The sequence below is a fragment of the Micromys minutus genome (genome assembly GCF_963924665.1).
Source record: "Micromys minutus genome assembly, chromosome: 14".
NCBI classification, from domain to species: domain Eukaryota; kingdom Metazoa; phylum Chordata; class Mammalia; order Rodentia; family Muridae; genus Micromys; species Micromys minutus.
In genome coordinates this window covers 35,799,461-36,037,567 of record NC_137983.1, presented here as the reverse complement: position 1 = coordinate 36,037,567, position 238,107 = coordinate 35,799,461, and the positions used below count along the sequence as shown (strand labels likewise).

The 238,107-nt window shown below is 44.1% G+C and overlaps 3 protein-coding genes across 8 annotated transcripts; 1 reads left to right on the top strand and 2 right to left on the bottom strand.

The window, feature by feature from the left end:
- The first annotated feature begins 14,272 nt into the window (after positions 1 to 14,272).
- Positions 14,273 to 59,639, top strand: GTF2E2 (general transcription factor IIE subunit 2). 2 transcript variants are annotated; one of them, XM_080929080.1, is made up of 8 exons: positions 14,273 to 14,341; positions 18,471 to 18,637; positions 36,847 to 36,938; positions 41,307 to 41,414; positions 44,585 to 44,767; positions 47,765 to 47,858; positions 57,193 to 57,308; positions 57,988 to 59,639. In XM_080929080.1, the coding sequence occupies exons 2-8, from the start codon at positions 18,475 to 18,477 to the stop codon at positions 58,102 to 58,104; spliced, it is 873 nt and encodes a 290-aa protein (XP_080785206.1). In that variant the 5' UTR covers positions 14,273 to 14,341; positions 18,471 to 18,474; the 3' UTR covers positions 58,105 to 59,639. The 2 variants fall into 2 exon arrangements, with proteins under 2 accessions (XP_080785206.1, XP_080785207.1); XM_080929081.1 differs by lacking the exon at positions 14,273 to 14,341 and adding an exon at positions 14,388 to 14,475.
- SMIM18 (small integral membrane protein 18) lies at positions 24,980 to 25,267 on the bottom strand (the record flags this gene model as incomplete). Its single annotated transcript, XM_080929133.1, has 1 exon — positions 24,980 to 25,267. The coding sequence occupies one exon, from the start codon at positions 25,265 to 25,267 to the stop codon at positions 24,980 to 24,982; it is 288 nt and encodes a 95-aa protein (XP_080785259.1).
- A 3,578-nt stretch (positions 59,640 to 63,217) lies between the features above and the next one.
- On the bottom strand, positions 63,218 to 205,326 carry RBPMS (RNA binding protein, mRNA processing factor). Of its 5 annotated transcripts, XR_013975324.1 has the most exons (9): positions 204,979 to 205,326; positions 145,628 to 145,705; positions 143,793 to 143,831; positions 142,231 to 142,293; positions 113,906 to 114,056; positions 85,655 to 85,788; positions 74,686 to 74,754; positions 69,804 to 69,907; positions 64,651 to 64,671 (listed from the first exon to the last, which is right to left on the bottom strand). XR_013975324.1 is itself a non-coding variant. In XM_080928281.1 (8 exons), the coding sequence occupies exons 1-8, from the start codon at positions 205,042 to 205,044 to the stop codon at positions 64,666 to 64,668; spliced, it is 576 nt and encodes a 191-aa protein (XP_080784407.1). In that variant the 5' UTR covers positions 205,045 to 205,326; the 3' UTR covers positions 64,532 to 64,665. The 5 variants fall into 5 exon arrangements, 4 of the variants coding, with proteins under 4 accessions (XP_080784404.1, XP_080784407.1, XP_080784406.1 ...); XM_080928281.1 differs by lacking the exon at positions 85,655 to 85,788 and having other exon boundaries at positions 64,532 to 64,671; XM_080928280.1 differs by lacking the exon at positions 69,804 to 69,907 and having other exon boundaries at positions 64,542 to 64,671.
- Between the last annotated feature and the right edge of the window lie 32,781 nt (positions 205,327 to 238,107).

The following is a 238,107-nucleotide window of genomic DNA, read 5'->3' as shown; positions in this document are numbered from 1 at the left end:
CAACATCTTCATTACCATCCTCATCAAAGCAGCAGTGACCTATTGCAAGCCACCCAAGATGGAGAGCCCGATTGCATTTCCTGGTAAAGGGCAGGAGTGGAGCGTTATCAGCCCTCACCTGAGGCCTCAGCCACTCTTGTCTGCAGAGTGTAAGTCTGACCCAGCTGAAGATGATCATGTGGTCTCAGGAGGAGCTGGCGTGTGGAAGGTTAAGAGAGGGATTTCATCTATACAGCCCTGGGAAGTCTTCGCCTTCTGGGAGCTCCGCAGTGGGGTAGCTCTTTGTGATTTACTCATGAACCTGTAAGGAACTCTAACTCACAGGTTGGCCAAGATGACCTTTGGTAGCGAACCTTGCTTTTGACCTGTTTTGATTCCCTATCTAGGTTAAGAAGATACTTGTTTACATCTTTGCAGGAAACCAATAGGACTTGCGTTTATTTAGTCCGGACAGTGTCTTGTAGTGGACCAGTGTGATCTTTATGGAAGGGAAAACAGTCCAGTTTGCTGTGAATCAGATTGTGACAGGATGGACGGTACATCCCTGAGACAAGTTCTGGCCAGCTGAAAACAGTCTGCTCAGCGTCCCTTTTTTGTAATGTGGACAAAAATGCCTTGCCAGATCAACAGGTGTGCACTAGGTGTCTTAATGTTTGTTGCTGTGAAGAGACACCAAGACCACTGCAAGTCTTTTTTTTTTAATTGGATATATATTATTTACATTTCAAATGTTATCCCCTTTCCCAGTTTCCCCTCCATAAACCCCTTATCCTATCTCCCCCCTGCTTCTATGAGAATGTTCCCCCACCCACTTACTCCCTCCTCCCTACCCTGACATCCCCCTACATCGGGGCATTGGACCTTGCACTGCAATTCTTATTAAAGGAAGCTTTTAGTTGGGGCTATTTTTAATTTTCAGAGGTTTAGTCCATTTTCCTCCTCATGGGAAGCATGTTGGCATGCAGACAGACAAGATGCAGAAGTAGCTGAGAGTCCTACATCTGGATCGGTAGGCATCAGGAAGAAGAGACACTGGGCCTGGCTTGAGCCTTTGAAACCCCAAAGACACATTTCCTCCACACCTACTCCAACAAGGCCACACCTCCTAATCCCTCTGAAGTACTACCCACTCTAATGACCAAGCATTCAAATACATGAGCCAGTGGGGGCCATTCCTATTCAGATGTCATGGAGGCCAAAGGTGTTAGATCCCCTGGAGCTGGAGTTACAGTTGTGATATGTCTGGTGTTGGTGTTAGGAGAGGAACTTGGGTCCTCTGGAAAAGCAGTGACAGTAGAGGTTAGGAATGCAGTCAAGATTAACAGCAGACCCCATGAATGAAGGTGTTTAAATGACCCCATAACTCCTTGGGGATTTCTTTTATTGGATTCAAGTGGAGTTTTGTTATTTAGGGGCATAGCTTGGGTGGTTCTCGATTTTGCTTTGACAGATTACCTAACGGTTGCTGTACATGTCCCTTGCCGTGTTATATCTGGTTATAAGAGTATGCCCACCCAACTGTGCACAGGCATATTTGGTAAATGGGATTTTCCTTGAAGGTTCACTGTGAGGACACCATTTGCCTTATACATGCATCCAAAACCAGTTCTGCAGATTAGCCTTCCTACTCTCAGTGAACCTAAGTGGTGGAGCATGATCTGGTAGAATCTGTCCAAGTTTAATGGTTATTAAGAGGAGCAGATACTTGTTCTACTTTTGGGGGGGGGCGGTGGGAGTGGAAGGCAAGGTGTGTGGCTTCCTAAATGTGGGGGCTCTAGTTTGCTGTCAGGCAGCTAGGTGTGTTGTTCAGAGTAAAGTGTATTATAGCACATGCAGGTAAGGGACTCAGGCTTCCAAGTGCATTATGGGAAGATGGATGCATTATGGGAAGATGGAGTCCAAACCAAGAGGAAACGCAGATTTTATGGTGGCCTCTAACTAGAGTTACCTTGTGGTTAGGACTATGACAAACCATTGTGATTCTCCCAGGACCCATTTGTCTTCTGCGTGGGGATGGGATGGGGATTACCCATGTAGTACTGTTTTTGGTTTATAATTTGACAAAGTGGACACAGATAGACTTTCCCATCATAACCTTTAGTCATGTGTAGAACTTCTGCCAGCTGCTAAATGTGTCTATTCTCCGATCTGTGGGATGGGTTCAGAGACCCCTGAGGACCATGGGATGCTCCAGAAGCCCCCTAATCTGGCTTTTCACAGTGAGATTTTGTGTTTGAAATAGTCTGTTTAGAACCAGTGTTTCTGAGGTCTTAGCCCTTTTGCCAGTGAGACGGCACCATAGTACAAGAGAATTCTCTTTAAGAAAAAGTGTGTGTGTGTGGGGGGGGAGGGGTGCAAACATAAAATCTGGGCAGTGGGACAGGGTCTTTCCTAAAGAGGAAGTGTCCCTGCTGTCATTTAAGGGTGTCTTAGTGAGGGTTCACTGCTGGAGTATATTGGGAAGTCGATTTCACAGAAATTAAGTCATGAAAATATAGTTACAATATATACAAAATATACAAATATTTATAATATATACGATATTTTACAATAGTTATAATATATACAAAATATATAAAAATACAATATATACAAAGATAGATACAAATATATCTACCTCCTAATGTTTGTAGATACCTTCTCTGGATGGACTGAGGCTTTCCCCACCAAGCAGGAAACAGCTACTGTGGTAGCTAAGAAGATAGTAAAGAAATTTTCCTGAGGTTCGGAGTGCTCGAGTTAATTGGATTGGACGACGGTCTGCTTTTGATTCTAAGGTAAGTTAGGGATTGACAGAGATATTGGGGACTAATTGGAAGCTCCATTGTGCGTACTGTCCCCAGACCTCAGGGCAGGTAGAGAGAATGAACAGAACCCTAAAATAGACTGTAACTAAATTAATTAATTAGACTGGTGCTGACTGGGTGGTGCTCCTTCCCCTGGCCCTGTTCCAAGTCTGGAACAACCCTACCATTTTAACCTGACCCGCTTTGAAATCCTGTTTGGTACCTCAACTTCCTCAGTGTCCACTGGGCCCTCCCTAGAGGTATCCTAACTCACTGATAGGAACATCTTCTTGAGGCTCCAAGCCCTTCAGTCAATACAACATGAGATTTGCCCCAAACTGCCTTATGCTCCAGGAACGCCAGAGACCCCTTGCCATTTGCAGACTGGTGACCGGGTTACATTGGAGGCATCAGCACAGTTACTAGGACCCTAGGGGAAGGACCCTTCCTGGTGTTGTTAACCACTCCTACAACCCTCAAGGTGGACAGTATTTCTGCCAGGGTGCAGAAGTCTCATGTGAAATCTGCAGATACCCCGCTCCCTGCCTCCCCGCCCATGCTGCCCACATGTGCCCATTAGTCAAACCTGGACTGAGGTTTCCACTGGAACTGGAGATGAGGTCGCCTCCCTGATGACCTCCAAACCTCTCAACACCTGGTGGCCCGACCTCACTTTTGACCTGTGCCAGCTGGTGGCAGGACTTGACTCGTGGGACAACCCCACCCATGACGTGAACACTGGTGGAAGCAAACTGCCCATATGGGAGAAAGAGGGCTCTGGGCTGGGGGGGGGGGGTGTGTGGCGGCAATAGGATGTCCTATTTCCTGCAGGAGACCCCTATTTATGTTTGCCTTGATATGGAAGAAGCTGGACACAAGCTGGGCAGAATTCAGGGGTCCAGACCAGTTTTGTTGTACTGCCTGGGGATGTGAGACTACAGGAGACACCTACTGGAACCCCTACTCCTCTTGAGACTTGATCACAGTAAGAAGAAATTACATGACTGTGGGGCCCTACCAGGGGGACAGAGAGGGTATTGGGACACCCCCTTCACAAATGCCACCTGTAACCCAATAATAATCAGATTCTCTCAGAAAGGCAGTGGGGTGGCTAAAGAGAAAAACTTGGGGACTCAGGTTGTACAAATTGGGGTACGATGATGGCCAAGGTGAGAGAAGGGCCAGACGGAAGAGGGAGAACAGAGTTAGAGCTGGTTCACATCCTGGTTTAACTCCTCCCCTTGGCTAACCAGCCTCATATACACCTTGTTGGGACCCCTAATCATTGTTATTCTATTGTTGACCTTTGGACCCCACATATTGAACAAGCTTATAGCCTTCATAAAAGAGAGACTAGGTGCAGTACAGCTGATGGTCCTGCGCCAACAGTATGAGACCCTGAGGACAGGACCTGAAGAATATGAGTCACCAGAGACCCCTGAACGTAGCTCCAAGATTGGAGCTTGTACAAGAAAAAAGGCAAATGAAGAGGCCTAGGGGCTTACACCCACATCACCTCAGGTCAAGGCTAAGCCAAGTTCCATCCATCCGCACATAGTTCTTGGGAGGAGCAGGAACTTTCTTGAAAAAAGAAAACAAAACACAACACACAGAATGTACTGACTGATATTCCCAAATAAAGTTTGAATAAATGTCATAATTTGCCCATGCTTGCTAGCCAATAGATTCAAAGGCCAGTATGCTTAGCCAATAAGTTTGAACTGTAACCTTGCTGATGTAACCTGTACCCCTAAAAAGTATAAAAACTGCTTGTTAAAGCCATTCCAGGTCATCTTTTAGTCACTTGCCACAAGGGGCTGATTGAGGGTTCACCAAGATGGGCCAGAAAATAAACCTCTTGTGTTTGCATCAAACTCCTTTCTTCTGTCTCACTTGGGGGTCTCCTGGTAGTTAAGACTCACTTCTAGTCTTAAATTACCATCTCCATGGCTGATGTCAAAATAGTCTTCAGATCTCCAACTCCTTTTTCATCTTTGTTGACTGAAACAAACTTCTTTCTCCTGAGCTGGTTCCACTCCCTGTTAGCAGCTTTCCTTGGCAGGTATCCCATGTGGCTCTAGCATCTTTAACACTATTGGGTCTTGTCTTAGTCAGAGTTTCTTTTTTTATTTTTAGATTTATTTATTTTATATATATGAGTACACTGTCACTGTCTTGAGACACATCAGAAGAGGGCATCAGATCCTATCACAGATGGTTGTGAGCCACCATGTGGTTGCTGGGATTTGAACTCAGGACCTCTGGGAGAGCAGCCAGTGCTCTTAACCACTGAGCCATCTCTCCACCCCACCCCCAACCTTATTTTTTGAGCCAGGGTCTCTTGCTGAGGCTGCAGCTCACTTTTGGATAGGTTGACTGGCCAGTGAAGCCTGGGGTTCTGCTGTCTCTGGCTCTCAACAATGTGGTTACGGTCTTGTATCACCGTGCCCACTTTCAAGTGGGTGCTGGGAATGAGAACTCGTGTTAGCCTAGCTAACCCCCAACCCCATCATAATACCAAGTTTTGGGTATATATGAGTTGAGGGGCCTGTGGAATAACCAAGTGAGCACAAGAGGGACTAAAATTTAGGAGCCACTTTTAACCAGCGGAAGAGTTTAGAAGGATCACCCAGGAGTTGGGGGAAAGGCAAGTTAGCAACTAAGAATGGATTGCTTCTGGTTTCTTATTGTTGCCACGGTCCTGCCTAATTTAATCAAAATTTATTTACATTTTTTTGGTAGGGATCAAACTCAGGGCCTCACCCACAGTAAACAGTATTCTCCCAGTTACCCACCTATGCCCTAGCCCTCAACAGTAATTTTAAAAAGATACTTGTCTGTATGAAGCCTGCCTAAAGCATCCAGCATCTCGCTGCCACGCTGAATTAGGCTATGCAGTGTCGTACTAAATTATATAACTACGGTGGCACCCACAGCTCCCATAACCTGTTGGGGCACATAGCTGAGACTCCGTAAGTATGGAGCAAAAGTTCAAGAGTTTCCTGTAATTGGGGAGCAGCGAGCACCTGAGAGCCGCTATGGTGGCATCGGCGTGGGTGGGGCACGTGCCTGGCTGTTCTCAGTCTGGGCTTCTGCCAACCGAGTCTCCGTGATTTTATTTGTGTGTGTTTTATACGTTCGTGGCTGCGTCAGAGCCACAGTGCGCATGTGCAGGCAGAGAACAACTGGTCTACTCCCACCTTCCCTCCCTGGGTCCCAGCGATGGAGCACCAGGCAACAGACACCTTTGCCTGCTGAGCCACCGTCCTGGCCCAGGTCTCTTAATTTTTAAAATTATATAACGTATCAAAGCATAGAAAGTGACAAAGGCTTGAAAATCTTTCCAGTAATGCTACCAACTCGCTTATTTATTTATTTATTTGAAACAGGGTCTCACGTACCCCAAGCTGCCCTCAAACTGCTGATTTTCCTGCCCTTGCCTACACGTGCCCTAGTGGCCGGCATGTCCCACCCCACCTATCTCCATCATATATTTTAAAACAAAACCATTACATCTGGATTTTGCAGTTTATTTCCCGGATTTTTTTGGATCGTTACTTTAGAAACATCGTAATAAATCGTTATATTAATATAAATCTTAGTAAGACCTGCTTGCTTAGGTGTGGTAGGTCCATTGTGTGGTAAACTATGAGTATCTATGCATATACTCCCAGCTTACTTTGAATGACTGCTGGGTCTGAAACATCTCATCAGTGTGATTGAGGTTGCTTAGCAGTGAGGTTGCTTGGCAATGGGTAGATTGTATGGTGTCCAAAAAAAAAAAAAAAAAAAAAAAAACCTCATTCTCAGCCTCCCGTTTTCCCCAGAACCACAGTTCTAGAGTCTGGATTACCGCTAGTCTGTGGTAGACATTGCTTAACATGGCTAATGCCCTAGAACCAGTCACTAGCACCAGGAAAACTGGGCACACAAATCCACAAAACAACACGTGGGATTTGGTTCCTTCCTTCCATGGGGATACTAGGGATCAAACTCAGGTCCTCAGATCGGGGGAGTGGGGTTGGGGACAGGGCCTTTGCCTACTGAGTCCCCCCCTTAAGAAAGAGTATCTTTTCTTTGTGCTGTCTTAGCTGTCCTGGAACCCTGTAGACCAGGCTAGCTTCCAACTCAGAGATCTGCCAGCTTCTCCCTCCCTAGTGCTGGGATGTGCACCACCTTGAACCGGCCACCTGATAAGCCATTTTATAGTCCCTATTTTGGTTGATTTAAAAGAGCAATGGCTGCAGCTGGGGGCAGCGAATCATCTACCACGTTGAATTTCTCTGAATAAAGTTAATTATCCAATGTCCCAACAGAGAAATGCCAACCCCATAGAAAATAGTATCTCAATATCCTATGTCAGGATGCCAGGGATATCCCGAGATTCTGACTAGAAATTCCTCAACGAATTACACATTGAAGAGCAAGGCAATACATCATTGTAATCAATGAGCATTTATTAAATGCCTTTAAGACAGTTGAAGTTCAGAGGAATTGCTTGCAGGAGCTTCACTAGTGGATAATCAGGATTAGCTTGTTTGGAGTGGAGATGAGTTTCTCCTCTGTGATCTCCATTCCTTTCCTCCTTGTTCACACAGCTGTCTTTGTACCCTGAACACAACAATTGTTTTAATACACTAGTTATGTTCCATAAAGTCGCAGTAAGGACGACCTTCCTACTCTTGGGGGAAATACAGATTTAGGTACCTACAAATCTCTCATGCTAATTTTGCCAGCTGGTCAGTCATAGTTAGATCCCTGGATACAAAAGTTCTAATTTTTTTGTGGCTATTTTGTTTGTTTGTTTGGTTTTCTTTGACTTCTTTATTTTTTAAAAAAGATTTATTATTTATTTTATGTATGAATACTCTGTAGCTGTCTTCAGACACGCCAGAAGAGGGCATCAGATCCCATTATAGATGGCTATGAGCCACCTTGTGGTTGCTGGGAATTGAACTTAGAACCTTAAGAGCAGTCAGTGCTCCTAATTGCTGGACCATCACTCTAGCCCAACTTCTATAATTTTAAAGATTTGTTCATATCATTATCAATTATGTGTGTGTGTGTGTGTGTGTGTGTGTGTGTGTGTGTGTAAATGAAAGTGCTCAGAGTTGTTGGACACCCTGGAGGTGGAATTACAGGCAGGCGAAAGCTCAGCCATCTCTCCATTCCCTGATTACTCTTTTATTTATTTTTATTAATAGTGGTAGAGTACTGTTCAGTTTGTTTGTAATTTCCTGTTTAAAGAGTACCTGGTTAGAGAAATCACCTTCCCATTTAGACTTTGGATTTGCCACAGTGTCCAGGAAGAAGCTGAACAGGAATATGGGGGGGGGGGGGGTTACATGTCAGGAAGTAGAAGACATGTAATTTGTGTGTTCTAGACACAGTGTCTTTCACATAGGTCCCAGAAGTGTCCTAGTGTGGTGTCTGCTGAGAGGACTGAGTTAGCCAGAGCCAGGCTGATTTCATGACAGGCCGCAGGCTGGCAGTTCAGGAGACTAGGCCTAAGTTTTTGTTTCCCAGAAATGAGAACCAGGATCCAGGAACCTGAAATCAGCCAACCACAGCCATGTGCAGCCAATTGGAGGACACCTTGTCATCCGGCCTGAAGCAAGAATAGGTAGCTGCAACAGTAAGCAACCCCCTGGGAAGTCTCCAGAGCCTAGCCAATTATAGAATCAGTCAGATCTCTAGAGACATGTAACAAATCAAGGTAAAAGGGAACATACACCCTCCCTAGAATTCTCCTGTCAATAAAAGATGGGCCTGTGTGTCCACTAGGTATCTCCATTCCCAAATGAGGAGACCCCTGCATGCAGGAAATTCTGCTGAATAGACAGATTTTTTGCATATTATTATTATTTTTTTTATTTATTTTTGCATACTATTTGAGTCTGGAGTACCACTCTCCTGCCGTGATCCTCAAACCCTTACCGTGTGAATTCTGGGTAAGTCAAGTCATCCAGGGAATTGCCAGAGAGATGCTATTAGGAGCAGTTCTGAGAGAGAAGGACAAGATCAGTTTGACGAAGGATGGGAAATGAGAATAGCATATTAAGCTTTGCTACGAGACTCAGAAATTGGCTCTCCAAGACAGTCATGGGATTCAGTGCTTCTGAGTGTGTCTGGCTTGACACTCACAGTTATAGGAAGGAAGTATCTGATTTTGGGGGATTGATTCGTACTTGTGAAATGGAGTGCTTGCTATACAAGACAACTTCCTTAGAAGCACAGGAAGTAAAGAAACAGTTGTCTGATGAGTGTTAGCAGAAGAGAGGAACGCTTGCTGGCCCGGTAGTAGCATCTAATGTCCTCTAGGGAGGTTTTGGGTTTCTGGAAAGTCTCTCCAAGAGGTGCAATGGTCTGTTTTTCCTTATCTCTAATTCTGGGAGATTCACTGCCCCCATCCTCTAATCTGGGCCAGCTCCTGGGGTTCAAGAAGCATTCAGCAGCACAGCCGATGCGAGCAAAGATAAAGGCTCTCATTTAGGAATGGATTTTTGGCTCCAGAAATCATAGCTCAATGCCTTGATATATAAAGAGGCATGAGTAACATAAATTGTTGCTGTTGACAATACATGTACATGTGAGGGGAAAGGTGCTAGGTGTTCCTACAGGCAAGCTCTCCTGTTGCGGAGGGCCATTTAGAGCAATAGTTTGCTGTGTATAAAAGTGAGTAGAAGCCAGGCATGGTGGAATACACTTGTGGGAGGCTAACGCAGGAGAATAATTAGTTTGAGGCCAGTCTGGCCAGAGACTTTGTCTTAGTTACTGTTCTTTTTCTATGAAGAGACACCATGACCTTGGAAATTCTTATAAAGGACAACATTTAATTTGGGCTGGCTTACAGTTTCAAAGATTCAGTCCATTGTCATCATTGTGGGAAGCATGGCGGCATGCAAGTAGACATGGTGCAGGGGGAGCTGAGAGTTCTACATCTTGATGGGCAGGCAGCAGGGAAAGAGAAAACTTCAAAGCTCCCCCTCACCCCACCCATAGTGGTACACTTCCTCTAGCAAAGCCACACTGCTCCAACAAGGCCACACCTCCTAATAGTACCACTCCCTATGGACCAAGCATTCATACAAGTGAGTCTGTGGTGGCATTTCTATTTAAATTACTACAAATAACCAAGGCAACTTTTATATAAAAGGAAGCATTTAATTGGGGGCTTGCTTACAGCTTCAGAGGGGTTCATTCATTTTCATCATGCCAGGAAGCAGGCAGATATGGTGCTGAAACAGTAGCTGATAGATCTACATCCTGATTCATAGGCATCAAAGAGAGAGCCTGGGCCTGGCATAAACTTTTGAAACTTAAAAAGCCCATCCTCAGGAACACACCTCCTCCAACAAGGTCACACCTCTTAATCCTTCCCAAATAGTTCATCCACTGAGGACTAAGCGTTCAAGAATATGAGCCTATGGGGGCCATTACTATTCAAACCACAGACCCTGTCTCAAAACACATCAAAATGAGTGGACCGTGTCTACCTGTCTGGTTGAGGCCCTGGTTGAGGCCCTGGGTCCAACACCAGCTTCATTAAAGAAAAAAAAAAAAAGAAGAAGGGTTTGTACGTGGAATCTAGCACCTGGGAGCTAGTGGCAGCAGAATCCTAAAATCATGGCTAAACTGAGCTGCATAGCATAACTCTGTGTAGTGTTCCTGGTTGTCAACTATATCTGGAGTGAACCGTAATCCAGAATTGGAAGGCTCACTTGTGATCTTGATCTTGAGGCTGAGAGATACAAGTTTCTGACCTCGATCTTGGCATGGAGATCTTGAGGCAGAGTGACTGTGAATCCCAGGACAGTAAGGCAAGGAAAGCTCTGAGTCCCAGATCCAGGTGGTACACACACCTTTAATTTGGGGCACACCTTCTGCTGGAGACCCACATAAGGACATTGGAAGAAGGAAGACTCCTCTCTTAGCTTGCCTGCCTTGTGGGACTGAGCAATTGATCTCTGGACTTGCATTCACAGCTGCTGCTGACCATTGTTGGGGAGTTGGGCTACAGACTGTAAATCATCAACAAATTCCCGGGACTGGAGAAATGGCTCAGCACTTAAGAACACTGACTGCTCTTCCAGAGGTCCTGAGTTCAAATCCCAGCAACCACATGGTTGCTCACAACCACTCATAATGAGATCCGATGCCTCTTCTGGTGTGTTTGAAGACAGCTACAGTGTAGTTAATATATAATAAATAAATAAATATAAAAAAAACAAATTTCCTTACTATATGGAGACTACTCATAAATTCTGTGACTCTAGAGAACCCTGACTAATACACTGTGTCAAAAAACAAAAACAAAACCAAAAACAAAAAAACAAAAAACAACCAAACCAGAATATGGAAAATCAAAGCCATGGTTATATATAATACAGTGGGTCTCATTCTCTAGAGTAATAATGTAAAATCATGACCTCAATCAAAAGCATGGTTATCCCCTCCTCAAAAAAAAAAAAAAAAAAACAACATAAATTCTGAAACATCGCTTGAGAACAAGATGCGAGACTCCTTTTATTGTACATTTTAATCACAGAGTTGAATCAAATTTACAAGCCCCTCTCCCTATTCTTGAAATAAGTTCTGTGTGGCCCACACTGGCTTCCCACTTTTTGGTGACCTTTCTGTCTCCTGTGAATCAGAATTACTGGTATGAAGCACCACACTTAATTCACAGAGAATGATTTTTTTAATGTTTCAAATTACTTTAAGAAATATGCCAGACCTTAAACTACTAATCAAAAAATTATTCATCCATTCAGTCAATCTTTTTTATTTCCTTATTTTGAGACAGGGTTCCACCGTGTATCCCTGGCTGTCCTGGAACTCACTCTGTAGACCTCAGAGATTCACCTGCCTCTGCTTCCCTAGAGCTGGGATTAAAGTTGTGCACCAGGATATACCAGGATAAACTCCTTATTCTTTTGATTATTTGTTTTAGACATGGTTTCTCTGGGTAGCCTAAGCTGTTCTGGAACTTGCTCTGTATAACAGACTGGCCTCAAACTCACAGAAATCCACCTACCTGCCTCTCCCTGCCAGTGAAAGGTCTAGAAATAGGGAACAAAAAAAAAAAAAAAAAAAATTTCCCCGGGAAGTATACTGGGCTCCTCGGAAGGAGCCAAAAATTGGTCATTGATCAGTGAGGGCCCTGACTCAGGGAGGATCAGTCGGGAGCTGAGTCAGCTCCTGGGACACCTAGAAAAGATAACAAGCCCAGAACAGCTGGTTTCTGAAATTCTTTAAGGTCTCAGCAATTATAATGAAACTAACATAGTAACCAATCAAAATTGCCACTGCTTTGCTACCAATCATATTAGAGGTTACGGAAGCCTTCTGGAAAATTCCTCTGACCCTGCATAAAAGGGGCCTCTGAGCCCCTCTGGTTGTCACCATTTTGGTGAATGGTTGAGCCCTGCATGCTAGTAATTTCTGCAGAATAAACGGTCTTTGCCTTTGCATATTACTTGAGTCTGGAGTCTTCAGCGATCCTTGAATCCTAACACTGAGATTAAAGGCCTGTGACATTGATGCCTGGCTAATTTCTTCTTTCTTGCATCAATGGCAACTGCTCGATATTATGCTTAATTTTGGTCTTGAACATTTGGTCAGCCAATTCTTTTAGCGAGCTAGCGCCATCTAGTGGCGGACCATTGGAAGCTCTTCATTCTATCACTGAAGCTCAGTTTCTCAGAATGCAGTTTAATGTGTGCTTATGACTAAGGTGGTGTGTTAGCCTGGATTCTAGAGAGTAACAGAACCAAGAGAATGAATTTTGATTGTGACTGTGCCATGATATTTTTTCTTCTTAAATAAATTCTTTTAGTGGAACTCACAGTTAATTTCAAAAGAGATTGGATATATTAAAGGGATTGAAATTTTAATATGTAAGAATTTGGAAAGACTGTGGGACTGTTAAAGTTATTTAGATCCTGGGGATTAATAAAAATATAAAGGTTGAGGCTTAATAATGATGTGTTTGTGTGTCAAACTGACAAGGGGTTAGTTGTCCTGGTTGGTTTTATGTGTCAACTTGACACAAGCTGGAGCTATCACAGAGAAAGAAGCCTCTCTTGAGGAAATGCCTCCAAATGTCTCCATGAGATTCAGCTGTAAGGCATTTTCTCAGTTAGTGATCAAGGGGAGGGCCCACTGTGGGTGGTGCCATCCCTGGGCTGGTTCTATAAAAAAGCAAGCTGAGCAAGCCAGGGGAAACAAGCCAGTAAGTAGCATTCCTTCATGGCTTCTGCATCCACTCCTGCCTCCAAGTTCCTACCCTGTATGAGTTCCTGTCCTGACTTCCTTTGCTGATAAACAGCATTTTGGAAGTGTAAGCTGAATAAACCCTCTGCTCCCCAACTTGCTTCTTGGTCATGGTGTTTGTGCAGGGATAGAAACCCTGACTAAGACAGGGGTGGTAAGGAGGAAGCTCAGTACTTGAGTCAAGGATAGTGGAAGTCTCATCTGGTTGAGGTTTTGTAGCTAGGAGGAGCTGAGTTGGGGAACAGGAAAAACAGAGGGTTTGGAGGGAAGGCAAGAAATAGACTGAATGTAGGAAACCTCTTTCCATTTTCTAGATCACTGGCAATAGTTGTAAAGTTCCCTATAATAATAGGATCAACAGTGCCATTAGGCAGCCATTTAGAATCATTATCTAATGGGTATTGGAGCCACGTTTGTTTTCGAAGGCATATGAGTCTAGAAGCCTTTAGTCAGGCACTATGTGTAGAGGTTTGAGGTTTTCCAAGTGGGCTTCCCAGTGGGGAGCCTGAAGGTATGGATGAAGACCTAATTCCCATGAGCAGTGAAAAAGGTTTTTTTCTACCACTTGCAACTCTCATAAGATTAGAATTTTATTTATTTATTTGTGTAGGTTTTCTGAGACAGGATTTCTCTGTGTAGCCCTGGCTGTCCTGGTACTCATTCTGTAGAGTAGGCTAGCCTCGAACTCACAGATATCACTTTGCTAGGCTGTTTAAAGAAGGTGCTGGTGAGTGGAATTTAAGATAAAGTAAACAACAACAACAACAAAAACCCCAAAACAAAACAAAAAACTTGGCATGAAGCACACATCTTGGAGGCTGAGGGAGAACGATTTTTGCAACTTTGAGGTTAGAATATAATTCAAGTTCTAGGCCAACCAGGGCAACACAGGGAGACCTTGTCTCAAAAAGAAAAAAACCAAAAACCCACCTCTCATAAATATCACAGGAAAAAAATACTGGTAATGTCGTCGGTTGGGCTAGACTCCAGAGTCCGCTGAAGGAGCTGGTCCCTAAGCTCTGATTTTGAACCAAGGTAAGTGTCTTCCCGTTCTTTACTAGAAGCAGAGCTCGTAGCGTTAACGTGGCAGGCAGCCTCTAAGTGCTCTCCGGTCGTCATGGAAACTCGGGGCGGAGCCCGCAGTGACGCACGCGCGTTTTCGGAGAGGCGTCGCGGTGGTTGCCGGGAGCGTTCAGCCGCCGCACCAGGAAGTGGAGGGCGGAGCCGGGTCTGAGTCGCCCGCTCTGGCTCCGCGGCCAGAGGCTCGACCCCCTCAGCAGGTCTGCGCTGGGCGTGCGTGCGGCGGCGGCGGGGTGGCGCTGACGAGGGGCGGGAAGTGGGGCCGCGGTGGGCGTGCGCGCGTGCGTGGGGCCGAGGCGGAGGCCGGGAGGCGGCACGGGCTGAGGGCGCTGAGGTAGGGGCCGCGGGTGCGGGCGAAGGGGCGAGCGAGTTCCTGGCGGGACAACGCTGCCCTGAGGCGGGACGCGGCTTCCGAGGGGACGCGTGTGAACGCCACGCCGCCGAGCGGTTCTCCAAGCCGAGCTCCAGCCAGCATTGTCTTTTAGGCCAGACGTCCATAAGGCAAACTTTTGGGTTGGAAAGCGGGAAGATTCCCGGTGGGCGAACGGATTGTGCCGCCTCGGGGCCCCTAGCAGTGGAGCCTGTGTGGAGTTGGGGACACCATGGCGTCCCCTCCAGACTGGCGTCTTCCCTTGCCTTTTTAAAAGTGCTGTTTAACTTTTGAGTTGTGTGCTCTCTGAGAAGTCGAGAGGCATTTTCCAGATCGAACTCTGTGGTCGGTTTCTTGGTGTGTTCCGGTGCCAGGGCGAGCCGAGAAGGCAGAGACAGTAGACAGGCTGGGAGATTGCAGATTCTGGGGTGGGAAAGAACTGGACAGTGGGAGCCTGAAGATTTTAAATGTTAGTTTCCCGGTATGTATTCACTGTGAAACGTACCAACTCTCAGTCGTATATACTGTCCGGGGCTTTTGATTGACCAAAATCATGTAAAGTGGACATGGTATATAGTTTCTCTACCACACAGGGTATATAGTCTTAAGATGTGCCGTGCAATACAGATGTCGCAAAAGGAGGAAAAGTTAGTTGAAACACCGGCGAGTAAACCGCTTGCTCTGGGTGCCTTTGTTGTTATCATATAGAGGTCTCTTTATTTTAGAGAGCTTTGCTAGGATTCCAGGGTTTGGGACACTTGACTTGGAGCTGTGACCTTACTTGTGCCGCTCTTATTCATGTTTTAGTTATTAAAATTAGCGATAGCACTGATGTCATTGAGAGTTGTGGGCATTAAGTAATTAAATTCTTTGTAAATTGTACAGGTTTGATCTGTCTTAAAGTCTTTAAAGTCCAAGTTAGTCATCTGACCGTATGAAGTAAAATAGAAATGTTTCTGTTTCAGGAGTTGCAAGCTACCTGTTTTTTCAGTCTTCCCAGTTGTGAGATTTTTCTAATTGTTTTCATGGTTTCCCTCCTCCTCATACCTTCCTCACTTGTGTATTAATAATGTTAATTCCTTACCTAATACAACCAAAATAACAATTACTCTTGAAAGAAATCTTTCATAAATACTCCCTCACTTTTACAGTTGAGCCAGTGAGACAGTGCCCACTTTTCCCAGACCTAGGAAGAAAATTGAATTTAGAGCAGTTGTGAAGATTATTGCTCAGATGTTAGGAATTGAAACTGGGAGAAGCAGGTGTTTTAGACCAGGGACTCTTCAACTCTTCTTACATGAAGTTCATACTGAGTTTTCCTTAGGAATATATATATATATATATATATATATTTTTTTTTTTTTTTAAAGATTTATTTATTTTATGTATATGTGTACAGTGTAGCTGATTTCAGACACACCTGAAGAGGGCATCAGATCCCATTACAGATGGTTGTGAGCCACCATGTGGTTGCTGGGAATTGAACTCAGGACCTCTGGAAGAGCAGTCAGTGCCCTTAACTGCTGAGCCATCTCTTCCCATCTTTCTGGTTTTTGTTTGTTTGTGTTTTGTTTTTTTAATCAAGGAACTCAGTGTGTGTGGAACAGGTTAGGATGCTTCAGCTTCCCTGAAGACGTGGAAGCAATACTTAGTAAAAACTGAACTTGAGGTATGTTTTGCTAGGCTGGTGACTTAGGCTGTACTTTAATGCCACTAGGCAGCTGCAGTGAGCTCCCAGTTGATATCACAAAGGCACAGTTGATACTCCATTGTGTACCAGGTTGCTAGGCATTTATGTCCAGTACAAAAGATGTATTAAATGCATTTTTCAGCTTAAAATATTTTCAGTGTGTGAAAGGGTTATCAGGTATAGGAAAGGAAGCCTCTGTAGAGGGGTCTTTCCCCCCTGACGGAACATTAGTCTTAATAGTGTGAAATCCATTTACAGGGGCAAACATGAGCCTTTCTGAAACCCCCTGCAGGGTGCTAGGAAGAATTGAGAAAATATTTGTAAGAATCTTGGTGATTCAACTGGTGGTTCTTGTGTTCTGGTTGTGAGATTGCTTAAAATTGTAGAGCTTTATAACTGGGAAGGGGGAAGTGATCATTTTGTTCTACCTCCTAAATCAGGGATTTTCTGTTTACTCCCCCCCCCCCCCCCCCAGTGTCTTTATATGTAGTCCTGGCTGTTCTAGAACTCTGTATGTAGACTATACTTTCCTTGAACTCACAGAAATCTGCTTGCTTCTGCTTCCAGAATGTTGAGATTAAAGGTGTGCATTACTATGCTCAGCTTTTGTAGACATTTTTTTCCAAAAGATTTATTATATATAAGTACACTGTAGCTATTTTCAGACACACCAGAAGAGGGCATCAGATCTTATTACAGATGGTTGTGAGCCACCATGTGGTTGCTGGGAATTGAACTCAGGACCTCTGGAAGAGCAGTCAGTGCTTTTAACTGCTGAGCCATCTCTCCAGCCCATTTTGTAGACATTTTTAATACCTTAATCCAGCTTTCTTAGTTAAAAAGAGAACATTGGTTTTTAAAATACACCATATTATTTATAGCAGTTCTGATCCCCCTCTTCCCTTTTTCCTTTCCTTTTCCCTTCCCATTACTCTTTCCCCTTCCCTTCCCTCTCCCCTTTCCCCTCCCCTTCCCTTCCCCATCCATTTTCCCTTTTTCCTCTTCCCTTTTTCCTTTCCCCACCCCATCCCCTTCCTCTTCCCTTCCCCTTCCCCTCCCCCTTCTCTTTCCCCTTCCTTTTTCACTGAGCCTAAATTTGCTCTCTAACTTCTGCCCAGATCTTGTTTCTAGAGCACTGGTACATAGTATATAATATGAGCTTCAAGTATGAGCTAGGTTTGTAATTAAAATTTGTGTGTACGATTATGGTGTTGGGGATTTAACCCAGGGGCCCAGGAAACAAGGCAAGTGCTCTATCAACTGAACTATATCCTCAATTAGAGCTAGCAAGGGGGGGAGGATAATTTACCTATTTCTCTGTCTATGTCTGTCTCTGTTTCTTTTTGTCTGTGTATGTATGTATATGTATTTTGTAAAAGTATTAAGTCATTTGTTGCCATTCAGTTACAAATCTGAATCTACACACTGGAAAACACTGAAACTTTTTGCCACAGGAAATCATGTGTTGGTATATGACTAACTGAAGGATATACCATTGTCATTAAAGAAATGTCAAGGATTTTGAATACTTAAGTCCTTACAGTTAACAAAATTTTTTTCTTTTTGATTTTTATTACATAAAACCCAACAGATGTATACACATTCCTACATATTACTGGAGATAAAACCATCATTCAAAATTATTAGTTGTACATTTTGGACTGCTCTTGAAGGAAGCTGTTCCCACTGATAGGGCAGCAGTTTAAGGTTTCCTGTCTGGTCTGTAAAGTTGGCATAGTTATTAAACATAGCACATCTTCCCCTCATCAAGTCTGATCTGTGACTTGGCAAAGTGGCTGGGGCTTTGTTCCTTTCAAGAGCTGGTTCTTGAAATGCTAATGAAGATATTCCCCATTCATTGAACAGTAGATAAACTGTCCTCCCTGAAGGAGCTGCTTTACTTCATTTGTTAGGTAACATGGAGATTCCAGGTTGTACCCAGTAGACTAATCTCAGGAATGTCGAAGTTAGCAACGGAGGATGAAGGCCATTCACCCATTGATAATCTCTGGACACTACTGAATGTCATTGATGGCAGAAGTAGGGAGACCTTAGTTGGCAGCTGGCTCCCCAAAGGGCTTGCTCATGAGATAGTTGTAGAAGTCCTTGTGTCCCACTGCTCCAGCCATGACCATGTCACTTAATGTGCACCTGCTCTTTAGAACAGTAACACTATACTTTGTGGGGACTAATTTGCCAAGGACTGTAGACTTAGCACGCAGGTTTGAGTGGTCTGAATTTATATGAAAGGTTTGTGTTTGTTTTGTAGCATTATGGATCCAAGCCTATTGAGAGATCGAGAGCTGTTCAAAAAAAGAGCTCTTTCCACTCCTGTGGTAGAAAAACGCGCTGTGCCTTCTGAGTTACCCTCCTCATCCAAGAAGAAGAAGGCAAAAGTTGAACATGGGGGATCATCAGGCTCTAAACAAAATTCAGGTGAGGAGAACTGTTTTGGGATTGATTGTTATTATTTTGCAGGGAACTAGTAATAGCAAGTTCAGTTTTTTGTTTTGTTTTGAGATATGGACTCTTTGCAGCCCTGGCTGTTCTGGAACTTTCTGTGTAGACAAGACTATGCCATAGAGTTGGCTTCACTTGCCTCTTGAGAGCTGAGGCTAAGGACCTGTGCTGTCACACCAAGCAACTTGAATATTTTTAATGAGTTTCAGATTCTTGGTTGAATACAAAAGATGAATTTGATCCTATAGTATGTTCCCAGAACCTACATGGCAGCTTGCAACTACCTGTGTGTCCCGTTCTCCATGGACACACATGCTGGCAAAACATCTATAAAATGAAATGAAAGGGGAGAAAAGTGTATACCACTTACTAGGGAGAAAAATTTTTAAAAACAAAGCTGAAACCCTATGCTTTGTTAAGGGTTGGGTTATATAATGTGCTATTTACGTTTTAAACATATGGTACAACTATTATTCCCATTTAGAACATTTCCACTATCATTCAGTGGCCTGATATGTGTTCATTTGCAGTGATTTCTGATCCCAGCCCCAGATAACCAACAATCTACTGTGTATATATTTGCCTTTTCTAGACAATTGCTATAAAGAGACTTGTTTACAGAGTGCTCTTTTCTATGTGACTTCTTTTACTTAATGTTTTTTCATTTTTATCCATGTTATTGGGTGAATCAGTACTTTATTGCCATTGTGTTGATAAATCACAGTTTGCTTATTAGTTGATGGAGTTTGAATACATAGAATCTTGCTGTGTAGCTGTACTGACTGGTTTTGTGTCAACTTGACACAAGCTGGAGTTATCACAGAGAAAGGAGCCTCAGTTGAGGAAATTCCTCCATGAGATCCAGCTGTAAGGCATTTTCTCAACTAGTGATCAAGGAGGGGAGGGCCCAGCCCATTGTGGGTGGTGCCATCCCTGGGCTGGTGGACCTGGGTTCTATAAGAAATCAGGTTGAGCAAGCCAGGGGAAGCAAGCCAGTAAGTAACATCCCTCCATGGCTTCTGCATCAACTCCTGCTTCCTGACCTGTTTGAGTTCCAATCCTGACTTCCTCTGGTGATGAACAGTGATATGGAAGTGTAAGCTGAATAAACCTCTTCCTCCCCAACTTGCTTCTTGGTCATGATGTTTGTGCAGGAATAGAAACCCTGACTAAGTCAGTAGCCAAGGGTGGCTTGGAATACGCTAGATGGGTCAGTATAGTTTCAAATGCAATAATTCTCCTGCCTAGAGATTTAGACTGCAATTTCTGGATAATGTAAATTTATTTTTAGCTTTTAAAGACAGTATCAAAATGACTGTTGTGGATTGGTCTTTTTGTTGATTGCTAAAAAACACAGACCAGAAGTATGTTGGGGAAGAAAAGATTTGTTTGGCTTACAGCCATCATGAGGGATGCTGAGGCAGAAACTGAAGCAGAGACCACTGGATATGGTGCTGCCTACTGGCCTGCTTTTCTGTGCCAGACGATGACTCCTCCTCCTTCTGTTCCTCCTCCTCCTTCGGTTCTCCTTCAGGATTCACACATGTGGGTGTTTTGTCTGTATGCATGCCTGGTGCCCATGGAGGACAAAATAACTAATTGGATTACCTGGAGCTGGAGTTACAGTGTTATGAGCTACCATTGGTCACTGGGTATTGAACTGTCTTTTGGAAGAACAGCCCGCGTTCTTTACCACTAAGTCATCTCTTTAACCTTAGACAGCCTTCATGTACAACTCAGGAACACTAGCTCAGGGATGTCATTCTCCACATCAGTGAGAGAGTTTGCACTCTCACATTAGTTACCACGCAAGATGGTGCCCCACAGATGTTCTGTGCACAAAGCCAGTCTTGATGGAGGCAGTTCTTTAAGGGTCCCTCTTACCAAATGTGTCAAGTTGACAATCAAAATTAGCCATCACAATAAGTAGATTGTTTTACCTTTTCATCAGTGATGAAGGAAGGTCTAGTTATTTTTCATCCTTACCAATACTTATTTCTTTATTGTCTTTTTGTTTATAGTTCTTAGTGGATGAGTATTGTTGTGGGAGTATCATTGTGTGTTTTTATTTATTTATTTTTTTTGAGACAGTCTCTTGTATTACAGGCTGATTTGTAGTTCATTGTATTGTCCACATTGACATCAAACTCATGTTAATTCTGTCCCATCCTCTGATGCTGGGGTTACAAACATGAGTTATGAGTTTTGTTGTGTTTTTATCTTTATTTTTATTTTTTAGGTTCTTATTTTTGTGAATATTTACTTGCACGTGTGTATGTGTACTTCATGTGTGCTTGGTTCAGAGACCAGAAGAGAATGTTGAAGCTCCTGGAATTGAATTAGAGATGACTGTGAGCCATTGTGGGTACTGGAACCCAAGCTTAGGACTTCTGCAAGAAGAGCAAAAACTACCGAGCTATCTTTTTTGCCCCATAATATTGTTTTTGTATGTGTATGTGTGTGTTTTCTTTTTTACACTGATCCTACATGCCAGAACTTTTTTGATCTCTTATCTATTAGACATTTTTCACAGCTTTTGGACAAGATATCTGTTTGTGGAGTGCTTGCCTAACATGTATGATGTTCTGAATTTGATCCCTTGCATTATATAACCTAGGTGTGGTGGCATAAATAATTTCAACAGAGGATTCAACAGTTCCATCATATTCAGCATTTTAAAAAATTATTGTAATGATTTATTTGGTGTTTTGTGTGCATATATAAGTGTGTGTCTAGAAGGGTATTGGATTCCCTGGAACTGGAGTTACAGACAGTTCTGAGTTATCATATGGATTCTGGGAATTGGGCCTGGGCTCTCTGGAAGAGCAGCCAGTGCTCTTAACTGCTGAGCTATCTCTCTAGCTTTGTTTATTTTATTTTATTAAGAGACAGTCTTACTGTGTAGTCCAGGTTGGCCTCTCTGTAGCCCTGGTTGGTCTTGAACTAATAATGGTCTTTCTGTCTCAGCCTTCCAAGTGCTGGGGTTACAGGGCATATTCATGCCCAGCTCTGGTTTGTTTGTTAGTTTCTCATAGTTTTCTACAGGGAATATAATTTTTAAAAAAATTTTTATGATAGAGCAAGTTAATAATAGGAGACAGATACTTTAGAAATGAATATGCAACTGTGATCTTAGGACATAATGTTAGTATATATGCTTGTATGTATTCCTATTTTACCTATAACACATGGAATAGCAGGGAGTTTCCAGAGCTCTTTGGGTACAGTATGTATTTTTAATCCCCAAAATATTTTATATTTTTGCATATAAGCTGCTAATTATAAATAAAAAATGAATCAGTGTCATTGTAAAGACAACTAAACAAAAATACAGCTTTTTTTACGGCATCAGCCTAAAAGTTGTATTCTATATTATATAATCCCCTTATTCTTGGCAGTACTTTCCAAGAGTCTAGATGTCTGAAACTGAGTAGTACTGAGCTCTGTATGCATTTTGGTTTTCATATGCACATTTTTATACAGTTTAACTTGTAAATTGGATACAATAAAAGAATCAAAATAACTAATATCAAAGTAGAACCACTAAGAATTATTGTATTAAAACTTAAGTGGATGTGGTTTCTCTTGGAATATCTTACTGTACTGTACTCTTCAGATACTATATAATAACTGCGGAGCTTTAGGCCACTAGAGAAGGGTTGCTTGAACACAAAAACTGCAATTCCTTGGTAGTGGATCTGACAACCTAGACGATTACTTCATAACTAACACAAGGGTAGTATATACAGACTGGATACACTGGAAGACTCATGGCCCAGGATGGTCGGATAAGGACAAAGAGCTGCCACATGGTGTTGGAGATTGACCTGGCTCTTTTAGAGAGCAGCAGGTATTTTTAACCACTGAGCCATCTTTCCAGCTTCTAATGTAGTTTTAAAATATTGCATATAAAATAGTGGATTTCATCATGACATTTTTTTTTCAGACATGTATAGATTATTTATTCTGAGATAATTTCCTGGGATAAATTTGTAGCTGTTGTTTATGGCCTAAAGGTAATGTAATTTTTTTTTTTTTTTTTTTTAGATTTCCTCAGTTGATAGTAAAACAATATTACAAATTTAAAATGCATCATCTGCGTGACCATTAGGGTAACAAGGAGTAAAATGGGATGTAGCAATGGTTGAGCAGTTAAGAGCACTTGCTGTTCTGGGCTCTCTACCTTGCACCCTCATGGAAGTTTAGGTCTCCAACTCCAGTTTTAGGGCATCTGATGCCCTCTTCTGGCCTATGTGGGCAGTAGGTACACACCCTTATAGTGCACGTAAACACAGGTGAAACATTCATATGCATAAATTAAAAACAAAAGAAAACTGGGTGATAGTGGTGCACACCTTTAATTCCGGTACTTGGGAGGCAGAGGCTGGGCAGATCTCTGTGAGTTTGAGACTAGCCAGATTTGTACAAAGAAACTGTCTTGAAAAACATTAGAGAGAGAGAATTTCTAATTCTTTTTTTCTCTCTTTTCCTTCACTCCCTCCCTCCCTTCACCTCTCCCTTTTGAGGCAGGGTCTGGATGAATTTGGTCTTGTGGCAGCAGTCTTCCTGCCTCTGCTTTATGCGTGTTGGGATTACAAGCATGTGCCACCACATCTGGCCTAAAACTACTACATTCTTTTTTTATAAATGTGTACATACACTTGTAACATGCAAAGTAGAGGCCAGAAGACAACTGTAGGTGTCTGTCCTTTACGTCTATCTTGAAACAGGGTCTCTTCTTGTTGATGTGTTCCCTAGTTACCTGGCCCATAAACTGGAAGACGTTATCTTGTCTTTTCTATGGGTGCTGGCTTATAGTCTTGACAACTGTCTTTCTGAGGGTTCTGGGGGTCTGAATTTAGATCCTCATAACATGACAAGTTCTTTACCTATGAGTTATCTTTTAACTCCCAGATGGCCACAGTTCTTAATAGGTGTTCAATGTCCTTAATAGTTTTATTAGAGATAGGTATGGTAGTGTAAACCTGTAATTCCAATACTTGGGGAGTGGAGACCAGCTTGGGCTGTACCTCAAAATAAGCAAAATAAAATAGCCTCAAATCCCAGGGAACTGGAGAGCTGGCTCAGAGTACTGACTTTCTCTTCTAGAGGTTGGAAATTTAATTCCAAGCCCCACATGGAGGCTTGCAAGCACTTGTAGTCCATAGGATCCAAAGTCCTCTTCTGTACATGCAACAAAATATTCATATACATAAAAATATACAAAAATATCAGTCTTGCTGGGTAATGGTGGAGCATGCCTTTAATCCCAGCACTTGGGAGGCAGAGGAAGGTGGGTCTCAGTGAGTTTGAGGCCAGCCTGGTCTACATAGTGAGTTCTAGAACAGCCAAGGCTACACAGAGAAACCCTGTCTGATAAAACAAAGACAAAAAATAAAATAAATCCCAAACCAAACCCAAGCTCCCAAAACTGTCAGCTCTAACAAAAGCTTTTCACTTTTCTTAGCAGTTTTTTTTTGTGCATTGAGTGTCTTTAGATCTTGATAGAGTGAGTAAAAAAGAATACTTTCAAGAAATGTAGTCTACAGCATGTAGTAGTGTGTTTCAGTTTGGAAATTCCCTAGACTTCTAGATCAAAAGTAAGTCAGTTTGTGAGAATCATATTTGGTGACCTTCCTGATCATTGTGAGATACATTCATATTAACACTAACGCTGTGTGAAAGTCAAGTCATTAAAAATATATCATCTTCAGTCAGCTTTAAAGTACTGGATTTTAAATAAACAGGGACTTTGTGCCATGGTGCTGCATGCCTGTAATCCCGTCGCTTTGGAGGCTGGGGCAGTATGGCTGCTGCAAGATTGAGGTTAGCCTGGGCTGTATATCAAGACTGTCTATCCTTTCCTCTACTATAACAAAGGGATTCTATATGGACATGTTTATTTATGGTTTAGAGGCACATTTTAAGTAGGATTTTGCTCCCTAAATACTACTTTAAATCTGTGTGACCTTGCACAGATTACTTATTTGCAGTTAGCTGTGCTTATTTTTTTGTAGTTGGCCTGGAAACTGCTGTACTGTGTTCCAGTAATGGATGCTGGGGTGTTCATCTCGTGTTTGAGGTGCTGTATTAAGTAGACTGGCAAGTTCACATTAGGAACTGCATGTTTAATGATACATACATGAGAGTGTACACTTCACATGTTTTCTGCTCAAAATCTTTAGCCATTCAAAGTCAGATCAATTTTGTAATAAAAGTTGGCCTCAGGAAAGCTTGATTTTTTTTTTTTTTTTTTTACCCCCCAGAAGAGGCAGAAGGCTGTTTTTAAAGCTTTTGTTTATCTTTTGTGATAGATAGCTAGACCACCTCACTGTCACGTTTTCTGATGTTGTCCATCATACTTCTGAGAGGATTTGGCTCGCTTTTCAAGTCCTTCACAGTTTTGTTCTTTGCACAGCAGCAGCAGTCAAGCACCTCATAAAGGAAAGCCAGCACAACCAAGGACACCACAGTAAATATGAACAGAAGCAGGATGACAAAGCAGGCAGTGTTCCAGTTGTCATGGAAAGGGTAAATCTTTTGCACTTGAAATCCAAGGTACTGGTAAACAGAGGTCGTGGTTTCGTTCCAGTGGCTGGAAGCCATCCTTAGACTCCACTTCTTGTACTTCTATTTGTAATCTACATAGAGGGAGAAAATGAATACACATAACCAAACTACAGATTGGTGCATTCAGATCTCAACACCAAAATCCCTTAGTAAGTTTGTAGTCACTGTGGATTTACTGTAACAAAACTGACAGAATTACATGTAATTTTCTTTTGTGTTTATGCCAATTAGTTAATTGTACTCCAGTTTTTATGCATTTCACTTATATAATATTTATGTTCGGGACTTACACACACAAAAAGAAAAACAATTTGCTTATGAATTTCCCGATAATAAAGGAAAGTAGCTGCAGACGTGAAGCTTGACTACAGCACTGGTTAGTGAGCAGTTGTCTGGGACCATGTGAGGTCTTGTTGGCCCCTTTTAGGTTCTCCTCACCTTCTTGGTTAAGGTGTTTCTGTCTCCTACTGCCACTTCTGTTAGCTTTAATCTGAATCTAGAAATTGTAGCTGATATAAAATAACAGAAAAAGAAAAAAGCCAAATACTGTCAGTTTTCAGAATGAGGATAAAATAAAGTTTTAGATAAGTTGCTTATGGGGTGATGTTACTGTTGGGAGTGTTAGCTATATTGAGAGTAGCCTTACATATTTCATAAGCATAAGTGACCCATGGCTATGATACTTAAAATGGATAAGTTCAGGGCTAGCAAGATGGCTCAGGAGGTAAAGATGCTTGCAGCTAAGCCTAATGAGTTGATTTTGATCTCTGAAGTCTACATGGTGACCTGTAAGTTTCTTTCTGACTTCTGTTTGCCTTCTGTGGCATGTGTAATAGTCTTTTCCTATGAATAAAAATGTAATTTTTAAAAAGTAGACAAATGTAGGGGCTGGAGAGATGGCTCAGTGGTTAAGAGCACTGACTGCTCTTCCAGAGGCCCTAAGTTCAAATCCCAGCAACCACATGGTGGCTCACGACCATCTGTAATGAGATCTGATACCCTCCTCTGGTGTGTCTGAAGACAGCAAAGTGTACTTAGATATAATAAATAAATATATTTTTTAAAAAATGTAGACAAATGTAACCCTTTAAGAAGTGTCAGTTGTTAATTTCATCAAGAAAGCTACTGAGTTAAATTTCTGTTTTTATACCACTGGGTTACTTTCTTGGTCCTTGTTTTTGGTGTCTTTTTGGTTTTGTTTTTAAATGATACAGCTCATCGTGGTCTTAAATTGGGTATGTAGTTAAGGCTGACTCTGAACTTTATCTTTTTTTCTTTGCCTTCTTAGTTCTCAGATTATAATAGTGCATTACTGCTTTTGCTGATTTCAGTATTTTTTCATTTTGTTGACCTGATACTTGTTATATCTTACATGACAGTGTAAAGATTGAAAATTTGCTGTTACAGAAATACTGTAGTTATTTATTTTTTCTTTTTTGAAATGGAGTCTCACTGTGTAGCCTTGGCTGACTTGGATAAACTCATCTGTCTGCCTCTGCTTCTCAAGTCCTGGAATTAAAGGAATATACCACCACTATCTTGATTTTTTTTTTTTTTTTTTAAATTCTCTTGAGACAGGTTTCTCTGTGTAGCCCTGGCTATTTTGAAACTTACTCTATAGACCAGGATGGCCTTGAACTCGATAGAGATCCACCTGTCTCTGTTCCCCAAGTGATATGATTAAGGTTATATGACACCAATATTTTTATTTATTTATTTATTTTTAATTCTCTCTAAACAAGGCTTTTCTTTATAGCTGTCCTGGAACTTGCTCTGTAGACCAGGCTGCCTGGCCTCAAACTGACAGAGATCTGCCTTCCTCTGCCTCTCTCAGATTAAAGGCATGTACTGCCACTGTCCAGTTCTGATTATCTTGATCTTTAAAAAATATTTTGTCTTTTTGAGAACAGTCATTAAATGCCTATACAGTTTAAAAAAGGAGTAAAATCATGATTGCATTTATTTAATTTGCTAGTAATATTTTTTATGCTTTACTGCATATTTATAAAGAGTTTTATGTATATTTACAACAAATGTCTTTTTTCCATAGTCACTAAATTATATATATAATTTGCCATAGGTCTATAATATCCATCTGTCCCTCCTACCCTAAGGAATAGCTAATGTTATCATTTTCTTGCCATCAGGACGTACAGCAAATGTTCTTATCCACTCTGTGTACTGAGTCCTTTTTCTAAATTTTAGAGATATCTTTTATGTGCATGTTTTATGTAAAGAAAATGTCAGCATAGTTCATAAAGAGTATAATACCCTTGGCATAGTGGTACATGCCTGTTGTAATCCAGGGTACCTGGGAGACCAAAGCTGGAAAAACATGAGTTTGAGACCAGCTTAGGCTACAGTAGGAGTTCCAGATGGGTCTCAGCTTTATAGTGAGACCTTTGTCTCAACAAAGCAAAGAAGAACACATAATGAGCCCCTGTGTGTTGGACATTCTGTGTTGACCCACTGGCTTCTGTCACATGCATCATTGGAAAGCAACTCCTAGACATTATCTAGAAATAATTCAGCTTTTTTTTTTTTTTTTTTTATTTGAGGCAGGGTTTCTTTTGGGTAGCCCTGACTGTGTTGGAACAGGCTGGCCTTGAACTTACAGAGATCTGCCTCCTGCTTCTTTGAGTGCTGGGACTGAAGGTGTGCATCGCTGCTGCCTGGCTTTCAGTACTTGTTTCTAAAAGTTGAAGACTGTTTCTAAATACAAGCATGGTGTTTCCACTGTGAGTTCAGATTGGTTACATTTTTTTTGTCTTCCTAGTAAACAGAATTTTGTAATTTTATAAAGTTATGTTTTGGAGCTGGAGAGATGGCTCAGTGGTTAAGAGCACTGACTGCTCTTCCAGAGGTCCTGAGTTCAATTCCCAGCAACCACATGGTGGCTCACAACCATCTGTAATGGGATCTGATGCCCTCTTCTGGTGTGTCTGAAGACAGTGACAGTGTACTCATATATAATAAATAAATCTTAAAAAAAATAGAAGTTATGTTTTATAAGGTTTTAGTTTCTGTTCTAAATCAAGTTTGTTTTTACAAAATCGCACCTCTGGCTAGCCTCTTGCTTCCTTTTTGAAGGTTAGATTTATTATCTGAAGCCAGAAGTAAAGGCTTAAATACCTGTTCTGTTTGCATTTAAGACTTCTGTTTCATGGTGCATGGTTATTCTTCATTCTTCAGTGAGAGACAACAGATTTAATGGTGGTATGTAATTGAATTACTTCTGTTAGTTGAGGAACATAAAGTTACATAGTCAGAAGGTGAGGTATGTCACTTCATGGTACATTTCATTATTTTCAAGCTATACCTCTAGATCCAGGATTTCAAAATTACCTTATTCTTGGACTGTTCTCTTGAGAGTACATTCCTTTTTTTTTTTTAATTAAAAACACATTTTTTTCCATACAGTATTCTGATTATAGTTTCCCAAACCCATATGCCTCCCAGTTCTTCAGTACCCTTCCATCTGATCCACTCCTGTCTTTCCTTTGAAAACAAATAGGCATCTAAAGAATGATAATAAAAAATAAGATAAAACAAAAATAAATCAATAGTACAAAAAAGCCAAACAAGAAAAAGAGCCAAAGAGAAAGTACAAGAAACATAGAGACACACCCATCTACACACACAGGGATCTCATAACAACATAAAACTAGAAGCCATAATATTTATGCAAGGGACTTAGAAGGTTAAATAATAAAGTCTTAAAAAAGCTCTGACCTAACATTATCAAACCAAAGAACCTCCAAGGATGCCATTAAGTTCACTTTATGTTGGCCATCTACTGCTGGGATGCTCATCCTACCCTTAGGAGTGGTTGGGTTCCCTAGTGAGGTTCCCCTAGAGAAAACTAATTGTTACCTGCTAGTGGCAATCAGCTGGAGACAGCTGGGTTGGGGATGTTGGTCCATTTCCCCTTCTAGTTCTAGAACCTCATCTGATACAGACTCTGGAGAGCATTCTTAAGGGAAAAAACAGCAGTTGCCTTGTACTTTATGGCACCATTGCCATAATGCAGTGTTAAGTGATGCCTCTGAGTCTAAATAACACAGATACAAATACAATACTCAGAAACTTGGTTACATAGAGACAAAATTTAGTTTTTGTGTGTGTGTTGGATTTTTTAATAAAGACACATGTATATATATACTTCCCATGTGACTTTAAAATGTTTGGCTTTTGGGGCTGGAGAGATGTCTCAGTGGCTAAGAACACTGACTGCTCTTCCAGAGGTTCTGAGTTTAAATCCCAGCAATCACATGATTGCTCACAACCGTCTGTAATGGGATCTGATGTCCTCTTCTGGTGTGTCTGAAGACAGCTACAGTGTGCTCATATATATAAACAAAATTTAAAAAACGTTTGGCTTTTGAAGCACCTTTAAGGTTTAGGACACTAATATAATGTGAATATTCTTGCAAGGAGACCACATATTGTCACAGTTGCTTTTATATTAACATAAGTGAGTTTTCAGATTCTTTTTGAAGAGCAGAGGTAATAGTGATGGATAGGAAGAGTCAGATTTCAGAAACTATCAAACCCAGGGCCTTGTGTATGCTAGGTGAACATTCTACCACTATCTTATATACCAACCCTAGACAGTGTACTTACACATGAAAATTTATATAATGATTTGTGATGACCATGAAGTAACAGTACGTTTGCCAAAAGTATTATGGGTTTTGCTGAAAGTGTCTTGAGCAGTTTAGGAAAGGGTGTATATGAGTGGTGGTTTGAACAACAGTGGATCCTCATAGGCTCACATATTCAGTCACCAGGGAGTGCCATGATTAGGATTAGGAGGTGTGACCTTTTTGAAGGAAGTATTTCACTGGAGGTGGGCTTTGAGGTTTCAAAAACACATGCTAGGCCTAGGCTTTTTTCCTGTGGATCAGTTCGTAGCTCTCAGTTATTGCTGCAGTACCTGCCTGTATGCTGCCATGTTCCCCACCATGATGATAATGGACTAACCCTCTGAAACTGTAAGCAAGCCTTCTGTTAAATACTTTCTTGTATAAGAGTTACTCGGCTGGAGAGATGGCTCAGCAGTTAAAAGCACTGACTGCTCTTTGAGAGGTCCTGAGTTCAATTCCCAGCACTCATATGGTTGCTCACAACCATCTGTAATGGGATCCATTGCCTTCTTCTGGTGTGTCTGAAGACAGCAACAGTGTACTCACATACATAAATATCTTTTTTAAAAAAGTTACTGTGGTCATAGTGTAAAACAGTGACTAAGGTGGTATTTCAAGTTTAGGTATATGTATGACACTTAGCCACTTTCAACAGTGTTGAAGCTGATGAGGAAGTCAAAACATGGTTGCTTTAGCTAGCTTCTGGACACCTGAAACAAGTAAAACCTGGATAGTAGGCATCACTGTCCCCTTCAGTAAAGTGTGTATTTCCAAGTACAGAAAAGCCCCAGTAGTCTTGGTGTGTGTTAGATTTAAGGTAAAGAGTAAATTTTATGGCAATGGAATTGGTGTATTTAAGCACCTGAAAGAAGTACATCATGAAGCTATCCTACTCTGGACTACATTTTTCAAATTAAAATTAAATTTGTATAAAGGAAATGCTGTAAGCATGTTATAAAAACTGGGAAAAATGATTAAAAATACAATCAATAACAGTCTGTATTTTATGGATCTCCTCTTTATATTTTTATTATAGAATGCAAAGCTTAAAAGAAAATCATATAATTTTTGTTAGGTTTTGTTTTTATGTTATTTTTGCTATATTCCTTGTATCTGTTTTTCAATCCTTTTCAAAGGGCTCCAGTGGAATATTTGTGGGGATAGGTCTTATGACCTTGGATCACCAGATCAGAAATTAAGATTTAGCTCTAGTTACAGCGAAAACTGGTAAATTTAATTCTCTGGTGCTTTTAAGCACATCACTTTGAAATATGATCAGTTAATAATAGCCTTTAAATAATAGAGCCACGTATTCAGTTCAGGCTCTGGGATTTCTGAGATAAGGTATACTTGAAAGATGATTTGGCGAATAGTAATGAACTTCCATTTATGCTAAGTACACACACTCGCGTGCGCGCACATACACACACACACACACACACACACACACACCATATGAAAATGTAAGCTGTTAATGTTAAGACAATTTGAAATTTTAAAATGTAAATTAACTGTTAATTGACAGTTATTTTTATATTACTTGACTCATTGTATGGTAAGCAGAATGGTTTCTAGGTAATTAACCTGCTGTACTGAACTTGAGAGGTCTATCTAGTATCTTGTTACAGCAGCCTTTTAAGTTTTTCAAGAGATAATCTGTCTGTGTAACCTGAATGCTAAGAAACAGAATGAATAGAAATTATGAAAATCAGAAGTTAAGAAAAAAGAGAAGAGAAACGTAAGAATGAATATACTTAGCATCCAGGTGAAGGATTCAGTTGGATATGGGGGTGTTAAGTGCATGCAGAGCATCTACTGAGTAGGACTTTCATCTTTAGACACTGCACAGAAATGTGGACAATTATGAGCCAAGGAAAGTAATTTTACTATGTAGAATCACTGTTCTACCTTAGCCAGCTCTGCTTAGGACACATTTAAAGATGTACTTTATCAAAAAGACTGAATCTGTATGTATTGGTACCAGTTTAAGAGTAACCTAATTACTTTAAATTTTTGTGTGGCTTGTAAAAGATTTCTATTTAATAAAAAGACTAGTATTGTATGGTAAGATTTTTCTGTGAGGAATTATTTTAATTAAGTTGTTAGGAAAATCTGATGCTTTATAAATTATCTCTGCTTAGAATATAATACAACTCATAATACATGTTAAAGACTTTTTATATAAAAATTCAACTGGCATTTTTTGGGCATTCTCTATATTAGTACTCAAAGTAAAATAAAATTTGAATCATTTTCTTATTTGTTGAAATACAAGCTTTCTTGTAACTGCTTTTTACCAGCCAGTTTAATTTGTACATATAATCAGAAAGCTTTAGCCAAAGGCTTTTGGTATTATTTTAGATTTTTTTTTCCCTTTGAGAAACATCCTTTGTTAAGACAGACCAGACTGCTGAAATAAATTTGCTTTGAGAAAATGAAATTAACAAAGACTCAGGTTAGGCATCAAATGCTTTTGTCTTATTTAAGTTCTGGGTAGAGATCAGATTAGTAGGAAATGTAATGAATTTTCCATTAAGGCACAGATGGTAAGGATGCTTATCAAATAGCACGAGGCAATCGTCTTCATGGTAAAATCTTACCAAATAATGGGTTAATACGTTTTGCATCTTTAGCAGGCATAATGCTTTCTGGCTTTCATTGTAAAATATTTTCCTACTGCTTCATAAGGGCATGGACTACTGAATAAAAGATCAAATAAACCTACCTCTTGTCTGGAAAGATGTTGTTGAAGCGATGGTACCGTCTGTTTGTAATGCAGTCTAGTGCACAGCCAAGATGGAGCTGTGCTTCTATTGGTCCAACGCATAATGCAGCCGACAGCTTCCTCTGTTCTCATTTGCATTAAGTCCTGCCGTTCTGAGGAGTAGATTATTCATAAACTTGAATAGGGCTGTCTGGACTATCACCTGCTACCCCTTCCTTTTATTTTTATTTTTATTTATTTTTTTTGTCTATAAGCTATTTTTTCACATGGGAACATATTGCTGATTTCTTAGGGTTTTTTTTTTTCCTCTCTATAAAATTTATCGTCCCTCTGAACAGTGCAGTGCTAGGGCTAGAACATAGTCTCTAGAGGTAGTTACCTAGGAAACAGCTGCTCAGGTTAACTATTTTGGTAAAATGTTAGCAGGAAATGTGTATAAAATCTCATAAATAAGCTTAAAATTAAAACTTTTTCTTAATATGTTCTCAAGTCTTAACATCTGGAGTTATGGGTACTTTACTTGTATTTGGGAGAAATTTTAAGGGAAATAAAGTAATATTTTAGTTTTTTATGTTATAATTTAGGTACATAATCTTTTTTTCTAAATTGTAAGATACAGAAAGCTTTTATGTTTTTAATTGGGTCTAGTCCAACTGGCTGTTCATTATTTATTTTTAGTTATGGTGAAAAGCCTAATCATAGCAGAATCAAGATTTGTTTTTAATTAAAGGAGTAGCTCTTAAAATGCAAGAGCTGTGCATGGTGGTGCACACCTTCAGTCCCAGCATGGCACAGGCAGAGACAAAGGCAGAGACTGCTCGGTCTGCACAGTGAGGTCCATACTACATACCGAGATGTCTCAACAGCAGAACCCCACCAAAAATTAATCAGTGGGACAGACAAGCAAACAAACAAACAAAAAAAAACAGTGGAAGATTGGGTAAATCCTTGATATATATAATTATATTATCTATATCTATAAATAAATCATATATTATCCATAAATATATAGATAAATCATTATATTAGTTTCTGGAGCTATAACTCCTAGCTATAGGAGTTTATGGAAATGCCCTTATCATTTCAGTAATCATTACAGTAATCATTCAATAAATATTTGAATGTTGACCTTGATTGGCAGTGACTTAGTACTAGGGACATGTGATAAACAAAACTACATGTGGTTCATAATTGATCATTTGTTTGGAGTTCTTAATATACTGTGATTTATTATTATTATTATTATTATTATTATTTTAGTTTTACTAGGTTTTTTAAAAATACAGTATTGTAAGATAAACTACTAGTTCAAATGCTTGTCTTAATGGTATGGGCCTATCATCCAGCTACTCAGGAGTCTGAGGCAGAATCACACATTTAAGACCAATCTAAGTAACTTTTAAAATACTTACTATTTTATGTCTATAGATGTTTTGTCCACATGTATGTCTGTGCACCACATGTGTGCCCACGGAGGCTGGAGGCAGGTATCAGATCCCCTGGCACTGGAGTTATAGGTAATTGTGAATCTCTGGGTGCTGGGAATGAGCAGAAGCAGCTAGTGTTCTAACTACTGAGCCATCTCTCTGGCACCAGTCTAAGTAAGTTAATGAGACTGTCTCAAATAAAAAGTAAAAATAGGGCTGGCGTTAAGCTCAGTGGTAGAATATTTGCCTAGCATTCATGAGGTCCTAGGATAGTGTGCATTTATGGATGTCTGTGTTCTGACAAAATGGTGTGTGTCAGATGGAATAATGTGTAAAGGGAAGTTGGTAGATCTTAGGAAGGGCAATGGTTCAGGGTTTCCAGCTTGATTTAAATCTGTGCCTTATTACAAGCTTCACAATTTTTATGTTTAAAAGGGAGCAGTTAGAACTGGGGAGGTGGCTGAGTTGATAAAGTGCTTATTGTGCAAGCAAAAATATCTTCTAAGTTCAGATTCACAACATCCATATGGAAGATGACTGGGGCTTGCCAGCCAGTTGGTGAGACACCTGCTTGGAAAAATATAGGGGCAGGAGAGCTGGTTTAGTGGCAAGAACACTGGCTGCTCCTCCAGAGGACCTTGGTTTGATTACCAGCACATGCATGGGTGCTCACTTTGTAACTCCAGTTCCAGGCCATCTTATGCCCTATTCTGACCTCTGGGGGCATCAGGGCATTCAAGGGGTAATAAGCAAAGCACCCATACACATATGATTAAAAAAAAAAGGTGGAGAAGCAGTTGAGGAAGACCACCCCCCACACTAAATACATAAAAGAGGACAATAAAATTTCTTAGATTTTTCCCCCTATGAGGATTAAATGTGAAAATCACTTTGTGTGATGCTTGGCAGATAATAGGTTTAATAAGTTACTATTATTAAAAGTCTTTTAAACGTCTTGTGGAAAATGACCATATAGTTAGTATTTTATAACTGAAACAAATGTATTATTTTTGAGACAGTGTCTTTTGTAGCCCAGGCTAGCTCTGGAATTGCTATGTAGCAGAGCATGACCTTAAACATTTTAAAAAATATTTTTTATGCAATTTTATATATGTCTGTATGAGTGTATGCCACATGTGTGTAATGTCCTTGGAATCCAGAAAAGGGCATTGGATTCCCTGGAGCTAGAGTTACAATTAGTTGTGAGCTGCCAGAAGTAGGTGTAGAGAATTGAATTCATGGCCTCTGGAAGAACAGCAAGCAGTTTTGTTTAGTTTTTTATTTTTTTTTTGAAATAATACAATCATAATTTTTCTTCTCTCCTTTCCCCTCTCTGGCCCCTCCCATGTACTTCCTCTTTTGTGATACTCTTGCTTCATACTCCTGGATTTTGAAACAGTGTATGTAAAGGCATATCAGTAAGATATTTTCCCTTTTTCTTCTCTTTGTTTTTTTGTTTTTGGTTTTTTTTTTTTTTTTTCTTTTCTTTTTTTGATATTTCAGAACAAGGTTTCACTTTGTAACAGAGCCCTGGCTACCCTGGCATTGATTTGTAGACCAGGCTAGCCTTGACCTCACAGAGATCCTTTTTTTAATATTGCTAGTTTGGGAACATAGTATACTTTAATGTGTCAATTGAGTTACTTTTTTCAAAAATTTGTAGGCTATTTCTGAGGGAAAATTTAAAAGGCCATTGTATTTTATTAAAGGAAAGAAAACATGTAATAAAGGCTTCACTAATTTCAAAGGAGTATTCTATTACATCTAGAAACTTGTTTTGGATCTCTGACAATTGTTGTATTTGACTGTGGTTGTTCTAATGCAGTCTTTTGTTTAAATGGTTATTATTGAGCTGATGCCAGAAATAGCTTCCCCTTCTTCTCTTATTTAACCACTCTCTTTTGGATCATCCATGTGGGAAGTGTATATCTGGTCTGATACCTTGCTAATAGAATGTGTGCTTCTAAAATGTTTTCTTGAATTTATAATGAATTTTTTTAACCTTTCTGGCCATGGCTCAACTGCATTTGTGATACTGTGATGGCATTAGGGATCGTCTGTAAGGAGGCAACACAATGGTAGATGTTTTGAAACAATACGCAAGGATCTCTGAGAGAGGGGCAGGAAGGGAGACAGATGAGGAGGGAATTATGGGGGGAGAGAGAACAGTCTAGCCTTCACTCATTTCTTGTGTTTATAATGGTTTCCTGCCTAGTTATTGGAGGACCCTAATCAAGTTTAAGGTAGGAGTGGAATGAGGACAAAGTACTTAGAAAAAATTGTATTTTGATTTGGGTGTGGTGGCATTGAGTTTTAATTCTAGCTGAGGAAGCTGAGGCAGGTGGATCTTATGAGTTGGCAGCTAGAATGGTCTAGTAGTGAGACCCTGTCTCAAAACAAACAGCAACAACAAAAGATTAGTATTCTGGCCTAATTCGGTAGCTCACTGTTAGAATGCCTAATCCACACAAGGCCCTGGATTTGGTTTCCAGCACTCTCCTTTCCAAACTATATTTTAATGCTTTTCAGTTACATTTAGCCTATGATATGGTATAAATTTATAATCCTAACACTTTTGAACTGAGGTGGAGGATGGTTAGTTTGAGACTAACCTATATTACAGTGACTTTAAAGAAGGGTAGATGTGTGGTGGGAACTGATAATTCAATGTACATGCATAATCTTGTGAATTTTGCCAAAATATTACAGGGTAAACTTCATTAGATGAAAAATTCAAAGAAGGATGTTTATATTTTTACTACTTAAATAACACATTTATGAAAATGCTACAATAATTTATTTGAATTTCATTTCCAGATCACAACAATGGATCATTTAACTTGAAAGCTCTCTCTGGAAGCTCTGGATATAAGTTCGGTGTTCTTGCTAAGATTGTGAATTATATGAAAGTAAGTACTTACATAATAAAAATCCTCTTTCATTTATTTGAAGGGGAATTAGATCTGGTTTTAGAAATTAGATATTTATATAAAAATTCCAGGAGTTATTAAATTATGTGCATTTTAGTATCTGTAGTTTATTATATGCTGAGTATACGTCAGGAAAGCCCTAAAATTTAGATGTGATGCTTACAGCCTTTGTCCTCTGTAAAACTGGCATTCCAGTAATGTGCTTAACCAAATCTAGTTGATATTAGAGTCCAGTATACAACCTAAGCTCACCGTATGACTTAAAAAGTGTGTGCCTAAGCAGTAGAATGGAATGGTTTATTTCCTCCGTTCATCTGAGCCAAAATCCTACATATTTGAAGTAGATGATGGCGACTGGTCTCTGCTTGGAGAAGCACGTTAGAGAATCACTCCCATCTTAGCAGAGATGCAAAAGAACTAGAGGTTGGGTATCTGGCTGTGTGTGAATTTTGTAGTTTGTACTTGATCTGTAATATTTCTCAGTATCAGATGATAGTAAATTTTGACTGTTCATTCCTTTCATCTATTGCCCTGTGTGTTGAACAATTACTAAAATCTACTGATGATAGTGGGATAACGGTGAAGACCTTCTTCCTCCTGAGCTGTCAGTCAATTGAAGGGAATTGACAGTGGTTTACAATCTTCTTAGCTCCTAATTTTACTTTCCTTAGTAATATACAAACAAAGTCAGCATATTTATTGTGATAACAAAGCTTCTGATTTGAGCTGCTTTGCAGTTATTGATAAAGAGTTGATTACGATAGGCTGATTGAGTTTGCTGTGTATATACCAGTAATCCGTCCCACAAAGGAAGTGAGTGTAATCCTCTTCTTTCTGCTGATGGGATAAAGTAGAATTTGGCACTGAACATACTGCTCTTTTAAGATCTTGTAGTTTAAGTGCAGAGAAGTGGATGCTCATCAAGCTAAGTCCTAATGGAAGTTCCGTGACAGCCTTCTAAGTGCTGTGCCAAATCCACTTATCTTCAGGTGTCTCTCATTTGATACATAGTTTTGATGAGAACAGAACAGTGGAAACTACCTAACTTGTCAAAGGATTTGTTACCTAATCCTTAACTACCTATTTTCTTCGTCTTTAGAAGTCAGAAAGCTGGGACTTGGGCTCAGTGATAGAGTGCAAACACAAGGCCCTTGGTACTATCTCTAGCACTGCAAGACAAAACCAGAACAAGCTGGGTGTGGGACATACCCTTGTAATCCCCCATATGGGAGGAGAATCAAAAGTTCAAGGCCACTGCTTGTGGAGGTCAGGACAATTTTTGAGAAGTTGGTTTTCTCCTTATACATTGTGAGTTCCAGAGATCAAACTCAGGCCATCAGGTTAGGCAGCAAACACCTTTACCCCCACCCTTCTTTTTTGTTTCTTTTTCTTTTTTTTTTAAATTTCTTTTATTTATATGAGTATATTGTAGCTGACTTCAGACACATCAGAAGAGGGCATTAGATCCCATTACAGATTGCTGTGAGCTAGCTACCTTATGGTTGCTGGGAATTGAACTTAGGACCGCTCTTAACCACTGAGCTATCTCTCCAGTCCCCCACCCCAACCCCCCCCTTTTTTTTTTTTTTAATTTTTAAAGACATGGTCATTCTGGATGGCCTGGGACTCGCAGAGATTTTCTGCTTCTATGATTGAAGGTATATACAACTTAATGGGTTTTATATAGCATTGTTAGAATAGCTTGGTAGCCCTAGAAACTATTTTTGTTTCTTAAAGTAAATGACTTCCGAATTGATAGCTCTTTATATGTGCATTTTACCCCCAAATTAATAGTTATGGAATAAACTTTGGGAATCCTGAAGGGAATTACTTAGATTTAAGTTTTTGGATGGGGGAGGGAGGGCATTATTCTCTTTGTTAATCACATGCTTTCCTAAGAACAGTGCACCCTTAGATATACTGAATGGAGATGAGGTATGTTAGGATAAGAAGAGAAGAAATTGTTTAAAAGGGAAACTGATCAGTTTTACAAATTATATCAGAATTTGGAATGTTGTAAGTGGGGCCAAAATATCCTGAGTCTGTGTGTCAGGGTTGGAGGACAGTGTTAGAGATTATACTCTGGGTTTTGTGCATGCTAGGCAACTTTTCTCTATTACTGATCAGCATTTTAGGCTCGCCTCAGAGTCACTGTCTAGAGGATGGCCTTGACCCTTCTTGTCCCCAGCTCCCTGAGCTCCCAGTGCTAGGTTTATGGGTGTGGTGCCTGCCTATTTAGGCTCTATGTGTGCTAGGCAGGTACTCTGATCACTGAGATATATCCCCAACCTCATTAGGAGATTTTTAAAATTAAACAATCTTTTGTTGTTGTTGTTGTTGTTGTTTTCTCTTTGTTGCAAGGTCTGGTATATGGACTTTGTAGATGACAACTGTGTCATAATGTCAAAAGGTTGGATGTGCCTGAATTTAAGCAAAAAAACCTGCAAACTTTGAGTGGAAGTATACTGTATCCCTTTCCTTCTTCATTTCTTCTTCCTTTCTTCCTCCTTTCTCCTAAGACCTGTTTTGAAAGGGCAAATGTGCATGTCTAATAGAAGGTAACTTGTAAACTGGCAAGGTTTGTCAGTTTTTCTCTCTCCTTTTGGAAGATCTGATAAAAAGAACTTTGAAAGCAACATAGGTAAATATAACATCAAAAATATTTATAAAAGACCTCTTTAATTGCTCACCAAACACCATGAAAAGTTCTAGGAGAGTTATAGGGGAACTGAGATAGAACTGAGTGATTGTTGTAGTTCATTGCTGTGAAGAGACACCATAACCAAGGCAGCTCTTATAAAGGCAAACATTTGATTGGGGCTGGTTTACAGTGTCAGAGGTAAGTTCATTATCATCATGGTGGGAAGCATGGCATCATCCAGGCAGGTATGGTGCTGGAGGAGCCAAGAGTTCTACATCTTAATCCCATTTTGATCAGAAGGCAACAGGAGATTGAGTTCTGTAGTGGGCGGAGTTTAAGCATAGGAGATAGCAAAGTCATCGTCATCCCCAGTCCTGCTGTCTTATCCCTGTAGTATCTTGTCTACCTTTAGATCATGGATGTGTTCTGTGAGAAGCCACTTACTTTTGAGCACATTTCCCTTAACGTCTGGGTGCACAGCGCAGTGACTGTGATTAATCTTAGAATGACAGTGTTCTCTGGGTAACCACCTCTGCTGTTCATAAGTTGGCAGTACTCTTCTGCTTACCTGTGTCCCGTACCTGCTCCTTTAATAAGCTCAGCCTTTTAAAAAATATATATCCAACTCCAGAATAGACAGGTTTGCAGGTATCCGTCTATCTCTGATCAGCTTTTGGATCTACTTAGGGAAGTTGCTTTTGGTGATTTCATTGTGTTCAGCCTGCCCTTTTTACCACAGTGGAGGATACTAGAGGTGACCTTCTCTTGAAGCATGAACATATGACTGTGGTCCAGCAGTGAAAAGGCCACGTAGACAACTTCCTGCTTAAAAGAAAGCAGCTATATAGTACTTACTGTGCTGTAGTTTAGTTAGTCCTTCTTGACGGTCAGACCATTAGAGTGCATTTTGTCTCCCTTAAGGGTTGTAATACTTAATATTGTAATAGTCAGCGAGAAGGCCTATTACCTGTGTCCTCACCAGTGGACTCATTTACAGTTTTCTATCTGGTTAAGTGAGAAGCATCTTGATGGAAGTTGAGTGTTGGTTCCTGTTTAAGGACATTTGAATTTTCTTTTTCTCTGTTTCTCTGCAAGTTTTTTTAAACATTTATTTATTTTATGTAGAAATATACTGTAGCTGTCTTCAGACACACCAGAAAAGGGCATCAGATTCCATTACAGATGGTTGTGAGCCACCATGTGGTTGCTGGGAATTGAACTCAGGACCTCTGGAAGAGCAGTTGGTGCTCCTAACCACTGAGCCATCTCTCCAGCCCCAAGTTTTGTTTTAATTGATTTGCAATAACTAGAAAAGTCTGTTGTTGCTGTCATCCTCTTCCAACTCACACAAACACATCTTCATCTTGTTATGTATCATCTGTTAGTTTTGAACTTATGTAGATTAGGCTAGACTTGAGCTCATCATGTAGCCTAGGTTGGTCTTGAACTGACAATTCTCCTGCTTAAGCATCCCACATACTGTAGTTACAGGTATGTAGGCTCACACCTGGCTTAAAGTTATTGATTTTTTCCCCCTTCTCAGTTTATCACTTGATTTTTTTTTTTTTTTTATAAATCTGGTTTTGTATGATTTCATGTTCTTGATCCCGATATTCATACTGCCTCAGATATTATATGTTGTATATTTTTGAAAAGATCAGTTTATATATGACTGACTTAATGTGTTTGAAAACTTTCCTCAACAGACACGACATCAGCGAGGAGATACGCATCCTTTAACTTTGGAAGAGATTTTGGATGAAACACAACACTTAGATATTGGACTTAAGCAGAAACAATGGCTAATGACGGAGGTAAGAATAGTCTTAAAACTCTTGTAGGAATTAGTTCACTACAAACATTTGCTACAACTAGAGTTCTTCTTTTTGTGGTGGGTGTGGTGCTGGAGATGGAACCCAGAGCCTAGGGTGTGCTAGAACATTCCACTATTAAGCACTCTGTCATTTAGTCATCTTCAACCTGTAGATGTGTTTTACTATTTTGGGGTGTGTAGGGGTGTCTGCACGTGAGCACATGCACCCGAAAAGAGCAGAGAGAGGCAAAGAGAAGGGTGGGAGGCAAGGTGTGATTTAGTAGTCCATGTTCACTTCAGACTCAGGGGACTCTGTTTTACCTTCAAGATTCATCATACCTGGCTCAAAGTGTTTGCTTGTTTGTTTTTTTTTAAATACTGTAATTTGTTAATATTTTTACTTTCTTCCTTTTTAAAAAAAAGATTTATTTACTTTATGTATATGAGTACACTGTACTTCAGACACAACAGAAGAGGGCGTTGGATTCCATTACAGATGGTTGTGAGCCATCATGTGGTTGCTGGGAATTGAACTCTTATGGAAGAGCAGTCGGTGGACTTAACTGCTGAGCCATCTTTCCAGCCCAGTTTTTTATTTTAAAAGATTTAATGTAGAGTCTTGTTTGAACTTAAGCATACACATTTCTATAATTTGTTTGGCTTTGGTTTCCACATACTTTTATTTATGTTTTAGAAAGTATTTTAACACTATAGTAGAGTTGTGAAGTCAGTGCACCGATTTTGTTCTCATTTTCATAAATAGTATTTTGAATTGTCAAACTCATGATCTTATATATTGCATATATGCTTTAGAAAATTTAAAGCCTAAGTAAGATGTTAGGGACAGTAAACCATTTTATTGCATTATTAGCATTCTGTGGTTTGATGAATGAGTTATCATTTCTAGTTACTTAGATAAATAATATGATTTTGTGTTTAAATAAATACATACCTTGAAGAAAGCCTAAAACAGTTACCGACTGTGCCAGTTTGCAAGTGAGTGACATCTTACCTATTTGGGTATTTGTTTCTTTAAAGTTTATTGATGCTGAAGAATAATATTTTCAAGACCAGTGATGAGTCTGAGGACCGGATATGAGCTGGGATGTAGTGGTACATGTCTGTAATCTCAACACTTGCAATGTAAAAGCAGAAGGATCCCAGGTTCACAGGTATCATTAGTTCCATAGTGAGTTCAAAGACAGTCTGGGCTACATTAAAAAAAAAAAAAGAATACCTCCTAAACAACCAGATGTAATAATTTATTTATTAGAAATCTTCCTGCCTCTGCCTACTAAATGCAGGGATTAAAGACATGTGCTGGGCTAGAGAGATGGCTCAGTTGTTAAGAGCACTGGCTGCTCTTCCGAGGTCTTGAGTTCAATTCCCAGCAACCACATGGTAGTTCACAACCATTTATAATGGGATCTGATGCCCTCTTCTGGTGTGCATGAAGACTGCATACTCATACATAAAGTATATGTATGTGTGTATATATATATATATATATATATATATATATATATATATATATATATATATGAACTCATTTGCATAAAATACATAAATCTTTAAAAAAACATGTGCCACCATTACAGGCCTAATTCAATTAATTTATTTTTATCAAGTAAGATGCTCTTGATTTTTATACTATAAAGTGCCTAAAATAGTTGTTTCTTTATTCTTTTTATGTGTATGTGGTTTGTTTGTTTGTTTATTATTTTGAGACAGGGTCTCACTGTGTAGTTCTGGCTGTCCTAGAACTCACTGTGTAGATCAGGCTGACCTCAAACTCATTGAGACCCATCTGCTTCCCAGGTACTGAGGACAAAGGTTTGCACCACTACTTCTAGCTAAAATCTTACTCTGTAGTTCAGGCTGGCTCACACTTGGCAGTAGTCTCCTGCCTCAGCTTCCTAGCTGCTGAGACTATAGGTATGAGTCACCATTCTACCTAAGATTTTTAACTTTAAAATACTTATACACAGATGTTGTAGATAATGGTAATAAATGTTGGTGATACAAAGATAATGGTAATTCACATTTAAGTATACAGATTTATGTATGTATCCAAATTTTATATAATTAGCAACATTAAAGTTTTACATTTTAAAAATTTGAATTTATCGTTACTGTGAGCATAAGGGAGGGAGTAGGTACATGTGTGCCACAGTTCACATGTAGCAGCCAAAGGCAGTCTCTAGAGTTTTTTATCTTTTTCTTCCCCATATTTGGAGTTGAACATGGGTCATCGGGATTCTGTGGCAAGTGCTTTTAGTGAACCATGTTGCCAGCCCAAGGATTATTTTTAGTCATTACTATTCTTTTTCATTTTCTTTGTTTTCTTTACCTGATTGGCACTAGAGAAAGAAGTATGTAGACTCTTTTTTTTCCCCCTTTTGGTATATGGATTGGATACAGGAAGGACTTTACATGTGTTAGTTAAGTACTCACTGAGCTGTATCTCTGGCCTTTCTTAACTGTTTGCATTGAGACTGTTCTCACAGTTACAGGCTGGCGTGAGCATGCGCTAACCTAGGTGCTTTCACTGTGTGATCTTCCTGTTTCAGCCTCCCAAGTAGCTGGGAGTTTCTCTACTACCAAATTGGGTTGCTCTGTTCTTGAGAAGCTTTCCTTGCCAGTAGTTGTGCACCAAATCTTGTAAGAATGTTAAGTTCAGTAATTATGTTCTGTTGACATTAGAGGTGCCCATGTGCGTTAGGCTGCCCCTCCACAGTTCTCTCCACAGCTGCGGTGCCCGTTGATGCCAGGAGAGGAGGACTTACTGTTGAATACTTTTTGCCAGTACGAGATAGACTATACTTTGGAGGAGGGATAGGCGATACCTATAGTTCACTGTCTATTAATAGCTATTTTATTGATTCTTTCTTTGTCCTCTAAAAGAATAAAGGTTCTTTAAAGCAATTGTGATAGAACGAGTTTCTGTCTGAAGAATGTGTGCAAGTAATGTACAGATTTTTCATTCTTTTAAACATCAGAAGCAAGTCTATGCTGACTTACCTGTTCTGGAACCCTAGATGTTTAGTGTTCTAGGTCTGCTAGCTTATGTTCATAAGATACTTCATTACGCTACTGTGTTGGGTGACGTTAGAATTTAAGATTGAGGTTTGCTTTTTTTATACATATATCCATATTGTGTTATTTTTACAGGCTTTAGTCAACAATCCCAAAATTGAAGTAGTAGATGGGAAATATGCCTTCAAACCGAAGTACAACTTGAAAGATAAGAAGGCCCTCCTCAGACTTCTAGATAACCATGACCAGCGAGGACTAGGTGGAATTCTCTTAGAAGACATAGAAGAGGGGTTGCCTAATTCCCAGAAAGCTGTCAAGGTAATCTCCTACTTTTCCTCCTACATCATAGCTATAATTTGAATTGGTAACGTTGTCTTTTTTACATTCCCCCCCTGAAATAAGGTCTTATTGTGTAGCCCTGGTTGTCCTAGAACTCAGAGATCTGTCTGCCTCTGTCTCCTGAAAGATGGGATTAAAGGTGTGTGCTGCCATGGCCAGCTTCTTATGCTTTTAAGATATATTTGTTTTTATGTATATATCTCTGGGTATCTGTTTAGGTCAAAGAAAGGAGAGGGTGTTGGATCCCCTGGAGCTGAAGCTACTGCAGTCAGTGTGAGCTGCCTGATGTTGGTGCTGGGAACTGAATTTGGGTCCTTTGGAAGAATAGCAAGGGCTTTTAACTGAGTCATTTCTCCAGTCTGCTCTTTATGGTTTTAAACATACCAAAGTACCAGAGAGCAGCAGGATTGGGGGGGAGGGGGTGTCGAGTTATTTTTAAAGTCTTTATCCTGTATATACATGGGGTTTTATTGATCCAGTTAAATTTTGAACTTTGTAGAGCTGAAGGGATAGATGGCTTAGTATTTGGATTTGTCCCCAGCATCCACATGGTGGCTCACAGCAGTGTCTAACTCAGGGATAATGACTCCCTCTTCTGAACTCTGAGGGCACTAGGTCCACACACAATGCAACACATGATGTAAAAGCTGCTTGTTGCCATTGCATTTCAGTATGTGCTGAATCGCTGAGCTGTATCTCCAGCTTACCCTGCATCTTGCTAATTGATTTATATGTAAGTTGGATTTTTTTAGTTATACCCGAAGTCTCTGAGGTAATGAAATTGTCTTTTTTTTGGAAGGTGTGGCAGTGTAAGAGGGAGACTGGGTCTCACTATATAGTTCTGTCCAGTGTGGACCTCTTTTTGTAAGCCAGGTTGTCCTTAAACTCACAGAAATGTCTGCCTCCTGAATGCTGGAATTAAAGGTGTGTGCACTGCTACATTGGGCTGTCCTTTGATTTTGAGATAAGACTACACATGGCTAAGATTAGATCTAACCTCCTGGTCCTCCTGTTCACATCTCAGGTGTGGAATAACACCACCAGACATACTCACCACAAACTCACTTGTTACTCAGTTTTCTGGCAACACAGTGAAATGGTTGACACAATCAGATTAATAAACAAACGGCTTATTTTAGCTTATGACTTTAGAGGTTTCAGTCCATGCTCAGTTTTATGAGACAGTCCACCATAGTAGGAGCATATAGTAATGGAAAATTACCACTTTCATCCCCAGGAAGGAAAAGAGAGTCAGAGCCACTCCCTCAGTGATCTAAGGACCTCTTATCTTACCAGGCTCCTATTGTGGCACCCTGGAGGCCATGCTTTAAAATGTGGGTCTTTTGGGAAATGTTCAAGATCTAACGTTTAGATTTATCAAAAGTAGAACTATCCTAAATTTTAACCTCACAGTATCACATTTTAAGCTGTATAGATGATGCAAATAATGACTTGTAACTAGGGCTGACTGGTTGTGTATGTGAGTCGAGTAAGTGAGTCTGGTGGAGGGCAGCAGAGCTGTTGGATCCCTTGCAGCTGAAGTTACAATGGCTCAGGAGCCACCAAGTGGGTGCTTGGAACTGAACAAGTGCTCTTAACTACTGAAGCCCCTCCAGACTGACCTTACTCACTTTTAAATGTATAATTCAGAGAGGTTCCAGATATTCACATTATAATGCTGCCAGATCCCCCTAATTGTTATGTTTTGCATACCTGAACAGCATCCTTCAACAACTAACTACTCTTTTCCCACTGTTTCTAGACATTACCAATGGGTTTGAGTCTGACTTTATTAGTGTTTGTGTTTTTGTGACTAGCTTATTTTTATATCCTTATGGTTCAAATATTGCTGCACATGGGAGGATTTCCTCCCTTTTGTTTGTTATATGTGTACATTGCATTTTGTTGATCCACTTACCCATTTTTATTTGTTTTGGTTTTGGTTTTATTAGACAGGATTTCTCTGTGTAGCCCTGGCTACCCTGGAACTTGCTCTGTAGACCAGGCTGACCTCAAACTCATAGAGATTTACCTTCCTCTGCCTCCCGAGTGCTGGCATTAAAGCATGTAGCACTGTCTGGTTTATATTTTGTTTTAAAAGATGAAATATTGGCTCTCTTTTGTCTTCTTGCTCTAGCTCTGTCCTCTCCTTCCTGCTCTCCCCCTCTCCACGTGCTCATGGCCAGCCTCTACTCCTCAACTCTCTCTTTGCCTTTTTCTGTCTCTACTATCCTTTCAACTCCCCTCTCCATGCCCTGAAAAACTCTATTCTATATTAAAAAAGAAAAAAAAAAATGAAATTTTGAGGGCTGAGGAGGCTTCGCAGTAAGTAAAATGCTTGTTGTACAAGCATGAGCACCTGAGTTCAGGTTCCCAGTGCCCACATAGCAGTACATGCTCGTATCCCCAGCTCCGGGTGCATTAAAACAGGCAGGTCTTAGGAACTCTGGAGCTGGCCAGGCAGCCTAGGTTCAGTGAGAAATGCTGTCGCACAAAGCAAGGTGGAAATAAGTTGAGGAAGAAGATACCCAAAGTTGACATCTGGATTCTGCATTTGTGCAAGCATGGACAAGGACACACAGAAACACAGACATACATACACCTTTATGTTCTTTGACAGATATCTAAGAAATCTGAAAGTATCCTTGAAGATAAAATTACTAAAGAAAGAAATTCAGCTCCAACCTGGGGCATGTAGACCCTAATGATGTACTGTGGGTTGAAAGAAAAGAAGCCTTTGTATGTTCATTCTCATTCTCTCTCATTCTCTCTCTCTCTCTCTCTCTCTCTCTCTCTCTCTCTCTCTCTCTCTCTCCCCCTCCCTCTCTCCCTCCTTCCCTCCCTCCCTCCCTCCTATATATAGATACAGATATATGTATGTGTGTATATAATATATATATATATATCATATATTATGTATAGTGCATGTTTTTAAATGAGTAATTTGATGTTAACTAAAAATGTTATATCTTTAAGGCTTTAGGGGACCAGATACTATTTGTAAGTCGTCCTGATAAGAAGAAAATACTATTCTTCAATGATAAAAGCTGTCAGTTTTCTGTGGATGAAGGTGAGCCATTTTATGTAGATCTTCAAGTTGCAAGTATATTGCAGTTTTAAGGCGATAAAGCTTGCAATACGTATGGTTGTAATTTAATATTGTGTTGGTGATTTTTAGCATCACCATCTCTTAGCCTATAGCTAAAAGACACATATCTATTATATCACATCTTAGAATGTGTTTGAAATGCTGTCTTGAGGGCTGGAGAGATGGCTCAGTGGTTAAGAGCACTGGCTGCTCTTCCAGAGGTTCTGAGTTCAAATCCCAACAACCACATGGTGGTTCACAACCATCTGTAATGGGATCTGATGCCCTCTTCTGGTGGGTCTGAAGATAGCTACAGTATATATAAATAAAATTAAATCTTAAGAAAAAAGAATTGCTGACTTGAAAGGTTTTAAGTCATTTGTACATGAAATTAAAATGTAGCAGTTTGTGATTTAATTTTTTTTTATGTTTTGGTGGCATGTATTTTTTTACACCATTTGCATGCCCGATGCCCACAGAGGCTAAAAGAGCATATTAGATCCTTTGAAACTAGAGTTTCAGATCACTGTGGATGCTTAGAATCAAACTCAAGACCTCTAGAAGAGCAGGCAGTGGCTCTGAACCACTGAGCCAACTCTCCAGCCCTAGTTCCTATTTTCTTATGCTGGTATCTCACTTGTACAAAGTAGGATTTAGTTTTGAATCCTGTGGCTATTTACTTAGTTTTTATTTTTAAAGAGTTTTATTACTGGCTCTGGGTGTGGTAGCCCAGCACTCAGGGGGCAGAGACTGGTTGATCTCAGCGAATTCAAGGCCAGCCTGGTGTGTATACCTACTCAAAAGTTATCCAGGGCTACATAGCAAGGCAATATCTTACAGTTAAAACCAGACAGGTTCATTGTAAATGGGACTGTATAGTAGTGCATTTCATACAGTATCTATATTGTGGTAAGCATATTTCCTTCATGTCTTCCTTGCTTTTACTTTCTCAGCTTCCTTGGACTTCTTTATTGACATCATAAGCTGAGAAAGTCTTAATACATGATCTGAAAATATAAATATTTGTTGGTGACTGATATTCTTTTGGGAATCTTTCAATTATTAAATTTTGTAAGAAAAATTGTTTTTCATTTACAGCAATTGTATAGTTGTATATTTAGATTTGATCTTCAGAATTTATGAGGGGGGAGGTGTGTGTGGGGTGTGTGGTGTGTGTGTGTGTGTGTGTGTGTGTGTGTGTGTGTGTGTGTGTGGTTGCATCCAATGCCTCAAATTTGTTGGGCAGGCATTACTACTGAGCTCTGTCTCCAGGCCTCTAGCATATTTTTATCATCCCTCTGTCTCTTTCTCTTTGCCCAGCATGAGTATACCACTTAGTTTATTCAACCTTTAAGGCACTTTTGATGTATCCACATATTCTCAGTCACAGTTTTTCATATGAAGCTTGCTCTGCAGCATGTCTGCTCTGGCAGATGTTTTAGTTGAGCTGAGTTGTTGATAGAAAAGAAGTTAGAATAGCCCACTAAGAACTACTACTTCCTCCTCCTCCTACTCCTCCTTCCCCTTCTACTCGTCGTCTTCTTCTTTTAAAAAAGATTTATTTATTATAAGTACACTGTAGTTGTCATCAGACACACCAGAAGAGGCATTTGATCCCATTACAGATGGTTGTGAGCCACCATGTGGTTATTGGGATTTGAACTCAGGACCTCTGGAAGAGTAGTCAGTGCTCTTAACTACTGAGCCATCTCTCCAGCCCTTAGAACTTCTTGATAGCAGTTTGTGGAGCCATTTTATGAATAGTCTTTGTTTAGCAGTAGTAGAGTATATTATATATAGTTTTTCTCTCTTTTTTTTTTTTTTTTTTTGATTTATGTATTAGGTATACAGCATTCTGCCTGCATATATAACCACAGGGGGCACCAGATCTTATTAGAGATGGTTGTCAGCCACCATGTGGTTACTGAGATTTGAACTCAGGACCTGTGAAGAGCAACCAGTGCTCTTAACCACTGAGTCATCCCCAGGACAGTCTTCCTGATAAGCTATTAATATTTCTTGTCTTTAATTTGATTTTTTCTAAGAATATTCTGCTTAGTTTTGTTAGCCATTTTCTGTTTGTGTTTTTTACTTGCACTTATATTATTTATTATTGCATTGGTTTAGATTGTCATTTTATATGTCCTTTGTTGGTCTAAAATCTTACTGATTGGCTGACAGAGACAAATGGGAGTTTTTATTCCCTCACTTCTCCAGATTACAAAAGTAATGTATATGATTATACATGTGATACAATTTCACATACTAAGGAACACATTTTTTCAGTAGCTTATTCTTCTAGTTTGATCTCTGCACTACAAGTACTCTCTAATGATGTATAGTTGTTTAACTCTCCACTATGTGTCTGTGATGAATAGATTGCGAAGTGTTTGCCTGTGCTACAGCAAGTGTCTTGTATGTTGGATAAAGAGTATTGATGAAGTATCCTTATAACTCAGGAAGATGCTGGAGAGCTAGACTGAGAAAAATAGTTTTGCTTCTTTTAAGATCTTTGTTGTTGCTTATTTATTCAGTATATTATGAAATGTTTTCCTAGATTTTTTAATACTGAGCCATACTCAACACTCCTGCGGTTGAACTAACCTTTGGTGTTAGATATTTGGTTTCCATCTCTGTCTTGTCTCTCTCAAAGATGGAGGACGATTTTGAGCAAGTGAGGTCTGTAAACAGCATAGGGAACATTCTTAAGAAAAACTGAGAAAGTTTCAGGGCTAGAAAGCATTACCATTTTGTAAACTAGGAAAGGGACAATGAAAGTCATGTTTTTGACTTAGAATAAAGAAAAGCAGGCAGGCTTAGCATTGAAGAGCTGGAAGCAACTTCCTCTTTCTGGGATCTTTATAGTAACATAATTCAGATTTTAATATTCATATGTGTCTTCTTTTAGCTTTGTTCGTTTGTTTTTAGGTTTTCTGTTTTGTGTGTCAGTCACAGTAACTTACTGTGTTTTCTCTCAAAAATTGTGTTACAAATTGCATCTTTAATGGCAACAGATTTGTAGATGACGGCTTCTAGAACCTTTTAATTCTCTCTTATTCTGCATCTTAATCGCCAACTTTGTATACTTGGTGTGGCTTCCTTCTTTGTCAAACCATTATTTTACTTTTGTTGCTCCTTTTTGTTTTTACTTCAACAACATATAATCTGTCAGATCACTTGTTATCTACTAAAATTTTGACAATTTTCTCTGAACAATGATTAATCAAACATTAAAGTTTCACACAGTCTTAACGAGTTTGATTTCCTTCAGTTCTTTGTGTGATTGATGTATGTGATACATTCTTACAGTTTTAAATCTGTGAATGTTCTTGAATGATAATAGTTTAAGGGTTATATTCATACTCATAGAGTTCCTCTCAGTTGCATTGTGTTATTTTACTGCAGTCCAGTTCTTTTATTAGAGTCCTTTCTGTAGCCCACCTGTAATAACTCTTCCCCCTTTCTTTGCCTGACACATTTTTGCTTGGCTTTTACTTTGACTTGATCTTCTTGTTTGAGATGTCTCTATTGTGGGTGGCTATGGTTGTCCTTAACTTTTAAGACAACTTTATTTACTTATTTTCTGTGTATGGGTGTTTTGTCTGAGTTCAGACCCTAGCCCTTTCTCCTTCCACCCTTAGTTATGGCACATTGTGAGATTTATCTTTGATGTGTTGGCATCGATGGTGATGTTCGTTTTAGCCCACTAGGTGTCAGTCTCCACTGTAGAACAGAAAACGCTCTTGAATGGATAAATTTCAAGCAAGTGAAAGATCACCCTTAATTCTGTCTATAACAAAAGCATATGTCCTATAGTTTGTTCTGTAGGAATTTTCCTAATCAGAAAAGTAAACAGAATATTTAGACCAAAGCATACATTTAATTTTAAAAGGACTTTTATTTCCTTAAACCGGACTCTTACTAATTTAGATATCATGCAGATGTTGGTGGTCAAGAGAATACAAGAGAATTAAATCTGTCACTTAGACAAGACTCCCTCTTTCTGTCACCTGGGAGTCTACCTCATGAGTTTACAATGGTTAAATAATAAAAGGGAGTCTCGCACTAATCAGTATGTAGGGTTGCTGCTGCTGGTAGTGTCGAAAACACAGCGTCTAAGACACGAGCTGTTTAAGTCTGTCTGCCACTTACTATTTTGACCAAAGGTTTTGTAGTTTTGGGTTTGATTAGTCAAATAGGAAAGAAGCAGATCAGTTTCATTAGCCTGGGCTGCATTTGCAGCTGTCTTCCTCAGCTCATAGTTTAGTGGCTGTTGGTATTTCTGATGAGAATCCCTATGAGACTGTCTCCTCATTGCTGGTAACCATTTTTTTAGAAGCTTAAAGTGTTTCATCTTTATTCTTAGAGTTTGTGGTTCCTTCTAGAAGCTATCATTGTTGAGTCTTTACTTTGTACTCTGTTCTCCTTTTAAGTGATTATTTAGTTTTATTTTTGTAGTGCTGTGGATGGACCTAGGACCTTTTATATGCTGGGCAGTTTCTCTACCACAACTTGACATCTCCAGAGCATTATATTTTGATGGTTTGGTAACATATGTTCCATGCATGTACTTTAGCACAATTTTTATGCAGATCAAAAGTTTTATGTGTGTGTGCGCCTTGTTGGTGACTCCAACTCTAGTCAGGCCAACAGTGAAAATTGTGTCTGTCTGACTGTCTACCTATCCACCTACCTATCTGAGATAAGAATTTTACTTTTTCCACTTTAGTCCACTCCTGAGCTCAGTCTAGTCCTAGTATTATAGTGTATCCAGCTTAATTTATTTTTTTAAAGTGACTTGACAATATTAAAGACAATAAAGATTAAGCTGGGCACCTTTGGTCTGGAATTTGAAAGGCTGACAGGTGGGGTCTCTGAGTTTGAGATCACCTGATCTACAAAGTTCCAGGACAGCCAGGCTATAGAGAGATACTGTGGAAAAACAACAACAAAAACAACAAAATAATCAAAATTACCTTGTTTTTTAATTAGTAGTTTTTTAGACATGTTTTATAAACTTACAAATCCTGCAACAGCATTAGGCTAAAGAAAGGCAAAGCTTCAGTAAAAATGGTATATGCCTGTAATTTCAATGCATGGAAGGCTGAGGCAGGAGGCTTGAGAGCATAGGGCTGGCTCAGCTACATAGCTACACCTTGGTCTAAAGCACTAGGTAGTTGGAGATATAATACAGCTCAGTGATAGAATGCTTGTCTGGTATATGTGAGGCCCTGGGATTGCTCATTAGCACTTCGAAAAGAAGGAAAAGAAAGAAGAGTAGGTAAATGAGCACAAAAAAGTTAGGAAATTTTCTCTGAAAATGATTGAGTAGCCATGTCTTTAAAGGAAATAGTTAACTTTTGTTTTAATGCATGGACAGTATTTCTCTTAGATTGGGTTTCTATTGCTATAATACCATGGCCAAAGCAAGTTGGGGAGGAAAGGGTTTATTTGGTTTATACTTATCCAGCACTGTTAATCGTAGAAGGAGATCAGGATGGGCTCAGACAAGGCAGGAACCTGGAGGGAGGAAGAACGCTGCTTGCTGGCTTGTTCCTCATGGCTTGCTCAGCCTGCTTATAACACCCAGAAAAAACAGTTCAGGGCTAGAACCACCCACAAGGGCTAGAGGCCTTCCACCAATTAAAGTAATGTCCTGCAGTTGGATCTTAAGAATGCATTTTGCCCCCAGAAATGAAATTCCTTCGTTTTTAGCTTGTGTCAACTTGACATAAAACTAGCCAGGATAGCATGTATTTTAAGGTCCTGTGTTAATGAACAGATGCATTTGTTAGACCATGGCTAACACTATTCCTAGTAGGGAATGCTTCTATGTGTAATAAGAAAGCTTTGTTGCTGTTGTTACTTACTCTGTAGACCCAGGCTGGCCTTGAACTCACAGAAATCCACCTGCCTCTGCCTACCAACTGCTGGGATTAAAGGCATCTGCTACCACTCCCTGGCAGCAGTTCATTTTCAGAGAATTTTGATTTTACAGTGTCACCATCAGAAGCATGGTAAAAAGTCTCTTGAATGAAGTTAACCAATGAATATATACAGTTGGGTTAATATGCAAAAACACAGTTTTTATATGTTGGTAAACTAGAATAAAGAAAGTTTTGGTCTAATACCAGAACTATTATTTTGTATAGTGTACTTCCCATAACAACTGAAATAATTAAAAACAAAATAACAGTGGTGAAAAAAAACCTACAATGCTGAGATGAAGGTTTGATCTGCCATTACTTACTTTCATATGTACTTGTAAGTGAGCGATATATGTTCATCTGATGTAGGCAGAATCATCACATTGTCTTAAAGGTTGGCTTTTAAGGACTGGAGAGAGGATTTGGCTGTGTGAAGAACAGCAATTGCTCTTGTAGAGAACCCAAGTTCAGTTCTTAGCACCCCAGCAGGTGCCTCCAAAATGTCTGTAACTTCTGTGTCAGGGGATCAGCCATCTTCTTCTGTACTTTGCAAGCAAATGCACGTGAGCATACATACCTTCATGCAAACATGTACAAATCTATATGTGCTTTCACACACATAAACACATATACTGATCATTTAAAAAATGAATCTTCAAAACAAAACCCTGGCTATTAGGTAGTTGGGAACTTCTAGCTCCCTCTTAGATCCTACCCTTATGCCAGTGCCAGGAATCTGAAAGTTTAGGGCCTTCTTAGTCTTTCAAGGAGCTAAGGTTACAGAACAGCTGTCTGCTCTATAATCTATGAGTGGTTTAAAGAATTGGAAGCTAGTTCATTATGGCTCAGGATAGTAGAACTTGCTGACCAAACTCACACCCTGACTAGATTGACTCACTCTCTGCAGGCTTGGCAGAGGAAAGGCGTTCCCATTTCCAGGCATACAGACTATTAACTCTGATTTCCACTGTCCCACAGAGGATGTCCTGCTTTAAAAAAAAAGGCATAGAAAGAGACAAAGGATAACAAAATACTGTTGAGACCAGGTCAGTAATGAGACCAAGTTCTTAAGACACAGATACTTGAACTACTAGTTACAGCTGCTAGACACAGAATTTAAAATAATCGTTACTGTTGAGCTAAGTAGTAGAAAAGGCCATATCAGCTGTATGATGAAGTGGGATGTTTCACCTAAGAAAATGTAATGGGAAGTGTGGTGGCCGAACTGAAGAACAGCTTCAGTAGCCTCTCTGTAGACATGGTGCAACCAAGTGGAAGCTAACAGAAGAAAGTGAAATCAAATGGCACCCTCGAGTCGTAAGACAGTATCAGATGGTCTTCATGGATGTCTGAAGGAGATGGTGAAAGAGACAGTTGAATAGCAGTGGCCAAGAATTTTTCAGAATTAATGACATCAAACCAGGATGGATCTACATCATGAGGACGTGATAAGTCATCCCTCTCCAAACAAACAAAAGAAAAAAACACCAGACATGGTTTATTCAGAATGCTGACCACTGAAGATAGAAGACAGTAAGAGAAGAGACAGAGTCATTCTAGAGGGACAAATAATTGCAACAGAGCTCTTAAACTGTGTGTGTGTGTGTCTTTAAATTGAGTTGACTGCTGCATATGTTCCCTTTTCTGCTTGTAGATTCAGTGATTTTTCTGGCACACTTTATTTTTTGTGTGTGGGTGTTTTGCATGCTGTATATCTGTACGCACTTTGTGCCTGGGATCCACAGAGGCCAGAAAAGGTCCGAATCTTGAAACTGGAATTAAGAGATGGTGTGAGTGAGCCACTATGTGGGTGCTGAGGAAGTCAACCAGGATCCTCTGGGAAAGCAGTTGGAGCTCTTAACTGCTGAGCTATCTCCCCAGCCACACTCACTCCCAAGCCCAAGACATTATTAAAGAGACTTTATTTCATTTTCTGTTTTTACATCTTTATTAAAAACCAACTGAGATATTTACTTTAGTGGATGTTAAAGCAATTCTCTGTTTTCAGTTTTGTAGGTTGACATTTCTTTATTTTTATACTGCTTTGATTCCTGTAGCTTTGTAATGTGGTTTCAAGTTGTCTCTTGCCTCCAGCTCTTCTCCTTTTAGTTTAAGATTGTTGTCCTAGTCTCTTTTAAAGAAGTGTTACAGACTGGGTGAATTATAAATCAAATAGGCTTATTCAGAGGCTTTCCTGGTAGAGTTCTGGGGTGGTATAGGGTGTCAAGTGTTGAAGGTATGGGAACACACCAAACAGTAGCCAGACTGGCTGTGTGAACTTTGACTCTTGAAATAATGCACTAGTTGCTTGCTTGTATCCACATGCACATAGCCTTAGTCACCATTTGTTTGATTTAGATTGAAAGGGTTTGGAAAATTTTTTTTCTTTTTCTTTTGGCATGGGTATTTCGCTTGCAGGTATGTTGGTGCTCTTAACTGCTGAGTAGGGCAGTGGAGGACACACGGGCATGAGAGCCCCTAGAACTTGAATTAAAGATAGTTGTGAGCCACAATGTAGGTAGGAATCAAATCATGGGTTCTCTTGAAGAACAGCCCTAACCACTGAGCCATCATGTAGCTTGACAGGAAAACTAGCGGACTGGCATGGTGGGGGAGGTGTATGTTGGTGTAGGGGTTGGCATGGCAGTTGGGAAGCCTAGTGCAGCATTCAGGAGCTTTCCCCTTCTCATTTTTCAGAGTACATACTGTCAGACTTCGCTATCACGGGTGGGATGTGGGGAAAAGGCTTCAAGTCTCTTAGTGAGCATGGTCAGTAAAGCTGTCTTTAGGATCAGAATTTAAAGCATAAAGGACTTTTGTTTTGTACATGTCCAGTATGAGAATGAGATTTGTAGGTCTAGACACCTGCCTTTTTCCTTTGTTCATAATAGGGAGAGTTCTCCTCTTCCTCCTCACATCCCTCCTCCTCCTCTTGGAATGAAAGCTCTAAGTGCCTCTCTTTGAAGATGGGAGAAGCTTCAACTACCAATTACACCACCCTTCTCTAACTAAATCAGAAAACACTGGTGACCTTGTCAGGCTGTCTTCCAGGTCACACAGCCTTCTGGTGCTGCCTCTAGCACTTGACATACTTTTGCCATTTTTTTCTTTCTCTTGTATCTGTGTCTTTGTCTCTTTCCTTCTTTCTTTTTTGAGACAATATCTCACTGTGAATCCTCATTGTTTGCCTGGAACTTGCTACATTAGGCAGGACTGGACTTGAACTTTCAGGCCTGCTTTGCCTCCATGTGCTGGGGTTTAAGGTATTTCTTTGTTCAGTGAAATCTCAGATATGCTAATTTAGTCCCAGGACAGATAATATTCAAGGTGAATTTTGATCACCAAGATGCTATGGTTTATGGTAAATAACTATTGTCTTGTTGGTATAGAATTCCAGAAACTGTGGAGGAGTGTTACAGTGGATTCAATGGATGAGGAGAAAATTGAAGAGTATCTAAAGCGACAGGGGATTTCTTCCATGCAGGAGTCTGGACCAAAGAAAGTGGTACGTTTTCTTCCTTCCTTCCTTCCTTCCTTCCTTCCTTCCTTCCTTCCTTCCTTCCTCCCTTTCTCCCTTCCTTCCTTCCTTCCTTCCTTCCTTCCTTCCTTCCTTCCTTCAAAAGATTTATTTATTTATCATATATAAATATACTGTAGCTGTCTTCAGACAAACCAGAAGAGGGCATCAAATGGTTGTGAGCCACCATGTGGTTGCTGGGAATTGAACTCAGGACTTCTGGAAGAGCAGTCAGTGCTCTTAAACACTGAGCCATCTTTCCGGCCCAGTATGTATTCTTTAGAAAAGCAGTTTCGTTCCTTCTGCTCTGAATGGTTAGCTGCTTTTCATCCTGCTTTTCAGCAAGTGAGGGAGTGATTCCCTCTGATGGAGACAGCACAGAAATTCACTGCCTCTTATAATGCCTAGCAAAGTTGTGTTATGCTTTTGTGCCTGCCTGTTCTTTTCTAATGGAGGTTTATAAAGCCTTGTTGTATCAGAAGGCACCAGGTCTAGTTGGAGGCTGGGATGTTCTGTGAATGCGGTGTTTGAGGCTGGACCTCCAAACAAGAACCAGGAAAGGCTCAGAACCCTCTGCCTGAGCTGCTGGTCTCTGGGCTTGTTGAGTTAATCTTAACCATCTGCCTGTGGGGTCACTTAGTTTAACTGTCTTTATCTTGTCCTGCAGGCCTCTATTCAGAGAAGGAAAAAGCCTGCTTCACAGAAAAAGCGACGGTTTAAGACTCACAATGAACACTTGGCTGGAGTGCTGAAGGATTACTCGGACATTACCCCTGGCAAATAGGGAACATTTTCATCCTTACACAGAGTTACAGACACACAGTCAAGATCTTTCTTGATGCCCGGGATCTGAAGACTTTCTGCTTTCCTGTCTGCTCCTCAGGACTGAGGAGAGGAGCAGTTCAGTTTACAGAACAGGAGCGGATTATCAAACTCATTATTTTCATCCAGCAGGCTAGTGGGAGTGGGTGCTCCTGTTTAACTTTCTGGGTTTGTTTTATTTTATTAGAAAGACACTTAGCATGGCACTCAGGTGTCTGCTGTTTATCTTGATTTCTAAATGGTCTGGATTCCATGTTTTCTCTATTGCTTTAGAACAAGTTGGAGGATAGTGCTGAATGCAGTTTTTGTTTATTACAAGAGAAATATTTATAATAAAATCATTTGTAGGAAGATCTTTAAGAAGTTAGGACATTCAGTTTGTCTCTTCTCAGAAATGACAGGGAGCAGCTGTAGTCCCTCACTGTCTGGATGGGTGTCTGAGGTGACAAAAATTGGAGTCAGTACTGTTGGCATGCTTGAGGAGGTCATCTTTGGAACACAGGGTATACCTCTGGTTAATAAGCAATAAAATTACACTAAATATAATTGTTAATGCTTTCTTTTAAAAGGCTAAGTCAGCATTTAATAAGTTGGATTTATGATTTGCTCCCACCTTGAACATGGGTAGGGAAACTCTTCTTGCCAAGCTTAACCTCAGCTTTACCATAGCCCAGCTCTCATCTGAGAGCTCCTGGCCATTTCTGGTGAGGGGCCCTCTGTCACCAGTTACTGTCCACTTCCATGAGAGCCATTATCAAGTATAGTGAATTCCTAGGGTTTTCCCTGTACTCTGAAGAAGGCATTTTCTTACCTGAACTTTCCTCTTGTGTGCCATGGTCACAGGCCTCATCTCACATATTAAATATTAGAATATAAAAGCCAGGATTGACATCCTCAGAAAAGGTGAGAATGTAACCCAAAGCATTGGACTTCTGATGAATACTTCATTCCATTGCTTTACCTTTTGTACCTATGAGCTCCAAAATATGGGCTAAGAAGATGTCACATTGTGTTTTCCACATCAGTTAGAATAACTGTCTTGATTGGTGGAGGTTTTACTGGTAAGGATCTGTAATGCTTATGGCATCAAATTAGCTTTCCCCATAAATCTAAAACTCATCTCCTAGCAGGTACCTCCATTTGCAAACCATGTTCTCCAAGCTAAGTTATGGCCAAGGTCTGGAACTACAAGTCTGTCTGTCTTACTGTTTCATCTGGCTTTATAAGGAGGCAGACTTGAGGCCTCCTGGACAGGTAGGTGCTCTGATACATGCTTTACCGCCAGGTCTGTGACCTGGTGACTTCTAGCTCAGTCTGCTCTTGCTTGTTTTCTTAGGAACTGGTCTAATAATTGATTCTAATTTTTTATCTCACTCCACAGAAATGAAGAAACTAAATCTAGAAAAGAAGTATGTCACTAGTTGCCAAACTTGTAAATTCTCTAATTTTGTTTTTTTCACTTGCATTGTCTTGCAAACAGTCGTTCCCCTTGTTATTCTCTCTGCTGAAGTACTAGACTGTATTACTGTGTAGGGAACCTAAGAGTTTGGTTGTGTTCAGTGACTCTAATAAAAAGGAAGAGATTCTGGCAGCAGTTCTTCTGGGTGACTACAGACATTCCTCCAGAAATTTCAAGTTGAAGTCTTGGTCTCACCTCTGCCTGTTTGTGTCAGATCTGCTGCCATTTAGAAGCAGGTGGGAATGGGCACAGCTGAGGCAGTCTTCAGTGCATCTGATCTATTATTCATCACAGTCACAAGAGGCTTTTAGGACTAGCTAAGGGAAATGCAGTTGAACTTAGATAAAGTATATAAAAAAAAGACCATTTGGCTGCTGCTGTCACAGCCTGTAAATGTGGTCAGATGATGTGTGGACCCAGGGGATGGAGAAACACTCAAGACTTGTTGATGTGAGTACTGGGGGAGAGCCAATGTAGGAACTTCAGTCCTGCTGCTTCTGAGGACTCTGCGGATGTACAGCCCTGGATTTCTCTCATGAGCCTTTGTTTGGAATCACTAGAGCAGAAGCATGTTCTGAAGGTAGGCACTCATGTGGGACAAATACATTTGGATGTACGAATTTCCCAGTTCTTGTAATGGCAATTATCCTAGACATAGAAGATGAAACTTAGTGTTTCCTTTTCTTTCTTGTACTTTTTTTTTTTTTTAAAAAACTTTGATTAATGTTTGGGAAGGTTGGGGTTTTTCTCACATTTCACGGACTGTTGTTTGCTAGCTGAGACTAGTGCTGTGACTGGGAACAAGTGATGGCCTCTTGTCTGTCTCATTGCTGTCTGTGGAGCTACATGTAGGACAGTTCATTGTTTCCCAGTGGGTCTGTCCTGAGAGATGGAAGGTGTTCAGGACAGGGAGGCTTACTGAGGACGGAAACCCTCTCAGGCTAATTTGGAACACCCAGCTCTGGCCTGTCTGTGAACCTGAGAACATGCTTTGGAAAGACAGAACAGGATCTGACAGTCTGCCATTATCCCTCTTCTGGTTCTAGAGTAAAAGCACATTTTCCTTCACAAAGGTTTTTTTACTAGAAATAAATATGAATGGCTAGTCCTTGACCATAGCACCTTAAACATGTCTTGTCTTGGAAGTTGGGTGTGATCTGGTATGGTTTATACATGTATGGCAGAAATACATTCTTCTTTAGCAGACTGACAAAGGCCCTCCGGAAGCTGGTTAGCACATTCCTGTGACCTCATACTTCCAATGACATTTTACCTGGTCAGAACACTGCGTGCACATGGCTCGGGGGTAAGTACCTAGAACCTAAACAAACGGCCTCAACAGCCAGTTCTAGAAATGTCAAAAATGCTTTATTTTTGCACTTGACTACTATAAGACACTGAACATCTTTGGCAAGTCTTTACATTGAAATCCTGTGTTGTAGTTTTAGGAGAAAAATGCTTCTTTGTCCTGGTAAATATTTTACTTTGAATATCATCTCAAAGTATATTTAGGCCTGTTTTGGCTCAAAAGATACCTTGGGTGAAATGTAAGCATTTGCCCTAATCATGTTTCTCACCAGGAATAGGGATAGGAAAGGGCCTGGCTTTGTAGTTCATTACTGTGTCCTGTCTCAGCTCCGTGAATGCTGGAATCACAAGCATGTGTTGCTGGACCCAGTTTCCAGTCTTCGTCACATCAGTTTTTCAGTGAGGTGTGCATATGAGCAGTCGAGACAAAGGCTAAACTGTTGGGTTATTTATCTTTACAAAATTAAAAATGTGTATTGGTGTTTTGCCTGCGTGTATGTGTGAGAGTGTCAGGTCTTAGAGTTACAAGAGTTGTAAACTGCCATGTGGGATTTGGACCTGGGTCCCCTTAACCACCAAGCCAACTCTCCAACCCCCCTTTTTGGTTTTTCAAGACAGGGTTTCTCTCTGTAACCCTGGCTGTTCTAGAACTCCCTCTGTAGACCAGGGTGGCCTCAAACTCAGGTCTGCCTGCTGAGGTCGGTTTAAAGGGATGCACCACCACCCAGCTTTGCTGGTGCTTCTTTTGGTCAGGTTATGTTAACAGTTTGTGTGAAGACCTCCGCCCTCAATAAAAGTGCACCAGTAATAGGACTTTTAAGTGTACTCATACATGAAATAAATAAGTCTGGGGGGGGGTTAGTCTTGAATTCCTGGGGAGAGTTCATTTGGCTCAGTTACCACTTTTTTAAAGCCTATATAAGCGAGTCCTTTTTGATGAGGGAGCAAGAATGAATGAACAAATCAATAAACCCTTTCCTAATCCCAAGTTACCTGGTTCCCAAAGACCCTGCATCCATTTCTGCTCAGTTGAGTGAGAGAAAACTGTTCGTGAGAGTGAAGTGGGTGTTAAGTGCTTGGTCTGTGGGCTTGTATCTGGGCCTTGGTGACCTGGATTGGGACACACCATACAAGCTGTCCTTACACACAACTGCTCTCAGCACACACCTGTGCAAAATGCATACAGAAATGACAAGGTAGCAATCCCTTGATGTAGTGACGCTTGGTTAGCCTGTGTGGTCACCTTTTGGAGTGCCAAATGATCAGAAAGCAGTGACTATGTCTTGGTTTTGGTGGCTAGTCTCTGAAAAAATACCAGTGATGATTGAACAGTTAAGAGGCGAGTCTCAGGTTTATAAAACCTACGTGCCAGTCCTGTGATTCTGGCACTGGGAAGGTAAGGCAAGGGGGATCTGAAGTTCAGGTGATCCTTTGCTATAAAGGAAGTTTGATGTAAGCCTGGGAATTCATAAGACCCCGGGGCGGGTGTTAATTGCGGAAGTAGAATACTGTCATCTTGGCTAAGTCAGCAGCCACATTTTTCTAGAGTGTTGTTCAAGAGAGTTTTCTAGAGGTACTCTGCAAGAAGACTAACTTCTCAGTCACCCCCCCCCCCCCTTCCCAAACAGTTTGGTTCTGGCTGTCCTGAAACTCACTATGAAGACCAGGCTGGCCTCAGTCTCATAGGCTCTGTGCATGCCCCTGTGCTTGGCAGGATCTTAACAATTATGACCTCCCTCAAACCGATTTGCCAAAGAATGATACCTGGACTCAAATAGTAAGCAAAGGGTCTTTTACCCTATAGAAGTCCAGCATGCTGGGGTCTGCCATCTACCAAGATGGATGTACCCCAGTGAGCTTGCAGGCCTGATTTAAAGCACCTTAGGGTAATTCTGTGTGTGTGTGTAGATAGGTGACCTCTCAACACCACTGATGTAGTGTGAGGGGCTGGAAACGTGCTGATCGATTGTCCTTGCTTCAGGCCAGGTGGACAGGGTAGTTTGGTTGTCTGAGGCCTGAGTGTTTTCAGTAACTTATTTCCCTGGACTTGCCTAGTCTTCTGAACTGCCAGTTTGAAGCCTGTCATGGAGTCAGCCTGTCTCAAAACTTTGTAGGTTAGGTGGTTGGTACCTTTTACTGAGCAGGTCTGTGGATCCCATGGTGGCACCTGGGTGTGTTGTAATTACCCAGACTCCCATCACTGTCTCCATCACTTGCCTAGTTCTGTCACAGCCTAGAAATGAAAATCTGCATTGTAGGACATGCTTGGTTGATGTAAGTTGTCAGACAAATCATGTAATGGCTGGAATAAACTTTTATTATCTTTTTTTAAAACGACAATACAAAAGTACCTTTACACAATTATAAAAGCATAATTGATGATGAAGTGGCTCGCTCTCGTAAAGCAAATAGAGGAGTCTCACAGTCAAGTGGCAGAGGGCACGCATAGTCCCTGAACACCAACCTGGACACCTTAAGTCCCCAGTGCTGCCTGCCCCCATCCTCTGGTTTACAGTGAAAAGTCCCAGGCCTTGGTGTTTCTTTTTTTTTTTTTTAAATAATCTTTAAAAACTTGACATTTAGACTTCTCATGAAAAATAATAACCCTCCCAAACCACTGATATAGTCATTAAAATATGAATGTTTTCAACACAATACAAGCAGATCAATAACAAAGATACAAAGATTGTCTAGTATCAGCAGCTGGAAATTCTGAGGTCAACATAGTGTAGCATGGCTCTTGTTTGAGGAGCAGAAGCTGTGCTGTCACAGCCTCTGGAAATGTGTTGGCACACAACACAAGACTAACTTTGGGCTTTGAAAAAGTCTTGAAGCAAGATGGCCACGGTTTAATGCTCCGCACTATGCAATGTAGTAGGTAGTCTCATGGTGAGCACGCAGTATTCCAGAGAACGTGATGGATGGCTGCCAGACTGCACAGCTAGCTACTCAGGTAGGTCAATGCTTTGCTGAATCACTTGAGAGAAACGTGATGCCCTCTGCAGGCTGAGTGGGCAAAGCCTGTTCCTCTTGAGGCAATGTTTGCCACCTAATGTCCATCCACTTAAATGTAAGGTGGATGCACATTGGGTGAAATGGAAAGTTTATGGAGGGTGGGTGATATGTATTAGGCTGCACACTATGTCAGTATGTCCCTGGGAACAGTTTGTATAGTCTCAGCCAGAGTGGCCATGGTTTTCAGAGACATTACTTAAGTAGTCTTTGCCTAGTGGTGAACAAGATACAATAGCAAATGCTCTTGGGGACAATGATTGTCTTGCAAAGAAATCCCTGGGAGCCAGGATTACAGAGCCAATACTACAGAAGCTCATTTCTACACCAAGTCACTAACAGGGCCTGACTCTGGGGTCAGGCAGACAGAGTCCACACATTTACAACACAATTGTGGAAAATTTGACGCTATGTAGAAACATGCATCTTATTTCAGAAGATAAATACGATAAACACCATTAAAAGCATTCAAAAATCAAGCGAAAAGTTGTGATCCATCTGTCCATTCTTAAAATGTGTTATAAAAATACTAACCATCTTGCCTTTACTGCTGATGTCTCTGTTCCATGTCCCCAAACTGTACAGAAATGTCAGACCATGCATTCACAAATAACACATTTCTTAAAATTATACAGTGTAAAAGAGTAAAACACATTTTATTATATATTTTTTCTTTGAGGAAAACAGATGTGTGATAGAGGCTGTTGTGAAGTCTTGAAGGGATCAAAACCGGGCAAGGTGTTTTCAAGCCTGAAACAGAAAGAAAACGTGTTGTGAAAATACCACACAGCACTGTCACTGTTCCCGATCAGACTGGTAGTCTCAGTAGACTTGTGCAGTGGAGAATAAGGCAGGAGAGAGTGGAGGATCAGCTGAGGTTCCAGGCCAGTCAGGGCTAGAGAGAGACCCTGTTGGAAGGAAATAAAGCAAGAGGCTCAGTTAGATGTCGCAGTGAGTAAACATTAACTGGCAGTGACCTGAGTTCAATCCTGAGGACTCATTTGGTACAGAACAGATTTCTGCAACATGTCCTCTCACCTTATCTCCACACACTAAAGACCCTCCTTTCCCTGTACTTTTAACAAATGCGTGTGTATTTTTTGGCAGAGCTAAGGCTGGACCTGAATTTTTTTTTTAAATCTGAGAGGAGCTTGCTCAGGCTCCTCACAGTCCTCCTGGTGAGCACTGCCAGCCTAGGTTCTGGAGTGTGCTCGCCACGCTCTGTAGTGCTGTCTGGGATAGTCTCTAACTCCCATATTTTCTTGCCATCTTACTGACAGGTTAGACTCAAAACACAGAAGAGATACATATTCTGTACAGAAAAACGCTTATGTCGTAACAATAATGCCTACAAGTTTAAAGGGCCAAATACGATCACTGTGCACCTGTACAGTTTGGAAAGGCACCAGGGAGAGAGCAGGCTGTGCACAGCTTTCCAGAGCAGAAGCCGACATGCATTGGTGTACTGTGCTATTACTCTTACGCTTCGCCGTCTCTCCCAACTCTTGCAAATGTGGAATCTTTGGCACATCAACAGCTACTTCCTGTAGAGAGCTGTAGGAATGCTTTAAACCTTGCACAAACAGTGACCACTTCCTGTCCTGTCCTCTGGCAGCAGCATTCTGAGTCAGAAGCATTTATCTAGTAGGGATAGACAACTTAAAGCCCTTTAGGGAATTCTCACTTTCTGCTTGGGGTTCTTCTATTCAGTGCCAGTGGGGGCCACATACCCTGTGATGCTCAGGTGAGGAGACTCCATCTCTAGGTAGGGGATGCCTTTAATCCCACAGGCATAGAGATCTCTCAAGTTCCTGGCTAGTCAGAGAACTAGACACAGTTTCAAATCAGTCATCAAAGAACCACCCTCCCTGGGTCACCCTTTAGGTGACAGCAACAGTAGTACCTTTGTGAACCTTTGGTCTCCTAGTTGACTTCCTTCCACCACTGACCTGCCAAAGGAGATTCTGCTAAAGCAGTGGTACAACATGTTCACACAAATGACACAAGTTCTACTTCCTCCTAACCCCGAGCACAATCCATCAAACCCAGGCTATGTGCTGCAAGTCTGTTTGTTCTGTTCTAAGATGGCTTAGAGGGCCATCTTAGGAATGCAGCAAGCTAGACCATGACCGTGTCTTAGTGTGATGCTGCTTTCAGGACAGGATGGGCAGGCTCCAGGGAACAGACCTGCTGCTATGGGCTATGCCTGGGGGTGGGGGTGTAGGTTGAGCTGTTGAGTCTGCAGTAGCCTTTGTGCACTGGGCCTACTTAAGGCTCTACAGTCAAATCCCAATCACTATCTGTCCCCACACCAAGGCCTGGGCACCTCTGTTCCTTACACAGATGCCAATATAGCTCTTGCCAACCTCTAATTTCCAGTCTTCAGCCATTTTGCCTTGAGTAGCAAAGTGAAAATGATTCTTTCAATGTCTTCTCGTGTCTTTTCATATTTTTCCCTAACCTTAGACAGGTTCTCAACCTTCCTAATGCGATGACCCTTTCATGTTGTGGTGACCCCCAACCAGAAAATTATTTTGTTGCTACTTCATAACTGTAATTTTGCTGCTGTTTATTTAATTCAATGTAAATATTCGATAAAAACCTGCTAAGAGGTTGGACCCCCAAAGGGGTTGAGACCTACAGGTTGAGAACAATGCCTTGGTATACATTCAAGATTCTAGCTTAGGCTCCCCCCCCCTTTCCTTTTCTCACTCCTTACCCCTACCCCCAGCATTTATAAATTCTGTCTTTGAAAACTCAACCGTTTGTAAGCCCCTCAATCCTGAAGGGCTTTGCAATAAGTCGCTGCAGAACTTCTAGATGAGTTATCTTGGATGCTATTTTCTTACTTAAGATGATCCTTAACCCCAGATGGAGGTTACAGCAAAATGTTCCTTCACGCTTGGGCCCCCTCTGTTAACAATGCTGTAGTCTGCCAGACAGGGAACCTGCACCTGGAGGTGCAGCCTGGGAGCTACACAACCAGCTTAGAGGCACAGTCTATAGGAAGCCGATCCCTGTAGGGCAGGGTAAGCAAGCCTCTCATTCTCCGCACTCTTTCTTCTGCACCTCCTAACAGGATCTTTTGAAGTTGGGAAAGAAGTGCAGAAACTGTAGCTCACTGAGCTTTCCAGAACCTACCATGGAGATATGATTCTCACATGGGAAAAGAATGTATCCACACTGCCATCTATGTCCCAGACTGAACACAAGGTCAAAATGGAGCTATTTCCGTCTCTGTAAACAAGAGCTTTAGCTAGGGATGGAGTTCAAACCTTGGAATGTGTTAACAAGGACATTTAAACAGAATCCAAAGACATCCGGGAACACAAAGCTCCACAGAGAGGGACAGCAGGCTGGGGTGACTAGGGGCAGATTCTTTTCATAGATCCTTTTGGGAAAGGGGGCCCAGAGCAACATGTAAATGATCTCTCAAAACCCAGAGTTAAAAGCGCTGGCAACATGGCTCTGCAAGGGCACCTGCTCTTGAACCAGCTTCAGAAGGCTCTCCTGACTCCGGCTCCTACACACATACTTTAAAAGCAGCAACGATGTCAAAGCTGATTGTGCTGGGGAAGTCATAGCTGTACATGTGAAATCACCAGGGACTGTTTCCTGATATTTTAAAACTGATCCTCAATCTGGGGTCACCACAGCATGAGCAAGTATATTAAAGGACCATCTTCATAAAGTATACACAATCTTAAACCATTTGATCTCGCCCATTTCAGTGTGTGAGCTCACTAGGGCACTTTGCTGACTACAGGTGGAGGCTACTTACAGGAGAACACTGCCTGGTCGGCTACAAGACTAAGCCACACTCCTGGCCAGGACCAGGTAAGCTCCTTCTCCCCGGCAGCTCTGTTTTCACCTTCACCATCCCCATCTGCCTGGCCTAGCTGCTATTTACCTCAGTGCTTAACCTTCATTTCCCACGTCAGGTAAGAAATACTCCCCTGCTGCCCCAAGTCCAAGTAAACACAGGGCATTTGACAAGTTTGTTTTCATACCTTTCAGCTTAATTTAATCAAGTACAAATATTTATGATAAGTGAATACTTGAGACATTTCAAGTACTTATAGTCTACTGTAGAAGACACTCTTCCTGTACTCTCCCTGGCTATGTTTATTCATGGTTGGGCAGATGGACCACCCAGCCCAGGTGTACCTCTGTCTGACAAGGATGATCTACATGAACATCACCTTAGATCCTTAGATTGATGACAACCTCTGCCCTTTTGCCTGTCTGTAACCCATGGTGGCCATGGGAACTGCAGAGCTATTACCTGAACTGAGTCAGTGCCACCCCCCCCCCCACACACACGCACACAACCCCGCTTCACTGCCACTACCTGGCCATCTTTCTGAGTATTCCAGGGGCATGTGACCCTTGCTGCTGTCACCTACTTTATTATTAGGTCCTTCTGGTATCAGGTATGATGTCCCCACCTACTTCTGACACTAGGCTGGTGGGCCCAGAACAGCTAATATTTTGGATGTGTTACTGCATTTATATCTAGCACTAGGAACTTGGCATAGCATTCACAAAGACCTGGCTTCTAATAAACCTCCCCTTGTGGGGTAACCCACTCCCATGTAAACTGCATGAGTGGCTATAAACTGATCTTTAAATTACTCCAGAGAAAGGAAGCCCTTCAAAACAAAAACAACCTATGACAATGATGTAAATCATGGGCATTACTGCTGACAGCCATGACAAAAAGATTACAAGGGCTACAACTAATGAGAAATCATCAGTGCCTTACATGATGTAGCTATCACATATGGTGCCTGTGACAGCATGTGCTATTGTGGCAAACAAGACAGATGCAATGTCGGAGGTGCACACTTCTAAACAAGTGCTAAGAGGTGGCACTCTCAGCTTAAAGTCACTCAAGTCCCCAAAATGTAGGCCTGGACACGGCCTGACGCTCTGCCCTCAGCAGCAATCTCTCGTCCTTTTTGACTCATCTTTTTTTATAGGCACCCCAGAAGGAATGAAATTCACCTCCTTATTTGGGCTGAGGCATGAAGTGTCCCTGGCATTCTGCTACCCACAGCCAATTTTTGCAAAGTCACTGAAAGCTGCCATATGAGGTAGCAGAGGGCAGGATGTCTGTTACATTATATTCATTTAAACCTGCTGAGGGTCGCACCTGTAAGCTCAGCCCTCAGGAAGGCGAGGAGGAAGATCCCAAGTTCTACGTTGGCCTGAGGTGAATAGTGAGAGCCTGCCTTCTGACCACATAAACCACTGACTACTGACGCAGTGACAGCTGCTAGTGGCTGAAAGGCAGGCCATCAGAACTTGCCAGAGAGGCGCCCCTGGAGAGCCCCAGAGTTAGTTTTGTCACTCATCTCAAACAAATGTCTCCTGGTAGAGTATAATGGCTTCATTATACTTCATGTAATTGGACAGATAAGAAGGAAGCATATATGTCATGTCTCAGATTTCCAACTAACTACTAATTTCAAAACAAAGGCTTGGGGAGTGAAACCAAGGAAAACACTTCCTTTATGTATGAAAGCCCCATAGGCCATGATGCCAGCCTATGATAGGGCCATGGTGTGACTTATTGCAGCATAGAACCTTTCCAGTGCTAGAGAGGCTGAGGCAGGAGAATCAAGATTTAGGCTAGTCTGGGCTACATAGTAAGATAATATTTCAAAACAAAAAACACCCACCAGTAAACCCAACAAACTACCTATTACTAAGGTCCTGGCTGACGTTAGGTGGTTTGTGACTGGGAGTCACTGGAAGGGCCTGCCAAACAACTGGAGAGGGTAGATGCAGGTACCATGGGCCCATGCAGAGGCTGTGGTTCCAGGAGATACTGGTGTTCACCCTGCCCGCACTGGTTGCCACCTGACTTTGGCACTCACCAGCAAGCTCCAGTTTTGCAGAACAGCTGGATGACAGTCGCCACCAGTGAAGACCGCATTAATACCCACAAGACAGATTGCAGCCGCCATCACACACCAGAGACCTGGGTGGACAGAGAGATCTGTTAACTGCATATGGCAACCTTTTCCATGGGCCTCATGCTGCCCTGGGTCATGCTGACCAGTCTATTCTGTTGGAGCTGAGCACAGCTGTCACTGCCCAAGGACCTTGCAAGCAGCACAGAATGCTTGCAGACAGGAAAGTGATCTTGGGACTAAGAACAATACCAGAAGGCCACTGGGACAGAGGCATGGGCACAGAGAAGTTGCTGAGGTAAGAGCCCCAGTACTGGAAGCTGTCTGTCTAGCCTGTGGGGACACCTGGAGTTATGGTGTGGGTTTCTAAGGACCCTGCTAGACCCCAGTGCCATCCCAAAGCCTGCCAGTCAAATTATGAGATCTGAAGTCACAGATAGTACAGTCACCAGTTCCAGGGGCTGCCTCAGACCGTAACAGCTTTGGGCTGCCCGAGAGCCCTGTCACAATAAGCAGGAAGCACATCTGACTGTCTTGGAGTGCCCATGGTGCTAAGAGTTGTGAATTCTAAATGTGTTCAGACCTGGCTGTATTATCTTTAATACACCTGGCAGCTTGGTTGGCCCAGCTGTGTTCTCCAAAATTCCTCACACCAAGAAAGGAGTCCAGCTCTATGGGTATGAAGAGCCTACTAAGTGCTCTGTTTCCATAATAACTTCTAGAGCCAGGCTGTTTCTAGCTTATAGGGCTTCCTGTCTGATGTTCTGTTGAAGATGGGAGCATATGTGGAATCTGCTCTTTCTAGAATTGGGGGTGAGTCTTATTAGAATAAATGGGAAAGATTTCAACTACAGAAACATTTAAGGAATAGGTATGATTCTGGTTTCCTAGCAGAAGCTAGGCTATTTGAGGAGAGATTAAAAAAATACCTAATCTCTCTCTTCTTTGCCACACTCCCATTGTGACCAAGGGTGTCCCCCCAAAGCCTTGCTGGAAGATTCCAAGCTGCACTGAATTTTGTGGATGCCCACTCTCACCACTTCTGTTCTATGTTAATCAGGAGGACTAACCCTGGCCCTATTAGGTTCATTATAACATGAGGCTTGACCGACAAGCTGTGCACACCAGGGCTCACAGCTGGTAGTGGGCAAGAGCCTATCATCACAGACAGTGAAGTGACCACCAGGCAAGCAGTGCCCCAGAATGTGTCCATTTCACCTATCTTGCTGTGCACAACAATCCTCTGTACACCCTCCAAAATTCATATGCACAGGGACTGGAGGGTGGGACAGAGACTAGTCAGGTATCTAGCTCATAGCATACAGTCTAACACAGGGCCGCCATCTTCAAACAGAGGGACAGCAAGGCATGGAACAGGTCATGGGCAGGCTGCAGCTTTTGTGCACACGGCTATTGAGCCTGGGTGTAGGGGTGAGCCTGGTGGTCCTGCTGGGAAGCAAATGTGCTGGGCTTTAGGGAATCTGGGACTGGCTAGAAGGAACATACATGTAACTACAACAGACCTAGCCTCAGAGCAGTAAGAGCCAGACCATGTCCCCGTTGAGACGACAAACAGGAGTCTCCCAGAAGGGCTCTACAGACTGTCAGTTGTTCTTTATGAGCCACTGGCCAAACCCGGCTTTTTTTTTTTTTTTCCCCAAGACAGGGTTTCTCTATAAGTTCCTGCCTGTCCTGTCTGTAAACCAAGCTGGTCTCACACTCAACAGATCCATCTGCCTCTGCCGTCCCCCTCCCTGGGAGCTGGGATTGAAAGCATGTACCATCACTGCCCAGCTGCATCTACCTTTATTTAGTCATGGAGGAGGCAAATGATTGGAGTAGTTGAATTTCTGGTATAGAGGGGTCTGCTGGAAAAGATTGGGACCGCTAGGCAGACCTGCTTCCTACACGGAGCATTGTAAGCTGTTACACTCCAGCAACTGACCTCCTAGTCCGACCAGACTCCATGTTCCCCATGACACTCATCCCTGTTTGACCTATTATGTCCATTTTACTGCTCCATGCCCCTCCTCAGCACACTGTAGGTGTTCTCGGAGTATTTACTGCTATGAGATCAGGTGTGATCCTGGTTAAGTAGAAATACAAAGGGAAGGTCAGTCACAAGGACAACCCTGGACAACTAGAGCGTGGAGCACAGCAATGGGTGTCTCCAGAAGGAAAGAGCAGGGGAGATTGTTACACACAGCCTGCATGAAGACCCAGCCACAGAGACACGGACAGACTAGGCTGTTCCTCCCAAACAAGATGTAAGCATAAACGGCTACACATTTCAGCTATTTTTATCTTCCATTCCTTCCTCTACGTTGGTGAGGCTGTAACAACACGTGCTTACAATTTCTACACCATGGTCCTGGTCGAAGGCCAGGAACCTCACAAGTTCCTAAGAATATTATCTCATCCCACACCAATTCCCAAGCTCTCAAAGAATTGTTTTACTATATTTGGCTATCCAACAAGGAAAGACATCACTTCTACTTGCAAGGAATGACAAAAAACAAAAACAAAAAAAACCAAACACACCATGTTCATGCTTCCTTGTTCTTGATGGAGTTGGGAAATTGGTAATTTTCAAAACATCATTATACCTTTCAAACATTATTATAGTTCTCTGTCATGTGGCTGGATCATCACCAAAACTCTAGTGATGGGGGCGACTCAACATGTAGACAGACTAAACATCACTCAACTACCGACTACATGCCAAGCGAACATCAGCACACTCAGCCCTCTTCCAAAGGTCTTCCTCAGGTCTTCCTCACACCACCAATAAGAGCAAACCACAGATCCTTCTCCACAGGCGGAGTCCAGTTTTTCTGTGCATACTGTGTCCACGAGGCTCCCCATGAGAATGCAGGACAGAGCAAGCACATTTACACAAAGAGTAAAGAGCTAGTTTAGTTTAAATGTCTAGTTTAGTCATTTCGCGTTAGCACTAAGGAGTCAAAAGCGGATAAAGCAGAGATCCCACGGGCTGCCAGGGATGCACGGCACTGCTCATCTCGGATTCCAACACTTGAGAGCCAGAGGCAAGAAGATCTCAAGGATTTGATGAACAGCATTCAACATTCTACCATGAGTGATGTCTGGTACTGACATCCCCATTACCTGTGGTACAGAGTTGGCCCCCTGGCCAGCACTGGCCTTTCTGACACATGTTTTGGTCTGTGTCTCTATTAGCTCATCAACACTAGTGTTTCCAACTCTGTCTTATACACTCCGCAAGATTGCACAGCTTGGGTTATTAGGTGACTTGGGAAGGACCTTATCCAAGACTCTACAAGGAGCTGGAATGATGGCTATACAAATCTAGCTCCACACAACAGCACTGGGCACTGCTCCCCAAGTTTCTTCCAGACTGTCCCCATAGGAGCTCACATGCCAGCCAAGCCCCCATTTCAATAGATGCCACATTTTTCTAGGGCTTTTTAGAATCTGTATGTTAATGGCACCCTGCTTTGGTAGCTGCTGCCACCACTGGCCTGGTCTGATAGCTACTTTAATGGATCTGTGAGCAAAAATGATTTGGGGGAAAACATGGCCATGTTAATACAAAATATATGGTCTTTTAAACTGGACTTATTTCAAAGACTTATTTCTTCTTTTAAGCCTATATAAACAGTAAGCAAAATGAAACAAAAAGAGAAGCCAAGTCCTACATTAGACTTTGTGCCACCATCACTGGCCAGCTTGTCCACCAACTGAAAGCAGTGTTCTCAGAGCACCTACCACTGTGGACAGAAGCCACACAGAGTACACCATATGCATTCCACCTGGGGGTGGGGGGTCCTCTGACTACCTGTCTCCCTTCCTGGTTCAAAATGCTGAGTAATCTAAGCAAGAAGCTGCCTGGGACTACATCATTTAGAAAACTCCATTTTAGTCAGAATTCCATCAAGTTCCATACAGTTCAGAGTTATGGTGCCTCATGATCAATCAGAAATCCAGTTGAGGCGCTAAAGTACAGAAGGCAGTTGGGTTTTTGTGGACACTCTTAAATTTACAAGAAACAATTCATCTGACTGTTGTCTGAATTGAAGTTAGGCCTAACCTGGCACAAAGATGCCAATTTAGGACATTGTTTTTAACCACATGTAAGGGTAGAACCCATGACCACCATTTGGCCAACATAAAATGAAATCAGTGGTGTTTCTGTTAACTTTTTATATGTCATAATTGCTTTGGGTGCTTTTGTCTTTGTGGTCCTTTGTATATTAATTATTTGCATATGTAATTAATATATATATTTTAAAGTGAGGGCTGGAGAGATGGCTCAGTGGGTAAGAGCACTGACTGCTCTTCCAAAGGTCCTGAGTTCAATTCCCAGACCCTCCATGGTAGCTCACAACCACCTAGAGCTCCACTCCAAGGGATCCAACACCCACTTTTGGGCTTTTACTCTATGCATGTAGTATACATGCATGCATGTAGGCAAAACCCAAATGAAACAAAACCTCATATACCTAAGGAACACATCTAAAAAACCTGAGAAGTAACTTCTGTGGGTTTTACATTATTAAAGCAGGCCTTAGCATCAGCACCTTTGCCTTCTGTATTTGAGAGCATGATGTGTCCTAATGTAGAGCCACGGCATATGATGGTATCGGGACAGGTTTCTGTTAATGCTAGGAGCAGAAGCACAACTGAGTTATCAAATTCCTGATTCACAGACACTGCCACTGACTCAAGGAACTGAACCCCCCCCAAGTGAGAAGCCATGCTGGGCCTGTTCCTCATGTTCCCACTGCAGGTGAACACTCAGGAGATATGTCCACGTTCTTCCTGGATGAAGGAAACTGCTGCTTACAGACATCACACAGGTACTTACACAGCCTCAGCAGAACTGCCGTGACTTCCAACCCTGGGAAGTAGCCTCGGAGGGAGGGAGCCAGCGCATCTGAAAGACAGGAAAAGATGTGAACTGGGGTCCCCACCTCATTCTGGGTCTTCAGGACCCCTCGTTGATGCAAGATAGGCCAACTCACACAGGCCAGGGTGGCACTTCCTACCCCGGGGGTGGAGAGACCTCAGAGCAGCACCCTGAATTTCCATGTGCCCTATGAACACCAGCCAACCTCAGCCAGGACTGAGGTTCTGACAGATGCCTTTTTAGAGCTTATAGCCAATAGAGGCCTAGTGTGACCATTGTGGATTCTCCTCTCTAGACTCCCCACCTGGGGAGACTTAGCTAGACAAAGGTCAACAGTAGTGTTGCCTCTCCTAACCAACCCAACACAACCAGACTAAGGGATGCCCTCTCCACCTGGAAGGATGCTCTGGCTCTCATGCTAAGCAAACTCTGAACAGAAGGGCATGCACATTTCATTCTTAAACACCCATTCACTGACAATGTCAGTTTTGCCTATAACCTGTTGAGCAGATGAAGGAATATTATTTACCAATGTCCCACCCACCATTTTTTTTTTCTTTTGAGACAGGCTCTTCCATAGCCCAGGCTATGAAACCAAGATTACTCATGAACTCCTGTTCCATATTTCCTTCCACTGAGTACAAGGAACATCTCAGAAAGTGCTCCTGGGGACAAGGAAGACAGAAATGACAGCCAAGAGGAGAAGCCTAGGAAGTAGTGGGAACCATAGCATGAGGCAGGGGGTTTAATCCAGTTCCTCAAACATCAAGATGAAGCTGGAGCCACTCTGGCTATGTTAGAGGTACAACTGGCCAGAGGCAACCTGCAGACAAGCCCGTGAAGATTTGGAACTGAGGTGAGTAGAAACCCGCCTCTCTCTCTCTCAAGGGTGGGAAACAAGCTGCCCTGGACCCAGCTCAGGAGGCAGATCCTGCCAACTACCTGGCTCTAAAGGCTGAGAAGCCAAGGAATTAGGTCCTAGGGAGAAGCTAATTCTTGCCCTGGTACCTAAGCACTTCTCGTGGTTTTCTTCTGTTCAAGGACCCCATGGCAGTAGCCATGTCCCCTACCTGCCAAGGCAGAAGAGGAAGAGCCACACCGGGGACTCCACTCCAACTGGGGTAGAGTCCTGCTCCAAATCGGCACATATGTGGCCCCAAAGAAATCAAACCAAACTCCAGGGATAAAGTGGCAGCTTCTGCTACATCAGAATCTACCTCAGGCATCTCTTGGCTCATCTTATCCACTATGCTTCCTCAGGACCATGTCAGATGTTATTTCCAGAGGCTTAAACTGTGAGGATAAAGTTATATTGCCTGGGAGCCATTGGAGCCCCCAAAGATTCTGGAAGCCAGGCAGGCATCTTTCCCAGCACTCACAGCAGGAAGTGTTGAGCGATCAGAAACTTATCTTTGGAAACAGACTGAACACCCACATTGAGTGTGTCTGTAAAGCAAAAGGAACCATAAACAAGCAAACAGACAAGAGGGGACAATGTGGAAAGTGGTAGGTTAGGAAGGCTAGAGTTCAGGAGCGGGAGAGTGGAAGGGCTGAAGACAGAAGAAACAAGTACCTACCCTTGGCTCACGGCTCTTCATCTCAGTCCATTTGCTCACTAAGCAGAGAGCAGAGTTGGAGCTGCCTTCCTGAGACAGCTGGGAAAGGGCAGCCTCCGGGCCAGAGCCCTCAGGCAAGGGATGCTGGGAACCTAAACCCAAAATGGTCCATGTGCACTGGGTCAATGTGGAGCAGTGGTGGTGGTTGTGCGGCCTGGGTGTGGGGTGGGGATGTAAGGCCCTAAGTCCAACGTGGCAGTGTTCACCAAGAGGGGGGTCACAGGGAGGGGCTGGCAGGAAGAACAGTGAGCCGCAGGGTAGATGGTCTGGGACTGGTGAAGGTGACTGAGAAAAAGGTCTCCTTGCTGTCTGCCACCCTAGCCTCTTGATCCAGTGCTCCCCCATCTTTGAGATCTAGACACACACACACACCTGCCTTCCAAGACAGCATGCCTCTTGCTGCTTTCAGACACCCGAGGCACCAACCTTCCAGCAGGGGGCAGCACATGCCAGGTCAAACTGGGCAGCTTCCTGTTCTTGCACCCACAGAGGGGCAGAGTCCGAGGGGCATAGGCAGGAATGTGCGTAGCTGGCCCAGGAGAACAAGCTGTTTTGTGCTAATCACGACTGTTTGGAGGATGGCAAGGAGAGGCTTCACCTTTCCTCCAGTTGGGCTGTTTGTTCTGCTGTAGCTTTTGGCCCCAGGTCACTCCTGTCCGTGCCCTGGAGGCTACTTGACTTCTCACTATCACTGACTGCAGGGGTCACAGGCTTCCCCAGACTTGCTCAACTCAGCTCTTCTGTAACAGTACATGGTAGCCATGGGAGAAGAGCTGGCTTACTTAACATTCATCCTGGCCATTTCTGCCATCAACAGAAACACATGCAGGAACACACACACACACATACATACACACACACACACACACACACACACACACCTTGCTTACATACAGTTCCAGGGGTTTGAGGTCCGCATGAGAACCTCTAACAAAATGTTTTAACTCCCACAAACCCTGACTTAGTCTGCACCAGACAGAGACAGTGTCAAGTGTACCAGACTGAGAAGCCCAGAGGCCTGAAGTTTCTGAATAACAGGGATTCAGTTCACTGCCTGGTGCCATACTGCTCAGCCCCTACCATCACTCTGCTTCTCATTCAATATCCCAAGTGGTGACAGACCAGATACCTAGGAAGTAAAAAAGAAACCATGCTAGAGAGGAAACACAAGATACGGAACTGAACACGTAACCTAAGCACAGAATATATGGTTGCAATGATGAGACCAAGGACAGAAAGGCCTGACTGCCTCCAGGGTGCCTCCTGAACACTGAGCTACACAGGACTCTGACTGTCCCCTCTCTGGTGAGGGAGTCTACTGGGCATGACGGTCAGTACAGTTTGCCGACATCCTTTGGTGGCTTTTTCCTCTGCCGTCCTTGGGTCATCGAGCTCACCTTGGCCTTTCAGAAATGCAGTCATTCTAGGGCTAGGATCCAGATATCGAAAACAAACAGACCCTGTTTATTTGCTCATGAATTCACTGTGTGTGTGAGGAAGGAGGACTGGGAGAGCTGGCTTGCCGATTCCACCACCACACCTATGGCAACAACTTCGACCTGCTGACCCACCTCACTTGTGTTTCAAAGCACCCTCAGATGTGAGGTACTGGTGTTGACTTAGGTCTTCCAAAGTGTCTCAGAAACAATGCCTATCTAGAAAGGCTCCCCATCCTAGAAAGTTTGAGGCCAACACACCGTGTCCTTGAGTTGACGGACACAAAGCAGTGTGTGATATGAAGGGACTTGGGCATCCCAAGGTCACCTGACTACAAAGTCTTTTGATTCTCTGCCAGCTATTAATACCCATGGAGCTGAGAAAAGCCAGCATGGGGCTCGGTCAGTGGGGATAAGGTGGATCTAGGTGGTTGAGGTGTGAACAATGTGGCATGCAAACTTCCTAGTCTAGTTGCCATGGAACAGGTCCCAAAGCCCTTTGATAGCCTGAATTCCATTCCTGGGATGTGTGACCTGATCCACAGTATAAGTCCATCTAACTCATCCCAGCAGCTGGAGAAGGACCACGTGAGAACTTCTTGGCTATAGTCCTAGCATTTGGGAGGCTGAAGCAGGAGGATTACTGCCAGTTTGAGGCTGGCCTCGAAGGCATGGCAAACACCAGCTCAAAAGATCAAAAGGTCCCAGCCAGAGAAGGCTGGTTCTTCAAAGATGCCTAGCCAGGATGACTGGCTTGTGAACCTCACAAGCAAGGTCCCAGGATCATGAGTCCCCCTCCTCAAAGACCAATCATGGGCCGGGGGACCAAGAACAAGCCCTTTGGGGCTCTCTCTCCTGAGTCTCGGGTCTTACTGGCTGTTCTGAACACAGTTAGGTTCCTGTTTCCAGACAGGCGTGTGAAACGTGCTCCAACGTCTCCAAGTTCGCTGAGACACCACTCGGGTTGAAGGCACCCGAGCGTGTAACACCCTGCGTCAGATTCGGTGCACAGCGGCAGTTTACCATCCGTATTTAATCTTGTCAGCTTGTTAATTTTTAACTATGTTTGCTAGCAAGGGCCATTAGAGGTCCCTGGGTGCTGGGCGCAGTGAAGCGGGCAGAATGTGCGCACAGTGTATGAAGCTTAAAGCTGGGGTGTCCCCTTTTCCTATCCTGACACTGGGTTCTGGCCTTCCACACCGGCAGCACAGACTGAATAAAACATGATGCCATTTGGAGTCAATTTTCCTTTTGCTCCTGTCAAAACTTATTTTCTTCAAAGAGAAAAGTTCACTTTCTCCTTGTATGAAGCTGGTGATGGATAATTTCGAAGTTTCCTTGCGGCTCTGGGTTGGTTTCCAGAACTCCGAGGTCACTTACTGAATGTACCTGGGAGCTGTGCCTCGGGAAGCAATCCATGGTGGAACCCCAAAAGTCACATATTGGGTACCCAAGAGCCTGTGCCTACCTACAATGGGCAATGAGGTGCCTCTCTGTCCACACCACAAGCTCCAGGCGGCCACGTCCTCTCTTGTGGCCCCCACAACTGAGTCCAGCACAGGGCCTCGCTCACCAGGTGCTCCTGAGGTTCCTGCTCTGCACATTTCTCCTGCTCACCAGGGAGCCTCTAGTAACACCAGGCTACATTCTCACAGAGGCAAGGTGTGGAGAGGCTCTTTAGGAAGTTCTGAATGTCACATATATTTCTATTCTTCCCCTCAAATTAATGTCCGGTGACAGGAGTTGATTCTTCTGTATATACTGGAAGAAACGGAGGGCCAGGAGGATGAAAGAAATGTGCCTAATCAAATTAATAGATCTAGCTAAGTGGTTCAGCAAACAGAGTGCTGGCTGTGAAAGCCAGAAGACCCAAATTCAAACCCTGGAGCCCACACAAGGGTGAGAACTGACGCCAGAGGTGCCCTCTGACCTCAGGTATGCAGCACAGTGCAAATGCCCAAACACACAACCACAGAGACACAAAAATTAGTAATTAAATCCTGTATGTGAGCTTCGAGCGGTGGCGTGCCTGCAGTCCCCACACACACCCAGGAGGCCTCTACAACAGAGGAATCATACATTTGAGGATGGCCTGGACCACAGAGTAAGACCCTGTCTCAAGAAACCAAACAATAAAATTACTGTTGAACTTGAACCAGTGACCTCTAGGTCCAAATGCTGGGATCTCATGTCAGAGATTCTCAGACAGTGACAAGGTCACAAAGGATAGAGGGCTCCCTTAGCCAGCAGCAGAGGCCCCAGGCTTGGATCATAGCTCTGAAGGCTAACCTCTCAAGGTGCCAGGAGGCTGAAGGCACATGTGGGAGAAGGCCGCAGAGCCCACCGGACTTCCTGTGTGGCTCTCTAAGCACCATGCTGTTCTCTGGGATTTCCTAGTGCCCTGGTGTCTCCTGCCAGGACAGGCTTTCTACAGGTGGGTGTGTCCTGGGGCAGCTGTTGGGGAACGGTGGAAGAGATGGCAGGAGCAGCCGAGGAAACAAGTGCAAGGTGGTGACATCACATGGCAGCAGTGAAACGCCTGTCCTCTGATAACAGCCCTGCTAGTCACTCTCTGGCTTTGGTTGCAGGGGCTCTGCAGACAGCCTGTTCTCTAGTAAGCCTGGAGAGCTTTTTACTTCCGCTGCCTTATAGGAAGCCTGGGCTTCCTTTCTGTGTAGAAGGTTCAAACATTCCTGAAAAAGGTGCCTTGAAGGGCTAAACTTGGGGAGGGGGAGGAGAAGAGGGGAAGGTTTGTTTTCGAAACACAACTCGGGTGAAATGCTGGTCTAGAATGCTTTATCCCTAGTATTGAAAAAAAAAAAAAAATTAAGCCAAAGGGGAAAAAGCAACATTAAAACCCAAACAGCAAGTCACTACAACACACCAGACATGCTTTATAACTAAGTTTCGTAGCCCCACGTTTCTGAAGCTCTGAGGGGTTTAAAGCTCAGGTTGCATGTGCCTGGCTATCACATGGCAGACCAGGTCAGGCCAGGCAGCACTGGAACCTGCGCATGGCCCTGCCCTACTGCTGCCTAAACGAGGGCCTCATGGCATTTTGTGGGGTCACTGCACGGGGGGGGGTTTGCTTCCCAAAACACAACCTCACAGAACTGCAGGGTTGGGGGGGGGGGGAATGTCCAAAGTGGTTCCAGTCAGCTCTCAGCAAGGCCTGGGCTTCCCTCAGCCCCTCAGGGCAGTCCTGGAGGAACAGCAAGTGCTGTGAGATAAGCCAGGGCGATGAAAGAACCTGTGGGTCGTAGGAGTACACACCCCAAACTTCTGTGCCCTTCCCTGACTTCTGAGAAAGGGTATCACCAGGGTATTAAACTCCTGCTGAGGGTCAGAGGGCCTAGTTTACTGAGTTCACAGAAATGGCCACAACACAACCACAATCTACAACCTGCTGAGCCAACTCTGAGCAACTCAAGAGGATGGAACCTTGGTCAATGAGGCCCAGATGACAGTCGCCAAGTACCAGATGATCTCCTAGGGTCCTTGTCCCTGTCCATAAACCCTTGTGTTGAGGACACACCTTGTGTGCCCAAGCCTCAAGTCCATGTTCTCTGTTCTCCACAGGGCAGTGGTTACTGACAGCAAAGATAATAAATAATTAAACAAAAATTCCAATTCTTGATAGTTTATCATGGGGCTGGGGAGATGGCTCAGTGGTAAGAGTGCTCTTTAATTCTGCCTTGAAAGATGGAGGTGGGGCATTCTTCAGAGCCAGTTGAGTCACTGGGTCAGTGAGCTCTGGGTTTGAGTCCGGTCCTCATAGAACTGAGTCTAGACCGAGCATGAATGCCCTCATTAGCCCCAGTGTGCTACATGTATATGCACCCACGAATGTGCACACCACATACATAAAAATGGAAAAAAAAGAAAGTTACACTCCACTGAGTCAACACCCAGCTCTGGTGACATAGGTGCAGACCTGCAGGTAAGGTAAACCCATACAGCTTCTAGGTCTGTGTGTCCATCTGTGATCTTTATTGGCTTTGCCTGTAGCTCTTTTCTGTGGACTAGTTATCAATTTGTTTGGAGTTAAAATTTTTCTAGTGTGTTTTACAGACATCTCAAGACACCCACCCTGAGAGGTCTGCTACAATTTACAAAGTATAAAGGAGTCCCCCAGAAACAGCAGATTTTAGAGCCTTCTCTTGGCCCCATTCCCCTAAGAATCTTTGAGACCCAACTCTGGGGCTGCCTCTAGTGGGGGATGGGGACCCCATTTCTAACATGAGGTGAGACCAGCAGACTATGAACAAGTGGTGACAGAGGGTCTGATGCCGTCTTCACTTTCCAGAAAGTGGAAGATGAAACGTATCTGCTACCCAATGACTCAAGAAGTATTTCGTAAATACCGCACATCAACAGCTGTGAGGGAGAAGCAGACATCCCTTAAAATTGCTAATGACAGATATCTGACACTGGCTACAGAGTCACGCTTCCTCTGTAAAAATGCTAAGACAGCACGTGTACTGCTCTGCTGTTACTCTGTCCGGTTTGGGAGTCGTGGAACTTACTGGAGCACAGGCTGCCTAAGAGCTCTGGACTCTCCTGCATCTGCCTCGAAGGCGTAGGGATTACAGGCTCTTGCTGCCATTAGAACAAAACCAGTGGTGTTTGACAGCACGGAAGGACCTTTAAACCGGAGCAGAGGAGGGCTGGTGGCTAGAACTGAGCCAGCCATGGGATCCAACCCACTTTTAACGGCTGGTCCTCTTCCTTGGCTCCTCCCTTCCTTAGGAGCAAAGCAGGAACATAGGGAGTGTGTACCCACTTGCTGGATACGTCAGCCTTGTTTTGTTCTGATGTAAGAACTTCTGGTAGCAGAGGACCGGCTGGCACGAGGATCTTCTAGCGTGAAGCTCAGGGTGGTTCCGTGGCTCAAGAAACAGGAAGCGGCGTCGATGAGGCCCTGGCACTGTCTTCTGGGGTGCTCTCCGGAGTCCGCTCCCATGGAACACACAATTTAACTTAGTTGCTATGGACCTGGTCCTCACAAACCCCAGCCAGAGGTTAAACACCTCGGCTCCAAAATTGTAGCACCGTGAAAGCAGAAAAAAACACTGTAGTCTACTTGAGACCATTTTTTGCTCTGAATAAAATTTATTGAAATCTCTCAAATACCATCAAGAAAGTTTTTGCAAAAACAAAAAGGGGGGCGGGTTGCTAATAAATTCAACATGGGAGCTCCCTCTGCTGGTCTGCAGTAGGTTGATACGTGACAAACACATTCCCAGAGACAAATCTAATTTGCTGAAGAAGTGGACAAAAGACAGGTGTGTTGGGCTTTGCCTCTGGAGAGAAACACTAGAAGAAAAAAAAAAATCCATGTCTCAAAACAGGGCACAACATTGAAAAAAAAAAAAGTAAAACTAGAAGACTCTCCGAAACACTAAGTTCTCAGAACAAAACAGCAATCACCTAGTAAGGGACCGCCCACACTGCTCCCTCCAGTAAGCATTCTCAGAAGCCATCTTTGCCTCCACGTCTCTTCTGACCGAGTTCCCATCTACTCAGAGGAAAAAGTTCCAAGGAGTCACTGGAGCGAGGCCTCTCCAAAATTCCATTAAGAGTAAGTCTCTGGTGAGCCAGCGCCTTGCTGTGTTAGTAAGGAGAGCGGGTGACACTTGCTCTGGTCACCATGGAAGCACTGTGACTCGGGGACAGCTTTCCATCTTCTCAGACCTGTTTCCTCATTATACAGTGGGTTGGACCTGCTGTCTATAAAGTTTTACCACTTCACCAAGATGGACCAATACATTCGATAAGAATGTTCTCTTAATGACTCCGGGGAAGAAGTGGGGTTCCAAGACACAGACCTCACCACCTGCAGGTCAGAGTTCCACCCAGTCTAGGGCTGATGATGGCTGAGTCAGGAGGATTCCAGGCTGGGTAAGTTTCAAGAGGAGGGGGCCATTTAGTTTTACAAAAGCCTTTAAGTAAAGCACATGGCCAAGATCTCTCTAATCTCTCACTCTCTCCATCCTTCCTCAGTGGTGTAGGATTCCTAACTGTCCCAAGAGATCCTTGTCAGAACCTACGCCCGCCATACTGCCCAGCCACTCCTGACCCCATCTGTTACGTCAAGCCTGGAGACAGCTTTCTCCGTTCTTTCTGGACACTGCCAGGTCCTGCTTCTTCAGGGCAGTGGCGCATGGCTTGGTTGCCGACTACCTAAAGCCACAGATTCTGTAGGCTATGTTTAACCTTGCATCGTTCTATGGCAGGCTTCCCTAATGACCTCAACCGCCGGCTGCTCTGTTCTGAGGCTATGAGGGTTAGTGGGCACTGATGAAGGGATGCTGGGCAGAGCGCAGAAAAGCAAAACCCGGTCCTTGAATTCTCTGTTTCCCGGACCACAGCCACCCCGGGCCACTCACTACCTCCTTTGGCACATTCTCCTCATTCCTTTTGTACCTTCCCTGGTAGAGGACATCTCGGGCCGGGGCACAGACACTGAGGGGCCCCGGGACAGCAGCTCACAAGGCCTGTTGCCAACGCAGGCAAGAAAAGCACGGATGTGCCAGATTGAGAGTCAAAGGGTGCTCAGCCCTAAGCACTCCTGACTCAGTGGCTTGGGGACACTCACTGGGCTGCTCACAGGGATCTTACTGTTCTGTGTAACATGTATCATCAAAAAATGGGAAACATACCAGGCAAAATAAACACGCACCACACCTGACCAGCCTGACAAGTGAAAAAAAATTCACTGTAGTTGTTTAGCATGCATGTATGCACAAACCTCACACACTCGTGTGCAAGGCAGAGGCCAATCAGAAGTCAACTCTCTTCTCCCATGTGGGTCTTGAGGATCGAACACAAACCGCTTGGCAGCAAGCACCTTCACCTGATGAGCTCTCTCAGCAGCCCGCAGCCTGGCAAGCCCATAAAAGGCCAGGCTGAGTGGCATATTAGTGAGAAATATGGAATAATAGTGTTTCACTTGTCAATGATGAGCACTTTCCATGGGCCAATGAAATGAGGGGTTACATCCAAGGGTGAGGCTCAGCTCTGACTAAAGCTCAGCTCTGACTGTTATCCTCTCACAAGACAGATCTCGGGGAATTGGAAGTGCCTCAGACTGGTTCTTTTGTTTGTTTGTTTTAAGATTTTTTTTTTTTTTTTTTTATTGTAAGTACACTCTTGCTGTCTTCAGACACACCAGAAGAGGGCATCAGATCTCATTACAGATGGTTGAGTCACCATGTGGTTGCTGGGATTTGAACTCAGCACCTCTGGAAGAGCAGTCAGTGCTCTTAACCACTGAGCCATCTCTCCAGCCCCCTCAGACTGTTCTTAACTAAGCAAGAACAGCGTGCAGCAGACGTCTACCCTTGCCACGTACCTTTCCTATACACAGCAGTAAACAAACTTTTGTCTTTCCTCAAATTTACACAAAAAGCTCCCCCTTGGTCCCCCAGCTCCCTGTGGACAAGAGGGCAAGCCTCTTAATTCATACATGCCAAGCACACACGAAAACCTGTGCCTCGAGTACACGCCTCCCCTCCATCAGATGCACACACTCGAACACACACGCACGCACACGCAACCCTGTGTTGCCCTTTTGCTAGCTGGGAGCCAGGGAGGGAAGCCTGCTCGTCTCCGCGTGTGACATGAGGGTGAAATCATTAGGGAAAAGAGAGGTGTCCTTTGGGGCAGACATCAGGCAGTGGGTGGGATCATGGCTGTCAGACGGTCCTCAGAGGTCCTGGAGGGGTGTCAGCTTGTTGTAGAGGGGATCATTCACTTCCTGGAGGTGGGTCTGTTAGCTGGGTAGGTGTTAGTCACATGGTGTGCTCTGAGGAACCGGGTCTGACAGGGCTGGTGGTGGAGTGAGTGAAGTGGTGGCCAAGGGGCATAAATTACCTGGGCATGCAGTGAAGCGGGGTAGGTGAAAGCAGCAGGAGGAGGAAGAGCAGGCGCTAACTCCGCTGGGTACAGAGGGTACGGGGCCCACACTTCAGGGCTACTGGGGTAAAGTGCAGGTACTGTGAGCTCATCTGCAAGAGAAGAATAAGGAAGAGTTAGTGGTTACCACAGGCCGAGTTCACATCAGAAAACAAACACCCAGCAGCAACCCTGAGCCCCGATCAATATCCGAGGTCAGAGGTCAAATTACTCTCCTCCTAACAACCTGCTGCTTTGCTCCCTCAAACTCTAAGCAAAGGACTTGAAGGACGGAACAGATAAGTCTAGCGCCTGCTGCCTGTCCAGCGAGGTGGTGGGCCTGGGCTCCCCCAATGCTGTGATGTCTGTCCAGCTGTAGCTGGGGACCTAAGAACAGTGGGAACTTCCTGCTGAAACAGAGTGTGGTCCCCTGAGGGATGGAAGGAAGAGAGAATGTGTGCCGGAGACATCCCACAAGAACCTTCTGCGTGCTTTTCAGGGAACAAAGGGTTACTGGCCGGACCCCAATAGGCCAGAACTCTAAGGCTGTGTGTGTGTGTGTGTGGGGGGGGGGTAATCAGTATTGTTATGGAGAAATAAACCATAATAATGCACTTTCCATTTTGTCCTCAGAGTACAGGGGCAAACACTGGGACCACAGGACACTTAGAACATTACAAACTCCAAGAAGTGAAGTATCCTGAATGTCCCAAGTGATCTGCCAGAAGATGTAGTAAGAAGGCTTAGCGGCTGTTTTTTCTGACTATCTGGTCTACAAGTTCCTCGTGTGGCTCAGATTCTATTCAAATCAACCTGCAGCTGCCAGATGGAGGCCGCGGCCCGGCTGCCCGGCGCACCGGGAAGCGGGCTGTTAAAAGCAGAGGGGATGCCTGCCCACTGGGCTCCGAAGCAGCATCTCAATATTTGCTTTTCTCACCTGTCAACATCTGAAACCAAGCGTCCTGACGACGCTTCCCAAGACGGCTGAGGGGGGGCAGGATAGGGTGGACTGTGAAAAGCCATTAGTCGCTGCCATACTGGACGACCCAGAAACGCAGGGGACGTGTGACCAGAGGTCAAGGGTCACTTCCCTTCTTGCCATTTCCAGGCACCAGCCGCCCTCTATCCTCCCCTGCCCCAGAAACACTGGGTTTCTGCCAGGACCTTCAATATTAGGGAAGGGGACAGCGGACAGCAAACTGCTACACTAGCTGTGTGGCGGGCGTAGATGTATGCAGTGGCCAGGAAAGGGGGGGCTGCAAGTGGGTGCCCAGGGAAGAGGCAGGGGGAACGAATAACCCTCATTCAGAGGTAATTCAGATCTCCCTCATACAGGATCCCAACACTGGCTACTATACCAAGGCTGACCTCCTTCCCTCCTTCGACCCCCTCCTTGCAGCAAGACAGTTAAACTCCAGTGAAAACAGAGAATCCAGGTGGCAGAGACCAATGCTAATTGCTAAGCGTGAAACTAACTGTTACCATTTAGCCAGGGAAACAATAGTACCGATAATTACTTTTAAAAAAAAAATCACCAAGTCCACACATCTACTTCAAGTCCTGGTGTGTGGCACCGGAAGGCTCAGGAATCCCTGAGAGGACGGAGAAAAAGCCCCGCAGACCCTGCATTTCCTGAAGGGACATATGCTTTTCATCTGAGCTGCTCCTGTGGGAAACAACCACTGCCGGGACCAAGGCCTTGGGTTTTAAACAACCAACCACGCTCAGAAATGGCGAGCTATTATTGTTGTTATTGTTATTTTAGCTACCAGACTATTTTAAGACATTCTGTGTCTTTTATAAAAGTCAAGAGAGTCTCATGCCCTGCTGCCTCCTAGCTCATGCTACTCGACCAGATGTGACAGCAGGAAACTTCAGAGCTGAATATCAACCGGTATCAACTGGTAGGAGCCGGAGAAGGGCAAGCTAGGTCTGTGGCCCCCAAATCACACTATTAACAGGCGGCGACTGACTCCAGGGATAGGTTCCACCCGCAGCCCAACCTGACAATGCAGAAGGGAAAGAAAAACCCTGCCCACGTCTGCCAGCACACTGCTCCTACCTCAGACCACCCAGGAATACTTTCAGCAGCTTTTTTGTAAATGTGAGAAACTTAGTAGCCCCACAAACACTTTGAAAGAGAAACCCTACCTCATCCCATTTAAGTGTCATTGTTCGCTGGTTATTTTTTGGCGCAACCGTAAGTGGGGAGGTGGCTGAGCCATGAGACAGTCAGTCAACATGTCTCCAGATGGTCAGCTCATCTCGTAGTCACTATACAGAGCAAACACTGTGGAGGGAGCTCAGGAGGACCAGAGGCCGGGGAGGAACTAAGACTTCGATCTAGACCTGGCGGATGGAGTGGAAGGTTTCCAAGCCTCATCCTCACACGTGACTTCTATCACATCCACGTGGTACTCGGGAACGACACACCTGACAGCAGTTGTTTAGATGCAGCGCACCAGAATGGGATTACTGAGCATGCCCCAAGTGCAGGTGATGAGCTGGCCACAGCCCCGTGTGGTTAGGGTGGGCCTTTGGGAACATCTAAGCATTCCTCTCTCCCCACTCCTGAGTGGGGGTTTATGGTTCCTTGAATGTCCAGAGATCGCTGCTACTTGGGTTTCAGCCTATACCTGGAAGCGGCCCTCACAGGCTCAAACGCCACAAACACCCCCTTCTAAGAAGCTGGCTTTCTATTTGCTAATATGCTCTTAAGAAAAACGACAGGGTTTCAGAGCGAGGCCGGCCCTGGGGACAGCGCTTACAGGAAAGATCTGCCAGAGCCCCGAGTAGCGACTACACACCTTCCCTAACCATCGCCCCTTCTGCCCATGCTAGCAGGATGGGTAAGAGAAAGGGAAGCCCAAGGTCCAGGAGACGAAACAGTCCAGAGGGAGGCAGATGTGGGAAGCAGGGGTTCTACACCTGGACTTGGTGGAAACCTCCTTTCCCACCACACAGCTCGCTCTACAGTCCCAGATGCTTTCTCCTATTGCAACGCTGGATGACAAAATTACAAACAACCCCCAGACCTGAGAACATGTGGTCTAAAAAGCTCCAATTATGTTTGAGGAACAAGGGCCACAGGCTCCCCCTCTCTAACCCCTGTACAGAAGGAAAGCGCGGATGGAGGTTTATGTAAGAGCCCTGAGGCTCACCTCAAGTGTGGAAACAGGCAGAGGCCAAGCTTCTGGTTCAAGGGGGAACCTTTAAGGAAACTAGGGTCAAAGAACTTCCCCATTGGTATTTATTTTGCCCTCTAGAAGGTTCTATTTGGTAACGCTGCACAACAATACACTCAACTGCATGACACTCGGAGAGCAAACACACACCCGAAGCACCCGCTGCCTCCATCCAAACTCAAGGCACACCAGACTGTCATGGTGAGCCTCAATTCAATCTACGCTGCAGTCTTCAGCCACTCACAGTGCATTAGAGAGAAGGACCTCTTGAAATTCTCTTGCTTGCTACCCTAAAATACATAATCTGGTCTCATAACCCCCTTTCAAAGTCCCAGTGCAGCCCACTTATTCCCAGGATGGTCTAAAAAATGCCTGGATTTCTTGTTTTCCCTCTGGTCTAGGTACCGACCAAATTCCTACCCTACCCCAAGCAAACCAGAGGCCCTCGTGGGGTAAACTTTTACTCTAGGGGACACCACCTTCAGTGAATAAACGGAGACATATATGCACCATGCCCATCCTGCCTCCACAGAGAGGAAGTAAGTCACGGTCACTTCTCATAGGAAAGGAACACGCAGAAGAGCTTCACGGTCTAAAATACTCGAGTTACTTTACAGGGATCCCTTCCTCTTTCCCACTCAGAGTTCTGTGCATACACTGTCCACCCCTACCCCTGTTCCCCTGCTTCTGCACAGATAATGCCCTATTATAGATTTATAGATGGGGGTGGTCTTCAGCTCAAGCTTTTAGAACACCCAATTTATTATAATAAACTAAAGGGCAGATAATTAGAAACCAGAAAGCTTTAACTTTAAAAATTATTATTATTATTATTGTTGTTGTTGTTATTGTTATTATTATTATTAGAGATGGTTTCTCTGTGTAGCCCTGGCTGTCCTGGAACTGTAGAGATCTTCCTGCCAATGCCTCCTGAATGTTAGGATCAAAGGTGTGCACCTCATGGCCTGGCTTCAGAAGGCTTTTTTTAGAAGATGAAATTTTAGCCAGGAACATCAGCAGCCAGGACATTGAAGGCCTAAACATTTCCGTCGGTGTTACTACCCACTCCCCAAAACAGGGTTTCTCTGTGTAGACCAGGCTCTCCTCAAACTCCCTCTGCCCCTCCCTCCGTAGTGCTGAAATCAAAGACACAAGCCAGCACTGACCAGCTAAAAGAAACATTTCTAATTGAGGAGAGGGGGGTGGGGTGGGGAAGGGAGAGAAAAGAACCAACCAACCAACCAAAACAGAAACAAGAAAAATAAACCCTTCTATTAGCAGGGACCCCTTAACTTGACTGATAGCTCAGCAAGGAGCTTAAGGACACCTGAAATCATCCTGCTGTGACCCCTCTTTTACGGACTGACTTAGCAGGACACCCTTTCCTATTAGTGAGACAAAGTGGGCATTGGGAGGAAGGAAAGCTCTCGTTCCAGAGTCTGGTTCATAGTTCTTGACAGCTGAGAATCAGGAGTTCTAGCACACCCTGTGAGAGCGGTCTGCTCTTTATACAGAGATTATTTCCAATGAGCACGTTAATCAGCAAGGAGCCCATGTGATCTAAGAATGGCCGTTATTTCTTCTCCGGCTATTTTCTAGAAACCTTACAGACAAAACTATTAACTTTTTTTCCTGTAAAAATTATCTTCGTTTCCCATGCAACCCCTGCAAGTTTATAAGTTGTGACCCTGTCCAACATACCCCAGAAACTGACCTACAAGTGAGGAGGGGTGCGCATGCCTGTCTGTCTGCCTCTGGCTGAGAATCTCCATTGGGGTTGCAGAGACACACAAATCAGCACAATAAATGTCTGGGTTCAGCAAAGTGAGCTAACAACTAAATTCTGGGCACATGAGAAGAAGCCAGGGCTAGCTCTGGCTCCAGCTACCACAGACCTTGGCCGTTTCTTTCACTTTGGTTACTAGTTATGACAGCCCATACACTTGATTATGACAATCCACAATGCCATTTTGCTTTTTTAACCCAATATATTAAACTCACCAAGCCTAACCCACCGAAAAGATCCAACAGTTATGGTCGCTGTGCCCATCCTTTGTCCTGGCCATTCTGGGGAAACTGGGGGGCAGAGCACAGCGTGTAGCCTAGTCACTCTAGACATGTGAGAAGCAATCGAGACCCTCGGACTGCAGACCCCGCGCTGCTGCTGTGCCTTCTTGCCTCCATATCTAGGCCGCTTCCCTGGCTGCACAGGTACACTCCTGCCTCACGTTCCTACTTCCTGAGCAGGCACCTGGGTGTCAGCAACTTCCATCACCTCCCCAGGTTCTGCCTAGCAACAGGCCCACAAAAGAAGTTGCCTGAGCATGTGCCCAAGGCTGTCCTGTCTTCAGTGCTCTTAGTGGCACTGTCTTCCCGACAGCCACATTCCTGTGTGGCTCAGTGTCCACATGAAGACATCCAATGCAATCACAGTTTACATGGGGACCTTTTCCTTCCCGTTTCACCTTGTGGCCTGCAGAGGCAGTGGTGAAAGCCAGTCCTCTCTGACCAAGTCCGCTCCCAGGCTTGCATGGACTGAACTCAGCTCTAAGCGACTGCTAGCCTGACAGACAGCTGCAGTCAGTCAGGCTGTTGACGAGAAGCCATGTTTTCACAAAGCACTAGTTTCATGCCACATGAATAACATGGAAACATCTGCTTAGCTCAAGCTGACAGAGGCTGGGATCATCTGGGAAGAAGAAACCTAATTGAGAAAATGCCTCTGTTAGGCTGGCCTATGATGTGGGAAGGCACAGTTCACTGTGGGTAGTGTCACACCTGGGCCAGCTGTTTAAGAAAGCAGGTCAGGTAAGCCATAAAGAGCAAGCCAGTAAGCAGTATCCATCTATGGCTACTGCTTCAGTTCCTGCCCCAATTTCCCTTCATTATGGACTGTGATGAGGTCAGGTACACCAAGTAAGTTATGTTCTCCCCAGGATGCTTTTAGTTGTGGGGTCTTATTACAACAATAGAAAGCAAACTCTGTTTGCATACTTGAAGCATGTAGTTTGTTGCATAAATAATTCTGAACAAACAAATTACGTGTGAAAAGGTCCCTAGCATATCTTATTTTTTTTTACATTTACAGAAACAACAAAAACCAGTACCTAGCTTATGAATTTTGTATTCATAATGAGAATTATGAATCTCACTACTAGAAAGCAGGTAGATGGGCTAGAGAGATGGCTCAGTGGTTAAGAGCACTGACTGTTCTTCCAGAGGTCCTGAGTTCAATTCCCAGCAACCACATGGTGGCTCACAACCATCTGTAATGGGATCTGATGCCCTCTTCTAGTGTGTCTGAAGACAGTGACAGTGTACTCATATATAATAAATAAATAAATAAATCTAAGAAAGAAAGATGGAAAGAAAGCAGGTAGCCCCAAGGCTAAAATGAAGCTATAGCCAGTAAGATCCTACTTGAGAGTAAAAGCATTATAAATACTTGTAAACAGTTGAACCAACACTAGCAAGATGGTTTGGCACATACGAGTGCTTGTCGTACAAATTCGCATCCTTAGAACCCAATAAAAAGCCAAATTTGACTGCAAGGACCTGTAACCCCAGGGCTAATTCAGAGACAGGGAAGCTGCCCAAGAAGCAAACTAGCCAGGAACACAGCAAAGCAACAGAAACAAGACCCTGCTTCAACATCAGTGTGGGAACAGGATGCTTTAAAGTGTCCTCTGAGCTCCATGAGAGTATGAGAGTGAAATGACCTCATTCACGCACATGCACACACACACACAAGGAAGGATGGTGGCTCACATCTATCATCTCAGGACTTGGAAGATAGAGGCGGGAGGAACAACCTGTCTATAGAAGATCCTGTCTCCCAAAAAAGGACCAGCTTGTTCAATGGAACATAGCAGCAATCTGAGCTGTAACAATAAGAGTCCTTACCCCACCCTTAGCAGGATATCCGCCTCCTTCCCACCCTCCTGCAGGCAGGACCCTGAGACGTATATCTGAGTGCAAACAGAGGCCAAATCAAGAGAACGGCATTTGAAATCAATGTGTTGTCAGTGTCAAAGGGTCCCAGGCCCACAAGAACAACATGTGTCCCACCCCTTCCTGCCCAGGCCCATGACTGGGGGATGGGAGGAACTTAAATGAAGGGGCAATCGAATCTCATGGAGTCTCAGCTGCACCTTGGCTCGCCACAAGCCCCCTCCATCTGTTTAGCATTACTGAAAACGCAAAGGTAAAGGATTTAAAAGTATTTAAATTCTTATCACAAGGTTCAACAATGTTATTTCTAGCAACGAATTCTACATTAACTACAGGAAAAAAAATATCTGGGAAGCTACAGAACCTTTCAATGTCAAAGACAAGGTCACAGCAACAGAAATGGTCATTAGGGAAAATGTCTGGGAAGCCTAAGCTGTATGACTGTTTTTACAGACAGGGTTTCTCTGTTTAACCACCCTGGCTGTCCTGGAACACAGAGGCCGCCTTAAGCGCTGGGATTAAAGGCATGTGCCACCATACCCGGCTCAAACTGTATCTTAATGGTTTTCTGCATGACTTGGCTGTCTATGTTTAATTAAAAACCTCAAAAATGCTGACCGATTTTAAAGAGAGATCTTTAAGACGGTATGATTAATGATTGAAATTCGACTTAAAAATTCTGTTGAGGGAGTAAGAAATGCGAACAAACTGGCTTTATGCACTGCACATGATCACCTTATGTCCAATATTTACTGCCATTTGGGGGAGTTTGGTGACTCACACAGCTCACCTTGGGGGTGCAACGGAGGGGAGGAGGCATTTTAGGCAAGCTGTAATCTCCCCTTCACCTCTTACGGGTCCTCAGGCATCTCCAACTGGAGGAAAACGAAGGCTAGATGAAGCACAAGCTATGGCCAGGAAGATCGAGCCTGACAGCTTTGCAAAGCTTAGTCCTGACTGCTCCGCTCCCTAGAAAATAACTTAGCCCGTGCATATGTTGTGTCTGGCAAACAAAAGAACCCGAGTCTGCTCCCCAGTGTCTGTGACTAAGCTCTCTAGGAACTCTGGTCTCTGACCAGGCATTCTAGTCTAACTGGTAAGCTCCAGGCCAGTGAGACTCCCCTCAGGAGGAAGATGCCATTCCTGAGGATGTGATACACGCACATCTTAGAAAGAGACTTGCTTCTAGATCCCGATTCTTTTACGGGGGCTCATTACCCAATGAGTGCTAACTTTCTGGGCTGGAGAGATGGCCCAGTACTCATAGGCTGACACAGGAGAACCATGTGTTTTGGGCTTGAGCAAACAAACAAATATCAGCCTGCAACATCCTGTGCCAAAATAGCCAAGAAGCCCAAACAACATCCCCTTCTCAGTTTTGTGGAGGGTTCTGGCTGAGAGATAAACAAAGTCGCAAGACCTACATGGCCTCCAGGTAGAGTCAAGTGTGGATAAATGAAACCCACAGAACTAAACATATGTCAATTCCTTGGGAGTCACACGCTCAGATTTTGGTCAACATCTTCAATACCTCCTGTGAACCCAATGGCAGGTAGAGACTCTTGATTTTACTTTTCTAGTCTGCTTGCTGAGTCCTACCAAAACCACCTGCACCCCAAACAACCCAGCACAGTATTGAGAGCAACATACTTGCTAAACAAAACAGACCAGGGCCAAGTAACGTCAGAGCAGCAGTCAGTGCTAGAGCTAGAACAGTGGTGACTGGAATGGGCACAGACCCACAAACACAAAGGACTTCCTTGTATCATCAGCATCACACAGAAAGAAGTTTCTCAAATGTTACATACAGCTCAAGCAGTGCACCAGCTGTATGAAGTGATCTCCGCATCCCAGAGGCTGACCAGGGAGATTACAGGCGAGACCAGCCAGGGGAGTAACAGAACAGAGCTGAACCAAAGCAAAGACATAAACACAGGGAAGGACTTGGAAAGAACCAGGGGTTGGTGGGAATGAGGTGAGAAAGAGGAAGGCATGAAGAAAAGAAAATACCACACATGCAACTGCTCAAGAATGGGGACGAGGGGCCAGCCAGGTTACAAAGCACTAAAAAGTTGAGATGAACACATTCGGGGCATGCCTGCATGAGAACGGAGTCAGGATACAATCTTGAAATGTGATCAAGGTTGCCCATGCTGTAGGAAATCTATTTGTCCTTCTACAAGGGGGAGGGGGAGGGGGCGAGCTGTAGTTACAGGCAGTTGTGAGCTGCCTCATGTAGGTGCCTAGAAGCGAACTTGGGTTGTTTGGAGGGTTTGAGCCTCGGTGAGCACCTCCCCAGCCTTGAAGTTTGTTCTCATACAAGAATACAGATGACAGACCCACATCTGCCCACACTCTGCTGCTCGGGAATGCAGTTTCCCCTTCTTTACTTTGTACCCCATTTGTTTTGTTTGGCTCTTGCTTTAAGTCGAGTTGTCCTCAGTTTCTAAGAGCTGTGTTTACACACTGTGTTATACCTGTTTACAGTCTATGTTTAAAATGCTCAGGGCTCTTAGAGAGCAGAAGGCTTCCTTTAAAAGGCTCCATGCCCTCCAGCTGTGCCCAGGGACAAACTCTGGTTCATTAAACTGCCACTCAAGTGCCTTTGGAGCATCTGACTCCATTTCCTCGAGTCCACCCAAGGCACCATACGGCATTCCCAAAGGCATTCCCAAAGCAGCCCACGGTAACCAGGGACCAAGTCCTGGCTGGTTAGGCGTGCTTGTAATTCCTTTCTATAGAAATTTCACCAGTTTAAGAGCCACAACAAATGCCTGGATTTCAATAATGCAGATTCTGTCACATGGTTGACTTTCCAGTGAGGCAGACAGTTATGACTCTGCAAATGCTGGCCTGAGCCCCTTCCCACCCTCCTCTCATTCCTGAAGACTGTACTCATTCCTGGCAGTGAACAAGCAGAGTTCATTTGCAAAGGCAGGGCACCCTAACCTGTCCAAAGGCAACTGAATGTCAAAAGGAAACCAGAGGAACCAGACCAAGGTTCTGAGCTGTCTCAGGATGACCCACGAGCCAGTGATACAGCTTCATCTCCAAGAGGGGCTGGCTCTCCCTCTCTTCTTCCAGTCTGACTCCAGGGGACAGCAGGGAAGTGTATACAGTCAGCAGCATGGCTGACAGGGGCTTTTCAGGCAGGTAAGATACACAGGGTCATGTGGAAGTCTTCTGAGGTAGCCTGGGCAGCTCAGTGTAGGGAAGATTTATACTTCCGCATCTCTGGCCAGAATTCAAACAAAAAAAAAGAGGGGCTAGAATCCAACTCAGATGCATGGCTCTTCTCTACTGTCAAGGAAGCCTTGGATTTGCCGGCAAAAACAAAACATTTTTTAATACATGCAAACAAATACATTTAATAAATTTAATGAAATAATAACCACTAGCCAGTTAATAAATTTAATTAAATAATGAATACACTTGTAAGACCCAAATTGAGTCTTATCAATATGAGGCTCCCATGAATGAATGAGACAAGAATTTGGGAATCAATGCAAAAATTAAGAGGTTTATTAGTCCAGTGCACTGGGGTGGCCTACATCCAGGAGAGGCCACCCTCACTACCCATTGGAACAGTTTTTTATACACTTAATGGGTGGGTCACAGCAATGTTGATTAGGTATGCAAGTGTTGGTGGGTTTAGTTGACTTTAAATTGATTGGCTGCTGTCAAATTAAGGAGGAGGAAGAGGAGAAGGAAGAGAAAGGAGAAAAGGAGAAGAAGGGTTGTACTTTACGTATCATTTGCTACTGTGTGCACATCCTTCACACCTATGAACACAGTGCTCGTGTCTGTTTATCAGCTCTAACAATCAGACAATCACAGCTCTAATAATTAGACAAGCACCCCACAGTTGTGAATTAACGAGCCACCTTCGCCCTGCTCTTTTCAAAACTCTTACAACCATCTTTGTAATGCTTACTTAACCCACTTCTAGCTCAGGGTCTTGGCAGACCTTTTTCTGTACCACAGAGGCGGGAGCTAGAAGGAGGATTTTCATCTCAACAAACACCTCCACAAATATATATATACCAGACATAGAAGGTCAACAACATAATCCCATGTATACAGAGCAGCTTGATTAGAGAGAATGAGAGAAAGGTAAGGGATGATAACAGCTGGAATTTGAGGTAATGTAAAAACCTGAACACAGAATTAACTGTTGTAAAGCCTTGTATACATAGTTAATGTTACAGAATAATTACATTAATCTTTTAAAATGTATGTGAGCGCATATGCACTTAAAAGGAGGTCAGAGGGTTCTCACTTTATGTAGGCTCTTGCCTGCCTGCTGGGTTATTACATTTAAAACAGAAAGTTTTGTGTATTTACCACTTCTGAACTGCTAAAACAAGAAAACCTGAGACTGGACATTTGGTTGGTTTGTTCTTGTTTTAAGACAGGATTTCATTATGCAGCACAGGCTGTTTGGGAACTCTGGTTGTATAGCTCAGGCTAGCTCCAAACTCACTGTTTTCTTGCCTTAGCCTTTTAAATGCTTGGAACGGAAGAATTAATTGTGGGCCTCAGATGGGCACCTTACCTGGGTAAATGTTTTTTAAATCTGTGAGCTTAATACCTCATTAACAAAAAAACAAAAGATAGACAGAGAGAGAGAGAGAGAGAGAGAGAGAGAGAGAGAGAGAGAGAGAGAGAGAGAGAGAGAGAGAGAGACTCCTATGAAGTCAGGGCCAGCATCAAGCATGCGATGGCCGAGGATGACCTGGAATTCCCGAGGATGACCTGGAATTCCCGGCCCTTCGGAGCACGGGGATTAGGGAAGCTGCACGCTATCATACCTGGCTCGCTCACTCCCTCTGTGAAATGAGGACCATTTCTGAAGCAGGCTGTGGTGAAGGTTGAATAAGGCTAATCAGAGAGCTTTACGAGATTATGAATGAACAGGGGCTACCAGGATCACACCAGGCACACACTGGAAGAGCTGGCGGGTAGCCTGGTGGCCTACTGGTTAAAAGAGAGGAAATGTCAGCAGCACAAAGGAGGCTGGGAGTTGTGGCCTTCTCAGGGTGCGGCAGGGTCGTGCCTGGGGCCAGACCCACAGTGTAGATGTTCTGTGCTGGCTTCCTCCCATCTGGACAAAACAGAGGTCTACAACCTGTCAGAGCTTCACAGGGTTCTGAAGGAACGGCACCTATGGATCACAGGATCACACGCGGTCCACACTACCTTCTGAAAACTCTGTTTGCTTAGATCTCAGTGACTCACAAAGTACTGGGAGCACGGCTTGCTGCCTGGGGCTATAGCAACTCATCCCAGGCTTTTGTTGGGAACTTCTTTTTCTTCAAGCTCATTCTTCTCCCATGGGTCGCAGGGCAAGAATGGAGAAAGTGGGCGTGCAGAGAATGGGCCGCTTGATCGTTTCAGGTGCTCAGCCCCGTCTGCATGGCAGCCTATTATATTTGTGTGCCAGCGCAGGGGTGGGAGGTATGTATGTGTGGGGAGGTCAGAGCACAATCTGCAGGTTTTATCTTCCACCACACGGGTCCTGGGGATTGAATTAAGTTGTCAAGTGTAGGGATCACCGTCTCTATCTGCTGACCCATCTCGTTGGTCCCCTTTACAATCCGCCACTACGATTTCTCTCAATGAAACTTCTTTTACAATCCACCACTATGATTTCTCTCAATGAAACTTCCTTTACAATCCACCACTACGATTTCTCTCAATGAAACTTCCCTCCTCACAGATCCTGCAGCTGCCAATACCTTCTGAACAGGAGACACTGCTCGCTTTACTGTCTTAGGGACTTCTATAGATTCCTCTCCACACACTCACCTGTGCCTGAGTAAAATTAGTAGACTTCTTGAATAAAGCCAGCCCTGTCACCCAATTTCCCTCCTTCCCCTTGTCTGGAAGGTAAGGTAAGAGTCCTAAACTCACAAAAGGTTTTCCCAAGGAAGCATAAGCCCACTGCAAGGTTTCCAGGACTTCAAAGTCACCTGCACCTAGTGTGTTCAGGTAGTCTTCCGGGGTTCTGTGTTCCTGCTGTCACCTTCCTGACAGGTTCCACCTGCTTTCCTTAGGAGGAGGCAATCTGTCCTCTGTAGCAAGCTCATCTACAAACCTGCCTTGGTACAAGAAATCAGTCTTCTGGAACTTTCTGCTCTGAGGAAGCAGTCCTCAGAAATCTAGATTCATCAAATGGAGTGCATGTGAGGCCGGTGAGCACAGGATCAGAGCACACACATCTGGACGAATAGTAACAGGGATGTGGCTACAATTAATTAAAAACAAGTATTTATTACACACCAACTATGTGTCAGACACTATACAAAGCCTACTCTTATCATAAAGGGAACTTAGGGACTAGAAAGAAAAGGATGGAAAGGCAAGCATGTACAATGGGAGCATATACTCATTTGTAATCGGTGAACTTGAGGGGGAGGGAAGGGCTGTGAGTCTGGGGACAGCCTGCACTATATACAAGACCCTGTTCCTCCTCCTCCTCATCACCCCCAACTCTTCTACCACCACCATCACCATCACCTCCACCACCAGAAATAAAATCTAACTGACTCAGCTAATAAGAATCAACAACAATTCTGCAGCAGCAAGTCCATGACGCAGGACCGTTAGCCCACAATACGAAGGAAGTGAAGGGCAGGCAAGGGGACTTCTGAAGGACAAGCAGCTAATCACAGAGGGACTGAATGATGGCCAGGGAGTAATTAGTCTAAGAAAGGTCCCGAAGCAAAGAGAACTGGCAGGTTCTGTGCTCTGTGGATGTTCCTCCAGAGAGCACACCAGGCATGAGGATCAGGGCGTGCGCGCCCTCAAGACTACGTAAAGGGGCTACGCAGCTACCTTTGAAGTTTGCAGACAGTGAGGTGACTCCGCTAATACAGCATCCTGCTGACCTGAGAGTAATCCCTGGAACCCACATGGCGGAAGGAGAGAACAACTCTCCTTCAAGTTGTCCTCTGACCCCCACACTCATGCCGTGGCACGAACATACATATGTACAAATGCACATGCACACACCAATCATGTCTATGATCACGGCTGCTATTAACCTAGGACTAAAATAGATAAAACATGTTTAAACGACACAACACATAGATGTATACATTTAAGTAATGAGGAATTCTTTTTACACGCCTATAGTTATTTAGAAGAGTCCAAGGGAGCAGGGGCAGTGGTGGCATAAGCCTTTAATCCCAGCACTTAGGAGACAAAGGCAGGTAGTGCTCTGGAAGGACTCTGACGTCAGCAATCATCTCTGACCCCAGTAATATGGAGAACTAAATCAAACGCTTTCGCCATCAGCATTAGCCTAACCTACCTCGGTCCCCTCAAAGGCTTCCAGCTCACCTCATCTAAAACACTCCTCGCTGCACTTAATGAACCATTTCCAGGACTCACAGAGATCCCAGGAACCAGTGGGAAGGCACGTCATGTTTCCCAAGTGAGAAGCCTGGGTTGCATCCCGGGTCTGTACTATGGCTTTACAACTTGAGAGGCGTGTGCATCTGCCTGGTGTCAGCAGCCATGAAAGTTCCCGACCAGAGGGGCAAGTGAGAGCATGGTTCCATGCTTCCCATTTTCTCTGTCCAAATTACCAGTTTTCTTTGGGAATATCTTTCCTGGCACTTGTTGATAGCACTGTCTGGGTTTTAAGTGAGGTCAGTGTATTTTAGTCCTTTAAAGTTCTTGTGGACTGAAGCTAGAAGCAGGAGGGGCTAACGTCTAAACTTAACATTGCACAAGTACTGGAGGTTATTTATGCAGTCAGCATTTGCCAGAAGTCAAGTTACATTGCTATTTTAGGGAAAGAGCTTAAGCAAGTTAAGAAACATTCACTGTATAATCAAATAATCTTTTAAATAACTTTTAATGACAGTTTATCAAACACATTTATACTAAATTTATCCAAAAGATATATCTACTGAAATAGCAACATGCTAGGAAACAAACAGTACCTGCTTGGGGAAGATGATAGACCAGCTTTAGAGTGCCTGCCTATGTTCCTAGCCCAGGCCTTCTGTATGCACAGACTTGATAACTGTCTTTAAAAGGCACAGTAGGCGCTAGAGAGATGGCTCAGTGGTTAAGAGCACCAACTGCTCCTCCAGAGGTCCTGAGTTCAATTCCCAGCAACCACATGGTGGCTTGCAACCATCTTTAATGGGATCGGCTGCCCCCTTCTGGTGTGTCTGAAGACACCTACAGTGTGCTCATATATAAAATAATGAATCGTTTTAAAACAGTCATTAAAAGGCACCATAGAAAGTGGACACAGAAAACATTAGCAAAGGTTGAAATTAAGATTCCACAGCTAATACATCCAATGTAACTCTTGACAAATTCATGCGATTGGAGGAGAGCCAGAAACTGGTGTCATGTATGAGACAGAAGCAAGATTGTGTTGTACATCTGGGCTTTAGGTGTGGAACTCAATGCCATGTGACTGGGGGGGGGGGGACGACTAGGAGCCCCAGTTCATTTTATAAAACAATGGTTTGATACTTTAAAGTAATTTAAATTAAAGGAAAAGTATACAACCAAAAGTAGTAAATCACCAGAGGTAGACAGTTTAATATTTATCAGCATGTCACCATCACAACATTACTAAAAAGATCTAATGAGTATCATTTGCTCACTACTTTATTACCATTTTACATGAAAAGGCATCCCAACCCCTGGCACACTGCCCAAATAAGTTCTCATGTACCCAGAGTCAGCCTCAAACTTTTTATGTAGCTGAACATTGTGATGCTCCTCCCTCTACGTTTCTAGTGCTAATTTTATAGACCTGTATGTTGATCTTCAAAACAAGTCAAATTACAGCCAACCCCTGTAGACAGCCTTAAATACATTGTAGGTTCTTCTTCTTCCCACCCTTATTCCCCCAGTTTCACCCCCATTACTAGATAGGAAAGAAGGATACAGGTGGGGGAGGGGAGAGACCCCTCAGGTCTTTTTGAGTTCTCTTTGAGCATTACTATTGACAAACCACAGCCATGCCCCAAGGAAAGAATGAGGAAATGAATGGACAAGGCTTTAAGATGACATTTGTGTGGCACAATTTATCATTCTGACACTCAAGAGGGAGAGGAAGGGGATCAGGAAGGGGAAGTTCAAGGATCTCCAGGCTCCTGAAGGATATATACCAAGACACTGTCTCAAAACAACAGCCAATCAAATTTATAAAAATTTTAAGATGGATGGATGGATAGATAGATAAATGGATCGATAGATGGATGGATTGACTACCTGAATCCACTGTCCCTCCTAAGCTCCCAACAAGGATTCAGCTTCACACCTGTCAGGGAAATGACCCATGTGGACCTAGAATGTGTTCTTGGTCAAAAGGCATACCTGAACTCAAACCTGATCTCATTGCCCTTTATCTTAAAGCCAACTGAGGGACATGGGAACCAAGAAGGACCATGAAGACAAAGAAAGACTTTTTAATCAAGAAGGATAACTAACATCCTATCTTTAAAAAAAAAATCAGTGGTATGAAAATGAAGGGTGGGAAGAAAGTGCTCTAGACAAAAGCCAGCCTCGACATGAGACCATGCCACATCACATCAGTGATACAGCCACAGAGAGAGACCCCCAGAAGCGATTCTAAGTAAATTATGGCCAAAAGTCTATTCTGTGTGAATGGTGCACTTCTGTTATTGGTGACACTCACCTCTTTGGTATGTTTGAAAACATGAGGGTATGTGTGTTCGGCCCAAGCTCCTTACCAAAAATAAAGTATGAACCATGGAGACGCCAATCTTTCTGTCCAACAGGAAATAGCTCAGTCAGTAAAGGGCTCGCTTTGAGAGCATGAGGTCTGAGTTCAATCCCCACAGATGGTATAAAAATGCCAGGTGTGGTGGCACATACCTGTGACTGAGCAAGGGGAGGCAGAGGCAGGTGGCGCCTTGGGCTGAATGCCAGCTTGGTCAGGTAGCCTAATTGGTGAGTCAGGTGTTGGTGTTTCAAATGAGGCACCACAGCTATTTCTGTGGCCTACACACACACTCAGCCTCTAGCTCCATACACTGTCAAGCGAAAACAGCAAGCTTTTTCTAGCTTTTCCAAGCTTCTTTATGACTGCTGGTGGACTCACCCCAGCATGGATCCCAAGGTCAAATCCACTGCCAGGGACTGTCTCTACCCACAATACTCTGCGAGAGTCCCACCTGATGCGGTCACTTCCTTCTGCTGTGTGCTCTTCAGCAGCAGTAAGTGAGTTGCCGGGGACTCCTCCTCTATGTAACTTTTGATCATCCCAAACATCTGTGTACACGTTCGATTTCCTGAGATCTTTCCCATGCTCAGCTAACAAGAGTTCCCGTGGCCCCTCTGCCTTCCTGCCCGAGGTCTTCAGCCTCCCTGGTGTGCTTCTATCTCTATAGAAGGCCACTGTCTGCCTCACGATGAAGGTCACCACAGACCTGTTTCCTCCAGCTCAACAGGTGAGCACAGCTTCTCTCCCGGCCCCAAATGTTTGCTAAACTCAAGTGAGAGAGAATCAGGAGGGGAATTCACTGTTACCTCCTTACAAGGTTGTTAACGTTTGACCAGCTTGATCCCCCTTGACCTTTAAGGGAAAATTTCATTAAGGACAGAAAGAAGCTCCTCCGCCTCCCGCCACTAATTAAACCACTTTACCAAAGCAGAAACACACTGCTTCGGTCTTTGTTGTATTACAGCTGAGCCCCGGGAGGCAGAGAAAACCCGAGACTTCGGTGGCAAACGCATTACACCGGAGGCCTTTCAGAGGTCACCTACCTATCTGCTTCCCGAATGAAGAGCTTTGCTTTGCTTACAGGGAATCCCATGAATAGGAATCAGCAACATATTCAGGGGTATGAAATCCATGAGGTGCGAAGCTTGGAATCAAAGCAGCCGTAAGAGGCACAGGAGTGGAGGGCCCATTCAGTCAGCCTTCTGTATGTTCCTATCTGTCATTTACCCACCATAGTAAAACACTCTCCCGGAGAAACAGTTTTCTGCACACTTTTCTATTAAATTCAAGCAGCCACATTATGATGGGGGGAGACATCAAAGAATATAAACAATTATGTATGGACATTTTAAAGTCATTTTATGATGCCTTAAAACCACCAGGCTTAAATGCTCAACGTCTAAACGATGAGATACTGGCCTTGGTAACAAACAAGGAGGCCAAAAGGGCTGGGCCATTACCAAGAAGAGTAACTTTGACAGGCGGCTATTCGCTCCATGGGGCAACAGGTATTCTTACTCAGGAGGGCAAAAGCATGCACAGCCCCAGATCTATCCTGTTATACACTCCCGTGTGGGCCGGATCTATCCTGTTATGTGCAGATTCCCAAGGTCAACCAGAAACATGTTAACATTACAAACGAAAAGTTTTGGGTAGCCCAGGATGACCTAAAAATCCCAATCCTTCTGCTAATCAGGGGATGAATCTAGGGCTCAGGTAGGCTAGACGTTTGTCTGTTTCTGTCTTGACTGGCTTAGAACCTTCAGGCCCATACCGAACTTGTGTGGAGGCAGGTCTTAGGATAGATTTAGGAAAAGACCAGTGTAGGGTAGAAAACCCAACAAGGAGAACAGCCCGAAGAATGTCTGTGAGAGCATCAACTAACCCCTGCTCAGCAGAGCGGACTAAATTATTCAGTCAACAAAGCCATTAATGTAAATGGAGCATGGGGGGGGGGGGGTCCTGTACTCTTGCAAATCTCTTCAGTATCTGGTTTACTAGAAGACAATTAGATCCTCACATCTGCTTCTAATTAAATCCATCTCAACACGCTGCTTTGGTTCTAGTGTGGGAGAAAAGTACAGCCTGAAAGAACAAGCTGCACCGGCTGTGATGTCAGAGCTGTGACCCTCTGATATCACAACGAACCGTGACAAAAAACAGTTCTTCTTAAAAAGCAAGATTCTAAGCCAGTGAATGAAATAATGGCCTTCAGTGTACGTTTTCAAAAAACGTTTCCATTGCTTACTTACTTGACATGCATTGGTGTGTTGCCTGCATGTATGTTTGTGTGAGCATTTCTGAGCCTGGAGTTACACACCGCTGTGAGCTGTCATGTGGGTGCTGGGAATTGAACCCAGGTCTGGAGGAGCATCCAGTGCTCTTAACTGCTGAGCCATCTCTCCAGCCTCGTGTGATACACATTTACTACATTTATTCTCCTGTACTTTGCTCATGTCAAGTCCTTGTGGTCTTACCCTTTCTGTCCAATCCTGCCACAGTCCTCTCCTCTCTCCCTCCAAGACCCTTTCTACTTGCTGTCAGATAGTCAAATACAGTCTGTACATGAGAACACATTGTGTGTGTCCTCTGGGCAGGGAGGAGGGCACATTGCCCTCTCCTGTTCCCCTTCTCCTTCAGACTGGACAAGCAGTTGCATCATGGAATCTAAAACATAACAATGAATTTCATAGTCTGTTACATTAAAAACAACTGTTACTTTTAGCATTTTCTTCCACATCCAATTTTGTAATACATCATGTCATTGGAAAAATACTGGTTGAGTTATGTGGCTCCTCCAAATGTTGACTCATTCCACTGTGCCAAAAAAAAAAAAAAAAAAAAAATCATTAATTTCATAGCTATGAGTTGGGAAGCTGTAACTCATGGAAGTAGAAAAGTTTCTAAACTAAATTTTCAAATAATTAAAACTTTAATGTCTAATTTCTATTTCTAAACTTTTGGTCATAAGTTATTTTCCTTAAAATGACAAGCTTATCTTGAATATTTGTGAGAAAACCTGTGTGACAAATCTTCATGTGTGGAGAGCCAGTTTATCAGTTTCCATTAAAATGGCATAAAAAAGACTCAGGTCCAGTTAAAACCACAGAACAGGTGTTTATTTACACACACACACACACACACACACACTGGATTCACTGGTGCACTGACAAGTTGAGGTGGATGAATATGTGCATGCTTTTTTTATACTGCTGGGAATCCAACAGAAGGTCTGACTCCGGTCAAGTGAACTGCCACTGAGTTACTTGCCCATCAAAGACATTATTAGATAAAAAATTTTTGTTTTTTAATAGTAAAAGTGTAAAGAATATAATTTTGGCTGGCAAATCTTGTATAAAAAGGCCAGTAGCTGCGCCCACTGCTACACAGAAACTACTCTCATGAGCATAGTAAAACCAAGAAGAACAAGAGGGTAGAGGGTAGGGGGAAACAGGCTAGACTTCAGAGACCACCTAAGAGTTGAAGGACCGCACTGAGAAACTGCTGTACTGTAGAAGCCTCAACTGATCTTTACTTGAGGACCATAGAATGGAAGGCAAGAACAAACAGGACTTTGCAACAGTTAGCAACACAGTCACACCTAACGACTACAGTGAGCGCCAGAGCCTCAACAGCCAGGCACAGACCTGTAATCACAGCACGTGAAAGGTCCAAGCCAGCCCGAGTTACATGAGATCCTGCCACAAACAAGCCTAACTAAATAAATGCTACCTGCTTCTGGGCCAATCCTGTATACATAGTGCTTCTATAAACATGTTCATCAATAAGCCTAGTTGGGAGAAATTACAAACTCTATGCTTAAAAAAAAAAAAGACAGTCTAGAGTTATTGAGATTTGAATGCACTGGTGTTAGGAGAAAGACACAGACCAGTTCCTGGGTTTGGGTCAGAGCAGAGCCGTGCTCTGATGGTGAAACAGATACCAAGCCAGGACTGATCTCTTGGGAGAAAGCAGAATGATCAGGAATTCAAGGTCAGTTGTGTAACAATTTATCTGCCATTTGAAAAAAAAGCTGTGTCCAAGGCTACATACAGTATCACCAAACTGACCGCCTCATAATGTCATTAAATTATTAAAACCAAAAACAACCAACTACAGGTATTCCTAGGTTTGAAGACCGGTGAGAGGTAGACAATGTTGGGTGTTCAAGCTGGGTCTTGGATGCACCCCCAGGCCATTTTACAGGCTCATTGTGCATAGTGGAAACTTCTAGTCTGACCTCATGAGGTCTTGGGGTCACTGAGAGCATGCCCTTTCTTTCTTTGCTTCTTGGTGATAAATGAGTGTTTTCTTTGGCCACAGCTCGTGTCATAAAGAGCGTGTGCCGTAGGCAATAGGCCCAAACCAATCACAGCATAAAATCATCAGCCAAAATAAACCTCTCTTCTTTGTAGGTCAAGTTTTCTCAGGTAGCATTACAGGTCAGAGAGTAAGAGAGCACAGCTCAGTTAAAAATGGATCCTCCTTACAGCAGTTTGCTCTGGCATCTTTTGGGCTGGGTTGGCTATCTTGCCTTCCAGGACCTTGGCACATGGTATATCTCCAGGATCAATCCTGTGGCCTCTCAGGAATACACCTCTGAGAGGAGATCATTTGGAAAATGGGCAAAGGGGTGCTTTGTTCCTGTGTCATGTTCCTGTGACTGTCGTGAACAGATTCCCCAGGCCTGAGTCTCAGGACAGGACCACTCTCGTCACATCCTGGAATAACTGTCTCTGGAGCCTCGATCCTCCATCCAACTTGTGGGGACTTAGGGGGAGGTGGGGTTAAATAAAACAGGGCCTCACGTGCCCCAGGCTGAACATCTGCACCCTTGCCTTCCACTCCTCAATATATGCACCGACATGTTTTTTCCTGTTTCCTGTTACCTCTGACTCTCTATTACAGTTTCCTTTCAACCCTCTTTTGGTTTGTTTTGAGGTGGAGTGGAGAACACCTCATAACGTTGCCCAACCTGGCCTCCAAGTCAGTCAGTTTTCCTGCCTTGGCCTCTAGTGCACTGACATTAAAGGCTTGAGCCAGCATGCCCAGCTAGCATCAAGATCCTTGCCTATCAAAACCAGTTGGGGTAAAATAAAGATGCGTGTCCTATCATCCCCCTCGGTAGTGGGTGGCCCTGGGAGCATTCCAGGCCACACCAAAGGTGACAGTTAAGGGGCCATGGCTTCTTATTAACATGTTCCTCCTCTATACATTATATGTAAAATATATAACAATGTAATATATATAGCTCTTCTGTTCTTGCGCCTGTCTTCCCAAGGCAGCTCTTTTCAAAAGCCTCGGAGTACTGTCTCCACTCGGCCTCTGCCAGCCAGCTGGAACCCAGCCCTTTCCCAACTAGAACCTTAAAGGTTCTGCTCTGGAGATAGTGGCTGGACAAGTGAGGCACTGTGTGGCCTCACAGTTCCAACGAAGCATCACACCAGGGCTGGTATTTTATACATGTGATGTCGAAGGACACACAGATGTGACCTTGGTACTTCTGGATGGTGACAAGTTTTATCATTATTATTACTGATTATTAATTTCCTTGTATGTAAATACAAGAAGAATCTTTAGGGGAAAGATAAGATTCGGGACTGGGACCTGGCGGTGACCGACAGGAAGAAGACAGCACAGGCAGACTTCTCTCTGCCTTAGACAGCAGACACTGGGACGTTACCGCTCACTTTCTTGGTAGTTGGGACCATGGTGCCTTCAAACCGTGAGACAAAATAGGATCTGTTTGTCAGGGATTTTGCCACAGCAATGGCAAGAGTCAAGTACACACATCAAAACTAAACAGGACAGAGGAGACTATTTTCTGGGCCTGTATTCTTGTTTTCAATCCTGAGAGGCGGAAACACGGCTCAGTTGGTAAAGCAGGTGCTGAATAAATACTCAGGTCCAGACCCCAGTACCCACACAGAACAGTCTTGATGGGAGGGGGCGGAGTCAGGAAGCTCCCCAGGTTTGCTGCCCATCTAATCTAGCCAATCACTGAGCTACAGGTTCAGTCAGACTCTGCTTTCCAAAAACAAGGTGGCCAGTGCCAGAGAGAAAACTGTCTTCCAGAGTCACCCGTACAAAGGTGTGCACACATGTATATACCACACACATCCATGCACACAGAGATTGTGGGGAGCCATTTAGAACTTTTATCACCAGAGGAATGACCGCTACCTTCCCGCTGAGGGAGAGGATTCCAGGGTCAGGGCTGGGCTCTCAGCCCCATAAACCTGCAAGTCAGCATCTTTCCTTTGCTTCCTGTCTCCTCCCCACTGGATCAGATGTCCCTCCTGCCCTGCTCCTAACTTCCCAGAAGGTCCCACTTACGGAGAGCAGGGTTCCCGGCACCTCACAGCACTGGCACCCCATCCAGCACTGTCAGGGCAAGCATCTGGACAGACAAATGTCTACAGGGACTGCAATGGCATGCTGTGGTGCTGCTCTGGAAGACAGGCTCGGAGATGTTTTGGGCTTCAGATATGGAGGCTCAATCCCCATCCCCCACTATGCACAAACTATTAGGAACTCACAGTCCAAAGCTTTCACAGGATCCCTTGAGATATGAAGCTTAGACAGGACTGAGTGAGTGGGAAACTCCAGTTGCAGGCTCCGGAAGCTGCAAGGGCGGAGGGAAATTAAAAGGGTAAATGGTGTTCAGTTCCTTGGTCTACTGGCAATTCCCAAATATAACTGTGTGCCTAAAAATCCCGAGGTAAAGGGCAGAGGAGATAGCTTGGTCAGTAAGTGCTTAGCTAAAAGGCATAAGGACTGGAATTTAAGTTCTAGCATCCACACGAAAGCCAGGCATAGAGGACCATGCTGGGGAAGTAGTCAGAAGATCCTCAAGGGTTACTAGTCTAGCCTTTCTGACTAGTAAACCATAGGTGTCACTAACGTGTGTGTGTGTGTGTGTGTGTGTGTGTGTGTGTGTTTCCCCAAGGTTAACATCTGCCTCTGCAAGCACTCACATATGCAAATGCACTAAGTCCCAGCTTAGATCCCAGCAAATCATAAACCCCTAGGGTTCAAACTCCGGAAGCAGGATTGCTACAGAGTCTGAAGTCTCTTGATAATCTGCTCAAAACTGAATCAGCCCGCAGAAGATACAATGTCTCCAACTACAAGGAACAGGGCCGTGGCACTGTGACTGCCTCCGCGTGGGCAGGAAGACAAGAGTTCACGGTCATTGCTTCAGGCACATAATGAGTTTCAGGCCAACCTGTCTTTAAACAAAGAATGTAAAAGGAGGTCTGTGGAATTTGGGCAAACAAAGGCCCTATTGGGTGTTGGCTGCCTGTCTTTAGGAGCCATGCATATAATAAGCCACAATGCAGACAGCCTAAACTCAAAAGCATTCATTCAACCCCATGTGCACGATGAGATATATGACTAAAGTTATACTTGTCAAATGCCAGGATATTCCGAAGTGCATACAAGACTGCATGTCCCGGGGGAGGGTCACTGGGAAAATGGCTCGCCCAGCAGTTAGGAGCACTTTCTCAGTCTCCAAACCTCACAAGCTGCTTGAAAACCCACCTGCACCTCCTCTAAAGAACCTGACACCCTTCCCTGGCTTCCACTGACATGTGCACACGTGACACAGGCACACAGCACTTTTACCGGCTTCTTACTGTGCAGTGTCTCCATTTTGCTGGCGGTAGGCAATTATGAGCAGATTTAAAACAGAAAAGCAAATCTACAACATGCTAAAAGTTTCCATGAGCACTTCTAGCTAGCTGCTTGATGTTGACAGTCCAAATGCAGACAGCCACAGGAGCCATGACTTTGAGGCATATAAAATACATGTTTTTACACACACACACACACACACACACAAGCCTACCTTCAAACTTCTTACATACATCAGTAAGCCTGTGGGTAAACTAATCAATCACTATTTTATACCTGAGAAAGCTAACGTTCAATGAAGGTGAGATGTCAGACCAAAGTCGTTAAGGGTGCTGGCCTTCAGCCCATTGCCAGATATGCTAGTCTGTCCAGGCTGTTCTGACAGACATTCATAAACTGTGTAAACAACAATATTTGCCGAACAAATCTTCGGGGCACCAAGCCCAAGGCCAAGGCATGGCAGGCTGGATTCTCCTGGGGCCCCTCCTACACACAGAGGACTGCCATTTCCCATGGACTCATAGAGACTTCTCTCCACATGCCACAGAACTCACCCTCCCTCCCTCCTTCCTGTATAAGGATAATGGTCATATTGGGTTGGGTTCCCTACCCTCGGGTCTCATTTGAACTTAAATCATCTCTTCTAAAAAACTTTTCTGGGTGGTGTTAACCACCTGCTTTTAATCCTAACACCTGGAAGGCAGAGGCAGGTGGATCTGAGTTCAAAGCCAGTCTGGATTACAGGGCAAGCCTGTCTTCTGGGACAGACAGGGCAATACAGAGAGACCATGTTGAGAGAAGGCTGGGGATGTAACTCAAAGGCAGAGCGGGCACTTGCGTAGCCTGAGAACCTTAGTTTGATTCTTGATATTGCGAAAACATGCAAGCAAACAAAAACTCAACACTACAACAAAACATCATACAATACTAACTTCAAACAAATGACCGTATTCGTGAAAATACAGGTAAATCTGGGCACACACTATAAACAAGACCGAGAGGCTGACAAATGGGACAGTGTCCTCAAGTTCAAAGCTAGCTTAACCTTCCTCGGAGTTCCAGGCTACCCAGAGATACACATCGGGTCCTTTTATGATACGCTGTCCTCACAACCCACAAAGATTAGTTAGGAAGACTTCCCTGGAACCGTACCACTCACTCCCTCCTAAACCTGGCCCACCAACTAATGGGGAAAACAGCAACCCACACGCTCTGTAAAAACAAAATTGGATCACATCTTACATTCACCCGCTACACCACGGACATCTATGACTTCCTAATCCTGAACGGGGATCATGTGATACGGCTTTATTAGCTCTTTCAACGATCATGTGGCCAAAACATAATTTTCATTTTATCGTGTCACCGGCTGCCAGAGCCAAGGACACCGCCATCGCCATCATACGGTGAGATCCGATTCCCTGCCATGTTTGTCGGCGTACACGGGAGGCAGATGCCTTTGGACTAAGGTGCGGCACCTCCTTCATGGCCTTCACAATGGGGCCAGGACTCCCTAACAACCGTGACAGCCACCAACTTCTTGGCTGGACGACTCTAGTGGGCAGCAGCCACAGCTTCCTTCTTTCCCGGGATGCAGTACATGGTGACTCCCCATTTCGGATCAATAAGGATTGATTGAGGATTGGGAGCGAGCTGTTTGTTGTACAGTCGAGTCAGAGAGCACGCTTCCTTGAGAGACGGTGGAAGACTTTCCGTGTGAGAACAGAGACGGCCTGCACATCAGTTCCTCGGAGCCCCACCTGGACACGTGACTCTCAAGGGTGACTGACGGCCAGGCCACACCCACTCAGGCCTGGGATGTGACTCTCAGAAAACAGTTACGCTGTATAGACACGGGAAGTCACAGTTCCCAAAGGGACCGCTGGTGGATGGCAAGGTCGGCTGAGTCACAGTGGAAGGCTATTTGTCAGGACCTCTGTCGTAAAAAGGAGCTATATAAAGAGAGAGCATGCTTACTTTAATTTTCTCAAGAAAACACTGTTATCTGTTTTGGTTTTTTTTTTCCTTTAAAAAAAAAAAAAGCTTTCTGGTTGGGAGTTTGGGGAACAGTTTTTTTGGGGGGTACCCCAACACTTACTCCATAGCTCAAGCTGACCGCAAACTTTTTGCCACCTCCTGCTGAATCTCACCACCCCTCACCCGGATTACAGGTGCGCAGCACCACACCCAGCTTCAAGTTTGTTCTGCGAAGAGCTGCCCAGCAGTTTTGGTCGCGCCATGGAGACCATCTGATCTCGTCAGACTTCGGTGCTACTGCCACAAAAGGGAAATGACCAGTGTGGCCACACAGCCGGGCTCCGCCGACCGACATGCACTCAGGGTCCCCGAGGATGGCTTCTACCATCCTTTGTGAGCAGGCTGTCCCTCTCATCCCTAGACACATACTGCACAAGTTTGAATTCTAAGAATAGCAGCCAGCACAGATACTAAAGGCTGACGTTTCGTTTCATTTGTCACCAGTGTTGACACTTCCTATTTGAATTAATCACATTCAAGTGACCAGATCCAAGGTAGGCATATTTACACACACACACACACACACACACACACACACACACACACACACACACCCAAAGCATCCTAAAAGGATTTTCTGTAAAGGCCCAGTCAAGAAAAAAAACTTCCAGACACAAAGATAGGTGTACGTGCTTCCAGAATTCAGACAGCAAAATTCAAATCTAATAAATACTATGTATCAGAAAGCACAGGCCTAAATGGGTCAAGATGAATTATGTGAGATATACCTCATATCCTCAGACCCCTCCCCTTATGACTTTCTTTTCTGAATCCACAAAAACCTTTGTGCTTGGCTGTAGAAGAGATGAAGCTCTTATCCAGTGTTTCCCTGCCAGCACCAGCTTTCTTAAGCTGACTGGGCTCCAAATAATTAGCTTTCAGGGGGATCTGATTGAATTTGACACGCATATGACATGGGGCAAGCAAGAAGGCCACGCGCCTCTTAACTATACGGAGAAGGTTACTGCCGGGGAAGCAGGCACAGATCAGGGCTGCGTGCTTTGGAAAGAAGATCAAGAACCACGAGACAGAACATTCCGGATAACTGTGTGAAACCTGGACGTCTATGAGTGCCCTGCCATATTAAATCACACAATGGTTCCGTAATGAAAGGAAAAATTAAAGTCTGCCTCATGCCTCAGCACTGCCACTGATAGAGCTTAACAAGGAAAATGAAGTAAGCCCTCTGAAGTTATTCACCAAAGAAGTCATCGTCTCCACGGGTGAAGGCATAAGCTCATTCATGTGAGGCAAAAAGTCTTGTTCAACAATTAGCCAGTGTCCTTAAATAATTCAAAACAGAAAACATCTCTCTAAAGCTCTCCTGGTCTTAGAATGCTGAAGGCGCCCATTACTCCCCCTACGGCTCTTAACACAGGACGGCTTGCTCCCAGACATCAGCCAAAGGACTGAAGTCACGGTAAAGTGAAGGCAGCACCCCAGCCACTCTTCCCAAGAATCAGGACAGGGAAGACAGTTACAGGCACACTCACAGTGGCCAACAGCCTGTCAAGCAAAGCCAGAAAATGGAAATCTGGAAGGCTTAGTTTCGTTCGAGCTAAACCATTCTTTTATGATGGCCAATCACCAACACGGAAAACAAGAACCGGCTAGCTTGGCAGCCCACGGTGTCATCTCACAAGCACCTCAGAACAGTCCTTTGCTGTTGCTGATTTCAAAACAAGGAGAAGGACTTACATGGCTCCCTGGCAATGAACTGAGGTACAGTGTTGGGCAGAGGAGTACTGGGGTTTGGAGTCCCTACGAGTTTGTTCTTGGCCATCTTCGTGTTTGCCTTAGCAAACTCTAGACGTAGTGTTTGCGGGATTTCAGGATCGAAGCGGATGCCCTTTAGGAAGAAAAGAACAAAGGGGAGATGTAAACCAAAATGGTGACAAAGTAAACACACCATAAACTCTGACCTCCTGGGGAACAGGGTTGGCAAGGGTTCTTATCCTCAGCATTAACACAGAGCATGCAAAACTCAAGTACAACGTGGCTTAGCACTGAACCTTCAGTTACTTGGACACGCAAACACCCCTGTTCTTCCTAGTCTGATTTATAAAATGTGGACCAACAAGTTCATAGCATAGCTTAGGAAACGTTGACTGGCAGGGGCTACTGAGCATGGAAAACGTGGCTGTGATCCAGAGAGTGGCAACGCTGGGCAGCCCTGGAGGATGGCACCTGAAATCCCAAGCAGGCTGCACTCTGAATGAACATAAACAATCAGAGTCTTCAGTGCTTTAAGTGTAGTTCCCATAAATAGAGAAAAGGCATTTATTCTGTCTCCAATTCAGTTTTACAAAGGCAATAAATACGAGGCCATGCATGCTTGGAACACAGGAATTAAACAGCTACAGTATTTTAAATGTAACTGTTATCATTTGATTCCAGTTACTTCGTGAATTTGTTAGGCTCCAAGTGGTCAAATCCTGACTTCTTTTATGGTTGGCTTTCAAGATACATGAGCAAACAAAAGACTCCATAAACTGAGATGAAAGAAAGTTCAGTTGCTCATCCCCATCACTGCACATGACCTTTGAAAAGCAAGATTTCAGCAAGCATGGCGGTGCACGCCTTCAGTACCCGCCGGGAAGGCAGAGGCAGACGGCTCTCTCAACTGAGGCTGGCCTGGTCTTCGGAGTGAGTTCCAGGAAGCCAGGCCTACAAGAGAGACAACCCCTACCCCTAAGAAAAGAAACAGCAAAGGTCATGTTTTGATAAAGCAGATCTCCCAAGCACTCTCAACTACACTCTAAGATTTACACATCAAGTGGGTTTCAGGACTTCCTCTCTCAAGAATGACTCCATGACCAAGCAAAACTAGCAATCTAATGAAAACCATTCAATGCTACCAACAGTGTCAAAGACACACAGGATTCAGACCCCATGTTTGTCTCAATCCTGAAAGTGAATTATGCTAAGAATACAAACGTTTCCTTTATGTGGGTCTGACGATCCCCCACAACCCTTCCTGTGTTTTAATTTATCTTGAGAGTTTCCTGTTATGTGTGCCACCCGATCCCCCACCTTTCTTCATTTAAAGGTAGGGCTGTTTTAGGAAACTTATAAATTCTTATAGGAAACTAATAAAGAATCTCTTAGCTTTGCGGACCGGAATGAATGACTCTGAACATCACAGGTTCGGTTCCAAAGACACAAAAACAAGGAAGAACCAGTGACTGACAGTCCCAGGAATCCAGTTTGAGCAGCTGCAGACAGACAACAGCCCTGCCCCAGAGATACCCTGAGGGGGGCTGAAGAACGTATTCCTGACTTGGCTTGTAAAACATAAAAAATAAAATTTAACTTCGGAGACCTTAATTAGCAAAACTGTCTGACCGCATTCCCAGAACATACACCAGGAGACAAGGCTGTCGTCTGGAGCAGCATTTGCTTCCGCGGACATACAACTGAGACCCACCTCCTCCCACCACAGCTGTTATCACCAGGTCACATCAGGGATCTTAGGACGGGAGGAAGCGAAGTAAGAGAGCTAGCCCGAGTTCAAGGGTAGCACAGGGTGAGAGCCTGTGTTAAAGGAAAATAACACAAACAAACAAAAAAACCCATAAAGTTGGCTCACAACCAAGTAGTCTGAAATATGGACTAATGACGTGTTTTGCTGAGAGCTAACTGTGGTTCCTCCAGAAGGCCCTGCATTCACACCAGAGAAAACAGCAGCAGCTTCAGAGGTTTCTTTCCGTTCTGAGCCTGTATCAACCCAGGGAGAGAGGACAAGCACCCTGGGTCCCGTCCGTAGTCCCTATAGCAGCTAGCCTTAGGCCTTGGGGCTGAACATCCGAATTCTACCCTTCAGCTTGGTGATGGGTTGTCTAGAATCCACCAAGACCGTCAGTGTGCTTGCTCCTTACACAACCAACAGAAAACGCGCTGGACCAAGCCTCCCTCCTCCCTTCTCGAACCCTTCTCTTGTTTGAGCTAAAATAACATCAACATCATGTTCCAAATCTAAAGTTCCAGCATCTTATTAACAAGAACAAAACAAAACAAGAAAGCTCAGAAGTTAAAATGACCTAATTTGTTTGACAGCCTATTGGGCGGCCAGAGGCTCTGAATACGAGCCACATTCCGCCAGCATCTTTTGCAGCAATGCCATATTTGGCAATCAATATCCTGCCCCACTAAGTTTCTATCCATAGGGATTAGCTAAGTCCCAAACATTTGAAATGGAGAGGGAGAAGACAGCCAGGAGGTGACAGTGTGGGGACAAACACCTGGTGCTTCTCATTAAAGGTTAATAGGATTCATCTCTGGCTATACAGTAACTCAGTATTAAATGCTGTCAGAGTGAGAGTTTATTTTTCAAGTTTAAAGAAACAAACAAAAATCCAGCCAGCCAACCAACCAACCAACAAACAAACAAACAAAAACAACCAGGGACTCCCTGCACTCAAAATCAACTTCTGACCCTCCAGCCAGCAATTTATCAAAACTCTATTATAATAATGTATCAAAACTCTCTTGCAGATGTAAATGGCAGCCTTTTTACATGGGCAAAAAAAAAAAAAAAAAAAAGATACTTTCTAATAACCGGCATTAAGTAATAAAATAAGTTAATTGTTATTTACAAAGCACCCAAAACAACTGCTATGGGGGCAGGAGACTGGCCAGCAATCCAGACCGGGCAGGACTTACAGGGAGGGCAGCCTGTGAGAGAGGGCACGGGCTGCTGCATATCAGAACACAAGGGCAGTTTCAGGTGAGGCAAGTGCTTGGGGGAGTGAGGGAAAAGTATGGTGGAAGATGAAAGGCCAGGTTCACCATGAGTCACAAAGTTGGTGGTGGGAGTGGCCATGAGCAAAGGTGAGGTTGCACTGGGGTGTCCGGACACTGGGGGGGGGGGGGGGGGGGGGGGAGGCTCGGCAGTTCTCGTGTGGCGGAGGTCCTCACAACATGGAGTGGAGATTTGCTTTGTTTGCAGGGCCGGGTCACTGCGATTTGTGATGCAGTGCTTCTGTTCTAGCACTGGAAATCCGATTTCCCAGGGCTGCTGGGTAATGCTGATGCCACCTGTGTGGCGGCCATGTGCGTCACGGCAGTAAGACAGGAAGTGATCAGGGCAAGAGCAGCTGGGTGGGAAGATAGCTCAGTGGTCCTTCTCTAGAATGGGCACTGGAGGACCAATGCCTGTGCAGGGTGCCCTTGCTCTCTGACCGTAGCTGATTTCTTAAAGGACAGACATTTCCCTAAATGGATTAATGAAACATTCTGCCTTGGGATTTAAACCTCCATACATAGCGAAGGTGGCCAGAGCAGTCACCTTGCCTTCTGTAGATAGCAGGTGTCCATTAGAGGGTCTCACAGCACCCCAATGTCTGGGAGTATTACAGGGTGGGGTTAACAGTGTTCTGATTCTGTGTCTAACCACCAGCCTAAGGTACTTAGTAAGTAGCTCCATGATTAGTGGATCTGTCAGTTCCCAGCACTGAGTTTTAGGGGCAGTGAAATCATTTGCGGAGAGAGAGAAAATACAGTAAGAAAAAGGCAGTAGCAGGAGACGCAGACCTATTTAAAAAACATCCAAGGGTGATAATTAGAATTTTGTGGTTTTAGGAAAAGGGAGAGACAGACGTAGCCTGTGTCTGTTTGGATCCTTACAGACCTCAATTGACCGTTATAATCGTGAAATTTATACATCCAGCCGTTATCTTCAGAAGAGAGAGACGAAGTTGAGCATGAATCACATAGGCGTCTGGCTGCCCGCAGTCATGCTGGAGAGGTTTTCTCCTCTACTTCCACATCCGTGCCTACTGTGGCAAACACTAAATAAATTGTTTCTAAAGAGATCAGGTCAGAACTGCCCTGACGGACTCCTTAAGGGGGCTACAGGGTCTAGAGCAAGGCCACAGTAGAGACACAGCAGTCAGCTGGCGCTTTCCCTCCCTTACCTGTGTGGATGCAAGTGTTTGTTATGTAAGATCAACAACCTAAGTTTTACCTCTGGGACCCATGGAAAACTGGAAACTGAACTGACTTCCAGAGTTATTTTCTGACCGCCACACATGCCTGCCTGCCCTCCTAGCAACCTCCCTATCTATGTTTTTTAAATTACTGAAAAATAACTGGCACACAGGTTCCTGAAACACCAGCACATTACCACACACTTCACTCTTCCTCTCAGGCCTCTGTACACAGCTTGAAAGGCAGTATATTAACTTTACTGAGGTTGTCACTTCCTAAAATTAGGGACCATTCCGTGTTTTTTTTTTTTTTTTTTTTGTATCCAGATTCTAACCCAGAACAACATGGGTCATTTACCTGTCACCTGCTCAGTCTCCTTGACATTTTGAGAGCACTGGCCATTTGTTTTGTAAACTGTCTCTCAATTCGACTTTATTGTGTGTGTGTAAATTTCTGGTTTACATACAGCATGATCTCAGTTGGCATGAGATGCCATTCTGGTCCCCGAGTTAGTGACCGGGAACTTTGATCAGACTACCTCTAGCGTAAGGTTTCTAATATTGTGTTTTTTGAGCTTGTTCATTTAAGGATAGTGTCTCATTCTATAACAGAGAGGTCCTATCTCAGCCTCCGAAGCACACACAGGCCTGCAATGAGGGCCACCAGGCCTGGCTAGCTCTCTTCTTAACTCTAAGTGCTTCTAAAGAAAGACCAGGATGGAGAAACGCCCTGCTTCTCCTGATTCTTCCTGGCTGATGAATGGTAGGTTGGTAGTAGGATCTGTCCCCTTTCTGTGTTGTTTTTGTCTCACTGTGTAGCTCTGGTTGTCTTGGAACTCACTGTGCAGACCAAGCCCGCCCCAATTTTACAAAACTTTTAGTGCTGGGATTAAAGGTGTGCCACCAAGAGTGGATCCTTCCCTTTCTATGTGGCAATTTTCTCATCCCAGAAAAAATATTTCAGTTCTAACTTTCATGAGCCACTCACATCAGGACTGACACATAGGCTCAACCCCAAACCTACACTTGGAGGCTTTACCATCCACGGAGTCAAAGGTTTGCAGACTGAGACTATTATATATAAAAAAAAAAAAAAATCCAGCAATGTACCATGTGAAGAGAGACCGATTGAGAAATTGCTTAGATCAGACCTACCGGTGAGAGATTATCTAGATCAATGATTGACGTTTCATGACCCACTGTGCAGGGTAGCTGGTTGTAAAAAAGCTAGCTTAGGAGCAGGGTTCAGTCATCAACAGCATCTCCATGGTGGCTCTAAACTGTTACTCCAATCCCAGGGTATCTTCTACTAGCCTCTGTGAGCACTGTGCAAACACACACAACACTAATATACATAAAAGCAAACCAGCCTGTCTGCGAAAAGTGCATGCCTTTTATTCCAGTGCTTGGGAGACAGAAGCAGGAGAATCACTGTGACTTTAAGGCCAGCCAGGTTTACAGACTGAGGCAGATGAGCCAGAGCTACAGGGTCCATATCTTTAAAAACAAAAAGAAATAAATTTAAAATAATAAAACCAAAGAGCAGTGATCAGGCCAGCAGACAGTTCCCCGGTAGTTTCTGTGCTCCGACACTGAATTCCTTCAGTGATGGCACAAACCCTTTCCTCTCAGAGTTGTTATGTCTGAGTAATTTATCAGAGCAAAGAAAGCAAACAGAACACATGCTGATGTATCCCAGGACCTGAAAGCCAGGGCAAGAGATTCTGAAAATGGAAGGCATTCTGGGTCAAAGAGAGATACTGTTTCAGACGGCAAACAGGCAATGCCTCAGGGAAAAAGAGAATGCTGAAAAAGAGCTGCCACACTAAGCTCCTTTCCTGTCATTCTTCCTGAACAGTGCACGAAGCCACTATTTACGAGGCATCAAGATGAGCTCACATCTCTGGCTCTGAGTGAGTTACAAAAGCATATTAAGAGTTTTTTTCCCTTAGGAGTTCGTTCAAATAGGCCTGTAAATCACGTGACAGGAAACCACTCGGCAAATAATGAAGGATGTTGGGTGCGATTACCTGTTTAATGAGATACATGCTCACACACTCCAGAAGCCCCGCCCCTCACTGTGGAGGCTTAGATTCTCAATGCTAAACCTGTTAGCTTTTCTGCGGTCTAACTCAAAAAAGAATTTTCCCTTTCCACCTTTTTATCTCCTTTGAACACCAGCCGAAATCCTAAGCAAGATGCTCAGACACCCTGTGTCCTCTCCTTTTTCTAAGGACCATGCCACCTCCACACAGCTGCTGGCAGGCCTTCGCCTTCTTGTGCTTTCTAGCTCAAAAGGGATGACCCTCTTCCTCGTCTCCAACTCCCTATTCCTGGCAGCTGCCAGGAATTGCAGCTTGCCCGGTTGAATTTCTCTCAAACTCTAGTAAAAGGGTCCTCAGGCTTTTTCATCGTTAAGAACTCATATTCCCCCCAATGAGACCAAATCCTAATGAATTCACTGAGACACTTGTGCGCTCCAAACTGGCTGGAACTCCCAGGGCTCTCTGCCGCCCCTTCCCAGGTGCCTGCATGGGGTCATGGGACGCCAACCACACCCCAACCCACCGGCTCAAGTGTGTGCTCTGACGAAACCGTCTCTGTTGAGAAGCAGCACGCCACCCCCAGAACCCTCACAGAACTCCCCGCTCTCTCACGGTCCAGTAATCCACAGGACCAGAGCGGCGTGCACAGAAAACAAAACTTACATTAGAGCTGCCACGTCCCGAGGCTCAACTTGCTCAGACTTTCCTGGTTCAGTCCAGCAGGGTTCGGACTGTCCTTCCTCTACACCCAACTCCAAATGGAAAGCCCTCTTCAGTTCTGAAGAATGGGGGTTCCAGAAGCAGTCCAGCAAACTGCTTATGCCAAGGTGGGGTACAATACGGCTTCTTGCATAAGCAGCTGCTTTTTACCCAATCCATTCTTACTTTCAAATTCAGAGTACCAGAAATTACACAGAGAACTGGAACTTAGGAAAATCTGTTTTCTTTTATAGTAATCTGCTTGGCTCTTCCTTAGCCTCAGAACCATGTTCAGGGCTGGAGATATGACTCGGCCAATAAAGAATAGTACAGTTCTTCTTGAGGACCTGACTTTTTCCAGTACCCCCTCTGGCCTCTGTGGGTACCGCACTCTTGTGCACATACTCAGACGACAGACAGACAGACACACACACACATACAATTTAAACAATCCTTTAAAAAAAGTAAGTTCATAGCACATCAACAAGGACCCCCCCAAAAAAAAATCCCAGAAAATAGCCAGGAACACCAGAAGGCCCTCAAGTAAAAACCAAGCTGGCTACTGAGCCAATGCCCTTTCTATACTGGTCAAAGGGACCGGATCTGCTATTGTTCCTTCTGCTCCAAAACTCTGTGGCTTCCAGCTGTAAAATCTCCTCTTCTGGAATTCTACTATCATCTTGTTTTCCCCCAGCAAATTCGGCTGCTCTGCAACCTCCAAAGGCTTCTCTACAGCGCCATCTCTACCACAAAAGAAGCTGGTCCACGGCGCGTCCCTGAGGCCCAGTCCTATCATTGCCTACACACGGGTGATGATCAGAAATTCTCCCTCTTTAAAGAGGTAACACTCTCCTCCGGGAAGGCTTAAGAGTTCAAACAGTGAGACCGGAGGGAGGGGCAGGAAAGTGATTTCCTGCACAATTATCAGTAAACAGCAAGCGCCGAACAATTGAGTTGAATCAGCAGTGTTGGTTACTGTCAGCAGTAGCAACAGAAAACAGGGAAGGGAGGAAGTGTAACCCAGGTCCCAGGAGTAACAGAGTGGAGGACCCGGTGGAGGCTTTCCTAAGTTTTTAGATTCAGGCTCAGTGAGATCATCACTTGGCTGGGCTTGACCAAACAGTGACTGGTCTCCCAGCAACCTGCTTCTTCTATAAGAAACTCACTTCTCTCCCCTACATTGACCACAGCGGCTGAGAGAATGACTATTAGCCATTCTGAAACACTAAACTCAAGTTTTCCAATCACAGCAATGTGTGGGAAAGCCTCGGGCAAGAGATCCAGGGATCGGAGGCGGTTTAATTATACAATATTATGTTCAAAATATTTCTTTTGGCTAGGTGGGGTGGCATTTGAGAGGCCAGAGGAGTTCAAGGGCAGCCCGGTTTATGCAGTGAAACTTGTCTCAAAACAGATTTCCTGTACACAAAAAATGTATTTGAGACTTCTCTTGTATTTCAAAAATAAATTCGGTGCCAGTACTACTTTCTCCTTCTTCTCTCCTAATTCTTTCCCCAACAAGCACGAATGATGTTTTCAGTCTGAATGACTGTATAAATTCTTAAGTAAAATGTAGCATGTACCCTTTTCTGACTGGATCCTTTCCCAAGAACACTGCTTTCCAGGGTTATTTATGTTGTCATAATACATGCAATATTTCACTGATTTTTGATTGTTGTATAATATTCCACCAGACAGATATTAAATAACCATGGTAATTAGATTGTTTCTATTTTTTAAAAAATGTATGGGGGGTGAGGGAGAAGGAGACGCACACGCTACATTCATCTTGGTGCCTGTAGGGCGGTCAGAGGAAAACTTGTGTGAACCAGTCTATCTTGCCACTACGTGGGTTCAAAAGTTCAAATTCGAGCTGCTAGGTGTGGCCGCAGGGGCCATCACTCACTAAGTGACAGTCTGACTCAGCTTTTTTTACTGAATAAGGGCACTCCAAGCCTGGGAAGAGGCTTCTGTTCGAACACACACCTTTACCGCCCTCTTAGCAGAGCTGTAGCATGAGGCTTGTATGTTGACTTTTCTGAGGAAAAGCTTTTTGAACCATTTCAGTTCCACCACAAATGCCCAAGCCTCCTGATCTCCCCAGGCCCTAGACCGGACACTACCTGCTGCCTATCTTCCTGCCGGCAGCCTCGAGGGTATGAGGCAGTACCTGTTAAGGCTTAGAGGACGTAAGTCTTCTGTTTGCAAAGGGCATTTTGGGGGCAGAGAGGAAGTACCCTGGGGACAGCGCTTTCAACAGAAGGAAATTAAGTTGAAAGACCTGGCTTTTACTTTAGAAATTAAAAGCAAAAGTTAAAAATAAAAGCTGTTTTTGGAAGGTTCTGATGGGCTCGCCATTTCCATCCCAGAGCAGCAGGTAAGGACACACTTTAGAGATGCTCCAAGATGGAACAGATTTATACTTTTCCTGAGTGTTATCAGTTTTCACTTCTGCAAGAATCACAAAACAAATTAGAAGCAGACTGAACAGGCTTTACACAAAGCTTTCCCTAGAGGTCTGTGAAAAGGGCCTTTTCATTCAGCTGAGCCTCATACACTGAAGGACAGACAGACAGCAAAGACAAACCAATGCAGGTCACCAGGTACCTGAGTAGGATTCATTCAGACAATAGCTGGCAGTTAGAGAAAATATGGCCCGTTGGGAACATAAATAAAAAGAAGGGTGACTTGACAGATGCAGGAAATGAAAGGGATTTGGAAACTATATATATATATATATATATATACATATACACACACACACACACACACCCAATGCACGAAAATCTTTCTCAATCACTGTTATTTCTGAAAAGGAACTGGAAATTTTCTGCCATTTAATGAACACCACTGTGTCCCAGTGAAAGCTCGCTCTGGTTTAAGAGGAAATAGTGCAGGTTGTATAACACCAGCTGGAGGAGGGCTGGGGTCTCTGGGGCTCTCTGAAGATGGAAGAGGACCAGGGTGGCTGTCTGGTACTCAGGAAAGGGTTATCTACGCAGAGATGGAAATTCTCACAGTTGTAGACACTGCTTAACCTATTGTGTTTTCAACTGTGGACAGGACTGTTCAATGGCCTTGCTTCCCAGCTAGTTGGGGATAATTAGAGCTGTTAGGTGCTTGGGGGGCTGCTGAACACCTGGTGCTAAAGAGGTAAGAATGATACAGATCTACCCAGAACAGCACAAACCTCATCAGGAGGCTGGGGTCAGAACAGACTTGGTAAGTCCCTGCCCAGCAAGCACAAGGCCTTGGGTTCAATTCCCAGAAGGCCGAGGGGGAGGGGTCAGGCTCACCTTAGTCATAAACCTCTGCCACATGAAGAAAGATCTGTCTGCATTAAGTAATCTATTCCCATCCCCATGGGAATACTTAGAAGCCACCATGCTTCAATTTTCTGTTTCTCCTGACTGGGACCGGTTTGTTTTATAAAGACCACATTGTTCAGATAATAATCACGGTTGTTGTCCATTCTCCACTGTGCTGAAACCCAGGTGCACGTGGGTTCCAGAATAGAATGGACAATGTGGAGCATCCATCAGATGCGGCTGCATCTCATACCTTTCCTAAATAAGGACACTGCTGGCAGAGACGTCAGGACTGTTACCACCACAGTGAGGGCTGCTGGGCCGGTGCCCATTGAGAAACTATAGCAGACCAATCACACCCTGTTCTCTTCCTTAAATCAACTATCTCCAAGAAGTGCTTGTCCCGGCTTTACCTCTGAATAATCTGATTTAATGCTTACCACCCTTGCTTGAGTTAGACTCACTCAAAGAGTATTTGTGCCTCTCCATTAGTAAGATAGGGTTACACTTCAATAAAAGGCCCCCTTTCAAGGGCTGTCTATAGACACATGGCTGTGTGGTCAATGGGTTCCGCCTACACAGGGCTATGAATTCAGTCACAATCCCTTGTCAAAAGAAGCATTAGGTTGCTAGATACTATCTCTTTCCCTTCATTATAATCCATGAATGAAAACTGTGTTGTGTGTGTGTGTGGAGGGTATGTTCCTTTCAAAACTGTGAAACTGTATATTACTTTGAAGTAACCCAAGAGAGCACTACTCCATGCCTAGTCTACAATGTATCCTGAGGGTTAGCCACAATTTCCAGAATGTGTCATTTTTACCTCTGACAAAGTAAGGTTTCTGAGCACTACAGTACAATGAACTTGACCCTTGACACTTCCTAGCGACCTGCAGGGCTATCTCCTTCACTCTCAAACATGTGCCAAAACAAAGGAGGCACACACCCCATGCCCCCATTGCTACCACAAGCAGCTGCCTCAGGTTAGGAATGCAGGTGTCTCAACAATATACTGGGGAAAACCCTTATGGCCCTAGGGTGGTCTTGCTTAAGTCCCTCCCCCTTTCTATGCAGAACCAGTAAGAAAGCCAGAGGTCCAGTGGCTAATTAGTGTAGCAATTATGAAAGCACCACATAAAGTCAAGGCCACGATTTTGGAACTTTCTCTCAAGCAAGCTTTGATTCCACATCACGGGGATAGTCTACAGCTGCCTAGAATCAAACACTACCTTTCATGGCGGGTCTACTTCAGATGGGTATGGCTATAGGACTTGTTGTGACAAGAAACTGAGTCTCTCCTGTAGGTGGTTAGACCAACACACTGCATATGAATATACACAAATCCCAGAGGCCCAGTGCCTACATGTAAGCACATATGCCTCCTAGTTGAAGCTTCCTTTCTTCTTGCCTATCCCTCTTCTGGAAGGATCTCTTAACCTGTCTAAGCTCCGCCTTCACACACACACACACACCCTTCCCTGTCTCCCTCCTTTCCCTTTTTGGAAAGATATCTGTGATACAAAGCAAAAAGTACGGCATTAATACTGGGCACTGAATTTGCCAACTGGGATGGACCTCTGAGCTGCTATCCAAGTGTGTAGCTTGAGAGGATTCTTTTAGTCCACAGGATTCTACTCCGTCCATGAAAGGCTGAACCCTGTTCTGCTTTGCAAGCCTGCTGTCTGCTGGTTTACAGTCTGACCTGCTCTTGGGGTTCTGGACTAACCACAGAAACTGGTTCTCTAGTGCAAGACTAAGTCAGACAGAAACCGAGAGGTTTCTTCACACGACTCGGTTGCCCACACAGGCTAAAAGAGATTTACTTTCTGTTAGCCAGGAAGTCCTGTGCACATAACCATGCCCGAGAAGAATCTGCTTTGTATAGGATGACTATAAAGTCGTGACAGTCATGACAGGCCCTTTGAAGAAACTATAAACTCCATCTTTAACATGTCAACACAATCAGAGCCAACCAGAGTTTATTTTCCAGAAGGTTAAGAGGGCACGGGTGTTTGAACTTTTGCCTCTACGTTCTCAAACGCTCCTGCGAGGGGTGATTGGAAGGCGTGTGCACTGACAATGTCAGGAAGGGGCTGTCTACAAGCCAAACCCAGCCAGCCAGCCACTCACTAAAGTAGAATTTTACAGTGTGGCTTTGAAATAGATACAGTACGAAAAGAAACATGGGCCAGAGAGCAAGATGGTACCCTTTCCCGCAGGAATCCTGATGTGCACAAAGAAGCATGGCCCCCGCCCTGTCATGAAGGCAGGTTTACTCCTAAGACTTCCTCTCAAACAAGTGGGAGTCCAACTGGAAGCTTCCTTCACCCGGGCCAATGGCTGCAGCTCAGTTAGTTGGCAGAGTGCCCACAGAGCACACGGGACACCCTAAGCTGATCACCCACACTCTAGGAGCTGAGTGCAGTGGTCATGACAGTCCTCTAAGCACTTGGGGTGGGCACAGAAGGATCAGAAGGTCCAGGCCATTCAACCTTACACAGAGACGCTGTCTTAAAATACAAAACTAACCAAACCGAGAGTGTATGCTAGAGTGCGCATCAGCACTGCAAGTACAATGATCTGGGTTCAAGCCAAAGCTGCTACACCATGATCACCACCACCACCACCACCACCACCACCACCACCACCACCACCACCACCACCTCCACCACCACCACCACCACCACCACCACCACCACCACCACCACCACCTCCACCACCACCACCACCACCACCACCACCTCCACCACCACCACCACCACCACCACCACCACCACCACCACCGAGTGATACAGAGCACAGCCGTGAATAAACCTTTTCAGTGATCTATAGGTACTTAATGTTGGCAGGAATCACTGGACGCCAGAGAAGCGGAACACTCAGGATTTTGGTAGTCAGTATCACTGGGTTTGTTGTTTGTTTGGTGAGTTTTTTTTGTTTGTTTGTTTGTCTTTGGAAATCAGTGAAGCATATCTATCTCAACCACAGACTTTATTGTACTTGAAGGGCCTATATGGGATTCAGGAAACATTTGCAAGACTAGAAATTGGATAAAGAAATAGAGGAAGCTGAACAGATGGCTTGTGGTAGACTACACCTGCTGCTCTTCCGAGGAATTGAGTTTGGTCCCCAGTACACGTGGCACAGACAGAAAAACAGGTGTGTATGCACGCGCGCACGCACACACACACACACACACACACACACAGAGTGAGGGATGTAAATGATCTTTACATTATATGTTCACCTACGAATACACACTTAAATAACTGCCCCTTTTAGACAGTCTGTATAACTGAACCAAGACAGTCAGGAAAATGTATGACTTTGGTCACAGTGTAGCTTATAGATGGTTAGGAGGGTCTATGTGCAAATTCACTGTGTACTGCAACCTAACACACACCCAGCTGAAAAGGCCCAATGCGATGGATCAGTAGGTACAGGCCGCTGCCACCAGCTCTCTATGCACAGAATAAATATGGCAGCAAAGAGACTCCTAGAAGTGGTACCATGACCTTAGTGTTAAAATGTGTCTGTGTTTAAGAGAGAGGGTATCACTGTGTCTCCTTGGCTGGTCTCTGCAGTCCTGACATTAAAAGCATGTGCCACTATGCTGGTCTCCTAAAAAAATTGAAAAGCTATAACAAAACAAACCAACAGTAAAACCTAACTTCGTTCCCATAGCTGGTACAAACCAGGAAGTCCAGGGTCACTCTGGAAGAGCTAAGGTTCAAGACACCAATATCACAGGCAATCCGTACCCAATGTATAGGTATTTTACAGACACAGGTCCTCTGGCAAAAAAAGGGGGCGGGGGATCACTGGTACTGAACTAACATTTTAAGGACATTTTGTCAGAAATAAATTAATCTAATTATTGAAAATGAGGTCTGATTTTGCATGTTATACATATATCTAACAATAAGGGAACAAAAAGACGGCCCCCAGGCATATATGAAGGCGCTTCACAAATGTGGAAATGTGTTTGCTAACATTGTACAACATAAAGATTCACATTACAAAGGCCAATTTATAACTGTGTGCCCTGGTGTCTGCTGCTTAAAGTATGAAGAAAAACGCTTTGGAAGGCAAGCAGGCTAAGAAAAAACGTTTAAAATGCTCTCCTCGAAGCTAAAGGCTTGTCGGGTAATCGCAAGACAATTTAGCTTTCTATACTTTAATAAAGATAGTTCCGGAAACTTTGAGTTTCTATTAGTGGCTGGTGTAGAAGCATGTTGGGGAGAAGAGAAAAACAGCGGCGACATGAACAAAATCTACAACTGAGAAAAGACAGGTTGCCTGAACTTTCCAAGAGCTGTTCTTAAAAGTCTTCCAGTTTAAGATCAGACATGGGCTACAGCAGGCCCTCGAGTGCATTTTAAAGCCTTCCTCCCACGGCCCAGTTTCTCTGTGGTCAATTCTCCCGATCCCACGCTTCATGTGCTCGGGTTTCCCAACCTTAATGAACAGCAATCAAGTATTTTTTATATACAATTATTTTGAAGCCACATGGTCAGTCACTGAAAAGTCCGCAGAAAGGAAAGGGTGTGTGTGTGTGTGTGTGTGTGTGTGTGTGTGTGTGTGTGTGTGTGTGTATGTATGTGTTGTCTGGCTGTCTTCTACTTTACTGAGGATAATCTGGGGCCACCCACACCAACCTATTTACTTGTCCTCGAAGTCATCTGCTGACATCGACACAGACAAGCTATTCATGGTGGGAATGAGTGGGCAGTCTCAAGAATACAGTACAATTTCAGAGCAAAGGGGGTCAGATTTACACCTTACAGATTCCTTCATGTTCTTTTATTACACACAGGGCTAGCCTCAAGCTCATCCCATGGCTGAAGATAAATAGAGTTCTTGGGTTTGTACAGTAGGTGGGCAAGTATTCTCCCAGCTGAGTTACAGGATTTGTATTTAAAATGCTGGGGATGGAGCCCAGGGTCCTGCACTAAAGAGGCCGGAATTCTTATTCAGATATATACATCCCCCATGTTAAAGCCTTTAGTACAAACCAAGCTTACACACTTGTCCCTAATGAGAATTGAGCGTAGGCCCACATTGGTTAAACAGAATGTAAACAGTAGAGTCTAAACTCCAGTAGAGTCCACAGTGAAATAGTTCCTGTTTTGTAGGCATCGAGCCCTGAGGAGGCCGTATTAAGGCTCTTCCTCTCCACAGAGGAGCTGCAAGATCACTTTCTGAGGGGGAGTTACATATGTACATACAATCTCCCAGAAGTCAGAAATCTCCCAGCAGCTGGATAAAGAGAGGGTCCTGACTAGACCCAACAGGAGCGAGGCATGTGGAGGCAGTGTTAGGAGGAAGTGGAGACCGCGGCAGAGCTGTCTGCTTCCCAACCGTTAGGCCTGAGATTATTAAGGACAATACCGCAGCTCCCTACCTCAGAAAGAACCATGGAAGGACAGATGAACGGACCAGTGATGAATTGTATGTCTGTGTTCACAAACACTCTGACCTCAGTGCAACTTGGAATTCCAAAGCAGTTATTTTTAAACCACTCTGCAGGAAAGGAGCCTTTAGGAATAAATACCAGAGCTCTCTGAAGGCCGCCGTCCCAATTTGTCATCTGCATTTCCACAGTGCTGAATGCTGGGACCTGAAACGCACTTACTTCCAGGGGCTGGAGACCCGGCTCAGCAGGGAAGGGTGCAGAGACCAGTAAGGAAGCAACGGCCTCCACGTGGAGTGTGTATCCAGAGCCGCAAATGTACATAAAATCAATCTGTTCATGCTTTGAGGTGTGAATTATCACCCATATATTGTGAGGGGAAACTGAGGATTAAAGAGTCTGAGAATGTTAAGCTGTATAACCACTATTAAACCAAAAGCAGGTCCATCGGTGGTCACCGAGAAAGCCTATCTAGGGCTGAGTGTGGTTCAGTGGTCAGTGCAGTCTGTGCTTCCCACACAGGAGGGCCTTGACTTCTCTCTATCACACCGTCCTTCCTTTCCCAGTCCTCCATTTTGGTTCAGAGTGGGATATGGTGCTGTCTATGGGCATGAGTTCTAGCGCTGTTACGTACCGCAGCATGAACCCTTCTAACATGGCCAACACCACGTTCTATCACCAGTTAAAGCATCAGTTTTGTCATTAGTGCTTGAATTGGAAAGGAACCTGTAGCGCTTGGTGGAGATGAAGGGGACAGACACGCCTGGGTTGGGCCTGGGGTTTTAACACTCGGGGCTGAGGCAGGGGACTGAGCTGCAGACCGTGTCCTGACAACAGATGGACACGCTTGCAGTGACAGTAAGACCCGGCACTGGCTGCTGCTGGCCTAGCATTCACGGACGTCTACACGGTGCGTCATCTACGACCTGCTCTGTGCGCCATCTTTTATCTGGAATTCTTAACCTTCGTCTCTTAAGTGGACACTGAAATTTTGCCGCAGGATTTTGTGTGGGTTCTGTATTTTGTTGTTATTTTTCAAAAGCATGTGTAGAGATAATACCTTTAGACTTTGTTCCTTCTTGAGAATGAAGTCTTTTTCATCAAAACTCATTTTGGAAGTTACGCTCTCAAGGTGCCCACATACTCAATTGCTTATCACCGATACCTTGTAGGCAGTAAATTAAGGGGTATCAGACTCAAAACGCAGGAGAGCCGCTCATAACCAGTTTGCTCAAGAATTTTCTTCTCAACTGCTGTTCTGAGAAGATTTTGTTTGTTCTGTTCTTTTTATTGAAACAGGGTTTCTCTGTGTGGCCCTGGTTGTCCTGGAACTTAAATCTGTAGATCAACTTGGCCTCAAACTCATAGAGATCTAGCTGCCTCTGCCTCCTAAGCGCTGGGATCAAAGGTGTGCACCACCAGCCCCTAGCTTGTTTGGAACATTTGAAACCACTTTAAGAAAAGATGTCTCATAGTAACAAGGAAAGCATCCAAAGTATGTTTTATGCCTTAGTTTTTCAAAATGTTCTTTAACTGGAACTTAATGCTCTGTTTGGAGAATTTATGCTAGCATTTTAAGAACAGGCTTTGCCCTTATATTATGTTAAAAAGTCTAATCGTGTTTGTCAAAATCTATATTTATGTATTACTTTGCTTTTTCTCACATTGTATTGGTGAGGGGGGTATGACATGTGTTTATGTGTAAAGGAGCACATGTTTATTATATGTGCATGCAGAGACCAGCAGAGGACCGCATACAGCCTCATCCTTAACTCTCCACTTTGACTTTGAGACGGGATCTCTCACTGAACCTGAGGCTAGGCTGTTGGCCAGCAAGTCCTAGGGACCCTCCTGTCTCCACCCCATCCACGCACATCTTGTCCTGCAGTTACAAGTGTGATCATGGCCAGCTTTGATGTCCATTCAGGGACATCACTTAAGCCTCTACAATTACTAGACAAGTTCTCTTGCCCAATCTCCAGACTGTTAAGCTCACTTGATTGATGGAGCTTGGCATAGCTGAGGCTAGCCTTTTGCTATGTACCTAAAGCTGATCTTGCTTAGAATTCAGTTCCATATCTTATTCTTTCTATTCTTACATGTACTAAGTATTAGACAATATGGTTCTGAACTCTAGAAATGTTTGCTCTCTCTTCTTACTCACAAGAGATCATAGCTGCTTTGTCTTGAAAACAGGAGAAACCTTCATGTAGGGATGGCATTAGGGCTGGTGGCACTACTGAGTGTGGGACGGAAACTGGGCCCCGGCCCCAGCACTGAACAGTAAAGAGCAGTAAAGCCTGCGGTTCCCATTCAGGGGCCTGTAAAGTCAGTAAGGCACAAACTGGGCAACTCACTATTACGCAGTTCAGGACATTAAGAGGGAGCTACACTGTCAATTTAAGACTGTATATGAAATAAACTGTTCCTCATTGAAGAGGCCAAGACTCACACTACTCCTGATTTCTAGTTCATTCTAACTGCAGGTTTAAGACCACAAGTGCAGACCCGTGTCACTGGGCTGGGGTCACAATCTGAGCTGTGTTGTAGATAATGTCTAGGACTGTTCCTCACAACACCTCTGTGCCAGTCACGTTCCACACATACTGCATCTCTACATGCGTTTTTTTGGAAGCACCTAAAGCGCCATGGAACAAGGGCAATACCAAATGCAGCATCCTTCCCTTTTCAATGTAGTTGGAATATGTTTAGTAGCAAATTCCCAACTAGAACCACAATGATAAGCGGTCGCTCACAACCACATGATCATAGTTTTGTCCTCAGAACCTTGCGGTGTCCCTGTGGTCCTTCCTATCTGCTTCCCTCAAGAAAGGAGGAACTCACGCCTCCTTCCAGTGACCTGCAATTCCACTACTTAAAAAACTGAAATGACACACATAAGGCAAAGATGGATAACAGGGGTCGAACAAATTTCATACTTCAGTAGAATACAAAATTCCCAGCACAACACTGACTGATTCATTGGTTGATTAATGGTTGAAACACTACCTTTAGCTATAGCCCAAGACCATCTTCCTTCCTTGGTCTCCCAAGGGATTGCAGAAAGGTGTCACCATCCCTAGCTCTTTTCAATGTAACTTCTAAGCCGTGGGCTGGACTTTCTAAGAGGTTTACTAGCCATTTCAAAATGCAGCGTCCTTAGACATCAAGGCTGACTTCGCTGTCATGCACTGAGCACTTGTTGCCTAGTGGCTTCTGGATTTTTTTTTTTTAATGGTAAAGCTGGAGGTTGAGTTAAAATGGGAAGATATTACTATTATATTATTGTGTGTATGTGTGTGCATGCATGCATTCCAAAAGTGAATGTGGACATCAGAGGGGCCATATTCCGGAATAAGCTCTCTTCAAGTCATTAGGCATTAATTAGGCTGTGCCTGCTAAGACATTTCCTCCGCCTTTGGGTAGTTTTTTGAAGCCCCAAATAGCACAAAGAATTGAGAAAAAGAAATGGGTCTAACAACAGCTAGCTCCAGTTCACGAGGCTCTATCTAAGCACAGGCCTAGTCCCCAAGTCTGTGATGTCATTGGCTGCTTTAAAAGTCTGAAAGCCAAGAGTCAGCAGTTATAAACAGACTTAACACATAAACAATGGGTCAGATTTATGGTGTCATCCGGCAGTCCTTCGTATTTCCCAACCAAAAGTCCCAGCTGGGTTCTCATTAACCAGGGCCTCTGCAACTACCTTGAGCAACAAGCTAAAGAGAAACTAAGAGAGAGAATTTCAAAAATGATAAGAACCATCCTGACAGGGTGCCTAGCGGGGGTAGGAAGGCTGAGACAGGCCATCTGGAGACTCACATTTGTGAAAAGTTTTGTTTAGTGGAAATAATTGACCCAACTCCCAAGCTGTATAAATATTAAGATCAAAAGTCCCAACTTCCACAGCTGTCAGGAAAGCCTGGGTTACAGGAAACAGACTGACAGTGCAGGCAGGACAGAAGCCAAAGGCCTTCTTCACGTGGCCTGGGACTTCTCCGGTCCACGGGAACCCCAATATTCAAAGCACCTGATGACATCTTAGGACTAAGAAGGCATCTCCTGCCGCAGGTGATGTAAACAGCAGGCAGTGTTTTCAATTAGCAACTTCCCTTGACTTCGGAATCAAGTACAACCTCATCTTACAGCTGAGGAATCCGGTACAGGACAAACAAACTTATTTGCCTCAAGTCAATGGAAGTTATGTGAAAGGCTGGAATCACCTCGGATGGATCACCTGTAACTCAAGTATCCCTTGAGTGCTGGTCAGTCATGTTCCTGATGATGCCATTTTTGGAGGGGATGTTTTGTTTGTTTCTTTGGGGGGAGTGGAGTGGGGGAGAGCACTTAGTGTTTTAACTAAGTGTGGTGGTTCTTGTCTTTAATCCCAGCACTCAGAAAGCAGAAGATCTAAGTTCAAGGCCAGCGTGGCCCACACAGAGAACTCCAGGACAGCCAGGACTGCAAAGACAGTCTCAACAACAACAAAAAAAAGCCAAAAAAATTTTTTGCCACAAATCATTAAATCTTTTTATAAAAATTCTTACTATAATATATAAATCAAATTTTGACTACAAAAATCACGGCATAATCACATTGCATGTCTTTTTCCACGTATGTCCACAGTTCCTCCTTTCTATTCACTACAAATCAATCAACAGTCGGTTCCCCTTTCGGTTACTTATTAAAACATAAATATGCTGCTCAAGGGTGACATGGCTCATCAATCAGTTCTGCCATCACAGAGGTGGTACTAATCCCAGATAAACAGGATTCAAAAAGAATTCAAACGCACCAATGCAATCTGTCAGGTACCTGGGCTGTCTAGATGGAGAGAGGACACTGACCACCAAGCCTAATGATTCCTGGGTCCCAACTATGGGACAATAAAGTCTGTTCTCTCATCTCCAAATGAGCACCCACGGAGTAAAAATTAAACCACAGGACAAGTGCAAACCTCAAGGGTCACGAGAACTTTAGTAAAATAGTATCAGGAGTGGATGAGGATATAGAGAAACCAAAAATCTAACGCTAGTCCACAGAGAGCACAAAAGGGCGAAACTGTGAAACCACCAAAGTGCACAGTTTGGCAATTACTGAGAGCAAACAAACACGGTGTAACACTCAAACTCTACACCAGATGAATACAAAAGTCAGGAAACAGACTGAAGAGGTCTGTAGGCCGACTGGGCATGTCAGCACTTGTCAAAAGCAGACAGACAGACAGACAGACACCACCTGCATTGCCCACGCTTACTACACAACAGTCAAAAGGTAGAAACAAACTGGGTGGCGGTGGACAGCTTTAACCCCAGGACTCGGAGTAGACAGAGACAGGTGGATCTCTGAGTTTGAGGCCACACTGGTCTACAGTGAGTTCCAGGGCACCAGAGCTACACAGACAAACCCTGTCTTTTTTGGGGGGTGGGGAATAAATAATTCTACCCATTTAAAATGGAGCACTTCCTTTCTATAGAAGTGAGTTACCCAGCTGACAATACAGGGGACTAGGGTAGTGTAGGCAAGGAGCCTGAGCTCGGTTCCCAGTGCTTCTAACCACTCTCAACGAAGGAAAGAAATAATTCATACTTTGAAAATGTCTCTCGGGCTGGAGAGATGGCTCAGCTGTTCTTCCAGAGGTCCTGATTTCAATTCCCAGCAACCACATGGTGGCTCACAACCATCTGTAATGGGATACGATGCCCTCTTCTGGTGTGTCTGAAGACAGCCACAGTGTACTCATATACATTAAATAAATAAATAAATGAATGAATGAATATATAAATAAATAAAATCTCTTTTAAAAAAAGAAAGAAACCATCTCTACATGAAAGATCCTGAATGGATCATCATACTAAGGAAGGAAGAGCCAGAAACAAAAAGAGAAATATGTCAATATTTAAAATACATAACTTGAGGCAGCCAGAAAGTGGACCAGAGGTGGCTGGGGCGGGTCAGAAGGCAGGGATTGCTTCACGTAATGGAGTTGTTGCTTGAGGCCATGAAATGTCTTAGGAAATTGTGAAACTTGCACAACTTGGTGAATATAACTAATGACTCTTAAGTTATATGCTTAAAGGTTGTTCAAATGGCTTTGTGTTAACATAATTTCAAAACACTAAGTGAAATGTAACCAAAACCACTAAGCTGCATGGTGTGTGAATTTTAACAAGAGTTATTTTAAAGCAAAAAAAAACCAAAAAACCACACACCGTCAATCAGACATCACACAGATCAACGAGTTCATTCTGAGAATATGCGAAATATGACGCTAGCTCAAAAAACAAATGAAAACAAAAACAAAAACAACAACAAAAATACCGTCCATCTGGGATCACCTGGATCAGTAAGTACGTTCTAGGAGTAACACACTACCACACAAGCTCAACTCCGAATGTGGGGTCACAAAGGCAAGTTGTAGTGACGCACTGACCAGCCCTCTCCGTACGCTGTGACTTACAACAAAGTCTAAGCTAAAGCATTCGTGGGAGCTGCTTACGACAAGGGGAGAAGAGAGACACGTCCCCCCAGTGTCGCATGTAAGATGCCGAGAGGCTCTAAGAGCAGTTCATTCCCTCCTCTCAGGGAACCTAAGCCAGGACCTACTGAGACCTGTTGATCTGAGGTGCTAACTACCCTCTTTCTTATATACTAAAGTGAGACTCCTGGTAGGCACCGAGGTGCTCGGTCAAGGCAACCCAGAAATCACGTTCCACACAGTTCAAGCAAGAGCGTGCTTCTGCTAAGAATTCCCACAAACTAGAATTTTGACTAAATCGGGCTTAGCTTCAACAAATTATAGCTATATTTACCTTCCAAAAGCACAAGTGAGCTGGTACTAGTCAGCTTTCTCATCCATTTTTCATGGGAAGAATTAACTGTCCGAATCTGCAAAGGGCAAGTGGGCTGGACATTCTTCTGCTCCGGGAGGGGCTTTCCAGTCCTGCGGCTAACAGAGCTGTAAGCAGCCACCCGGAAGTCTGCGTTTCACTTGTTCACAGCCTAATTTGGAGCTTTTCCTTCAAAAGCTCTTTGGGATGTAAACAGCTTTGAATCACAGTTCAGTGCCACCACAACCTGAGGACGTGGTCCCAGCAACTGAAGCTCAGGCTGGAAGGGGCAGAAAAGCCAATGGATTTAAAAATCACTGTCTCCAGAAGGCAGATACTAATTCTGCAGGAACTGAGACAAAGTAACGAGGAAGCTCTGAGCATGGAAGTGGTTCCCGCCTGTCCATCATCCTATAAGAGACACTTTCTGGATCAAGGTTTACATTTCTCAACTTTGGAGCCAAACCCAGTGTTACCCCACTTGACTATTCTCTAAGGATCTCAGGGAACGCTTTGAAAAGAGCCTCGGCAAAGGACACGGGGAACGTGGGGCAATTGCTGCGGGCAGCACATATTTCCAACTCATTACAAAAGATGGCCCTGGAGAGAGCAAATAGGTCAGTGCCCAGAAAGATGGATAATCAGTAGTTTTATGTTTAAGTACATAACCATGAATGGGCACATTTTTCTCTGCAGAGAGGGGTAACTAGGCTCCATGGTCACACAGGAACTTTATCGTGGCTATTATTCTTGGACAGTGGGAAGTAACAGTCTGGAACTGCCATCAGAAACAGTATAGCAACAAGCTGGGACAGGACAGGACAGGACAGGACTAAGATACTGTCTTAGGGTCCAATTGTGAGTGGCCTAGCTCCAACCCCACCCCGACTCATTCACCCGTGTAATGTTGCAGGTTTCTTCTTTTCCTTTTTAGTTTTTTGAGCAAGGTTTCCCTATGTATTCCTGGCTGTCCTGGAATTTTATAGAACAGACTAGCCTCAAACTCAGAGAGATCCTCCTGCCTTGACTGCCCAAGTGCCACCACTGCCCAGCACTGCAGGGTTTGCTAAGGTACAGAGAAGTTCTAATACAAGTTAAGAACATCAAGAAAGATGATCTGGACACCCAGTAGAGATCTTGTATTCACACCAGCCTTGAGTAGCAGCAACCTCAGGCTCACTGTTTCACACACAAAAAGAAACCCCCCCTCCACAAGGCCAGAAAACTGGACTATTATTTGAGATTCTTAACAATCAACACAAATGATTATGACCAAGGGACAGGATGCTGTTCTTAGAACAGATTTACCGCCAGAGAAAAGAGCGGGGCACAAGGATATTACTGCGCTAACACTAGACTCAGGATCACAGAGCTCAGGGGCGTGGAGCCGGTTGGCAATCGGCAAACAGAATAGCCCTGGGCACCAACCGAAATGGAAACCATGTCTGGTGGGTTCTACTTGGTACGGCAAGGAACAATCACAGGTTGACAACCATCATTATTAAAACAGGAGTTGCGCTTACTGACATATGTCACAGTAGTCCATCTTTACACACAGCAGAAAAAGGATGAGGCCACCTAGGGCTGCGCTGGCCCTCCTTCCTTCACAAGAACTAAGAAATTAGCTTTAAAGGGCCCAGCATAGCTCTCTACATTTACAAGATTACTGCATGCTGAGAATAAAAGAAAACACAGCCTAAACACAACTGGTGGTTTTTGTCTAATGTTTGGTGATACTGAGACTATTTTCCTTTTATCAACATATAATGAAAAATTATTAAAAATATTTTTTGTGGAACTGACAACCGAGTCAGGGCCTTATACCTGCTAGACATACCCTCTACTCCTGAGCTCCATAAATTATAATGTTACAATACTCCACAACAACTGTGCTTCGCAGTGGGAAGCTGGTTTACATATTGCTCTGAAGAAGACAGTTATTCTGACCAGAAGTCACTAACGCAACACAGAAAAAAAATATTATACTCTTTGGTTCCCTGGGACCTCGGAGTCAGTTTCAGGTCTCCCTGAATTCTCTCATAACTTCACCCTTTTACTTGTTTGTTTCAAACGCATGGACTGCCAACATAGTCCTGGTTGTCTCAGAATTTAAAAGCCCTCCAGCCTCTGTCTCCTGAGTGCTGGGATTAAAGGTAGCTCCCCACCCCCACACACAGTCAACATACATCAAGTCTCTTCTTCAGGTCTACTACAGAGTGCCTGCACAAGCTCTGGAAGCCCACACGTGGCAGCACTTGTGGTCTGGGAGCACCTGATTCACCTGGGCTGCCTTAATCACCGATCATAACTGCCTGGGGCACTCAGCAGCCAGACTTCGCTGAACTCAAAGGCCAGCATCTGCAGCCAGCAGAAACTGAGCTCAGCTGCCTTTACTCCCTTGGGGATGGTTTGCTTCAACATTCAAAAGGAGGGAATCGCTCAGTAGAAAAATGTTGGTACGAGACAATAACAAATATGGCGAATAAAGGTCTAGAAAGAGTCCTTACAACCGACTACACTGTAATACAGCGTATTAGTGCAGAGTGTCTTCTGAGAATGCTTCAGGCGCAAATTTTTATCAGAATAAAAATTGTGATCTAAAAGGTAAACAAGATGGCGTAAGCCAAGGTTTGGCTCTGCTCTTGGCTTAGGTGTTTAGGGCACAATGGTGATCAGGAAACACAGGCAGACAGAAGACAGACACAGATGCGTGTCAGCACAGGTAAGTCAGACCCAAGTGACATACCTAAACCAGCTATCTCGAGCATTTCAGTAATTGCTAGAGAAAAGCAAAGTTGTACTTAATATTTGTCCTGCTTTAATCTAGGAAGAAAGCTCAAGAGGACTGATGAAATTGAGGAGTCTTTGCTGTTGGACTTGGACGCTCAGTTTCTTCCATAACCATCTGGGCAGGAGTCAAAGTATCCTTTCTCTGTGGTGAGGAGCAAAGCCACAGCCTTCCCATGTAAGGCAAGTGTTCCACCAGGAAGCTATAGCCTTCAGTGTTGGGTGAGGCAGAGTATCCTATACAGTTCAAGCTATCCTCAAAGTCACTTTGGACTTCGTCACCACACTGGGTCTTATGGCATGCTGTAGACCAATACCAGGCCTCCCTGCATTCTGGGCAAGCAAATGATCTACAGGTCAGCAGCAAAGACATTCTCAAGAGGGATAGATACTTGTCCCTTGTCCCTTAGCTATCAGTCTATTAAAACAGGACCCAGGAAAGTGGAATTTCCCTCTAAAATCTCATACTAGCAAAGAAAAGGCTCTCAGCAAATGGAGACTATTCCCCAGAAAGAAACTGCAGAGCGCCGACAGCGTGTAACACAAACCAGGAATCAGGACAATGGTGGTAGTGGAGGGCGGGTGAGCCCCAACTTCATCAGGATTTCTGAGCTGTGTACACCCCCAGGCTAACCCTAAATCATAGCAGAACTCCAAAGATGGAGTTTGGTGGGAGACTGCTGGGGCTCCTGATTTACTTTATTCTGCAGTATGGTTACACCTCAAAAAACAAAACAAACAAAAAAGTAAACACCACCACCAACGACAACAAAAAAACCCAAATAATTTCTCTGTGCATTTGAGTAAGAATGATTTGCAGTTTCATATATTTAAATGCTTAGGCAGTGGCACTATTTAAAAGGATTAGGGGTCATGGCATTGTTGGAGGAAGCGTGTCACTGAAGATGGGCTCTGAGGTTTCAGAAGCCCATGCCAAGCCCAGACTCTCTCTGATGGCTGCCTGTGAACCAAGATGTAGAAATCAGAGGTACTTCAAGCACCACGCTTCCCACCATGATAACGAACTAAAGCTCTGGACCTGTAAACAAGGCCCTAAATAATAAATGTTTTCTAAGACTTGCCAGGGTGATGGTGTCTCTTCAGAACAAGGACGAAAAAGAAATTGGTACCAGGAGCGGGGTACTGCTATGACAGGCCTGACACACTGTTGTAGGAATGTGGGGAAACTTGGGGACTTTAGACAAAAAAAAAAAAAAAGAAAGGAAGGAAGAAAGAAAGGAAGAAAGAAAGAAAGAAAGAAAGGAAGGAAGGAAGAAAGAAAGAAAGGAAGGAAGGAAGGAAGAGAAAGAAAAAGAAAAAATCTTCCTGATGCTAAATTGGGATTAATGGCATTGGCAGATTTCAAGAGAATCTAATACTGGCTGTGTTATGTGGTTATTAGCAATACCTCTCATGCAGATCTATAAGGAAAAGGAACAAACTGGACAAAGAGAAATAGAAAGTGTGCGTCTTGAGAACAGGAGCATTATGGGTACAATACAGACAAATCCAGTGCTCAGGAGAGCGCAGCCACAACAGAGGAAAGCCTGCCACAAATGGGGTAAAAAAGGCAGTGACCTCAGGACAAGACCCCACTCGACAAAGCTTCAAGTTTATGAGAAGCAATTAAGGAATAGAGTGAACTGTGAAGCAAATGTAACTAAATGCAGAGGCCAGGCTCCAGCCCCAACAAGCAGCAGAACTTGGCAGCTTCTGAGATGTGCTTCCTGCTCTAGAGCCAAGGGTACAAGAAATGAGTTATGGAATTTCCCTCCAGGACTAAGGAAAGCCCCTGAGGGAGGTGTGTGTCAGGGGTGTCCCTGCATGGAGGCCCAGAAGTTATTATATAAAGTTGTGAAGGTGAAGTCTGGATTGTACTGAAGACCCAGATATGATGGAGATGCAGGTTCATGGATACCCGCACAGGAGAGCTGTGGAGCAGCCGTGGAGACAGCCCAGGAGAGGTGTGTTGTGGTCAGCAAAACTGAAAGGTGTTGGAGATCTAAAAAGCACTCTGACTGTCACACAGGGAGATGCAGAATTTGGGGTTTGACCTGCTGGTTTTTAATTTGACCCAGTATTTTGGCACTGGGCTCCCTTTTGAAATAGTAATATATATTCGGTGCTACATACTGGAAGTATATGATCCGCTGCAGAGACCCACAGCCAAACACTGGATGGAGCTTGGGAACTCTTATGGAAGAGTTAGGGAAAGGATTGAGGGCCCTGAAGGGGATGGGAACTCCACAGGAAGACCAACAGAGTCAACTAACTTGGATCCTTGGTGTCTCTCAAAGACTGAACCACCAACCAAACAACATACACGGGATGGTCCCCCTCCCCCTATATGTGCAGCTTGGTCTTCACATGGGTCTCCAACAATTGGAAAAGGGCTGTCCCTAAAGTTGCCTGTCTGTGAAATCTGTCCCCCTAATATGTCCCCCCAACTTGGCTGTCTTTGGCCTCAGTGGGGGGAGTGCCTAGCGCTGCAGACACTTGATATACAAAGGGTGGGGAATGTGGGGGAGGGGCAACCGTTCTCTCGGACAAGAAGGGAAGGGGGTGGTGGAAAGGGACTGTGAGAGGGAACAGGGATCAGAATGTAAAGCAAATTAAAAATCAAAAAAACAAAAAACAAAACAAAACAAAAAAAAAACAAAGAATGTGGCAGTTGGAGTAAGAAGGGGACACACAGGCTCCTATGCTTGAATGCTCAGTCACCAGACTCTCCGTCTACCTGCTACTCGGGGCCAGGATATGGCTCTCATGGACTGCTCCAGTGCTGTGCTGCAGAGCTCCCCTTCCAGGTGAAGTTCCGTGCTCTCTGACTTCAGCGACTAAGACAGTCTTGTCTTTACTACTTCTCTTTAGTGGCGTGTGGGGAACAACAAGATGCCAGGTGTCGCTTATTAGGGCTTTGATACTAATAACTCCACCTCCAGGTGACCTGATCTGCTAGGGTCATCCCGATTCCCTTTACAGAAGGAAACACATTCAGAGTGACTGCGCACACTTACGTTCAAAGCGTTCTTTGCGGCCTCTGCTTCTGAGCGACTGTCGAAACTGACAAAGCCTACGGGCTGAGGGACAGAGAAAGAAAAATCACGGTTTAAAGAAAAAAAAAAAAAACATTCAAGGGGCATCTGCTTTCTAGGTCAAGGGTGGTGTGTAACTGAAGAACTAAGATAAAGAAGTGGCCACAGGCAATGGGCAGAAACAAAGCCAATCCAGAGTCAGGATCTGATGGCTTGACCAAATTTCTCGTGTGAATCAAAGGGATGGTGAGGGCAGTTCTTCGAGGGCACAGCCAAGAATTTAGAGAATCACATTTTTTTTTTAAAAGGAAAAGTAAAAAAATCAGAGGTGTTTGGAAGGTGAGCAGCAGTGAACGGGAGACAGGAAGATCTGGGCTAGTGAGGTTCGAGTTTCCTAATCAGATTCACTGTACCTCAGCTTCTTCCGCTTTTAAAATGCAAAGAGAAAGCGAATCACGTTTTGGTTCACTGTAAGTGCAAGGAATATAATGACACAGTGGTGAGAAGCCCTGGGGTTTCACTCCGCAACCAACGCTACAGAATGAGCCAAACTGCGCCTTCTAAGACACTTCGAGTTTACCGGCTAAGAGGACACTGCCCAATGTCACAGGCTCCTTTTACATCTTTTAGTGGGTAGGCTGCCTGCAATCTACTTCACTGAGAGGCTTCATAGAGAAGAAAACTTTTAGATGCTCCCTAAGAACCCAGTCCATCACCACCCACTCTTGCTACACTGTACACCTGGATTTGTCTGTAGTTCTGTCCTGTTGGGTTTTTCCTTTGTTTGTTTCAATTTGCAACAGGGCTTCACTGTGTAACCCTGGCTGTTCTGGAACTCACTCTGTAAACCAGGCTGGCTTTGAACTCAATAGAGATCCGCCTGGGATTACAGGCACACAGAACCACCACACCTGCAATTTTCATCTGTGCTTTTTTTTTTATATAGGTTTGGTGGACAGTATGATCATTTACCACCTAAAAATCCCTATATAAATGACAACTATTCTGGGAATTATTGAGAACTAGGCAGTAATTGTGGCGAGGGCTCCAGAGATGGCTCAGAGATTAAGATCACTGAGAGGATCCACATCTGATTCCCAACACCAAGATGCAGTTCACAACTCTCTTCAGCTCCAGTTCCTGGGGACTTACACCCTCTCCTGGCTTCTATGAACAATGAGTGAAGAAACTACATACAAGCAGGCAAAATAGTCATGTATGTATGTGTGTGTGTGTATGTGTATATATACATATATAGTGGGTACATATATATATACAAATAATAAGTCTCAAAAATTATAACTGGGAGCATCTAGATAACATACTTTTATGAAGAAAAAAATTAGTTACAATGTAAGTGTTGGAGGCACTAGAATCGTACCTTCCAAGTCTCAAAAACTTTCTAGCTGGAAACTATTATTAATTCCCAATCAAGTTCACCTTTAATTCTGATAACACACAGGTCAAAATAACTAGTTGAAACAAAAATATTTATTGGGATTAATTAGCAAACGGTGACCATTTTAGATGTTCCAAATCCTTACCTGTTTAGATGTGAGCTTTATGAGAGAACCTTCATAGCCCTGAAAAACAGAGACCAGGTTTAGAAGGAGGAAACAGCATTACAATTCCATCCTCCTCAATTAAAATGAGTCGTTAAACCTCAGAGAGTCGATTGTGTCATGACGTATGTCTCACAGATGTTACTTGGAGAAACACATTACGGACAGACAGCAGATACAGTGTTGGGTGTAGCTCAGGGTAGAGTGTTTGAGCAGCGTACACGGAGCCTTTGGTTTAGTCCCCAATACTCCTAACAAAACAAAGCCCATAATCTTGTGAAAACTACCAGGAAGGGCTGAGCAGGAAGGACAGCATTCTACCGAGCTCTCATTGACCGATGTCCATGGTGGAGTCTGTGTCATCATCAGAAGTTGGGAGTCATTCCTGTCTTTCTCTAGCCCTCTTTCAGTCTTCCTGGATGCTCAGGAGAGAAATCGGTGCTTCTTTCTAGAAATCGACGGCTGGGAGAATGCACTGACAGGCCAGACAGGTAACAAGAGGGCTGCTAGGGACATTCTGAGGTCCTGACTTCAGCGTTGGGGTTCCTGAGGACAGTGCTGGCACTGGCTCATCCTTCTGTCTTTCCCAGCATAAAACTGAACTGTCAACTAGCTACTGTAAACATTTACGTCCAAGGCCTTGAGTGGGGCTATCCAAGATGGTCATAACTCAGATCACTACCTGTCCTATTTCACAAGGGGCCCTTTCTCTTAGAAATCACGGAGATCTCAGACCGTGGAAGCCTTGAATGTGAAGGGCAAATGGTATTTTACTCAGGGGGGAAAAAACCAGCACAAGAATAGGAACAAACAGAAAGCAAATGGTTTCTCTCTGCTGTTGTTGTTACTGATGCATTGTGGGGATGGCTATCTAACTGTCCACACATGGTGCCTTCTTGGCACATCAACTGTACTCTCATCTTTGTAGGTCATTTCCTGAATTCTCCTTTCCGAGTCTGTGTTTTCTGTTGCCTTATCCCTACCGAGCTGAGTCCTGTCTCTCCACTGTCCTTCCTTCAGGGACAGTCTGCCATCAGAAACCAAAGCCATCACCGTCCTGGAACTGTAATAAGGTCCCTGGCAGGCTTTGGTGCTCTTCTTCCTACAAACAAATGCTTGCTTAACTCACAGGTCCTGAATTCAGGATGCATTCCTTCAAGGCCATATTTGGGTCTGAAAAGCCATCTTCAAGGTTTTGTCTCAAGAGCATAGTTACTCCAATCTCAGCCCAACTGACTTTAACTTGAAGCCCAACTTCCCAACAACGTTTAGTATCTCTAAGGTGACTGCATTTTCATAGGAATGATGGCAAACTCCCTCAGGCATGTCATCAAATACCAGACAAGCACTTCCCTTCAGTTCATACAAAGTTAGCCTGTAACATTTTGTTTTGTGGAAGATTTATGACATTTGGTATAAAAGAAGCACAAGGTTCCTAAACCCAACCCATAAAAGAATGTGTATTCATGCCTACACAGAACTGTCACAGTGCTCTGTCACAGTGCTACCCCAGTGAACAGAGTGCCATCTCCGAACAGGGCTCCAAACACAACGCTGCAGTTCAAATATAAGAATGTAGTAAGTAGTTTATACCCTGGGTGGCGTGGGGTGCTGGGGACATCAGACCCAGGATATTATCCACATTAAGTATGAGCTCTAACTGAGAACTAGTGTATTTCTGACCTAGTCTGGAATCCTGGGGCCATGTGCCTCTCCACAGCAGTGAGAGAACAGACCACTCCCCTCCCCCACACACTTTCTCAAACACATGAAGCGGGAATGTACTTTAAGGCCATAACGAAACATTCACAACGTACCTTGAATGGTCTGAAGAGCAAGTAGAGCTCTCGGGGTTTGATGTCCAGAGGCAGGCCACTGACGAAGAGTGTCCGGACCTAGAAAATAAATGTAACAGGAGAGTGACCAGGGAGTAGGGACTCCAGAGGCTGCTTTTCATCTTAAATCTCAACAGATCCCTGCCTCCCCTAACCATGCTCTTTCTGTAACATAGCGACTAGAAGCTCCACTTTAATATTGGTTTAAAACTGTACCATGAAGACAACAGACTTTCCACTCTTCCTCCACAACAGGACAAACTGGAAAAGAAGACAAAAACAAAACTCTTGTCCCTGGGTCCCTTGGTAGTGTTAATCACATTATTTTAATGAGCATAAAAGTACTGAGATTAAGTCAAGCATGCTCGCACAAGAGCCTGCAGGTAACCACTCCCTTCCTGGGGGGAGGGGGGCTACTGTTTTCCTGGTTCTTAAGAACCAACACACACCTTCAAGGTACCTGGTGGGTGCCAAAGACAGAAGCCACCCAACAGGTGTGTGAACATACATGGGAGACACTGGAGACAAACTTTGCATCTGCTAAGGTAAACAACAATGACAATGTGCTTCTGACTGAAAAATCAGAGAAAGCAAGCTGGTGTATGAACCAGAACCTAAAAAGGACTTTATCAGAGAGAGATGAGGGTCACGTCATGTTGGGGTAGGAAGGGAGGAAGTTCAGGCTGGGCAAAGTGCAGGGCCGCACATTCTAAGAGAGAGTGAACCTAACATCAAATCATAGGGCGCATCCAAACTCAGGAGCCTCATCCGGACTCCAGAGGCAAGGACTGGCTCCAGGCTAAGGACTGCCTAGCTTCCAGCAACCTTACTCTACCTAGACATGACTGTGGTTCTCCTTATTGCATATGTTCAACCATCAACTATATATAAACGGCAAGAAATCACACGTGTGATTTCTAACACTTTCCACAGTTGCATGTACAGAATCACAAATCATAAAGCCCATTCTGGGTCCAGCACAGTATCATAGCAGTGGTTCATACATGCTGTTTACATATCAATCTCGGAATTCTGACTGGTTTCTTCCAATTTATTATAACATCCATGCCATGTCTTGAAAATGGAGGGTTTGTTTAGTTCTCTGTCTCTGTCTCTCTCTCTCTCTCTCTCTCTCTCTCTCTCTCTCTCTCTCTCTCTCTCTCTCTCTCACACACACACACACAACCATCAGAACTGAGTGAGATAACCCATCACCTTTAATGATGCCTCCTCAGAGACTTGTTTCACAGTTCAGGTAGACCTTGAACTCACAACCCTTCTTCCTCAGCACTCTGTATTACCCAGGATTTCACATGTCGGGCCACCATTCCTGACTTTACATATTCCTACAATCCTCCCTCCCAGTCCTGTCCTACCATCCCCAGGTATTGGCTGTGACGGCAGATAAGTATGCATGCTCCAAAGCACAGAACCACAGAAGTGCAGAGTTTGTCTCAGTTCGTTACTGATTACAAAAAGCAAATTTCATCCATACTGCTGTCTATTGAAACTCCATCCATCCCTTCTTACGGAGGAGTATTCTGTTATATGAATGTACTAGTTCTTTTATGCACCTGTTGATACATACAGGTTTGTTTTTTTAAGAATTATGTATACAAGTACACTGTCGCTGTCTTCAGACACACCAGAAGAGGACATCTGATCTCATTACAGATGGTTGTGAGCTACCATGTGATTGCTGGGATTTAAACTCAGGACTTCTGGAAGAGCAGTCAGTGCTCTTAACCACTGAGCCATCTCTCCAGCCCCGATTCATAAAGTTTAAACTCAAAAAAAAAAAAAAAAGAAAAAAAGAAAAAAACCCCTCTTCTTCTATTCCTTGTTTCTTTCCTCAGAGCATTGCAGATGCTGGCTGACTTCTTTAGACAAGTGTGTGCTTTGCTAATGTTTGATGGGGTCTAATACAGTCAATTAGGTCAAGTCTGTTGACCAAACTTCTTATGTGTTTTCCTTTCTTCTTTCATCTCTGACACAAAGAAAGTTCCTGAGGAAAAGGCGAAATTGTTGGCAGGTGCATGAGGGAACTCTACTACCCAGATGCAGGAAAACTGAACACCATCTGGGCCTTTGGATGGGGTCAACCTGGGCAAGAGAATCAATCAACCCTAACTTCAAGTACCCACCACATTCCAACTCTGTGCCGAGTGTGGACGGGATGGAAGATTTGCACAGAATCAAGGTGATATGCAGACCCTTTGTTTTAACTGTTTGCCCCGCAGTACAGAGTACGGTGGTATAGGCGTTGGTTAAGTCTGGGCTGTTCACTCAAGAAACTAACTTTTCTAATACTGTTCTCAAGAAAAAGGTTTTACACACTTGCCAGACAATTTAGCAACAAAACTCACTAGATACTTGGGGACTGTGAACAAAAGACAATATATAAGTAAAAGTTCATCTACAGTATATAGGGTATTTATACCACCAATAAGAAAGCAGGTGCAAAAACAAGGCACCAAGAAGGCTCACTCATCAGGCAAAGCCACTTGCCACCAAACCTAACCATCTGTGTTCTAGAAAGACCCACCTCCCCCGAAGGTGATCTCTGACCCCTGCATACACGTACCCACACATATACAAAAGAACAGAAAAAAAAATGAAAAATATGCAAGGGAAAGATAGCATTTGGTTTCAGCCTTTAGGAAGGGGCACATCTCTTAGGATAGAGATGCAAGAGTCTACAGTCAGCGGAGAGAGGAAGAAATGGCCTCAGTGGTTACAACAGCTTCCGTGTTTTCTCTCTCATTCTGTGAGAATAACCACCCGATAGTATGCATTATTATGCTTAAAGATGTTTGTAGTTTTTGTTTTTAGACAGTGTTTCATGTAGCCCAGGCTGGCCTCAAACTTATTATGCAGCCAAGGATAACCCAGAAGATAGGGTTAGGAGTGGAGGTCAAGGTCAGGGTCAGGGTCTCGATATTGGTAGGGGTAGTTTTAAGGGTCAGATTAGGTTAGGATAAGGAAGATAGGGTTAGGGTTAAGGGACAGGGTAGGGTAGGTGAGGGTGGGGTAAGGGTTTCAGTTAGGGTTGGGCTATGGTACCCGTTCTGCATCCATCTCCAAAGTGCTGGGATTAAGACATACCCTGCATTATGCACGGATTAAACACTTCAGGCTTATTAAGATGAGGATCACCTTGATTATCTGCTTTGTCTTAGAAAGTTAAGAGGTTGGTATTTGTAGTAACACAAATTGTAGTGTTTGTGGAGGAAGCCTTAGGTAAACATTCTGGACTGATGTGAAAGACTTTGTTCTAACATTCTAGTAAGAAACATTATGGGAGGGAAGGGAAAGCCAACTCTTGGTGTGCCCGTTTGCAAGTCACCTAAACACAAAAGGCCGGAAATCAATTCTTGTTCAAACTGTGGGCAACTAGTAAAAGACTGGCATTTTATGTCCACATAGACAAAATGGCATTTCCTAGCGTCTAAAACTCACCCCATCTCAGAAGCCTACCTCGCTATCAGGGGGTCTCTCATACCTTCTACAACAAACAGATGAAGAAACAGGTAAGAGGAAATGAAGCTTGAATATTTACATTATACACTGCCATTCAGAGTAGGATATGCTTACAATCCTTGCTAGTCAGCACCAGATTTGGTAAACTTAATCAGTCTCATTAAAAGGAGGAGGAGGAGGAGGAGAAAGGAGGGAGAAGAATGAGAGAGATGGAGGAGAAAGTAAAGAAAAATCTGGATAACAAACAAGTGGAAACATAACTGTAAATTCCAGCTGTACTTCCCTGTGGCAACCAGGGCAAGAGTCACAGGAATTAAGGCACGCCTCATCCCCTACACACAGTCGGTTGGCACATAGCAGTGCAGTGAAATCAGAAAGACAAGATCCTCGCTTCCGGGAGCTTACTGTCCTAAACTCAACAATCACCTATGGCAACATAAACTTAGCTCTGTCCCACGGTGAGCCAGCTGGAACCAGTGGGAGAAAGGTCTATACTCCAAAAACATCCCAGTCCCTCTACCAAAGACAAAGGAAGGCTGCTAAGGGAACTCTGCCACGGCTCTTAATTCACCAGCGTGGTTCTCTGAACACAGATGTGCTGGGCACCAGGCCTTCAGCATCCCAGATGTTCCCTTTTTAAACACAGGAAAGGGCATCTCTTAGTCAAGGACAAAGAGAAGTTCAAGAGATCACCCTGGTGACAGATATATCCCAAATGGGCTCTAATGGATCCTGCCGGCGCGGCTTTCGTTTTTGCCCCAGCAAGGCCTAAGACTTCACAGGAAAGGCTCTGCTCTGTGTGAGACAGATTTGTGACCTAGCCACCACTTCCTCATTGGGAAAAGACTGCTCATTGGGAAAAGACTGCACCGTCTTCGTGACCAACTTCTTGATGAACCTCAGAAGGCGCTGAGCGCAGGGCTAGCACATGGTGATCTATGTCTGTAACCAGTGCTCACACTGGATGACAATTTGCCCGGGATTTTGCATATGTTACCATGGTTTTAAGGATCTCCTCCACACGTTCTCCTCTATGTTTAAATCACTGTCTAGAGGCCCGCCGAAGTAGTCTCTGCTATCTACCCCTCCATATACTTCAGCTCTCTCGAAAGTCACCTTCCTTTCTTCTCTTTTTGTCAGGCCTTACTGTGTAGTATGGGCAAGCCTGGAATTTACAACCCTCCTACCTCAGCCTCCCAAAGGGAGGCACACAGGAGTCACACGCATGGCTCCACACACAGGGATTCAATGTACCAGATCTGTGTGCGGGTGTGAACATGTGTTCTTGAATGGTGGGCTCATGTGAAGGCCGGAGAATAACATTTAGGAGTTGGTTTCCCTTCCACCGTGCAGGTCCCTGGAACTGAACTCAGGACATGAGACTTGACAGCAGATGCCTTCAATCAGAACTAACTCCCTGGCCTATCTCTCCCATATAACTGGTCTATACCTACAAACCGACTAAATTAAGAGAAACTTCTCAATGTGCTGCATGAATCCTTCCTCTGTAGAAACTATTCTTTTAGAAGCATGTTCCGAAGGAAGGCACTCTCTCTGGTTACAAGAGGTTCTTTTCTGCAGTTTTACACATAGGAGTCACAGAGGGTCCATGTATCTCTGGGCTGACTTATGAGCCTTCAAACACACACACACACACACACACACACACACACCCAAGCACATAGGTGTGTCAAAGGTTCTGAAGATGTCCTGGCAAACAAGATAAAGTGACTAATTTCCCAGTCACACTGCAGAGCATCAGCAGTTACAACACGGATGACCAATCCCTCCCTGTGACAAGCAGGCACAGAAGATTGGCATGTATTAAACTCTTCAGTAATAACATTAAGGATTAAAAACAATCGCATGTCATAGGTTGCTAGGTGTACCGAAATGACCAGAAGTTCAAAGCCAGCATGGTGCACGAGGCCCTGCCTCAAATAAGCAGACACAAAGACTGTTAAGAGTCAAGACCACAAAAGGGGGATGGGAGGGTGGCACGGGAAAACACCATCTCTAAAAATCATAGAAAGCTAACTACATGTCTGCTTCTGTTCTTGGACACCTCACCCCTAGCCCCCATTTTCCTGTTGGTTCCTGATCTGCTGCTACACCAACACACAGACACACACAGGGTGGGACGGACGGGGACACACACACACACACACACACACACACACACACACACAAAGGAATTGAGGACTACTAGCCATGTCATGGCCACAAAGCATCGAAAAAGTCAAAGATAAGCAAAAACCATACACAAAATTCTACCATGATTCCCCAAACCTCTCTTTCTTCTTCGGCAGCACGGAGATCGGCCGGTTTTAAAGAAAAGTGTCATTCCAAACTACGCAGACAAAGCAAACCCAGACCAAACATAAATGTCTATGGTCACTTAAAGGACACAAATGGAAATGTAGGCATACACAGATGAAGCTCCCAACACTACCCAGGGCATTCACTGTTCTACAGAGGTCAAAGACAAACACCACTTGAGCTATTCTGCTCTAGGACCAACTGCGGGGCATCCCCAGGAACTGTGGCTCAATGTTTATTGTCTTCACTTGAGAATGTGTAGAAACTGCAAACAGAAAACTGTAGGAACGATTTGCCATGCTCGTTACCCAACACACAGCTGAAAACCTTTCAATGCCAGCTCGATTCACTTTCGGAGTGAAAGTTATTCCTGTAAGAAATCAGCAGAGGGTGTATCCCAAATGTAAAGAGTTTTCTTTTTGGTGTGGTGCACACCTTTAATCCCAGCACTCAGGAAGTGGAGGGAGGCAGGCAGGTTAGTGTGAGGTCTAGAGAGTAATCTCCGGGACAGCCAAGGTCACAGAGAGAAACCCAGTCTTGAACACAGAAAGAAAAGAAATCGGCAGGTGATCTTTATAATAAACTAAATGAACTAAGTTAAGCATTAGTAAAAGAACCAGGAAGGAGCCATAAAAGAAAGGACCAAGCATGGGTCTTGCTCGAGAAGTAACTAAACTGGCAGGGTAGTTGTTACAAGTGTAGAAAATTCTGGGTTTGATGCCCAGCCTCACATAACCCAGGTGTGGTGGTGCACACACCTGTAATCCAGCTCTGTAAAATGGCAGCTAGTGGGTCAAGAGTGCAAGGTCATTCTTAGCCAAGTAAGGAGTAAGGCCAGACAAGGCTATGTCCCAGGGTCCCTCACAGCAGGGGATCCAGATAGAAGGCTGAGGATAGCTTAGTCCACAAAAGGCTGCTGCTTCACAAGCATGAGGACCTGGATCTGGTCTCTAGACTGAGGTTTCGGTTTGGCTTTGTTTTGTTTGTTGAAAGTGGCTGGAGTTACGTAGAAAGGAAGGAAGGGCTTGCAATCCCTGCACTTACAGGGTGGATCCCTGAGGCTCCCTGGCCTATAAGCTTAGCTAAATAAAGGAAGCCTCAGACTAGTGAAACACACAAATAGCCTAAAAGAAATAAAGAAATGGAAATATAACAAAGAGAAAATAAAGTAGCCATGTTTTTTTTTTTTTTTTAAAAAACATGGATTTCAGGTCAGATTTTTTTATCAAAACAAACAAACAAACAAACAAACAAACTCCTGGGACCAACTTGCCTGTCTGCTGCCCATCATGGACAAAAAACGCCTCCTCTCCATTCCAAAATTTTCTCCTCCTAAGACCTGCCTACATTTCTCTAATATTCCTCTTTTCAAGATATAATTGTTTGTTTTGAAGTAGGGTCTCATCTTACTGTGTGGTTCAGTTAACTCGGGACCTCAGAGAGCCACCTGCCTCCGCCCCAACCTGCCTCCGCCTCTGCCGCAATTAATGGCTTAAGCCACCATTCCTAGAAGGATATACAGTGTAATTCTTTGTAACATTCTTTATGTGTCATATGCCTTATTTAAGATTCATAGCCGACTGAATCTTCTCGCATATAAAATATGACAAGAGCAATGTTGGCAAAAGCAAAGAAACGGAGCCCCACGTATGCTGGTGGCCTGATTACTCCGGAAATTGCATTTTAATATGGTCTCTTTTAAAATGCAATTACCATGAAACCCAGCAGTTAACTACCTCTGGTGATTCACACCCTTTGTTTCTGGGTTTGCTTGGTTTGGGGTTTTTGAGACATGGTTTCTCTGCGCATAGTCCTGGCTGTCCTGAAATTTGTTCTGTAGACCAGGCTGGCCTTGAATTTAAGGAGCTGTCCCAAGTGCTGGGATTAAAGGCATGCACCACTGCCCAGCATGGTGACCCCCTTGTAACAAAAGAGAATAGGGCGTCAGAACAAAAGGCTGGTGTGGCTTTTGAGTCTGTTGTGTTTACCAAGTGCTCCAGGGGAGGAGCTATCAAGGTGTAAGAACACTCAACAGTCCCTATATAAAGAGACTTTGGGGATAATGGGCTGCGGTTCTGGTTAGATACCCCAGGCTTAGATAACTGCAGCCTCTACTAAACAAGTCTTCTTGTAATCGAGACCTTGGACTAGATCTACGGAGCCAAGTTGCTCCTAAATTGTTGGCTCTCATCAGCCGTGGAGAGTTCTGGTTGACTTTTTTAGGTGTTACAAGAGTAAAAGTAATTACTTATGTGACTTAGATAGTATTTGTATAAAGAATAGGTGCACACAGGAGCTTTCCCTCTTCCTGAAATTGGCCTTTGGTGGTCTGTGAGAAGGGTTCAATACTTTCTGGAGGGAAACAAACAAACAGTGGAACCATGTAAATCAAGAGGCTCAAATCTCAGTGTTCTCTAGAACAATGCACAGGCCATCATCGGTGTGTATAACCAAAAGCCACCAAGTATGAAGGTATCTCTATAGGGTATAATGCTGGAGTCAGTGGATGTGCCTAGATCAAAGAGGCCCAAAAGCGTTTAGGAAACAAAGACCTGAGATGTGCCCTCAAACTAGCCCACACGAGTTGCCCTGCCACAGAGATGATTTGCCATCGCTGAAAAGGGATAAGCTGTTCCTAGGCAGAAGAGAAAAAGGAAAGAGACACCCCAGAAGAGAGTGGAGAACAAAGCTTGTGGCACGAAATAGATGAAAATAAAAGCTTAAAAATAGTATTAACACAGCTCTCGGAAACCAAGTTAGCACCTTCCATTTTGTGAATGTTGTTTTCACCCATATTTACTATTATATTTTCCTTCCCTCCAGGAATTGGCTCTCTCTTCCTATCTGTGGGTTCCAGTGACGAACTCAGGTTGTCAGGCTTGGCACAAACACCCTTGCCCAGTAGGCCATCCTGCTGGCAAATTTTAAGCAACCTAGACAGTTTCTGAATTTGGAAAGAATTTTCAAAATTGTCAGAACCTGGGGGCATGTGAAAGATCTTTTCAGGGCGGACATGACCTCTGGAATCCAGTGTGGCAGCTCGGCTCTGACCGGAACACGGATGGAGATATGTGGGGGCAAAACCGCTCTCGGCGTGCCAGAGGCTGTGTTCTAAAATGACCAAATAAAGACACGGCCAACATCCCACATGGGTAAAACATCCCAAATGCCAAAGCTTTTCAATCACTCACCCAAATGGCCAAACCTAAGCTGCTGCCATTTATTTGCATCTCGTGGGAGAAGGTCTAAATCATCTACATATAATAAAGACTTTCACCAGAGAGCAGAGAGCGTAAAGACAGAACAAAATTATGCCCACTGTTAAAAAGATGGGTGTTCTTAGTAAGGTCACCGCCACAAACATAACGCCTTTTCTACATCCCAGAGAGATCCCTTGGCCTCTACCTCCTGAGTGCTGGGACTAAAGACGTGCCTCCATGCCCAGCTATGTGTGAATTTCAACAACTTAAAACTCTCAAGCCATACAGTGCATGATTTAACCATGGCTCTATACAAGTAAATAACAGACTCAAAGACACATCAGAAAGAGGAACCCTGTATCATCTGTGTCATGATCTCATCCACGGTTACTGACCAACAACATGACGAGTCTTTCAGGAGCCAGCTTACCTCCTGCTGAATTCAGAAGAATGGGGTAAGACTCTGAATTTGCAATGCTCCAAAGTAATGTGTCAAAGGCTGAGCCCCAATGCAGTCAGAGCTGGGCTTGGGGGGAGGGGCTGGGTAAGATCTGACTTAAATTGGTGGATTAATCCACTGATAATCAATGATGCAGATATAAGGAGTGTGGCTGAATTAGAGATGGGGGGGGGGGCGTGTCCTTCCAGGGAAGGTTGTCCTGGATCTCTTTCTGGCTGCCATGGGAACAGCCATGCTTTATCAATCAAGTGTTCTCTATCATCGTGTATAAGAAATATAGTGGCTCAAACATGGACCATGAGCTAAGGAAAGTCCTTCATTCCGAAAACCTTTAGTGGGTATTTATCAGTGATGAAAAACTGACCAAGAAGAACATCGCAGGAGCTATTTAATTAAAAGGAAATGGAAGGCTGGCTAACAGTTTGACTCTGCAGTTAAAGCTCGTCTGAGAATTAATGTAAAGAAAGGAACTGGGGGTAAGAGAGGATGGGTCACAGCTGGACGGAGGCACGCTGAGACCCCGGCACTTAACTGGAGGAAAAAGAAGATCGGGAGTTCAAGGTCACCTTCAACTACATCGGGGTCTAAGGTCAGTCTGAGCTACAAGAGACCTCCCAGGAGAGAGGAGGGAAGGGAAGTGGAGGGAGATAGACTATATAAAAGTTATATAAACTCCTCCCTATGATCCTACCCAAACACAATACCACATATCCCCATATATTCTGTACCTTACCATTTTCCTATTATAGATCTTAGTTCTCCATGTAAGCAAAATGAACATTAACACATGGCTTGTTTGTAATGTTTTTCAGAAGAAGTAAATTTGAAATGATATATTAGAACACATTTTCAGAGTCTTAGAAAAATCAGTGCTTTGGGGAGCCATGAACCTCAAGTGAATGTTTAAAAGAATGGTGTGTGTGTGTGTGTGTGTGTGTGTGTGTGTGTGTGTGTTGGGGAACAGCCATGTTGGGGACCAATGCCTCAGACCCGGAGGATGGTGTTGAGTTTTGGAAACCCACATAAAGACATCCATTTAAACCTACCTCACTTGGAGAAGAGTGTGGCCTTTGGGGCTTGCTGGAGTGGGTGGACTCTGAGCCAGGAGTGAGTCCCTCGCAGGCAGAGAATTAGGTCTGCCTTATGAGAACAGATTTTGCAATTAAGTTTTATGAGCTACTTCTGACTCTACTTAGGAAACCTCAAAGCCTCTGCCTGATGGGGAGGAGGAGGGTTGAATCATGAGGTTTTCCTGAGTGTTCTGAGAAGCTGTCTATGTGGGGAGGGATGTTTTACTTTTATTCATTACTAAATACACTATAATAAGAGAACTCTTCTAGGGCTAAAGAGGTGGTTCAGCAGTTAAGAGCACTCACACTGCTCCTCCAGAGGTTCTGAGTTCAATTCCCAGCAACTACTTGGTGGCTCACAACCATTGGTAACAGGATCCAATGTCCCCTTCTGGTGTGTCTGAAGAGTGAGTGTGCTCACATACATAAATCTTTAAAAAAGAGAGGAAAAAGAGTTCTTCTGAGATACTTCCTAAATTTTTAAAATACTAAACATTTGTGGGTTGTTTGTTTATAAAGACTATTCAAGAAGCAGATAAACTAGTCAAGAGACAACTGTTAGCTAATGACAGATGAATGTTCAATTAACTCACACTCAAGCATCATGCAGGGTTTGTCCAGCAGACTCAGACGCTCACTGGGTAGGACTAATGAGTCCTAAGAGATGGCAAGAATCTACATGAGCAGTCTCAGCATGAACTACTGAACATCAAGACTCCAGTCTCCTTTCCTGCCTGTTTCAGTGAAGTGGTTGATGCCAGGCCTTGGGAATCTCACCAGGAATCACTGTGTACATATGGTGACTGTGTCACCAACACTGCCAATCTATAAAATAGACACCGAGAAACAGAGTGATGTGCATGAGGGCCTGAGTAAGGCCCACAGATTCCCGGGATGCTAACGGAGATGGCTCAGCAGATAAGAGCACCGGCGGCTCTTCCAGGGGACCTGGGTTTAATCCCTAGCATCCACATGGCAGCTCACAAAACATCTTTAACTCCAGTTCCAGAAGATCTGGTAACTTCCCACAAGCACACATTCAAGCAAAACACCAATGCACATAAATCTTTAAAAAATAAAATAAAATAAAAAATAAACCATGAAAACTAACCACCACCACACTACAGAATCCACCCGGTGGAGGGAAAGAATACAGTCCCGATGATGAGCTTCTGACCTCCATACCTGACACACACGCCTGCACACAAAATAAATAAATGTAAAAAAGTTTAAGCCTAGCTTCAGAATTGATGAGAGACCCTATTTCAAGATGATAAGGAATGAGAGAACGGGACATGTTGTACTCTCTACGCCTCTGCTCGCACATGCACAGCACACGTGTGTGTGTGTGTGTGTGTGTGTGTGTGTGTGTGCTCGCGTGCGTGTGCGAGCGTGCACGAACGAATGCGCACATTTTTTTTTCCTATCAAGACAAGGTTTCTCTGAGTAGCACTGGAACTCACTCTGTAGACCAGGCTGGCCTCTAACTCAAGAGATCTGCCTGCCTCTGTCTTCCAAGTGCTGGGATTAAAAGTCTCGCTGGCCAGAAATTGTATTTTCTTAACTAAGTGATAAAATCTAATAAGCTTTCGTATTTCTTGCCTAGGAGTTTATAGAAATGGGGAAAGAAAACATTTGTGTTAAATAAATATGTTGCATGCGCTGGTGCCTGCCACAGGCCCGCTATGCTCTTGGAGACTGGATACAAGAATCTCAGTAAGAAAAAATCTGGGTAAACTCTGACTGGTCAACGGCAGTGGCTAAATGCACACTTAAAACACACAAAATACCAAGGGCCAACTTCCAACTTCCTACATGACCTCTGATGTGTAACATATATGGTATCATACTCCATACAGTACAGATGGCTGCCCCTAAAGTCCTTCAGCACAAACACAAGTAACTAGAGAGTTGGCTGGCATCAGAGGCGTGAGGATCACTAAGTCTTTCCCACCTAGGCACCCCTGTTAGAAGTCTAAATCGACAACAGAAGAAATGAGGGCTGTGTCCATGCACTAACATTTTTGTTGCTTGTTTTTGTTGAGACAGGATCTCAAGATGCAGCCCTGGCTGGCCTGGATGTTCTGTCAAGGGCTCCCTATCATCTGCTTTATTTGGGGGCCAAAAGCAAGACAGTGGCTAGACCAAGCTAGCCTCAAAGTCACACAGAGTCTGCCTTGGCCTCTCAGTGCCCGGATCAAAGGTGTGCACCGCCACACCAGGCTCTAATGGAATTGTCAAAGCTCCTGTGAAGAGTTGAGGGAGACCTTACCAGAACCACAATGATCATGTCGATCCTGTCTAGGTAAAGTGCCGAAGAAAAAAGGCCTACCTCCTACCTAGTCACTCTCTGATGTACCTCCGCCGTCACAGCAAGCATCTTTGGTTTATTACAATCTGGATGTCTCCTCTGTAAACGATACACTTAGCACAACCATCTCTGTACAAGCATGAGGTGCTCATTCCTCCTAGCTCTCCAGGCTGGATTTCATGGATGTAGGTAGAGGGATCGTTTCCCTAACTGGTTCTTGACTGTGTCAATCAAGACATTGGAAGCCAATCACTGCTAGCCATGGGGACTAAGTAAGGCAGCCACTGCTGTCAGCCCCAGGACAAGAAGCAAGTGTGGTTTTATAAAATTACATGCAACACATGGGCACTGATTTCTGGCCACTTCTGATGGTTCTAAGGGACGCCTGTATCATTTCTATGACAACCAAGCACTAATGATGTCAGATGCACTTGTCACTGCCTGCCTAGCTCACGAGGGAAATGCAGCCTTGCTGAGGCATCTGGAGAGGAAGACAGATGTGGAGAGAAAGCAGTGCCCGGGCAACTAACTGTGTCTGCTCCACTGGAGACCGCCACTTGCCAACGTGACACCTTGCTGAGCATGTTGGATAGAATACAGGGACCAACATACTAATAGAAAAGAAACACAAAGCCAACCATTATGATGTAGTGCCAGACTTAGGACAATTCTTACTCTCACTGATTTCTCCTGTCCTTAGAAGACGGAATAGATCTGAGCAATCTGGGAGACAGACAGACTGAACAACAAACAGGCTAAATGTCTCCCTGCACTGCCCGCCCAGGCCTGCACACCCTCTCTTCACAGTGTAGGTGTCACCAGCAGACAGTTGCCTGCTGGGAAACATCAGGAAGATGGCAGTTTTCCCTGAGAAAGACACTAGATCCATTCACACTTCCAGAGCCTGAAATAATGTGAGGTATTTCCAAAGAGAAAACTGTCTGAAGGGGGGAAGAGATAATCATCTATACTTCCTGTGCAAAACACTCTGGCTTAGCTTGACAGAGAACCTTCATATGACCTACATATTTAAAAAAAAAAAAAAAAGAAAATACCCGCCCACTGCAGACAAAAGATAACGAGCTCAGCCCAGACTAATCAGCAGCAGCCCTGGGTTACAGCCCCAGCATCATCAGCTCAAGAATTCCTGCTATGCATTATTCCGAGCATGAGGTTCACTGTAAGAAACAACAGCCCCAATGCAGAGATCTGTTTGGAGAAGAATGAAAACAAAAACTTCTTGGCCAAGGACACAGAAATGTCAGGCGGACCCCAAAGACGTGAAGCACTCATGTCCCAGATGTGAAAAGCCTCTGCTACAAGGCAGCTTATGGGAGAGGAAAAGAGGAGAAAACCAGACTGAACCATGCATCTGTCTACAGCAGGTGGGTGGCACACATGTTGCAATTCCAGTGCTTGGGAGGCTGAGGCAAGAGGATCATCCTGAGTATGGGACCAAGGTTAGGGGGAGACTGTCTTTAAAGCCAAACAGGCTGGAGAGATGGCTCAGTGGTCAAGGAGCTGACTGGGCTCCCACCACCTGTGGTCTCCAGTTCCCAGGGATCTGATGTGCTGTTCTGACCTCCAAGGGCACCACACACACACACACACATGTTGCATACACATACATGCAGGCAAAAGCCATAAATAAAATTATCTTTTTGGAAAAAAAAAATAAAAGAAAGACAACAAGGAAAATGTAGGGGAGGGATTCTGCTCTGCTACAGTATCTAGCCCTGTTTATTTTGGCATATAAATAATTATTCTACCTCTGGGGCTGTAGTTTCTGAAGCTTCATTTTTATTTCGTGTGTGTGAGTGTTGTGCCTGCACTATGTGCATGTGGAAGAGGATGCTGGATGCCCAGGAACTGGAGTTACAGACAGCTAGGAGGTATAGTCTGGGTGCTGGGACTCAGTCAGTCCTCCAGAAGAGTTAGCTGGTGCTCTTAACCACTGAGCAAACTCTGCAGCCCCCTCAGTCTGTGTTATTTTTAAGTATCAAGAATGAAAAAATAAAATAAAATTTATAAGGTATTTGCTACGTTGTTTCTGTGGGTTTTAACCACACAGCTCTGGAAAGGCACAAGCTTACCTGACCGGTCTCCCTATGTCACACCTCCAGTCTGAACTGGCCAGAGGCTATTAGCAAAGATGCCATTTGCTTTAAACTCAGAAACAACCTGCCAACAATGCAGAGAATGTGTGCTCACACCAAAGTCACTTCCCGTGGTGTCTGTCCTGCTTTCTCAAAGTCAAGTTCTGGTAGAGGGGGCAAAAGCAAACAGATCAGGTTATAACAAGCTGAAACTCAGTCTACCTAATAGAAAACAGCAAACCCAAAGTCCCTTTCTAAGTCCTCTTCAGGCTGGTTTAATTAGCTAGCACTCAAGGGATCACAGTTTACCGGCCGGAAAACAAATTTTCATTTTTTGAGAAGAGATCCCATCCCAAGCTAGCCTTGAACTCCCTACGTAGCCAAGAAGAATGACCTTCTAGATTCCTACTAGACCTGACAGGATCCAACAAGTCTGGGTAGTGAGGATCTAAATAAATGAAGAGGCTCTACCAACTCAGATATATTCCTTAAGCAGTAAACTTCAAAGAGAAAAGTGCTGGCCTTTAATGCCAGCACTCAAGAGGCAGAGAGAGCCTGGTCTACATAGCCTGGTCTACCCAGTTCCAGGCCAGCCAAAGCAGGGAGACCTTGCTCCTCGATTTTAAAGTATCTTAAGTATACCAATGTAAATTTATTTGTTTATTTTTGCTAAGTAAGAATTTAAAATCCATTTTCCTATCTCTCCTTTGGAGAGGAAAGTTACTTGAGAGAAAGAAACCTTGGGAACCTGTGTTCCATCTGTGTCCTCAGTAATACCTCTTCTTGTTTAAAAGAAAGATAAACTGTTCCTTAAAAAAAGAGTTGGAGCCCTGTTTCTAAACAGGACATTCTAGTTGACTTGAAGTGGAGCTAAAAGTAAATTGTAATTTTTCATGATTTTCTGCTGAAACAAATCCTACTTATAAAACTGAAGAATCTGGCCATGAAGGGTTATTTTTATAACAATGGAAAAGTACTTTAAAGGACCAATGCTAAGGCACAAGGGAGCAGGAAGCCCTGGACCTGGCCTCGGGTCTCATCTAAGCGGTGACATTTTCCCCCAGGGAACTGCTGGGTTTCACTGTATCCCACTGGAGAAGTGTGACAGGCTACTTGGGTCCTAGGTGAGGCCAGTGGCAGGAAGAAGACAGGCTGAGGGGAGGGGACATCACTGAAGCTGCCTGAGGACAGGGGAATATGGGACTAAGGCGGAGAAGCAAGACCGTGGAGGACAGTCTCAGGATAAAACCAGTCGGACAGGGAAGGAAGGGAGTATGAGTTCCCTTGTGTTAATAGAAGAGTCATTTCAAGAGCTATAAAGTCTGTTTATTTTCCGTTTTCCACTCCGAACTCTTCTTTCATCTCCATTTAGATGGACCACAGTGAGAATGGGTTTCAGCAAATGGAAAACCCAATAAAACTAAAAGTAGTCAGTGTAGAGTTAGCACTGGCCCTGGTGGCTGCTCCCTGACAGACACTGCCTGCCATCTCTCAGCATCCCCAGCTAAAAATCCCCGTGTAATAGACCAAATCCCTTCCCTTGGTTAATCTCCTATGGTTAATCGATCTTGGGTGGTGGTGATGAATTTTACCGAGATCAAGTAAGCACACTAGCGAGCACTTTGCGTCACGAGCTATTTATTTCATTCTAACCCCAACCAAACAGGTAGTCGAACTTGTTTTTCTGATAAGGTAGCAAAACCAGCCAGCAAGTAACAGAGGTGAGACAGTGAAAGTTGGACAAGAGCTGACTGGACAGTTTGACACCCTCTCTCACCTCATTTCTACAACTGCACTCTGCACACTTCTCTAGGTCCTTCCGAGGCCTTCTGTACCGCCTCCTCTGTGCTGTATTTCCACCTGGAACGTCCAGTACAAAGGAGAACAGACACCTGCTCGACTGGAGAGGCAGCTAAGCAAGAGGAGGAGGGAACAAATGGGAGCTGGTTTTAACAGCAGTACCAATGGGAAGGTTGGCATACACCTTTAATCCTGGCACTTGAAAAGCCAGAGGTGGGTCTGTGAGTGAAGCTAACTTGGTATACACAACAGGTTCCTGGACAGCCAGGGCTATCTCAAAGAACCAACCAGTAATACTAAAAACAAACAGAAAGTGCTGGCCCTAAAACAGGATGGTCACAGGGGTTAATCACATCAAGTATTTAACTTCGAGATCACATTGTGGAGTTTCTACCTCAGTTGTAAGGCACAACCAAAAATGAATGCATGGGTCCCTCACGCAAGCTAAATGTTACAGGAAAAAGTACCAGATACAGAGGTTACATTTCCAATACCTGGCCAACGTCTACTAATAAGCTAAAGTCTACCCTTTTAGATTAAGAAAAACTGATTGTGCAAATATATAGAATTAAACAGCAGTGCGCCCTTAGTAACTTTTGCTGACTGCGTTCTCACAGCAAGGATAATCAGGAATAGTCAACAGCGTATGTAAATATACACTCGGAAAGCTCTTATTTATGTGAGAGCTATTTATAACCCTCACCTATCAAATAAAATCCCTTTACAAATGAAGTTATATGACAGTTACATTAACAACACTATTTTGAAATTTCCCTCGTACATACCAAATAGAGTTCTCTTTAAAAAAAAAGTAACAGGACGGATGGAGATGCAGTTTAGTTGGCACAGTTGGTCCAGTACTACCCAAGCAATTCCCACCAGTGCAAGGTGGCCCAGCCCATAACTCCAGCACCGGTCAGAGGCCAAGCTGGAGATGCTATAAAGAAATCGGCAGTGGCACAGTTCTCTATACCAAGCCAATGAAAGTATGTCGCTGCGTGAGAGGTGCGCTTTACTTCCTGTGTTCTACTTTGTGGCCACTTGCTTTAGGCAGAGCTAGAGCTCAAACCCAAGTTGTTCTTCTGAGTGCTAGGCAAGCACTCTCAACCACCGAGATACACCCCCAAACCATTCAACGCAAAAGTTATTCTACATCATTACAAAGTCTGAATTAGGATTAGGAGATGTTTTCTGAACAACTGCCAAGTAAGAAGAAAATGTTGGTGCTGGAGAGATGATGGCTCAGGGGTTGAAAACACTGACTGCTCTTCCAGAGGACCTGGGTTCAATTCCCAGTAACACCACATGGCAGCTCACAACTGTCTGTAACTCCAGTTCCAGGAGATCTGGCACCTTCAGACATTCATACAGGCAAACCACCAATGCACATATTTTCTAGGGAGTTTGGTGGCATATAGTCCCAATGGCTACATGACAGTCAGGTTTTTTCCCCACTTCATGAGTACCCACACATTCATTACTCACTTCAGTCTCCACTGCCCATTCCCAGCAATGTTTATTCTTCCAATTTCATGTACAAAGGAATTTCAGCTGGGCACATAATACTCTAAACTCCCACACTAATGACAGCCAGGCCAGGACTGCACGGTTTGCCCTGGCCTGTGCGGTGGACACAAGCGATTATCTGCAACTTTTAGGCTACGCTTTTTAAAGAGAATATTCCTGTCCTCTTTCCCATTGTGTACATGACCATGGTAAAGGAGGGGCCTAAGATGACAACTGTTGAACACAGCAAAGCATCACAACAGGAATCCATCAGACATGTTCAATCTGGTAGTTCACTGGGTTGCTCAACCTGTAATCCTGGCACACAGGAAGCAGAGGCAGAAGGACCAGGATCCAGGAGTTCAAACACCTACTGCTGTATAGGAAGTGTGAGGTAAGCCTGAGCTACAGGAGACTGTACTTCAAGAAGATTGGGCTCAATGGGTAATACAGCTGATTCGTAACCATGAGGACTTAGGTTTGGGTCCCTAAGCACCCACAGTAAAGCCTGGCATGGGGGCGCCACCTGTAACCCCCGGGCCTCGGAATGGTTTATAATCCACATTATTTCAGTTTTCTGCTGCTGTGCCCAAGTTCATCCACATGCACACCAGGTTTGAGTACTGTTAACTGTCACCTTGACACTGTGTGTGACAAATGAAAACTAAACATTAAACCTTAAAACAGAGGGCTTGTAATAAGGCTCAGAGGAAACAGGTGCTTGCTGCCAAGTTCCACCACCTGAGTGTGAGCCCTGTGACCTGCACGGTAAAGAACAGACCTCTGACCTCCAAATAAAGTCTTTCAATCCTTGACCTTGCTTCCATTTCTTTTGAGGGGGATATGTATCTCCAGAAGTGAGAATGCAGAATTACAAGGTAGTCATTCCTAGATCTGGGTTTTTTGTTTCATTTTAAAAACTGTGATAACCTTTTCCTTAGAGTCCCATCAAGGTTCCTGGGGTTTTATTAATATTCCAATATTTCTTTAAACATCAGCAGGCATAATTGCTAGTGTTTGACAATCTTAATGATCAAGTAATTTTTGAGCACCTGGGAGTGTACAAATGGCAGGTATGAGCAGCCAACAAAATAAGTTTACATTTTTTCCGACCACTCCCTACAAAACTCCTTTCTAGCTGTTTTTACCACAGTCTAGTGCAGAGCACTGTGTCAGCCTTCATCGACAGAGGAATGCCCTCAAGATTCTCAGCCTGTTTTAAAAAATAAGAATAAAAAACCAACAATGTACTTTGGCCAAGAAAAATGCAGTTATATCCCAAACTTGGCATAGCCACTAGAAAGAAAAAAAAAATCAAGTTCCAAAGAGAGACTATGGACAACACATTACTCATGTCACAAGAGTTTACACATAGCAGGTGTAGAAGCGCTGGGACGTTCCTTGCCCATTAATGGAAATGCTCCAGAGACTGAAGTCAAGAAGACTGATAAGGTGGTGTCTTCAGTATACACACACACACACACACACACACACACACACACCTTTGCTCCCTTACTTTGTTTCATTTTCTTCCTCTTAACTCTGAAAGATAAACCCTCCAGAAAATTAAGAAAAAATGTTTTCAAAGTTTTTATGTCTTTAACATTTCTCGCTCATGAAGTAAAGCCTCTTAATACTAAACGTTAGTTTTATAATCTGGTTCCCCTTGTCAACATGCTTTTAGAGGATCTGGTAGAACAGGATGGAAAAGCAAGGGTATTTTTCTTTCCTAAGCACATACAGAGGCTACAGATGTGCCCTGGGTAAGTATACCACTTTCTCTCTGGTCATGCAGGCAACATAAAGCTACAATATGAAAGAAGCATTTACATTCTTTGCTATTAAGCCAGAAAGGTAGAGAATAGCTTTGAGTCTCACTTTGGAGCTCATTTCCTTAGCTATCTCTCCGGCATTTCCAGAGTGTGGGTCTGTCCTTAGTGCTTCATCCTGTTTCTGTAAATCTTTGAGTCCACAGCCTTTCCCATTAAATCCCCACCCCAAGTCGGATGGAAGGCTTTCCTGTTTTGTCACAGTGTAGTCTGTTCTCCTGTGGCCCTCTTCTCAGCTGTAATCTTTCTCTGACCCAGGGAAGCAGGGCGTGGGACCGGAAGCGGAAGCCAGGGCAGCAGCTACACTTCCGGCCACAGCCTCAGAGGCAGCCATTGCTCCATGTCCGGCCAGTACCTCTGGCAGAACACATGAAGCTGAAGTGCCTGTACCGGAGCTAACTTCCTCCCGCGGGTTAGCAGAAGGGCCACAGGCACCAGTGAAGGCCAGGCAAAGCCTCGGTGGTCAGGTCTACAAAGTCCGCTGCTCATATTCCTTACACTCGCCTGAGCAAGTTTCTCTGGCCAAGTTACTTAAAAACCTAAGGTGTTGGCATCTGGAGCTGCTACTGCTTTCCTTACTCCTTGGGATAGTAACTACCGTCAACTTCCTGGTTCTACTTAAGTGTATTTCCCTTGACTACACAGAAAGGATATAAGAGAAAAATGTACGTATGCTGTGTATCTGATAAAGATTATAGGGAACATCGTAAAATTTGGAAAGAAAACAGAACAAAACAAGCATTTGGCTTGTACCTTTACTGACCATATTATTTTTAGAAACATGTTCATTTTCTGGTCCTTTTACCAAAAGCCAGGAGGCAATTTGTCAGCAAGAAAAGGGAAAGACAGAATGAATAACAATAAATAGCTAAGACAAAAATTGTGTAACAGATAATCAACTCCCACGTTTTAAAAAAAATAAAAAGCCCGTTCTTGAAGGAAAGAAAAAAAAAAAAAAAGGACTTAACCAGTTGAATACAAAACCCATCTGAAGTTTGTTTTGCCAAATGTCAGCCTGATAAAATCAATTTTAATGTTTCGACCTATAATCTGGACAACTCCAGGTCAAATTGCTGCGCATACCATGACAAGGGAATATTTAAAGACTCATTATTCATTTTGTTAAATTCATGGAAGCACCCATACGCATGATCCTCTGTTGGTACAAAAGTCAGTTCCTATGAATTCAACACGGTGAATTATAAAAGAAAGCACACAAGCAAACTATGTGGAAGACTGCCGTGACATCAACAAGCTGTGGTCTACTGCAAACCCCCAGCCTCAGACAAGCACTGAAACACAAGGACATGACTGAGAGCACTAATGTGCACCTTCATATTAAAGAACCAGAGAGTAGGTACCAACTTGCCCTACTTAAAAAGCTAGATGTGGGGGGGGTCCATCTAAAGAAAACTGGGGCCCCAATGAAGAAGAGTAATCAGGTCAATAAAGGATCTAAAACGTATGACACAAAAATTGATAGGGGACCGTGAGATGACTCAGTAGGGTAAAAGTTCTTGCCACCAAGTCTGACACCAAGTGTGAATTTGATCCTTGAAATCAAGGGAAGGGAAAAGCACAACTCCGGTCGCCTAGAGGGGGCAGACTAGGTTAACAACTCCCAAGGCCAGATGGCCATGTCCTCTTTGGAAGTGTTTCAAGACCCCTCTTGTTTTCTGTCGTTTATCCTAGGGAAGATTAAACCCCTTGAGGCCAGTGATGTCTTTCTTCTCTTAAACCAAGAGAACCTGTAGTTTTAGCTGATAGTTACTTGGACTTCTACAAACTCACCAACAAAAGAAAACACAAAAATAAGAGAAAAAAAAAAAAAAAACCCAAGGAGAATTAAACATCTCTATGTATCACGATGAGCTAATTAGGATTTTTAGAAATAGAATCAAGAACTGACTTTGTTGTTGTTGTTGTTGTTGTTGTTGTTCCCAGGAAGAACAAAAGATGACTAACTTCCTTTGTCCTATTCACACAGCGCCCTTGGCATGTATTCCTTATATCCTAGTGGTTGTGGAAATGAAAGGATTCTATCATTACTGAGCTTAACGTCACCACACTTCAGAGTATGAAGAGCGTTGTACTGTTCACTTCTACCAACTTTTATGTTTTAAAATACAGACAAAATGTAGGCTTAATAACTGCTTAAAAGCCATAGCCCTAGTTTTGGCCTGCAGTTAATGATTTATCCAATCATCTTATTCTAAGAGATAACTTTAAGAAGTTTCATCATTTTCTACCACATACTAGACAACTGATCGGAACCTGTACATAACATGTATGTCTACCTATACATAGAGATATACAGATATCATAACCATCTCCATTTAACAGCTAAGGTAAATAAGGCTCAGTATACCCAAAGCCAATCCTTTGCAGTGTGGGTTTAAATCTAGGCTGTGTAACTCTTTGTTCTCTTTACTGGACTGGGCCACTTTAAGCAGTGTTCTTCAAAACTGCCTCGGGTCTCTAAGACCGAGTTTCCCAAGTGTTTGAAGAGATTCAGAGGAGGGAAAGCATGCTTCACTGCTAAGAGCCAAGAGCTTCAGGCCCTTGACTTAACTGGTTCAAAATAATCAAAGCACACAGAACAAAGAGCTATTCTTAGATGTGTATCAGCAAATCTTTGTAAGTCTTATGGAATTAGTTTTTGTCATAAATTATTACCCTTAAAAGCCACAGGACAATGTTCAGGTAGATAACTTATAAATTATTCCTAATTTGGTATAAAAACTCTAGAAAGAGAAATCCACAAAAAAAAATTTGATATTTTAAAAGTCAAAATAGAAAAATCTCTATTTGTCCCATCATTAAGCGGCCATTGGAAGATAATTTTTTTCAACATTCTGTTAAGTCATCTTAAATTAGGCCCAGGAAAGAAATGGAATCCCTTTTAGTAATGACTTGTTTTCTTTGAAAGTTCACGTTTGGGTCAGCCAAGTTTTAACAGTAAAATTACATTGCTGTGTTGTCAAGTGGGGAGGGGGAGCCGCTGCCTATTTGAATCAACTGCAGGATGCCTTATCAGGATTGTACTCGAGGGTGGTCGTTAGAGAAAACACTGCCTGGAGATTTTACTCAAGTGGCCACATAGATAGAAGACTCAAGGACCGGTCAGTTCTCCTAGAAAGGGATGTTTCCAGAGGCTGAGGTTTTCTTGGGACTATGAAATAGCTGTGTTTTAAGATTTTCTGTTTGCTATCTTATGCTCTTATGTGTTGGAATCTTTTTTTCTCCCTTAATCATTTTTTGCTTGAGACTGTCTTGCCACACAGCCCAAGATAGCCTCTAATTGGAAATCTTCCTGACCGAGACTGCAGGGATTCCAGGTGTGTCTCATGTCTCCTTAACAACCACGGGCTCTTCGGTTACCATACTTAGCAACCAGAGAGCAACATAAAGAAGACCATACAAGGCCAGCTTTTCTACAGTTTGCCCTCTAATAATGGGAGGCTTAGAAGCATCTTATCACAGACTGAGGTGAAAGGTTACATTTCAGGCTGTAGTCAGCTTATTTAAACGAAGGAGTTACTTCAAACTAAAGGGCAATTGGGAGCTGAGTTGTCCCCGTTCCCTGGGTGAAAACTGTCCGCCAAGCAGTAAAAACCAGGGGCCACATGCTCTCGCTTTTCCACCTAAACAAACACTGTACAGTCATATCCCACTCTGGAGCCGGACATAAAGCTCAATTCCCAACATGTTCACATCCACCCTGCCCAACACAGCTCTCACATGTAAGTACTGATGGAGACTTTTAAAGAGGATGATCTAAAAGTACTGTAGAAAATAATCACACAAATACTGTATCCTGCCATAGCAGATTCTATGAATACTCCACATTGATACATAGCTTCCCTTTCCACTGTCCTTACCCAAGAAAGGGCCACCTTCATCTTTAAATTGCAGCAGCTTACACAGCACTGTAACTCGAGATATGCTTTTAAAAATAAGTAAACTATAAGATGCTCTTTTATCCACATTTAAGTAATCTTTCCATGAGGAAGTATCGTGTTGGCCTTTAGGAGAAACCACTAAACTCGGTTCAAGTACACATTCCTCCCTTGCAGAGAAGAGGGGTCTTTAACAACTCAGGCCAGCCACTAGGAGTGCTGCTCTTCACATAACTAGGCAGGATCCCTGCTATTGCCTTTTTTGTTCTTTGATGTACTTCCTACTTTAGGGAAGGGGGTCAAAGTTATTGAGTAACTCAGTAAAAACTGGTCTCTTTACACGATCTGAAAAACGTTCCACAATCAAGCCCCTGCATTCAACATGGAAGTCCCTCCCCCACATCATAGGAAAGCATCAGAACGTTCCTGTTTCCAGCCAGTACCATCTACAAAATGGACTTTTTCATCACATTGCCGAACAACAGAATTTGTTTTTTTAGATTTGCCTCGTTTTCCATATCCGTGCAATTATAATCAAACGCTTCAATTGTTCCAGCCTGGGTTGAGGTTATTCACACCCAGGCTTGGCCGGTGCTAGAGAAGTGCTCTCCTGATAAGCTACTACCCTCCTGTTTTTCTTGAGAAGAGAGTCTCATTACTGTGCCCCAGGCTACTAAACTGCTGAGCTCAATCAGTCCACCACACTGAGCTTTGATCAGCCACCAATTACAGGCATGATCTTGGATTCCCTTCCTAAATTAAAGTTACTGCAGCTTGGGTATTTAATTATTAAATTACTATTATTTATTTTCTTCTCTCCCTCTGTCACATTCAACCCAGCACTAACGTCACAAAAGGGGAGTCGTTCTGAAAACCGAGGACAATAGCAAACGTGTATGTCTTTGTGAACCTGGGCTCTAGAGATAACCGTGCTGTACGCTGGGCCACAAGCGTATCACAGAGACATCAGACCTGCTCCAATAGGGTGAACGCTGACACAAACACAGGAGACTTTCATATCCCATTGCCAAAACTTTGGGTTGTGTGCTGTGCAGCCACTGGGTGGTTAAGGATTCAGATACTGTCAATTTCATAACTGCTCCACCATTTGCTTTTTTTTCTTTCCTTTTCTTTTTAAATTTAGGCAAGCACATACTACAAAAGCAAGTACTACAAAAGAAAGCCTCCCAGACGCACGCTGTGCATCTCAACATAGGGTCTGACCCATTCCCCCACCATTGCCCTTCTCAGACCCTCTGCCACCCGTCCACAGGACCAACATGTCATCACCGACACAGACCCTCCCCTGACACAGCTCTGACCCAGCTATCATTCAGGCTGCAGGAGCCTCGGCTTCTTTATCTATAGATGGAAATAAGGCTATTGGATGGGTCTGTCTTTTGTTTTCTCCAGTTCTAAGATAGGATTATCATTATGACTTACCCAGGATATCTGTGGCCTACAGACAAAATGATTAAGTAAAGCCACATACACTTGATGATTAGTTGTGAAATCTCTCCATTTGACTTGCTCTAAAAGAAGCAAACAAATGCTCCACATGTTACACACACACACACTCCCAATCACTCACTCACACACACACACACACAATATTCTCCACAGTAAAAACATGTAGATGATTAAGGGATCTCACAGTGGCGGCTGACAACCAAAGCTCTACCACTGAACCAAAGAAAGGGGTACACATTATAGACATACCCCACGCCACTCTGGGAGCCCTACAGAACATTTGCACTTCCTAGCCAGATGCGAGAACACACACCTATAGCCCTAGATACTCAGGAGGTGACTGAAGAGGATCTGGAGTAGAGCCCAGCCGGCAACTTTGCTAGTCACGGTCTCAAAATACAAAACAGAGACACGGACTTTGCTAGTATATATCCTTAACCCCCAGCCCTGCCAAAGAGGCCCGTGCTGTGACTTCAACGTGGAAAACACAGAATCAGCTCAGTCTCTAACTGTCTCACTTCCTCAGCCTTACGAAGTAGCAGAAGGGTCAGCGCGCACTGAGTCCGACAGCACAGACTGGCAGGGTCTCAGGGGTCTTCAAGGCCTGCCTCAGTTCCCCCTGAAGAAGAGACTCATGTCTCCACACTCAACTCAACCTGAGTCCTGGCATCTTACCCACACCTACTTGTTTGAGCTCTGGCTGGCAAACCCTCCTCACACCTGACTCCGAGCTGGCTCATCAAAGATGCTGAAGACAAACACGTGGTTTACAGGCAACAGAGCCTGCCAAACATATAAAAATAACTACAGTGTAATATGTGGGCCGCCACAAAGATCTCTAAAGCTCCCTGCGGAAACAGGACGGGGAGGCCCCCATTCTGACCTGGGTAAGAGGAGCTGGTATTGGTAGGGGGAGGGAAGGAAGGGCATTAGAGGTGTGGCAGGTGCTGGGGGGGGGGCGCAATGAGCACAGGGAATTTAGTGAGAAGAGGGACATCTGACCAGACCAACAGGATTCCTTTCCTGTCAGTCCTTACCTACGGGGCTGCTGGTGCCCAGAGAAGCAGGGTCTGCTCTGATTCTGAGAGAACCTACCTCATGCCTTTGGATGCACACTTCAGGCACTCTCTAAAATGCAAAATGACCCTCGGGTGTGTGCAAAAACTGATAAGTACAGGGTCCCTGGTTTATGCTGATCCAACTTCAATTTTTTGTCTCTTTCACGAAGTGAAAGCCATACATGTATGCTCGTGTGATGTGTTTTCACCGTTTGCAGAAACTATACACATTTTCGATTTAAATAGGGGGGGTTCTTTTTTAAATTGTGTGTGTGTTGAAGTGTGAGTTTGTGTGGAAGGGTAGGCAGGCCAGAAGAGGGTATCTCGTCAGCCTCGCCTTCCCGAATCAGCGGGAGTTAGAGAAGGCAGTGAGGGGAACGGAACCATTTTTTTTTTTTTTTTTTTTTTGATCGCTTTGGTTTTTGAGGCATCAACCCTGATGTCCTGAAGTTCACTATGAAGCCCAGGCTGTCTCAAATTTAGAGATCCACCAGACTCTGCCTCCAGAGACTGGGGCTCTTCACTAAGATGTACAGTGGGGAAACCACAGCTCCCAGTCAGACGAGGCGGGGATTCTACAGCGTGTCCTGTTGATGAGCCAAGATACTCAGTAGGCGAAAGGCATTCGATGATGCATTTCCAACTTACAGTATCTTCACACGGGTTTATTAGTACACAGTCCCCAGACTAACTCACAAGCATCTGGGCACATAACCACCCCCTGGGTTTTACAGCCAGTGTAGAACACACAAAAGGAACAGCAGTCAATAGTTTTCCTGATAAATTGCACATACTTGTGGGGCGCCGCCCACACATTCCCACGCTTCCGTCATTACAAGATGGCGCTGATATCCGGCTGTGGGGCGCCGCCCACACATTCCCACGCATTCGCCATTACAAGATGGCGCTGATATCTGGCTGGAGTTAGCAGTAAACAAGCCATGTGCGCACAGGCCGGGTAACTTCCGCTTCATGAGTTCCGCCTCTTCCCGTGGCGTCATAGGGCCTGGTGAGTTTCAACCAATCAGGGGGCTCCGCGTCCAAGGCAAGGACTGATCCCTTTATAGGGGACGGGCTGGATAGCTCCTCTCTCTCTTCTGCCTCTTCTCTCTTCCTCTCTCTTCTTCTCTTCTGCCTCTCTCTTCCTCTCTCTTCTGCCTCTCTCTCGCTCTGTTCTTCCTCTCTTCTTCCTCTCTTTCTCCCGTTGGTTTTCGGCCGTCTCGTGGAGCTTGTTCGTCCTGTTCGTCTCCTTGGATCTCTTGGTTTTCTCCGTCCTTTTCGTTACGTGAAGCAAGTACCGGTTTTTCCAGATTAATAAAGTTTACCGCAGAAGGATTCTATTTTGTGTGCCGCGTCGTTCTTGCAGGCGAGACGGTTGCGCGGGACACATACTCTTAAACCTGTGGCCCCCAAAAGGTTATAAAAAGTAATGGTGGTGATATGGGGGTGTTACCAGAATCTCCAAGGCTCTCAATGACAAACCCCCCCAACCCCTTAAAAACTGTACCCACTCTGCTTTTAAACAGGCTGGATTTGAAACCTCCATGTAACTTATCACAGTTGGAGAAAAGCCTTAGACTCCGTAAAAGAAGGGGATCCCTGCAAACGAGATGAGCAAGCCCTCCCTAGGTGGCTGTAAGGTACACCTGAAACTACACCAGACACTTTAGCCTCCAACAGGGTTCAAAAAAGGCCCTTTAAGCCAGGCATGGAAACACTCACCTTTATCCCAGCACTCAAGAGGCAGAGGAAGGGATCTGTGAGGCAGAGGCCAGCCTGCTCTATATACAAAAATCCAGGTTAGTCAGGGCTGCGTGGTCTTTTAAAAACAATAAAAACAGAAGAAAGGCCTTTTAAATGGCTCCAGTGAAAAGAGAACTGCTCTTCCTGAGGAAGTGGGTTCAATTCCCAGCACTTACAGGACAGGTCAAAGCCACGTGTAACTCTAGTTCCAGGGGATGCTCTCTTCTGGCCTCCAAAGAAGACAGACACAGAAGCGATGCACATAACATGCTGGTAAATCACTCAGACATAAAAATAAAGCACGTTTCTGGGCATGGGTGCACACCTTTGATCCAAGCTCTCCAGAGGCAGAGGCAGGCAAAGCACTGTGACTGAGCATCTCAAACTGTAAGCCAGCCCCCAAGTAAATGTTTCTTTTGAATGAGTTGCTTTGGTCACGGTGTCTCTTCACATCAGTAAGTAACCCCAGCCCCCAGTAATACACCTACTCCAACTAAGACAAGGTGTCTGCCTAGCTTACAGTCAATTCCTATTATGTGAGCCTGCCACCTATACTGGACTCCAAATGTTTATGATCTACTGATAAAAGTGTCCACCCCTCCCATCTGTGAGCAAATTTTCCTAAGAAGCTTTCTCTCCAAATAGTAGGGGATGGGGGTTGGGGGAAGGCAAGCTGAATCCGAATCCACAGGCTAGATAACTAATTCCTCTCAAATTCACACTTCAGTGAAACTCATTTTAATTTTCTACCACAAGGTTAAAAGGATGACTACCTCTCTCCCACAGAGGGAAGAGCATCAGGAAGACTGAACCTAAGAAGCCTTACTCAGAAGCATGAACACCTGGCCTAAGAACTGTCAGGACCCTCAAATTTTATATCACCGGCTCCCCCACACACCAGAGCCTTCTGCTTTCTCCATCTCTGGTGCTTGCCTGAAAAGTCAAGGGGAGGGGATCTGCCTTGATTAAGGGAGCAAGCCCAGTGGTAACTAATACACCACTGCAGATGGGGCAGATGTGCAGCTCAGTGACAGAGTGTGGGCTTCCCATGAATGAGAGGAAGGAAAAGAACAAAAATGGAATTGTGGGGTGGGGGTAAAGGAACCGTCATGGATGCTAGTGAATACCTGGGTACCCCCCTGTGAGGGACTGAAGCAAGGCTGTCAGGCACACAGAGCAAGTACTTTTACCTGCTGACCCATCTCACTGGCCCTGGCAGTTAATATTTAATAACAAGCTAATGCTGCATGTTTATTTTCTGGAAAATAAAAGCTGTGTAAAGTGTGGGAACAGATGCTCACGCTTCAAGGACACAGCAGAGGAGCCACCGATGGCTGAGCATTAACCGCTTTCACGGAGCTTTAAGTTACTTTAAGTTACCGTACAGGAACCGTTAGAACATTTCCAAGTAAAGAGTATCAGGTCTGTACCCCACCCCCACCCTACCCCCCAGCCCCCCTAGTTTCTTCTTGTGCTACACAGCACAGGATGATGCTCACACACACCAGGATCCCCTCTCATCCTCACACCGGTACAGGCACACTACTATTCTCTTCTCACAAACGGAAACACCGAAGTAGAGAGGCTAAGCATTACCAGTCAGGAGGCTAGAAATGTGGCTCTGCCTTTAGAAGCACTTCGGGTCCCAGCACCCACTGGCAGGGCACAACTGTCCCGTACCTGCCGCTCCAGAGGATCCCGTGGGCCCTCTCCTGGCCCCTGTGAGCACTGCATGTCTGTGGTGCACAGACACACGCAGGCAAAACACTGATCCACTTTTAAAAAAATCTACCCAGCCAATGGACTACAGACACACCTAGTTATGAATCCAAACCGCTCAGGCTCTTTAGGTAACTGGTTTAAACTGGTTTATAATAAAGTTTCCAATTTCACAAAAGCTGGGATCATAGACCAATTTCTCCCTAACAGTCTTCCTTTTACAGCACAGTCCTCTTTCAAGCAGTAACGGTAGTGGCTTCCCGCTCCTGACCACATTACTCAGGTCCTATCAGGGTCTGATCTTTATACTTAGAGATATAACTGGACTCCAACTGTAAATCATACTGTCGTGCCTAAGTTACGTAACTACTGACCTCAAAGCAACCAAGCAGCTTCCCTCTCCCCAGTTTGGTAGCTACAGTAACCTATGGCCCGAACCCATTAAATGGAAAATTCCAGAAACAAACAAGTCGTAAGTTTGACTTGCATTCTATTCTGAGTCTCATGAGGAAATCTCGCCCAGGATGTGAATCACCCCTTTATCTGCCCAGCACAGTGCTGTCTACAAACCCCATTCTTCATCTGACAGCCATCTCAACTATTACGTGATAGTCACTGTTACGTGACAGCCAGGTCACCATGATGCTTAGCTCCACTCACTCTTGCTTAACGGCCCCCAAGTACAAAAGGAGATATGCCAGAGAGGCGGCAGAATCCTTTTCCAGAAGTCTAAATATTTTAGACATCTTTCGTAATTGTTGTAGGACCATCTTATTGTAATTGTAAAATGGAGATTGTTGTTAATCTGCCTAAAGTATAAATTAAACCAGTACAGTGGTTAAGAGAGCTCTCTCCGCAGGCGGCGGCACTTGCTTTAATCCAGCAGATGGATCTCTGAATGAGGCCAGCCTGGTCTACAAAACAAGTTCCAGAACAGCCAATCTAAAGCGGTGGGTGGGGAAAGGGGAGAGGGCTAGGGAGATAGGAGACAGGGAAGGAGGGAGGAAGCATGAGCTCTTTCGAGGACTGGAGTTGGGTTCCCAGTACCAGTCAGCCAGTTCAGAACTGCTTGTTGCTCTGGCTCCAGGGGCATCTGACGCATGCGCGCACACACTCATGCACTCTTGCGTGGAGCTTGAGTGCAGTGCGTCTTATACAAGCAAGCCCAGCTTCTCCTGGTTTGCTGGCTTTCCTCACCAGATCCAAATAGTAGTCAGTACCATTGTACCTCCAAAACTGAGTTAAACAAGTTTGTATTATTCATCTCATCTTCCCGTCTTGTATTAAACCAAGAAAGACCAATACAACAGGCACTACCTGGCATCCCAGCTACCCCGAGGGTCTTGGGATAACTTCCTGTGGGTAAGGGAGGCCACAATTGAGAAGTGGAAGCCAGACAGGAAGCTGGGTGTCGAACCAAAACTGTAGGACTTAAAGGTAGACAACAGAAATCCTGCCTGCACTGTCCGGTCAGATTCCTTAAAAACTCTTAGCATGTGCTTTTCTTTCTCCCCTCCCCTACCCCCAATCCCAATCATGAGCACCTTTCTCCCCCACCCCAACTGATTCAATAGCTTGTCTCAGAAAATCCTAAGCTAAATTAAGCTTTACTTCTCCAAGAAGTCATTCACCCTCCAGTTTATCCCACTGATTCTTTGGTCCGGGTGCTCACAGTGGGTGAGCTATAATCAGAAATGAGAAACAGTAAGATAGGGGATAAAATGACCCAAGAAGCAGGACCGGAAGGCACTGAGAATGACAGGTCTAACTCCTGCTTCTTCTCAGCTTCCCTTTTCCCCACCAGGCCTCACCAGGTCCCCTCAGAGGTAGCTAGGCAACCAGGCCCTGCTTGTGTGTGTGCTCGAGTGTACACACACACACACACACACACACAAAGAGGTGCCAGGCCAAGCCAGACAGGTCTTCAAACAAATGGATAACTGTTAATCTATAAATACCCACAAGGTGATGGAAACAGATAAGGGGCAAGCATTATAGTTGTCTTATTCTAGATCTCCAACAGTGGAAAATAAAGAACCCATGGAGACACTGCTAGGAAGGGAAGTGGTCATGGAGGCCATGTTTGATTCAGTACCAGCAGGAACCAGCTGGAGAGCCCAGCATGGACTTTGAAGGATACACTTTATCGCCCCGGGTCCTGGGGTCAGATCCTGGTCCTCCTCCTTGGTTGGCTGATACAAACAGGAGCTCCATAAAGAAATGTGAGCCAGAAGCACCCTCTCAATCAACAGAACTCCTTTGCTTTGCTCTGTTGTGGAGCACAAATGGCAGATCTAAATAAATACTTATTGAAACACAACGTTAATCAGTAAAAAGAATCCACTTACCACCACTCAAGATGAAATTGTAGGGGATATGTGCTCCTGTAAGACTGAGCCGAGAAGCCTTGCAAGGGAAATGCTTTGTTCAAAAGGCAGGCATGTTTTCCCCCGTGGCTTTTTCTGTTCTAATTTAAATTTTTAAAAAAAAAATTTTTTTTGAAAAGAAAGGAGCAGCAGCAGTGGTGGCACCTTGCCTTTAATCCCAGCAGAGGCAGAGGCAGAAGCAGGCAAGTCTCTGAGTTCAAGACCAGCCCCTGGCCTAAGCTTCAGGACAGTTGGGTCTATACAGAGAATCTTGGTCTCAAAACACACACACACACACACACATGCATACACACATGGACGCATGCACACACGTGTACACACACACACACACACACACACACACACACACACACACACACACACACACACACACGAGGGAGGGAGGAGAGCAATGAAACTGAGTCCAAACAGATTTTCTTTAAAAAAAAAAAAAAAAAAAATCTATCCTCAGATTATTTAAATTTGCTCAGAAAACTAACGTGATTTTCTCTGAAGCCCTATGTGGCTCCTCAGGAGGAAGTGCTGAGGGCAGCTTCTCCTGCCTAAACAAAGCCCCGGGTTGTGTGCATGTTGTGTGCATGAAGTAACGGCAGGTAATCCTGCACACCTGAGACAACTTCCTCCGCCTCCATCCGTAACACTCTGACTTTTGGTTGTTACTGCCGTTGGCCTTTCCTGGACTTGGCTAACGCAGTCCACAGGATTCACAGTGAGTACCTAAAGAGATGTGCTTTCCAGTTTAAGATAACTAATACACGTGCTACCATTCAGATACGTACATTTAAAACTTGTGCTTTGAGGAAATGTTAATAAGAAATACACTCCAACAAAACACTGTAGAAGATCCATTAAAGTATAGACATAAAGAAGTCAAACACTTCCTGCACTTTCTTTGAGAGATTTATGCAGAAGGCAGGCCACCAGAGACTAGCCTGTTCTGTGCAGAAGCTGAACCGGCCCGGTTGCTGATGTCAGGTGACAAGTTACTTAGTGTCGGGAAGCTGGGAAGTATATGATTAAACATGCTTCCCCCTAGCTCCACCCCAGATGCTATTTTGCTAAACAAAAGGTTCTGCAACTGGCCAGCTCACACTAGGCACACACACACCACATGCCGCCCTAAGGCGAGCCAACTAACTACGCCAAACCTTCCTGTAAACCATTACACGCAAATTCCAAATCTCTTCTAATCTCTACACTTTTTCTTCTGTTCTGTTCATAGTTCGGGAGAAACCTCTTGAAAAAGCATCAAAAGAGGACCGGCTAGACTGCTCTGCAGGTTAACCGATGCCTCAGTTCAGTCCCGGAGATCCCAAGCATTGTCCTCTGACCCACGTGCACACACAAGATGAATGTGAGCAATTTAATTAAGAAATAAAGCACAGGGGCTGGAGAGATGGCTCAGTGGTTAAGAGCTCTGACTGCTCTTCCAGAGCCGAGTTCAATTCCCAACAACCACCTTTGTAATGGGATCCGATTCCTCTTCTGGTGTGTCTGAAGACAGTAGTGTAATCATATAAAGTAAATAAATATAGCACAGAAGGAAAAGAAAAACTGGATGTTTTCATGAATTTAACAAATATTTTAAATGTCTTAATTTACAATGTCTCAAATACTACAGGCTAGCAAGTTGCTCTGAGGTTTCTAATCTATGCTCCTGGGCCATTCCCCTTCCACCCCTAAACCACTCTCCTCTAAGTGCGAAATATTCAGGGGGAATAGTAAACTAACTGGCTGATTTACATTAGTTTTTTCTCTACTACCCACAGGTCAAGGCTGGGGAATGTGCAGGTTTCCCTGCACAAATTATTCTCCTAATGGCTTTTCTAGCGGTAATGAGGATTCCCCATACGTTCCAGAGGACGGTGTGCAAATAGTCCAGACACGGGGAAATATGAAGGAAACGACTCTGCCTGGCCTTAGCCATGCTGCTCCTCCTAAGTTTCTTCATCTGGTGATTTTGCCTTTTTTAAAAATCAAGAACATAAAATGAGTCTAATACATAGCAAAAAAAAAAAAAAAAAATCCCTTTTTCACATTAATTTTCAAAATAAATTGACTTTATGAGTTCCATTAGGTCTTTCCATTAGAACAAGATCTAAGGATAGAGTAAGCTATTAAAAAAAAAAAAAAAAAAAAACAGTGAAAAGAAATTTGTAAACATTAAATTATTCATGCCTATATGACTTATTCACATGTCCAGCGATATAAACCATATTTAAGGATGGGCATCTATCACAAAGCACATACTGGAGATATTAAAATGTGTATTTCTCATTGTGAAGATTACATACACCAGGGAGAATTCTAATGAATACATACGTGCCAACTACGCTGCCCGATCGGAATTCACCAATATCTGTCTACACCTAAAAAATACACACAAAACCAACTCTTAGAGTTGTATTAGCAAATGCAACACAATTTAACAATAATCCAAGTGTCAGTCAACAAGAGATGACTGTATCTTCATCTAACCATACAATTAAGTAGCATATGCCAACTAAAAAACAATGAGCAGAGAGGCTGGAGACGTGGCTCAGCAGTTAAGAGCACTGGCTGCTCTTCCAAAGGACCAGGGTTTAATTCTCAGCACCAAATGGGCAAGACTCCCAGGTAGGGAGCACCTTTAACAAGCAAGTTACAAGCTACAGCTGCTTATAGCAACATTTGTAACCTAAAACTGTCAAGCTGAAACTAAAATTATAATTATAGTCTTTTCTAAAATGGGGGTAGGAGACTGGGGGAAGCACTTGGATTATTTGCTGTGCGTGTTTCTATGTTTTTACATTAAAAAAAAAAAAATTCAGGCAGAGGCAGGTGTGGATCTGTGAGCTCCAGGCTAGTCTGGTCTACACTGGAATGAGAGACAGGACTACCTAGGGACACCTGGTCTTCAATTTAAGAAAAAGAATCTTACACTTGCTGTCCGTGTTCTGATCTTTTAAAAACAGGGACACACTGTAGTCCAGGCTGAGTGTGAACTCACAGGATTCACCTGCCTCAGCATTGTTTCTAATGTTTGAAGACTTTATGAAAGCAGGTTTCTGGAGCAGTGTCCACATTTCCAACCTTATCTGCTTCCTGGCACTAACTAGTGAAGGCTTAAGAAAGAAAACAGATGCCGGCCAGCAACTCCAGAGTCCGGTAAAAACACCCAGTCAGGTTGATAGGTTGCTTTGTTTTTCTGAAAGTAAAATACTTGAACATACTAGCAAATTCTTCAGTCATCATAAATAAGCAAAAGAGTGGCTTCCCTGGCCAAAGCCAGGAGAGCAAAGAAAGCACCTCTGGAGCCGTGAAGCATTATGGGTAAATGCAAACACTAACTTCATTAAGGGAGGTCTACACTTTTATTGTTTCTTCGGTTAGTTTATGTAGCCTGCAGGAGTTCAAAAGGAAAACCCAAGAAGCAGCAGGAGGCATGGCTAAGCTACTGCCCATCTTCCAACTCCCAAGACACTAACCAACCAGTATATCCTGGTTCACAGGGATTCCCCACTTCTGAAAATCCCAAACCGTAATGTGACATCGCTTGGCTGTTGGTTAGAAAGGAGATCCATTGTACGGCAGTAAAACTTAGTTCTGCACAAGGTTATTTTAAGCATAAAGTTAAGACAAAGCCAAACTGAAAAACCTCAGAACTTCAGTTCTGATAAGGAAACCAGGATGTCCTGGGGCATTTGAGGCTCAACGCTGGGCTGGACTCCTCCTAATGTGTGGGAGGCATCAGGTTTGATCCTCTACTGTTAAAACAAAACACTCAGGATGTCCTTCCGCTGTGCAAAAGCAGAGGAGCCTGCAGGAAAGAGCCGCAGAGGAAGCTCTCAGACCCGAAGACTCACTCGAAGATTGACCAGGCATTTGCATTTTCTTTTGGAAGGACTGAAGCAGGTCTGGGGACAGGAAAATGGTTGATGCTCTGTTGGTGTCCCAGTGTCTGGGAAGATGAACTCCAATCAGGAGATCTGGGAGGTGCTGGGGAAGTGGAGAAGATGATGAGTTACTAGAGGAATGAGATACTGATGGGTGAAGAGAGGCTCCTATACATGGGAAGACAGGAAAGCAGGTCTGGAAACAGAAATAAATGCAAGCAACTCGGGGGGTGGGGGGGGCTTTCGAACTGGGTGGAGACACCCATTTGGAAGTAGTATCTGAATCCAGAGCTCAGGAGTGGAAGACAGAGACACCACAGGTGAGGCGAATGATACAAATGCAGATGCAGAGCAGACAGCTAAGAACACCAAGAGCTAATGAGCCATCCAAGGGGGAGAAAGGGGGGACCATGTTGGGTGGTTAGAAAGAAGCCAAGAGAACTCAAGGGATGGAAAAATCCAATATGCAACCTGTCAGCTAGATTTTTAATCAACAAATAATAGTGATTTTAGTTTCCTTCCTCGCACTGTCCCGGGAGACTCAATAATATTGCTACTTATTACGCAAAACTTACAAAGCATCTGTTGCAAGTTCTTTTGCAGGGTCTGTGGATGGCCTTACATTCATATATCCACTCCCCAAGCCTCATGACCAATGACACACATTGCCCAGCCTCTGGGCCAAGGTCTGGAATCCCAGCAGGGTTAGCTGACCCATACACAGATGGCCCAGTGACCTGGAGTTCATTAGCATACTGTTCTAATCAAATGAGCTAACCAGCAACAGACCCTGCCCAGTTTGTCCCACTGCCCACTGCTACTCAGGCCAAAGTTCCTCCACTCTGAGCCATTTCCTATAAACAAATGGTTGCCTGAAAACACTCGCTGGGACACAGGAGGCCCAAGGCTCACCGAAAATATTTGTTCTTTGGCTCTAAATTGAGTTGATGTTTACTTACGAGCTACTTGCCGCAATAAACAGAAGTGTTTTGCTAATGTTAGTGCTGCTAGTCACTAAGACAACCTACGGAATAACCAATAACCTAATGCCTATTATTCCGGCAACACAAAAAAAAAAAAAAAAAATAGAAGTGAGGGTGGGCGGGCAAGGGGTGATCAAATACTTTTAAAGCCAACAAGGATTTAAGGAACAATATTCTAATCAATCAATCCCTTGACCCTCCTGTCCATTTGTTCTGACAGTATCCGCCTGCAGCGGTATCCCCACCATGGTGCAGTCTAAGAGTCATCTGTCATCTCTCCTAGTTTATGTTTAAATATTCAAATGTAGATGTCATCACTCTACATCAAATGGGTCAATCAGAACAGTGTCAGCTGCGTCCGAATCAGAGGATAGCAGTGTCTGGCATCAATGGGAGGAGGAGAAGCCTTTGGTCCAGTGAAGGCGCTGGATTCTCAGTGTAGGGGGATGCCAAGGCACTGAGGTGGAGAGGGTGGTTGGGAGAGGGAGCACCTTCATGGAAGCAAGTGGAGGGGGGTGGAGGATGGGAAAGGGAAGGGGATAATATTTGAAATGTAAATACAGAGAATATCCAATAAAATAAGAAAAAAGAGAAAAAAACAAAACAAAGTCTGCTTCGATCTACATTAAAGACCTGATACAGGAAAACTAGTAGAGTATGTGCCTTAACAAGCAAAAAAAATAAAATAAAATAAAATAAATAATCCCTGGTTCAATTACCAACATATACAAGCAGTGGACAGCCTATGGGGTCTACTGAGCACTCAGTGGATGGGAGAAGATCAGAAGTTCAAGGTCATCCTCAGCTCCAAAGTGAGCTGAAGGTCACGCTGGCTTTGAGAGAGGAACAGGCAGGGGGAGGGGAGACAGAAAGACAGACAATTTGTACATTCTTTTAACTCTGAGATTACAGGCACGTTCCCCTACAGTGTGTGCTGTGGATTAAACCCATAGCTACAGGTTATCTACACAAACTATCAACTAAATTAAACTATCACCGCACTAAAAACATATATATCTGCACACGTGCACATACTAATTTATTGATTTGTGAAGTATGAGGCACTGTTGGAATGCGTCTTACTTTTCACTACAGTATTTTTTAAAAGGAGTAAGTTTTCTAAGCAATTCTTGGGATGGGTTGCCCATCTTTCCAGGAAAAGAAAATGTAAGAACTTAACTTTGACGGGATGAACACTTCTATCCAAATGGATTTCACTACAATCTGTGCCAAGAGGACAAGAAGCATAAAGATGGGGTGCTAAAAATAAATCCTGTAAAACTTGGGGGAACACAGTTGTGAGGCCAACACTAACAATTAGCAAAATGTGGTATCACTAGTATTAAAATAGGAGATCTGAGCCCATTCCAGGAACGCTGTCATGAACTGCCACAGTCATCTGGGGTGGCTCAGCACTTCAGAGGTCCTCAGCTCAGGGGACAGCCTTATAAGGAGATTGTGCTGGAGAGCAGATAAGACCGCCACCAAGCACTTAACATTTCCAGAGGCCTCTGCAAATATTAACTCATTCCTTCTCGTGGTATTCACTCCAAGAGTGTGTGTGTGGGGTGGGGGGGGGAAGAACCCTGATTAATTAAAATTAATCACAGCAAGGTGGGGGAGGGAGCTGGCCCACCTTCCTTAGGCACCTGGCTCCAGGCCAGGCAAGCCTAATGAACAGGAGGGAGAAGAGTTATTTCTCAATTTTGACAGCAAGTGAGGGACAGGCTCCCCCCACCTCCTATCTCCCTCAGAGTCCCCCCCCCACAAGATTCCAGACCTTAAAATAACCGAGACTCCCACTTGAACGGTCTAGGATAGGAGACAGGCAAAGCCCAGAGCAAGGTCTGGGGTAGACACAGAAGGGGTGTGAAATGTGCTTTCTCCTTCAGTGAAAGAAACTTAGCAACCACAATTACTATGCTAGTAAAAAGGAAAAGAAGCCAGGTGTGGCACCCATCTTTAATCCCAGAATTCAGAAGGTAAAAGGTAGATTTCTGTGAGTTCGAGGCCAGCATGAGTTCCAGGGCAGCCAAAGACTACACAGAGAGACCTTGTCGGAAGAAAGAAACAGAGAGGGAGGGAGGGACGAGAGGACAGGCAACAACATACAGTCAATGGAGGATGGAGCAGCCTCACTGAACATCTTAAATTAGGAAAACCTCAAAATGAGTTACCATGGTTAAGTATTTGGAGACTCTAAGATGTCTTGAAGTCGGATTCTGTAAATAAAGAGCAGCAATTATAGACTTCAAAGCAGGTTAGACAATTCAGAGGATCACGAGTTCAAGGCCAGCCTGTCTCAGAGCAGAGCAAGCCAACCAAGGCCAGGTAGAACTAAATACAAATGTCAGACAGTTGGGAGAGGCTTGTTAGCTGCTTGAGTAGTAGCACGGTGTGTCCCAACTAGAGCGCCAGCCACTTCACAATGTGGAGACTGCTTCCTAAGAAGCCACCATCCCAGACAGGGAGAACGAGAATGGATTAGTTCCTTCCAGGTGGAATCCACGATCCAATCCCTAATCCAATTCTAAAACTTCACCACACTGGAGCAAGGCTCCAGCACATGAACTCTGTGGGACAGGCAAAGGAATAGGTAAAAACAGTGGGCAGACAAGGAACAGGGTAACTCAGTGCCCAGCGGCAGCCCTACAAGGCCACAAAACCCTGTAAGCTAAGAACATCCATCCAAAGGTAAACTTGAACTTGAGGCGGAGGACTGAAGGCGGCACATCAGGCCCTTAGAAATCTAGGAACTTGGAAGTCAAATGTCAAATCGTTTTACAGTAACTTCTTCCACCCTACAAAAGGCAACAATACAAAAGATCCTCAACAGATGGAAGAGTAAACAAAATAATTACAAACTCCATTAAAATCGATAATCAGCAGGGCCTGCCCACCAGACCTGCCCACTGTGGGTGGCTCTATTCCCTCGCTTGTCCTTCTCTGCTTCCCTATTAAGGATGTGATCCACCCAGCTTTCCAGCCTTGACTTCCCTGCGGTGGTTACCAGAATCTTGAACCAGGAACTAAATAAAACAAGCCCTTTCTCCTTTCAATAGTTTCAGTAAAGAGCATCACAGCAGTAGAAATGAAGACAAGCAAACATCAGTGAAGGCTACTCACACAATTACCATATTACAAAATTATATATTTAAATACATTATAATACTAATATGCTAAGAATTAGCCAACAGCCAGGTGGCCGTTACAGTCCAGTGGGTAGAGTGCTTACGGAACACACACGAAGATCTCCTGTCTACACATACTAAGTACAGCGTCACTCACCACCCCAGCTTTTAGAAAGTGAAGACAAGAGAGCTAGGAGTTCAAGTTAGCCACTGGCTATTTGTCAAGTTGAAAATTGGCTATTCATCAAGTCTAAGCACAGCCGGGGCTACCCTGGACACTCTGTCTCAAAAACACAAAAGTTATAAAAAAAAGAATGATTTTTGCTCGGTGGTGGTGGTGGCACACACCTTTGATCTCAATTGCAGAGGCAGCTGGGTCTCTAAGGCCAGCCTGGTCTAACAGAGCAAGTGGGAGGCCAGCCAGGACTACACAGAACGGGAAGGAGACAGCGCTGCCATTTCCATTAACGAGGTGAGTCCACTGTAGGTCAGGGGTGATAAAGAGGAATGAAGGAGCAGGCTGTAGCTGTCTTATGCTGCAGGGCTAACTCGAACGGACAGGATCAGATAGTAAGGGAAGAGGAGCTGACACCCATCAGCCAAGTTTCCTGCCACCCGTGCCCATCTTCCAAGTACCCGGGTACTGGGCACAGCTTCTAATTCTCTTCCAGTTTTGCTAACACTGCCGAGTTCCCTCACACTGCAGCATCTCCAGGGAGTTAGGGATTCTAAGTGAGGCTTGAAATACGTGGAATAAATGCCTTCAAGGGGTGCCAGGGAGAAAAAACTTGCTTTCTCTTTCTCACCTAAACACCCTGCATGGCATTGCATGCATAAAAAGAAAGATTTAGCACGTCTGCTATCGTAATTGGTCATATAAAGGCCACCTGTGAAACAGGGCTGAGTCGCCAACGCCAATGAACAGAGGGTATCAAAATGTAACACTCCCCTTGCTCCGTGTTCACACACACACACAAAAAAGAGACTCAACTTTTTCCTGCCTTGTTTTCACTTCTACTTTCCAATTCTATTTTATGCATGAGGGTTTTGTCAGCGTGAGCATGCCTACCACGTGTGTGCTAGTGTCTGCGGGAAACCAGGAAACCAGAGAGTCCCTGGGAACGAGAGTTACGGACACTTGTGAGCGGTATGTGGATGCTGGGACTAGAACCTCTGTCCTTTTGGAAAGGCAGCATGTCTCATTTCTCCAACCCCTCTACTTCCCAATTCTTTGTGGTCTATGAGACCCTCCGACTCTAGGGCCCACATTCTGCCAAAGCCTGCACTTCTCCCACAAAGCCGACCCACTGAGCTCCCCAAGCCCATCCCACGTGCTCATCTCAGGTCACTACCCTGTGTCTTCATGGGGTAACTGGGGTCCTTCCAACTAGGCAGGAAAACCGTGTCTCTATTTCCCCATCCCCCCAGAAAGGCCAAGGCAATGCCAGGCTGTCAGCCTGTCTTCAGCAAATAGCGTTCCCGAGGCCCAGGGGAGCCATTTGGCCTCCCAAGTAATCAATGGTCTCTTCGCCATCTGTCAACCTGAATCAAGGAATTCAAGGAAAGAGGGCAGGCACTGAGTTGCCAGAGAGCTTCCAGTTACTCTGAGAAAAGCGCCAAGATGCATAAAAGCTCAGTTACTTCACGAACTCAGTGAGAATTCACACTCGAGTACTATTAAGGGAAGAAAATACCAAAGTGAAGCGAATTCCACTCCTGTAACAGATGGGATGAGTAAAGACAGAGGTTTCCATTACATCTGCTCGCTTCCTAGACTCACACTCCAACATGTGTGCTGGCTTTGTGGAGGGTGTGCTCCACAGAATGTTCTGGTAACAATTAAGAAGGCCTGTGGGCCGGGGTTAATGATGCCCTGCCCTGCCCACACGGGAAGACTCGAGGTACACTCCTCAGGCAGTGTTTGGCTCCTGGCATGCTGTGGGCATCTGTAAAACAGCCCTTCCAGGGGGGACAAGAACAGTGTGCCTGCTTAGGAACACTTAGTGGCTTCCGCACTGGGGCTCACTCTTGTCCTCATAGGGAAAGGCACCGTGAGCCATCCCAGGAAAACACATTGCTATTTAAATGTAAGCTCCTTCCAGGTGTCAAGCTGGCTGTTCACCCACTGCAGGTCAAACTGACCAGAAACACCTACCATTGTCCCGTCCTGTCCTCATTCCAAAAGCAAACCAACCATGTGACCAGAAAAAGATTCAGGACAAACCGCATAGGCTCTAAGACGCACGTCCATACTGAGATATCTATAAACTGGTATGGTTAAGGTGCTGTCTCCATGGCAACACACCTGACATATGCTGGAGGTGGTTCAAAAAAACAGTGCATGAGAGCCAGGGATGGGCACAGCTTCAATCCCAGCACTAGGAGGCAGAGGCAGTCAGATCACTGTGCATTCGGGGCCTGGTGAGACTGGTCTACATGGAGTTGCAGAATAGTTGAGGCTGTGTACAGAGAATCTGACTCAAGAAAGGGAGAAGAAGGAATAAAGGAATGAAAGAAGGAAAGAAAGGTTTAACTTCCAGCACCCACAAAGCAGTTTACAACTATCTGTAACCCCCAAATCTGGAGGATGCCACGGCCTTTGGCCACACGTGGTACACAGCATCAGCAGAGCGGAGCAAACAGAAAGACCTGTAAGTACCTCGTCGCATGCATCACAGAACCAGCATTTCTCACTGTGTCCCCCAGAAATCATCTGCTAAGGTGCTAACTGCCTACCATGGTACCTAGTACGGTATTAGAAGCACACAGGCAATGCTTTGAAAAGGGGTTAGAAAAGTCACAGGGTGTCACAGCTAGGTGCTGCGCATCAGTCATGGTCATGGCAGACTGGCCATGAGCCACAGAACCCAATGTGACAAACCAGCAAGAGGCATTCTGTATTATCTTTAAGTTTCAGGGATGGAATGTTGAAAAACAGCACAGTGTTTCTTTCTAGGGACAGATTGGCAATAAACATGGAATGCCTCCATTTCTGAGACTTCACGCTCAGAAAACCACTTACGAGCACACACACACAATTCTAACTAGGAGGGTATACAGAATAATTTATACCAAAAGCCAACGGCCACCAATAAGGACTGGGCACATTCATGTCACGACACGGAATGCAGAATTTTAAATGTTGTAGCAGGTGAATGTGGTATTGTAGTGAGACCTTCACAGAGAAAGAGGAGCTGAAGAAAGCTGAGACCCTAATATCCAGGAAGAGGCCCCTGGCCACAGGCAGACTTAAGAAGTCTGGCAAAGAGCAAGCAGTTAGTTCCTTGTGCCTGGGATGACTCTCCTTCATTCCCTTAAATGTCCAGATTCCCGCGAGTGACATCCTTTGCCACCTACAGCTAGAATGAACGGTCATCTTAGAGCCCTGTGCACTGCAGCAAACATGTCTCTACTGACATACAGACATTAAATGGGAAAAGGAAATCCAAACACTCAGATTTCATGTCAAAAATGTATGTATAGGGGTCTGGAGAGATGGCTCAGCATTTAAGAGATGGCTCAGTGGTTAAGAGCACTGAGCTCTTCCAGAGGGTCTGAGTTCAACTCCCAGCAACCACATGGTGGCTCACAACCATCTGTAATATGATCTGATGCCCTCTTTTAGTGTATCTGAAGACTCCTACATGACTGAAGAATTTATCTGCCAATAAGAGAAAAACATTTCAAAATTAAATCTCATTAGATGAGTGACTAACTTTCGAGTCTTATATTGTCGATCCTGATTCCAAAAGAGGGGGGGTACTACCCTAAGTTTAGGAAAGAAGGAACAACCTTAGAGCTTTCTCTTTATCCTACCACATGAGGAATTCCCTAAATTGTAAGGCAGAAATGGACTTGGGTACCCAAGTTGGGAGGGTATTTACAGCAGGCTCTTGGGGGAAATAGAACAATTTCAATCTGTCAAGTGCAGTTAATACTGGTTAAGTTTGTAGAGAGACTCCAAGCCAGCACCAGACTGGAGAAATTGGGTCAAACCTCATCTCAGCCTTCCCTGTCTATGGAGAGTGCTCCTCAGCCTTTCCTGTCTATGGAGAGTGCTCCTCAGCCTTCCCTGTCTATGGAGACAGTGCTCCTCAGCCTTCCCTGTCTATGGAGAGTGCTCCTCAGCCTTCCCTGTCTATGGAGACAGTGCTCCTCAGCCTTCCCTGTCTATGGAGAGTGCTCCTCAGCCTTCCCTGTCTATGGAGAGTGCTCCTCAGCCTTTCCTGTCTATGGAGACAGTGCTCCTCAGCCTTCCCTGTCTATGGAGAGTGCTCCCCAGCCTTCCCTGTCTATGGAGAGTGCTCCTCAGCCTTTCCTGTCTATGGAGAGTGCTCCTCAGCCTTTCCTGTCTATGGAGAGTGCTCCTCAGCCTTCCCTGTCTATGGAGACAGTGCTCCTCAGCCTTCCCTGTCTATGGAGAGTGCTCCTCAGCCTTTGCTGTCTATGGAGACAGTGCTCCTCAGCCTTCCCTGTCTATGGAGACAGTGCTCCCCAGCCTTCCCTGTCTATGGAGACAGTGCTCCTCAGCCTTCCCTGTCTATGGAGACAGTGCTCCCCAGCCTTCCCTGTCTATGGAGACAGTGCTCCCCAGCCTTCCCTGTCTATGGAGACAGCTCTCTTTTACTTAAACCAAGGTCAACTGATAACTCCGCCCTGTTCAACAGTGATCCATGATTACAAAAGGCACACACAACCTTTGTCTAACCTAGATTTCTACAGTTGTAATATAACACCAGACCAAAAACAACTTGGGGAGCAGAGGGTTAGAGCATAGCTTTAGTCAGAAAGGAAGGTGGTCAGGGCTGAAATTCAGGTAGAACCCTGATTGTTGACTTCCCTCCCTCTCCCAGCCCCCCTTTCTTATGCCACCCAGGACCACTTGCTGGGAGTAGGGTGGGGGTGGGGCACCATCCCCAGTGGTCCAGGCCCTCCCACATCCACCACTCATCAAGAGATGGCCACAGCCAGTCTGACAGAAAGAAGCATCTGCTCTGAGGTTCTTCCCAGAAATCTAGCTTCCGACAAGCTAGGATAGCCACACGGCGTTTCCAGGAACAAACAGGAGGGGACAGCTAATGGTTCAAACATTACGGGGCTTCAGGTGTAGCCCAGTGGTCAAGCATGCTAAAACCAAACAGGACCAAACCCTGACTTCTTTGCTGAAATCAGAGGCCACAGCATATCCCCAAGCTGTATACGCTTCTACTCTTCCTTCCCTTTAAAACTTTCTTTTTCAGGCTCATAATCAGCCAGGTGGGTGCAGGACAAGGGCCAAATGGCAGCAGACATACTTCTGCTAGATCCAATGGAGCACCCCAAAATGGCAGTGCTGGACCATCATAAACGTTTGGACTTTGGCCCAGCAAACTGAAAAATGCTTACCTGGTAAGCACCCTAAAGGTGGTTTTGCTCACCGGGGAACTCTGCCCTTCACCCACCCCAAAGTTCAACTACTCTGGCAAAGGCATCCCGTTCTGGGTCCATCTGAACAACTCAAAGATGCTGGCCCCATAAACTCCATGTGAAATCTGCTGGCTTTCCCACCATATTCATCCCTCTGCCCTCCCCCACCCCAATCTTGCAGGTTTGATCTGCAATAAACTGCTTTCTACCCATGGAGTGGCTGGTTTGACAGTTTGGCTGCGTCCTCACTTACACTGTACCTTACTTAACAGTTTTTTAAATGTACTAAGGCCCGGTGCAGGGTTTCACACCCTGAAAAGCGATGAGATGCCTATTGGGCCTCCAGGTTCTCCCAGCATCCCTCAGTCCCTACCTGTTACAGGGCGTGGCTGGCAATACCCCATCCTCTACACAGAATTTTCCAACCTAGGGGTTGGGCTTCTTCCTCCAGAGGCTCTTCACTATAAAATCCAGACTTGGGTGGATATCCACGCTCCTCTCAGTGCTACCCCTCTCTTTGCCCCTCCCCATCCCCCACTGCCTCTGGCCTCTTCTGTCTCCCAGTCTGGACTGGGACTTCTCTGACCTCATGCTGTGAGATCTGTGAAACACCCCCCCCCTTCTTTAGGTACAACTGGGCGCGAATTGGCTATTTGGTTGGTAGAGAAAATCTATCACATGGGTTACAGGTTGATGGGAAGAACACCAGCTTTTTTATTCAATCCCTCACACATTAAAAAACAAACAAACAAACAGGGAACAGAAAAGATGGGCATGGTACAAACCTTTGATCCCAGCACCCAGGAGACAGACTCGGGCAGATCTCTGAATTCAAAGCCAAGCTGGTCTACAAAACAAGTTCCACGACAGGGCTAACACAGAGAAACCCGATCTCAAGGGAGGAAAAAAAAACAAAGGGAACAATAAGAAAATGACAGAAATACATCAATATTTCAGATACTGGGTTTTTTTTTCAGTATGAATAAGTTTCCCCTATAAACCAAATTTCCCATGCTTTTAACAGCACAGAACTGGGCCTCACATAAAATACAGAGCTTCCCAGCACATTTAGCATACAAATAAAACCCTTGAGAACTGAAAACTGAATGACTGCTTTAATCTTATCTCTGCACTTAGGGTGCTGTTAACTGTTTGATGTCAGGGAGTAAATGCTTCCCTCTACCCCCACAGGCAGGTGGTGCACAAAGCATTTATCAGCTGGCCTTCTGGATGTAGCGGGTAAAAAGAAAAAGAAGAACTCTAAAAACCATCCTTTACAAAGATCTGTGTCCTTTACAGCTGAAAACGAAGAAAACCACAAACCTACTTTCGGCAAAGTGTGTTTCTAGTTATTAATGAGATTTGTACTCCTTTAAAAAATGATGTACTTGGGGGGCTGGAGAGATGGCTCAGTGGATAAGAGCACTGACTGCTCTTCTAGAGGTCCTGGGTTCAATTCCCAGTAACCACATGGTGGTTCACAACCAACTGTAATGCATATCTTCTGGTATAGCTACACTGTACTCATATACATAAAATGAATAAATGTATCTTTTTAAAAAAGATATACGGGGAAGTTTATTGCTACAAGTCAGCAAAAATTTGTAATGAAAAAAAAAAAAAAAAAGAAAGATCCTGATAAGACCTAACTGCTTAGCTAGTAACATAAATCCAGAACCCCATTGTACGGATTCTGGTATGCTAGTCACTTTGAAAAGGGGGTAACACAGGGTTGGGCCATTTCTTCATTGTAGGTCTAGTATTTGAAATCCATTGACTAAAACTGTTTTGTTCTTGGCTTAAAGACTACTTTCTATGGGCACTTCCTGCTATGGGACAGTCAGTCTAGATGAAGAAAAAGATATGCACAAACAAAGTCTCACCCTCCAGCCAACCTCCTGCCTCAGCCTCCTACCTGCTGGGCCATGTCTCCTGAGCTGCCTTATCCAGCGAAATCTCTTTCCTCGGCATTCCATCCTGACACCACCCAGGCATCCTGGTGGGTACCACCTTTTAAGCAAAAGCTGAAGCCAGAGTAAAAGCTACATGGCGCATCAGGTATACTTCTGGACATGAGGAGGCCTTTCCCTCGTAAACCCATGCCCTCCTAAAGGACTGCCAGGCTCCACTCTTAGATTTCTTTGCCTCTCAACGGTGGGTGCTGCCTGACTGGGCCTGGCACTCGACTCTAGAGCAGCGTTCCTCAACCTGTGGGTCGAGACCCCTATGGGTCGCATGTCAGACATTTATACTATGATTCATAACAGTGACAAAAATCACAGTTACAAAGTAGCTATGACAGGAGGAGGAACTGTATTAAGGGCTGCAGCATTAAGAAGGTTGGGAGCATCTGTTCTAGGGAGTATTCGTGTAGCAGATGTCCCCAAGCCCTCTTCCCTCACAGAGAAAAAGCTAAAGCCCAGATTGCAAAGTCGGGCTTTCTGCATAACCCCCTTCACAGCTCAAAAACTCAGGATGGGCCTTAAATAATCCTTTTGTTTACAGAGGGTCATTTCCTGCAGTCAGCTAACACCCACAGAGTCACACCCCATTCCCTAGGAGAGCCAGAGACTTGCTCTGTAAAAAACAAAACTGAAACTACAGCAAAGCAAACCAGGTGTAAGAAACTCTGGTCTAGTAACAAAAAGAAACTCCACAGTGGAGGGCCACTCTTACTTCCCCTACCCAAATTAAGGTAATTTAACAAATGAAACAAAACCCACAGGGTCTGTCCTTTAAAGACTTGACACAGGTTCTCTCCCAACAGCCCACCGGGGACGAGTTTTGGCATCAGTGTCTGGGCAGGGAAATGGAAAGTGGGAAGATAGGAATCACAATTCCTTCTGCAGCAGCGGGAAACGCCTGCACAATCACCCCCTTTTACTTAAGAAAGGGAGGCCAGCTTCCTGAAGCAGCTTAAGAGACTTTGTCACGTGCCCCACAGAGACACAGAAAATGAGATAATAAAACTGAAGGGTGGTGGCAGGCTGGCCAAGAACTGACTTCTTCAGAATACCTTTGGCTGTGACACTATCCAACACTGGGTGAACTATTAATGCTCAAGCAAGGAGGATCTTTCTCAAGGCCAGCCTCTTCCTGCCCCATGTGTATCTGCTCATTAACAGATGGCTTCAGTCAGGCGATAGATAAGTTAAACGACTAGGGACATTTCTTCAGTCCTGTGATGTTATTCGTTCTGCTTCACAATGAGAAGTAAAAAAAAAAAAAAAAAAAAAAAAAAAAGAAAAGAAAAAGAAAAAATTAACTCTCAAGTTTATAAGGACAAGAGGGTGCAGCCTGAGGCAGCTCCCAAAGGATTCCTAAAAAGTGGAACCCAGGTCCTTAGAGTCTGATCCAGCCACCCAAAGCCAGAACAACCCTGAACTTATACCACTTTGTAAGAAGAAAGGAAAGAGGAAGCTAGCAGAGCTTGAGGCTAGACTAGGCCAGAGGCTCAGAAGTGGCCAGCCTCACTCCAACTCAACTACTTGTAGGTTATAAACATTTAACCCAGTCCAAAGTCACACCTGTCAAAATTTACCTGACCCTCCAACTGCCACATCTGATTTATTCCAACCTCCCCTGCATTTGTTTCCGAGGAGCTGTAACTGGACGAAAGGGAAGAAATCTTTTTGGTGTGCAAAAGGCTGCCTGCCCAACAAAGGATCGATCAACTCTCTACCATCTAAACAAAATTTGATTCAAAGGGTATGAGAAAGATACTGTGATTTCTGGTGTAATTTAAGGGAGAGGAGAAGATCAGAAACATATTCACCTCAAAGACAGAAACACTTAAAACCTAATCTGAACCGGGTACAGTTGCTCAGGTCTTGAATCCCAGCACTCAGGAGGCTGAGGCAAGTGGATCTCTATGAGTTCGAGGCTGCCAGTCTGGTCTACAGATCGAGTTCCAGGATAGCCGGGGCTACATAAGTTTTTTGCCTTTTTTAATCTATGAAATTTTTTAAAAGGAGAAAGAACTTGTGGTTTTCCATGCTAGTTGGTTAACATTCATATACCTGGTCCAAAAGTGGATACTAATCCACTGCACCCCACCCCCTCTTAAGATGGGGCTCTTAATCACCTTTAACTCTCTATGTAGCCAAGGCTGCCCTTGACCTATTGACCTATCTTCCCACCAGATGACAGCTGGATCTTGCGAGTGCATGTGTGTATGAGCATGTGCTGGGAGGGGGCCTATGTTCTGTTCCCTGTCCCCACCTGCTCAGTGTTCAACATTACTCTTTAACAAAGGACATGAACTTGTAGCTCATGTTTAGGATTAAGAAAACGAAGGGGTGCGGAGCAGTTCATTGGTTCCGAGGTTTTACAGCTGGGGGAGGGCCTTAAACACTTACAGTGCCACGTGAGGTTCGTGAGGCTGGTTCCCGCTGGACCTCTAACCCATCTGCTGGGAATCCTAGCTTCATTATAATGCTTTAGCAGCTGGAGTCCTTGTTGGGTCCCATTTGCCTTGGGACCTTTGTGTCAGCCATTCTGAATGTAACAGATTCGCCCCGATGATCTTGTCATTCATCTTAGTTTTGTTGTCATCCAAAAGGAGACCTGTCCCCTACGGGTTTGAGTGGCCCGTGCTTCCTGTGTTAGTTAACATTTTTTTTTAAGATTTATTTATTATGTATGCAGATTTCTGCCTGCATGTACACTTGCCCACCAGAAGAGGGCATCAAATCCCATTACTGATGGTTGTGAGACTCCAAGTGGTTGCTGGGAATTGAACTCAGGACCCCTGGAACAAACAGGTCCCTCTCTCCAGCCATCTCTCCAGCCCCAATCTTTCTTCAAACAAACAAACACAACGCCCCCCCCCCCCCGAAGCCTAGAACAACTCCAGAACCATTCAATACACTGTTGTGAAAAGCATACAAACTTGCCTTTTTAAGACTGAATCTATGCCGTGTCACACTGTCATAAAGCCCTCTTAGCCATTTCCAGATTACGTTTTCTTTTTCTTTCTTCCTTTCTGAGGCAGTGTCTCTATTTTGTATGTATCTCTGACTGTTCTGAAACTCAATATATAGAACAGGTTAACCTTGAATTCACAGAGATCCACCTTCTTCTGCCTCCCTCGCACTGGGACTAAAGGCTTGCACCAACACTGCCGGGCCCTCTCCGCTTCTTCATGCTAACATTGATAACCCCTGACTCGAGTGGTCATTACTAGGAAAGCACAGAAAGGAAAGGGCTAATCGAAAACCTAGGCGGGTCCCTAATTACCCAGCATACAATGGTATGGGGGGGAGGGTCACCTGAACTTTCGGAATGATACCACATTCACAGGCAGATAGAGACCTTTCGGAAACTCACTCCTCCTGTCTTGCAAATTGGCACATGCAGAGTAAGGTGATCACACCTTGAAGGCACTTCCCCTCTGAGCACAAAGGAAATCCAGCTACTTCAGTAATAAGATCGCACTCTGAGCTGGTCCCCTCGGTGGGGGGAGGGGGGATCAAGTATGCAGCCTAGAGGTGGCAAAGGAGGAATTTTCACAAAATGAGATAGATCCTGGGGAGTCAAGAAGAAAATCATCAATTGGATTTCTCCTGGGATGGTACTGGCCACTGGCCAGCATTACCCACCAATGGACATAAAGGAGTCTGGGATATGTTATGACCTCCGTCATTAACGCCACTGGAAGGTGTTTGCAGCGTTGCGGAGATGTTTGGTGCCCGGCTGATTCTGAGCTGATCAGGTTTCTCCTACCTTTGCAAAAATCCCAAGTGCTGACAGATTAAACTAGGCTGCCTAAGCACTTCTTTTGCCTTTTAAATTGGTGGACAATACAGGTCGGGATCCGGGCCTCTCTTCCTGGAGGGCCCAGCATCTCTTCCCACCATTTCCTTCTCCTCTTTGCTGTTCATTAACATAGATCCTAACAGTTAGGCCTCGCAAGAAATGCAGCTGCACATTGTGTTTCCCCCCTTCCTTCTCAGGACTTAGCGGGGCACCAAACAAGACAGCAAGCCTGCAGGAAAGTCCGTAATGAAAACATGACCCAAAGAGCATACGGCTTTGGGCAGCCCATGGCCCAGCCTTTTTTTTTTGACCTCCAATAAAAAGAAAAAGAAAATTCAAGCTTCTCTAGATTTTATGTATGATAGCTTGGCCTTCAACAACAACACACACAAAAAAAAAAAAAAAAAAAAAAAAAACGCAAGTCTGGGGGGCTGGTGACAAATTTAGGGAAAAAGCAAATTCCTCGGACTTTGAAATACTATATATACCTAGATATTTCTGACTCCTGCCCCCTCAACCCCCGCTGATAAAAATAGCAAAAACTATTACAACCAGGCAGTTACTAAATAATATATCTTTATGTATTAAAATTAGCCTTTTCCCCTGAGAACTCTCGATGTTCCCCCTGTCCCCAGAAGCCTTTTCTCTTTCCTTGTTTTTGGTCACAAGGCTTCCCAGGGATCCGAATTCCATTTTCTGGACACTCATTAACACGATCCGCATTTTCAATCACCAGCAACTACATGCGAACTGTTCTGGAAAACCTTGTTTTAACATCTGGCCTGGCCTGTGCACCCCAACCCAGCACCACTCCTTGCTGCCCGGCTAGTTTGTACTCTGCAAAGCCCTGGACTCTTGTGCAGCCAGGGCCTCTCCGATTGTCTGAAGCTGGCTGTGTTGTGTGTCCGGACCCAGTGGAAGATGCTGGTACACATCTGCCCCTAGCCCTCTAGCAGAAGACAGAGACCCCACTTCCCAGCTCGGAAAGCAACTGCCTCACCCTGCTGCTCAAGGTTCCCTCTAAACACCCTCCTCTTTTTCTTTCTGGCTTTGCTTACTGCCCACCCCCACCCCCCCACCCCCCTCCCCCCCCCACCCACCCCCACCCCCCGCTTCCGAAAGAATCCTTGAATATCCACACAATCTCAATCTGTCTCAATCTTCCTCTGATCAAAGTCTTCAGATTTAGCTGAATCGCTGACTCTTAATGTTCTTTGGCAAAGCTCCACCACCGTCTCAAAAGAAGGCTTGCTTCTGGTCCAAGCCACCTCAACCTTTGTGACATGCCTTATTAAACCTGTTAAGCTGTGCATGACTGCCCCTCCATGAAACTGAGCGACTGGGCCAGGCAGGTAGCTCACACCTTTAATGCCAGCATCAGGGAGGCAGAGGCAGGCGGATCTCTAGAGTCTGAGGCCAGCCTAGTCTAACAGAGCAAGTTACACAGAGAAACCTTGTCTCTAAACAAAAACACAAAAAGGAACAAAGGGAAAGGAGGAAGCCTCTCCTAGATCCTAGCATCCCTCCAGGGTCTACACACCAAGGCCCTAGTCAGCCAACGTCATAGCCACACTGCCTCAGCTGCCTGCCCAGAAAAATCAACAGCACAACTCCTGTGTTGGCCAGACACACCTGTAATCCCAGCACTCGTGAGGTTAACATAGAAGACGCTGTATGCTGAGACAGACTAGACTGAAATAGTTAGACTGTCTCAAACACACAAACATGAAGGATAAACAAGCAAAATCCTACATTAGCTTCTGAGGATTAAAAAAAAAAAAAAGGTTATAGGTGGCCCAGTACTTTATAATAGAGCACTCAGACAAAAACTAAGCAAGAGTCAGGGATTGGCTAGGTATAGTGGCTTATCACAGCACTCAGGAGGCAGAGGCAGGCGACCAGCCTGGTCTCCACAAGTTCCAAGGCAGCCAAGGCTACCATAATGAGACGCTCTGTTTCTCTACATAAATAAATACTAGTGGCTAATATTTATGAAATTTTCATACCCTAAATGATCCTGACAGTTCTGTTCTGCAAACTGGAGGAGCTTCAAGTTCCAGGTTACATCAAGAAGCATCCCTCTGGGGCTGGAGAGATGGCTCAGTGGATGCACACAGTTCAGTGGATGGCTCCACATCCACTCTTGCTCCAGCTGGTGAGGTTCATTCTCCTCATTCCTTCCTAAGGTTTTTCTTTGCCCAAAGCAAGCACTGCTCAAGAGGAACACTGGAGTTCCCTTCCTGCTGCCCCCAGGCAGACACTAAGGTGCCAAATGAAACTGAACACAAACACTCCCAAGTGCCTGTCACACAGAGCAGGCTTGCTGGGGTCTGGGAGTGTCCCTGCCCATCCACTTAGCTAAGGCTTCTGGAAGCCCCTAACTAGAAGAAGGTCAGAAAGGAGTTCCCCAAGAGAACCCAGAAGTTCTATGGAATGATCAAGTCCACCGAGAGACTCACCTGACCTACCAAGTACTGCAAGGTGAGGACAAACCTGAAATCGCTGAGAGGAAAAGGGTCCTCAATATTAAGTAGTTAGCCGGCCGTGTGTGTTTCCAAATTCTACATACACCTACAAGGATTATGTCTGTGCGCATGTGTGTGCAGGACAATGGAATTGGTGTGTGGAAGTGTGACAGTTAGGTGGCATACATCTCTTCTGCAGAACTGTATGACAGAGGTGATGATAACCCAGGAGCTACAGAGATGACAAAGAACTTCTTGGGAACACAACGCCTCCATGGATGTTGGTAGCAGGCACAGAAAGAGAGGTTACAACTTGACTCCTGCTCAGCCTGGGTCAGAATGGGGAGAAAGCAGTAGGTTCGCAAAACACAGGGGAGGACGGATGCAATCCCGACTGTCGTGTGGACAGATCAGAGCTGTTCAGAAGGATCTGGGGTATCATGGGGCCCAGCATTTGGCATCATATTGGACTGAGAAAGGATGTTAGTACGTGGAGAGCATCAGAAAATCACTAAAGTGATTTGTGATAAGCCAAGGAGGTGAATCTCAACAAGTCCAGCCCAAACCAGATTCAACCAACCTGCTGGAGTTAACCCCTACCTAGATCACAAAGAAAATAAAATCCTCAAGGTCACTTGTTCACATAACCATTATGGAAATGCAGGAGAAAATTCACCCATTACATTCGTTTTATTTATATTAGGTTTCATGTACAACTTAAAGAACTGTTTTGCTCAATAAAAACACAGACCTCAGGACATCTAGAGCCCGCTGGCTCTTTCCTAAAAATTTCCAGTAAACAATGGCCTGCCAGGACCCTGCCTTCCAATTTTTAGCTTCCAAGACAGTCTTTATTTTTAGTATTCCTTTCATATATTTTTTTTACATTTTTATTAGATACTCTCTGTATTTACATTTGAAATGTTATTCCCTTCCCCCACCTCACTCCCACCCCCCTTCCCCCTCTACTTGTCTCCTAGAAGGTGCACTAGCTCCTAGTCACCCTCTCCACCTCAGTGCCTTGGCATTCCCCCACATTGGGAAAATGTGCCCTCACTGGACCAAAGGCCTCTTCTCACATTGATGCAGACACTGCTATCTTTCGTTATATATGCAACCAGAGTCATGGGTCTCTCTATGTGTGCTCAATGGTTGGTGTTTTAGTCCATGGGAGTTGTGGAGGGTTTGGTTGGCTAATAATGCTGTTCTTCCCCAGATAGTCTAATATGAATATTATATACTATACTACATATATACATTGCATGTACAAAAACAGTATACAACAAATACACAGTTCTACAGAACATATCCTCTAAGGGCTGCATAACATTTCCTATAAAGTTATATAGTAAATTCCCCTTTGTTGAACCATTTCTATGATGAATGTTCACAACCATAACTCTGCAATAATCACCCCTAGAAAGAGACCTTTAGTACACCTATTTCCTCAGAGTAAATGCTTAACAATGCATACACTAAATCAAAGGGTGAGAACAGATTTTAATGCCTCCTGCCAAAACCCCTCAGAGCCCCCGCCCTACTTTCTATCACTGTTACCATGTTTCCAGTTTATCTCCCCAGCACTACCACTAATTAAATCAGGCAGAAAACAGGACCCTTCACAAACAGTCTGAGAAAGTGTCTCCAAAGCAGCCTCTACCTCAACCAAAGGATGGCGTCAGAGCACAGAGAGTAAGTGCTACAAGGACTCACCAGCTGATTAGAGAAACTGGAAGCCCACTTCGGCACAGCCCTTTCTCTATGCTCACTGTTCAACACAAACAGCCTGCAACCCCAGTGCTTTGTAAAACACTAAACACTGAAAGACCTGAAGTAAAGATTGCTTGACCCTCTTAAGATCTGACTTGATGCCTTTTCTGCCAAACATCCCCATCACTATTGCTGGGCTGCCTTCTCTTGCTTCTCTTAAACTTTATACTGCTTCCCCGGAACTGAGATGTATTTTAAACTGCTTCAACAGAAGGTGATCCACCTAAAAAGTACCCAATGACATGAATGAATCTAAAAATACAACCAAAGGGCTGTTTGTCTCATTCCCCGCCCCCCAAAAACACTCACCCACAGGTTCTGTAAGGCACACAAAGTCTCAGTATGTTTGAATACACTTTTACTTACTAATGATAGGTAATCACTACAAATTATGAGTTTATTAGTTACAAACTTATTAACTTCAATAAAACCTGACCATACAATTGGAGACACCGTATAAGAACTTAGAAAAAAAATTAAACAAAAAAGACTTTTGAAGCAGTAACTCACTCTGTAGCCCTGACTGGGATAGACCTTGCTATGTAGACCAGGCTGGCCTCAGACTCACAGAGATGAAGGCATCACGACGCCCAACTGAGAACTTTTGCTTTAAGTAGAACCTTGCCACATGTGTACATTAGCTTCTGAACTCTCAATCTTCCTGCCAGAATTACTTTCTTGCTTTCTTAGTTGTAAAACTAATGTTAAGAATAACCCAAGACTCTGCACATACAAGCAAAACCCTTGCAGTCCTCAGGTCCCAGAAAGATTGACAACCGGTTGTCTCTGCAGAAAAACTTGCAAAAGAGCACTCACACATAACACACTCGAAAGCCAGATGTTTTCTCTCTCACACAGCTGCAATGTCCTAAAATTACCCTCCTCTGTTTTAAGAGCTATACAAAGCTGCAAACTCTCAAAAACTTTTCAACCACAGAAAGATGTAGAAATTTTCCTAACTCCCCGATTTTTAATTCTGCACAACTCTATCCACGTGAGTATATCAGTGTCATTATTGCAAAGTAAGGCAGAAGAAAGAGGCTTCGGGTTAAAACCTGCTGGATAATCACAGGAGCTGGTTTCAAACATAGAAAGGAGAAAGAAAGCCTTGACTTCTCCAATGTAGGAGAAAGTCTAAGCCCACGCCGATGTTTTACCGATGGTTCAATTCCCTTTTCTAACTCAGTTCAGTGGCCACCAGAAATTACGAGCGTTTATTCCTTGTCTTCATGTATGTATGTATACATGGTGTGAGTGTGTGTGTTTTCTGTTTACTAGAGTCCATTCTAAGGCTCGCCGATGTGTCAGAACAAATTGCTGGTCCACTGGGTGGGCAGGGAATGGGTCCAGTGTTGTGGTTTTGTATGACAAGCACATTAATGGGACTCACCAAATTTATTTTACTTGTGGCTTTCAGGGTTATGGGGAAAAGGGGGGTAGGAACTTTTCAAAAACCAAGTATACACAGAGAGCAGAGAATTATGGTAAAATTACCTGGATCATTCAGACCAATTTGCTTTCCTTGTATTTCTATTATGCTAGCTAGCCAGGTGTGATGACAAACACCTTTAATCCCAGTACTCTTAGGCAGGAAGACAATCTCAAAGCCTGACTGTGCACCCTGGGAGACCCTATTTATAAACAAAATGTATAAAATAGTGATAGTGTTTGCCTGGCAAGCCTATGGTCCTAGATTCACTGAAAAAAAAAAAAAAAAAAGCCAAGTAATTGAGTAATTGAAGCTCACTCCCAGTGTCTGTATTTTATACCCTCCCACCAGTACACGCTCTGAAATCTTCCTACTAGGTCTTATTTCTCAAATAACAAACGTTTACTAGGAAAGGGTTAACACCTACTAGAATCACAAGCTGTTCCTACCTGACTGGGAACACGGACAGCAAGGCAAATAAGGCGGCCGATTGCACCAGCCCGGCGGCCTGTACTTACTGGATGAGATCACCAGGAGTAAGGACCTCGGTGCAGCAAGCATTTCAGCTAAGATGGATCAAGAGAAAAAATGTGACTTGCCCTACTTTTAAGTCAAGTGGGTATGGGACTTGGAGACAAATCTATTGTTATATACCTAAACCTTGAAAACAAACAAACAAAATCAAAAAAACTATGGGGTTCTTCCAAAATCATTTTGAAAGAACCAAACTTTGTTCTTGTTACAAACTTTTCTGAACCAGGTGAAGGGGAAAAAAGATGGTTTCTAGGATCTGTCTTTTATCAGAGCTAAAGGTACTGCTGATCATAAATGAGCTACCATGTGTTAATTAAAACATGTTAAACACCAGCAATTTCTTAAGAAGCAAATGGGCCATCATATTTCTTATGTAAGTTTAACTGGTCAGGAAATAAACGGACAAACAGCCGGAACTTGCAGCCGGCCCCTGGCTTTGTTATAAAACAGCATACACAAAACTTTCCAAAGCAATATTTGCTGATAAAATAGGTAATGTTTTTAGGTGGAGTCCATTCACTTAGGGTGCACCACCTCACAGCTGTGGTAAGATCTATTTTGCATTGATTTGCATACATACGTTTAGATCTCTCCCGTCTTTCCCAGTTACAGTTCCCATTTCACCAGTGGATAGTTCCCCGCAGGTCAGAGAGTTGGTTGGATGAACTCTTTCAATGTTTGGTCTCACTCTTGGTATTAAGTTTGCACAAATGTCTATTCGCTCACCCGGCTAACTGTTTTAAAGTCAGTTCCGGTTGTGTACATCCTCTTTATTAGGATGTAAATTACCCGTAAGAACACTTTTTTACATTATAGTGGGATGGGCAGTTTCTGCTCTGCACTCAATTCTGGGAGACCTTAAAAAAGATAAACATAATTTCTTGGACTCCAGATAACCCACTTGCAGGAGTGAAAGAGAGACAGGACATCACAAAACCGACAAAATTCACGAGCCCCGTGTATACCCGGTCCGCACACCGGTGTTTTCAATAAGAAACGCTCCACAGCCGCAAATCGTTTTTAATCATCATTCCGAGTGTGCCACATTGTGATTTTTTTTTCCCTATAAAAACACCCTTCCCGCACCTCTGCTTTTTAGCCCTTGTTATCCTACCCCACCCCCACATTCGACTTCTCCCAGGTTCGACGGGGGTCTCCGACTCATCGGAGAAGAATGCGGCTGATGAGTTATCTATTAATCCAAAATGTCTCAGCTAAGAGGATATTTCACCCAGAACTTTTAACACTGAAAGGGAGGGAGGAAGGGAGGGGAGCTGGGGTCGGAAGTATCTTCTACCCAGAACTTTCCCAGAGTTTCTTCCTTCACCCTCCCTCCCTCCCTCCCTCCAATTTCCAGCTGCAAGACGCAGAACCCAAGTCCTGACCCTCCCTGGTCCCAATCATCTGAGGTCACCCAGGAGTCAACTCTCGATTCCGCTTTCAACATCCCGGGTAGACAAAGCTGAGCATTCTACTTACAAAAGTCTCGGGAAAGTCCTCAAAACTTATGCAATAAAATGGGGCACGGCAGACGCGCGTGGACCTAGCCCCGCGCCCTCGGGACGCCGCGTCCCGTGGTAACCCCCCCGGCGCGCACCCGTGCGCCCCGCGCCCCCCAGCCAGTCCTCCTCCGTACCTCCTCTTCCTGAAGATTGGCCTCGCTCGGGGTGTTCTCCTTCTCGGCTTTGCTGCCGCCGTTCATCTTCCCGGTCCTTCGTCGCCGCGCGGGGCTGGGGCGCGGGGCTGGAGGCGAGGGCGCGCTCGCCCGCTGCTACCTTCCCCGGGGGCGGGCTGCGGGGCTGGAGCCGGGCGGCGCAGCGGAGAGCCGGCGCGGGCGGGGACCTCGGAGAGGCCGGGCGAGCCCCGGAGTCCGGACGCGGCCGAGAAGGAGGAGGCGAGGCGGCGGGCGCGGTTGGGACCGGAGCCGCCGAGGGCGCGCTGCTGGCTGGCTCTGGGCAGCGGGGCCGCACGCAGCGCGCTTTCTCTCGCCTTCCTCCCTCCTCCCCTCCCCTCCCTTCCCTTCCCTCCCCTCCTCCCTCCTCCCTCCCTGGACGTGCGCAGCCTGCCGCAGCCCAGAGGGACACGGTTCGGGACAGCGAAGCCCCCCGCGGGAGGAGGGGCGCGGGGCGGAGCGGCCGACCCCCCTGCTGGGCAGGGCTGGGGGGGGTGTCACCGGGGTCACGAGGCCTTGGGGACTGCGGGGACCACGGGGGGAAGGTCGGGACCGCTCTCTCTCCACTCCCTTAACCTAGGCGTTCCGGCAGGCCGACGGTGGTGGGCTCGGAGAGGGGACTCGGGGCGGGGGTCAGACCTTTTGGGGGAGAGGGCGCATGGACTGGAGCGCGCTACTTTTGTTTGCTTGCTTTTCACGACGGATGTGCACCCAAAGCCACCGTCCTTGGCAATACCCGCCGACACTCGGTTCTTCCCCGGCTGAAAGGTGAGGGACACGCGGGACAGCCCACCACCGAGCCCCGCTTTTGCAGGAGACCGCTTGCCACCCCACTACGAGAGTCCAGCGAAACCTCCCCAGCCTCCCCCCACCTCGGCCGCTATCGCTCTCTAGGCTTCCGGCCGCCCCTGTTCAGACTCGCACAGCCGGCACCAGACTGTTCTGGAATCGTTTTGTTTACTTCACTCTTCGGGGAGCCCCTTCCTGGAATACAAGACTGCGTCCTGTTTATCTTTTTTCACTCTGACACAACTTAAGTAGTTTAGTAGTCCTGGAGCGTAGTAGGTCCTCAATATGTACTTGTTGACTGAATATCCCTCACTGCCCCTCAAAGGTCAGGGCATTTATCTCTGGAGAATCAAAGCAATTACCCAACACTGGATGACCACATAGCTTCCATTACCTCATCTGTGAAATGAATATATATTTCATATACATACATGTTCTCCCATTTCACAGATATATATCATATATATACATACACACACACATATATATGTATAATCTCCCAGGGTTTTAGAGATTATAGATAGGGTGAGCCTCTACTCCTAATACTCATACTTGCACAGTTGTGGTTTACAATAGGCGGAAGCTAGCATTATTAAGGAAGTTTCCTGGTCCTACAGAGCTTTTCCAACAATAGATCCCGTATGCTTCTAGACTGTGACTAGTTTGGACATTTAAAACCCACGATTCAGTGGTTGGTGCCTTGTCTCTGAGGAAGTTTGTCTGGCCTGCCACACCAATCACGATTTATTATTTATGGCTTGGTTTAACTGTTTATCTCTTTCTTCCCAGCTCCACATTCTTTACCCTTCCCTGCTCTGAGTGCCATTGGGGGTGGGGTGAGGCGGGGGCGAGTGAGAGCCGAAGATAAGAGCCCTGCCTTTAGGCGATTCAAAGTGGTGTTGTGGAGACCAGATAGCCCAAACAACTCCAAGGCAACAGAATCGCTGAATCCTGGTTCAAATTATAAAAAGCAGGATACACGCAACATTGTTCTTTTGCTTTTAAAGGCGTTTCGAAGTGAAGATCGATAGCGATATTTGGTTTCAGATAAGTTTTCTTTGAGGGGATCTGGAGATGTGGGGAAGTTTCTAAAAGAAAATAATGTTTTAAGTTGCTGTCATAATGCTCCGACTCTCAGCAGGAACAAAGGTGCCGAGAGTTATTCCTTTGGTAGGGAATGAACTGAGAGTCTTCGAAACAGCGGTAGAAAAAGTTCCGAAGCAGTACTGCCGTGATCGGAAATTTTGTCCGGGTTTTGATTTATTGATTGTGTTGATTGGCAGCTCTTTGCACGGCCGGCTTTTCATTCGGTTGCAAGAAGAACCACGAGGGGGCAGCGTCTTCCTGAGCGACAAGTGAGCGGTGGGCTTGTGTGGCTGAACCGATCAGGAGAGCTAGCCCTTTGCCCCACCCCTTGGCGATTGAGTCCTGTCTGTTACTGAATACACTCTACAAAGAGACATTATTTTGCAGGAGCCTGGCACGGACCCAAGAAAGAATGACAAGCTGGTCCTTAATGGTTCCAGTGGGAACCCATTTAAAAGAAGGTAGATTAGGTTGTGTGGTTTTTGTATGCTGAAAGAATCTCCTTTCTCTCACCAGGAAAAAAAATGGCTGAATTTATTTATTTATTTTTTAATTTATTTTTTTGTGTGTGGTCTTGAAGCCGAACCAGAACTTTGTCTTTTGTTAACAACCTCTGGTGTGAGGAAGAATAAGTTCTGTGAGAGAAACCTTGCCTTTGTGTGTTCCCAGCATCTAGACAGTATCTAATATATAGTACGCACTGTTATTTTTAATGAATAAACACACCAGGAAGTGGTGACACATGACTTTAATCCTAGCACTCAGGAGGCAGAGGCAGAGGCAGATAGACCTCTGGGTTTGAGGCCAGCCTCTGGTCTACAGAGTGAGTTCCAGGAAAGCCAGGGCTACAAAAAAGAGATGCTATCTCAAAAAAAAAAGGGGAGGGGTGGCATTGTGGAAAAGGGATAACATCTGAAATGTAAATGCAGAGATGCAGAGAATTTCCAAAAAAAAAAAAAAAAACCACAAAGAATAAAACCCTAAAGGTGTATTAAAATGGTCACTTCACTAGACACAGAGTCATAATTAAATTCTGGAAGGTATGGCTTGGATAGAGACACCACCTACAATCAGAGGACTGAAGAAAGGGATTTCAACAAATGAAATGTAAAATTCACAGTGGCCATTGTATTGACACAGAAGGCAATAAAGCTGTCAGAGGCAGAGGTCGGACTGTCTCAGTGCACAGTTAGAAGGTGAGATAATATGCCTGGGAGGAAGGAGTTCATTTCTCTCCCTTCAGTAAAGGAATGGTATGCACTTATTTGGAAGAAAACAAAACCCACCAACGTATTAACAACAAAACTCAAGGAAAATCTGCAAGCAGACTTTCACTATAAAACAGTCTCGGCCACAGAGAATGAGAGGGAAGGAAGAAGAGAAGACTCGGGAGTTATATATTCAGCCAGGCTATACGTGAACTTTATGACTTATTTACTGTTTCAAGGATGAAGTTTCAAGACTGAGAGCTCCTAGGGTAGCTGATAGTCGGCAGGCATGCTAAGAATTATAAGACAACAGGGAGTTTATGTCCCGGCAAAACCGGGCTATTGACCAGGAGACATTTGCCCTCTCACCTGCTTCTGGTCCTGCCATATTTCTGCCTGGCCTGCAAGGTTGCACACCAGGCTCAAAGGGAAACATTGTGTGCACCTGTGACCTCCGCGACTCCTCGCTGCTGCAGTACCAGCGTTCCTTTTGTGACTTGCTTTAAGAAATTCAAACCCGTAATTATGTCTTAAGCGTTTGTCTCTGGGACTTGCAGGCATGAAAAATCTATGTGGGGGCTATTTGCATTGCATTGAGTTATTTATCTGTGATAAAGTAGCAGCAGGGAGCTGCAGAGCCTGCCATGAGTGTTATAATGCTTTACTTTATTGATCCAAAGTTTTTGAGCCAATTGCTGCTTTGATAGGGTTTTGGTGGTGGTGGTGGTTTTTTGGTTTTTTTTTTTTATTCTTGATAATACAACTCTTCCTCAGTTCACTGCCGTCTTTTTTTTTTTTTTTTTTTTTTTTTTTTCTTCTTCTTAATAGTGGCAAAAGACACATGAATTTTACCATCTTAGCTATTTAAATGCACGTTCGGCAGTGTTAAATATATTCAACTTGTATGGTATCCCCTGAGTTTTATCACCTCCAAAGTTGTTAAAAAAAAATTTCCTCTCACTCATTTCAAAAAACACAAGCAGTTACAGGCTGGACCAGACAAGGAAGAAAATCAGGTTGTTCCCAGCCCCCAGCTCCAGCCAGCTCTCAGCAGAGAGGGCCAGTACCTATTGGCCAACCTTTCTGAACACAGTGTCTTGGAAGTAAATCCTCCAGCCCCAGGTGAGCCGTCCCTACTGATGCCACGCAGTAAAAAGATAAGCAAATGCTGGGGAAATTACAAGATTGTCAGGAATTATATATAAAAAAGTAAATGCTGTTTGCCTTGTACCAGTAAGATTTAGGTGGCTTTTTAAACAGCATTGACAAAGGAGAGTACTTGCATATCCTCAGGTGGGGTCCTGCTAGAAAACAAAACCAAAGCAAATTAAGGCATTGCAGTGGTACTTGGGGGCGGGACCTGGAAAAAGTTTCCATTTTGAGGAATCCCTTAGCAAAAAAAAAAAAAAAAAAAAAAAAAAAAAAAAAAAAAAAAAAAAAAAAAAACAGTATTCAAGGAAAGGATATTGCTTTGCAAGTTGCACCTAATTCAGAGACTGGGGCGGGGGGTGGACCAATTAATTAAATTAGCTTGCAGGAGGGGCTGGAGAGATGGCTCAGCAGTCAAGAGCACTGACTGCTCTTCCAGAGGTTCTGAGTTCAATCCCCAGCAACACCTGGTGGCTCATAACCATCTGTAATGAAATCTGATACCCTCTTCTGGTGTGTCTGTTACCTACAGTGTACTTATATATAATAAATAAATCTTTTAAAAAAATAGATTTCATATAAGAGTAGATCTCATATAAGAGTAAAATGATGGAATATTTGGCTTATTTCGCTTTATATGGTAGTCTCTGGTTCTATCAATTTTCCTGAAAATGGCATAATTTTATTTATATTTATGACTAAATAAAAGGCTTTGTTGAGCCATGCATGGTGACACATGCTTTTAATTCCAGACTTCAGGAGCAGAGGCAGGCAGATATCAAGGTCAACCTGGTCTACAGAGGGGTTCCAGGACAGCTACAGCTACAGAGAAACCCTGTCTTGGAAAAGCAATGTAATAATAATAATAGAAATAATAATGGCAGCAGTAATGATAAACCTTTACTTTGTATCTATACTGTTTCCTTTATCTTTTTACTCTGTGAATGGCCACCTACGAGGATGCTGACAGTTGGCTGTGGTGAACAATGTGCATAAGCATAGATGCTGAGGTACCTGCTAAATGCACACATGGCCCTCTCTAGTGACGTCTGTAGTGCCTGCACTAATTCAGTCAGTCGCAACAATGTATTGTCTCCCTCCCGCCCTTCCTCGCCAGCACAGATTTTTTTTTCTTTTTTAAAAAGTATCTTTCAAGATCATAATATAATTTACATCATTTCCTGCTCTCTTTCAAAGCCATGACTTCTTTTTTTTTTTCTCATTAACTGTGTTACAAATTAATTGTGTGTGTGTGTGTGTGTGTGAGAGAGAGAGAGAGAGAGAGAGAGATTGAGAAGTGGTCAATATAATATAATATATACACTGTGTTATAGGCTGTATATTTCACAGGGCTGACCATTTGGTATTGGATAACCAGTATGTATGGTCTTCCCTCGGAAAGACCATTTTTCTTATTCTCATGTTTTTGGATGTTTGTTGAGATACTGCCTTTCTACATAGCCCTGATTGTTCTGGACTCACTGCGTAGACCAGGCTAGATAGAATCACACTCACAGATCTATGTGCTTCTGCCTCCTAAGTGCTGGGACTAAAGGCGTGTGCCTTCCCATTCACTTGTCTGTCTAGGGAGAGCTGTTCCTTTCCCTAGTGTTTCCCTGCAGGCTCAGGGTGGACAAGGTCTTCTTGTGCGCCTTTGTCCATCTGCAACCTCTGAGAACTATCTGATCAAGAGGTTTGCCCATGTTTGATGGATGCTTTGCTTTCTCTCTTGGTTTAGTTTTTGGAGTTCTTTATAGGCTCTAGAGGTTGACCTCCTGTCGGGTACTAGCTAGCAGGTCTTCTCTCTCCCTCTAGCCTGACAGCACCTCACTGTTGACTCTTTTGCTGCCCAGAGCCTTCTGATCCCTGACAGCTCCCTCCTCAGTCCTGTGCCTTTCTCTTCTACTGAAGTCCTGGCAGAAAGTGCTGGTGTACGCTCTCTCTCCAAGTAGCTCCCCTCATAGATTCCTTCAGAGCTTTCAAAGGTTCAGGCCTTACACTAACATCTTTGATCTAGTTTGAATTAATTTTTGTATATGATGAGGAATGCAGATCTGACTTTGTTTTTCTAATATGTAGACAGCATTTTGCCATCATTATTTGATTGGGGGGGAGTGGTCTTTTCTCCAATGAGTTGTTTTGGCAGCTTTGTTGAAAGGCAGAAGGCTGTAGGTACCTAAGCTCATTTCCAGATCCTCCATTCTATTCCATTGGTCTGTTCCAGTACTAGCTGTTTTGGTCACTATGGCTTTATTGTATAATTTGAAATTCAGCCCAACTCTTCCATATAAATCTTAGGATTTTTTTCCCTACTTCTGTGAAGAATAGCGTTGTATTAGGGATTACATTGAATCTGTAGATCATTTTAGGTAATTACAGCAGCTTTTGCAATATTGATTCTGCCAAACCATGAGCATAAGATATCTTTCTATCTCTCAGGGCCTTCCTCGATATCTTGCTTTGGTGTTTGGTCTTTAAAAGTTTTCATGAATGGCTTCTTTGAGAGACTTATACTATACCCCCCCCAAGAGAAACCAAGTGAACTCTCTCTACTTGTGTGCAGGTGAAATGTCATCAGCCCCCTGCTGCTCCTGCCCCCAGTCTTCCCTGCCCACTGCCCCAGTTCTTCCCTGCCTGCTGCTGTGTCTGCCACACAGTGATAGGCTCTCCCTCTGGAACAATGTTCATAGCTGAGTTTGTGATGACACTCAAAAGGGATTTTTGGAGACTCTTAAAGAAGACTGCTTTTGAACCAGGAGCCGGACTAGCAAGCCTTTGAAGGTCAGACTGGGAACGAGAGCCACATGTTTAAATCTTAGCTCTCAAACCACGATTCAAGTAGAGATTGTGGAGTCTAGTGGAAACTTTGATTTATTGGGGACATTCTCAAAGAGCATTGTGGGATACCAGCCTATAGCTAGCAAAAGAAACCCGGAGTGAATAAAGTCCCAAGAGAATGTGTATTATTGACATGGGCACAGCTATCCCAAGGATGAAGGCCTCGGCCCCTGGGAAACTGGCAAAGTCTTTTCCCATCTATATGGATCAGGCTTGAAATTGGCAAAGCCTTCTTCCTGTGGGCCAAGTATGAATATTTTGGGACAATTAATTAGTGTGTATAAAAACTAACAACTGTAGCTTCCTCCCTGGCTAAGTTTACAGCCTGAGACTCCTGTAAGTTTACAGACAAAGCCTCCTTCCAATACTAGATAACCCCAACCCTCATGCTATACAGATTAATCATGCTGAGGTTCTGGGTTGCATAGATAGTAGGTAGATAGGGCTCCATCAGATCACAAAGCCCACCTGACTCCTGCTTCTCTCTCCCCCCCCCCCTCATGTGTGTGTATCCTTTCTTCAGTGTCTCTTTCTTTTCTCATTTCTTACCATATCTAATCAGGGTTCCTGGAACAAGATGTGGGGTCTAGTGGGGATTTCAATTTATTAGTGACACACACTCTCAAAGTGAATTGTGGGACACCATTCTCTTCCTTCTCGTCGTGAGAAAAGCAGCTTATATTGCCCCACGTTTCTGCCGTGATATAGTGTTTATTTCCCAGCTTCAGAAGCAATGGCTCCCCAAGCGTGCACTTTTGAAACATACAGAGAGAGAGAGAGAGAGAGAGAGAGAGAGAGAGAGAGAGAGAGAATAAGAGAGTATCTAAAAAAAGAACTCCATTATTCCATCTGAATCTAGAGAAAACAAAACATTCAACAGGCAGTGGTGACACACGCCTTTAATCCCAGCACTCAGGGGGCAGAGGCAGGCAGATCTCTGAGTTTAAGGCTAGCCAGGTTTACAGAGTTCAGGACAGCCAGGACCACACAGAGAAACCCTGTCTTGAAAAACCAAACAGCCAAATAAAACATTCTCACTCCCTGTGCACTCGCATGACAAGACTCAATAACTTGCCTATGAACAAAGGGCTTGCTAGTTGCCACCAGGAAACCAACCAGGCCATAAGAGACACTTGGAGATAAGGATGTTGTGGGAGGACACTTGAGTAGGCAGCTTGCACAGAAGTCCACAGTCACTTTTTGGTACCCCATGTCCTGCATAATTGCCTCCCGTTAGTGTCAGCTGCGCTGATTGTCTTCTATTGGACCCAGGGCTACAAGGGTATTTTCCATGTCCCTATTGCTCTCTTCCTTGGTGCCTTTGGTGAAAGCCAGGCATCATGCTATAAATGTCCAAGGAACTGTGGAGCCCTCCATCTTAGAATCAAAGCCTTTAAGGTCAGCACCTCTCCTCTCTTCCAGATCTGAGTCCTGCCAGGACCTGTGAGTAAAGGTGGACCTTTGTTCTCCTTAACTGGGGTCTGTATGTCAAACTTATAAATTGAAGGCCTGTGTCCTCCCCAAAAGCTCATAAACCCCTGTCTTAGTCAGGGTTTCTATTCCTGCACAAAATATCATGACCAAGAAGCAAGTTGGGGAGGAAAGGGTTTATTCAGCTTACACTTCCATATCGCTGTTCACCAAAGGAAGTCAGGACTGGAACCCAAGCAGGTCAAGAAGCAGGAGCTGATGCAGAGGCCATTGAGGGATGTTACTTACTGGCTTGCTTTCCCCTGGCTTGCTCAGCCTGCTTTCTTATAGAACCCAGGTCTACCAGCCCAGGGATGGCTCCACCCACAATGGGCTGGGTCCTCCCTCCTTGATCACTAGTTGAGAAAATGCCTTACAGCTGGATCTCATGGAGGCATTTTCTCAGCTGAGGCTCCTTTCTCTGTGATAACTCCAGTTTGTTTCAAGTTGACACAAAACCAGCCAGTCCAACCCCCTAACTCCAAGATGATATTAGCAGTACGTCAGTCCTTCAGAAGGAATTGGAGTCAGATGAGGTAAGAGGGGTCTACTCAGGAGTGGAGTTAATGTCCTTATAAGAAGAGAAAAAATTGCCTGCATGTGCTATGTATTTGTGCCTTTGCTCATTCTATTTTCTATCTATCAATCTATCAATTTATCTATCTTTTATCATATGCCTATCAATCATCTATCTTTCTATCATCTATCAATCATCTTTCTATCAAAAATTATCTATCTATCTCTTTTCATCTCAAAGAGGGAAAGTGTGATCATCTATAAACTAAGAAGAGGGCCCACTCTAGGAACAAAATTTCCTTGCACCTTGATTTTAGAATTGCCAGCCACCATGTGTATAAAAAAATGACTGCTGTTTAAGCCATCCAGTCTGTGGTCCTTTCTTATGACAACCTGCATTAAGACAGTAATTGATAAAAGAAATCGGTTGATGCCATAATTAATACCTAAAAGTGTAGAAATAGCTTGGGACTAATGAATGGGTGAATGAAAGAGTTTTGAGGTACATGCAACAAAAAGTCTGTATTTCTGTGAGTTCCCAAAGGTGGCTGAGAGAGAACAGAAGACTGGTTAAGTTTCAGTCAGTCATCTTGGATAACGTCTAAGAAAGCAGTAACAGAATGTTTAGCTAAGGGCTGGATAGATGGAGAGTGATTAAGAGCACTGACTGCTGTTTCCAGAGGTCCTGAGTTCAATTCCCAGCAACCACATGGTGGTTCACAACCATCTGTAATAGGATCTGATGCCCTCTTCTGGTGTGTCTGAAGACAGCTACAGTGTACTTATATACATATACATTTTTAAAAAAAGAAGAATGTTAAGCCAAACAGACAGGGGAGATCATTCTGATAGTCTCAGATGGAGAGAAACTAGTTTGGGAAAATGTGCACACACAGTCTTTAAGAACTTGGCTGAACTGTGCCCTGAAATGTGTGGTGGAAGGGAGGACTTTCAGGAATAAAATTGCATATTTAGCTTCAGAGATTTCTGATCCAAATGTTGAGGGAAAAGTACTTTGTGAAGCTGGCAAGATGGCTCAGTGGGTGAAATGCATGCTGGGTAAACTTGGGGGCTTGAATTGGATTCCCAGCAAGGGGGCTAGGCTCCGTGTGAACACAGCCATCTGCAGCCACAGCACTGGCTTACTGGGAAGGGCAGGGACTGGATCCTCGGGGGTTTGCTGGCAGGCAAATTCCAGCAACTGGTGAGCTCCTGGTTAAGCGGAGAGGCTCTGTCTCCAAAAACAAACAACAACAAAAACATGGGCTGGGTATGGTGGCACACACCTTTAATCCTAGCAGGTAGAGGCTTGTAAAAACCAGCCTTGCCTTGGTGAGTTCAGGCCTGCGTAGTGAGACTCTGTCTCAACCAACCAATGGAACAAACAAACAAACATAAATGATAAATAAGGTTAAAATAAATAAAAGGGCCAGTGTGGTGCACTTGGGAGACAGAGGCACCACACTGTGAGTTTGAGGCCAGCATGGTCTACAGAGCAAGTTGCAGGAGAAACCCTGTCTCAAAAACCAAAACAAACATATAAACAAACCAAGGAAGAAAGACCCCAAAGGTAATTCATAGGTCCAGGACAACCAGGGCTATATAGTGAGACCTGATTCGGATAAATAGTAAGTAAATGTTAAGGATATAAATAAAAGACCCCAAAGACAATTCACAAGTCATCAGAACTGCTTCTCACAGGAATGAAGCAGTCTATGTTGGGAGAACACTGATGGGTCGGTCCTTGCAGGAAGTCTCTTGTGTGGGCTCTCCAGAGCTGAACACACGGAGCCCATTACAAGCTGGACCGCAGGGTCTCAGAGGGCTGGACTACTGTCCCGCAGGACTATTGGTATCTATTTCATTTTGGGTTTGGTTTTTCTGTTTTGTTTTTCCAACACAGGATTTCTTTGTGTAGCCCTGGATGTCCTGGAACTACCCCTGTAGTCTCAGCCTGCTTCGAGATGACAGAGACCTCCCAGCCTCTGCCCCACCCCTGCCCCCCAAAGGCATACAACATCAACTCCTGGGCTTGTTTTGTTTTTTGTAAGGCAGTGAGCTCTCCAGGAACTCACAATGTAAACCTGGCTGGCCTTGAACTCACAGAAATCTCTATGCAGGGATAAAAAGTATGTGCCACCACACCTAGCGACTATTTCATTCTTGAGATAACGTTTCCAGTAGCCTGGGCTAACATCGTATATTGTCAAGAATGAACCTTGGCCTTCTATACCTTACCTGCCTCCTTGTGAGTATTGGCTTCTACAGCGTGTTTACCTTTCTCATTCTGTGCTGCTGGGATTGAAGTCAGTGTTCCATCATTTCCAGGAGCTGCATTTAATCATGCAGCAGGATGAGTAAACCATAATAGCACTTGGTGTTTGAGGCTTGCTCTTGATCCATCTTCCCTTTCTTCCCTTCTGTCTCTCCTGTTTGTCATGCTCCCTTCTGTCCAGTTTTACAGGCCCGCAGGTAGACTGGAATCTTGCCTCAAGATGGATTGTACCTTGAGTCTTACCCATGTCTGATTTAGATGCTACATACTTGACACCTCAGAGCTGTTGCCGGAGTGAAGGAAGACTTTACATGCCTGATTTGGGGCTTTACATGTTGATGTGGTACAGGATAAACACACAGCATTTCATGGAAGTGAAGTTTGTGAGGTTAATGACTAAGTCAAGGCTTACTCTAGCTGACAGTTTCAATCTTGGAGACCTGAGGTGGGTGTTTCCAAGCAAGGGGTGCCTACACTCCTTAGTAGCAGAAGCTGAGATCCATAATCAAGTTTTGGGGTAGGTAACCTGTTAGGCAGAAATAGGTAAGTTGGTACCTTAAAGAATTTAAGGCGGTAACTTTGAGTTGCATGCACCAGCAATTCATTCAGTCAAATGCATTTGTAGGTGATTTTGTCATTGTATAAACATTCAGCTACAGACAGCATCCTTCATGGTAAAATTTTATCAGACCCCAGTCATAAATAAAGTCTATAGGCACATGACTAAGTCGCATAGATCAACTAGACACTAAGGTCCCTAAATATCTAAAGGTGGTTACCCCTTGTGGGTCAAACATGCCTAAGGCAAGGAATGGTTTTTGGAAGGAAACAAGACTATAGATTTTGTTAATCAGAGGAATTTAAATTCTAAGACACCTATGGCTTTTTAAGTATCTCTCTTTTTGTTTGTTTTCTTTCTTTTTTTTTTTTTTTTTTTTTTTTTTTTTCTAGACAGGATTTCTCTGTGTAGCCCCAGCTGTCCTGGCACTCCCGATCTGTAGATCAGGCTGGCCTTGAACTCAGATTCACCTGCCTCTGCAGCCAGTGTGCTGGGATTAAGTGTGAGCCACCACTGCCTGTGTTTTTAAGGATCTCTATGAGTGCACATTGGAATAGAGACTGTTCATAATACGAAGCACCTTCGGAACCCACCTCCACAAGCAGGAAGAATCTGCAATTATTGGCTATCTCCAAAGGAAAGATGACACAGAAGACAGATCAAAGAACCACAGAGAAGCATTCTGAGAGCAGGAGTGGCCTAAACAAGGAACTGGTGTAATTTAACTAGCTGGATTGCAGAATTCCTGGGGGCTACTTCCTTCTACATCTCTTGCCTTTTCTCCCCTGACTCTCCAGTCTCCCTTTTAAAGCAGAATCTTGCTATATATCTGAGGCTGGCCTGAAACCCACAGTCCTGCTACTTCAAGTTCCCAAGTGCCGAGATTATAAACAAGCATCACTACATGTATTATTTGCATTCATACTGCTCTATTTTTCATTAACGTTTCTTTTAAGTATCTTCTGTCCTTAATGTATTTTTTCAACGTTGAACGTATGTAGGACCCCCTTCCAGTCAAAGAATCTGATAATATGTGACTCCCTAGGTTCCTGCATCTGCTAACAGACATCTTGGGGCACAGTTCACAGAGCTGTGCTTCAGTCAAGGAGCCACAGCCAAGAAGCCAGGCATGCTTGTGCTGAATCTGACTTAGATGAAGATATTGTAGACGTGGGGTCCATGACTGTTCTGTGTAGTAAGAGAGTGAATTATTTTAGGTTTTGCAGGACATATGAGTAACCCTTCTGTTTTTATAATCCTTTAGCAAATATAAAAACCATTTTATCCCAGAGCCTCCATAAAAAATAAGTCACAGGATGGACTTGGCTTTTGGGCTATGGTTTTATCATTCCCAGCATAGATCACAAGCTGATTCATGATAATAGAATGAGCTACATTGGTGTCCTGGGGGAGGAGGAAGTGTAGTTTTCATATGGAATGGTATTCATTGCGATCATACAATGGATAGTGGGAGCTAGTCTTCCAAATACTTTACAAGGCATGCAAATGTGTGTACACACATACACATGCAAACCCACGCACAACACAACACACACATACAATACACACCACTCATACCTAACACATATCACACACAACACACATATACAATACAAACCACACATACACACACGACTCACACCTAACACGTATCACACACATACAGCACACCACACATACCATACCATGCACACACACACTCCATTCTTTCAAACAAGAGGGAACTTGGAGGCTATAGAGACAGCTCAGCACTTTAGAGGACTTACACTGATCATGAGTTCAGTTCCCAGCACCCACAGGCTCACCACTACTTATAACCCCAGTCCCATGGACTCTGACTTCTACAAACACCTCACATACATGGTACACATAAATAAATATAATAAATCCTTTTGTTAGAGAAATATACATGGAACTTATTTATTCTTCCTGGAAGCTGAGCTAGACCTATAGGTACTTTGCCCAGTCAGATGTAGAGGAAGGGGCATTTTGGGAATTGTAAGCCTAGGCATTCTAAAATCCTGGCAGATCCTATTTCCTTTCGCTGGAACTGAGCCTGTCCGTAATGGAAAGCCCAGTCAGGCACTTGGCGAGGCCTGCATGTGGGAAATTAAAAAGCTATTGGGATCCCCAGGGCTTGATCTCAGCCTCCCGCCTATAGGCCACCCGTCAGTCCACCATCTAGAGGCACTGCCCAGCTGGTACACCATGACACAGAGACAAGGTAGGTGCTCAGATCCTTTAAATAACTAATCATTTTAAACCACTGTGCTTTGGGGATAGTTATTATGTAGCACCGGGAAACAGGGACTATGTAAGAAAGGACCTGGAAATCAGGAATCATCTGGCATCTTCAGGCATCTAAGTCTGACCTAAGAATGTGATCTAGGGGCTGGAGAGATGGTTAAGAGCACTGACAGCTCTTCCACAGGTCCTGAGTTCAATTCCCAGCAACCACATGGTGGCTCACAACCATCTGTAATGGGAGCCTTCTTCTGGAGTGTATGAAGACAGCAACAGAGTATTCATATACATAAAATAGAGAAATATTTTTAAAATTAAATAAAAAAAAGATTTAGATCTATAAAACAAAAAATTCTGTTTATAGCATTAACTTTCCTCTGAAAGACACCAAAGGATGTGCGTGCGTGTGTGTGTGTGTGTGTGTGTGTGTGTATGGGTGTGTATGTGTGTGTGTGTGTATGGGTGTGTATATGTGTGTATGGGTGTGTGTGTGTGTGTATGGGTGTGTATATGTGTGTGTGTGTGTGTGTATGGGTGTGTGTATGGGTGTGTGTGTGTGAGAGAGAGAGAGAGAGAGAGAGAGAGAGAATATGCATGTTATTCTCTCAGAGCCTTAATAGACATGCCCAAATGTAAGATAATCAGAAAACAAAGGCAGGTTAAGGCGTGGCTACCGGGTGGCTAAGAATCAATGAGATTAGGAGACTTTTCCCTGCAGGGCGCCAGCCTGACCTGGAGTGGTTTGAAGCAGGACACAGCCTTGGACATAGAGGTGATTTTAAGAGCGATGGTCTCTGGCCTTCTGGCTCTTGAACTATACTGAATGCTTGCTGACTTCTAAAAACTAAAAAAGGTCTTGCTTAAAAACCTGTGGTTTGGGCTGGAGAGATGGCTCAATGGTTAGGAGCACTGACTGCTCTTCCAGAGGTCTTGAGTTCAATTCCCAGCAACCACATGGTGGCTCACAACCATCTGTAATGGGATCAGATGCCCTCTTCTGGTGTGTCTGAAGACAGCTACAGTGTACTCATATACATAAAATAAATAAATCTTTTAAAATATCATTTAAAATAAAGTAATTAAAAAAACAAAAAAACCCAAAAAACCAAAAACAAACAAAACAAAACAAAACAAACAAACAAACAAACAAAAAAAAACAGTGGCTTGGGCAATTAATAACCATTGACTAGCAACTGGGAATTAAGTAAAAAAATTATTACTATCACTCCATTCTCTAACCAGGCAGCTGGAAGCTTCTCTGGCAAGGTTGTCTAACTCTTTATGAGCCAGAGAAAAAAGGAAGGAAAGCAATGAAGATGGTTTATACAGGGAAATATGCACAGACACATATACATTCATATACACAAATATATTTTCATTCACGTTATTATTTACACATTAACAGATTCACATTTTTGTTGGGCCCAACAACTTGTCTCATACACTCCACAAGTATTCATACATGCTTGCATACATACACATGTATGTACAGACAAATAGACATACACATTTGGACGGATGGATGGATGGATGGGACAGAGCTCCCCAAGCCAAACCATTCAACTAATCATTTTATTTATTTATTTATTTGTTGGTTGGTTGATTGATTTTATTGGATAGATTGTATTTACATTTCAAATGTTAACCTCTTTCCCCTCTCCCCCTGCTTCTATGAGGGTGTTCACCCACCCACCCCCTCCCACCTCTCTGCCCTGACATTCCCCTAAACTGAGGCATCAAGCCTTGGCAGAACCAAGGGTTTCTCCTCCTACTGATGCCCAACAAGGTCATCTTCTGCTACATGTACGTCTGGAGCCATGGGTCTGTCCGTGTGTACTCTTTGAATAGTGGTTTAATCCCTGGGAGCTCTGGTTGGCTGTATTTCTTTCCTCCAACTTTTTAAAAACTTCTTGGACAAATAGTTCTTTAGAAAGCTATTTCTCATTACTTCAGAGATAAAAATGTTACATAAAATGGGAGTTACAGAATGATGTTGATATTAAGTTCAAAGGAATATTTCATTCTATAAGCTCATTATAAGTTCAAAGCAACAGTTTTTACATTATCTTGCCTTATAGTGCACACCTGTGGCTATATTCTTGGACCAAAATGTTTTCCTTGAACACAAATTTGTTTCAAGTCTATTACTCTTTTAAAAAAAAAGATTTATTTATTTATTTTATATGAGTACACTGTCACTCTCTTCAGACACACCACTGAGCCATCTCTCCAGACCTCCATTACTCTTTTTAGTATAAAAAGTTCATTGTATTTCTTAATAAGCAGACTTTACTTCTATATGAGGACTGGGCACATGCTATTCTTGATTCTAACTTTATTACATCTTTCTAGCAAAGCAACTAGAATCATCTCTAAGAAAGTTCTTCCTAAAAAGATTTGAATCAAATCAGAAATTCTATAGAACCATTAATTCATCTAAACAGCATTAATTCTTTAAAGTTCATCTTTATGTTGGTCTGCAGGAAATCTGATTAATAGGGCAGGCAAATGCCGAGGGGTTGTTGTATTAATTTAATAATGACAGGAAAAGCACATCAGCTGCAAGAAGCAATCCTGAGATGATGTCTCTTTGGAACCTTGCCATCGAGCTCACTTATCACAGGCCATGCAAAAATGGTGGGCCACCTCCAGGAAAGCCACCAGCTAGCCTTGACCTAGCCTAGATGGCTCCTGACTTTTCCCTTAATCTTTTTTACTTTGTTTTCACTTTTCAAGACAGGGTTTCTTTGTATAGCCCTGGCTGTCCTGGAACTAGCTCTGTTCTGAATTTAGCTCTGTAGGCTTCTGCTGCAACCACCTGGATTTTTCCTTTAAAATATCAACTGTGATTTGAATCTAAGTCTCGGGAACCTTTCTGACAAGTAACAGTCGAGTGGCAACTTTGTAACAGTTAAATGTGCACAAAGAGTCTACAAGTGTTACAAGTCAAGACTGAAGATTTAATGCATTTAGCCAACAAGAACTGCCCTTCAGAGAGAGCATTTCAGTAACTGTCTCAAGGTGAATTTAAGTGAGACCAGAAGGAATTGGAAACAGTAGCATTGCACAGTCTGTGGACCGAACTGATAGAAAGATGTGGTGATGGTTCGTCATCTCCATAGATTGACAGATGCCTAGAAGATTGGTACAGCCTAATACTTCAAAGACCTGAGCAGCAGGGTTCTGACCAGCCTGGCCTGTGCAGTGAGACCCTGTTCCACAGCCGCAGAGGGTGGTTCATCTCAGCCTGAAAACTCTCCCATCTTCATTTTCAAACATTATAATGTTATTCTCCACATGTGCAAACATGGATGACTCAGTCGGTCAATCAGTTTTGATATAAGTGATTAAGATGATTATTTTACAATAGCTAAGAAGATGCTTTTTGTAGACCTTCCAAATGAAAAGAAAAACCCAGAAGGGGCAGATGAGATGGTTAGTAAATAAAAGTACCAGCCACCAAGCCTGATAACCCGTTTGATCCCCAGGCCCAACATGCAAGGTATAAGGAGAGAACTGACACCAGAAAGTTGCCCTTTGACTTCTGGGTGAATTCTCATAACAGAGAGAGTGGGAGTGGGGGGAGGGAGGGGTAGAGAGAGAGACTAAAATAACACAATATTTTGGATATTAACTATGCTCAAATGTGCCATTGGTCTGTTGGCTATAATACACTTAATTTTGCCAGGCACAGCTACTCCGGAGTTTGAAGCAGTAGAACAGGGAGAGCCCAGGAGTTTGGGGCTAGCCTGGGCAACATAGTGAGGCCTTGTCTCAAAACCCAAAATGTAGTTACTCAATTTCTACTATAAGAAAATGACACACACTCTGAGATTGTGTCTAGCATGTCACCAATAAATATTTGTAGATTGAGTAAGTTTTAAATAAATATGTCTCCAAGCCTATGCCTTTATTTCAACATCTTTTCTCAGGAAAAGAAGAAAAGTGTTTAAAAAAAAAAGCAAACACACAAAGTTTCCTGGAATGTCCACTGACATTTAAAGGCCAAACAGTGACCCAGCTTTGTCTGACACCGTCATTACATGCACTTACACCATATCCAAAACACATGAAAAACACCCCAGGTAGACTAGATGGCTCTTTGCATCTATATGATGCAAATCCACTGACTTGTCTTTCAAGTTTGGTGGCATATCAGTTAAACAACCTGGAAAATTCTTTCTGAAAAATATTCTACAGCTGTCTAGAACTTGCCTTCGCTAATCTTGGTTTTAGTCTGGCTAGAGTAAAGCTAGAGTTCTTCTCCCAGGTCCACATCTGGTACAACCCCCTTGCATCTCAAGAACAATTCTTTTTTTTTTTTATTCTCTGTATTTACATTTCAAATGTTATCCCCTTCCCCCTTACTCCCATCAACCCTTCCCCCATCCCCTCCCCTTGCTTCCATGAAGGTGCTCCCTCTTCCAACCACCCTCTCCACCTCAGCACCTTAGCATTCCCCTCCTCTGGGAAAACGCACCTTCACTGGACCAAAGGCTTCTTCTCCCTTTGATGCCAGCCAATGCTATCCTCTGCTACATATGCAACTGAAGCCATGGGTCTCTCCATGTGTGCTCATTGGTTGGTGTTTTAGTCCCTGGGAGCTCTGAAGGGTTTGGTTAGTTAATAATGGTGTTCTTCCCTTGGGGTTGCAAACCCTTTCAACTCCTTCAGTCCTTTCCCTAGCTCCTTCACTGGAGTCCTCATGTTCTGTCTAATGGTTAGCTGCAAGCATCCTCAACTGTATCTGTATGACTCTGGCAGAGCCTCTGAAGGAGCGTCCATATCTGGTTCCTGCCGGTAAGCACTTCTTGGCATCTTCAATGGTGCTTGAATTTGGTGGCCGAATATGGGGTGGATCCCCAGGCAAGGCAGTCTTTGGATGATCTTTTCTCTAATCCCTGCTCCTCTATTTGTCCCGGTATTACCTCTCTCAGTGAGGTGAAGATCAGAGAAAATGCAACACCAACAAGCGGTCCACAGCTAGCTCTATGATCTAGCCCCTCTCCCAGTTCATTGAGTCCTTTTTTCACTCCCTCCAGACATCACGTGTCCTCTACAGGTCTGGCCTCAGCACATGCATCTGTCTCAGCTGACATCACTCTGCCACTTGTCCAGAGTCCAGGGAAGAGGCCAGAAGCAATAGCACACCCGAAGTTTTTTTGGTACATTTCTCTGTATGGAGTTCTGACAAATGCAGCTCAACTATGCAGTGTAAGGCAGACCAACACATGTGTGTCCTTAGCAAAGAATCCTTCATCACGTGTTCTTTCCGGTGCTTGATTTAACAGAACATCTTTTTTTTTTTTTTTTTTTACCTGTGTCTGCTTCAAAAAAACATTCCTTCATGTATTTGCCCCAGCAGAATACCACCATCCAACACATCTGACTTTCCAAAGAACCCCTAAGTCTCCACTTCAGTGGTATGTACCTGTGCTAGGGAAAGGAACACCAGGAAGATCCCTGAGGATTATTTTATTTTTTTGTCACACATTTGTCACAGGTCCTAAGCTAATTTGTGGTGGTTTGAATAGGTATGGCTTCCATAGACTCGTGTGTTTGAATGCCACAGGGAGTGGCACTATTAGGAGGTGTGGCCTTATTGCAGTAGGTGTGGCCTTGTTGGAGGAAGTGTGCCACGGTGGGGGTGGGCTTTGAGGTCTCCTGTGTTCAAGTTATGCCCACCCAGTATGGCACACAGTCTCTGCTGCCTGCTGATTAAGATGCAGAACTCTCAGCTGCTTCTCCAGCAACATGTCTGCCTGCATGCCAGCATGCTTATTGACAAGACCATAATGGACTAAGTCTTTAAAACTGTAAGCCAGCCCCAATGAAGTGTTGGCCTTTATAAGAGTTGCTACGGTCATGGTGTCTCTTCACAGCAATGAAACCCTAGCTAAGGTACCAGTGAAAGACCTTCCCCCCCCCAGCCCCCACCCAAAAAAAAAAAAAGAAAAAAAAAGAAAAGTGGATGAATCCTCTAAAATGACATACTACATTGTGCTCCAGCTTCTACAAGCATGCATGTGCACAAATGAGTGTATGCACACAAACATATACGCAGAGAGTTATCACATCAAGTTACATGTTTTAGAAGTGAGTTAAATATGAGATTGAGCTAGAGATACAATCTAGAGGGGTTTTTGGTGACCCTGGTGACATGAAATTACACAGAATTTAGAAATTAGTTTTATCTCTGGTTGTTCTTAAGCTTAGATACAGTTCTCTCTTTTTTTATGAGTACATATTTACACATATTTTGTGTATATGAGTATGGTATGTTCATAAACACCAGAAGAGGGCATCAGATCCCATTACAGATGGTTGTGAGCCACCATATGGTTGCTGGGAATTGAACTCAGGACCTCTTATTGTGCAGCAAGTGCTCTTAACCACTGAGCCATCACTCTAGCCCCAGATGCAGTTTCCTTAATTAGGAATCAGGCTAGTGAACCCTGCTGAACTCTAATGTCCAGAGCTGCTGTCTAGACCACTGAAGAGCCTGTAAAATACTGTTCCTATTAGTTAATGATAGACTTATGCTATTCCTCCTGAGTTCACTTGATCCTCCAGCTTCAGTCTCCCCAACAGGTCTCTAGACATGCACCAACATTTACTTATTGTTTTCAAGATTATTTATTTATCTGATGTATTAGCACTGTGCTGCATGTACACCCACATCAGATGCCCTTATACATGGTCATGAGCCACAATATGGTTGCTGGGAATTGAACTCAGGACCTCTGGAAGAAGAGTCGGTGGCCTTGACCTCTGAGTCATCTTAGCAGCCCAACACATACTTATTTTAACAAAAGTACAAACTGAAGTGTGTCTGTAAGTTGCCGGTTCATAAACCTTGATTGATATGTTTGCACATGACCAGCCATGTGAAACAAATTTCCCATAAGCTATGTCTCTACAGGGCACCATGTGGTGCTAAAATAGAGCCTACTTCTCTGGAGAGCTGCTCAGTCAAGGGCATAGCCTGCTTTCTTAATGGTGGAGAACACGTGTTATGGAAAGGAATGTCTTTTATTTGAAAAGGTTAAGTATAATGATTCTCTCTTTAAAAAAAAAAAAACTTCCAGGTGGATACATTTAAGAATTAAAACCCATTTTGAGAATATCCCCAGGGTCCAGGCCTTTGGCACCACTTTTTGTATTGGATTTTGAACTATGTGTGACTGTAGTTACTTTAGACTCTTGTTGGTTTTTCTATGTAGCCCCGGCTGTCCTGGAACTCACTCTGTGGATCAAGCTGGCCTTGAACTCAGAGATCTGCCTGCCTCTGCCTCCCAAGTGTTGGGATGTTGTAGTAAATATTTTTTTTTAAAGAAGGCCTCGTTCACCTTCTTTTTTTTTTTTAATGTTTGTTTATTTATTTTACATATGTGAGTACACTGTTGTTGTCTTCAGACACACCAGAAGAGCATCAGATCCCATTACAGATGGTTGTGAGCCACCATGTGGTTGCTGGGAATTGAACTCACAACATATGGAAGAGCAGTCAGTGCTCTTAACCACTGAGCCATCTCTCCAGCCCGTAAATATTTTTTAAAAAAATCAGTTTATCTCTTTACCAGCCTCAAGGTCTCAATCCTCAGGCCCGACCCTGATACGGAGCCACGCGCACCTCTGGAGCCCAGTCTGAACCACCAACACAACCTAACTTGTCTCCGCAACTCCATTCCCTGGGGGTTTTGTACCGCCTGTTCTCTGCCTCCATCCTGGGGTGTTTCTTTACCCCAAAAATCTCACATAAATACAACTCTACAGCTTGACAGCTTTTCATACAGGTTTATATATTCAACTCTTAATCCACAACCCTCTATACAACAAGATTACATCAAATAGACAAAGATACAAACTGCCCTTCTATATGAGATACTTGACCTATAAAATCCTTAATGTTCATAGCTATTTAACGCCAATTAATATCACCTGGGTCTAGCTGGTCCTTGGGAAACTCCATGTTGCCACGACCTTCACCCTCTATCCTCTCTCCTCCTCAGACCTCTCAGCCCTCTCTACCTCCCTCGCCCTGCCCAGTCACTGGCTGTCCTTTATTTTACTAATTAAAATGGGAAGGTTTAGTTGGAGTCATATGACTAGGCAGCCCTTCTTGGGGAAGTGGAATTAACATTAAAATACAAACAGCTTCAGGACAATATACACTGGGATTAAAGGTGTGTGTCACCATTGCCTGGCAAAACTCTTGATTTCCACTATGCCATTGTTTTTGTACAAATAACCACAGTGATGTGGACTTTATCAGGTCTGTCTCTCAACTGATCCGTTTCTGTTATATTTTGGATAATTAATGAAAATTGCTTTTTTAATGATAACGGTGATGGCGATGCTGCTGCTGAAGATAATGATGGTAAGGATGATCACTGGGCTGTGTGTCAGGTGTGGCAGGTAACTGTAGAGGCCAGAACCGTGTGTTGGATGCCTTGGAGTATAGAGTAATAGGCACCAAAGGTTCCCAGTACCAAGTGTTCTGAACAACCAAAGCATCTCTCTAGCTCCTAACATGTTTTGTCATTGTTGTTTTATTTTGTTTCAGATCGTTTGGTAAAGTAGCCCGGGCCAGCCTTGAACTCACAGTAAACCCCCTGCCTCAGCCTCCCAAATGCTGGCACCACAAACGGAGGCACCACCACAGCTGGCTATTTAATGAGAATATTATTTCTAGTTATGGCTTGAAAAGGAGATAATGATGTTACATAACCATCTTGTGGGTTTTTTGTTTCATTTTATTTTGTTTTGCTTTTTCTCTTTTCCCCTTTAGCTTAAAGGGTTTCCTTTTACTAGTTTGCCATGAAGTGTTCTGTCCTGTCTCCCTATGGTGGTTTAAATATTCCTGGCCCTGGGAGTGGAACTATTTGGAGGTGTGACCTTGTTGGAGTAGGTGAGCCTTATTAGAGTAGGTGTGTCACTGCAGGTGTGAGCTTTAAGACTCTCATCCTATCCACATGGAAGCCTGTCTTCTCCTAGTTACCTTCAAATGAAGATGTAAGACTCTCAGCTCCTGCACCGTGCCTGCCTGGATGCTGCCATGTTCCTGCCTTGATGATAATGGACTGAACCTCTGAACCTGTAAGCCAGCCCTAATTAAATGCTGTCCTTATAAGAGTTGCTTTGGTCATGGTGTCTGTTCACAGCAGTAAAATCCTAAGACAACCCCATTGGCTGCAACTTGCACACTGTTCAACAAGCTCCCCTCTGATTTTCTTCTGCTTGTGATTTGTTTCTTTTTGCTTTTCACTGGAAACAATTTGAAAGTTATAAGGTTAGAAAAATAATGTGGCCAGAGTAGTACAGAGAACTCTCATAAGCTCTTCTAACAGACACCATGATGTTTAGCAAAGTCCTTGACGCTAAAGGAACTGGACCAGGGCCATGCATGTGCTGGGTTGTTCTGTTCCTTTTTGTTTTTCTCCAATCCAGAATAGCTTCATAGTGACTTCCTGACTTCATCCACCGTCCTTCAGCTGGGCTTCTCTGATGTTTCTCTCCTCATGATTGAAATTCGACTGTGCATTTTTTGGTAGGATTGTCACCAAAGTGGCAGCTTTTCTTAGTGCACCCCCCGCAGATGGCCTACACTGTCAGTTTGCCATAAGATGATGCTTAACTGTTTGCTGCCAAAGCGACATTGTTTTTCCTTTGGGAATTAAAAACTGCTTTGTTGGAGAATCCTTGAGGCCATGCAAATATTATTTTCCTTCCAATTCTTGCTTCCCAGTTTGAGCATGTTTCATGTTTGGTTTATTACTCCCACAATTGACATCTAGCAGTTTTCTAAGACTCATGCCATCAATCTGTTTATGCTCAACGGTTGGCACTGGACTTTGATGTGAGTCAGTGGGGGAACCATGCGTTCTGCTCTGGACAACACAAGCAGCAGCAAAAAAAAAAAAAAAAAAAAAAAAAATTCCCTTTCTCATTATGCATCTACTCGCCTTTCTTATCATTTATTGACTTTAAAGGTTTGATTGTTTTTATTTATGCACATGTCACTGTCTGGGTATATGCTCAGGAGTGCCTGGGGAGCCAGAGGAGTCAGATTCCTGAGCTGAGATTTACAAGCCATTGTGAGCTGCCCAATGTGGGTGATGTGAATTGAACTTGGGACCTCTGCAAGAATAGCTCTATACCCTTAGCCACTAAACTATCTCTCCAGCCCCTTCACTCCCCTATTCACTGTGGATTCATGTTTTATTCTATCGAAAGGAAATCTTTATCATCATCAATTTGAATGCTCAAGGTTGTTGCAGCTTTGGGCCAGTGCAATGTTCGTCCAAGCCGCCTCCTGGTCTGTTTGACATAACCCATCAGTGTCTAGAACTTTCTTCCTATCTGCCGTAACAAGATGCTGTAGACTCATCTTGCATCTTCCGTCCTTGGTCCTGGAACCAGCCATTTCCCCAGAGACCACAGAGAGTGGTTTTGAGATACCGATATCTGAGACCACCCTAGCAGACAGAGCAAGGCAACGGTGCACATGTGATGTTTGAGAAAGAGCTTAAGAGATTTGTAGAGCACTATGAGAAGTATCTCACTGTAAAAAAAAGTGCACCTTTTCTCTCATGCAAATGAGAACAGAGGACTCATTTGCATGAGAGAACAAAATAATAGTTGAATTCTACAGCCCCATATGAGTTAAAAGAGTAGCATTTACCACCATTTCTACCCAAAAGATGCTAAAAGTGTGAAATCCACCTCTCTCTCTCTCTCTCTCTCTCTCTCTCTCTCTCTCTCTCTCTCTCACACACACACACACATACACACACACACACACACACATCTCATAGATCCGAAAGTGTGTATGTCGCCCTTAGGTAGAGCTCACACACAGCAGAGGGCTGGAGGCAGGGTGTGGAGTACTGGAATATTCCTTGAGACATTGATCAAATAACTCCCTACCGTGAGAAGAAAGAAAGAAGCTCATGCATTCATTTGTTTGTTGTGAGTCACAAGCAGGGTGGGAAGGAGGAAAGGGGCTTCTAGGAATCAAATCCCTCTGAAAGGAGGCTCAGGCTTTCCAAAGTTCTTGCCCCCTCAATTTGGGAAGCTTGGTATTGTGGGTAAGAAGGCATATAGAGATGTGACAGATAAAGCTAACAAGACATAAGACACAAGTAGGTTACATTCTGGTCCTGTGGAAGGTAGGGTTGGGTGGATTGGGGGAATGTTGGGTCCAACTTTATCTGGGTCCTGAGGCTATGTGACATCCAGACCTAGCCTCAGCAAAGGACCTCTGTTGAAGAGCTTGGTTTTGAAGTGCCTATCCTTTTGTGATTCAAAGGACCAGTCAAGGTGGATGAAAATGAGGACTTCAGCCAGCAATCCCAGTTCTTGTGGAGGTAATGGCTTCATCACAGATATGAGGGAAAAAACAGAGGCATCTGGAAAGGTCTGAATTGGAGAGAGGGAGGGAGGAAGAGAAGAGAGGGACAAGAGGAGGCCAAGAGGACCAAGAGAGCACTTAGCCAAAATGGCTGAGTTATATAGGATCAGAAGCTGGGGGAAGGGATGGGAATCTCAGGCCCTGGGCTTGAGGTTTAGGGTAGGGGATGGGGTGAGACATGTTGGAGGAGCCACAGGTACTGAATGAGACTTGTCTCCAGTGTTATTGGGGCTCAACACAGGATAAGTTTCCCTAATTTTATTCTCACTTTCTTTAAAGTTTATGTGGTACTTACCTAATTTGTGTGTGTGTGTGTGTTTAAAATGAGTGTATATGCTACATTTGTCATCGGGAAATTCTTGTCTTAAAATTAAAAAAAAATCTTAATGTAAGCTGTGTATGCTAGTGCATGCCTTTAATTCTGGCACTTGGGAGGCAGAGGCAGGCAGATCTCTGTGACTTTAAGGCCAGGTTTACTCAGTGAGTTCTAAAAGGCTCTGTCTAAAAAAGAAAAGAGAATGTGGGAAACAACTACTAGTTAAAATGAACTAAAAATATGACAATTAGACACTTAAAAATATTTGACCTAGATATTCACTGGGAAACCAAATTAAAACCAAATTAAAAAAAACAAATGAAAACACTATACATCCATTGTCTTAGTTGGGTTTCCATTGCTGAAAAGAAACATCATGACCAAGGCGACTCCTTTAAAAAAGTACACTGTAGTTGTCGGACACACCAGAAGAGGGCATCTGATCCCATTACAGATGGTTGTGAGCCGCCATGTGGTTGCTGGGAATTGAACTTGGGACCTCTGGAAGAGCAGTCTGTGCTCTTCACTGCTGAGCCACCGCTCCAGTCCCCCAAGGCAACCCTTATAAGAGAAAACATCTAATTGAGTCTGGATGACAGGTTCTGAGATTCAGTCCATTATTGTCATGGCAGGAAGCACAGCAGTGTTCAGGCAGACGTGGTACTGGAAGAGCTGAGAGTTCTGCATCTTCATCCAAAGGAAGCCAGGAGCAGACTGTCCTCAGGCAGCTAAGAGGAGGACCTCAAAGGCCACCACCACAGAGTCACATTTCCTCCGACAAGGCCACACATACTGATGCCACACCCTGGGTCAAGTATATTTAAACCACCTTATCAAATGGCTAGAACTTTAAACCCTAGACAGAAGTTCTACTATGAGGAGTGAACAACAGAAAACCTCCTTACGCCATCTTGAAAGAAGCATGACATCTCCAAACAACCCCATGACTTAGCTGTTCCTCTCTGGTCCCAGAAAAAGCCAAAGTCACACATGTACTGATGTTGTACAGACATACATTCAGGCAACACATCCAAACACATAAGGTAAAATAAATTTAATAATAAAATTTAGTAGTAGTAATCACCACCATCACCATCATCATCACCTTATGAACGAGGTATGGTGCTAGAACTTGTAATTCTAGTGCCAAGGAGGCAGGGGCAGGTGGATCCTTTTGGTTCACTGGCCAGCCTGCCTTTGTGAGATCCAGGTCTGTGAGAGACCTTGTCTCAAAAAACAAAGTGGAAAAACAAAACAAAAAACAAAAACAAAAAAAAAAAAAAAAAACAAACAAAAAATGGGGCAGTGGTGGCACTTGCCTTTAATCTCAGCATCATGAGGCAGATCTCTGTGAGTTTGAGGCCAACCTGGTCTACAGAGCAAGTTCTAAAAACAGCTAAGGACAGTTACACAGAGAACCCCCTATCTCAACAAAACAAACAAACAAATCCTAAATCAATCCACTCACCCAACCAACCAACCAAACCAACCAACCAACAACTCGAAACAAGGTGGATGCTGATTTGGCAGCCGATATACTAAAATCAACAATACAGAGGAGATTGGCATTGCTCCCAAATAAGGGTGACCCACAAATCCACGAATTGTTCCATAATAAAAAACAAACTAAAAACAATAACAGGAAGAAGGAGAAGGAGAAGAAGGGGGAGGAGGAGAAGAGAAAGAAACAAGGTTGGTGGAGCTGAGGGAAAACACTGTAGGTTCTCTTCTGGTTTCTACATGCACTTCCACCCACATACACCTAAACATACATAAAGAAAAGGTAGATACACACACACACACACACACACACACACACACCTAGAGAAGAGTGCTTTGTATGCTCCAACTTTGTATGGAGTATCCAAAGGCTGTAGACAACCCAGATGTTCTTGAGCTTATGACTAAGCATTAGATAGTTTAACACTTAGGTAGGAACGTGTTTATATGTTACAGTTCATTGTTGAGGGAAGTCAGGGCCCTCCAAGGAGAAATCAGGAGGCAGGAGCTGAGGCAGAAACCATGGAGGAGCAATGCTACTGACTGGAGGGCTTTCATCTCTGGAAAAATGGCAGCTAGATAGCCTGGGAGAGGGAATCTTACAGATTACTTCAGATAGAAAGGGAGAGAGTCCAGACAGCCCAGGAGGCCTGTTACACTCCCCTTTCTTTGCTCAGCAAGAAGCCACCTCAGCGGGGCTGTTAGCTCAATGGCAGAACAGCTTTGCCACTGGCTGCAGTCCAGAAGAAAATGCTAGCTGCACTGACCATGAAGCTTCTTTTTGTCTTGGTTTACATGTTCCTTTCGCTTGCTATACCTTGCCGAAACCTGCTCATCCAGTGAACGGGTGGGTGACTCATAATGCTCCATGCTACAGGTAGCTAGTGCTGTGTGTTTCTCTGGCCTTTTCAGAGCAGAGTGACCGAAAAGGCTGCAATGGATGAGGTAAATCCTCAGAGGCTGTAAGCTGAATGTCACAATGGAGAGATGTTTGCGATCAAGGATGAGGTCCAGACCAGCATAGTGGCTCGCATCTTTTCCTGTCAGAGCTCCAAAAGCAGAGGCAGGTAGGTCTCCTCTAGTTCAGAGTCACTGTGGTCTACGGGAGTCCTAGGACCACCAGGCCTACCTAGAGAGACTGCTTAGTAAAAAACAGTTTTCAGAATATGTGCACCACTCTCAAAGCAGGAGCTAGAGGAAGAGAATGCACAGGAGATCATACAGATAACCTAGGAGATCTCATCAGTAACACAGCACTAAACTATTAAAGCCACATCATTTCCCATTTTATATTTGGTGGAAAAGTTAAATTCTTGCCTCCTGTACACCCTGCATCTCAAGACAACTAAGGACTGATGTGGAAAACTCTCAGAAAGCTGTTCTAGCTAATGTACAAAATAAACTAAACAGTGACTCTCATGATCACCGTCTTCACTCATAAACCGGAGACCATCAGCTAGGCTGAGCCCCAACACTTGGGGTGGGGCTAAATAAAGAAGTAGGTTTACTACAAGTTTGAGGCCAGCTTGGGCCACAGAAGGAAAGTGAAACTCTGCCTCAAAGCCAAGACAGAAGGCAGAACAGAAACAAGGAGACATTCCCTGCTGAGGGTGGAAGGAAACACTGACACTCAGGACACACTCCTCCTGTTGGAAACTTGATGCCAGTACTGCCTTTGCACACATACACTACTGGAAACACAGCAAAAAGAAGGTATGTAAAAGCTGAGAAACTCAAGAACAGATGGCAGGCAGAGTCAAAACCATTTTTATGTAGATTCTGACTTGAGTAGTTAATAGGGCCAAACAATTTGAAGATCAAATAGATGGTTTGTGGCATGTGGTGCTTCGAATGTCCCACATTGGCTCATATATTTGAACACTTAACCACCAGGGGTCAGTATTACTTGAAAGGATTAGAAGGATTAGGAGGTGTGGTCTCATTGGAGAAGGTGTGGCCTTGTCAGAAGTATGTCACTGGAGGTGGGCTTTAAGGTTTCAGAAGCCCATGTCAGACCCAGAATCAGGATGTAGCTCTTAGCTACTTTTCCAGTACCATGTCTGCCTGCACACTGCCATGCTTCCCACCATGATGATAATAAACTAAACCTCTGAAACTGTATGCAAGCCCACAATTAAATGATTTCTTTCATGAGAATTGCCTTGGAGAGGGTCAGTGGTGTCACAGGCCTTCAATCTCAGCCTCTGGGAGGCAGAGACTGACAGATCTTTATGAGTTCAAAGACAGCCTGGTCTACGAAGTAAATTTTAGGACAGCCAAAACCACATAGAAAAAAATGTGTTGGTCATGGTGTCTCTTCACAGGAATAGAACAGTGACTAAGGCTGAGTATTAAGAACATTCTTCTGGGGCATGGTGGTGTGTACCTGTAATAACTTTGGAGAAGCTAAAGCAGGAGGGTTGTAAGTTTGGCTACCTAGGCAGACTCTGTCTCAAGAATCCACACCCCCACCCCCAAAAGGGTCAGAGGGGTTGGAGGACTGGGTCAACAGCTAAGAGTGCTTGTTGCCCTTGCAGAGGACCTAGGTTCAGTTTCTGAGTTTGAGGCCAGTCTGGTCTACAGAATGAGTTCTAGGACATTCAGTGCTACACAGAGAAACCTTGACTTGGAAAAAACAAAAAAACAAAAACAAAGCTAAAACAAATTAATTGTTTTAGCTTTACTTGTAAGAGCATCTTGTCTGCATGAATGTCTGTGTGCCTGGTACCCATGGAGGTAAGAAGGTGTCAGATTCTCCCGGAAATGGAGTTATAGACAGCTGTGAGCTGCCATGAGGGTTAGACTGAAAAGTCTCTGCTATTAGGAATAGATTAGTGCAGCACAGAGCAGCTTGATTCAGGAGTTTGACCTTTATGACCTTTGACCTCCTTCGCCCCTCTTCAAGGTCAGCATCAAGGCTGCAGACAGATCACCCAGCAACAGACAATACCTCTGACATTTTGGAGCCTGAACTTTCTAAGCCCTAGAGTTTAGCAAAGTTCCCACTGCTGTTACCCTCAACACAGTACCTCAGGCTGCCTAATACCAACCACAAAAATATTTTTGTTACTGCCTCGTAACTGTAATTTTGCTACTGTTATGAATTGTAATGCAAATATCTATGTTTTCCAGTGGTCTTGGGTGACCCCTGTGAAAGGGTCAGTTGATCCCCAGAGGGGTAGTGACCCACAGGTTGAAAAACCACCGCTCTAGCCGATAATGAAATAACGCTACTGTTTTACAAGTTATCTACTCTGAGGTGTTTTGCTATGTATAGCTTTACAGAGTTGGTGAGAAAGAGCAAACAGGAAGTGAATTCTGGTGGACTTATAAGAGTTATATTTTGTGGTGTGCTGGGGAACTGAACCCATGGCCCTGTAACATGGGGACAGGTGCTCTGCCACCGAGCCTTCTCTCAGACCTTACTGCCCTTTGTAGAGTGGTTGCAATTTGAATTCCTTACACTACTTTGGGGTTCTGCCAGCAAGCTGGCCAGAACCAGACACAGACACTTAACCTTGGCTCTTCACAACCTCCAGCCAAATGAACTTCTTTTCTTTATTCGTATCCAGCCTTGGGTATTTTGTCATAATAGTGAATAAAAGAGACTGAAGGCACTCACGAAGCTGAAGCAAGAGAAAAATAACAAGCCCAGGCATCAGGGCTACACAGAGACTCTGTCTTGGTGAATAAATTAAATTAAATTAAATTAAAATAGACTAATAAATGAATTAGTGGGTTGTGTTTGTTAAAGCAAACAGGCAAACCAGCAAAATAGACTAAGAGCAGGCACAGAGCAGCATGTCTGTAATCCTGGCTCAGGAGTCTCAGGCAGGGGGATCACAAGCTTAAGGGCAGCCTGGGCTAGCCTGGGCTATATAGCATGACTTCGTCTAAAACAACAAGTCAATGGATAGATACGCTAACGGAGTGCTCTAGAGAGAGAAGTTTGGGGGACTTGGGGGGGACCTGCTCTCCGGCACTTCCTCCTGTCCTCATTGAGAGCCTGAGTCTTTAGAGTCACAAGCCCAGGAAGCCATGAACTCAGGACAGATACCTCAATTAGATGGTATAAAAGTGGACAATAAGGAAGATGTGTGTGGCTAGGGAATACTGAGGAGAGACTGAGAACAAAGCCACTGTGGTAGCTGTTGCTGTAATAAAATTCTGAGAACAAACAGGATTTAAGGAAGAATGTGCTCTGGCTTGAATAAACTGAGAAGGGGAGTCCGTGAGGCATGGCTGCCACATGCAGCCAGAGCAGGAAGCTGAGCGGTCTCATTCCCAAGTCTTCTCCCTCTCCTTCATTGAGACAGGTTTATATTCTATCATCCTGGTTGGACCCTGTCTCTAAAAAGGAAAACTCAAAGAAACTAAAAAAGTACTTAGGACTGAATGAGAGGGGGAAATAACACGCGGGTGCTATGTTGAGAGATGAATTTATACCACTAGGTGCACAAGTCAGAAATGAGCAGAGTCAGCTGGTCAGGGGGTTCAGTGGGGATGGCACCTGCTGCCACGCCCAAGGACCTGAGGACCCAAGGTCCACATGGAGGAAGGATAGGTCCAGCTCCCAAAAGCTGTCCTCTGACTTCCACACTCGAGAAAAGCATACATGGAATAAATAATGTAATAAAAAAAATGAAAAGACAAAGAAATTATTGGCGTGGCACACCCGTAACTGTAGTTCCCACTTCACGAAACGGGGTAAGTCAAAAGTAGACCCCAGAGAAACATGGAACTAATAAAGCAGACAACCAGCCGTAGTGATAGATAGCATCTGCGTTTGCTCCTCTCTAAACCCATGGCTTGCTTCTTATCATGAGAAAAAGATCAGACAAATTCCACAGGAGAAAGCCTATAAAATTTCTGACCATTACTCCTTAAAAACAAAGTCTGAGAAACATTCAGAGCCAAGGCCCTCTAGACTCATAGCAACTGCGCTAAGGTATCCAGGTAGGATCTGGAAAAAAGCAGGGAAAATCCAAAGGAAGTTCAGGCTTGAGTTGTTACCGTGTTACTGTGACTTAGGAACTGTAAGTGTAACATTGTCTGAGCAGGGCTATTAGAGGAGACAGAGTATATGAAAACTCTCAGGCATTTTTATGTAAACTATTTTAAATATCTTACATCCCATCCTCCTGAAAAAACAACAAAAACTAGCAGGTTGTTCATGCTCAGATGGTTTAATCTGAGAACTGTAAGGAATAAGGAGAGCTGTCTTCACTCAGGTTAGACTCAGCACCACTCTGACACCCAAGCCAGAGAGAGAAGCGATACTAAAAAAAAAAAAAAAGTGGGGTGGTGGTGCATGCTATATCATTCAGGAGGCAGAGCCAGGCAAATCTCTGTGTTCAAGGCCATCCTGGTCTTCAGAGAGTTCCAGGACAGCCAGAGCTACACTGGGAAACCCTGTCTCAGTATCAAAACAAAAACAAACAAACAGAACTGAAAACAGAAACTTGGGAAGCAGAGGTGTAATCTTTCTTAGAGATCAGCCAGAAAATGAGGAGGGGGAGGAGGGTGAGCAGGGGGAGGGGAGGGGGGGGAGAAAGCTCTGCTTCCTAAAATGTACAAAGAAAATGTACAGTCTCCCTCTTTCCCATTCCTTGCCTTTCTATTAGTTCCAAGCCTCAGTGGAAACCCCAGAAGAGATCTCAAGACTTAGGACATACCAGCGTCTGGCTAACTGCTTCTAAAGACTGGGCAGAGCCTCAGACCACTCTGGGA

Excerpts from the sequence above, each read along its gene's own strand:
- RBPMS (XM_080928278.1), bottom strand. The coding sequence starts at position 205,044 with ATGAACGGCGGCAGCAAAGCCGAGAAGGAGAACACCCCGAGCGAGGCC. Across the intron at positions 145,706-204,978 it reads CCAATCTTCAGGAAGAGGAG|GTCCGGACACTCTTCGTCAG; the intron begins GTACGGAGGAGG and ends TTTATTTTCTAG. Across the intron at positions 143,832-145,627 it reads TGCTCTTCAGACCATTCAAG|GGCTATGAAGGTTCTCTCAT; the intron begins GTACGTTGTGAA and ends TCTGTTTTTCAG.
- GTF2E2 (XM_080929080.1), top strand. The coding sequence starts at position 18,475 with ATGGATCCAAGCCTATTGAGAGATCGAGAGCTGTTCAAAAAAAGAGCT. Across the intron at positions 41,415-44,584 it reads AACAATGGCTAATGACGGAG|GCTTTAGTCAACAATCCCAA; the intron begins GTAAGAATAGTC and ends TTATTTTTACAG. Across the intron at positions 57,309-57,987 it reads AGTCTGGACCAAAGAAAGTG|GCCTCTATTCAGAGAAGGAA; the intron begins GTACGTTTTCTT and ends CTTGTCCTGCAG.